The sequence below is a fragment of the Anomaloglossus baeobatrachus genome, chromosome 3 (assembly GCF_048569485.1).
Source record: "Anomaloglossus baeobatrachus isolate aAnoBae1 chromosome 3, aAnoBae1.hap1, whole genome shotgun sequence".
Classification (NCBI taxonomy): domain Eukaryota; kingdom Metazoa; phylum Chordata; class Amphibia; order Anura; family Aromobatidae; genus Anomaloglossus; species Anomaloglossus baeobatrachus.
Window position 1 is genome coordinate 146,498,530 of NC_134355.1, and position 288,358 is coordinate 146,786,887.

A 288,358-nucleotide genomic window follows, 5' to 3' on the forward strand; every position below is an offset into this window, starting at 1 on the left:
GAGAGCCAGAATTCTTGCTGATTGGTAGGTGATGAAATACTTTTTTCATGCTATATAATGCAATTATATGTAATTTTCAGTAGTTTGTTTTTTTTTTTAATTGTTTGTCACAGTTGAAGTACTCACAATAAAAAATACAGACCTCTCTATTCTTTGTAGGTGGGAAAACTTGCAAAATCAGTATCAAATACTTATTTTCCTTAGTATATGACCAGGCTAGTGATGGGCAGACCCAGACCGTAAAAATCCGTATCCGCGCGGTTTCAAAGGTACCCGGGTGCTGGGCATGGGATTCCGGGTGTTTGATCCGACAAGCGAGGAATTAAGAAAAATAAAGAAAATAAGAATGAAGCAATGGCCTCATTATTACCGAGGCTCCTTCACGACTGTAGATTGCTCCCGCTGCATCTGCTTCACTTTCTAGGCTGCTCATCCATATGCAGTGCTTTCTCCGCCCACTGGCCGGCCTGCCATCTGTGATTGGCTGCAGTCAGATGCGCCCCTAGTCTGTGTGACAGCGTCTACAATCACAGGCGCTGTCTGCATGTCAGTATCATGGTATAAAAATAAATAAAATATTTGGTATAGGGTCCCCCATATTATGAAACCTAGCACAGATAACGTATATGGCTACAGGCTGAAGCCCCCAGCCATGTGCTTATCTTGGCTGTGTATCAAAATAATAAGAACCACATGCGGCTTAATTTATTGAAATAAATAATTTTAAAAAATGATGTGTGGTTTCCCCCAATTTTGATACCCAGCCAAGATTAAGCCCGATAGCTGGGGGTTGGTATATTCAGATGCTTTACCCGGCTCTTCACGATTGCCCTGGTGCGGTGGCAATCAGGGTAATGAGGGGGTTAATGACAGCCCACAGTAGCCACTAAGCCCTAGATTAGTAATGGCAGGCATCTATGAGGCCCCCCTTACTAATCTGTAAGTAAAAGTAAATAAACTGAAAATTTCTTTTATTTGTAATAAATTACAAAAAAGCACCGTCTTTCACCTACTTTATTAACCCCCAAAACACCCCTGCAGGTCTTATGTAATACACACGACGTCCCTGGCTCTGCTACATCTGAGTCACAGCGCGAAGCTATAGAGCCTGACAGCTTTCTGTGACTGCAGACAGAGACTAAGCCGGGATCAGCAGTGACGTCACTCAGGTGATTTGCGGTCACAGCTGGAAGTTCCCACCTGTGACCGCAAATAACCTGACCTGTGCTGAGGTCATACCCATGTGACAAGAAGGGTTGGGGCCTCAACCAACAAAGCTGATACCACCTGGTCACATGGATATGACCTCACCACAGGTCCTGCAAGTAAAAGTAAATCGATGGTATAATACTTATGCTAATTCTAACAGGGGAAGGGGATAACTATGCATACCCCCCCAGATATTATCTGATCCTCAGCTGCTGTCACTCAAGCAGCTGATGATTTTATAAACTTTATTTTCTTGCATTTCAAAAGCTAAACATATGAGCTGACCACTAAAGGTCTGTATAGAATCATCAGCCTGACAGTGCCAGTACAGCACTGGCTATAGATTATATACGAAAATCCTGGTGATTGTTTCCCTTTAAATCATCCCAGCTTATCTGGGGTCCTCTAAGGGTATATGCGTACACTGCAAAAAATGTTTGCACCAAAAAACACATTAAAAACGCATGCTTTTTTGGTGCATTTTTTAATGACTTCAATGACTGGAAGGACTAAAAAATGCAGGAAAAAAATGCACCAACAATTGATGTGCTGCTTCTTTTTTATGCACCAAAAACCGCAAGGTATAAAGAAGCAATGTGCACACAGCATTTCTGATTTTCCATAGACTTTGCTGGGATAAGGATAGACATGCAGATTTGGGCAACAAACTGCACCGTGCGCACAGGGCCTACTCATGCCCACATCCTCCACACTATCCATATTATGGTAATGGTTATGCTAAGATGGCTGAAATCTGCTGTATGTCTTTCCTGACTGTATGGAGGACATCAATCACCCTGAAGATTGTGTGATTAGAGGACCCATGACAGGACTAGTCTGGGGGCAGCGAAGCCCACCGGGTTAAGTCCTTTCACTCTCTTTATTTCCATTTTTAAAAGATAAAAAATTACATGGTTGGAGCAAATCAGTTAATACAACCCAGTCCATTGGCCACGTTAGTGATCTGTGGGCACTGGACGGGAGACCTGAGAACTGTGGCATCTGCAGCTCTTCTTTCAATTAGCCGGCCAGGAGCAATGTCTTCGTTCCGGTGTGATACACACGGAGAATGGGAACTTTCTGCTCACTTGTCCCTGGCGTCGCTGTCCGTGGTGCTGATCTTTGGTCCTGCCGCCTCCCCGCTGATGCTGCGTCCGGCCGCAGTGAAGTGAATATTCAATGAGCGGTGGTCGGAAGCAATTAACAGCAGCGGCAGAGACAGCAGGGCTAGAGAAGGTGAGTAAAGTTTTTTTTAAAATTTTCTCAAACACGTGTTTTCTCCGGCACGTGTCACACGGAACACCTCCGTGTGGTCCGTTTGCATTCTGTGTGACACCCGTAATGCCGGAGAAAACGGATATGTTGACGTGTGGAGCACACGGACACACGTATGCTCCACACGTACATACGGTCCATGGCAGAACACGCACGTGAGCGCAGACCCATTGATTTTAATGGGTTTATGTGTGCCCGTGTCTCCGGTACGTGAGGAAAAGGACCAAACACATACCGGAGACACGGACGTGTGAAAGAGGCCTAAGGCCAAGTAGAAACGTTGAGTATCGTGTATTTGGTGAGGTATTTAACCGTAGTGCCCATGTTTCTACTATACTTTCCTCTGATTGTTTCAGTCCTGATTTTATATTACAAATACTGAGGGATAAAACTCACCAAATGGTTTTCCATATTCACACTATGTAACTGTTGCCTTTTACCTGCATCAGCACTAACATGTACAATACCAATCTCCTCCGATTATTGCATTTTCCTTCTTTTGTGTGTTTTTGGTGGAGCTGAAGCATTATTATTACAATGCTTTTTTTTAATGCAGAAAAACTTTAATTCTGCAGTTAAAACACACCTGGATGTTTTCAAGCTCTCCATACAGAAAACCGCACCTAAAAATTGTACAGTTCAGCTACGTGTTTAGAGGCATGAATGGCGGCGTCTTCATGAAATCACATCCAATTTGATCAGTTAAAAGTATTTTCTGCACAAAAAAATCCAACATTTTACACAGTGTGAACTCGGCTCTAGACTTTAGAATCCGCAGGTGGCGGATGGTAGCGAAGCGGACCCTAGGACGCAGTCACCTCATTTTTACTGAATAAAATAATATTTTTACACTTATCAACTAATGTATCATTATAAAAAAAGACATACACAATAAATAGTGGTGTAAACTTCCAAATATCTACAACCCTCAACAGACAATTCCCAAGCAGCATGTTCTGTGGCAAGATAGAGAGGAGGCCGGGGACAATGATGAGAGGAATAAACACATCCTGGGGTTCATCAGGGCAAACTAGGGGTTAATGTAATAGTTAAAATTAGATTCCACAAAACATCCTGCAATGATGACGCTGATCAGAGCCGGGATCCTGCGCCTCCTGCGCCAATCTCTTCCGGTCTCTTCTTTCTTTTTTAAATACAATAGAAGCTTTATTAACAGTCTGGGAAGCGACACAAACAGAACTGAAAAGGTAAACACCGGAAGTTAGCCGGATGGTCAGAGCCGCTGCGTGGCTGTGTGGCCGGGGCGTGCAGACGGCAGAGGCCTGCGCTGTCACTGGCTCTGCCTGCCCCGCACTGCTTGTCTGTGTGGCGGTGACGTAGCCGCAGAGGGCCGGGCGTGCGCGAGTGTCCTGGTATGTGCGTGACGTCACGACGTTCTCCTCCCCACGTAGAGCCTGTGGAGCTGGCCTGAAACGTCACTGTCGTCACCAACATCAACCCCAGCAGCAGAAGGATGCAGCCGCCGGGCCCTTCCCTGCACCCCCAGAACAGCAGCCCCGGGGACTTCACCTTCGTGTCATCCAACGAGGCAGAAGGTGAGGCCTAGTGCTGACACTGAGCCCGGGAATACAGTCATGTCTGCCAGCTCAGCGCGGAGAGCACAGGCTGTGGGGAGTATCATGTGCTCTATCTAATATATGTCTGCGTGTGTGGGGGTATATGTATAGTATATACACAATCAGCGATATGCATCACACACACACACGAGCCTGTGTGTATAGCTCTCTATCATCCATACATGTACATACACATATACGTGTATTATATATATATAAAATGGAGATACGCATGTCAGCTCTTGTGTGTACATATATATGATATATATGTGTGTATGTGTATATATATATATATATATATATAGCTCTTATTTACGTGCACACAGGAGAGCATTATATTATACATGTGTGTATGTATAACATGTGTGTGTATATTTAGATGATAGAAATGGCCATATACATACACACACATATATCAGCTCTTGTGTGTGTGTGTGTATATGTGATATATGAGAGAAAGAGATACGCATATACACACATTAGCTGTCCTGTGTGTGCGCGTATGTGTATATATATATATATATATGAGAGAGATACGCATATACACACATTAGCTGTCCTGTGTGTGCGCGTATATGTATATGTATATATATATATATATATATATATATATATATATATATATATATAAGAGAGATACGCATATACACACATATCAGCTGTCCTGTGTGTGGCGGAGATACTATTTCCTGCTTTTGTTTCCGTGTTTATGAGCAGTGTCCCTGCTCCAGTTTCCCCACACTGTGCTGTGTTCTCACTTCCACTGTGTATTTATGAGAGAGGGACACAGCACATGATGTTTGTATTCATAAATACATACAGTATATGTGAGCAGTGGGCTGGTTACTTCTGGGGTACACTAGTGTGAACGTTCCCGCTTACAAGTAGTGTCTGTCCATGTGGCCCTTCATGCGGTGACTATTCTTCATACATGGGCATCCACAGCATTGTTTCAGCTTTCACGAATTTCCATTTTGTGTGGCCACATCTTGTTTTTTTTGTTTACTTTTTTCATCTTCAGGAAAGCTGAGCTGTACATTACATTGCGGTAGTGACATACTATCCGTTTGTATGTAATGACGTCTCCATTAATAGTAGCATACAGTATACATCATGGACACCACTGTGTGGCATCTATCATACATCGGCTGTTACAGCATTCAATGAATGTATATATTATGAAAACCTCATGCCATATACAAGTCAGTTGGATTCTGCACGCAATATTGTTTTTTCTCCCTATCATTTGTCATGGGGAGAGCATCTGGCACAAACTACTGTACAGATGCATATGTATTGTTGCCAGCCCCTCACGTCGCTCCTTTTTTTTTGGGGGTAACATGCACTTGGTAGGTAAGCAAAAGGTATGGTACAGATAACCAAACACATACATATGTTTGTGTAAAGGCTGTAAATGTAAAACAATAGAATATTTGTAATCAAGACAATATTTAATCTGATAATGACCAAATTTTAGCGCTTGGTCTTGGCATTTAAAGGGAACCTGTCATGAGGTTTTTCCCTTGTGAGCTGCGGTCACCTTCAGTGATCTCCTTATATACAGCATTCTAGAATACTGTATACAAATGCCCAGCCTGCTCCATAGAATGTAAAAAAGACCTTTTATTATACTCACATAGGGAGGTGGTCCGGTCCAATGGGTGTCGCTGGTATCGGTCCGGCGCCTCCTCCATCTTGTGTGATCGCTGTTCTCCTTCTCAGAGTCCTGCGTCCTCCACACACAGGTCCTGATTGCGTTCATGCCCACTTTGATCTGCCCGGCTGAAGACAGATCAAAGTTCCTTAGTGCACATGCGCTGGCGGTTTTTTGACCTTTTCTCGAGCCTGCGCGTTGCAGTACTTTGCGCTCAGTCGGGCAGATCAAATTGCGCATGGAGGCCTCTGTGTGGATGATGCAGGACGCGCCATGCACTCGGGGCTGGGCAAGAGGACTGCGACTGCACAAGATGGATGAGGCGCTGGACCAAGAGCAGTGACACTCATCGGACCAGACCGTCCCCTAGGTGAGTATAAGAAAGGTGTTTTTTACATTCTATAAAGTGGCCTGGGCTCTTATATACAGCTTTCTAGAATATTGTATATAAGAGCTCACTTGTGGTGGCTGCAGTTTATAGGGGACAAATCTGGTGACAGGATCCCTTTAATTCCACACTATTGTAAATTTACAGCATACAACTAGCCTAGTACCCTGCAGAGAGGACAGGAGCAGTAGATTATCACTCCTGTCTTCTTTTTTAATGTCTACTTATTAGGCTGGAGTCACACTAGTGTATATCTCTCACGAGTGCAATGTGAGAGAATCTTGCATTGCACTCTGACCATTGTTAATCTATCAGCTCATATCTGCAAGTTTTTCCTCAGCCCTAATCAGAATGAGGGAAAATTGCACCATGCATTGATTGTCTGTGAGTCTCGGGTCACTCTTCCCAATACAAGTTCTCAATCAGTACTATGTATGTATTGGACCTGTCAATCACATGCTCGCCGGGTGTCTTCCCACCATAGCAGAGCGGCCGGGTAGACACAGATCAGCTGTCAGTGACTTATCTCACAGTTGTGAGATTCCTCCTGTAACTGGAGTGTTTCTGGATGCTGTATTACAGTGGAAACAAATGCACAATAAACTTCCCTAGAAATTTTTATGATCTTTTGATGATAAATTATGTAAAGAAAATATCACAACAAAAGATCAGGGGGGAAAAAAGGTAACAAAAAACCCAAATAACAGATTTCAAGAATATTTAATTTAAAAAGAACCTGTCATCAGGATTTAACCTATTAGGCTTTTTGCGCACTGGAAAATGGAATTTTCTCAAGAAAATTCCGCAAGCACTGAAAGATTACCGCACCCGCGGTAAATAACCGCGGCAAACCGCACCCGAAAACCGCATGCGGTTTGCCACGGTTTGACCGCGGTATTGTTCGTGGTATTGCCGCGGTTTTGCCGCATGCGGGTTGGTACATGTGCTTTAATGCATTCAATGCAATAAAACACATTGAAAAAAAAAAATTTGTTTAGATACCGTACAGATAGATAAATAGAAAAATAGATAGAGAGAGAGAGAGATAGTTATATAGAGGGATAGATAGACAGAGTCCCTGTGAGTACACGCTGCATTTCTCACGGTCAGTAGTGAGTTCACATTACCGGCCGTGGGAAATGCCCTGTGGTTACCTCTGCTGTCTCGCTGTGAGGCTGCATTCAGCGCTGTGTCTGTGTCAGTCGTGGCTGGATGCAAGTATCGGAGGACGTGGATTACGCCGGAGCTGTGTGGATTACGCCGGAGCGGTGTGTTTCAGGGGGGTTAATAAACTGGTGAACCAGGAGCTTTTTTGTGTTTTATTTAAAATAAAGGATTTTTCGGTGTGTGTTTTTTCACTTTACTTACGGGTTGATCATGTCAGCTGTCACATAGACGCTGCCATGATCAAACCTGGACTTGGTGGCGGCCATCCGCCGCCATTAACTCCTTATTACCTGGATCGCCATCGCATCACGGCATCGAGAAGAGCTGGGGACACTCCGGTACTGCCGCATAATGCATGCGACGGTCCCGGGGCAGCTGCGGCTGATATTCTCGGCTGCGGGAGGTGGGAGGGAGGCGGGGGACATTAACCCTGCCCCTTGCCCTCCCCAGCCTGAGAATAACTGGCCGCCGCTGTGTGCTTACCTCGGCTGGAAGGTAAAAATACAGCGGAGCCCACGTGTTTTTTTTTTTTTTTTTCTATATTTCTGTTTGCTTTCTATGTGTGTTCTATGTGTCTGTGTCTCTGACTGTGATGTCTGTGTGTGTCTGTTTACTCTCTGCTCCGCTTCCTCTTCTTGTCATAATGACATCACTTCCCTGCAAACCGCAGGCAGCGATGTACATTACCGCAGGTAAACCGCAAAATACCGGAGGGGATAACACAGGAAAACGCAATGAACCGCACAGAATTTGCAGCCTGTGTTATTCCCTGCAGGATTTCACGATTACATTGCAGTCAATGGAGTGAAATGCCGCAGCGACGTGCGGAAAAGAAGTGACATGCAATTGTTTTTGCTGCGGGAATCCCGCAGAGAAACATGCAGCTGTCAAATTCTGCATAGTGTGCACAGCATTTTTTTTTCCCATAGGTTTTGCTGGTGATTCACTGCAGAGATGTTATGAACATAACATTGCAGGAAAACTGCAGGAAATCCGCGGGAAAAAACGGTAAGTGCGCACAGGGCCTTAAAGTAAATTTATGGCTATAATGGACCTGTTAGTTATACTGATTAAAACAGCCCACCCTCCCTTTGGAAATACTTGTTTATGGCTGGCTGTATGGCTATGTTCACACAGTGCATCTTTTAGTGCGTTTTTGAGGTCACAGAGATACACCAAAATGCATGCATTTCCTTCTCTCAGCAAAATCTGAGATTTCTATTTTGCTGTCCACACTGTGCACCTTTTTTTGTCTGCATCTTGGCTGCGTTTGTTGAAGATGCAGCATGTCAATTCTTTTTGTTTTTCCAGCGTTTTCGTTTGAGCCCTTCGAGTCAATAGATTTCACTTAAAAAACACATTGGGTAAAATGCAGCAAAAACGCATGCGTTTTTTTTTTATTCATTTTTTGAGGCCAAAAACGTTGCATCTTAAGTTTCACTGTGTGAACATAGCCTAAAGGCCGTGTCCATGCTGAACTTTCCTCCCACCTCTCATCTAAAGACCACGTCTCACTAAGCAACATCGCTGCTGAGGCACGACTTTTGTGACGTAGCAGCGATGTTGCTAGCGATGTTGCTGTGTGTGATATCCAGCAACAACCTGGCCCCTGCTGTGAGGTCGTTGGTTGTTGCTGAATGTCCTGGACCATTTTTTAGTTGTTGCTGTCCTGCTGTGAAGCTCACATCGCTGTGTGTGACAGCGAGAAAGCAACAACTGAATATGCAATTAGCAGGGAGCCGGCTTCTGCGGACGCTGGTAACCAATGTAAATATCGGGTAACCAAGAAGCCCTTTCCTTGGTTACCCGATATTTACCTTCCTTACCAGCGTGCGCCGCTCTCACGCTGTCAGTGCCAGCTCCCTGCACACATAGCCAGACTACACATCGGGTAATTAACCCGATGTGTACTCTGGCTAGGAGTGCCAGGAGCCAGCGCTAAGCGGTGTGCACTGGTAACCAAGGTAGATATTAGGTTGGTTACTCGATATTTACCTTAGTAACCAAGCGCAGCATCGCTTCCACGTGTCGCTGCTGGCTGGGGGCTGGTCACTGGTTGCTGGTGAGATCTGCCTGTTTGACAGCTCACCAGCAACCCGTGTAGCGACGCTCCAGCGATCCCTGCCAGGTCAGGTTGCTGGTGGGATCGCTGGAGCGTCGCTTAGTGTGACGGTACCTTAACTCTCTCTTTGACAACCTACAGTCCGGCTTCCGTCCACATCATTCCACTGAACCTGCTCTGACTAAAATCACAAATGACTTACTTACTGCCAAAGCTAACAACCACTTCTCTATACTCCTACTTCTAGACCTGTCCTCAGCGTTTGACACTGTCGACCACTCCCTGCTACTACAGATCCTCTCTTCCCTTCGCGTCAGAGACCTCGCCCTCTCTTGGATCTCTTCATACCTCTCCAACCGCACTTTTAGGGTCTCCCACTCCCACACAACCTCTTCATCCCACCATCTCTCTGTTGGCGTCCCTCAAGGCTCTGTCCTGGGACACTTACTCTTTTCCATCTTTACAGTTGGCCTGGGACAACTCATAAAGTCCCACGGCTTCCAGTACCACCTATATGCCGATGACACTCAGATCTACCTCTCTGGTCCAGATGTCACTTCTCTGCCGTCCAGAATCCCAGAGTGTCTTTCGGCTATATCTTCCTTTTCCTCTCGCTGCCGAAAGCTCAATGTGGCCAAAACTGAACTGATCATCTTTCCTCCATCTCACCTACACTCTCTACCTGATCTATCTATTACAATCAATAACCTCACGCTCTCCCCAGCACACAAAGTTCGGTGCCTCGGAGTGACCTTTGACTCTGCCTTGTCCTTACCACACATCCAATCCCTCACCAGCTCCTGCCATCTTCAACTCAAAAATATTTCCAGAATCCGCCCTTTCCTCAATTCCCAATCTACAAAAGTGCTAGTGCATGCCCTCATAATATCCCGCCTCGACTACTGCAACATCCTCCTCTGTGGTCTCCCTGCTTACACGCTCGCCCCTCTCCAGTCCATCCTTAATTCTGCTGCTCGAATGATCCACCTCTCTCCTCAATACCACCCCGCTTCTCCTCTCTGCAAATCCCTCCATTGGCTCCCAATCTTTCACCGTATCCAATACAAACTAAGACTGACCTACAAAGCCGTCCATAATCTGTCTCCTCCGTATATATCTGAACTAATTTCTCACTACTCCCCAAAACGCAATCTCCGATCCTCCCAAGATCTCCTTCTCTCCTCCTCTCTCATTAGCTCCTCACGCAACCGACTCAGACTTCTCCCGAGCATCCCCAGTCTTCTGGAACTCGCTGCCTCAACACGTCAGACTATCCCCTACCCTTGCAAACTTCAAACAGAACTTGAAAACTCATCTGTTCAGAAATGCCTATAACCTTCAATGACCTTACCGCTTCACCACCACCACCGTGCGGAGCTGCCGCCCCACCACCGTGCGGAGCTGCCGCCCCACCACCGTGCGGAGCTGCCGCCCCACCACCGTGCGGAGCTGCCGCCCCACCACCGTGCGGAGCTGCCGCCCCACCACCGTGCGGAGCTGCCGCCCCACCACCGTGCGGAGCTGCCGCCCCACCACCGTGCGGAGCTGCCGCCCCACCACCGTGCGGAGCTGCTGCCCCACCACTTGTCTCCTCCCCAAAATCCTATAGAATGTAAGCCCGCAAGGGCAGGGCCCTCTTCCCTCTGTACTAGTCGGTCTATTGTAACTTGTATATGTATTCTGTATGTAACCCCCTTCTCATGTACAGCACCATGGAATCAGTGGTGCTCTATAAATAAATAATAATAATAAGGCCGCTTTACACGCTGCGACATCGCTCAAGCGATCTCTCGTTGGGGTCACGGAATTTGTGATGCACATCCGGCCGTTTTAGCGATGTCGTTGCGTGTGACACCTATGAGCGATTTTGAATCGTCGCAAAAACGTTCAAAATCGGTGACATGCCCCCTTTTCCCAATTATCGTTGCTGCTGCAGGTACGATGTAGTTCGTCATTCCTGCGGCAGCACACATCGCTATGTGTGACACCGCAGGAACGAGGAACCTCACCTTACCTGCGGCCGCTGGCAATGAGGAAGGAAGGAGGTGGGCAGGATGTTACGTCCCGCTCATCTCCGCCCCTCCGCTTCTATTGGGCAGCCACTTAGTGACTGACGTCGCTGTGATGCCGAACGAACCTCCCCCTTAGAAAGGAGACGGTTCGCCGGTCACAGCAACGTCGCTAGGCAGGTAAGTAGTGTGACGGGTCTGAGCGATGTTGTGCGCCACGGGCAGCGATTTGCCAGTGTTGCACAACTGATGTGGGCGGGTACGCATGCTAGCGATATCGGTAACGATATCGCAGCGTGTAAAGCGGCCTTAAGTGGGCGCAGAGCCGGATTGCCCAATCCCTGACTTCCATTATAGTAGTTACTCGAGTCCAGTTTGTCAGAGCTTCCTACCTGCTCGATTCGAGTAAAGAGCACTCGAACATTTTAGTGCTCGCTTATCACTAGTACTAATGCCTGACAACCATGCAATTACCTAGGATGGCTAAATTGGTATGCGAGTTTTGTAGAATTGTGCACTTTTTTAGGTAGGTGTATATTTTTTTTTTATTCATTTTTTTTTTTTTTTTAATTTACTTTTATTTTACATATTTTTATAAATCATTATCATACTATGTGTGGGACCATCGTGCTGTATTTGTGTGGCTGTGGCACCATCATACTGCATGTGTTGGGGGTCATGTTGTTGTGTGTAGGGGCCATTGTCTATTAGGTCGGGGCCACACGGGGGACTACTGCGATCCTCGCATGACATTCGGCTCATGCTGGCAGCACAGCGGGAACTGAGTGTCACTGCGACTAAGGTCCAATTTGTGCTATCAGACCACAGCTGCGGGGGAGGGCCGGCGGAGGGAAGGGAGGGATTTATCTCCCTCTATCCTCTGTAGCCGGCTATTGCCATTCTCGCTCTGCACTCACAGTACACCGGTGTACTGTGAGTGTGGGTGCAATTTTTCTCTCGCCCCATAGATTTGAATTGGTGCGAGAGAAACAAGGATTGCATTACACCCGCAGCATTCTGCAATTGTTTTCTCTGTTCTATTAGGGCTGAGAAAATAATCGCTCATGGGTGCTGAAACACAGACTAATTTTGGTCCGAGTGGAATGCGATGTTTTATCGCATCCCACTCTCTCCAATTTTCATGCCGTTTGTCTTAGGCTACTTTCACACATCCGGTATTTGCTCTGCGGCACAATACGGCGCTCTGCAGAAAAACTGCAACCGTTTTTTTTGCCGCCGGTTGCGTTTTTTTTTGCATAGACTTACATTAGTGCCGTATTGTGCCGCAGGGGCTTGCGTTCGGTCCGGTTTTTGCCGCATGCGGCAGATTTAGCCGATGCCGCGGCCAGATGAAACGTTGCCTGCAACGTTTTTTGCTCCGGCAAAAAAAAAAACGCATCGCGCCGCATCCGGCCGCTGCGGCGCATTTTTCAATGCATGCCTATGGACGCCGGATGCGGCGCGATGCGGAAAAAAACGCATCCGGCCGCTGCATGCGGTTTCTTCCACTGCGCATGCTCAGTAGCATGCCGCAACCGGAAAAAAACGGACGGGCCGCATGTAAAAACTTATGCAAAGGATGCAGTGTTTTCGCCGCATCCGTTGCATAGCTTGCACAGCCGAATTGAGCCGCAGTACTCAAACCGGATGTGTGAAAGTAGCCTTAGGCCTTATACTGTGTGTGAGGAGCGATTAATCTAGGTACAAGGTCTGAATAAAGAAGCGGTATGATATAGAGCTTTTCATAAGCTTTATAAAAAGAAACAACTTGTATGGTTTTGATTAGCTGCTGTACTGATATTTGTTACAATAAGCCCTATAGTAACGTCTTAGAAATAGTGGGCTGTACATAATTTTGCTCAATATTAAATTAAAAACATCCTATATATTGAATGTTACTATTGAGCAGAATATATTTCTGCTTAGTTGCTCAGCCCCGCTACTGTCTAGTTCTTTTATTCTCAACCTTCTATAATGTAGACATGCCTTAAAGGGAACCTGTCAGGTGCAATATGCACTCTGAACCATGAGCAGTCCTGGGTGCATATTGCTACTCTCTGCCTAACCGTCCATGTATACACTAGCATAGATAAAGGGATCTTTAGAAAAAGTATTTCTAAATATCTTTTATGATGTACTAATGAGCACGGGGACTAGTCCCAATGGTGTTTCTCCCCTTAGCTAGTTGGTCCACATAGCATGCTAGCATGCTCCTGTGTGCGTACTACATGCTAATGAATACGCAGCGATGCAGCACATATCTCACTGTCCATGGCGGCCAGTGGAGGATGGATGCGCACTGGGCAGGATCCGGAGTCCTCAGCACTTCCGGTCCTGCACACTGTACCTCACTGAAGCCAGGAAGTTTACACCGAGCATCAGTTTAGTGCGCATGATTGGGAGCCTCGGGTAATCCGGATCAAGCCTAGCGCGCATCCATCCTTCGCCAGCCAACATGAACAGTGAGGTATGTGCTGCGTATTCAATAGCATGTTAGTACGCCCACAGGGGTGTGCTAGCATGCTATGTGGGCTGACTAAGGGGAGAAACGCTATTGTGACTAGTCCCCGCACTCATTAGCATAAGATAAAAGATTTTTAAAAATACTTTTTCCAAAGATCTCTTTATCTATGTTACTAGATGCAGGGATTACTAATATGCACAGAACTGCTCATGGTTCTGGGTACCTATTGCACTTGACAGGTTCCCTTTAACAATTATTTTTTCTAGAGAACCTCTATATAAATATTTACCTTTTACATTTTTTTTTATTTTTTTTAAGTAGGGGATAAAGCAATCTATTATTCCGGCCCAGCGCTTTATTCCAGATTAGTGGTCTTTCGTGATTTTCCAAGCATTGTTTAGCAGGTTGATGAGTTTGCTATTTGTAATCTAAAAGTGTCTGGTCTTAGGGCAGATGTTAGCGGTGATCCCATCTCGGATATTTATGGCAAATCGATCCGTGGGATCCTACCTCTATTGCACATTTACGGTTTATCTTATCAATAGGCCATAATTGTCCCAGATGGGACCAACCTTGTAAGCATTGCTGGTACCATCAGCCCAATGTGGTATCATGTGCACTTGATTTCTCGCTGCTCTCTGTGTGATATTGTACATATTTCTGCTGGGCGTCATGGAGAGAAACAGAACCGCAGGTTGTATTTATATTTCCCAGTGTTGTGACCACAGGAGGTATAGTCATTAGCTGTGTACACAGATGTCAGTGCATGAAGCCCTGGGATGACTGGTCACGTCTCGCCACCTCTGAAAGGGTTGCTCTGCTGCCATGGATTTTGGCCTTATGCAGCAGGGCATTTGGCTACTACCGTACCAAGGAGGACAGCTCATTATATAGCATCTTATGGCACTAACAACATAGGAGCTAAATTTTCCATTTTGTTTTAATTTTCCTTTCCAAGACTCATAACTTTTTTTTTTTTTTTTTTTTTTTTTAAGCTGCAAGAGGAGTTGTACTTTTGAATGACACAGTATAGTTTACTATGTCATTTAATTTTACGGCATAGAGTGTACAGTAAAAATGACCTGGCAACATGATTGTTTAGGTCAGTACCATTATACCAAACATACTGTACACCTCAATTACTTAAAGGTGTTTTCCTATGAACAAAGTTAATATTAACGTTAATTTTAATCAATAGATCTTGAAATTATAATAAGTTCCACAATTGGATGTGTTTATAAAAATAAAAAGTTCCCGTGCTGACATCTTAAAAATGTGTCCCTGCTACAGTATATAACAAAAGTAAATTCCTCACATTTTTGTAAATGTTTTATTTCTTCATGTGACAACACTGAAGATATGACCCTTTGATACAGTGTAAAGTAGTCTGTGTACAGCTTGTATAAGGCTGGGGCCACACGAGCACTACTGCGAGTAAATCGCATGACACTTGGCACCCACTTTGCTGCAGTGTAAGCCGAGTGTCATGCCACTGTGCTGCGATCCTGCGATTGCAGCACAGCTGAGGAGGACATGGGTGCTGCAGAGTAGAGGGAGAGACTAAGCTCGCTATCTCCTCCATTGTCAGCTGATGTATATATCGCACTGCACTCTGGTGTAATGCGAGTGCAGTGCGATGTCTCTCTCGCACCCATAGACTTGTATGGGTGCGAGAGAAAACAAATCTGATTCCACCCACAGCATGTTGCGTTTGTTTTCTCGGTCCGATTAGAGCCATAGAGTAACATTGGTCCGAGTGGAATGCAATATATATATATATATATATATATATATATATATATATATATATATATATATATATATATACTTGCATTCCAGTCGCTCCGTTTTACTCTGTGTGTCCTTAGCCTAACAGTGTAAATTTGGTGTTCTCTCTAAATAGCTCAGCACACAGACATTAATGTCTACACTGCTGGTTACATAAGTGAGTACATCCCAAAGTAAAAATGGTCAAATTGTGCACAAAGTGTCAACATTTTGTGTGGTCACCATTATTTTCAAGCACTGCCTTAACTCTCTTGGCCATAGAGCTTCACAGGAGCCACTTGAATCCTCTTTCACTCCTCCTTGATGACATCACAGAGCTGGTAGATGTTACAAACCTTGCGCTCCTCTGTCTTCCATTTGAGGAGGCCCCACAGATGCTCCATAGCATTTAGGTCTGGAGACATGCTCTGCCAGTCCAGCACCTTTCCCCGCAGTTTCTTTAGCAAGGTAGTGATCATCTTGGAGGTGTGTTTGAGATTATTATGTTTGAATACTGCCCTGCCATCCAATTTTGGAAGGGGGTGGATCATGCTCTTCTTCAGTATGTCACAGTACATGTTGGTATTCATTGTTTCCTCAATGAACTGTAGTTCCCCCACAACCGGCAGCAATCATGCAACTCCAAACCATTACACTCTGACCACCATGCTTAACTGTAGGTAAGACACACTTGTCTTTGTACTCCTCACCTGGTTGCCGCCTCACACACTTGACACAACCTGAACTAAATAAGACCACAGGACATGGTTCAAGTAATTCATGTCCTTAGTCTGCTTGTCTTTAGTAAATTGTTTGTGGGCTTTTTTGTGCATCATCTTTAGAAGGGCTTTGGCCGAGTTCACATGTCTTGTAATCATCCGTTAAAACGGATTCTGCAGAATTTCGTTGGGAAAAAAGTTTCTTGTCCGTTGTTAAATAACTGATGTCTGCTGGATCCGTTTTTTTACATGGGAGTTTATGGAGAACGGATCCTCCAAAGAAGTATTTGCGATCCCGTGCTGTAATGTCTGTATACTTTTTTTTTTTTTTTATTCCAAGATCTACTGACTAAAATGTAATTTGTTCATGGGACATCCACTTTTAAGAGCCATAAATTGCCTATAGCGAGAAAAGTATCAAAAGAATGGTAAACTTGAAGTTGTGTCGTTTACTTTGAGTTGCTTAGTATATCTTCTTTCTATAGACCTCAGTGGCTCCATAGCTGCTCCCGATGTAAAGCTAAACCTTGGAGGAGATTTCACGAGAGAATCGACAGCCACAACATTTCTTCGACAAAGAGGATATGGATGGCTACTGGAAGTGGAAGAAAATGACCCTGAAGACAACAAGCCTCTTTTGTAAGTGTTTTCTTAGGTTCTGATTACTTTTTAATATGCTGTAAGTTAAACCTATACACAGGCTTAATGTGACAATAATAACCCATGCAATATGTAAGCTGTTCAAGAGTTAGTGTAAATCTTCAAGACGAACCTATAAGGACTGAGTGGACACCTTACTACAAGCAAACTGTTACTAATGTCAACTGGAGCCATTAAGAAAAGATTTACACATTAAATATTCCAGAAAAACGTCCTTCATCCCACAACACATATTATCTCCTATTTCTCATCACATCTATAATTGCTAAATCCTGGAAGGTAAATTCAACATTTTTCCATGGAGGAACTGGAAAAATATTAATTACTCATATTATGGCACGCACAGCGGCTGCTCTCTCCAATAAGACTAGTGCTTTCCAGACAGCAGGGGCCTTTGGCTTTCAAATTGGCCAATTATCTCATTTAACATTAGTCACGCAAACCTGTGACAATAACAATCTTGCCTATATTGTGATACTCCACATACCCTCATCTGTACCTAGCAATTACACATATGCTTTACTCCCTAAAAGATATTTGCTAAAATTAGTTTATATTTTCTTTTTGTTCTTCTATTTTATTTTTGCTCTTTACCATACTGTAAATTTTACTGTAATGACATGAACAACAACAATGTACAGTATTGTACAAAGGTTTTATGCAGGTGAGGAAAAAATGCTGGAAAGTAATGTGTTAAGTTTGTTTTTTATCAATTAACAAAATGGAAAGGTAAATCTAAATATAATCATTATTTGGTGTGACCACCCTTTGCCTTCTAAACGGTATCCAAGTATCATGTCTTCGAGCAATATTGTCTTTGACTGAGCTCTGCAGGGAGGTTGCTCCAAACATTTTGGAGAGCTAATCACCGATCTTTTGTTGATGTATGCTTGTGAAAATCCTTCTGTCTCTATACAATTTCAGACAGACGCGATGATGTTGAGATCAGTGCTCTGTGGGGCCAGATTTTCACTTCCAGTACCCAAGAATAGTTCACCATATGTCGATATGGGGTTAAATTTGGCTTAAGTATCAATTCACAGAAAAAAGCAAAAAATAACAAAAAACCTAATAAAATGGATTTTTCTACATTAAATTAAATACATTAAAATAATACTTTATTATTTTTATACATTAAAACATGCACTAAATGGGTGCATTTCACGAACAAAACAAGAATCACATTGTATACTAGGAAAGTATTATAATATATTCGATGAGAGGGCCTCTTGTCAGAAAGCCATCACCCTTGGTGTAATCATGTACTCCCTATATGTAATATCTTAGGTGTAGGAAAGCAGTCATTAGATGAGGTCAGGTTGACTCCTATTAGAGAGCTGTGACTATTGGGTGATTATGTTGTCAAACTGCCTTTTGTAATTAATGGAGTGGTTCACTACTCTGCAATAGTGGCCACATCCCTGTAAAACTGATGGGGAAGAATTTGTCTAAATACCTTGTTCAGCCAATTCTGCCTGTGAGCGGCGCTATTGTGGTCCACTCATCCACATGAAGTGGACCCCCCCCTCAGGCTTCGTGACCTCTGAAATCTGGTGATGTCTCGTCTACTTCCAGTTGACCCGACATCACCGTGACCAGCCACAGTCTTCCTTTGTGACTGGGCTGTGGGCGACGTTTCACCACTCATCACAGCCCAGCATGTAGCGCACTCTCTCCTTCGCTGCAAAGGACCACAAGCAGGAGCGATGCTACTTTGTGGCACCGGGCTGTGACAAGCGGTGAAACACCGCCCACAGCCCAGTCACTCAAGAAGACTGGGGCCGCCTCGGTGATGTTGGGTCAACTGATAGCCAGCGATGTCGGGTCAACTATCAGAGGTCATGGAGTCCTGGGAAGTCACTTCATGGGGATGAGCGGACTGCAATAGCACCGCTCACAGGTAGAATTGGCTGAACAAGGTATGTAGAAAAAGCTTTGCTTATTAGTTTTACAGGGATGAGGCCACTATTGCAGAGTAGTGAACCACCTCTTTAAAGGGAACCTATCACCACTTTTTTGGCCTATAAGCTGCGGCCACCACCACCAGGCTCTTATATACAGCATTCTAACATGCTGTATATAAAAGCCCAGGCCGGGGGTATAACATAAATAACACTTTATAATACTTACCTAACGGTCGCTACGGTGGGCCTTATGGGCGTCTCCGTTGTCCGGTGCCGCCTCTTTTGTCTGTCTTTGCTCCTTCTCTAGCCGCGGTGCATGACGGGTCCGACGTCATATACTCGCCGGAATTCAGGTCCTGAGCAGGGCAGATCAAAGTATTGTAGTGTGGCTGCACAGGACCGGCGAGTGTGTATGACGCAGCCACGTAATGCACCCAGGCTTCAGAAAGAGGACGAAGATGGCCGAAAGAGGACACGCCCATAAGGTCCACCACAGCGACCGTTAGGTAAGTATTATAAAGTGTTTTTTTATGTTATACCCCCGGCCTGGGCTCTTATATACAGCATTTTAGAATGCTGTATATAAGAGCCCGGTGGTGGTGGCTGCAGCTTATAGGCCAAAAAAGTGGTGACAGGTTCCCTTTAAAGTCAATCAGTCTCAAAAGAGAGAGAACAAAGCACACTCCACCTACTAGTGTGTCCCAATTTAGGAGGGGAAATGCAAACCAGACATGTTTCCCTTTGGCAATATGAGGTTCATTAGGGGTTTACCTTGGTGCTTCGCTTTGCTTATTACAGGTTATTAACCTAATAGGTCAAACAAGAGCTCATCCACCAAGCTTAAAAAACATTGTTTGACTGGAACAGCAAAAAGAATTGGCCATCTGTCATTTAAGTCATAATCCATTTACAGTACTTAACCGTATGGTCAATCTATATTTGATAGTTTCAGGCTATTGTGCCTCCACAATGAATCGGACTTCATGGTCAGTTATCAAGGCTATGGCCCACATTAAGCAGTGATTGGTTTAGGCTCCTGTCAAGACACTGGATATTTTTCAATGTTGTGCCATTCATATGTTGTATCTGAGCTCACTACTTGTATAGTTATGGGGACTTCAGGACCTCTTCCGTACTATATTGCAGGTGCTTCCTGGCATTCGGGAACTCACAGAGAGCAGCCATACAGATAAACACTAAAGGTGGCTTTACACGCTGCGACATCGCTAATGCGGAGTCGTTGGGGTCACGGAATTTGTGACGCACATCCGGCCGCATTAGCGATGTTGCTGCGTGTGACACCGATGAGCGATTTTGCATCGTTGCAAAATCGCTCATCGGTGACATGGGGGTCCATTCTCGATTATCGTTACTGCAGCAGTAACGATGTAGTTCGTCGCTCCTGCGGCAGCACACATCGCTATGTGTGACGCCGCAGGAACGAGGAAGCTCTCCTTACCTGCCTCCCGGCCGCTATGCGGAAGGAAGGAGGTGGGCGGGATGTTCGTCCCGCTCATCTCCGCCCCTCCGCTTCTATTGGGCGGCGGTTCAGTGACGCTGCTGTGACGTCGCGGTGACGCTGAACGAACCGCCCCCTTAGAAAGGATGCGGGTCGCCGGTCACAGCGACGTCACCGGGGAGGTAAGTATGTGTGACGGGTCTGGGCGATCTTGTGCGGCACGGGCAGCGATTTGCCCGTGTCGCGCAACAGATGGGGGCGGGTACCCACACTAGCGATATCTGGACCGATATCGCAGTGTGTAAAGTAGCCTTTAATATCAGTACAGGACCATTGAGCAACCCAAAAAATACTAAAGCAGCTATAAGGATCATCTGGAGATATGGAAGGGTAGCGTCCAAAATAATAGCAGTGAAGACCCATAAGTGGTTATCCTAAGCACCTGCAATAGCAAGGAAGAGGTCCTCAAGGTTCCAGGACCCCTTGTACTTTTTTTTTTTAAACAGTTTTTAAAGAAGCACTCCCACAAAATTGGTTAATCCCTAAACCTGTGTAAATTTGTAGGTAATGTAGTATACGTGATAATATATTCACTGATTGCCAGGTTTCCCGTTTCCAGCGTCACTCTGGTCTTTTTGAAATTTTAACTCAAAAGCTCGTAATGGGGTTTATGTGTAAAGGGGGCTTTACATGCTACGATATGGTTTTTGTTTTATCGTCTGGGTCACGTTGTTAGTGACGCACATCCGGCGTCATTAACGATATCGCAGCGTGTGACACTTACCAGCGACGTTAAGCGACCTCAAAAATGGTGAAAATCGTTCACCATGGAGACGTCGTCCCAAAACCAAAAATCGGTAATTGTTGATTATCGATGTGGTTCGTCGCTCCTGCGGCAGCACACATCGCTGTGTGTGACACCGCAGGATTGAGGAACGTCTCCTTATCTGCCGCCGGCCACAATGCGGAAGGAAAGAGGTGGACGGGATGTTACGTCCCGCTCATCTCCGCCCCTCCGCTTTGATTGGCCGGCCGCTTAGTGACGTCGTGGTGACGTCGCTGTGATGCCGAACGTCCCTCCCCCTTGAGGGAGGGATTGTTCGGCAGTCACAGCGACTCCGCCGACCAGGTAAGTGCGTGTGACGATATCGCATCCACGTCGGGGGCAGGTGCTTACACGCTCGATATCGCTAGCAATTGCTAGCGATGTCATAGCGTGTAAAGCCCGCTTTAGTCTATGAAAGCTGGCTCTGAGGATCCATAAGCTTACGTTGTAAAATGACTTCTGGCTCATACATAAACCCCATTGTGATCTGGCCCATGGGAATTTGTTGCGTGAGTGAGAAGAGGACCAGAGTGGTGAAGGACACTGGAGATCAGAAAGTAAAGTCTCACACTATATTACATACCATTTTGATAGATTTAGGGAACAAAAAATTTTTCACGGGAGTTCTTTAATGACATTGGCTGTTTACATACACACTTCTCAGCATTTGACGTGGGGTGTTGAGCAAGGGTTAATGTATCTCTTTGCAATCAATCCAATCCACAACATTTGTTATAGGCTATAAAGTGAGCATAAATCACACCCCGACAGTCCACACCCCCTGTATATACAACACGCTGCCACCACTCATGAAACACACGTGTGATGAATCCCGAGATATATACAGTGCCTACAAGTAGTATTCAACCCCCTGCAGATTTAGCAGGTTTACACATTCGGAATTAACTTGGCATTGTGGCATTTGGACTGTAGATCAGCCTGGAAGTGTGAAATGCACTGCAGCAAAAAAGAATGTTATTTCTTTTTTTTTTTTTTTTTTTTCAAATTGTGAAAAGTTTATTCAGAGGGTCATTTATTATTCAACCCCTCAAACCACAAGAATTCTGTTTGGTTCCCCTAAAGTATTAAGAAGTATTTCAGGCACAAAGAACAATGAGCTTCACATGTTTGGATTAATTATCTCTTTTTCCAGCCTTTTCTGACTAATTAAGACCCTCCCCAAACTTGTGAACAGCACTCAAACTTGGTCAACAAGGGAAAGACAAAGGGACATTCCAAGGCCATCAGAGACAAGATCGTGGAGGGTCAGAAGGCTGGCAAGGGGTACATAACCCTATCCAAGGAGTTGGGCCTACCTGTCTCCACTGTTGGGAGCATCATCCGGAAGTGGAAGGCTTATGGAACTACTGTTAGCCTTCCACGGCCTGGACAGCCTTTGAAAGTTTCCACCCGTGCCGAGGCCAGGCTTGTCCGAAGAGTCAAGGCTAACCCAAGGACAACAAGGAAGGAGCTCCAGGAAGATCTCATGGCAGTGGGGACATTGGTTTCAGTCAATACCATAAGTAACGTACTCCACCACAATGGTCTCCGTTCCAGACGAGCCCGTAAGGTACCTTTACTTTCAAAGCGTCATGTCAAGGCTCGTCTACAGTTTGCTCATGATCACTTGGAGGACTCTGAGACAGACTGGTTCAAGGTTCTCTGGTCTGATGAGACCAAGATCGAGATCTTTGGTGCCAACCACACACGTGACGTTTGGAAACTTGATGGCACTGCATACGACCCCAAGAATACCATCCCTACAGACAAGCATGTTGGTGGCAGCATCATGCTGTGGGGCTGTTTCTCAGCCAAGGGGCCTGGCCATCTGGTCTGCATCCATGGGAAGATGGAAAGCACGGCCTACCTGGAGATTTTGGCCAAGAACCTCCGCTCCTCCATCAAGGATCTTAAGATGGGTCGTCATTTCATCTTCCAACAAGACAACGACCCAAAGCACACAGCCAAGAAAACCAAGGCCTGGTTCAAGAGGCAAAAAATCAAGGTGTTGCAGTGGCCTAGTCAGTCTCCTGACCTTAACCCAATTGAAAACTTGTGGAAGGAGCTCAAGATTAAAGTCCACATGAGACACCCAAAGAACCTAGATAACTTGGAGAAGATCTGCATGGAGGAGTGGGCCAAGATAACTCCAGAAACCTGTGCCGGCATGATCAGGTCTTATAAAAGCCGATTATTAGCTGTAATTGCAAACAAGGGTTATTCCACAAAATATTAAACCTAGGGGTTGAATAATAATTGACCCACACTTTTATGTTGAAAATTTATTACAATTTAACTGCGCAACATAACTTGTTGGTTTGTAAGATCTATGCATCTGTTAATAAATCCTGCTCTTGTTTGAAGTTTGCAGGCTCTAACTTATTTGCATCTTATCAAACCTGCTAAATCTGCAGGGGGTTGAATACTACTTGTAGGCACTGTATGGCTAGGTTCGCACACTGCGTCTTTTTGACGCTGCGTTTTTGTGCGTTTTTGGCCGCTAAAAACGCACAAAAACGCACCTGTGTCGAAAAAACGCATCAAAAAACGCATGCGTTTTTGCCGCGATTTGGTGCGTTTTTGGCTGCGTTTTGCTGCATTTTTGATCTCTGCGTTTTGCTGCGTTTTTCCAATGCATTGCATGGGGGGAAAACGCAGAAAAACGCAGGAAAGAACTGACATGTCCATTTTTTATTTTTTTTTAACTCAAAAACGCAGGTAAAAAAAACAGATGTGTGCGGACAGCAAAAATGAAAACTCATAGACTTTGCTGGGGAAGCAAAGTCCTGCAGTTTTGAGGCCAAAAACGCACCCGAAAAACGCGCAAAAACGCCGCGAAAAACGCACTGTGCGCACATAGCCTATTACTGTCCAACAGTCAAAAGGCCACACACTCAGTAAGGTTATGGATTCTTTAGCATACAAAGTCCAAACTTATTAAGGTTTTAAGCTTTGCTATAAAAAATACAGTACTTGCAATAAAAGATATACAAAGAGAAAAATAAAGTGACTCACAAATTAAAAGAACAGTTATGAAATAAAATGGAGAAGTAACAGAAATACCAAACAATTCCATCTAAAGTTCTTCTGTTTCATTGAGGGAAGGGCAAATGATTTATAGATCACAACAAGCTCATGTGGAGACCTTCCAATTGTTTAACCCATCTTTTATATGCTTGGTCCCGGGCTCAACTTTCCAGGACGGCCTAGATTTTAATATTGAAATTGCAGGTCTGTAACTGGACCATAGACTAATTAAGCGCAAGCATCTTGTGTATTAACTGTTTTGTTTCTGACAGCTACCCACCCCCCTTCCTATAGTAAATGACCAGCTTGGCCACACAGGGCCATTCGTCCAGCTGTGAAGCTCATGCTCACCAGGCCATGGTGTCTCTTTGTTGTCTCAGGGAAACCCCCAATGGTTTTGAGTTCCTGTAACAAAAGTGGCTATATGGCAGACTTAAACCAATATTATTTGGCTTATGTTTCCTCAACACAGCATATTTGGGGTATTTGTCTTTCTGCAGAAAAAATTGGCAACCAATCAGATGCCTCCCTTATGACATTGTATGATGAATTAGTATCTGTCTGTATTTCTCAGCATTCTGAATTTAGTTTTTCTTTTTTTCATTTTTACTTTGCATTTGTTGATAAAAATTAACTACTAATCCTTCTTTTTTTGAAATAATTCTTACTTTGCAGAATTTTTCGCACACATGCCTACAACTTTTGCACAGTGAGACTTAAATTCCATTAAAGAAACAAAAGAAAAACCCAGTGTGGGAGACTTACACCAGGCTGACGGCAGCTCAAAGATACATGATAGAAAGGAGAAACTGGAGCAAATTGCTGAATAATTAATCAATATTAAAGACAAAATCATTAAAGTGCACAGTGCAGTACATAATGACATGTAGTATAAGGCTATGTGCGCACTGGAAAATGGAATTTTCTCAAGAAAATTCCACAGGCACTGAAAGATTTACCGCACACGCGGTAAAAAAAACCGCGGCAAACCGCATGCGGTTTGCTGCAGTTTTACCGCGGTATTGTTCGCGGTATTGCCGCGGTTTTGCCGCGTGCGGGTTGGTATATGTGCTTTATTGCATTCAATGCAATAAAGCACATTGAAAAAAAAAAAATCATTTCCTTCAGAGATATCTAGATAGAAGAATAGATAGATAGATAGAGGGGTGGATAGATAGAGGACAGATCGCTGCATTTCTCACGGTCGGCAGTGAGTTCACATTACCGGCCGGGGGAAATGACCGGTAATTACCTCTGCTGTCTCGCTGCGAGCCTGCATTCAGCGCTGTGACAGTGTCCGTCGCAGCTGGATGTAAGCCGCGCAGGACCTGTGGATTACGTGGGAGCTTTGTTTCGGGAGGGGTTAATAAAAGGGTGAACGAGGCTTATTTGTGTTTTATTTAAAATAAAGGATTTTTCGGTGTGTGTGTTTTTTCACTTTACTTACGGGTTGATCATGTCAGCTGTCACATAGACCCTGCCATGATCAAGCTTGGAGTTAATGGCGGTGATCCGCCACCATTAACTCCTTGTATTACCCTGACTGCCACTGCATCACAGCAGCAGGAAGAGCCGGGGACACTCCTGTACTGTCGCATAATGCATGCGACAGTCCCGGGGTAGCTGCGGCTGATATTCTCGGCTGCGGGAGGTGGGAGGGAGGCGGGGTACATTCACCCTGCCCCTCTCCCTCCCCAGCCTGAGAATACCGGGCCGCCGCTGTGTGCTTACCTCGGCTGGACGGTAAATATACAGCGGAGCCCACGTGTTTTGTTTTCCATATTTCCGTTTGATTGCTATGTGTGTTCTATGTGTCTGTGTCTGCGTTCTATGTCTGTGTGTGTGATCTATGTGTGTTTATTCTCTGCACGACTTCCTCTTCCTGTCATAATGACATCACTTCCCTGCAAAACCGCAGGCAGCGATGTACATTACCGCAGGTAAACCGCGGAATACCGGAGGGGATAACGCAGGAAAACTCAGTGCACTGCACAGAATTTGCTGCCTGCGTTATTCCCTGCGGGATTTCACGATTACATGGCAGTCAATGGAGTGAAATCCCGCAGTGACGTGCGGAAAAGAATTGACATGCAATTGTTTTGCTGCGGGAATCCCGCAGCAAAACATGCAGCTGTCAATATCCGCCTAGTGCGCACAGGATTTTTTTTTCCCATAGGTTTTGCTGGTGATTCACTGCAGAGATGTTATGAACATTTTCTGCAGCGAAACATGCAGCAAATCCGCAGAAAATCAGCGGCAAAAAACGGTAAGTGCGCACAGGGCCTTAGACATATAAAAAGAGGATGGGGGATATGATGTGTATAAAACAAATGCCGGGTACAGACAAAGGAAAAAATGCTTAGAAAATGAGAGCTCACATTTGGCCTGACACTAGAAGTGAAAGGAATCACCAGGTGAAAATCAAACCATCCCTAGGCAGATTCTGTATGCCTGTTTAACGGGTAAACCCTGTAGTGGAGTGAACAATACATCAGGAATCATTCGGAAAACCCAAATCAAACTGTATATACCTGTTAACAGGGGTAAAGCCTGTAGAAAAATATGCCATATATCAGGTATCTTACCGGGTAAACCTTATGGAAAGTTTTTTTTACTACAGCAGGTAAAGATCAGTGGATACCAGAGCAATTTTAATATACCCATTAACAGGAGAAAACAGCAGGTTTGGATCAGAGAGTCCCTGAGCAGGTAGTGTGTGCCTATTACCAGGGGTGAGCCCTATATGGGAATAAAGCAAAGCCCTGTAGGAGATCAGGAAATGCCTGGACAAATTAAATTGTCTGTTAAACAGGGCTAAACCCTGTGAAGGGATGGTCCTAGGGATAAGGTATGAACACCTGGGATTAAGTAAGGTGTCTAGCAGGAGCGTGGCGAAGTGCCCATGAAGGAGACATTTACCTAAAGGCCGCTTTACATGTATCAATTTATCGTGTGTTCGCATGAGCGATCGCACCCGCCCCCATCGTTTGTGCGATACAGGCAATATGTTGCCCGTGTCGCACAAACTCTGTAACCCTCGTCACACGTGCTTACCTCCCGAACGACCTCGCTGTGTGCGGCGAACATTCTCTTCTTGAAGGGGGAGGGACATTAGGCGTCACAGCGACTTCACACAGCGGCCGGCCAATAGAAGCGGAGGGCGGAGATGAGCGAGACGTAAACATCCCGCCCACCTCCTTCCTTCCGCATTGCTGGCGACCGAAGGTAAGCTGCAGTTCATTGTTCCCGGGGTGTCACACGGAGCGACGTGTGCTGCCTCGGGAACGATTAACAACCGGAGCACAAAAGGACGTTCGATTTTTTTTGAAAATGAGCGACGTGTCAACGAGCTACGATAAGGTGAGTATTTTTTGTTCGTTCACAGTCGCTCATTTGTGTTACACGCTACGTTATGTCAAACGAGGCCGGATCTGCGTCACTAGCGACGTGACCCCCGACGACATATCGTTAGATATATCGTAGCGTGTAAAGCGGCCTTTAGTCCGGTGGCGGGAGGCCTGACGCACATTTCGCGGCACTCTAGCTATTCGCTGGCCGCTTCATCATGGGGAAGAGTAGTGTTTAAGTAATAATGCTGTGAACTCACTGGATGGCAAAAGCTTATTACATTGTCTGTTACCTTTTTATATTTTTATAAATATTCAGACCAAATTCTACTAAACCAATGTAAACAATGGATTAATGAAGTATAGCTTTAAAATGAGTCTGTCAGCAGTTTAGACCTTGCAAATCTGCTGACAGTTAGTATTGCCCCTCGCACTTTGTTTTTGGGAAACTAGGGAAACAATTGACAAACTAATAGATGACTTGAGAATTCTATTTTTTTTTTTCTTTTTGCCAAAAATTAGTTTTTATAGTTAAGGGTCTGGCTCTGATTCTTATTCCACTTGTCTCTGTTCCTTGTCAAGTTTTTGGTGATTTGCCCCTTTTTTGTTATTGTTTGCATCAAATTCATCTTTCCAGCTGCTCCTTTTCAAGTCTATTTTATGTTCTTCTGGTTTTTTTTTATTTTAATATTGTTTGTCACTATGTTTATGGTTAACAGTTTCCAGATGTTTTCACCTAATTAATCATTCGTGACTTTACAAAAAGTTGCAAAATTTGTCCCCTGGAGTGCTGTTTACGTGCATCAAATTTTTATTTGTTTTTTTTTTTTTAAACGTTTTGATCTAAAAAGTCACAAAAATGATTAAAGATAATTTTTGACTTTGCACAAAATTCATAAACTGTGTGCGCCATTTTAACACATTTTCTGCAAAAATCATCAGCAGATACCACAAAATATAGATAGAAAAGTGATGAATCAAACCCTTTCCTTGTAGTATAGATACTATGTAACCATTTTTCCTGCACTCATGCACTTTTCCTACTAACTGCAATGTTGTCTCCTTGTTATTGTAATGTTGAAATAAATTTGTCAATAATTTTTCATTACAAGGAGTCTCAATATTTATTTATTATGATGTATGGCCTCTTAATGGTCCCTCTCTGCTTTTTGTTTAATATAAACTTTTGGAGTGGCCTTAGAATACTTATATGTACCCCATCTGTTACCCTGAGGTTTTGTAAAATAAATACTATGTAACATTTTCTTTATTATTATTATTATTATTATTATTATTATTATTTATTTATAGAGCACCATTAATTCCATGGTGCTGTACATGAGAAGGGGTTACATACAGAATACATATACAAGTTACAGTAGACAGACTAGTACAGAGGGAAGAGGGCCCTGCCCTTGCGGGCTTACATTCTATAGGATTTGGGGAGGAGACAGTAGGTGGGGTGTAGATTGGGCGGTGGCTCCGCACGGTGGTCGGGCGGCGGCGAGTTCATTCTAGATTGTAGGCATTTCTGAAAAGATGGGTTTTCAGGTTCCGTTTGAAGTTTGCAAGGGTAGGAGATAGTCTGACGTCTTGGGGCAGCAAGTTCCAGGAGACTGGGGATGCTCGGGAGAAGTCTTGGAGTCGGTTGTGTGAGGAGCGAATGAGAGCGGAGGAGAGAGAAAGATCTTGGGAGGACCGGAGGTGACGTGTTGGAGTGTAGTGGGAGATTAGTTCGGAGATATACGGAGGAGACAGATTATGCACAGCTTTGTAGGTCAGTGTTAGTAGTTTGAAGTGGATACGGTGGAAGATTGGGAGCCAGTGGAGGGACTTGCAGAGAGGAGAAGCGGGGTGGTATTGAGCAGAGAGGTGGATCAGTCGGGCAGCAGAATTAAGGATGGACTGGAGAGGGGCGAGCGTGTAAGCAGGGAGACCACAGAGGAGGATGTTGCAGTAGTCGAGGCGGGAGATTGAGGGCGTGTACTAGCATTTTTGTAGATTGCGAATTGAGGAAAGGACGGATTCTGGAAATATTTTTCAGTTGAAGGCGGCAGGAGGTGGTGAGGGATTGGGTGTGTGGTATGAAGGACAAGGCAGAGTCAAAGGTCATTCCGAGGCAGCGAACTTTGGGTACTGGCGAGAGCATGGTGTTATTTATTGTAATAGATAGATTGGGTGGAGAGTGTATGTGAGATGGAGGAAAGATGATTATTTCAGTTTTGGCCACATTGAGCTTTAGGAAGCGAGAGGAGAAGGAGGATATTGCAGATAGACACATCAGGATTTTGGACAGCAGAGATGTGACATCTGGGCCAGAGAGGTAGATCTGAGTGTCATCGGCATATAGGTGGTACTGGAAGCCATGGGACTTTGAGTTGTCCCAGGCCCAATGTGTAGATAGAAAAAAGTAAAGGTCCCAGGACAGAACCTTGAGGGACGCCAACAGAGAGATGGCGGGATGAAGAGGTTGTGTGGGAGTGGGAGACACTGAAAGTGCGGTTGGAAAGGTATGAAGAGATCCAAGAGAGGGCAAGATCTGACACCAAGGGAAGAGAGGATCTGTAATGGGAGGGAGTGTGGTCGACAGTATCGAAGGCTGAGGAAAGGTCTAGAAGTAGGAGTATGGAGAAGTGCTTGTTAGCTTTGGCAGTAAGTCATTCGCAATTTTAGTCAGGGCAGTTTCGGTAGAATGATGAGGACGAAAACCGGACTGTAGGTTGTCAAAGAGAGAGAGGAGAGGTGGGAGGAAAGTTCAGCATGGACAATGCTGTTTTAGGAGTTTTGAGGTGAACGGGAGTAGTGATATGGAGCGGTAGCTGTTAGTAGAGGTTGGGTCGAGGGAAGGTTTCTTTAGGATAGGTGTAACTGTTGCATGTTTAAAGGCAGAGGGGAAGGTACCAGTCGTTAAAGATAAGTTGAAGAGATGGGTTAAGGCTGGTATAAGGATAGTGGTGAGGTTTGGGAGGAGGTGGGATGGGATGGGGTCAAGTGCGCAGGTAGTGAGGTGTCCTTTTGAGAGAAGACGTGCAAGCTCTCCTTTGGTGATGGTGGGGAGGAAGTTTATGGGGGAGGGGCAGTGGTCAGTTATATGAAGGGGTTGTGGTGACTGAGCAGAGAAAACTTGCCTTATTTGGTTGATTTTTTTTTCTTTGAAATAAGTGGCAGTCTTCTGCAGAAATGAGGGAAGTTGGAGGGGGCAGCGGTGGGCGAAGGAGGGAGTTGAAAGTATTGAATAATTGTTTGGGGTTGTTTGTTAAAGAGGATATGAGGTCTTAGGTTATACCATGCAGTATTGTTTATCATTCTATCTATTATATAGACACGCACCAATCATATCGCTCAATTCTAGTTTACCTTTGTCCTAGAAGGATTTTACTGGATTTGTTTTGTTTCCTTTCACTTGAATACCAATTCAAAAAATAAAAAAAATCTCTTGTGGAAGTAGATGTATGCTTCAAGTACAGTTGAGCAAAAAGATTCTTAGGACCTGGTTCAGCATCCACATAGGCACTCATGGGCAGCCAGGCCGGGGCATTGTGCACTTGCTCAGCCCGATACTCAAATGTTGGCATCCCAGATGCCTATTGTGATAACTATGCCCTTACAACGTCATGAGGTCACGGAGGCTTAGTAATCACATGATGTTGGCAGCTGGAGAAGTCCACACTACCCTGGTCTGTCTGCCATTGAGCATTGACTAGGGTCAGGGATATTCTCATCTCCAAGATCCTATCCCAATATGTAGTAGGGGTAATAATAATCTTAGCATATACCTCCAATTAGAAATGTAGTATAGTTCTCCTGATTATGTTGTTTATCTCATCTGCAGGGCATTACAGTAGCTTAAGTTTCCATAGTCAAATAAGAACCTGTATATAGACTAAGCATAACTGAGAAAACATAACACAAATGAAATCATCAAAGTTTTTATGGCTTTAACCCTTTTTTCACATCACAACATAATGGGGAGGAGCCGGTGACGATGTGGCGTGACCCCATCCCTCCTCAACTGAAAATGCCCAAAAGACTTCAGATGCTTTACTCGTTTATAAATGTATATGTCTAATTTCTTTATTTGTGGCAGACTAAAGTAACTTTATGTGCAGCCTCTTATGTGTATGTAACTTTTTCTGTATGATCCATATCTGTCTATATAGCCATCTCTCTATCTCATGCATGCTATTTACTTTTTTCTTTTACTGTTTTGTAGGGAGGAGCTGGATATAGACCTTAAAGACATTTACTACAAAATACGATGCGTTCTTATGCCAATGCCATCACTTGGATTCAACAGACAAGTCGTACGAGACAACCCTGATTTCTGGGGACCACTTGCTGTTGTTCTTTTTTTTTCAATGATCTCCCTTTATGGACAGTTTAGGGTAAGAATATCACCTTCATATGCAACAACAGAGGTTAGATGGTAAAATAAACCTGATAAGTATTTTTTTTTCTGGTTAAGTAGGCTGTTGCATTTTGTAAGCTCTCATCTACACTGGTCGGCAGCGACCGTTAAAAGACCGCCGATCAGCTACAGGTTTGCTTATTCGTGTTCATTTAACCTGGTTTTTAGATAAGCTGACTGCACTTTCAATGCTCAGAGAATGATCAGTCATAGATTGGTCTGTGTGCATAAACTGTAATGGTTTTTGGTAGCACGTCCTATTTATAAAGGACAATGTGCTGCTAAAAACAATGATTTTTAAAGGAAACCTTTTAGCAGGTTTTAGACCCTTAACTAACATCACCTATGTAACCATCTGAAATGTTGAGTATGTCTATACCTTTGTGTTTTAAGTCCATTTCTCCCTATTTTAGGAATGTTTATACAATGAGCTTTCAGTGGCTTGGTCCTTAACTTAAAGCTCTCTGGCTTATGTCCCTCTTTCTACTCCCGCTGTTGGGCCTACTGTCAATGACTGACAGGTCACTCTTCTCTTTGACCTGTTCTCATACCTAAGCTCCTGCATGGATGCTGTCATTCCTGAGGGCGGCACATTTGCAGTAAAGGGTTTGTCCAGTCTAAAGTCTGCAGTCACTCTGTGTGACTGCAGACTTATGAATCCCCCCAGTGCACACATTGTGCTTTGCAACGATTTGCTGGTTCCTGAGCCGTGAGCGGCGGTCACATGACTGGAATTGTGCGATATGTATGTTCTCGGCAAGAACCAAACCAGTGGAAGCGGTCTCACTCAATATAAGTGTATTTAGCAAGGCCATGCTCAATAGACAGCCGCATCTACTAGTCTGACGCACCCCACTCCATACACTTGTACTGAGCGAGGCCGTGCTTACTAATCAGGTTCTGGCCGGCAACATGCATGTTGCAGAACTGCGGTCACGTAACAGCAGTTCTTGGCTCAGAAGCTGGTGAATCCTCGCACTGCACAGTGTGTGCTGGGAGGATTCATAAATCTGCAGTCGCATGGAGTGGCTGCAGACTTATCATTTTAGACTGGACAACCCTTTTAAGAACCTGACGACATTTTGAGAGCTGAGCTATTGAGCATGCCCCGGAAATACCAGCACCTCCGCAAGATCTTGGACAGTGGAGCATAGAGGCCTGCTGCAGGCGGGCACTTGCAAGTTCATTTACATGAAGATGGATTTCTCAAAAATTGAGAAACAGACTTGACCTTTTTGCGCCAGAGCCTGTTTTTGCCTTCGTGACCAGGACAATTTTTCATTTCTGACCAGTGTCACTTTGACAGGTTATAACTCTGGAACGCATCAACGAATCCCAGTGATTTTGATATTGTTTTTTCGTGACATATTGTGCTTCAGGATAGTGGTAAAATTAAGACAATATGCATTTATTTGTGAAAATATCTGAAATTTGGAAAAAAATTTGAAAATTTCATATCATTCAAACTTTTATACCTGTAACCCAGAGATTTATGTCACATAAAATAATTAACATTTCCCACATGTCTACTTCACGTCAGTACAATTTTTGAAACATAACTTTCTTTTGGTTAGGAAGTTAGACTGGTTCAAAATTCATCAGCAATTTCTCATTTTTTCAACAAAATTTACAAAACTAGGACCACATCTTATTTGATGTGACTTTAAGGGGCCTAGGTGACAGAAAATACCCTAAAGTGACACCATTCTAAAAACTGCACCCATCAAAGCTCTCAAAACCACATTTGGGCCCTGTGCGCACGTTGCGTTTTTTGCCGCAGATTTGCCACGGTTTTTGCTGCTGAAAAGGTGTGGTTTTTGTTCATAACCTTTCTGCAGTCCTTCCCAAGCAAATTCTATGGGAAATCCAAAATGCTGGGCGCACACTGCGTTTTTTTTCCTACAGGTTTTGCTGCAGTATTTCTGCACCTTTTCTGCAACAAAAAAGAATGAGCATTTCACTATTTTTCCGCAGGTACCTACGTTTTTTACATAGATAATGGTAAAAAAAACGCAGAGAACAACCAGCAACAAAACCGCATGTGGATTTGGGTGCGATTTTCGCCGCGGGTGCTGAATTCTGCCAGAGGGTGCAGATTTTTCTTAAAATTAAATTTCCTAGTGCACACAGGGCCTTATGAAGTTCATGAACCCTTCAGGTTCTTCACAGGAACTAAAGCAATGTAGAAGGAAAAAATGATATTTTCCCACAAAAATGTAGCTTTAGGCACAATTGTTTTAATTTTTACAAGGGTAGCTGGAGAAAATGGAGCATATAGTTTATTGTACAGTTTCTCCTAAATACGCATATACCCCATATCTGCTGGAAAACTACTCTTTGGACGTATGGCAGGGCTCGCAAGGAAAGGCGTGATATGACTTTTGAAGTGCAAAATTGTCTGGAATAGATAGCGGACGCCATGTCTTGTTTGGAGACCCCCTGATGTGCCTAAATAGCAGCGCTCTCCTACAAGTGACCCCATTTTGGAAACTAGACCCCTTAAGGAATTTATTTAGTTGTGTGATGAGCACTTTGAACTTACAGGTGCTTCACAGAAGTTTATAATGCTGAACCATAAAAATTAAAAAAATGACATTTTCCCACAAAAATGTAGCTTTAGCTACAAATAATTTTTTAATCTTTAAATGGGTGACAGGAGAAAGTGGACAATAGACTTTGTTGTACAATATCTCCTGAATACACCGATGCCCTATATGTCCTGGAAATCTACTCTTTGGATGCATGACAGCGCTCGAAAGACAAGGAGCGCCATTTGACTCTTGGAGCACACATTTTTCTAATTAGTTTGGGGACTCCATTTGCAGAGCTACTAATTGTTAGAACAGGAGAAACCGCCCTGAAGTGACCCCTTTTTGGAAAGGACACCCCTCTGGAAACTCATTTAGGTTTAATGACTATTTTCACTCCATCGGTAATTTCCAGAAACAAGCTTGCAATGGATATTTTAGTGCAAAAAATGCAAGTATGCTATAGTAGTGCCCAATATATTGTGCCCAGCGTATGTCTCTGGAGACATCCACCCCAAAATATTAAGCAAACTCTCTTCTAATGTCTCACTTATGATTTAAACTGTGTGCTTGACTTAACATGGGATAAATTCATACAGTTGAAAAATGTGGTTCCGTGAGGAAGATTTGAGAGCAGTCAGTGAGGCAAAAGGCTGGTAATGATGGGCATTGTGGGCAATAATAGCGCATGACCCCAGAGTTTCGGTCATGTGCATTATGAAGCCTGGTGTACGCGTCCCGGCTTCAAACTGAAGTAGTGCACATGACCGAAAGTCCGGAGTCATGCGCACTGAGCCGAAATCCAGCGTTGGCCGGCCATGGCAGCGGAGAGGTGAGTGAGATCATCCTGTGACGCTGCGCATTAATTCGCATGTTAGCACACCCATAGGGGTGTACTAAGATGCTAATGGGGCCGACTAGCAAGGGAAGCAACACCCTTGGGACTAGTCCCCACGCTCATTAGCATATGATAAAAGATCTTTCAAAATACTTTTTTCTAAATATCCCTTTATCAATGCTACTAGATACAGGGACAAATAGGCAGGGATTAGCAATATGCGCTCAGAACTGCTAAAAAAAAAAACAAAAAAAAAACCTTTGTATCTAAATCTGGTATCGCTGTAATCTTGCTTACCTGAGGAATAAAGCCGCACTATCACTTATAGCGCAAGGTGAATGGCGTAAAAAATAAATAGAGCCAATTTTTCAACTGCTGTTGATTTGTTTATTCTGGCTTCCAAAGATTGCAGTAAGGCGCTGCTCTCATTTATCCTGCACGCTACGCTGAGCCTTTATATCTGGGTTTATGTGTAAATCTCTGAAAACATTCAGACAAAATTCCCAAATGAAAATTCACTGTAATGATACATATGGAGTCACTTTGAACTCCCATCTGGCCTGTGGTCTGGGGTCTTCCATCTTTTTATATGTCGCTTTAGGTGTGTGCACAAAATTGTGGTCAACAGTTTTGTGCACCTTTTGAAAAGTGGGACACTGATAAACAGAGGCCAAACAGAGTCTGGAGTAACAAAATGGGGTCACTTGTGGGGGGTCCACTATTTATGCACATCAGGGGCCTACAAAACGTCACGACATGGCGTCTTATCTATTCCAGACAATTTTGCACTCCAAAATTCAAATAGCGTTCCTTCCCTACTGAGCTCTGCTGTGCGCCCAAACCGTTGTTATCCACCACATATGGGGTGTCGGCGTACTCAGGAGAAATTGCACAACAAATTGTATGGTTCATTTTCTCTTGTTACCCATGTAAAAATGAAAATGTGGGGTGAAATCAATATTTTTGTGGGGAAAAAAGTAACATTTTCATTTTTTCCTTCCACATTCCTTTTGTTGTTGTGAAGCACCTAAAGGGTTAATATACTATTTGGATGTGGTTTTGACCACTTTAATGGGTGCAGTTTTTTAATACTATGTTACCTTCAGGTATTTTCTGAAATGTAGACAATCCTATTGCCAAATCCTTCTGCCAGCAAAGTCAATGAGAATCCTAAAGTTTTATGCACATGTTGTTTTTTTTCCTTGCAGATTTGCAGCAGAAAATAAACTGCAGCGAGTCAATTCTTTCAGTGTTTGCCAGCATTTTTACACCCCCCCAAATGCATGAAAAGTGCATAAGAAAAACATTAAAAATGCGCCGAAAACGTGTTTTTGCTTTTTTCTGACAAGAGATGCACATTTGGTGCAGAGAATTCTGCAACAAAATACTCGGCGTTTGCACATAGCCTAATGCTTTACATTTTAGGAATTTTGTTTTTTGTTCTTTGTCACATTCCCTTAAACATACTTATAAATTATTTTACTGGACAAACTAAATTTTGCTCCTGTGTCTGGTGACTGACAGCCTGTTTACATCGGCTGATGATCTGAAAAATGGAGCCTGCTTGTCCATGATAATAAGCTATTGTAAATTCACCTTCATACTTCTCTGGACATTGTCCAAACATTATCTGGTGTTCCTTGCAAGCTTTAGATGACTTCTGGCAAGCGGCCTTGCCCTACTTTTCACCTTTTGTTTTAAGCTGCTGATACTTTTTCAAAGGCATCGTGGGTCCTCGTTTAACTGCACAACCATTAACCTTTGAACATTATTTTACATCTCACATATGATAGTGAGTAACTTTAGGACATGTTTACACTGTGTTTTTTGAGGTGAACAAATCAGATGTGGTTTTCAGGAGAACTCCACATCAGGAATCTATGTGAACTGCAACGAGATTCCATTTCTTATGCGGATTTTAATGAGATTTTAATGTTTTTTTTTATTTTTATTTTACTTGACACTTAAAGGGAACCTATCACCAGGTTTGGCCCCTGTAAGCTGTGGCCACCACCAGTGGGCTTTATATGCAGCATTCTAGAATCTCCAAGGCCAGCATTGCCCTATGCAAGTGCACTTTGATCTGTACTGTACTGTACTGTAATGCACAGGCGCGAGGAAATGTTAAAGGCCACCTGCGCATGCGCACTACAATACTTTGATCTTCCCTCAGCAGGGCAGATCAAACTGCTCCTGCACAAGACAGCAATGCCGGCATGTGTGGGTGACGAAGCAGAAAACAACCAGCCTCCTGCATTATATGCACATTTAAGATGTACTTCATTCATGAAGCATATTTCCATTACTCCTATGTGCATATGAGGGGCGATCCAAAAGTAATGCAGTAAAGCAACTGCAGCTTTGTGAGTCGGCGCGTTATCTTGGTGAAACAGCACTCCGGCCCGCAGTTTGCCGCGCCTTTTCTCCTTGATAGCCTCCCGCAATCTTCTTATTTGTTCTGCGTAGTAGGAGCCCGTAATAGTGGCTCCCTTTTCCAAATAGTCCACCATAATAGTTCCTTCAGCGTCCCAAAAAACGGACGCCATAACCTTGCCTGCTGAGCTTGACACTTTGAATTTCTTCGGCGTTGGTTTGTCATCTCGTTTCCATGTCATCGATTGTTGTTTAGTTTGTTGTTTAGTTTCAGGATCAAAGTGGTGGATCCACCACTAGAATAGAAATAACCGATTATCATTACTTTTGGATCACCCCTCGTAAATGCACAGTGATTAGCCTTCCAAATGAAATACCATAGATCAGAGGAAAATTTATGTCTTGTAATCTACTCTCTTGCAATGTATATATGCTGGGGAGTGGTTGCACAGTGCAACAAGTGGGCTGTTACTTGAAGCATGCTCAAAAAAAGAGCGTGGAGTTTTATAGGAGAAACTTGCAATATAGGGATCATAGTTTCCTAGCCTCCAATAGAGTTGAGCAGGCCCACACATTTATCAGCGATTGATCATGTGAGCACTGAAAAAAAAATAAAACACTTGTAGGCATTAATGAGGAAGGTTTGTTTTTGTTTCTATGTACAGAAGTCAGATAACTCCTGTAAAGGGAGAGTAGAGCTGTGTATGGAGAAGTATACTGTAGAGTAGGGTTGTGTGTGGAGAGTTATACTGTAGAGAAGGGCTGTGTGTGGAGAGTTATACTGTAGAGAAGGGCTGTGTGTGGAGAGTTATACTGTAGAGAAGGGCTGTGTGTGGAGAGTTATACTGTAGAGTAGGGCTGTGTGGAGAGTTATACTGTAGAGTAGGGCTGTGTGGAGAGTTATACTGTAGAGAAGGGCTGTGTGTGGAGATTTATACTGTAGAGAAGGGCTGTGTGTGGAGAGTTATACTGTAGAGAAGGGCTGTGTGGAGATTTATACTGTAGAGAAGGGCTGTGTGTGGAGATTTATACTGTAGAGAAGGGCTGTGTGTGGAGAGTTATAAAGTAGAGTAGTGCTGTGTGTGGAGAGTTATACTGTAGAGTAGGGCTGTGTGGAGAGTTATACTGTAGAGTAGGGCTGTGTGTGGAGAGTTATACTGTAGTGAAGGGCTGTGTGTGGAGAGTTATACTGTAGAGTAGGGCTGTGTGTGGAGAGTTATACTGTAGAGTAGGGCTGTGTGGAGAGTTATACTGTAGAGTAGGGCTGTGTGGAGAGTTATACTGTAGAGAAGGGCTGTGTGGAGAGTTATACTGTAGAGAAGGGCTGTGTGGAGAGTTATACTGTAGAGAAGGGCTGTGTGTGGAGATTAATACTGTAGAGAAGGGCTGTGTGTGGAGATTTATACTGTAGAGAAGGGCTGTGTGTGGAGAGTTATACTGTAGAGAAGGGCTGTGTGGAGATTTATACTGTAGAGAAGGGCTGTGTGTGGAGAGTTATACTGTAGAGTAGGGCTGTGTGTGGAGATTTATACTGTAGAGAAGGGCTGTGTGTGGAGATTTATACTGTAGAGTAGGGCTGTGTGTGGAGATTAATACTGTAGAGAAGGGTTGTGTGTGGAGATTTATACTGTAGAGAAGGGCTGTGTGTGGAGAGTTATACTGTAGAGAAGGGCTGTGTGGAGATTTATACTGTAGAGAAGGGCTGTGTGTGGAGAGTTATAAAGTAGAGTAGTGCTGTGTGTGGAGAGCTATACTGTAGAGTAGGGCTGTGTGTGGAGAGTTATACTGTAGAGAAGGGCTGTGTGTGGAGATTAATACAGTAGAGAAGGTCTGTGTGTGGAGATTTATACTGTAGAGTAGGGCTGTGTGTGATGTTAGATAGATGTACTTCCTCTGCTCACTCCTTTGTTTGGGTTCACCCAGCGACCTCTCCCTGATATAACCATATTTTTCTCATTGCAAACCTTCCACTATTGACCTGCATGTGAGCTATGTTTGGTGTTGTGATCAGTCCAGCTTACTGCTAACTCTACTAATAAATGGAGAGATATTACAATTTATTTTTTTTTGTTTATTTAAGGTTGTGTCTTGGATCATAACAATTTGGATCTTTGGATCACTGACCATCTTCCTGCTGGCACGAGTCCTTGGTGGGGAAGTGAGTACATAGACTTAGCATGGTGGATGTCAGCAATGGCAAAATTATGTGAAAAGGGGGAACCAATTAGGAGTAGTGGGAGGGTAATGTTGAAGGTCGAAGTTTCCATCTTCTGGAAATCATGCGGTTTCCTACTTCCCATGCATTTACTGTAAAATAACCCTGACCTTGTTTATTGATTTACTACTTATCTGCTTCATCTATAGCCACTGAATTGAAGCAAAGTTTGATGCAACCCACAACAAACAATATGGTAACCATTTATGTCATTTTTCTTTTGTTGCAGGTGTCTTATGGACAGGTGCTTGGTGTTATAGGGTACTCCTTACTTCCATTAATTGTTATTGTCCCTGCACTTATAGTGGTTGGATCCTTTGACATTGTTTCTACAGTAATCAAGGTAAGATGTCTACAAACGAGAAGATGAAATGTTAAAGGGATTTTTCTGGGCATAAAGCTTATTAAAACACTGTCAAGCCTATGAGAAATAAAGAAACCTCTTCATCCAAATTAACCCTTTAATAGGATTTTACGATAAATTTAAACAAAAGGAGGAGATTTGACAGAGTATAAACTTTTTATTTATTTTTATTTATTTTTTTTAAACACACTTTAACTCCTATGGACAAATTTGTCAGGAACTTGGAAAAATCTCTTTAAGCCTTAAAGGACCGAGCAATTATTGGTTTGAATGCGATTTCATCTTTCCTCCCCTTTTTCCAAGAGCTGTAACTTTTTTATTTTCCTGATTAGTTTCCTGTCGTTTGAGGGACTAGTTGCACTTTCCATGTTATCATATGGTTGACAGGGAAATGGGAAAACAAATTCCAAGTGCAGTGAAATTGCTATAAAAATGCAATTGCAAAATTGTTTTTTGGGTCTTGTTTTCTTGGCAATTATTCAGCCGTAAGAATGACCTGGAAATATGAATGTATAGGTCAGTACGATTGCGATGATACCAAATATGCATTTAATTTTTTTTTTATTTGTTATACAGTGAAAAAATAAACTTGCAAAAATAAAAATTTAGTTTGAGTTACCACTTTAAAAAAAACAAAACATTAAAATTTGTATTTTTTTGCATGGTGGTCTGATGTTTTTATTGATATTTTGGAGTAGATGCAACACTTTGATTTCTCCTAATTGAATTTTTGGAATAGTTGTGGCAATCTAAGACAATAGCCATCTTTTTTCTCTTCCTACAGTTCTTACAGGTTAATTTTATTTTTATAGATCGGGCTTTTCTAAACACATTGATACCAAAAGTAAATATATATATATATATATATATATATATATATATATATATATATATATATATACACATACGTACTGCAGTGCCTTGCGAAGGTATTTGGCCCCCTTCAATTTTTCAACCTTTTCCCACATTTCATGCTTCAAACATAAAGATAAAAATTTTAATGTTATGGTGAAGAATCAACAACAGGTGGGACACAATTGTGAAGTTGAACGAAATTTATTGCTTATTTCTTTGTCGCTCCATTGGGAGACCCAGACAATTGGGTGTATAGCTATTGCCTCTGGAGGCCACACAAAGTATTACACTTAAAAGTGTAAGGCCCCTCCCCTTCTGGCTATACACCCCCAGTGGGATCACTGGCTCACCAGTTTTGTGCTTTGTGCGAAGGAGGCAACACATCCACGCATAGCTCCACTTTTTAGTCAGCAGCAGCTGCTGACTATGTCGGATGGAAGAAAAGAGGACACATATAGTGTCCCCAGCATGCTCCCTTCTCACCCCACTGTATGTCGGAGGTGTTTGTAAGGTTGAGGTACCCATTGCGGGTACGGCGGCAGGAGCCCACATGCTGATTCCTTCCCCATCCCTTTTTACAGGGCTCTGGGTGAAGTGGGATTTACCGGTCTCCAGGCACTGAGACCGTGCTCCATCTACAGCCCCTGGAGAAGATGCTGGATGGAGCGGAGTACATCAGGGACATGGCCCTGCTTCCTCAAGGTACTCTGTGTCCCCGTGCATTTGGCGCTCACACCGCAGCATGCTGGGTGTTGTAGTGCGCCGGGGGACATCAGCGCTGCGGCGCCTGTGCCATAGCCTCATTCAGCTTAGCTGAAGCAGGCACACTTATGGGACTCGGCCGCGCCGGCCGCTGGGACTGCGGCACGGCTGGCACTTGTAGTGCGCCGGGGACTTCAGCGCGGCCTGCGCTTTTACGGCGGCCGCGCTGATAACTACAGTCCCCGGCTTTTGCGGCCTGCTTCCGTTCGTTCCCGCCCCCAGACCTGCCAGTCAGGAGAGGGGCGGGACGCTGCCCACGTCTAGGACTCGGGCGCGCCGGCCGCTGGAACAGCGGCGCGGCTGGCACTTGTAGTGCGCCGGGGACTTCAGCGCGGCCCGCGCTTTTACGGCGGCCGCGCTGATAACTCGAGTCCCCGGCTTTTGCGGCCTGCTTTAGTTCGTTCCCGCCCCCAGACCTGCCAGTCAGGAGAGGGGCGGGACGCTGGCCACTTCTAGGGCGGTCGCGCCGGCCGCTGGGACTGCGGCGCGGCTGGCACTTGTGGTGCGCCGGGGACTTCAGCGCGGCCCGCGCTTTTACGGCGGCCGCGCTGTTAACTCGAGTCCCCGGCTTCTGGGCCTAGTCTCCCTTCGTTACCGCCCACAGCCCTGACAGTCAGGGTAGGGGCGTGACGCTGCATAGAGCAGAGCTGAGAGCTGGAGTATGTTTTGCATACTCCACCCCTCTCACTGTGTGCACTATGAATCCGGATTCCCGCACTTTCTCAGGCACGCCCACGGCTTCCTTCTCTAAAGGACACCGGCAGCCATTAGTGTCAGTTTCTGTACGATACAGAGACAAGTGTGGAAGACCCTGGCATTCTGATAGTCACACAATCGCTGTAACAGGCGTTAAGCAGCACCTGTGGTGCTAACCCCACTAGTGCAGAAGTGCACTTATAGATATGCTTGTACTATATACATTGCACTGTTTGGTCGCACGTTGTATATACCCTCCTGGATTATGCGGAGGAGTTATCAGCATATTCTCTGTGTAAAACAAAGGTGCAGAACCACATGTTTTTCTATACAGCTGGTACAGCATGTACGGCTATACGGCCGGCAGGTACATAGACTCCCATTGTATGCACTAATGGCCAGGGGATGAGGACGGTGTCTGCAGTATTTACTGACAGTTTTTCTGAGACTATGGCTATGATACTAGAAGCCTAGCAGTCCGGACATGTCTCTCACAATATGGGCACTGTTGAATCATTGATCCATGGCCCCCCTCAGTGTGAATAACTAACAGCTCCGGGAATGTCACACGCATCCCAGAGTCACGGCTCTGCACGGACGTCAGTCCCAGACAGCCTAAGTGGGCTCGCTATGAGCGGCCTCGGTTTCATCAGGGTCCTAACAGAAGGACTCGCTGTGTAATGAGGCGGAAGTAGCGGCTCAGGATTCTGATCCTGAGACCGCTCTCAATCTGGATACACCTGATTGTGACGCCATAGTAAATAATCTTATAGCGTCCATCTATAGAATGTGGGTTATTTCTCACAACTCCTCCAGTGGAGGAGTCAGCTTCACGTATTTTTCTGGACCACTCTGCCTTCAGAGAGGCAGTCCAGGAACACCACGCTTATCCAGATATGCGCTTCTCCAAACGGCTTAGGATACACGCTATCCCTGTCCCCTGACTTGGTCAAGGACTGGACCCAATGTCCCGAGCGGCATCCTCCAATCTCCAGACTTGTAGCTAGATCCATAGTTGCAGTGGGAGACGGAACTGCAAACTCAAAGATGCCACTGACAGACAGATGGATCTCTGGTCGAAAGCCATCTATGAGGCTGTCGGCGCACCGTTGGCTCCGGCATTCTCTCCCTTGGGGCACTCCAAGCTATTTCAGCTTGTCTTACACAGATTGACACGGTTACACGTACATCTGTGCCGCAGGTGGCATCCTTAACCTCTCAAATGTCTGCATTTGTTTCTTACGCGATTCAGGTTGTCCTGGACTCTGCGAACCGTGCGGCGGTAGCCTCCGCTACTCCGTGTTTTTAAGCAGAGCCTGGTCTGCTCGTTAAGTGAATGGAAGGCAGATTCTGCTTCCAAAAAAGGTTGCCTAACCAGTTGCCTTTTTCTGCTGACCGACTGTTTGGTGAGCGTTGGATGTAACCATCAAACAGTCCAGGGGTAAGGATTCATCCTTTCCTCAGCCCGGACACAACAAACCCCAACAGAGCAAGAGGCAGTCGGGGTTTTCGGCCTTTTCGAGGCTCGGGCAGGTCCCATTTTTCCTCGTCCAAGGTGGACTCAAAAGGATCAGAGGAGCTAAGATTCTTAGCGGGCTCAGTCTCGCCCAAAAAAGCGACAGTCGGAAAACCCGCTTCCAAGGCGGCTTCCTCATGACTTGCGGCCTCGGTCGGTAGCAGGCTCTCCCGCCTTGGCGATATTTAGCTGCCATAGGTCAATGACCATTGAGTGTGAGACATTCTGTCTCACGGGTACAGGATAGAGCTCACTTCTCGTCCTCCAACTCGATTCTTCAGAATTTCTCCACCTCCCGGCCGGGCCGCTGCTCTTCTGCAAACAGGGTGCACTCTATAGGCAGAAAGAGTGATGACCCCCGTTCCTCTTCAGGAACAAGGTCACGGTTTTTACCCCAAATTCTTTGCGGTACCTATAACAACGGGCCGTTCCGTCCCGTTCTGGATCTAAAAATGCTCAGCAAGCTCGTGGACACCAGGCGGTTCCGGATGGGATCCCTCCGCCATGTCATCGCCTCAAGGTCCCAAGGATATTTCCTAGCATCATTAGGCATCAAGGATGCTTATCCACACGTGCCGATTGATCCAGAGCACTAGCGTTTCTACGCTTCGTTATAGGAGACGAACACCCTCTGTTCGTAGCTCTACCTTCCGGCTAGCGACAGTCCAACTGGTCTTCGCCAAGGTCAGGGCAGCAGTAGTCACAGTCCTGCACTCTCAGGGTCACTCTGTGGTCCCGTATTTAGACGATCTACTTGTCAAGGCACTCTCTTAGGAAACATGCCAACACTGCCCGAACGTTGCGCTGGAGACTCTCTAGAGTTTTGGGTGGATCATCAACTTTTTAAAGTCAGATCCGACCCCGACCCTATCGATAACATATCTAGGCATAGAGTTTCTTACTCTCTCAGCGATAGTGAAGCTGCCGCTAGACAAACAGCATTCACTACGGGCTGCAAGCTCTTCTTTAAGAACCAGTCGCACACATTGACACGCCTCATGCACTTCCTACGTAAGATGGTAGCAATGGAGGCAGTTCCTTTCGCGCAGGTTTACTGCGTCCACTACAATGGGACATTCTCCGCCATTGGGACGAGGAGTCGACGTCCCTCAACAGAGTCGTCGTTCTTCTCAGGCGGCCAAGGAATCTCTACGGTGGTGGCTTCTTCTCACCTCTTGGTCAAAAAGAAGGTCCTTCCTATCCCCGTCCTGGGCGATAGTTACGACAGACGCGAGTCTATCAGGGTGGGGAGCAGTTTTTCTCCACTACAGCGCTCAGGGTACGTGGACTCAGCAAGAGTCCACTCTTCAGATCAATGTTCTTGAACACAGAGCAGTGTATCTTGCCCTACAATCCTTCCAACAGCGGCTGGAAAGCAAGCATATCCGACTTCAGTCGGACAGCTCCACAGCGGTGGCATACATCAACCACCAAGGAAGAACGCGCAACCGGCAAGCCTTCCAGGAAGTCCGGCAGGTTCTGATGTGGGTGGAAGACACGGCATCCACCATATCCACACTTCACATCCCAAGTGTGGAAACTAGGAAGCTGACTTCCTAAGTCGCTGAGGTGTGGCCGAAAGAGTATGGTCTCCTCACCCGGACGGGTTTCAGGAGATCTGGCGCCGCTGACAGAGGCCGGACGTCGATCTAATGGCGTCACGGCACAACAACAATGTGCCAGCTTCATGGCACGGTTTCACAATCATCGAGCTCTGGCGGCAAACGCCTTAGTTCAGCATTGGTCGCAGTTCCAGCTACCTTAGGTGCCACCTCTGGCATTGTTGCCCAGAGTACTGCGCTAGATCAAGACCGACTGCGGCCGCGCCATCCTCGTCGCTACAAATTGGCCGAGGATGTTGTGGTACTCGGTTCTGTGGTGCCTCACGGTAGGCTAACCGGGGGCACTACCAGACCAATCAGACTGGCTGTCTCAAGGGCCATTCTTCCATTTGGATTCTACGGCCCTCAACCGGATGGTGTGGCATTGAGTCCTGGAACCTAGTGTCGTCAGGATTACCTCAGGACGTGGTTGCCACCATGACACAGGCTAGCATACCAACGTCCGCCAAGATTGACCACAGGACGTGGAAGATGTTCTTATCTCGGTGCTCGGCGCAGGGTGTTTCTCCCTGGCCGGTTGCATCGTCTATGTTTCCTTCCTTCCTGCAATCTAGGTAGGAAAATGGGTTGTCGCTCAGTTCCCTTTAGGGACAAGTCTCAGCGCTATCTGTATTTTTTCAGAAACGACGACTTCCTCAGGTACGCACGTTCCTACGGGGAGTTTGTCTTCTCAGCACTCCGTACAAGCGGCCGTTAGAGCCCTGAGATCTGAACAAGGTTCTAATTGCTCTCCAGATGCCGCCTTTCGAGCCTTTGAAGGATGTCTCCCTTCCCGTTTTTCACGGGAAGTGGCCTTCTAGTAACGGTCTCGTCTCTTAGGAGAGTTTCCGAGCTAGCAACGCTCTCATACAAACTCCCTTCCTGGTCCTTCACCAGGACAGGGTAGTTCTGCGTCCGGTTCCGGAATTTCTCCCTAAGGTGGTATCCCATTTTCATATCAATCAGGATATCACCTCACCTTCTTTGTGTCCTCGTCCAGTCCATCAATTTCAGAAAGATTTGCATCTGTTGGTTCTGGTGAGAGCACTCAGGTTCTACTTCCCGCATGGCGCTCCTGCGCCACCCGGATGCACTCTTTGTCCTTGTCGCTGGTCGGCGTAAACAGTCGCAAGCTTCCAGATCCACCCTTGCTCGGGGGCTCGAGGAACCAATTCTTGAAACCTACAGTTCTACTGGGCTTCTGGTTCTCTCAAGGCCGAAGGCCCATTCTACCAGAGCCGTGGGTGCATCCTGGGCATTACGGCACCAGGCTACGGCTCAGCAGGTGTGTCAGGCACCCACCTGGTCGAGTCTACTTACTTTTACCAAGCATTATCAGATGCATACCTACGCTTCGGCAGACGCCAGCCTAGGTAGATAAGTCATTCAGGCGGCGGTTGGCCACCTGTAGGAGAGGGCCGTTTGACGGCCCTATCATGAGGTATTCTTTTACCCACCCAGGGATTGCTTTTGGACATCCCAATTGTCTGGGTCTCCCAATGGAGCGACAAAGAAGAAGGGAATTTTGTTTACTTACCGTAAATTCCTTTTCTTCTAGCTCCAATTGGGAGACCCAGCACCCGCCCTGTTTTCTCGGGGTTTTTCTGTTTTTTCGGGTACACATGTTGTTCATGTGGTATGGTTCAGTTCTCCGATGTTTCCTCGGATTGAATTGGTCTTTAAACCAGTTATTGGCTTTCCTCCTTCTTGCTTTGGCACTAAAACTGGTGAGCCAGTGATCCCACTGGGGGTGTATAGCCAGAAGGGGAGGGGCCTTACACTTTTAAGTGTAATACTTTGTGTGGCCTCCAGAGGCAATAGCTATACACCCAATTGTCTGGGTCTCCCAATTGGAGCTAGAAGAAAAGGAATTTACGGTAAGTAAACAAAATTCCCTTCTTTAAACTTTTCTAAAAAATAAATACCTGAAAATTGGGGCGTGCAATATTATTCGTCCCCTTTAAGTTGATACTTTGTAGCGCCACCTTTTGCTGTCATTACAGCTGCAAGTTGCTTAGGGTATGTGTCTATCAGTTTTGCACATCGAGAGACTGAAATTGTTGCCCATTCTTCCTTTGCAAATAGCTCGAGCTGAGTGAGGTTGGATGGAGAGCGTTTATGAACAGCAGTTTTCAGCTCTTGCCACAGATTCTCGATTGGATTCAGGTCTGGACTTTGACTTAGCCATTCTAACACCTGGATACGTTTATTTGTGAACCCTTCAATTGTAGATTTTGCTTTGTTTCGGATCATTGTCTTGATGAAAGACAAATCTCCGTCCCAGTCTCTGGTCTTTTGCAGACTCCAACAGGTTTTCTTCAAGAATGGTCCTGTATTTGGCTTCATCCATCTTCACATCAATTTTAAGCATCTTCTCTGTCCCTGCTGAAGAAAAGCAGGCCCAAACCATGATGCTGCCACCACCATGTTTGACAGTGGGGATGCTGTGTTCAGGGTGATGAGCTGTGTTGCTTTTACGCCAAACATATCGTTTGGCATTTTGCCCAAATAGTTCGATTTTTGGTTTCATCTGACCAGAGCACCTTCTTCCACATGTTTGGTGTGTCTCCCAGGTGGCTTGTGTCAAACTTTAAATTACACTTTTTATGAATATCTTTGAGAAATGGCTTTCTCCTTGCCACTCTTCCATAAAGGCCAGATTTGTGCAGTGTACGAATTGGTTGTTGTCCTATGGACAGACTCTCCCACCTCAGCTGTAGATCTCTGCAGGTCATCCAGAGTGATCATCGGCCTCTTGGCTGCATCTCTGATCAGTCTTCTCCTTGATTGAGATGAAAGTTTGGAGGGACGGCCGGGTCTTGGTAGATTTGCAGTGGTATGATACTCCTTCCATTTCAATATGATCGCTTACACAGTGATCGTTGGGATGTTATAAGTTTTGGAAATTGTTTTGTAACCAAATCCGGCTTTAAACTTCTCTACAACAGTATCACGGACCTGCCTATTATGTTCCTTGGTCTTCATGATGCTATCTGCACTTTAAACAGAACACTAAGACTATCACAGAGCAGGTGCATTTATACGGAGACTTCATTACACACAGGTGGCTTATATTTATCATCATCAGTCATTTAGGACAACATTGGATCATTCAGAGAGCCTCAATGAACTTCTGGAGTGAGTTTGCTGCACTGAAAGTAAAGGGGATGAATAATATTGCACACCCCACTTTTCAGTTATATATTTTTTAAAAAAGTTTAAAATAAGCAATAAAGTTCGCTCATCCTCACAATTGTGTCCCACTTGTTGTTTCTTCACCATAACATTAAAATTTTATATCTTTAGGTTTGATGCCTGAAATGTGGGAAAAGGTTAACAATACTTTTGCAAAGGTGTGTGTGTGTGTGTGTGTGTGTGTGTGTGTGTGTGTGTGTGTGTATGTGTATGTATGTATGTATGTGTGTATGTATGTATGTGTGTGTGTGTGTGTGTGTGTGTGTGTGTGTGTGTATATATATATATAATAATATAATCTTTCTTTCTATATAAATAAAACAGATCTTTATTTGAAAACTTGGTAAAAGTGGTGGGGGTGCTTTTAAATTTGTATATTTTTTTTTCTTAAACTGTTTGTTAGTCCCTTTAGAGCAGGGTTTCCCAACTCCAGTCCTCAAGGCCCACCAACAGTGCAGGTTTTTGGGATTTCCTTAGTATTGCACAGGTGTTAATGTAATTACCTGCCCAGGTGCTGGTTCCAACAGCAGTGCAATGCTAAGGAAATCCTGAAAACATGCACTGTTGGTGGGCCTTGAGGACTGGAGTTGGGGAACCCCGCTTTAGGGGACTGGAGCCAGCGATCGTCGTATTTATACAATATTACAGCATTGCTGTATACAGTAAATATTCCTTTCTTCTATGATGGCGACCACAGGCTGGACTTCAGAGATCACATGTGTATAGCCGACCTCCAGCTGTTATAGCAACCCATCTGTACCCTGTAATCTCGTTGAAGGGAAGCCTATGGCCGTCCAAACATAGTCTGGGCTGGATCGCAGCGCTTAAATGCCACGGTCAGCAGTTGATAGTGGCATTTAAGATATTAACGGCTGCAATCGTCTGAATACTGGTGTTAGAGACAGATGTCAGCTGTGTAGTTTAGATGGCATCTGCCTTGTGTGGGACTGACTTTGCTTCTGAGCCCCCTTCAAAGTCCTTGTCACGCTCCATGACTGATATCCGTCACTGGATATTAAGGGGTTAATGAGGGGTGAGAGGTGGAAACACCACTCAATGGGTTGTTAACATATCATTTTTTATGGATTTTTATTTCTTGTGGGGAAAAAAGCAGTGTTTTAAAGTAAGAACAAAATGAATGATATTTCAAAAATCTAATTTATATGAGGCATTTGTTGAGCTGTGCATTTATTCCCAAAACGTGGTGTTTCAGTTCGTTCAGCGCTTCTACTGCAGTTTTATTAAGATCAAAATGGCTTAGCACCAAACACTGCATCAAAAAGCAGCCTTAATTTACACTGCAATTTTCTGGCTATAGCCTGCATTTTTCAGGCAGTAAAAAAAATGCATCAAAAAAAGCTGTGTGTGAACATAACCTTAGAAATGTTTTGTAAATCTTGCCTTCTAACAGTGTTGCTCTACGCATGATGATACTGATATAAATATAAAAAATACTGCTTTTCTTTTGCAGCTGTTCGGGGTGTTCTGGGCGGCTTACAGTGCGGCATCTTTGTTAGTTGGAGAAGAGTTCAAGACAAAGAAGCCACTTCTTATTTATCCCATCTTTTTATTGTACATTTATTTTCTATCTTTGTACACTGGAGTGTGAAGATCAGATGCTGTATTCATTTGGTACAGTGGTAAAGTGTAATGCTGGACTGGTCGGTGAGAGGAGTCTCTCTCCCAACTCTTTGGTGTGTTTTACGCCTAATTGTATATATTAAACCCAGAGCTCTTGCCAGGGGACTTATTCTTTACGGCAATATGGGTGCAAGGCCTGTCTGACATAGAAGGGATCAACAAAATAAAGCTCTAACTTTTTATGATATTAGCATTTATTTCTGTCACATTGAATCTAAAAGGATATCTTGAGATAAAGCAGCGTATAACTTGATCTTTTCTACGTCTAAACGATGTATATATTGCACATGACTGTTACCAGATCTGGAACTGATGCTAACACCTACTGGGTCTGTGCAGTGGGAATGGTGCAGTCATGGTGGATTTAAAATCTTCTCTAGGGATATTGTTCACCTATCCTAAGTGTCTTGATTGGGAGATTTTTTTTATTTTATTTTTTTTTAATTTTTTTATTAGCTATGACTTTTTTTTTTTTTAATACATCTGTTTTGACCCTTAATTTTTTTTTTCCTATTTGTGTATATAAGAAGCAGTGGAGATTCCCAGACCTGATGTATTGATGGAGGTATATTGCGCACAAACTCCCAGGTGACCACATGTTATAGGTTTTACGCCGTTTGTGCTCGTCACACTGGAGCCAAGTCCTGTTTTTTTTTATAGATGGTAATTTTCTCTCAAAAGTTGATTATTGCCCCCTTTTTTATATCGATGAAAATCATATAGTGCTGCTGAAAACCAGAAGAAAAAACCCTATCTCTAGATTAAAGTGCAATTGTGTGGGACAGTGAACTTTTTGGTGGTTAAATTTTATTTCAAATAATTCTGTAGATATGGTAAATAAATAAATATTTATGAATGTTGATTTCAGCTCATGTAACAGTTATTGATGTGATACTCATCATTTCTTTAATTGCTGTTACATATAAAACTTTTTATAGATTTAATTTCTGACTCAATACAGAAAAATAAACTGTAAAGAATAAAAAATGCCTTTAGCCTGTATGTCACTGTTTTATGATCATGAAAGGAAGTTTTAATTTTAGAATGTTTTTAATCTTTGTATTATATTGTATATAAAAGTTGTGGTTAAAACGTTGGATTTTTGTACAGAGAACTTGAGCAGAGTTGGGGCACTCTCAGGTTTCTTTACGTGATTTTTGGAGCAGATTCTGCTCCAAAATACACTTAAATAAAAACTGCTTCAAATACTCATTGGATAAGCTATTGATTTGATGTAGTGCACATGGTCAGGTCTTTTTCATGAGGTTTTTCTTTTTCAATGTGAAAGTGTAAATTCTTGGGTCCCTTCTGCCTGAAAAAAATGCTCTAAATTTAAGGGAATTGGTCAGTAGGATAAACTCTCTTAACCCCTTCACGACTATGGACGGATATATCCATCATGGAGCATGTCCCGTTAAGCCCCGCCCCCTGCCGCGGGCAGGCGGCGGCAGTCGGCACACACATCAGCTGTTCTCAATAGCTGACATGTGTGCCTGCATGTTGCGAGTGAAATCGCTTCCACTCGCAACATTTAACCCCTTAAATCTCGCTGCCAAAGTCTGGCAGCAAGATCTATATGCGCGCGGCCATGTTTTTTACTTACCGCCGCCTCCACCGGAAGTCACGTGCTTGATCACGTGACTTTCGGTGGTTGCCATCGTAGCACAGGGTCATGTGATGACGCCTGCAGCTATGAAGTTTCACTTTCGTTTTCCCTCGGCCGCGAGCAGTGAGAAACAGAAAGTGACTGATTACTGACTGTTTACAGCTGTATAGCTGTGATCAGCAGATAGATAAGAGCGATCAGATTGCTGATCGCTATAGCCCCCTAGGGGGACTAGTAAAATAAAAAAAAAAGTAAAAAAAAGTTTTAAAAAAAACAAAAAACCTAAAAGTTCAAATCATCCCCCTTTCACCCCATTGAAAATTAAAGGGTTAAAAAATAAATATACACATATTTGGTATCGCCAGGTTCAGAAATGCCCAATCTATCAAAATATAAAATCAATTAATCTGATTGGTAAACGGCTTAGTGGCAAAAAAAATTCCAAACGCCAAAATTACATTTTTTGGTCGCCGCAAGTTTTACGCAAAATGCACTAACAGGCGATCAAAACGTATCATTTGCGCAAAAATGGTACCATTAGAAACGACAGCTCGAGACGCAAAAAATAAGCCATCACTGAGCCATAGATTCCAAAAAAATGAAAACGCTACGTGTTTTGGAATATGGCGCAAAACGTGCACCACTTTTATTGGACAAGCTTGTGAATTTTTTTTAACCCCTTAGATACAAGTAAACCTATACATGTTTGGTGTCTATAAACTTGCACCGACCTCAGGCATCATACCCACTCATCAGTTTTACCATAAATTGAACACCGTGAATAAAACATCCCAAAAACTATTGTGCTATCACACTTTTTTTTTTGCAGTTTTTCCACACTTGGAATTTTTTTGCTGTTTTCCAGTACACCGTATGGTAAAACTTAAGTACAACTTGTCCCGCAAAAAACAAGCCCTCATATGGCAAGGTTGACGGAAAAATAAAAAAGTTACGGCTCTCGGAAGAAGGGGAGCAAAAAACAAAAACGCAAAAATGGAAAGTGCCCCGGGGCTGAAGGGGTTAAGCTGTCTGTACGGGAATGTAGGTCATAGGAAGCTGAATAAAATGATATCTTGACAGATGCGATCTGCTTTCTTATTCCAGAGATGTAAAGGAGTTGTTTTAAGCTGTGAAGGTGATCACAGATCTTCCTAAGAATCTGCCTCCAGAGCTTATTATAAAATGGAGTGTGATGGCCGCTCTCTTCACTCCTGATCTTATGGCAGAGCTGTGTGTTTATAACTAGGGATGAGCGAACCTGTAGTTCGATTGTCAAACCGAACACCAACTTAAAAAAAAACCCAAAAAACAAGGTTTTTTTTTCGCTCCTAATTGGGAGACCCAGACAATTGGGTGTATAGCTACTGCCTCCGGAGGCCGCACAAAGTACTACACTTAAAAGTGTAAGGCCCCTCCCCTTCTGGCTATACACCCCCCCCCGTGGGAGCACGGGTCCCTCAGTTTTTGCTTTGTGCGAAGGAGGTCAGACACGCACGCATAGCTCCACTATTTAGCAGCAGCTGCTGACTATGTCGGATGGAAGAAAAGAGGGCTCATACAGGGCCCCCAGCATGCTCCCTTCTCACCCCACTTTCTGTCGGTGGTGCTTGTTAAGGTTGAGGTACCCATTGCGGGTACGGAGGCTGGAGCCCACATGCGGATTCCTTCCCCATCCCCATTAGGGCTCTGGGCGAAGTGGGATTTTACCGGTCTCCAGGCACTGAGACCGTGCTCCATCCGCAGCCCCTGGAGAAGCCGCTGGATATGGAGCTGAGTATCGTCAGGGACCTGGCCCTGCTCCGTCAAGGTACTCTGTGTCCCCGTGCATACGCGCGCACACCGCAGAATTGCTGGGTGTGTTAGTGCGCCGGGGACAACAGCGCTGCTGCGCTTGTGCCATTTCCTCACTTCAGCTTAGCTGAGTGGGTAGACTCAGGGAGAACGGTCGCGCCGGCCGCTGGGACTGCGACGCGGCTGGGACTTGTGGTGCGCCGGGGACTTCCGCGCTGACCGTGCATATATCACGGCCGCGCTTATTACTACAGTCCCCGGCTTTTGCGGCCTAGTTCGTTCGTTCCCGCCTCCGCACCTGCCAGTCAGGAGGAGGGCGGGACGCTGTACAGAGCATCAGCGCTGAGGGCTGGAGTCTTTTTTACATACTCCAGCCCTCACACCAGGCACAGTAGGACGCAGTTTCCCGCACTTTGTTTGTGGCACGCCCACGGTCCGCCCCTCTTCACAGAACGCCGGCAGCCATTCCTGCCTGCACGCTGAGCTGCAGAGGGGAGACGGGGAGACCCAGACACGGGATTCTACGGCCTCATACCCGCTGTTCAGCGGGCGGTAAGCAGCCCTCAAGGGCTCACCCCCACTTGTGCCGTTTGTATACTGAGTATTTTGTGTTTGCAAATACTTTGTACTGTACGGTCGCTGGTGATTCTCGGCTATATACCCTCCTAGATTACAAGGGGGCAACAGCATGTCGTCCGCAAAACGCAAGGGTGCCAAGGCACAGACATTATATGCTGCCTGTACCGCATGTGGGGCTGCTCTACCGGCAGGTTCCACTGACCCCCATTGTGTGCAGTGCTCGGCCCCTGTGCAACTTGCACAGCCGGGGCCTCTGCTGGACGTGACCCAGAGTGTACCACCTGTGAATGCTGTCCAGGTGACAGGAACGGAGTTTGCAGCTTTTGCTGACAGATTGTCTATGACCATGTCAAAGATTCTTGAAACATTGCAGTCTAGACCAGTAACTCAGACCATGGACACTGTGGCATCATTGCTCCCTGGTCCCCCTCAGCTGGAACACTTCCAAGCTCCGGGGGTGTCACATGCACCCCAGGGTGACGATTCTGACTCAGACAACAGTCCCAGACAACCTAAGCGGGCTCGTTATGAGGGGCCCTCAACTTCGTCTCACTGGTCAGGATCCCAGCGGGACGAATCTATGGGTGATGAGGCGGATGTAACTGATCAAGATTCTGATCCTGGGACCGCTCTCAATCTGCATACACCGGATGGTGACGCCATAGTGAATGATCTTATAGCGTCCATCAATAGGATGTTAGATATTTCCCCGCCAGCTCCTCCTGCGGAGGAGGCAGCTTCACAGCAGGAGAAATTCCATTTCAGATATCCCAAGCGTAAATTAAGCACTTTTCTGGACCACTCTGACTTTAGAGATGCAATCCAGAAACACCACGCTTATCCTGAGAAGCGGTTTTCTAAACGGCTTAAAGATACACGCTATCCTTTTCCCCCTGACGTGGTCAAGGGTTGGACCCAGTGTCCCAAGGTGGACCCTCCAATCTCCAGGCTTGCAGCTAGATCTTTAGTTGCAGTAGAAGATGGAGCGGCACTTAAAGATGCCACTGACAGGCAGATGGAGCTCTGGCTGAAATCCATCTATGAAGCTATTGGAGCGTCGTTGGCGCCAGCTTTTGCAGCCGTATGGGCACTCCAAGCCATTTCAGCTGGGCTTATACAAGTCGACTCGGTCACACGTACATCTGCCCCGCAGGTGGCACCATTGACCTCTCAAATGTCTGCATTCGCGTCTTACGCGATTAATGCTGTCCTGGACTCTACGAGCCGTACGGCGGTGGCGTCAGCCAACTCCGTGGTTTTGCGCAGAGCCCTGTGGTTGAGAGAATGGAAGGCAGATTCTGCTTCCAAGAAGTGCTTAACCAGTTTGCCTTTTTCTCGTGACCGATTGTTTGGGGAGCGTTTGGATGAAATCATTAAACACTCCAAGGGTAAGGACTCATCCTTACCTCAACACAGACAAAACAAGCCCCAACAAAGGAGGGGTCAGTCTGGTTTTCGGTCCTTTCGAGGCTCAGGCAGGTCCCAATTCTCCTCGTCCAAAAGGACTCAAAAGGATCAGAGAGGCTCAGATTCTTGGCGGACTCAGTCACGCCCAAAAAAGACAGCAGGAAGAACCGTTACCAAGACGGCTTCCTCATGACTTTCAGCCTCCTCTCTCCGCATCCTCGGTCGGTGGCAGGCTCTCCCGCTTTGGCGACATTTGGCTGTCACAGGTCAAAGACCATTGGGTGAGGGACATTCTGTCTCACGGGTACAGGATAGAGTTCAGCTCTCGTCCTCCAACTCGTTTCTTCAGAACTTCCCCACCGCCCGACCGAGCCGATGCTCTGCTGCAGGCGGTGGCCGCTCTAAAGGCGGAAGGAGTGGTGACTTCCGTTCCTCTTCAGGAACAAGGTCACGGTTTTTACTCCAATCTGTTTGTGGTGCCAAAGAAGGACGGGTCCTTTCGGCCCGTCCTGGATCTAAAGTTGCTCAACAAACACGTAAAAACCAGGAGGCTCCGGATGGAATCTCTACGCTCCGTCATAGCCTCAATGTCTCAAGGAGATTTCTTAGCATCAATAGACATCAAAGATGCTTATCTTCACGTGCCGATTGCGCCAGAGCATCAGCGTTTTCTACGCTTCGTTATAGAAAGCGAACACCTGCAGTTCGTAGCGTTACCTTTCGGGCTGGCAACAGCCCCTCGGGTCTTCACCAAGGTCATGGCAGCAGTAGTAGCTGTCCTGCACTCGCAGGGTCACTCCGTGATCCCGTATTTGGACGATCTACTTATAAAGGCACCCTCTCAAGAGGCATGCCAACACAGTCTGGACGTGGCACTGAAGACTCTACAGAGTTTCGGGTGGATTATCAACTTTTCAAAGTCAAATCTAACCCCGACCCAATCACTAACATATCTTGGCATGGAGTTTCATACTCTCTCAGCGATAGTGAAGCTTCCACTGGACAAGCAGTGCTCTCTGCAGACAGGGGTGCAATCTCTCCTGCAGAACCAGTCCCACTCCTTGAGGCGCCTCATGCATTTCCTAGGGAAGATGGTGGCAGCAATGGAAGCAGTCCCTTTCGCGCAGTTTCATCTGCGCCCTCTACAATGGGACATTCTCCGCCAATGGGACGGGAAGTCGACGTCCCTCGACAGGGATGTCTCCCTCTCTCAGGCAGCCAAGGACTCTCTCCGATGGTGGCTTCTTCCCACCTCATTGTCAAAAGGAAAGTCGTTCCTACCCCCATCCTAGGCGGTGGTCACGACAGATGCGAGCCTATCAGGGTGGGGAGCAGTGTTTCTTCACCACAGGGCTCAGGGTACGTGGACTCAGAGAGAGTCCACCCTTCAGATCAATGTTCTGGAAATCAGAGCAGTCTATCTTGCTCTGCGAGCCTTCCAACAGTGGCTGGAGGGCAAGCAGATCCGGATTCAGTCGGACAATTCCACAGCGGTGGCGTACATCAACCACCAAGGGGGAACACGCAGTCGGCAAGCCTTTCAAGAAGTCCGGCGGATTCTGACGTGGGTGGAAAACACAGCATCCACCATATCCGCAGTTCACATCCCAGGCGTGGAAAACTGGGAAGCAGACTTTCTCAGTCGCCAGGGCATGGACGCAGGGGAATGGTCCCTTCACCCGGACGTGTTTCAGGAGATGTGTCGCCGCTGGGGGATGCCGGACGTCGACCTGATGGCGTCACGGCACAACAACAAGGTCCCGGTTTTCATGGCACGGTCTCACGATCACCGAGCTCTGGCGGCAGACGCCTTAGTTCAGGATTGGTCGCAGTTCCGACTACCTTATGTGTTCCCACCTCTGGCATTGTTGCCCAGAGTGCTCCGCAAAATCAGGTCCGACTGCCGTTGCGCCATTCTCGTCGCTCCAGACTGGCCAAGGAGGTCGTGGTACCCGGATCTGTGGCATCTCACGGTAGGACAACCGTGGGCGCTACCAGGCCGTCCAGACTTGCTGTCTCAAGGGCCGTTTTTCCATCTGAATTCTAAGGCCCTGAACCTGACTGTGTGGCCATTGAGTCCTGGATCCTAGGGACCTCAGGTTTATCTCATGATGTTGTTGCCACCATGAGACAGGCTAGGAAACCATCCTCCGCCAAGATCTACCACAGAACGTGGAAGATATTCTTATCTTGGTGCTCTGCTCAGGGAGTTTCTCCCTGGCCATTTGCATTGCCTATTTTTCTTTCCTTCCTGCAGTCTGGGTTGGAAAAAGGTTTGTCGCTTAGCTCCCTTAAAGGACAAGTCTCTGCGCTATCCGTATTCTTTCAGAAGCGCCTGGCGCGACTTCCTAAGGTACGCACGTTCCTGCAAGGGGTTTGTCATATCGTTCCCCCTTACAAGCGGCCATTGGAACCCTGGGATCTGAACAAGGTTCTAATTGCTCTCCAGAAGCCACCTTTCGAGCCTATGAAGGAGATTTCCTTTTCTCGGCTTTCACAGAAAGTGGCTTTTCTGGTGGCGGTCACGTCTCTTCGGAGAGTGTCAGAGCTGGCGGCGTTATCTTGCAAATCTCCCTTCCTGGTGTTTCACCAAGACAAGGTAGTACTGCGTCCAATTCCAGAGTTTCTTCCCAAGGTGGTATCTTCCTTTCATCTCAATCAGGATATCACTTTACCATCTTTGTGTCCGCATCCAGTTCACCAATTTGAAAAGGGTTTGCATCTGTTGGACCTGGTGAGAGCACTCAGGATCTACATTTCCCGCACGGCGCCTCTGCGCCGTTCGGATGCACTCTTTATCCTGGTCGCTGGTCAGCATAAAGGGTCGCAAGCTTCCAAATCCACCCTTGCGTGGTGGATCAAGGAACCAATTCTTCACGCCTACCGTTCTGCTGGGCTTCCGACTCCTTCTGGACTGAAGGCCCATTCTACCAGAGCCGTGGGTGCGTCCTGGGCATTACGGCATCAGGCTACGGCTCAGCAGGTGTGCCAGGCGGCTACCTGGTCGAGTCTGCACACTTTTACCAAGCATTATCAGGTGCATACCTACGCTTCGGCGGATGCCAGCCTAGGTAGACAAGTCCTGCAGGCGGCGGTGGCCCACCTGTAAGAAAGGGCTGCCTGACAGCCCGATCACGAGGTATTCTTTTACCCACCCAGGGACTGCTTTTGGACGTCCCAATTGTCTGGGTCTCCCAATTAGGAGCGAAAAAGAAGGGAATTTTGTTTACTTACCGTAAATTCCTTTTCTTCTAGCTCCAATTGGGAGACCCAGCACCCGCCCTGTTTTTTCTTAGGGTATTTGTTTTTCGGGTGCACATGTTGTTCATGTTGATAAGTTACGTTCTCCGATATTGTTTATCGGATTGAATTTGTTTTTGAAACAGTTATTGGCTTTCCTCCTTCTTGCTTTTGCACTAAAACTGAGGGACCCGTGCTCCCACGGGGGGGTGTATAGCCAGAAGGGGAGGGGCCTTACACTTTTAAGTGTAGTACTTTGTGCGGCCTCCGGAGGCAGTAGCTATACACCCAATTGTCTGGGTCTCCCAATTGGAGCTAGAAGAAAAGGAATTTACGGTAAGTAAACAAAATTCCCTTCTTTGGGTTCGGATGCTTTACGTGCAAACTTCGCTCACGCGAGCAACGCGGTGCTCAGCACTGTGCGAGTCGCTTGCAGTGTTTGAATGGCTCACATGGGGGGTAACATCAGCACTATTACATGTAGTGTGCAACCCAAAAAATTGATTGGAAAAGCCATCTCACCCTCCCCTGGAAGTAATATGCTTATGGCTGGATGTTTGTGGGCAAAGACTCAAACTGCCAATCAGTTACTTGCTCTGGGGTTCGGGTCAAGTTCGACTCTTTGGCTTGCAGGTAAACCGAACCTTCATGGAACCGCTCATCTCTAATTATAACTGACACATCTGTATGTTCCTCTCAGCTTCATCTTCCATCTCACAGGGTTGTAATATTGTTACAATAGAGCAGAGGTGTGAGAGCTGCAGAATGTGTTTGTTCTGTGTTAGTAAGGCTAGTTCCACACTTGCGTTGAACGGCATCCGTTGCATTGCGTTGTGTGACGGATGCAATGGATGTGTTGCATATAGTGGCGCAACAAATGCTGCAAAACAACGGAATCCGTCTTGATTTTTTTTTTTTTTTTTTTTTACAGTTTACCGGCGGTATACTATTGTGAACGATCATCTGATCGCTCACAGCAGCCGGGTGATCGGCTGATCGCTCACAGCAGCCGGTCGCCGGGTGATCAGCTGATCGCTCCCAGTAGCCGGCCGCTGGGTGATCAGCTGATCGCTCCCAGTAGTCGGCCGCCGGGTGATCAGCTGATTGCTCCCAGCACGAGGGGGTAAACTGATGACTCCCAGTGCCGGGTGATCAGCTGATCGCTCCCAGCGCCGGGTGATCAGCTGATAGCTCGGCCGCCGAGAAAGGGGGCGGAGTGGGTGGAGCCGATCGGGGCCATGGCGCTGAGGACGTGTGTGTGTGTGTGTGTGTGTGTGTGTGTGTGTGTGTGTGTGTGTGTGTGTGTGTGTGTGTGTATACATGCGGCGTGGAGTGTGGGAGGGGGCGGAGCCGAGCGGGGAAGTGTCGGGCTCCCTGCACACGTGGCCAGGGTAAATATCGGGAAAAGCACTTTGCTTGGTTACCCGATATTTATCTTGATTACGGGTGCAGGGAGCCAGAGAGAGGATGCGTAGTGAAATCCTAAGGATTCCGCTGCTCAAAAAAACGTTACATGCTGCGTTCCTCCCACTGGGCGGAAGCAACGCAGCGTTGCCCAACGGTAGCAACGCAGGTCCTTTTGGCACAATCCGTCATCCATATAAGTCTATGGGAAACAGCAGAATCCATTAACGGATTCCGCTGTTTTCCAAAAGGGCGGATTGTGACGGAAGGAAAACAATGCAAGTGTGAAAGTACCCTAACATGTCTCACACTGGTAACCCCCTTTTATTGAAAGTAATCCCTGGAGGTAGATTCTCATGGAGATCCGGGTCCGGCCCATAGCATGGAACACTCATCTCATTGCAGATATCAAGGTATTTTTTTCAGCTTCCTATGACCTACAGGGATGTATAGACTGCTTAGAAGTTTTGATCCTACTGACAGGTTCCCTTTTAGTCTCTGTATGAAAACAGAAAAAAAATGCCCCAAACCTTAAAAAAAAAAAACACACAACCCCAAAAACATAAAATAATATATGCCTGAAAAAGCACTGCAGAAAATGAACATAGTGCCTACTTATGTAATTTCTTTTAATTGATTCACGATTTGGAAACCTTCAAGCACTTAAAAGAAGTAACATTCATTTTCAGGCAGCTTTGCTTGTAAGCCGTAAACTATATACAGTGCCTTGCAAAAGTATTCAGCCCCCTTGAATTTTTCAACCTTTTCCCCCATTTCAGGCTTCAAACATAAAGATAAAATTTTTTAACTTTATGGTGAAGAATCAACAACAAGTGGGACACAATTGTGAAGTTAAACAAAATTCATTGCTTATTTAAAATTTTTGTAAGAAATAAAAAAACAGAAAATTGGGGCGTGCAATATTATTCGGCTCCTTTAAGTTAATACTTTGTACTGCCACCTTTTGCTGCGATTACAGCTGCAAGTCGCTTGGGGTATGTCTCTCTATTTTGCACATGGACAGACTGAAATTCTTGCCCATTCATCCTTTGCAAACAGCTCGAGCTGAGTGAGGTTGGATGGAGTGCATTTGTGAACAGCAGTTTTCAGCTCTTTCCACAGATTCTCGATTGGATTCAGGTCTGGACTTTGACTTGGCCATTCTAACACCTGGATACGTTTGTTTGTGAACAGTTTGATTGTAGATTTTGTTTTCTGTTTGGGATCATTGTCTTGTTGGAAAACAAATCTCCGTCCCAGTCTCAAGTCTTTTGCAGACTCCAACAGGTTTTCTTCAAAAATGGTCCTGTATTTGGCTCAATCCATCTTCCCATCAATTTTAACCATCTTCCTGTCCCTGCTGAAGAAAAGCAGGCCCAAACGATGATGCTGCCACCACCATGTTTCACAGTGGGGATGCTGTGTTCTGGGTGATGAGCTGTGTTGCTTTTACGCCAAACATATCATTTGGCATTGTGCCCAAAAAGTTTGATTTTGGTTTCATCTGACCAGAGCACCTTCTTCCACATGTTTGGTGTGTTTCCCAGGTGGCTTGTGGAAAACTTTAAACAACACTTTTTTTGGATATCTTTGATAAATGGCTTTCTTCTTGCCACTCTTCCACAAAGGCCAGATTTGTGCAGTGTACAACTGATTTGTTAACCTATGGACAGGCTCTCCCACCTCAGCTGTAGATCTCTGAAGTTCATCCAGAGTGATCATGGGCCTCTTGGCTGCATCTCTGATCAGTCTTCTACTTGTTTGACATGAAATGTTTAAGGGACGGCTGGGTCTTGGTAGACTTGCAGTGGTATGATACTCCTATTTCAATATGATCGCTTGCACAGTGCTTCTTGGGATGTTTAAAGTTTTGGAAATATTTTTGCAACCAAATCCGGCTTTAAACTTCTCCACAACAGTATCACAGACCTGCCTGTTGTGTTCCTTGGTCTTCATGACGCTCTCTGTGCTTTAAGCAGAACACTGAGGCTATCACAGAGCAGGTGCATTTATACAGAGATGTCATTACACACAAGTGGATTATGTTTATCATCATCAGTCATTTAGGACAACATTGGATCATTCAGAGATCCTCATTGAACTTCTATAGTGAGTTTGCTGCACTGAAAGTAAAGGGGACGAATAATATTGCACGCCCCAATTTTCAGTTTTTTTTTATTTTTTACAAAAATTTAAAATAAGCACTAAATAGTGTTCACCTTCATAATTGTGTCCCACTTGTTGATTCTTCACCATAAAATTTATTGTTTTATCTTTGTTTGAAGTCTGAAATGTGGGAAAAGGTTGAAAAATTCAAGGAGGCCAAATACTTTCGCAAGGCACTGTATACTTCAAAGTACGCAGAGCAAAGATGCTTGGCTGAGAAGCCACAAGAACGACAGCAACAGAGTCAGCAAAGCTGCTTCAGGCCTGAAGCACACGTCCTTGAAAACCACGTACGTGTAATACGGGTCGTTTTTCGGGTCCGTTTTCCAGGTCTGTTTTTATGGTATGTGTGGCCTGCGTGTGTATCCCGTATGCTAGCCGTATGTGCGTGTGAAATGTCCGTGTGTGCGTGTGAAACTTAACTGACATGTTTGTTTTCCGTGAGAAATGTTGTGTGTGTGATGCAAAATGTCGTTACTATATGCCGGCTGACAGCAGACAGAGTTGCGCGATGAGAATGAACTCGGGTGAACTTCACCCGAATTCATTGTCATGCTGCGGCTCTGTATGTGTGCCACGTAATGATTAGCGGTCACCCGTGAAGGATTCACCGATGACCGCTAATTCCCCGAGTGACGGAAGTGAGCAGCCCTCTCTCATACTCCCTGATCCCCGATCACCGGCGCGGCGCTGCACGGCATTCATACTGCTCTGGCGGCTTTTATTATTTTGAAAAAGCCGGCCGCTCATTAATCAATCTCGTATTCCCTGCTTTCCCCACCCACCGGCAAATATGATTGGTTGCAGTGAGACACGCCCACACGCTGAGTGACAGCTGTCTTACTGCAACCAATCACAGCCGCCGGTGGGCGTGTCACTATGGAGCAGAGAAATAAATAAATAATTTAAAAAAACGGCGTGCGGCCCCCCCCCCCTTCAATTTTAATACCAGCCAGATAAAGCCATACGGCTGAAGGCTGGTATTCTCAGGATGGGGAGCCCCACGTTATGGGGAGCCCCCCAGCCTAACATTATCAGCCAGCAGTCGCCCAGAATTGCCGCATACATTAGATGCGACACTTCTGGGACTGTACCCGGCTCTTCCCGATTTGCCCTGGTGCGTTGGCAATCTGGGTAATAAGGAGTTAATGGCAGCCCATAGCTGCCACTAAATCCTAGATTAATCATGTCCGGCGTCTCTCCGAGATACCTTCCATGAGTAATCTGTAAATTACAGTAAATAAACACACACCTGAAAAAAATCCTTTATTTGCAATAAAAACCACTAACAAATACCCTCGTTCACCACTTTATTCAGCCCAAAAAAGCCCTCCATGTCCGGCGTAATCCACGGAGTTCCAGCGTCGCTTCCAGCTCTGCTACATGGAGGTGACAGGAGCTTCAGCAGACACAGCCGCTCCAGACAGCTCCATGCAGCAACTGAAGAAAGTCGCGCAATCAGCGATGATGTCACTGAGGTTACTCACGGCCACCGCTGGATAATACAACTGTGACAGCAACTCACCTGTGACTTCATCGCTGTCACTCGGGCGACTTGCTGTCACAGTTGTATGATCCAGCGGTGGCCGCGAGTAACCTCAGTGACATCATCGCTGATCGTGCAGCTGTCTTCAGTTACTGCATGGAGCTGTCAGGAGCGGCGGTGTCTTCTGCAGCTCCTGTCACCTCCATGTAGCAGAGCTGGAAGCGACGCTGGAACTCCGTGGATTACGCCGGACATGGAGGGCTTTTTCGGGCTGAATAAAGTGGTGAATGAGGGTATTTGTTAGTGGTTTTTATTGCAAATAAAGGATTTTTTCAGGTGTGTGTGTGTGTGTGTGTGTGTGTATTTATTTACTGTAACTTACAGATTACTCATGGAAGGTATCTTGGGGAGACTCCTGACATGATTAATCTAAGATTTAGTGGCAGCTATGGGCTGCCATTAACTCCTTATTACCCCGATTGCCAACGCACCAGGGCAAATCGGGAAGAGCCCGGTACAGTCCCAGGAGTGTCGCATCTAATGTATGGTATGGTATGTATGATTGGTTGCAGTTAGACAGCTGTCACTCAGCGTGTGGGCGTGTCTCACTGCAACCAATCATATTTGCTGGTGGGCGGGGAAAGCAGGGAATAAGAGATTGATTAATGAGCGGCCGGCTTTTTCAAAATAGTAAAAGCCGCAGGAGCTTTTATAACAGCAGTGCAGCGCCGCGCTGGTGATCGGGGAACGGTAAGTATGAGAGAGAGGGGGAACTGACCGACAGACAGCAAGAGGGACAGATAAGACAGAGAGACCGACCGACAGACATAGAGAGAGACCGACGGACTGAGGGAGAGAACGACACAGAAAAAAAACAAAAAACGACATCACATGAAAAAGCACAAAACGTACACGGAGCATACAGAGATGTGTCCGTGTCACTTAGCCATGCACACAGACCCATTGACTTTCATTGGGTCAGTGTGTGCGTGTTCCGTGATGAAAACGGACATGCTTCCGTGCAAAACGGAGACACAAACGTAGCACACACACGGACCTTAATGAGAAATGCACGTGTCCTCAAACATTAAATAACATTGGTGCACGTTTGTCCGTGTCTCCGGTATATATGGGAACGGACCAAACTCGCACGTGTTTGACAGATGTGTGTTGCAGGCCTCAAGGAAAAGACCATGGGCTTTTCACTGAAGCTGCTTTGCCTTAGAAAACTCGACCGTTCAGCCAATGTTTTAATGATTCCATCTGCACCTAGTCTAAAGATGATTTTTCATGCTTTTACAGCATGAGACATGCACATAAAAAAACATGGGATCATCCTCCTGAATGACAGTTTTGATATACCGATAATTGGGAACGAACATTCCTAGGAACACTCATTTCTTAATTTTTGGACCTTTTGAAAAAGTAAAATGTTCGCTTCATAGGTAAAGTAATTATTAAATTGACAATTAAAGATAGGAAGTACATATAAAATGTATGCTCACCTAGAAATGTACTTTTAATAAAAAAAAAATTCCCCGTACATGTCAGCTGCATGTCTGCTGATCAGATTTAGCAAACAGGCACATGTTATCTTCGAGCCACCTGCGCCTGTTAACCCATTAGATCGCACTTTCAAACATTTGACAGTGCAATTTAATCCGCTCCGGCAGGGATCGCGCTTTTCTCTGCCACCATTGGCATCTCCATGACTCGATCTCGGGGCCCCAATGGGTTGGCATGGCAGGGTAGGGTCAGGTGAGGACCCCAGTCGCTGCCATGATGTATTTCCTGTGAATGCCGGAAGAGCACAGCATTTCTCTGATCAGAGCAATGCTGAAGTACAAGCAGTCGGATCAGCAGAAGCGATCAGACAGTGCAGGCATAAAGTCCTCTAGGAGGACTAGTAACATCAATAAAAAATGTAAAAAGAATTTTTTTTTATTTTAAAAATATGAAAAACAAAAGCTCTAAAAGTTCAAATCACCCCCCTTTTGCCCCATAAAACAATATAATAAAAATACACATTTGGTATCTCCACGTTTAGAAATGTCCGATATACCAAAATATAAAATTAGTTCATCTGATCGGTAAAGGGGCAAGCTAGAAAAAAAATTCAAAGTGCCAGAAGTTTTTTTGGTTGCTGCAACATTTCCTTAAAATGCAATAACAGGCGATCAAAAAATTATATCTACACAAAAATGGTATAATAAAGAACGACAGCTCAAGATGCAAAAAAATAAGCCGTCATTGTGATCCAGATTCCAAAAAAGGAGAACGCTACGGGTCTCGGAAAATGGCGCCAAATGCGCAATTCTGCTTCCTTTTTTTTTTTTATTTTACAAACTTCTGAATTTTTTTTCACCACTTAGATAAAAGTTGGAATCCTACTGATAGGTCGGTTTTACCATACAATGAACATGGTAAATAACAGACGAAAAAACTATCTTGGTATTGCACTTTTGCAATTTCTCTGCACTTGGAATTTTTTGTTTTGTCTTCCAGTACAATATGGGCCAGAATGAAAGGTGGTGTTCAAAAGTACAAATCGTTCCGCAAAAAAGAAGCTCTCATATGGCTATATTGACGGAAAAATTAAAGTTATGGCTCTTGGAAGAAAGGGAGATAAAAATAGAAAATCGCCTGGGGTGAAGGGGTTAATTCTATTAAAAATGTATATTAACACATTATACCATTATTAAAGTCTACCTATAAATAGTACACACGAAGGACAAGGTCTGTGAAGAAAGGGGGGGGGGGTCTAAAACGCCAGGATACACTATTATATATCCTGCCTTCTCTGTGTTGGTGTCCCTCAAGGCTCTGTCCTGGGACCCTTACTCTTCTCCATCTATACATTTGGCCTTAGACAATTCATAAAGTCCCATGGCTTTCAGTACCACCTATATGCTGATGACATTCAGATCTACCTCTCTGGCCCAAATGTTACATCTCTACTATCCAGAATTTCTGAGTGTCTATCGGCCATATCCTCCTTCTCTTGCTTCCTAAAGCTCAATGTGGCCAAAACTGAACTAATCAACTTTCCTCCATCTCACCTATGTCCCTTATCTGATCTATCTATTACAATAAATAACATCACGTTGTCCACAGTACCCAAAGTCCGCTGCCTCGGCGTGACCCTCGACTCTGCCTTGTCCTTCATACCATACATCAAATCTCTCACCACCTCCTGCCAGCTTAAACTCAAAAATATTACCAGAATCTGTCCTTTCCTCAATTCTCAATCTACAAAAATGATAGTGCATGCTCTCATAATCTCCCACCTTGATTACTACTCTATCCTCCTCTGTGGCCGCCCTGTTAACACGCTTGCCCCTCTCCAGTCCACCCTTTAATTCTGCTGCCCGACTGATCCACCTCTCTCCTCAATACCACCCTGCTTCTCCTCTCTGCAAGTCCCTCCACTGGCTCCCACTCTTCGTATCCAACTCAAACTACTAACACTGACCTACCAAGCCATCCATATAATCTGTCTCCTCCATATATCTCTGAACTAATCTTGCTACACTCCAAAACGTACTCTCCGGTCCTCCCAAGATCTCCTTCTCTCCTCCTCTTTCATTTACTCTTCATCTAACTGCCTCCAAGACTTCTCCCGAACATCCGTCTTCTGGAATCCTCCGCCTCAACATGTCAAATTATCTGCTATACTTGCAAGCGTAAAACTGAACTTGAAAACTCAGCTTTTCAGAACTGCCTCACCACCACCGGTGTTGCTGCCTCACCATCGCCCCACCTACTGTCTCCTCCCTAATATCCTGTAGCGTGTAAACCCACAAGTGTCCTCTTCCCTCTGTACCAGTCTTTCTAACTTGTATATGTATTTTGTATGTAACCTCTACTCTTGCATAGTACCATGGAATCAATGGTGCTCTATAAATAAATAATATCTGCTATACTCTGCGATGCAGCAGTGGTTAGCACCCTAAATTTCTTTAATGGCAACCTTGCTCAACAATGACTGGCCCTATCAATCTAAGGACACCACCTATCCGTGTATCGAATAGTATGAATGCAATAGAAAAGGCAGATTATTCCACTGGCCCCAAAAAAGGGTAAGAAGGAACTGTTCCTCAACCTCCATGTTCTACACCCCAGGCATCACAAGTAAGAAAAGGTAAAAAAAAAATAAAAAAAATTGTATCAACTCACCAGTTCCATATGGACATTTCTGTTATAGTTGCAGAGCACGGAAAAGAATCCAAGGGCTGGCACCCCGATTGCAAATGGCTAATATTTAGAAAAACAAAATTCCTGCTCCAGTAAAAGGTTTTTTTTTTTTTTTTTAATAAAAACATTTTTATTGAGAAAAGTTCATGAAGAAAATACAATAAAAACACTTGGCCGACATGTTTCGAGCAATAAGACGCTCTTAATCATAGCAAAGATAAATACAAATGACAGTCTTCTATATTACAAAAAACACCAACATGCAACTCTCTGTAATAAAGATACAGATTGTTCTCATCAGAAATACTTATATCCAAAAAACAATATATAAATCACAATGTATAAGCAAAAATGTCATTTAAATGCATTGCATAACCATATAATCCATTGCCTGCAATAATTTAGGCATGTATATAAGGTGTGATAAAAATATGTATTATCAATCAATAGTAATTTAGAAGGTCTGTTCTAAAGTTAAGATTTTGTGGCATTTTAGTTTCATACACATAATCAAAAAAGCCTCCCGGGTGCGTAACTGCGCTAACCAGTCACCACCTCAAGGCTGTCTCTTCATGGGTTCATCAAAGTTCATTGTGAACTCTGATGAACCCGTTACGTTACTGCCGCAACACCTGCTGTAACGCGGATGTCACGGGGGTGTCATCAGAATGTCATCTGAGTTCATTGTAAACTCCAAGTAACCCGTGACGTCACTGCCGGGCCCGCACACACACTGCTGAGGGCGCCACTGCGGTGACCTGGCCTCACCTTATGAGGTCCAGGTCCCTGCATGGAAGCACACACTGCAGTGATGACCTCCTGACCAGGCCACACACACACTGCTGAGGATGCCCCTTTGGTGACCTGGCCTGAGCTTATAAGGTTTCAGTCACCGCATGGAAGCATACACAGCAGTGTGTGTAACTGCCTGCCTGCAGGGGCTGCTCTCACAAACGTTCGCTTCTCCATTGAATGTGATAGCAGTATGGGATCGACATGGGCCCTCCTAATTGGATTACGGTGGAGCAGGATTAGGGCTTTGATAGGGAAATAAATTGGAAAAGAGGGTGTCTCTTGTCTTTACTTACTGAACGATTTTCTCTATGTATTTTCAGGTTTGCTTTATAACAGACTTTATAACTGGCTTTATAACAGGGAATCTGGTAGATTTAGATGTGGTGGATGCGTCTTTTGTCAATTAATTGGGGCTGGGAATGTATTCAAGAGTGCATGTACAGGCAGGGTATACAAACTGCAAAACCACGGGTGTTGTCTATTTAATGGCTCCTGCTCAATGAATTATATTGGCAAGACTTAACGGGAACTAATAAAAAGAGTAGGGGACCACCTGGGTGATATTAGACATGCAAGAAATACCCATATCTCGAGGCATGTCAGCAAAATACATGGTGGGAATCTACTATTTTTCCTTTAGTGTCATTGAGGTAGTTGCCCCATCAGTTAGGCGGGACCATTGGGCTCACAGAATACTGGAAACTGAATCCAAGTAGATTTTTTGTATGGATTCTGTCACCCCTCAAGGCCTAAATGAACATCTGCATTTTGGTTGTTTCATATAATGAATTCTTCTCTCGCTAGCATCCATGTCTTATCTACTGTGCTGGTCTTCTATTGAAAAAGCATTAATATACCAAATGGATATTTATTCTGTTATATACTTTTCTCTGACCATTATGAAAAAGACCATGTAACAGGGTTTCTTAAGTTATATTTTTTTATGAATATTTTAGTGCTTGTTGACCTTTTGAGAGTAACCACAGTCATCTATAGCAACCATAACAATAGTGAAGGGGGATTGCATGATTTCCTGATACCTGCGCGTGCATGGTTTGATGTGACATGCATAGGTGGAACTTATACAATGCCCTGAAGCTACTGTGCATGGAGACAGGGCGCACACGTAAGTCCAGCAATAGCCAGATGTGCGCATGCGCCGTCTGACATTGCAACACAAGTGGTGGTACAGAAGCCAACTCTCCTACATGCTGCACAAGTCTATTTAAACTGAGCACACATTACAAATTCCAGCCTTTGGGATTTTTTTTTTTTTCTTTTTGGGACATTGTTTCCTTGTGTGTCTTATCTTTTGGCATGGCTATATTTGCAGCTATATCTTAGGCTCTGTGCCCACGTGTACACGCGTATTGCATGTAGTTACGCTGCGATCTGCACTGCAGCGTAACTGCATGCGTCCTGCGTCCACTGAACAATCTAAGATTGTGCATAATCCATGCCCATGTGGCGTTTTAGAATGCAGCGATTTGCATGCTGCCAAATCGCTGCATTCTAAAAAGCAAGATGTCACTTCTTTCGTGCGCTTTGCATGCTGTCTCCATTCTGTCTATAGGGAGAGGCAGCATCCAGAGCGCATGAATTCTGCAGTCACCAAAGTTTTCAGAACAGAGCTTTTCAGCTGCGCTCTGAAGCGGACATGCAGTGACATTACGCTGCGGTGCAGAGCGCACACACGTGGGCACATAGCCTTATGGTTTGTACTTCCAAATATATACTGCTTAATATCTATGTATTGATAGTCCAACATTTTTAGGGGTCAATTAAATAATGTGATGCCTTTTCTAATGTATTGCTAGTATGGTATATACTGATTGGTGCTGTCCTAAGGTTGATAGGCCCTTATAGGGAATATTAGAGCCAGTTATCATTGATCAAGGGCATCATTAATGATTTTAGGGTGCCAGCCTCCACTGCAAGGCAGGGTATACCAGGGATATGATAGGGTATCCTGACTTTTTAGACCTCTCTTGCTTCACAGACCTTGTCCTTTGTGTGTATTATTTACAGGTAGTCTTTAAAACTGATATAGTTTGTTGATAAATTTAATACATTTTTAATTAATAAATTTTTGTTTTTAAAAGTATATTTTTCAGTGAGCATAAAATAACTTTTAAGTAGGCTTTAAAATGAATCATTATCATCATCACATTATCCTGTGTAAACAGGATATGTGCAGTCAAGAGCAGTGATATTTTATGCACACAGACCATTAGTATTAATGACCATTCTGTGTGTATAGCAGTGTGACCAGCCTGTCCAAATGTGATAATGAATGACCAGCAATTGCTTGCATGTAATTGATTTGAGGTTATTTAACAGCCATACTCGACCTATCTAAATGGGTTTAAGAAGACTTGATGAGTAGCTCCACCGTCACTCAAGGCCATAAAACAAGATTGCATCTCTCTTGTGTAAAGCTTCTAGAAAAATGAACCAAATTCATTATGTAGGTGTCTTCGCATGTTTTTCTTCAATGCTCCCACTGGATATATATTGTTTTCAAAGGTATATTACAGTGACTTATTCCCCTCACCGAGGCATATGGATGACTGTTATCTTTACTTTGATGACTAATTCTGGCTAGAAGTGCAGGAGATGGGTGCCACATTCAAAACTGCCCTGCTTACATCCAAGATGGTGTTAAGGTGGTGTCACACACAGCGACAACGACGTCGCTGCTACGTCACCATTTTCTGTGACGTAGCAGCGATGTCCCGTCGCTGTCGCTGTGTGTGACATCCAGCAACGAGCTGGCCCCTGCTGTGAGGTCGCCGCTTGTTGCTGAATGTCCTGCTTCATTTTTTGCTCGTCGCTCTCCCGCTGTGAAGCACACATCACTGTGTGTGACAGCGAGAGAGCGACGAACTGAAGCGAGCAGGGAGCAGGATCCGGCTTCTGGCAGCCTGCGGTAAGCTGTAACCACGGTAAACATCGGGTAGTAACCAAGAAGCCCTTTCCTTGGTTACCCGATATTTACATTAGTTACTAGCACCACGCGCTCATGCTGCCAGTGCCGGATCCCTGCTCCCTGCACACAGGCAGAGTACACATCGGGTTAATTACCCGATGTGTACTCTAGCTATGTGAGCAGGGAGTCGGCACTGGCAGTTTGAGAGCACACCGCTTAGCGCTGGCTCCCTGCACACGTAGCCGGAGTACACATTGGGTAATTAACCCGATGTGTACCCTGGCTAGGAGCGCAGGGAGCCAGCGCTAAGCGTGTTCGCTGGTAACCAAGGTAAATATCGGGTAATGGTTACCCGATATTTATCTTAGTTACCAAGTGCAGCATGGCTTCCACAGCGACGCGTGTCGTTATGATCGCTGCTGCGTCTGCTGTGTTTGACAGCTAAGCAGCGATCATAACAGTGACTTACTAGGTCGCTGTTGCGTCACAGAAAATGGTGACGTAACAGCGACGACGTTGTCGCTGTCGCTATGTGTGAACCCAGCTTTATAGGGAAAAGTGCTTCATACTTTAATCTTATCTCTGCACACAAGCCTCAATCACACCCCACTGGTCTGGAACCTCTGCACTAGATATTAGAATCTGCTTGTCCTCGACACAGCGTTTCCTTTGCCTAATTACACTTCTCATAATGTAAATTACCAATCTACATGGAACAAAAAATATAAATGCAATAATTTTGTTTTCATTCCCATATTTCATGAGCTGAACTTTAAGATGTAACACTTTTTCTATGTACACAAAAGGCCTTTTTCCTCAAATTTTGTTCACAAATTTGTCTAAATCTGTGTTATTGAGCAATTCCTACAGGTGTGGCATATCAAAATGCTGATTAGACAGCATGATTCTTGCACAGGTGTGTCTTAGGCTGGCCACAATAAAAGGCCACTCTAAACTGTGCAGTTTTGACGCACAGCACCCTGCCACAGATGTTGCAAAGTTTCAGGGAGTATGCAATTGGCATGCTGACTGCAAGAACGTCTACTAGAGCTATTGCTCATGAATTGAATGTTCTTTTCTCTACCATAAGCAGTCTTCAAAGGTGTGTCAAAGAATTTGGCAGTACATCCAACCTACCTCACAACCGCAGACCATGTGTAACCACATCAGCCCAGGACCTCCACATCTGGCATCTTCATCTCCCATATTGTCCTAGACCAGCCACCTGGACAGCTGCTTCAACAATCGGTTTGCCTAACTAAAGAATTTCTTCACAAACTGTCAGAAACTATCTCAGGGAAGCTCATTTGCATACTTGTCATCCTCGTCACGATCTCCACCTGACTGCAGTTCATTCCCCCCGGGCTGTCATGCACCAAGCGTGGCGAGCACGTTCAGACCGACTGAAGTCTGACACACAACGACACCAAATCAACACCACAAATAAGGGGACACCAGGAAAACAATAACAACGGAGGGCCCTGAGGCTAGTGAGAGGGTAAACACCTCCGATCCTCACCTGTAACTGTCCCTACTCTCCTAGCCAGTCAGTCCCTATACATCCTCTGCAACTGTCACCGAGCAGCACCCTGAGTGCCTGGGAAACCCTATAGATACCCTGGCTAGTAAGAGGTGGATGAGGTTCACTAGACCCATCGCTGCACTAATAAGACAAGAAGGTAGGGGGATAAACAACCAAAATGGAGAGGATACGATTTCAGGAGAATACACAGCAGCTGTTAACGAGGGTCATTGGATCAAATACTTAATTAACTTTGAGACGCAGGGGATTGTGGGAAATTACCGATAAAATGTATTATTACACCTTACATAGTTTGTTCAAATACATACATGTGACACAGATCTAAAGATGGCTGCTATTTCCTGTTCTTTATATGCTGCCCTGGTATGCAAGGAATGCAGGGAATGTACAGATGTAAGAAAATCACCATATAAGGAGAAGACCACTAGCCAACCTAGAGGACCAACTCACTGATGACATCACTGACCAGCCCATGGATGACGTCATGAACCAACCCACTGATCAGCCCATGGACTAGCCCATTGACCAACCCACTGACCAATGGACACATCGGGGCATGCCCATTGTAGAGCCAACCACGCCCCTTTTCCTAGTTTATATAAGTCGATGCTCCGTTGAAATAAACCCTTTTGGAGCATTGCCATTCTCTGATGAAGGAGAGGTTACATCTGACTCTGTCTGATGTCATTCTTTCATGCATGCATTTGATCCATACCAATTAGGTCAGGAGCAGGCATGAACATTAGTGAACTAGTGAACATTTCAAAGTGTTCACCCTAACATTTCCACCAAGGCAGCTTGTATACAAATGGATTTGTATAGTCAGACAAGCTTGCTGAGAGACCTAGCTATTTAAATACAAGGTGATGTTGCTCCGGATCAGGTGCAGCTGACCTTGACTGCAGGAGAGCTGCTGGCAAAAAAACTGACATTGAGGCTGGTTTCAGACATTCGTGTTTTATCCGGTACAAGCCACATTCATCGTTATGGTCATACGTGTGTCACACGTGTGTCACATACCAGAGAAAACACGTGTCTCTGCAATAAAAAGATGTTCTATATTCACCTGTATCCAGCGATGCTGTCTTTGGCTCTGCTGCCTCCCGCTCCTAACCGCCGCTCATTATATTCATTGATTATTCACTGCCCAAGGATCTGGAAGTCGGAGCATCGCAGAGACAGCACCGACGAGCACAGCACCGCTGGGAAAATTGCCGGTGACAGGTGAGTATATAGCAGTTTGTGCAGTGACATCCAGGGGGTCATCAGAGTTCCCAATTAACTCTCATGAACCCCTGGAAGTCACCGTTGTGACACTCGCTGTAGCGCACTTGTTGCAGGGGTGTCATCAGGAGGTCATCAGAGTTAATTGGGAAATCCGATGATTTCCTGGACGTCCCTGCACACACACTGCTGGCAGGATACTCACCTATCCCCAGCGATGCTGTCCTCTGCTGTGCTGTCCGGCGCTGTCACCACTATCCTCCGGCTTCAAGCTGCTCACTGCGATGAATAATCAATGAAAATAATAAGAGGCAGTCAGGTGCGGGAGGCAGCAGAGCTGAAGACCTCACCGCTGGATACAGATAAATATAGAAAATCTTTTTATTTCAGAGACCGTGTTTTCTCCGGTACGTGTCAGACGGATCACATCAGTGTGCGGTCCATGTGACACTCGTGCTACAAGAGAAAAATGGGCATGTCTCCATGTGTGCGTGCGGGGAATAGCGGGACCACCCGGTCCGTGTGAAAACATGGCCGTGAGTACACAATAGGATAACATGGGTACGTGCGGCATCCATGTTAAAAACTGATGTCACAGGTACCTGAAATACGGACGTCTGAAAGAAGCCTAACTTCTTAAGAACCAAAGGCAACGAAACAACATTTAAATGCGGAGTCCCAGATAGATAAAGATAAGGGACTCCAGTCCTCATGACAGGGAGATGGCAGTGACAGTCGTGACATGGGCCCTCCCAATACTGTACAACAGAACATTTTAGAGTGGCCTTTTATCGCGGCCAGCCTAAGGCATACCTTTGCAATCATGCTGTCTAATTACCATCTTGAAAGGCCAAACCTGTGAGGTGGATGGATTATCTCGGCAAAAGAGAAGTGCTCAACTCAGATTTAGACAAATTTGTGAACAATATTTCAGAGAAAAAGGCTTTTTGTATACATAGAAAAAAGCTTTAGATCTTTGAGTTCAGCTCATAATGAATTAAAGCAAAAACAAAAGTGTTTAACCCCTTAACGACCGCAGGCAGTAAAGTTAAATCCTTGCGGTCATAGTTTTAATCCACACCGGCTGCCGGCGGGTATCCGCCCACATGTCAGCTGATTTATACAGTTGACATGTGTGCCTTGTGGGTACTATCCACCCGTACCTGTTAACCCCTTAAATGGCGCTGTCAAAATATGACAATGCCATTTTAACAGTGATCGCGGTAAAGGTTTACTCAAAGGCCACCACTGGAAGTCACGTGACGTGATCACATGGATCTGATGGTTGTCATGGTAGCACAGGGTCAAGTGATGACTCCTGTAGCTCACATGACTCAGGTCCTGTAACAAGCAGTTGAGTACAGTAGGTTACAAGAGATGAGCATTTCTCCTGATCTGAGCGGTGCTGCTCTGATTGGGAGAAAGAATGAGCAATCAGACAGTTGATCCGTATAGCCCCCTGGGACTAGTAAAATTAGTAAAATAAAAAATAAAAAAAAGTAAAAAAAAAACGTTTTGACAAATTAAAAAAAAATAAAAAAACCTAAAAGTTCAATTCACTTCCCCTTTCGCCTCATGGAAAATGAAAGGGTTAAAAAATATACACACATTTCGTATTGCCGTGTTCAGAAATGCCCGATCTATCAAAATATAACATCAATTAATCTGATTGGTACACGGCATAGCGGCAAAAAAATTCCAAACACATAAATTACATTTTTTAGTCGCCGCAAAAATGCAACTACAGGCGATCAAAAGGTAGCATCTGCGCAAAAATAGTACTGTTACAAACGTCAGCTCGAGTCGCAAAAAATAAGCCATCACTTCGCCATAGATCCTGAAGGTTGAGAACGCTGTGGGTTGTAGAAAATGGCACAAAACATGTGCCACTTTTTGGACAAGCTTCTGATTTTTTTTAACCTCTTAGATAAAAGTAAACCTATACAAGTTTGGTATCTACGAACTCGCACCGACCTGAGGCATCACGCCAACACATTACTTTTAACATATAGTGAACACAGTGAATAAAATATCTCAAAAACAATTGTGCAATCACACTTTTTTTTCAATTTTTCCACATTTGGAATTTGTTTGCCGTTTTCCAGTACACTATATGGCAAAGCTCATATAGTAGTAGGACTCATTCCGCAAAACCAAGCCCTCACATGGTAAGATTGACTGAAAAATAAAACAGTTATTCACCCAGAATTGGTTCCAATCTATTCAGAAACAAACTAAAATCGTTTTGAGTGGGAAATGAGATATCAAAACTAAAATAATGGGGTTGCATAACTGTGAACACCATCCTATAATTGGAGAATTGGAGAAGTGGTTGGGTTCAGCATTAGCCAATCACATTTAAACTCATGGTAAACAGTAGTCAGTATACGGCTGCCATCATTTACAGTGATTTTAATTAACCCCAGATAAAATTTAGCTGTACTAAATGGATTCTGCAGACATTATCATAGATGCATTTTAAAGCCTTGGTCGGTAAACACATAATTTTAGTTCTTTGCTTTCTTTTTAAACTTGAAAAGATGTGAGTTTCAATTTCAATTGAATCGTAAACATTAGGGTACATTAAATCTGGAAAAAGTTCTGAAATGACTCTCCTTGGTATGATTTTAAATTACACCTTTAATGATTCAGCCGATAGACACTCCCTCAGGGCCGCGACTAGGAATTTCAGGGCCCCATACTGGCAACATTTTTGGGCCACCTTGAGACTCCACCCAGGCTCCACCCCATCTCCGCCTCCACCCCCTCAAACCTTCCACACTCACCACCATTCTTGGAAAAACGTATGTGTGTGTATATTATTTATATATATATATATATATATATATATATATATATATATATATACACACACACACAAAAACAGTCATGGCCAAAACTGTTAGCACCCTTGAAGTTGTTCCAGAAAATGAAGCATTTCCCTTAGAAAATCAATAATACAACCACTATACCTCCCCTCTCCATAATATACCCTCTACACCGCCCCTCTCCATAATATCTCTCCCACACTGCCCCTATGTATAATATTCTTGACGAAGGCTACACTATGTACCTGAAACGCGTCGCCGTGTCAATTTCTCTTCTTTGCATGGAGTGTTCCTTGTAACTGTCTGGAATGATTTTTACCTGATACACCAAGCGTGGAATAAAATTTGAAAGTTTACCTCGCTGAACCCTAATTTCCTAAGCGCTGGACATTTCATTTGCTTTTCTCCTCTGTGAATGCAGGCACAGCTTCTGCAAGTCCGTGCAGTGTTGGAGCTTGTACAAATAGGGCTACTGAAGGTGATCTGAATCTTTCTTTCATTATGTATAATTTTACCCTACACACACTGCTCCTCAGTGTACCCCCACACGATGCCCTGTGTATAATATCACACACACACACTGCCCCTCAGTAGAATATACCCACACAATGCCCTTGTGTATATTCACACACACTGTTCCTGTGTATATCCCCCACACACTGCTCCTCTGTATAATATCCCCCCACACTGCTCCTCTGTATAATATCCCCACACACACTGCTCCTCTGTATAATATCCCCACTCACACACACTGTTCCTCAGTATAATATCCCACACACACACACACTGCTTCTCTGTATAATATCCCCCCACACACACTGCTCCTCTGTATAATATCCACACACACACACACACAGTTTCTCAGTATAATATCTCCCACAAACACACTGCTCCTCTGTATAATATCCCCCACACACAATGCCCCTCTGTATAATATCCTCCCACACACACTGCTCTTCTGTATACTATCTCCATACACACACTGCTCCTCTATATCTCGCCACACACACACACTGCTCCTAAGTATAATATCTCCCCACACACACTGCTCCTTAGTATAATATATCCCCACACACTGTTCCTCAGTATAATATCTCCCCACACATACTGCTCCTCGGTGTAATATCCCCCCACACATACTGCCCCTCTGTATATAACCCCCACACACTGCAACTCTGTATAATATCCAAACACACACACAATATGACCCTCTGTGAAATATCCCTCACGTACGCTGCCCCTTTGTACACTATTCCCACACAAACTGCCCCTCATTATATATATATCCTCACACACACTGCTCCTCCGTATATCGCCCCCCCACACACTACGCCTCTGTATACTATCCCCCTACACACATTGCCTCTCTGTATAATATCCTCCTGATATATGTCCAAAGACTGGTATATATGTCTGCATACTGGGCCCTTCCTGGTTTGTATTTTCCCATCCTGGTTTATTGTCCCCTTCCTAGCATAAATGTCCTCATCCAGGTATATATGTCCCCATCCAGGGACCATCCTGGTATATATATCCCCATCCCGGTTTATTTGTCCTGATCCTCGTATATATCTCCCTATCCTGGTTTGTGTCCCCTTCCTGGTATATATGTTCTCATCCTGGTTTATTTTTCTCCTTCCTAGCATATATATCCCCATCCTGGGCCCCTCCTGGTGTATATATATCTCTCTCCTGGGCCCATTCTGGCATATGTGTCCCCATCCTGGTTTTTGTCCCCTTCCCAGAATATATATCCCCATCCTGGGCCCCTACTGATATATATATATCCCACTTCTGAGAACATTCTGGTATATATGTCCCCTTCCTGGATTTTGTCTCCTTCCTGGTATATATCTCCTCCTTGTATATATTTCCCCTTCCTGGGCCTCTCCTCGTATATTTCTCAGTAGGCTCCCCCACCACCCTGGGCTGCAGTCAGCGCGTGCCCCCACCACCCGTGGTTGGAGCCAGCAGACCCCCCAGCACCCGGGGCTGGAGTCAGCGGGACCCCTACTACCCCCATCGATTTTCAGCTCATAGAGCACCTACCTCTCACCATCGGATGCCGCGTCCTTGCCAGCTCCACGTTGCCCGCAGCACTGTGATGAGGTGCAGAAAGAGGACCTCATCACGCTGGACCACGGGATGACGCGCCACCTCCCTGCTCTGCTCCACTCACAGTGCCTCCCACCACATGGCTAAATTGCATGTGATGCCCTAGAAGGGCTTCGCACGCACCTTAGTGATATGCAGTAGTGGCTGAAGCGACACCGCCGGGCCCCTCTGCTGCGGCTGTGACTGGGGCTCAGTGAAGATGGTGGGCCCGGCTGGCCAGGGGCTACATAAAGCTAAGTAATTAACCTGGGCCCGGCCGGGCCCCCCTCTCTTCACCAAGCCCATTACACCAGTCACAGTAGTAATGCCCTGGTGCTGGCCCTGAATACCCTTCTAAGATAGTAGATGGAAATATACTGTAATATGTATTGGTAGAGAGCTATTTAATCCATACTGACTCTAATGATATCATGCTGGCCAAGTAGAATAAAATGAGATTTGTCATCCAGCTTTTAGAATTTATTTTCCTTTTGATTTTCAAAGCAGAAATTAAAACTCTGATCTTTTCCCATTTCAACCCTTTCCCTACTTATGTTACATAGACAGTAAAGCTAAGTAAAATTTTCTTCTGCACATGGAAGACAGATCACTACCTAAGCGCAGTTTTGGTCAAATGTAACATTGAAATTATCTGAATGCATGCAATATCAATACCACTAGATCTTTTCTTCTTTTCTTTATTTTTTTTTATATAGCGCTAACATATTCCGCAGCGCTTCACATACATCAGGAACGCTGTCCCCATTGGGGCTCACAATCTAAATTCCCTATCTGTATGTCTTTGGAGATGGCAATACTTGTTCGCTTGATAAAAAAAAAAACAATGGCTAAAGAGCTTTTGCTTTCCTTTAGATTGTGAACTGCAGGAGATCAGATTAAATATCTATAAAAATGCTAAATTTACAACAGTGTGTCCTAAGCTGTGGCTCTTCAACTGTTGCAAACCACGATTCCTATTGTGTGGCTCTCAGGCACTGATCAGAGTGTTGGTTTTGAATCAAATATAGGCCCCAACAGAGCCTCTTTAGACAGTTGGCCCACACAGCTAAGATTGCAAAAGTTTCACCACAGAGCAAGAAGTTAAACAAATGGCCCCTATAAAGCTTGTATTACCAGTTCACCCATACAGTCATGATTGCAAGAGTTCCCCCACCGAGCAAAAAGTTAAACAAATGACCTCTATAAAGCTTGTGTTCCCAGTTCATTCACATAGCCAAGATTGCCACAGTTCCCCCACAGCCCACCGTATTTTAGGAAAGGCCCCTACAGAGCCTGTTTTCCTTGTTTGGTCTCACAGCCCAAGATTACTTGAGATCCACCACAGAGCACCCAATTTTATCAAAGATTGATCATGGAACCACAGCCAGTGGAGTGCTTAAAAAGCTGAAGTGACTGGTGCCTGAGTTGTTGAGGTTTACATTGCTTTGCTGCTTTGCAAAGGGGGGATGTTGAAGAAAGATGCCCATGATTCTTAGGTGTCAAGTCTGCGGTTTCAGCAAGGCACCAATTCTTATACTGCCTGTGTTACCAGTTCCCCTACAGGATAAAACTTTCAGCTCCAGTAGCATACAGTACAGCTAGTGCATTTAAAAAGCTTGTAGTTGGATTTGTGATCGAGATGGTTGTGTGACGCGACTCATCAGCGTTAGCCATGTTTGTGGAGTACTGCAGAATAACGGAGTAAGGCCAGGCTCAACTGCAAATAAGGAGGTGTTTAAGGGAAACAAAAGACTATAATTTAATTAAATCCCTAGCATTCAATGGAACAAGAGACTATTGTAATGCAAAAAGTGTTTTATTCATAGAATATCTGCAAAAGGAAAAACAACACCTCAACCAGAATTGAAGCAAAGCCAACGTTTTGGCCAGACTTGGCCTTTGTCAAGGTTTTGCCTAGATGGAGAAAAATAAAGAATATTTACATACCCAATTTGTGATATAATGTACAATAATTTACATATATACAGGTAGAATATGCACGTACGTATCATAGAGTTGGGGGGAAAAGACGAACTGGAAGTCAGAAAAGACCGTATCTTAGAAGAGGCGTTAGTTTTCGTGGTCACTTTGCTGTACGTAGGAGAGAACAAAATCCCAGCACATCAGGATAATATATTACAATCAAATATCAAATAGTAAGTTCACACTTTGTTGTAGGTCAAACCAGGAGGAGGTAATCGTCTTGACCTGTCATGGCGAATCTTTCACAGGCCAAGTGCCCAAACTGTAGCCCTAAACCCAATTTTTTTTCCGAAGTGCCAACCTATCATATTATGTAAATAATTGATTTTAACCTTACCTTTGCAGTTTTCTCTTCTCTTCAGCAGGGGGCATCACGCTCATGCATGTTTACCACACATTGAAGCTAAGCCACTGCCCTTTTCCAGACACAGCAGTTGGATTGATCTCTCTGGAAAAAAATGCAGCATATTAGACAGAGATTTTAGCATGGAATGCAATCAGATGTCACCCTGTAATCCACATCTACATTTCAAAGTCTGAATATCTTGAAATCCCATAAAGACGTAGGAGTTGCTCTTCTCCCCTTTCATTGTGTAGTTCTGTCCCCCTTCCTGGGCCACTTCCTGGTAAACATGTCCCCCATCCTGATATATATTTCCTACATTCTGGTATATTTGTCCCCATTATGGCCCCATCCTGGTAAATGTACCCCATCACAGCATATTCCCCATCCTGGTAAATATTCCTCATCCTAGGAGATAGGTGAAGGAGAGGAGGAAGTGCCTGTAGAAAAAGATATACAATGGTGAGTACCAATGCCTAAGTCAAGCAATGCTGAAATGGCAGTGAGCGGAGGAGCGTGGAAAGAGTTACCTATATGCCAGGAGGAGCGGGGACTGGGTCCCAGAGGTCAGTGGTGGCAGCAGTGGAAGGCAGTGGGTAGCGGTATGGCATACTACTGTGTGTTTTATATGCTAAGCGCTACTTCAGGGTTGTGATGTGGCTGCCAGTGCACATGCGCCCGAGATGACATCCGATTGCAGATGCAAGCCACTTCATCAACAGGGGTTGTTCATAAGGCCTCTGTAAAGGTGGTGTTGAGCGTGTCATGGGTCATGTGAGTGGGCGGAGTTTAGCGTGTCACTTGTGACGCAAATGATATACAGGGTATGTATGTCATGTGATCGAATGGACAGTTTATAATGCATCACTGACAACACAAGTGGTATATGGAATGTGTATGTCACATTACTGATTGAGATTATTACTTCATTTCATTGGGCGGCACGGTGGCTCAGTGGTTAGTCTTGTGTGGCGCCCTGGACAAGCCAGGACATCACAGGTACTACAACAACACACCCCACACCCCGGCTAGGCACATCGAGGTCAAACAAAAATCCTTGTTGCCTCCCTCCAGGGGCTGATGTCCACACCAGGGGGTGGAGCCAGGCGGTTGGCCCCACCCACCGAGGAGTTCACAGTCCTGGAGGTGGGAAAAGGAAGTCAGATCAGTTTGAGGAGTTGAAGTTTGGAGTTGGAGGAGTGAAGTGGTAGTAGAGGAGACTAACCGTGTCCGGGTGCGTGGCCTGGGCACATACAGCAAGGTTGGCAGACGGTGGTGACCATCTGCAGGAGAGGCTGATTGACGCGAACCGTAAGGACCGGAAACGGGCGGTGGCCCGCCGGTACCGGATCGGGGAGCAAAGAGAAGCCAGCACCATTCGGCAGGGCTTACGGACCCCGACCAGGCTAGGAGCCGCCGTAAAACCGGTCAAATCCGTTAGCGAAGGGAACCTCCGGGATTTGTCAGCAGTCAAGACCCGATTGAAGGCAACAGTTCAAACCGTGAAGGGAAATACAGTCACCGCCAAGGCTACAGTTCCCAGGGCCAGAGCCTGCGGGCAAAAGGGGCTCCCTCAGCATCCATCCAAGCTGGGGAGCGGGTTACCGGTGGGAAGCCACCAGAACCGAGAACATAACACAGGTACAGGGAAAGGCAGTCACCACCAACCTACCGGGAGAAGAACTGCAGCCGTCTGTGGGACCCATCCATCCAGCCGTTTGTTTTACCAGAGACTTTGCATTCATCATTGGCTGAGTGAGTACCACTGTGCCGTGCGGCACCGCACTGCCCCCGCGACCCTGCACATCACCAGGCCCCGTAACCTGCCTGCCATCCCTCCCTCACCGGGCCCCGGGACAACCAATCCCCCTACCCACGGAGGGGAAGAACAACATCTAAGCTGCTCCCTGTCATCGCTCCCGGGATCCCCGTTCAGAGCAGCGGTGGTGTCACAACCTCACCACAACCGCGGGTGGCGTCACGGACAATAAATCCCCAACACCATTCCCCTTTTCACTCACGGGCGAGGAGCGCCGCTCGAGTCCCCGGATCCGGCCCACCGCTCGAGCCACCGAGCAACAGCAGCAGCGCCGGACCCGAGCGTAGTGAGCGCAGCACCCTCCCCGCCTGCTTCAACTTGGCGTCACGAACAATAAATCCCCAACACCATTCCCCTTTTCACTCACGGGCGAGGAGCGCCGCGCGAGTCCGCGGATCCGGCCCACCGCTCGAGCCACCGAGCAGCAAGCGAAGCAGCAGCAGCGCCGGACCCGAGGGTGGTGAGCGCAGCGTCCCTTCCCCGCCCGCGACACTTGCAGCGCTGGGGTCCTGGGTTCAAATCCCACCAAGGACACCATCTGCAAGGAGTTTGTATGTTCTCCCCGTGTTTGCGTGGGTTTCCTCCGGGTACTGCGGTTTCCTCGCACACTCCAAAGACATACAGATAGGGACTCTAGATTGTGAGCCCCAATGGGGACAGTGTTGCCAATGTATGTAAAGCGCTGTGGAATTAATAGAGCTATATAAATGATAAAATTATTATTATTATTAACTATTATTTAAAAAGCTTGTAATTGGATTTGTGATCGAGATGGTTGTCTGACGCGACTCATCAGCGTTAGCCATGTTTGTGGAGTACTAAGAGCAGTGCAAGAAGACACAAACATCCCTGCAACCTATACTAACAGTTCGCCCAATTAGCACCAATTTTCCAAAAGGCCCTGACAGAGCCTGTTACCACAGGTGACTAACAAAGCCAAGATTGGAAAAGTTTCCCCACAGAGTAAGAATTTTTAAAACATGGCCCCTAGAGAGCCTGTTTTCCAAGTTCCCCGTACAGAGGTTAATATTCATCTCCTGCAGTTAAAAAGCTCGTAATTGGATTTGGGATCGAGCTGGAGTTCTTACATCTAGCCTTGCTACAGCCATGCCAAGCCACTTTGCCTTTATGTATCTCCCCGATGCTGTTGACTGAGTGTCCAGGGGGGCCCAAGGCGTTTATTTTGAAAAAATTGTTGTTCAAAACAAGCAGGCACACAACATTGGCAGAGTTTACCCACAGAGCAACATGTTTAACAAATTTCTCCTATATAGCTTGTATTCCTAGTTCACCCATGCTTGCCACATTTCCCCCACAAAGCAAGACGTGAAACAAATGGCCCCTATATAGCCTGTATTCCTAGTTCACCCATACAGCCAAGATTGCAAGATTTCCCCCACAGAGCAAGAAGGGAAACAAATACCCCTATATAGCCTGTATTCCCAGTTCACCCACACAGCCAAGATTGGCAGATTTTCCCCATAGAGCAAGGAGTGAAACAAATGGCTCCTATACAGTGTGTCCACCCATATTCTGTCCACCGCCATTAACTTGAGAACACAGGGCCTGCTGCAGTAAAATATATATTTTTATATAGATTTAGCCCGCCAAGAATGGGGCACAGTATATACACAGAGCTGTTTGGGAGACTCAGGCAAAAGAAACTGCTGCACAGTGGCCAATTATACTCGTAGCTTGTTAGATTAGCCACACAGGGTCCGCTGCAGTGCAATATGTTTGTTTTCACAGATTGAGCCCACTAAAATTGTGGCACAGTCACCACATAGAGCCTTTTGGCAGTGGACGCTACAATGAAACCTAACATTGTCGCTCACTGTTGACGGAGCAGCACTGCAGACGTCATGCTGACTGACAGCTGAATCCCTGCAGTTAGGTAGCAGAGAACTGGCTGTCAATCAGACGTCTGCAGTGATGAAGAGAAGCTGCTGTCGATGTGACGTTAACGAATGTGGAGAAATTGCCATCAAGAGCGGTTTATGATTACTCTGAAAAGGCAGAGATCCTCACCAGGCAGAAAGTTAGCAGCTTCCTGCCTGTTAGATCTTAACCCTATATACAAAAATAATAAAAGTCCTCGATAATCCCTTCAAGATATAGCCTATTTGATTTCAACAAATGGCCTAGGTTGCTGTGGGAGAGAATAAGGAAAAATACGTTCCCACGATCAGTGTTACTCGCGTTCTGGACGCTGCATATTTTCTCTGCATCTAAAACACTGCGTTTTACAGTACAAGCAAGGTGGATGTGATTAATCGAAGTCTCATGCCCACTGTGCATCTTTTTTACGCTATGGAAACACACCTGCATTGCATTTTTCCAATCTGCAGCATGTCAATTTCTCTTGCTGGAATGCTCAGATTTCTGTGTGAATTTTCCCCATAGACTTACATTATATGCGCAAAAGCTGCAGGTAAAAGACATATATTCTTTTTTGGTGCGGAAATGCACCAAAAACACATATAATCTGCACCTAATGATGCCAATACCAGGAAGTTAAACGCAATAAAAATGCAGCATCAAAAAAGTTAGTAAATAAAGGTGCGGAGATGGTGTCAAAATTCTGCAGTGTCGTAAACTCAACTGATCCTGACTGTGGGAACATTGCCTAACGGTCTAACTATAAGGGTATATGTGCACGCTGTAATTTTGGATTGACAACAAAACTGAACCCTCTGGCAGACTTTGACAACTATAAACACTGTCTTTGACAAAAAAAACGAGGTAAAAACACATTCGTTTTTGCCACGTTTTTGTTAATGCGTTTTTAAGGGACAAAAAAAAAATATGATAGGATAAGATATTTCATAGATAGCAAGAATAGATAGCTAGAGAGAGAAAATAGATAGAAAAGAACATATAGAATAGATAGAAAGAAAGAACATATAGAATAGATAATAAGAAAGAACAGATAGAAAGAAATAAAAGAATAGCTCGATGGAGGGATAGCTAGGTTGGCCAGCTATTTTTTTTTACATTTTTTTGGGGGTAAAAAAATTACTTGAGTTCCCCCCAGTTTTTCATATCCAGCACAGGAACAGCAGCAGCTTCGGGCTGCAACCCTCAGCTGTCTGCTGTACCTTGGCTGGTTATGAAAACTAGAGGGGATACCATGCTTTTTCTTTCTTTTTTTAAAAAAATGACGTGGGGTCCCCAACATTGTTCTAAAACCAAGAAAGGTACAGCAGGCATCTGGGGGTTGATATTATTAGGGTGGGAAGGACCATCGTTATTTGGATCAAAAACACATGAAAAAATGAATGGCACCAAATTGTTGCATTTTGCATGCGTTGTACTTGCAATTTTGTCACTAAAAACGCAGGTCACCCACATTGTTCGAGGATAAAAAAAAACACGGCAGGAGTGAAAATCTCTTTCTCTCTCTCTCATCCCACTTCATACTCACCGATCAGCGGCGAGCAGTAACAATGCTCCCGCGGCCTCTCATGCTTCTATAGGGGCCGCTCATTAGGCTTATACATATTCACTGCTTCCCCCACTCACTGGCATCTGTGATTGGTTACAGTCAGACGCGCCCCCACGCTGAGTGACAGCTGTCTGACTGCAACCAATCACAGCCGCCGATGGGAGGGTCTATATCGTACAGTAAAATAAATAATTTAAAAAAAACGGCGTGTGGTCCCCTCCAATTTTGATACTCAGCCAAGATAAAGCCTCACAGCTGAGGGCTGATTTTCTCAGGCTGGGGAGACCCACGTTATTGGGAGCCCCCCCAGCCTAAAAATATTAGCCAGCTGCCGCCTGGAATTTTTGCATCCATAAGATGCGACAGTCCTGGGACTTTACCCGATTACTCTGGTGCGGTGGCAATCAGGGTAATAAGGTGTTAATGTCAGCTCATAGCTGCCACTAAGCCCTAGGTTAGTGATAGAAGGCGTCTATGAGACACCCCCCATTACTAATCTGTAAGTGAAAGTAAATCAACACAAACACCCAAAAAATCCTTTATTTGAAATAAAAGACAAAAAAGCATCCTCTTTCACCACTTTTTTAACCCTCCAAACACCCCCCCAGGTCCGACGTAATCTACACGAGGTCCGACGATGCTTTCAGCACTGCTACATCTGACGCTCACATGACTGTGAGCTCCACGCAGCAACTGAAGTGAGTCGCGCTATCAGCGGTGATGTCACTCAGGTTAGCCACAGCGACAGTTGGATTCCTCCACCTGTGACAGCAAATCACCCGAGTGACTGAAGTGAGCCATGTGATCAGCAGTGCCGTCACTCAGGTGATTTCCGGTAACAGCTGGAGTCCTCCACCTGTGACTGCAAATCAGGCCACGACTGAAGTGAGCCGCAGGTGGAAGACTCACCTGAGTGAGTGACTCACTTCAGTTGCTGCGTGGAGCAGTCATGCTCTATTGCGCTCGCAGTGTCAGATGTAGCAGTGCTGGAAGCGTCAGGGGAACTTGTGTGGATTACGTCGGACCTGGAGGGGTGTTTGGGGGGGTTAATTAAGTGGTAAAAGAGGATGCTTTTTTGTCTTTTATATCAAAGGATTTTTGGGGTGCTTGTGTTGATTTACTTTCACTTACAGATAGTGATGGGGGTGTCTCATAGACACCTGCCATCACTAAACTAGGGCTTAATAGTAGCTGTGGACTATTAACTCCTTATAACCCTGTTTCCCACCACACCAGGGTAACGGGAAGAGCCGGGTCCAGCACCAGAATTGGCGCATCTTATGGATGCGCAACTTCTGGGGCGGCTGTGGACTGCTATTGTTAGGCTGGAACTTGCGAAATAATGATGGCCCTTCACACCCTAATAATATCAGCCCCCAGTTGTCTACTGTACCTTGGCTGTTTTCAGAAAAATGGGGGGGGACCTCACGTCATTTAAAAAAAAAATAAAAAAAAAAAGCGTGGGATCCCCTCTATTTTTCATAACCAGCCAAGGTACAGCAGAGAGCTGAGGGTTGCAGCTTGCAGCTGCTGCTATTCATGTGCTGGAGATGAAAAACAGGGGGGTACCCCGCTTAATCCCCTCTCCAAATTTGAAAAAACAGCTAGCCAAGCTAACTATATTTCTATCGAGCTATTTTGTTATTTCTTTCCATCTATTCTATATGTTCTATTTTGTCTATGTATTCTAGCAATCTGTCAAATATCCTATCATTTTTTTTCTCAGAAAAAACGCATTAACAAAAATGCGGCTAAATCTGATGCGTTTTTACCAATGCAGTGTTTACAGTTGTCAAAGTCTGCCAGAGAGTGCAGTTTTGTTGTCAAACCAAAAACACAGCGTACACACATACCCTGAAGCTTTACAATATAAATCAGCCTATTGCAATGGAAATGTGATGCCCCAGAGCTATGGGGTCCTCAGTCCCGGGCCGTATATGTACGGGGATGTTGTGTCACGGTTGTGTAATGGCCGATGGCCGGTTCTGTGAGCCTGGGGATCACTTTGTAAAGGTGATTATGTACAGGGGAAATGAAAGAGTCTATATCGTGACGACACTTGCGGTTGCGGTTATGGAACCGCCGCTGCACAGTCCTTTACCACTGGGGCTGATGGTGATGGCAGCCTGGATGGTAGGCCCTCTGCAAGTAGGGCCGGGCCCCAGGAAGTGGATGGTGGAATCCGGTGCAGAAAGAAAAGCTACCGCACGTTGGGGATGCAGTGCAACTGTTGTTTTACTCACAGAGTTGTTGTTGCTGCGTTGAGAACGGCTGGTTCAGACCACTGGTCCCTGTAGTTCCAGTGCCGGTGTGGTAACCTGGTGGTTTCTTTCCCCGGCACCTTTCACTGGTTGGTGGACCCCGTAGCCTGGAGCGTCTGTGGGTCACCTACTGTCTTTCGGCAGTCTCTGGTCTATATGGCGGGCAGTGTGAACCCTGTAGGGTCCGTGTTCGGTTCCCTGGCTCAATCTTTACTGCTGGTGCCTACGGATTCTTGGTCAGTGAGGTCCTTGAAGGTCCCCTCACTGTGCAGGTATTTATCAGGTTGCCTGAAGCTTTCGCCTGACCTAGGGCCCTGTGCCCCGTCGGTGCTCTGGTTCCAGGAGTACCTGGCTGTACCCTCCCTGGCAACCACTCTCCTACGCCACCTAGGTCACTGCTACACGACCCCGTCTGGAGACACGTCCGTCTCCTTCAACTGTCACTATCGGACTCCTCTGTCTGTCTGTCCCTTCCCACCGGGTTGTCGTCTAGTGGACTGGACTAGCTCCACCCATGGGTGGCCATGCATTAGGTTCCAGACTAGAAAGTCACCCCTGATTATGAGAGGGAAACTGGGGATGTTTTTGTGGTTTGGTGGTACCGGCACTGAACTTCCAGATCCCTGGGGGTAGGCCCTGCATCTTTGTCAGGATGCAATACCTAGTAGTGCCCTGATGGGTTCAGGGGCGCTGCAGAAACATGCTGAGATTCTGTGGCAGTGAAGCAAGACTACAATGAGAATAAAAATAGTGAAATCCTGTGGTGAAATGTTCACAATAAAATTCTGCCAATTACAATACATACAATACATTGTGTCTAGTGCTGAGTGGGCACCATGCTCGGGTACTCGTAATAAGCAGATGAACACTGGAATGAGAGTGACTCAAGTACCAAGTATAATGGAAGTCAATGGAAAAAGTCAAGCATTTTTCAGGGAAATCTTGGGGAAAAACGCTTAAGTCCACATTGACTTCTATTATACTCCGTACTTGAGACATGTTTGACCTGTGCTTGTCTCGAAAACCGAGCACCTGAGCATGGCAGTGCCCACTTCTAACTACTCGTCACAATAGAGGGGGGTGGGGGGGTGTTACCATCTCTTTTTTCACCATTTCACCCCACGTGGATTTTTTCACTTTTTTTTTAGCACATTTTACTGTGAAGAGAGTGGTGTCAACTCCTCTTGCACAGACCAGTCCTCATACAGCTAGGGAGAAGGGAAGGAAAAAACAGTAGTGCAAAGATGAACATTGGCCATGGCGGGAAGGGGAATATGTGCACTGAACCCACGAGATGGGAAGCGTGTATCAGTCTCTACGGCCCGGGAGACTGCAGCAGCGCAGTGACCGGCCGCCGGCTGAAGAGCGCCCCCTGCTGGACGCACGGTGGTGACCGGCCGCCGGCTGAAGAGCGCCCTCTGCAGGACGCACGGTGGTGACTGGCCGCCGGCTGAAGAGCGCCCTCTGCAGGACGCACGGTGGTGACTGGCCGCCGGCTGAAGAGCGCCCTCTGCAGGACGCACGGTGGTGACTGGCCGCCGGCTGAGGAGGGCCCTCTGCAGGACGCACTGTGGTGACTGGCCGCCGGCTGAGGAGGGCCCTCTGCTGGACGCACTGTGGTGTGTCATGCCACATAAGGCGTTCCACTAGCACAGGACCGGCAGGCTGGTAGAGCAGTGACCGCAGCCGTTCTCTCCCTCACACGCCGGGAAGACGTCACTGTGGGCGGAGCCGCCGTCCTGATCCTCGGTGTTCTATACAGGCCCGAGCCCCGCACGCAGGTACACGGCCGCAATGTGCGCTTTGCCCGTCCTCCCTGCATGTCATTATCTGTGTCGGCTCTAGGGGCGCTACACTCAGTGATCTGTACTATCAGCCGTGTCCCTCGTTGCGGACGCTCTTCATCAGCGCTCGGATTTCTATTTAGCACAATATGGGGAGATGTAAGAAAACACAAACATTCCTGGAGCTTTCTATGCAGCATGAGCAATTCGTGTTATTGCTAGGAGAAAACGCAATGTGAGGATAGGCCGCACTGCTGTGTGGGGCACATACCACGCTTCTCATGACACAGCATTCACCATGGGGATTAATTGTCATTAGGAGACAGTCCGGATTCCAGGACACTCGGTGCCACCACAGAGGAAATCGGTAACTGCAGCTTCAATGGACGTGCATTACAAAACAAAAATATTTATTGAGAAATATTAAAACAATTGCAGCTGCACGCCATAATAACAGATAGCACTGACTATTCTTGCCGCCGCCGCTGATAGTCCCGTCCTCCACATCATCTCCCCTGGGGACAGCAGTACTTCGGGGAACACATGGAGGACGGGACGGGACCACTTGCTTGACCTCACTTCCTGACAAATCACCTGCGTTTTTGCTAGCAAAAACGCAGGTAAAAGGCAGGTAAAATGCACCACTTTTGATAACATGCATTTTTTCCTGCGTTTTTGATGCCCTCATTGATTTCAATGGGTGACAAATGTTGACAAAAACGCAGGAAAGAATGAACATGGTGCATTTTGTTTGTCACAAACTTTTAACAAAAAAAACGCTGACAAATAAACTGCAGTGTGCGCATGACAAATCTGACTTCTCATAGACTTTGCTGGGAAGTCAGATGTCAGAAAGTTCTGCTGACAAAACTGCAGCCAAAAAAGCAGCAAAAAAGCAGCAAAAAAAGCAGCGTGGGCATGTAGCCTTAGGCTGCTTTCACACACACTGCGTCTCAATCCGGCTGTGGAAGCTATGCAACGGATGCGGTGAACACACCGCATCCTTTGCATAAGTTTTTCCTTTGCGGCCAGTCCGGTTTTTGCCGCTTGCGGCATACTACTGAGCATGCGCAGTGGCAAAAACCGCATGCGGCGGCCGGATGCGGTTATTGCCGCATCCGGCCGCCATAGGCATGAATTGAAAAATGCGCCGCATCGGCCGAATGCGGCGCGATGCGTTTTTTTTTTTTGCCGCACGAAAAAACGTGCCAGGCAACGTTCCATCCGGCTGTCGCATCGGCTAAATCTGCCGCATGCGGCAAAAACCGGACGGAACGCAAGGCCATGCGGCACAATGCAGCACTAATTAAAGTCTATGCAGGAAAATCGCAACCGGCAGCAAAAAAAAAACGGTTGCGATTTTCCTGCAAAGTGCCGGAGTGTGCCGCATTGCAGAAACCGGAGGTGTGAAAGCAGCCTTAGGCTAGGTTCACATTTCCGTTGTTTATGATCGGTCACAATCCGCCGCTCTGATAAACAATGCAATCCGTTTGGCGGATTCCGTTGTTTCCCATAGACTTGTATGAGCGGCGGATTGTGACTGATGCCCTTGCGTTGCATCTGCCGCCCGACTGATCAGTCGTGGAACGTTTAATGAGCAGCGGAATCCTTTTGATTTTGCTGCGCATGCTCTCTCTCGGCGGCCAAATGATCAGATGATCTCCCAGTGGCCGGCTTCTGTGAGCGATCAGCTGATCTCCCGGTGGCTGGCTAATGAGCGCGATCATCTGATTGTTCACAATAGCCGGGAGATCATCTGATCGCTCTCAAAAGCCGGCGGCCGGGAGATCATCTGATCGCTCTCAAAAGCCAGCGGCTGGGAGATCATCTGATCGTTCTCTCACTCGTTTTACAACGGAATCCGCTTTCTCATGACAATGAATTCCAATTCTTGTCACCCGTTGTACAACGCATCAGTCACAAGCCTCAAGCAACGCAAGTGACTAATACAAAACAACGGAAATGTGAACCTAGCCTAAGGCTATGTGCGCACGGTGCATTTTTTGCACGTTTTTTTTCGGGTGCGTTTTTGGTCAGAAAACTGCATGACTTTCCTTCCCCAACAAAGTCTGTGAGTTTTCATTTTTGCTGTCTGCACTGTGCTTTTTTTTAGCTGTGTTTTTGAGGTAAAAAAAAGCAACATGTCAATTCTTTTCTGCGCTTTTCTGCGTTTTTCCACCCATTTAATGCATTGGAAAAACGCAGTAAAACGCAGTGAAGCAAAACGCACAAAAACGCGGTAAAAACTCATGCGTTTTTAGCGCTGCATGCGTTTTTTGCAGCCAAAAACACTGCATCTTTGTGGTCAGAAAAAGATGCAGCGTGCACAGATGCACTAAGGATGTTCGTGTCTGAAACGTGTCAGTTATGGTGTGTAGCTGTGATTGTTTTAAAGGGAACCTGTCACCACTTTTTTGGACTATAAGCTGCGGCCTCCACCACCGGGCTCTTATATACAGCATTCTAACATGCTGTATATAAGAGCCCAGGCCGCTGTGTAGAATGTAAAAAACACTTTAGAATACTCACCTAACAGTCCCTCTCCGGTGGAATAGGGCTTAATGGGCGTCTCCGTTGTCCGGTGCGGGCGCCTCCCCTTTCGGCCATCTTCGTCCTCTTTCTGAAGCCTGTGTGCATGACGCGGTTACGTCATACACACTCGCCGGACCTGCGCAAGTGCACTACATTACTTTGCTCTGCCCTACTCAGGGCAGATCAAAGTGCGCCTGCTCAGGACCGGAATGCCGGCGAGTGTGTATGACGTTGGACCTGTCATGCACCGCGGCTAGAGAAGAAGGAGAACAAAGATGGCCGAGAGAGGCGGCTCTGGCACCGGACAACGGAGACGCCCATTAGGCCCTATTCCACGGCAGCGCGACCGTTATGTAAGTATTATAAAGTGTTTTTTGTTACGAGGGAGACCCGGGGAAGCGTGCCAAGATGGGAAATGGACTGCTTCCGCCGGTCAAGGTCCACTGTGCGGTGTAAGGGACCGCCGCTATGGTGGGTGAAGAGTGAGCGGGTTGCTGCTAGCGATCGTCTGGAATGTCACAGACGATCTATGTACACCGATCTGCCCTAACCCCTGAGGGTTGTATGGCACAGATCTCACGGCTCGGTGTACCTGTTGCACGGGGAAGCACAGAGATGCCCACGCACGTGTGCCAGTGGAAGTCACGAGAATATGGCACGAGGGTAGCACAGAGGTGCCCACGCACGTGTGCTTTCAATAACCAGGTGAGTCCAATGGAGACTTGAGGAGCTCACCTGGGACAGGAACACGGCCTGTTGACGGGGGTACTGCCGGAGCAGCAAGGCAGGAACACGGCCTGCAAACGAGGTACTGCCGGAGCAGCAAGGGCCAAGCCCACAAGAGACAGTAATGCCTGAGCAGTGGCGTGGCAGTCAGGATTCACCACGTCACCAGCCTTGTCATCAAGCCGTGTGACGTCAGTGAGCGAATCAGGACCCACCACGCATTGCACATGCTCACCCTCCTGCCTCTGGGAAATAGAGGCGGGATCCTCGGTCTCACAATGTGCAGAGATAACGGGAATCTCACTGCTTCCCTGAGCAGTAAACCTCTGCACATTGTGCAGCCTCGCAGACCTTCGGGGCCGCTGAGCAGGAGAGTCTGCGGCAGGCCAGGAATGGGAGACCGCTTCACTCCTTGTAACAGGAGAACCACTAGGTGTCACCCTTCTGCTGCCTCTCTGAGAAGGCATCTCCTGCACACTGCGCAGTCTGGCAGACCTTCGGCGCTGTTGAGCAGGAGTGCTCGTGGCAGGCAAGGCATGGGAGACTGCCTCAGTCCTTGCCTCAGGAGAGCCACGAGATGTAACAGTTTTTTATGTTGTCACAGCGGCCTGGACTCTTATATACAGCATGTTAGAATGCTGCATATAAGAGCCCGGTGGTGGTGGCCGCAGCTTATAGGCCAAAAAAGTGGTGACAGGTTCCCTTTAATATTTTACAATAAAGAATGGATTGCATTGTAATGGCCGTTCCTCGGACCTGGACTTACCTATGTCCTCACTCACCATGGGGAGCACAACAGTTCACATCTCCTATTTTCATTGTTTTCTATGGATCCAATAAAGAGAGAAAAAAAATCTGTGCAGAAGGATGCAAATGTGAAACTCAAGCCTGGGCCAATTTCCACTGTTCAGGACAAGCACATTTTAATTTTATGCACATTCAGATTTAAAAGCTTTAAAGGGAACCTTGCAGCAGATACACGGCGCCTGATCCACTTGGTGCATGACTTCATCTTTGACTCTGAAATGTGGACAGACTGGTCCCCAGTGGGTTCTCCCTGCTCCCCTAGAGTGACAGATCTCTTCCCTGCGCTGTGTATAGTTAGAGACCTTTCACTCCAGGGCAGTAAGCGGGCAGAAGTCCTGAGTTCTCTTCTTTTCAATCAGTCCCCAAACCATGTTTAAAATATGTTTTTCACTGCAAACTCGTCCCACAAAAAACAAGCCGTCATATGGCAATATTGCCGTAAAAATAAAAAAGTTATGGTTCTTGGAAAAGGGGAGGAAGAAACAAAAAATGAAAAATCGCCAGGGGGTGAAGGGGTTAAGGAGTGTGTTTAGGGGTTGGACCTCTGCATAGGGTTACTCCATTCAGAGCACATTACATGCTATGTGATCAAACACCTTCCAGCATAACTTGTGTTGGGCTTATCTTGGCTTACATTACATAACCCTGTTGTTGACTGGCAGACCCTGGATATAATTAAATGGAGCTCTTACTGTAACGAACACTGTCTAGGGACCTGTAACTCGGTGAAAACCACTGGTCTTCCGGATCCTCTCTCAGATTTTGGTGATGTGTTCTCTAAGAAGGGCTGTCAGGAACTGCCGCAGCACAAACCTTATGACTGCACCATAAGGTTGAAGGCAAGGGCCAAGTTGCCCAAGTGCAGACTGTATAATCTGTCCGATCCTGAGAGACAAGCTCTCAAGGAGTACATAACGGAAAGTTTGACTAATGGTCATATTAGGCCATCTTCGTCTCTGGAGGCTGTGGTTTCACCTTTGTCAAAAAGATGGATGGTGGACTGTATCCATGTCTGGATTTCCGTGAGCTTAATGAAATTACGTTTCGTGACCCATATTTTTTTTTTATAAACCATCTTTTATTGAAAATAAATCGTTATACAGTGCCTACAAGTAGTATTCAACCTCCTGCAGATTTAGCAGGTTTACACATTCGGAATTAACTTGGCATTGTGACATTTGGACTGTCGATCAGCCTGGAAGTGTGAAATGCACTGCAGCAAAAAAGAATGTTATTTCTTTGGTTTTTTTTTTTTTTAAATTGTGAAAAGTTTATTCAGAGGGTCATTTATTATTCAACCCCTCAAACCACAAGAATTCTGTTTGTTTCCCCTAAAGTATTAAGAAGTATTTCAGGCCCAAAGAACAGTGAGCTTCACATGTTTGGATTAATTATCTCTTTTTCCAGCCTTTTTTGACTAATTAAGATCCTCCCCAAACTTGTGAACAGCACTCCTACTTGGTCAACATGGGAAAGACAAAGGAGCATTCCAAGGCCATCAGAGACAAGATCGTGGAGGGTCACAAGGCTGGCAAGGGGTACAAAACCCTTTCCAAGGAGTTGGGCCTACCTGTCTCCACTGTTGGGAGCATCATTCGGAAGTGGAAGGCTTATGGAACTACTGTTAGCCTTCCACGGCCTGGACAGCCTTTGAAAGTTTCCACCCGTGCCGAGGCCAGGCTTGTCCGAAGAGTCAAGGCTAACCCAAGGACAACAAGGAAGGAGCTCCGGGAAGATCTCATGGCAGTGGGGACATTGGTTTCAGTCAATACCATAAGTAACGTACTCCACCGCAATGGTCTCCGTTCCAGACGAGCCCGTAAGGTACCTTTACTTTCAAAGCGTCATGTCAAGGCTCGTCTACAGTTTGCTCATGATCACTTGGAGGACTCTGAGACAGACTGGTTCAAGGTTCTCTGGTCTGATGAGACCAAGATCGAGATCGTTGGTGCCAACCACACACGTGACGTTTGGAGACTGGATGGCACTGCATACGACCCCAAGAATACCATCCCTACAGTCAAGCATGGTGGTGGCAGCATCATGCTGTGGGGCTGTTTCTCAGCCAAGGGGCCTGGCCATCTGGTCCGCATCCATGGGAAGATGGATAGCACGGCCTACCTGGAGATTTTGGCCAAGAACCTCCGCTCCTCCATCAAGGATCTTAAGATGGGTCGTCATTTAATCTTCCAACAAGACAACGACCCAAAGCACACAGCCAAGAAAACCAAGGCCTGGTTCAAGAGGGAAAAAATCAAGGTGTTGCCGTGGCCTAGTCAGTGTCCTGACCTTAACCCAATTGAAAACTTGTGGAAGGAGCTCAAGATTAAAGTCCACATGAGACACCCAAAGAACCTAGATAACTTGGAGAAGATCTGCGATCTGCATGGAGGAGTGGGCCAAGATAACTCCAGAGACCTGTGCCGGCCTGATCAGGTCTTATAAAAGACGATTATTAGCTGTAATTGCAAACAAGGGTTATTCCACAAAATATTAAACCTAGGGGTTGAATAATAATTGACCCACACTTTTATGTTTAAAATTTATTAAAATTTAACTGAGCAACATAACTTGTTGGTTTGTAAGATTTATGCATCTGTTAATAAATCCTGCTCTTGTTTGAAGTTTGCAGGCTCTAACTTATTTGCATCTTATCAAACCTGCTAAATCTGCAGGGGGTTGAAGACTACTTGTAGGCACTGTACATATACAGTGTATAAAATTATATGCAATATCAGAATATCAGATATAGCTTCGATTATGCAAATTATAAGACAGTGTTTTCTTAACTAACCTAAAAAATCTAGAACTCCCACAAACTCTCCCCCCTCCCCTTTCCCCTTTCCCCAGGCACAAAACATATTTGTAGTAACCTCTTAGCTAAGCCTAACCGGTGTGGTACCTGAAATGAGTTGCCTCATATACCAGTCGGTAAATTGGAAGCATTTGTGTATCGATTGGCGTACCGAGAGTGGTTGTGTATCAATATAGTGTGACCATGTGAAAAAGAAAGATTCTGTTCTTTTGTTTTTATGTAATGGAGATTCAATCCACTCCATTTGGAATAAGTAATTAATCTTTCTGGATTTAAAAGTTAAAGTGGGGACCGTATTTTGTGCCCATAAATGGAGGATGCTTTTTCGGGTAGCTGCGGCCCAGATAATTAAAATATGTGGTTGTCGAGCAGAAGGTCCACTGAGCTGATTTTGTGGCAGTATATTAAATATTGCCCATTCAGGTGATAGTGTAAAGGGAATATTAAGCGTATTTTTGAGGTAGTCATGAAGAAGTTCCCAGACGTCTCTGATTTTCGGGCAGTCCCATAGACAGTGGTATATGTCTGCTGGGGAGCAAGAGCATTTGGGGCATGAGGAGTCCCCACAGGAAGACATCCTGGACTTAACTTCAGGTGATATGTAGGCTCTGTGGAATATCATAAGAGCCATTGTAGTATAGCTATCATATGGTAATATGGAATTTAGGCATAGTGTGGCTTTTAGTATATCTGATAATGTATAGTTAGGGAGTTGCGATGTCCATTTACCCGGCCCCGGAGATGAGTCTGACCAAAATATGTGGGGTTTGATAGACTTATAAATGTGGCTTAATGAGTATGTCCCTGTGCGTGAAGCAAAAGACATCTGGTGCAGGGGGTTAGATTTGTCTCTATCTGGTATACTATTAATAACTGAGGTAGTATAATGTTTGATCTGAGCTGCGATGAATATATTACTAGCCAAAAGTGGGTATTTGGAGATGGCACCCTCCAGGGCAAGAGGCGATTGAGTGTTTGTCATGAGGATACAAATCAACCTGCATCCAGACTCACCCAGTACTCGATACAATAGAGGTGGCTTATCCTGTAAGAATGAAGGGTTGCCCATGAAGAAAAATAGATCTGCAGGTGTCCAATCCACTAATCTTTCTGGCGTGGCGCCATGCCAATACTACCGACCAAAGCAAGTCATTGACTTTTATTTCAATAGGAATGTTATGGGGTTGTGCGTGTAGTAAGGCAGGGGGGCTAATGGGTCCAGACATGGCTTCATCGATTGGGGTATTTATGAAATGGTTAAAAGCCCATATCCAATCTAGAGCATGTCTAAAAATGGCTGCAATACTATTTAGACGAAAATCTGGAAAATTAAGACCTCCCAGTGACCTGACCTGTTGCAGTTTAAACATGCTGATCCTAGAGCTCCCCCTCGAGTTTCATATAAATTGTCGGGAAATTTTGGTCAAAAGCCGATCATCGTCCTTGGATAATAAAATGGGTAATGTTTATAAGGGGAATACAATTTTGGGGAAGGAAATCATTTTAATCAGGTATGCTCTGCCTGCAAAGGATAGTTTAAATGACTTCCATGAATTAATTTCTTTAATAATTGTAGAGATTAGGGGTCTGATGTTAAGTTGGTATAAACTGTGTGGGTTGGATGGCAAAAAGATACCTAAATATTTCAAGGAGACTTGTCCCCATTGAAGGGAAAAGGAAATGGCCACCGTTGGTGAGCTTCAGGGAAGATCACTAAAGCCTGCGATTTTGAGAAGTTAATGTAGAACCCTGAGACCCTCCCAAATTCATGGAATGCATCCATTATCTGAGGAATGGAATTTTTGGGGTTAGCTATCATACGGAGGATGTCGTCTGCGAAAGCCAGGGTTTTAAGTGTATGGTGTCCAATTCCGATTCCCTCAAAAGAAGGGATCATCTCCAGATATCTGAATAGTGGGTGCCCTAGACTCTAGGGCAATATTGAATAATAAGGGTGATAGGGGGCATCCCTGCCTCGTACCACTATGAATTAAGGGGTGGATTGAATTCCAGAAAGCCATATCGAAGAGTGGGAGTTAGCATAGAGCGTTCTAATAAGGTTAACCCCTTAACGACCTTTGACGTACTGGGTACGTCACGGTGACATGGTGCTAAACGACCCATGACGTACCCAGTACGTCATTGCGAAATCGCAGTCCCGGAGCCCCGGGGAGTCCAATTTCTTTGATTAAACGGTAGATTCGGGAAGGAGGGGACCTCTGCCTGACCTCAGGAGGGGTGGTGCCTCCTCCCCGAACCTACAGAGGCTGTGATTGGCTGACAAACGCCGCTCAGCCAATTACAGTCACTGTAATGTTTCAGCCATTGAAAATGGCTGGAACATTTAAATCCAGCCCTGATCAGTGCTGCTGTAGCACTGGCCATTGGCTGGAGCTGGGTGATCGGTGCTTCACCCGCCCCCAGCTCTGATTGGAGAGACCGGTCTTGTGACCGCTCTCTCCAATCAATGTGGATCTGCGGCCTGTGACCGTCCCTGGAAGCCGAGGAGAGCGGTCTCTGCGGGTGCCCATCGGTAAGTTGCCGCCCGCCCCTGTCCCCGATCGCCCGCCCCTGTCCCCGATCGCCCTGCCCGCCACCGCCGCTGTCTCCGATCGCCCTGCCCGCCACCGCCGCTGTCTCCGATTGCCCCGCCCGCCACCGCCAGCCCCGCCGCGGCTCCCGATCCACCGCTGTCCCCGCCGCCACGCTCCCGATCCACCGCTGTCCCCGCCGCCACGCTCCCGATCCACCGCTGTCCCCGCCGCCACGCTCCCGATCCACCGCTGTCCCCGCCGCCACGCTCCCGATCCACCGCTGTCCCCGCCGCCACGCTCCCGATCCGCCGCTGTCCCCGCCGCCACGCTCGCCACTCCCCACCGCCACGCTCGCCACTCCCCACCGCCGCTCCGGATCCACCGCTGTCCCCGCCGCCACGCTCGCCACTGTCCCCACCGCCGCTCCGGATCCACCGCTGTCCCCGCCGCCATGCTCCCGATCCACCGCTGTCCCCGCCGCCACGCTCGCCACACCCCACCGCCGCTCCGGATCCACCGCTGTCCCCGCCGCCACGCTCCCGATCCACCGCTGTCCCCGCCGCCACGCTCGCCACTGTCCCCACCGCCGCTCCGGATCCACCGCTGTCCCCGCCGCCACGCTCGCCACTGTCCCCACCGCCGCTCCGGATCCACAGCTGTCCCCGCCGCCACGCTCGCCACTGTCCCCACCGCCGCTCCGGATCCACCGCTGTCCCCGCCGCCACGCTCCTGATCCACCGCTGTCCCCGCCGCCACGCTCGCCACTGTCCCCACCGCCGCTCCGGATCCACCACTGTCCCCGCCGCCACGATCGCCACTATCCCCACCGCCACTCCGGATCCACCGCTGTCCCCGCCGCCACGCTCGCCACTGTCCCCACCGCCGCTCCGGATCCACCGCTGTCCCAGTCGCCACGCTCGCCACTGTCCCCGCCGCTGCTCCGGATCCACCGCTGTCCCCGCCGCCACGCTCGCCACTGTCCCCGCCGCCGTCGCACCCACCTTTTTCAGCCGCTGCTGCCCCCGAATCGGCCCCCACTGTTCCCGATCGGCGGCCGCCGCCTCCTTCATCGGCTGCCCCTTCTCCATCGCCACTACACCTCCTATCCCTCCATGTGCTGCAAGCCACCCTCCCCCCACATGTGGGGGGAGGGTGGCTTGCAGCACATGTGGGGGGAGGATGGCTTGCAGCACATGTGGGGGGAGGGTGGCTTGCAGCACATGTGGGGGGAGGCTGGCTTGCAGCACATGTGGGGGGAGGGTGGCTTGCAGCACATGTGGGGGGAGGGTGGCTTGCAGCACATGTGGGGGGAGGGTGGCTTGCAGCACATGTGGGGGGGAGGCTGGCTTGCAGCACATGTGCTGCAAGCCACCCTCCCCCCATATGTTCTGCAAGCCACCCTCCCCCCATATGTGCTGCAAGCCACCCTCCCCCCACATGTGCTGCAAGCCACCCTCCCCCCCGGGGCCCCCCCTCCTCCATGTGCCATCTCTCTCTCCCATCAGACTCTGCCCCCCTCCCCGATCTGCTGCCTGCTCTCTCCCATCCTCTTCATCTACTGCCCCCTCTCACCCTCCTCAATCTGTTACCTCCTTCATCGGCTGCCCCTTCTCCATCGCCACTACACCTCCTATCCCTCCATGTGCTGCAAGCCACCCTCCCCCCACATGTGGGGGGAGGGTGGCTTGCAGCACATGTGGGGGGAGGATGGCTTGCAGCACATGTGGGGGGAGGGTGGCTTGCAGCACATGTGGGGGGAGGCTGGCTTGCAGCACATGTGGGGGGAGGGTGGCTTGCAGCACATGTGGGGGGAGGGTGGCTTGCAGCACATGTGGGGGGAGGGTGGCTTGCAGCACATGTGGGGGGGAGGCTGGCTTGCAGCACATGTGCTGCAAGCCACCCTCCCCCCATATGTTCTGCAAGCCACCCTCCCCCCATATGTGCTGCAAGCCACCCTCCCCCCACATGTGCTGCAAGCCACCCTCCCCCCCGGGGCCCCCCCTCCTCCATGTGCCATCTCTCTCTCCCATCAGACTCTGCCCCCCTCCCCGATCTGCTGCCTGCTCTCTCCCATCCTCTTCATCTACTGCCCCCTCTCACCCTCCTCAATCTGTTACCTCCTTCATCTGCTGCCTCTTCTGTCTACTGTGATCCTGCTGCCTAGATCCATCCTGTAAGGTAGGTATCCCCATCTCACCTCCCTCCCCCCCCATCCTCTGCCGCTCCTCCATCCGCTGCGCCATTTCCCATCTTCCATCCGCTGCGCCCTTTCCCATCCTCTGCCGCTCCTCCTTCCGCTGCGCCATTTCCCATCTTCCATCCGCTGCGCCCTTTCCCATCCTCTGCCGCTCCTCCATCCGCTGCGCCCTTTCCCATCCTCTGCCGCTCCTCCATCCGCTGCGCCCTTTCCCATCCTCTGCTGCTCCTCCATCCGCTGCGCCCTTTCCCATCCTCTGCCGCTCCTCCATCCGCTGCGCCATTTCCCATCCTCTGCCGCTCCTCCATCCGCTGCGCCATTTCCCATCATCCATCCGCTGCGCCCTTTCCCATCCTCTGCCGCTCCTCCATCCGCTGCGCACTTTCCCATCTTCCATCCGCTGCGCCCTTTCTCATCTGCCGCCCCGCCCTCTTGCATCGCATTATCCAGCGCAGTTGCTCGCTTCCAGACTGCAGTGGATGACGCGATGCGAGACTCGTGCATTGCTCTCACGTTTGGCACTGGTCTTAGTGGCAGGCGCTCTTTTTTTTTTTTATTCATTTTTTTTTTTTTACTGATGTCTGTATTTTTTATTTTTCCAAACTAATTTTTTTGTATGGGGGGGGGTCTAGTTTCCAAAATGGGATCACATGTGGGGGAGCTCCATTGTTTAGGCACCTCAGGGGGTCTCCAAATGAAACATGGCGTCTGCTAATAATTCCAATCAATTTTACTGTGAAATGGCGCTCCTCTTCTGAGCTCCGCTGTACGCCCAAACAATTGATTTCCACCACATATGAGGTACCTGTGTACTCAGGAGAAATTGCACAATACATTTTATGGTGCATTTTTTCCTCATACCCTTGTGAAAAAAAAGCTACCTGTTTGAAAAAACAATTTTGTGGTAAAAAAAAGAATAAAATATTTTCACGGCTGAACATTACAAACGTTTGTTAAGCCTCCAGGGGTTCAAAGTGCTCATTAAACAGCTAGATAAATTCCATGAGGGGTCTAGTTTCCAAAATGGGGTCAATTGTGGGGGAGCTCCATTGTTTAGGCACTTCAGGGGGGTCTCCAAACGCAACATGGCGTCCGCTAATAATTCCAACCAATTTTGCTGTGAAATGGCGCTCCTTGCCTTCCGAGTCCTGCCGTGTGCCCAAACATTTGATTTCCACCACATATGGGGCATCTGCGTACTCAGGAGAAAATGCACAATACATTTTATGGTGCATTTTTTCCTGATACCCTTGTGGTAAAAAAAGCTACCTGGTTGAAGCAACAGTTTTGTGGTAAAAAAAAAATTTTTTTCTTTTCACGGCTCAACGTTATAAACTTCTGTGAAGCCCCCAGGGGTTCAAAGTGCACATCAAACATCTAGAAAAAATAGTTGAGGGCTCTAGTTTCCAAAATGGGGTCACTTATGGGGGAGCTCCATTGTTTAGGCACCTCAGGGAGTCTTCAAACCCGTCATGGCGTCCGCTAATGAGTGCAGCTAATTTTGCACTCAAAAATTCAAATGGCGCTCATTGCCTTCCGCGTCCTGCCGTGTGCCCAAACATTTGACTTCCACCACATATGGGGTATCTGCGTACTCAGGAGAAAATGCACAATACATTTTATGGTGCATTTTTTCCTGATACCCTTGTGATAAAAAAAGCTACCTGGTTGAAGCAACAGTTTTGTGGTAAAAAAAAATTTTTTTCTTTTCACGGCTCAACGTTATAAACTTCTGTGAAGCCCCCAGGGGTTCAAAGTGCACATCAAACATCTAGAAAAAATAGTTGAGGGCTCTAGTTTCCAAAATGTGGTCACTTGTGGGGGAGCTCCATTGTTTAGGCACCTCAGGGAGTCTTCAAACCCGTCATGGCGTCCGCTAATGAGTGCAGCTAATTTTGCACTCAAAAATTCAAATGGCGCTCCTTGCTTTCCGCGTCCTGCCGTGTGCCCAAACATTTGATTTCCACCACATATGGGGTATCTGCGTACTCAGGAGAAAATGCACGATACATTTTATGATGCATTTTTCCTGATACCCTTGTGAAAATACTAATTTTTATAGCTAAAGTAACATTTTTGTGTTAAAAAAGTAACATTTTCATTTTTTCGTCTACATTGCTTTGGTTGCTGTGAAGCTCCTAAAGGGTTAATAAACTTCTTGGATGTGGTTTTGAGCAGATTGAGGGGTACAGATTTTAGAATGGGGTCACTTTTGGGTATTTTTTGTCGCCTAGGTTTCTCAAATCACTCCAAATGTGATGTGGTACCTAAAAATTTTTTTTTTGTAAATTGTGTTGGAAAAATGAGAAATTGCTGATGAACTTTGACCCCTTCTAACTTCCTAACGGAATTTTTTTTTTCTTCAAAAATTGCGCTGGTGTAAAGCAGACAAGTGGGAAATGTTATTTAGTAACTATTTTGTGTGACATATCTTTTAGATTTATGGGCATAACATTTCAAATTTTGAAAATTGCAAAATTTTCAAAATTTTCGCCAAATTTCCGAAATTTTCACAAATAAACGCAAAACATATCGGCCTAAATTTACCACTGACATGAAGTACAATATGTCACGAAAAAACAATCTCAGAATCGCCAGGATCCGTTGAAGTGTTCCAGAGTTATAACCTGTCAAAGTCACACTGGTCAAAATTGCAAAAAATGGCCGGGTCTTTAAGGTGAAAACAGGCTGGGGGCTGAAGGGGTTAAAGAAGGAAAATCCAAATAGTCTATACTTTAAATGGCGAATGAGATGGGCCCAGGACACTTGGTCAAATGCCTTATCGGCATCTAAACTGACTAGTATGTTTTGTTTGGCTTTAGTTTGACGACTATGTATAATTGAATGTTAAAAGTAATGGATCGTTTATGCACAAAGCCGGTTTGAGATGTGGTGAGGATGGAGGGGAGTATGGATTGTAAGCGATTGGCCATAATTTTGGTGAGTATTTTAAAATCTACATTTAAAAGGGAGATGGGACGATAGGAGGCAGGGAGTAATGGGTCTTTTCCTGGTTTGAGAAGTAATGAAAGGCACGCCTCATTAACCCCTTCACGACCATGGACGGATCTACCCGTCATGGATCGTGTGCCGATAAGCCCCGTCCCTGCCGCGGGCAGGGTGCGGCGATTTGCGCACATATCAGCTGTTTTCAACAGCTGACGTGTGCCTGCATGTTATGAGTGAAATCGCATTCCACCCGTAACATTAACCCCTTACATCTCGCTGCCAAAGTCTGGCAGCGAGATGTATACACGCGCAGTGAAGATTTTCACTTACCGCCGCCCCCACCGGAAGTCACGTGAGTGATCATGTGACTTTCACTGGTTGCCATGGTAGCACAGGGCATGTGATGACGCCTGCAGCTATGATGTTTCACTTTCGTTTTCACTCGGCCTGGAGGCCAGTGAAGCAGGAAGTGACCGTATCTGCTGTTTACAGCTGTATAGCTGTGATCAGCAGATAGATCAGAGCGATCGGATTGCTAATCGCTATAGCCCCCTAGGGGGACTAGTAAAATAAAATAAAAAAAGTTAAAAAAAGTTTTAAAAAATTAAAAAAAAAAACAACAAACCTAAAAGTTCAAATCACCCCCCTATCACCCCATTGAAAATTAAAGGGTTAAAAAATTATATATACACATATTTGGTATCGCTGCGTTCAGAAATGCCCGATCTATCAAAATATAAAATCAATTAATCTGATCAGTAAACGGCGTAGTGGCAAAAAAATTCCAAACGCCAAAATTACGTTTTTTGGTCGCCGCAAGTTTTACGCAAAATTCAATAACAGGCGATCAAAACGTAGCATCTGCGCAAAAATAGTACCATTAGAAACGTCAGCTAGAGACGCAAAAAATAAGCCATCACTGAGCCATAGATCCCAAAAATGAGAACGCTGTGGGTTTCGGAAAATGGCGCAAAACGTACGCCACTTTTATTGGACAAGCTTGTGAATTTTTTTAACCCCTTAGATACAACTAAACCTATGCATGTTTAGTGTCTACAAACGCGCACCGACCTCAGGCATCACACCCACACATCAGTTTTACCATATAGTGAACACCGTGAATAAAACATCCCAAAAACTATTGTGCCATCACACTTTTTTGTAGTTTTTCCACACTTGGATTTTTTTTTCTGTTTTCCAGTACACCATATGGTAAAACTTATGGTTTCTTTTAAAAGTACAACTTGTCCCGCAAAAAACAAGCCCACATATGGCAAGATTGACGGAAAAATAAGAAAGTTACGGCTCTCGGAAGAAGGGGAGCAAAAAACAAAAACGCAAAAACGGAAAGTGCTCTGGGGCTGAAGGGGTTAAAGTGGTCTGGCATAGAGCTGGATTCGATGATATGATTAAAGAGAGGAGTAAGGTGTGGTACAAGGAGTGGTTTCAATAGTTTGTAGAATTCTGCCGAATACCCATCCGGACCAGGTGCTTTGAATAATTTAAGAGATCGATTAACAGAGCTCACTTCCTCCGTTGAGATTGGTTGGTTTAGAAGCTCCCTCTGAATAGAGGATCAATTTTCCTAATAAAGTTATAGCCATCAGTTTCGGAATCAGTGGAGGGGCAATAGAGATCAGCATAAAAATCTTTGAAAACTGCGCATATCTGAGCTGGGTGTCTGAGAATGGAACCGTCAGGATGTTTAATATTAGGGATTTTTGTAGCGGTTTGAAATGGTTTTGTCAAGGATGCCAACAGACGTCCCAGTTTGTTACCCCATCTAAAAAAACGGTTTCGTTGATATGCTAATTGGTTATGGGCTTGCCATGTAATAAGGTATCTAGAGTTCGTTTTGCGGTGAGATAAGCCTCCCTAGCAGAAGGAGTACTATTGAATTGAAGATTTCTGTAAGTTTGAGTTAGTCGATCTAGAAGAGGTTTCAAGGAAAGTGCTCATTTCTTTTTTTTGTAAGAGACATATGAAATGATATGTCCTCTGAGAACAGTTTTAGCTGTTGCCCAAAATAGGTTAGGATTGTCAAGGTGCTCTAAATTGTCTTCCATGTATGTCTCCCACCAGCCTGTCAGTCTTCTCTTAAAATCATCTGATGTGTATGAGTAAGAAGGGAACCGCCAACGAATTGAGATGTTCCTATTCATAGGTAAATCTATGGTGAGTAATAGAGGAGAATGGTCTGAAATGGCCCTAGGAAGAATTTCCGTTGTTTTTTATACAGTTAGTAAGGAGGAGGGAGAGAGCCAGTAATCGATGCGTGAATGGGTGTCATGAACTCTAGAGTAAAAAGTGTATTCCCTATCCGTGGGGTGACAACATCTCCAGGAGTCTATCAAGTCTAATTGATCCAGCATGATTGGGACTAAACCTGTAGCCGAACGAGAGGTGGGTGACGGAGTAGATCTATCCAATATTACATCATGTACGGTATTAAAGTCTCCTCCCATTAAAATATTTGTGGATAACAGAGAGTAGTAGAATAGGGTGTCCAACCCGCACCAATGACTAGCCGATCATGAAGATTGTAGATTAATGTTGCTTTTATTCAATGCACAGGTCAACGCATTTCGGGAGACACAGCTCCCTTCCCCAGGACAGACTGGCAAGAAACATCAAATCTCAGATTCTCAGTTTCTCAGAATCTCAAGTCTGTGGGCTCTCTCCACTAACATCGTGTCTGGTAGGTGAAGTGCTTTTGGGAGCCAAGTTGAGATGAACTGGAGTAAGTCTTTTACTGACTCAGGGACTCCAGTGAGGCACAAATTATGACGGCGGCTTCGATTTTCAAGATCTTCAAGTTTGTCTTGGCATTGTTCTAGCATTCGATCTTTGTCTTTAGCCTGCGCAATGTAGACTTGGACTAAATCTTCCAAATCTGAGATTTGTTTTTCAGCCGCTGATGTTTTGTTAGAGTGATCCGACATTTGGGTAGTAATGCGCTTCAGAGAAGATTGGAAAGATAACAGTCTAGCATCAGTTTTAGGCATAAGTTGGTTGGTGATGGTGTCTGCAATATTTTGTAGTGATTCCATGGAGAGTGTGACCGTTGAGTGATGTGTCAGCAGGAGATTTCGCATTCTGGGCTTTGGTTTTGGCGGCTTTGGCACTACCTGAATTGACAAATGTCTCCATTTTTATAAAAAGGGTGGATAAGATGTGAGATATGATCTCAAGGGGTTGAGGAGGGGGTCCGGTCGAGAACGACAGTATATTTTACATAGTTAAGTGAGTAAGGAAAGAATTTTGGGAGATAATTCTCCAGGTGTATTCATCGAGGACAGATTGATGTTCAATCGTGGTCAGAAGAAATACCTATATCATCTAGTCCCAGTACGGGTTGAAGCCAACCACCTCCAAAAACTAGATAAATAAAATCGGGTACTCAGTACCACCCAATGGCGGCTATCACGAGGTGGCCAATAAAAAGGGTACAGCAATATATTTTGGTGTGTGTGAAATAGCCTTGTCTAAGGTGGAAACAGTTCATCTCTGATCAGAAAATGCCAAAAAGGTACACTAGGTGGCAGACTTGTATTAATGTAGAAGTGCCTGTGCTCATTACAGGCTATGCAAACTCTATGCAACTAATATTGAGGAATAGATTTTGTCTTCCCAGGAATAGTTGGAGAGAAATATAATTAGCCTTATGTACGAAGGTTAAGTGTGACCTTTTTGGTCTGTCCCTGCTCAGGTGATGCCAAGTTTCAGCCGTGTATATCCCCAAGTGTAGGGGCCTCCCAGACCAGATCCAAAGCCTCAGTTATGTTACAGGTAAAATATATCTTTGTACCATGTTAGCCAGTAGAGATAAAAAATTGGTTAAAAGAACTGAAGTCTTCAGTGGTTGATACCTTTTAATGGCTAACTGAAAAGATGGTAATAATAGCAAGCTTTCGAGACTACTCAGGTCTCTTCATCGGGCATGGTATAACACAAAATCTGAAGAGTCACATATTTATACACAACAGGACATAGAATAGTGCAGTTTTTTTTGTTTTTTTTTTCTTACTGCACTATTCTATGTTCTGTTGTGTATAAATATGTGACTCTTCAGATTTTGTGTTATACCATGCCTGATGAAGAGACCTGAGTAGTCTCGAAAGCTTGATATTATTACCATCTTTTCAGTTAGCCATTAAAAGGTATCATCCACTGAGGACTTCAGTTCAGTTATGTTAGTCACGTAAAAATCAAAATAGGGCCTGTGGACCACCACCCCACGGGGGGTTTGCTATTTTGCTATTTCTGTTGAGGCCAGCTCACAGCTAACTCCTTTTGACTTTCCTGTTTCTTTTAACAAGCTGGGACCAGGGCTCACTTCTAACCTCCACCTCTGAGTTTTTCTTGCCTGTAGTGCTTCCTGGCAGCCGCTCTCAGGGACCCCCTCCTCCCCTAGACTCCCCTCACCTCTAACACAGGCCTCCGGTCGGCTCCACCAACCTAGCTCCAGGTCTTCCTTGCAGACGTCTCCTCTGCTGCTGATTAGGATGCAGCGCCAGCAGAAAGACTTCAGGCCGCTCTGTGCAGCGCGGTCCCCGCCACCACAGACTTCCAGCAGAGCTCGCCGGCAGTCACCGCCTCCTGAACTGTCTCTCTTCCCCCATCACAGGATATAGGCAGCGGTTCAGATGCGGTGAGATTCCTGAGCTCCCTCCTGCGTCAGCGGTCAGTGGAGAGGTGATATGCAGCGGGACCTTCAGCAATCCAGGCCGCAAACCTCCGTCACGCAAGGCCTCACCTCCACTCCAGAGCCGCCGCGCAGTCAGGGCCGTCTCCTCCGCTTCCACCACTGAAGTCCCGGCTGTCTCTCCCTCAGAACGGCTCCCTACTCAGCGCGATGCCCGGTAAGACAGTGGGGGAAGGCCCTCCCCGCGATCACAGGTCTCTGGCCCCCCACGACCTCCAAGGCCTCACCGCTCCTCTTGTCCTCATGGGCCTCCGGGCAGAGTAATAGTCAGTCCAGGGGTTTCTTGGAGTGATATACTCCCTTTTTCTTCTCTCCCAGGCATTCAACAAGGTAGGATGGTGGTCTAATGTAAAGGATTAGGAGCAGCTACTGCAGAGCTCTATCACATGCAGCCTCCCTTCACGGCGGCCATCTTAGAATCCCCGTGACCCATATTTGATGCCACTCATTCCGGATCTATTTAACAAATTACTGGTGCTAAATACTTCTCCAAACTTGATCTCAGGGGGGCTTATAGTCTAATTCGGTTCAAACAGGGGAATAAGTGGAAGACGGCATTCAATACACCAGAGGGTCACTTCAAAAATCTGGTGATGCCATTTTTCCCTACCAAAGTGCTTGCAGTTTTTCAGCACTTTCTGAATAATGTATTTGCTCTTTTTTTTTTTTGAAACTTGTTATCATTTACTTGGTTAACATTCTCATTTATTCTCAGGATTTTGGGTCAAATTTGAAACATGTTAAACAGGTTTAAGACCCGCAACACACATCCGTTTTTTTTGTACGTGTGCGGTACGTATTTGCACGTACCGGAGACACGTACACACGGAGACCCATGTTATTCAATGGTAGATGGCACACACACGTAAAATCACACGGAACGTGTGTCCGTGTGATAAGTACGTGTGTGCGCTTTTCTGCACGGACGACATGTCCGTTTTTGGCCGGCTGCACGGACCGCACACAGAGTATGTCCGTGTTCAGCACGTTTCATGCGTGTGCGTTTTTACACTAGCGATCTTATTTTTATTTTTTTTAAATTAAATTCAGTATACTTACCTTTTTTTTCTGCTGTTCTCAGTCATACTTACATTGGCGCTCGGTTTTTTCCTTCCCCCGGCTCATACCGCTCCCCGATCACCAGCGCGGTGAGGAACAGCTGTGCAGAGAATACGCGGCAACAATTACTTTGAATATGCCGGCTGCTCATTAATCAATCTCGTATTCCCTGCTTTCCCCACCCACAGACGCCTGTGATTGGTTGCAGTCAGACACGCCCTCCACGCTGAGTGACAGCTGTCTCACTGCACCCAATCACAGCAGCCGGTGGGCGTGTCTATACTGTGCAGTAAAATAAATAAATAAATAATTAAAAAAAACGGCGTGCGGTCCCCCCAAATTTAATACCAGCCAGATAAAGCCATACGGCTGAAGGCTGGTATTCTCAGGATGGGGAGCCCCACGTTATGGGGAGCCCCCCAGCCTAACAATATCAGTCAGCAGCCGCCCAGAATTGCCGCATACATTATATGCGACAGTTCTGGGATTGGCATTCGGGGTAATAAGGAGTTTTTGGCAGCCCATAGCTGCCAATAAGTCCTAGATTAATCATGTCAGGCGTCTTCTCGAGATACCTTCCATGATTAATCTGTAAATTACAGTAAATAAACACACACACCCGAACAATCCTTTATTAGAAAAAAAAACACTAACAAATTGCCTTGTTCACCAATTTTACAAGCCCGAAAAAGCCCTCCATGTCCGGCGTAATCCAGGATGGTCCAGCGTCGCATCCAGCTGTGCTGCATGAAGGTGACCGGAGCTGCAGAAGACACCGCCGCTCCTGTCAGCTCCACACAGCTAATAAAGGGAATAGCGCGATCAGCTGAGCTGTCACTGAGGTTACTCGCGGCCAACGCTGAATACAGCTGATCGTGCTATTCCCTTCATTAGCTGCGTGGAGCTGACAGGAGCGGCGGTGTCTTCTGCAGCTCCGGTCACCTTCATGCAGCACAGCTGGATGCGACGCTGGACCATCCTGGATTACGCCGGACATGGAGGGCTTTTTCGGGCTTGTAAAATTGGTGAACAAGGCAATTTGTTAGTGTTTTTTTTTCTAATAAAGGATTGTTCGGGTGTGTGTGTTTATTTACTGTAATTTACAGATTAATCATGGAAGGTACCTTGGGGAGACGCCTGACATGATTAATCTAGGACTTATTGGCAGCTATGGGCTGCCAAAAACTCCTTATTACCCCGAATGCCAATGCACCAGGGCAAATCGGGAAGAGCCGGGTACAGTCCCAGAACTGTCGCATATAATGTATGCGGCAATTCTGGGCGGCTGCTGACTGATATTGTTAGGCTGGGGGGCTCCCCATAACGTGGGGCTCCCCATCCTGAGAATACCAGCCTTCAGCCGTATGGCTTTATCTGGCTGGTATTAAATTTGGGGGGGACCGCACGCCGTTTTTTTAAATTATTTATTTATTTATTTATTTTACTGCACAGTATAGACACGCCCACCGGCTGCTGTGATTGGGTGCAGTGAGACACCTGTCACTCAGTGTGGGGGGCGTGTCTGACTGCAACCAATCATACGCGCCGGTGGGCGGAGAAAGCAGGGAATACGAGATTGATTAATGAGCAGCCGGCATATTCAAAGTAATTGTTGCCGCGTATTCTCTGCACAGCTGTTCCTCGCCGCGCTGGTGATCGGGGAGCGGTAAGTATGAGAGAGGGCTGCTCACTTCAGTCACTCGGGGGATTAGCAGTCACTGGTGAATCCTTCACAGGTGACCGCTAATCAGTACGCGGCACACAGACAGAGACGCGGCATGACAATGAAGTCGGGTGAAGTTCACCCGAGTTCATTCTCATCGCACAACTCTGTCTGCTGTCAGCCGACATGTATCAACGACATTGTGCAACACACAAACGGACATTCCACACGGACATTCCACGTACACATACACGGGCATTTTACACACAAACACGGACATTTTACACGTACACACAGCTCGCATACGCCATCACACGGATGCCATAAGTACCGGAGAAACGCCCCAAAAAAACGAAACACGGACCCGAAAAACGGACCGTGTCACACAGACGTTTTTTATGCGGAAGTGTGTTTTAGGCCTAAGAGATACTCAGAGAGAAAAAATAGTGTGCAAAGTGAGAGAAGTGTGTTTTCGCTGTTCAGTAACTTCAGTTTCTGGTTACATAATTTCCGCTTGTGGTTTTAGGATGTATCACTCTAAAGCCTGCTTTACACGTTGCAATTAGGTGTGCGATCTCGTATGCGATGTGACTTGCCCAGGTTGCATATGCGATCTGATGAGATCGTACGTAGTTCGTTTATTTGCTGTCACACGAGTGTTCGTATCATGTGCGAAATTGTTCAATTTTGTGTTCGATTCTTTTGATCATGTGTTCTGTGATGTTTTCCTCCCTTTTTTTTTTTTCCACCCAGATAGATGCAAATATGCTTCCAAGTAGACACCCTCTTTTTTTTTGCATCCAAGCAAACCAACAATTAACGCATTTACGTGATTAAATTGTTTAATCATCCACACCTAAAATAATTGAGATTACTTCGTGTCTATAAAAGGCTTTCAAAAAATGTCTAATCTGGGAAACCACATTCACCATAACGCATGTGTGCACAATTTCTTATAATTAGGATGGGCGTATCAGCGTCACATGAAAAGACACAACCCCCTCACCGTATGACGTGCAAAATATGGAAGAGCACATCGTATGAGGGATGTCACACGCTTCAATTGACTTGGTTCGTGCAACAAAACGTTCAATGCTAGAGAAATAAATGATGTGTACGCGATCAACGTATTTTCGTTCAATCTTGATCGCACGTAGGTGTCACACGCAAATACGTCACAAACGATGCCGGATGTGCGTCACTTACAACTTGACCCCAACGACAGATTGTAAGATCTATAGAAGCGTGTAAAGCAGGCTTAAGTTACAGGCCATATTAAAATGGGACCATCCTGAGATCCTTAAGGTGCTGAAAATTATTACAGAAAGCTTATTAAAAAAAATTCTGTTCTAGCAAGACCTCTTACTGACATGACAAAAAAAGGTATGACTTTTCCAACTGGGTTAAGGTTGCTTTATACTCGTTTGACTGTCTTAAAAATGTTTCGTGTCAGTACCTGTATTAAAGGGAACCTGTCAAGTGCAATATGCACTCAGAACCACGAGCAGTTCTAGGTGCATATTTCTAATCCCTGCCTAACCGTCCCTGCATCTAGTAGCATAGATAAAGAGATGTTTAGAAAAAGTATTTCTAAAGATCTATGATATGCTAATAATCGCAGGGATTAGTCGCAAGAATCCTCTGTCACTCCAGCTTTATTCCCTGCCAAGTGTCGCCTCTTCCTGCTTGACTGACAGCTACTTTGTCGGATATCGTATATCATAGATATTGTCAGTAACTCAGGAGGAGGTGATGCTCGGTAGGGAATGAAGATAAGATGACAGAGTCTTCATATTTACAACCTCAATTGCATATCAACTTACATTGCTTTGAAAAAATATTCATACCCTGTGAACTTTTCCACATTTTTTCACGTTACACCCACAAACGTAAATGTATTTTATTGGTATTATATGTGCTGTACCAACATGAAGTAGCAAGTATTTGTGAGGTATAAAGGAAATGATACATGATTTCTAAATGTTTTAAAAATATAAATCTGACAATTGTCACATGCATTTGTATTCACCCACCCCCCAGTCAATACTTTGTAGCACCACCTTTCACTGCAAGTACTGGTGCTAAGTTTTTAGAGTATTTCTCTCCCAGCTTTGCACATCTGGAGGTTGAACATTTTGCCCATTCTATTTTGCAAAACAGCTCAGTGAGATTGGATGGAAAGTGTCTGTGAACAGCAATTTTCAAGTGATACCACAGATTCTCCAGGGGATTTACAGTGACAAGCAAAAGGGTAACAATGTTTTGAACATTTGAATTTTAGGCTTCTTATCTCACTATCCACTATAGCTTTTGGTGTGAGATTACCTTCATTTTATAGACAATGATGTTGGCTATAAAATGATTCTGACTTACAATTATTTAGGATATGATTAGTTATGCAATGCATCTTTGGCTTTCTACAGTACTTGAATCCTCCTGGGCATGCTCTCAATCAGATTCAAGCATGTCTCAGCCAAAACGAGTTCCTATGTCTTTTCCACACATTTCCAGTGTTGGTGCATACTGGTCAACTCACGTGGCTATGTATACAGCTTTTTTTTCAACTCTACCCACAAGAGGCCTGGGGACTGTGGAGGCCAATCCAGCACCTTTACTTCATTATCATTTACCAATTGTTTTCCCGAATATCCACGTATGATTTGGGTCGTTGTCCTGCTGGAACACTATGTTAACCTTTTCACATCCATAGTACTTGAGTATACGAAGTAACTCGTAGGATTCTCAGCATTGAGACCACCATCGATCCTGGTCAAATATCAAACACCTTTGACTGTGAAACAATCCCATATCATCAGGCTTCCTTCACCAAACTTGACAGTTCCTTCAATTTCTCAATCAGTTAGCCCCTTTCTCTCTTGTTTCTTACAGACCCATTTGCACCCATCAGAGCCTCATATCATCGCTGCAAATCACCGGTTTTCAATCTTCTGTCAACTTTTCGTACTCTCTTGCAAACTCGAGCCAACGCTCCTTATGATGATATTGAAGTCGAGGCTTCTTTATCGTTTTTCGGGCCATCATTCCAGACTTGTGTAACGTACATCACACAGTGCTTGTATGGATATCTGTGATCTCACTATTATGAAGCATACATTCCACCTCCACTGCCATGTTTGTCGCACCAGAACTGATTGACCTTCTGATGAGCCAACTTGTTGACTCCGATATTTTGCCTGGACGTCCAACATCAGCTTTTGAATGGATGGACGGACTTCATTTCATATTCTTTCGTCATGGCACTCCCATGATGCAGTTTGGCATTTTTCTTGGCTGAGAGACCGTTATTGATGAGTTGGATGATGCCGTTTCTCTTTTCTTGGGAAATCTTCATGCTGCTTCTCGATTTGAACCAGTGATCTTTGTCTTGAGAATTAGCCTAGTAAAATACTGAGCTATTAGGGAATGTGAAAACAGGTTGCAATTTGTAGTATACAGGGAGACAAAAATATTTTAAATACTAGGAGCCAAACAGTAACAATGCAGTAACATGACAAGAATCTACATAACTAATCGTATGCTAAATAGTTGCAAGTCAAATTTATGTATGAGATAGCCAAGATGATTGTCTATAAAATTAAGGTAATCTCACACTTAAAGATGTAGTGTATGGTGAGATTTGGAGCCTGAAAGTTCAAAAGCAGAGTTAGGGTGCTTTCACATCAGCGTTTTCTTTGCCTGTAGGCAAAAAAACGGAAACCGCATATGACCGGATGTTGTGGATTGAATGTGCAACGCATGCAACCGCAATTGTTATTTTACCGGATCCTTCTACGTCTTATGGCTGGTGCGATCTATGCAACGAGACACAGGATATAATCGGCTGGCATTGGAGTCAGCTGATCGGGAGTCAGCTGAACTTAGTCAGCTGTGTGGTCAGGAGTTCAGCTGAGTTCAGATCAGCTGACTCCAGTGCCGGACGATTACATGTTCTGTGTCCCCCTGCATCCATCGCAGCATGTGCGGGCTGTGGAATTCATCTGAGTTTGTTCGGCACTCGATTCTGCTGATCTGAACTCAGCTGAACTCCTAACCTTATAGCCAGCAGAACAATTTATCAGATTAGCTGACTCCAGTGTTGCCGATTACTTGTTCTGTGTCCCGCTACATCCATCGCAGAGTGTGTGGGCTGGAGTTTGGATCAGCGGACTCCAGTGCCGGCCAAACTCAGCTGACCTCACAGCCCGCACACGCTGCGATGGATGCAGGGGGACCCATAACAAGTAATTGGCCGGCACTGGAGTCAGCTGATCTGATTACTTGTTCTGCTGGCTGTGTGGTCAGGAGTAGGGATGAGTGAGCAGTAAAATGCTCAGGTGCTCAATGGGAAAGCCCATGTCGATTTTTTTTTTTAATTCATTAAAAAAAACAAAAAGGGGTAAAAAAAATGACGTGGGCTTCACCATATTTTTGTATGCTAGCCAGGTGCAGCAGGCAGGTACGGGCTGCCCCCAATCCCCAGCTGCCTATTAGTACCCGGCTGGGAACCAAAAATATAGGGAAGCCCTTTTTTTAATTATTTCATGAATTTCATGAAATACTTTAACAAAAAAACGACGTGGGCTTCGCCCAATTTTTGTATCCAGCCAAGTACAACTAGGCAGCTGGGGATTGGAATCCGCAGCACAGGGTGGCCCAAACTTTCTGGCCCCCTGCTGCTAATTTTAGTCCGCAGCCGGTTCAGAAAATGGCGCTTATTCGAAGCGCCATCTTCTGGCTCTGTATCCAACTCTTCCAGCGGCCCTGGTGCCGGGTAGCATGCTGGGTAATAAGGGGTTAATACCAGCTTTGTTTTATCAGCTGGTATAAAGCCCGCAATTCTTAAGGTCAGGCAAAGTTTGACCCGGCTGTGGAGACACGGGGCTCAGTGGGTGCTCTCGTCCACTAATACCCGCCGCCTTTAGAAAGACAGCGTGGCTCAGGGCTCATCCCACTGCTGCCACCAATTGTGGAGACACGGGGCTCAGTGGGTGCTCTCGTCCACTAAAACCCGCCGCCTTTAGAAAGACAGCGTGGCTCAGGGCTCATCCCAACTGAACGCCGGCCTCCTTAACCGTGGGCGTAACACTACTCAGACAACACAGGGTGAGGGAACCACAATAATTAGACTTTATTGGATCCCCAAACAATTAACGGCACATAACACATAACCAGCAAAACACAAATGTAACAGGCAACAGAGTCTCACCCTTCCGCTGGCTCACCAGGGATTTAGACTGTCCATGCCTCAGAGCTTCCAGGGCCGCTTACTCCAGTCCAGCAGCACCCCGCTTTTGGCGGGCACCCACCAAGAAAGGAATAATGCCAGATTCAGGAAGCTGTTTGAGGTCTGCAAAGTCTGTAACAGGTAACTGAACTGTCCCAACCTGAGTGTCCTCCTTAGGTAGTCCTGGTTTGATGTTACAATCCTGGCAGCTGGAGTCGAAATCCCTAGGCTGTGGATATGGTCTCCAACCGGAACCGGGGTCCCTAGATTGAAGCCATAAGATATCCTGATCCTCTAGTCAGCTCCAAAGAGCTTAGACTGGATCCATCAGCATCCATCAACCTTCATCAACAACCTGGTGGCTTAAAGAAGTCCCTTTTTATAGCCACAGCCTTCCACTTAGATACACTGCGTCATCATCGATTGGTTGGACAAGATTGCTTCTCCCATTGGAGGAATTTCAAGCTGCATGGATAATGTTCATTTAAATGATGTGGGTAGAAAGACTGAGGATATCTACATGGAGCCTGCAAGTCTCCGACTAGACAATGGCTACTAAGGTAATCACATTAGCAATACACAACTACAATACAATGATTACTGGAAGAGACTGGAGATACAATAGCTAAGCAAACATGACTTAGCACACATAAGAACAATAGTCTGGCTGAATGTTAAGAAACTTTAACCCATAAGAGTCCATGTCGTCACACCGGCCATTAAGAATCTCCAATAAAGGGTTAAAAAAAGACACCACACAGAGAAAAAATACTTTATTAGAAATAAATACACAGACACTTTATTAGAAATAAATACATAGACATACTTAGGGACTCCATCTTTATTACTCCCTCTTACCCCTCCATGATCCTGATCTTCTGTCTGAGAGAAAGAGAGAAAGAGATTTCTGTACTGACCATGCTAGGCTGCTTTTCGGGCATGCGCAGTACAGAAAACAGGATCCTGTCTATAAGGATACAGTGACTTCCGGTATTTTGCCCGAGGACAAAAACGCTGCAAGTAGTGTTTTTCAAAAAAGGTAAAATACCGCAAAGCAACAGATCCAGTGTGTGCTGCATGCAACCGCATGTGACCGCATATTGCCGCGATTCCATTGCAAGTGCATTGAAATAACGCATTTGTAAAGGATCCGGCTTTGAGGCAAAAAATCCATTTGTGCCGCAGTTAAAAAAAACACTGATGTGAAAGCACCGTTAGCTGAAAAAGGCCAAGAGAGGAAGTTAGGGACAGAAGATGAGTGTCAGATGGGTAGAGGAGATCATCAATGGGGATGTTACAGTCCACCAAGATGAGAGTAGGAGTGTCACAGGATAGAAAATGTGGAGCCAGGTGCCAAAAATAATTTTATGGGTAATTTTGATCCGTAATTATGATCAAAAATGGATGTCTTTTGTGATTTTGTTGCAGAAACGTTTTTTGCCCAAAAATCCAGACATGTGACCAGCTCCATAGATTATAATGGGTGAAAACGGACATCTGAATGAGGCCTAATGAAGCAATCCAGGGAAATCTGCTAATTGGGCTTTCCAGGGTTAAAAACATGTCTGTTTTTTTCCAAAAAAAGCAGCACACTGGTCCACAGCTTGTGTGGTATTGCAGTGTTTACTTATTTATTTTAAAGGTGCTAAATTGAAATATCAGGCACTGCCCATGGATAGGTTTGGTGCTGTTTTTGGAAGAAAGCAGCCATGGAGACCAGAGGCTGGAATGGATGTTTCTTATCTTCAATACGTCTTGCTTTTGTTTTGAACGTAGCGAAAGCTGGTGATTTGTCTGGAGACAACATGGGCAATGCCATTAAGAGGCCTTCATAAGAGAACATCTTGCTGAAATGTCGACCCTTTTTTCATCTTTAGGCTGAGGCCACACAGCGATTACTGTGAGTGCTCGCATGACCCATGGCTCCCACTGTGCTGCGAGCGTGTGTCATGAGAAAACAATGGCCCCATAGAGTGATATTAGTCCGAGTGGAATGCGATTGTTTTTATCGCATTCCACTCGCTCCGTATTACTCGCCGTGTGTGCTGACACTTATTATCCTGGTAAATCGCAGCAGTTTTTATCAAGAATGTCTTGGTACATTTATCCACTCATCCTTTCTTAAATTAGATGATGTTTGCAAATACCGTAGGCTGAAAAACAGCCCCACACCATGATATTCCTACCTCCAAACTTCACTGTTGGTATAGTGTTTTTGGGGTGACATGTAGTTCCCTTTTGCCTCCAAACATTGTGTATTATGGCATCCAAAGAGTTAAATTTTGGTCTCCTCTAACCAGACTACAGTATATTCTTTCAGTATTTCACTTGCATGTCTAAGTATTGTTGAGCAAACTTGAACATGGTTTTTGTTAGGTAATGGAGTCTTGCATGGTACGCGTACATACAGGCTTTGAAGATTAAGTGCATTACTTATTTTTTTCTTTGAAGAAATGTACCTGCTGATTCCAGGTCTTTCTGTAGCTCTCCATAGGTGGTTATTGGCTCTTGGAGAACTCTTTTGATCATTTTTTTTACTCCTCTGTCTGAAAACTTTGAAATCTTGTGGGGAGCATGTGGTTTGTTTTGCAACAATAAGGTTGCAAAGGTTTTGAGACAGCTCACTGGTTTTACCCATCATGAGATGTTTCTTGTGTGGCACCTTGCTAATAATGAGACAACCTTTCATAGGCCATCAGTTAAACTAGCTGGTATGATTTTTCTTTAACTGGCAGGATTGCTTTCTAATTACTGATAGATTCCAGCTGGTGTCATGACTTTCCATGGCTTTTTGCACCTCTCTTTCTTAATGTGTTCAATACTTTTTCCCAGTATTATTTCTCATAATTATAATTTACTAAATGTATTGACCGCTATGGTTTGATTTATTTGACTGTGTGGATTGGACAGGTTGTTACTTCCATCTGGTGAGAAATTCATGTCAATAGCACCTTTAGAAACATATTTACTTATAAAATTTGGGTCAATACTTTTTTTCACCTGCTGTATACTGCACATAATTTTGGTATGCCACAGTATAGAGTGTGGAAATTTGCTGTGTTATGGTTTATAGCAATAAAGGCATATACTGCAAAATAGAGGACAACTTTACCTTTATCTGATAAATGTTGGTCTATAGCTTCCTACCAGAATCAACAGTATCCCATGCACCACTTCACCACTTTTGCTGCTTAGTGCAGTTCTTCACCAGCTGCAAGTTTGTAGAGAATCCCAAAAATTCCAAAGCACCGAGAAGCTTCTCTCCGTTTATAAATCTTTATTTGCCCCAGCATACAATAGGAAAAAGTGTTTTTTGCACTTTTTCCTTTTGTATGCTGGGACAAATAAAGATTTATAAATGGAGAGGAGCTTCTCAGTGCCTTGGAATTTTTTGGATCCTTTATGTATTCCTACCAGGTGCATTTATTGAACTAACACTGCAATATGTATTGTGATTCTTCAGTTAAAGTTGTTTTCTACTTTTTATCCTTTAACATATACAGTACATCTGAGTATGCTATCAAAATAATTAACTGCACATACTCACTTGTCGATCTCCATTCTCTCCCCCTTAGCACTGGTTGGGTGTTCCTTTGGTCTCCTTTCCTTCTGGTCTGGTGTTGTTGGAAAGAACCCTTCAGCCAATCAGTGAGGGAGCACTTGGTCCATATGTTAAAAAGTTGGAAAATCCCTATCAAAAATACTGTTCCCTTTCATTTTTGAATATTTGTTCTATTTTAGAATGGAGAATGTGTTTGACTAAAGCCAAATAGAAGCTATTCAAATTAGCCCTTCTATTAATGATTTAATCTTTTGTAGTGACCATGAAGCCGATGCTGTTCAGATTTGGTGTAGTCATCACTCTGAGTCACACAGATACTGAACTCTTGGTGCTTGGATCAAGAGCAGAGATGGGAGCCTGGGACCCTCAGTTTGCTGTACCAATGAAGCCCACACGCTGTCCTCTATCTACTATTGAACCATCTCTCTGGGTGGGAGAGGTACTATTGGAAGAGCCATGCACTGACAAATTTTGGTTCAAGTTTATCAAAAAAGAAGCTGGAGTGTTAATTTGGGAAGGTACTAAGTGATTTTTTTTTAGCTAACTTGCATTTGCTATTCTGTATTAAAATGTACGCACTCGTGATGTATATTAGGCTATGTTCATACAGGGTGTTTTTGCTGCGTTTTTTCTGCAATAAAACTGTTGCAAAACCTCATCTCTTGGCGGGCAATAACCTGATTTTGATGCTTTTTTTCTGGCTTTTTTTCTTGCATTTTTACAGGACTTTTGCATGTCCTCATTGCTTTGTATGAGTGAAAAAACGCTGCAAAAACACTGAAAGAATTGAAATGCTGCTTCTTTCAAAAACGCTGCAAAAGCCAAGCGGGTTGCCATTCAAGTCAGGAAAAAAACCCAAGTGTTTGTGTGTGCATGAGATTTCTGGAATCTCGTAGGCTTTTCTGGTACTGTAAAAAACATATTTTTATTAGCATTGATTTGCATATAAACAATGAAATAAAACATGCAAAAAAAAGCTACAAAAACGCCCTGTGTGAACATTATTATATGACCATGATTTATCTCTTGCTCTTAGGCTACATTCACACATTTATTTTATTCTCGGATAGCGCCCTGAGTTTCATTATTACCATACGCATATTAGTTTTAGAAACGGATCCATTACTCTGATCAGTGACATCTGGAGCATGTAGTATTTTCATCCGTTTTACTGATTAAACTCAGTCATTAATGTGTTTGGGTATCTAATCTCTGTCAAATGGATGAAACGCAGAAGACAGACTTTGCACTTCAGAGTTCATTTGTGTTTCATCTGTTTTCAACTGATCCATTATTTAAGGGCTTGTCCACTACTAGGGCAACCCCTTCTTATTCCACATACTTCCCCCAGTTAAAATAATAAAGCCTAAACTCACCTCCTGTACCAGCACCCTTCCAGCGCTCTTCAGGGCTCTCAGTGCCTGGGCTCACGTGGGATTGTGACGTCTCTCGAGCCGTGCATTCAATCAGCACCAGCTTCTTTCTCCTCACGTTTGGAGCAAAAGAGTTAATCAACAGAAAGCGAGTGCTCACTTCCTTTTGATTGCTGGTTTGGTCCAACGGGAGACAGAAGCTGGTGCTGATTGGACGCGGGGCTCGCGTGATGTCACAACCCCACGTGAGCTCCAGCACCGCTTGAAGGGTGCCATTACTGGAGATAAGTATAAGCGTCATTATTTTACCTGGGGGAAAATGAAATAAGAAGGGGTTGTGATAATAGTGGACAAACCCTTTAAGAATATGGAGATAAAAGTAAAATTCATACAGTCTCCCTGCACCAGTTTTTAAAAAAGGTTAAGAAGAAAAAAATGGATATACGGGAGCACACATGCAAAATGGGGACAATGCAGAGGAGAGAAAAAAGTCAGCTTTACATAAATATAAAAATAGACATAGATGTGTGAATGTAGTCTTAAGACCAAAACTACCAGCCATTATTAGGCCTCAATCAAATATCTTGTTTTTCACGGATGGGAAACATACCTATTATATTCTGTAGGACTGTTCATATTTGCACTTTTCTTTGCAGACTTGATTTACTCAGAAAAAAAACATGGAGAAATAATTTTTTGATCCAAGTCACGGATTTAACTCAATGGGTCAATAAGCAAATGGACAGCAAACAGATGCAATCATTGTAGCATCTGAATGCTGCATATCTTTTTACTGTTTAATGAGTAGAATAATCTAGATATTTTTTGTTGGTAAAAATAGACAAAAATCCAAAAGAAATGAAAATCAGATCCAACGCGCTGGTGTCTTGTAGCCCCTCAAAAAAGGAACAAGTGAATGCTAAGTCATTGGAAGTTTTATTATCTGATGTATGTCATAGCCCCTGTAGAGTGAAAACCATGAAGCTAATGTGAAAGTCCTTTACTTTTAACATGATCCATTGAAAGAAATTTCATTATAGTTTGTATATTTTTACTATATGTTGTGTTGCGGCCTTGTACTTATCCCACGTTCAATGTAGCATTAATATGACACTCCTACAAGCCAATGGGTCTATTCAGTTCCAGGAGGTGCATATACTGTGTTTTCTCCTAGAAACAGAAAAAAAAGTTTTATATTCCATTAGTTGTGACATACTTTGAGAGCACCATATCCATATGAACAGTGCAGACAACATAAAGACATTGTCATATAGCATCTAGGTAAACAGCATCAATAAAGCATTATTATAAATGATAAAGAAGTTCATATAAAATATTATACTTCAATCCCCCCAAAAATTGCCAGAAATGCAGAAAATGAATGCTTATAGAGTCTAGAAATAAATAACATGAAATGTAGATTGATCAGAGAATTTTGCGTCTTTCTCCTCCTGGACTAATGAGATAACTGTATATATATAGAATGTAAGCCCGCAAGGGCAGGGCCCTCTTCCCTCTGTACTAGTCTGTCTACTGTAACTTGTACATGTATTTTGTATGTAACCCCCTTCTCATGTACAGCACCATGGAATCAATGGTGCTCTATAAATAAATAATAATAATAATAATAATAATAGATGCAAACCATTCATCAATTCCAAAAATAGACAGGCCAGAGTTAAATTTGCTGAAAAACACCTCATGAAGCCAGCTCAGTTCTGGAAAAGTATTCTATGGACAGATGAGACAAAGATCACCCTGTACCAGAATGATGGGAAGAAAAAAGTTTGGAGAAGAAAGGGAATGGCACATGATCCAAGGCACACCACATCCTCTATAAAACATGGTGGAGGCAACGTGATGGCATGGGCATGCATGGCTTTCAATGGCACTGGGTCACTTGTGTTTATTGATGACATAACAGCAAACAAGAGTAGCCGGATGAATTCTGAAGTGTACCGGGATATACTTTCAGCCCAGATTTAGCCAAATGCCGCAAAATTGATCGGACGGCGCTTCATAGTACAGATGGACAATGACCCCAAGCATACAGCCAAAGCTACCCAGGAGTTCATGAGTGCAAAAAAGTGGAACCTTCTGCAATGGCCAAGTCAATCACCAGATCTTAACCCAATTGAGCATGCATTTCACTTGCTCAAATCCAGACTTAAGATGGAAAGACCCACAAACAAGCAAGACCTGAAGGCTGCGGCTGTAAAGGCCTGGCAAAGCATTAAGAAGGAGGAAACCCAGCGTTTGGTGATGTCCATGGGTTCCAGACTTAAGGCAGTGATTGCCTCCAAAGGATTCGCAACAAAATATTGAAAATAAAAATATTTTGTTTGGGTTTGGTTTATTTGTCCAATTACTTTTGACCTCCTAAAATGTGGTGTGTTTGTAAAGAAATGTGTACAATTCCTACAATTTCTATCAGGTATTTTTGTTCAAACCTTCAAATTAAACGTTACAATCTGCACTTGAATTCTGTTGTCGAGATTTCATTTCAAATCCAATGTGGTGGCATGCAGAGCCCAACTCGCGAAAATTGTGTCACTGTCCAAATATTTCTGGACCTAACTGTATTTGGTCCGGTTTTGAATAGGATAAAATGTAGTGTCTGGACCTAACTGTATATATATATACACAACATGTTTTAAACTCAGGCAAATCTAGGCTTCCTGAAAGGTCTTTTTTGTCGTAATTTTAAACATAATAATGACGACAGGTTTTCTCATTATTAAGATAGAAAATGACAGTTGATGCTTTAAAAAGTCTTTGGAAAGGGGACAAGGAGGAGCGAGAGGCCGACACAGACATTCTGCTGCACATTCTCACATAATGACAATTACATTCTCCATAGAACTTTATGAGCTTCAACTGTCATCTCCTATCTTTACTGTGGGATACAAAGCCAGAAAATGGCGCATACAGTGGGGGAAAAAAAGTATTTAGTCAGCCACCAATTGTGCAAGTTCTCCCACTTAAGAAGATGAGAGAGGCCTGTAATTGACATCATAGGTAGACCACAACTATGAGAGATAAAATGAGAAAACAAATCCAGAAAATCACCTTGTCTGATTTGGCAAGATTTTTTTTGCAAATCATGGTGGAAAAAAAGTATTTAGTCATCTAAAAACATGCAAGATTTCTGGCTCTCACAGACCTGTAACTTGTTCTTTAAGTCTGTCTTCCACTCATTACTTGTAGTAATGGCACCTGTTTGAACTTGTTATCTGTATAAAAGACATCTGTCCACAACCTCAAACAGTCACACTCCAAACTCCACTATGGTGAAGACCAATGATCTGTCAAAGGACACCAGAAACAAAATTGTAGCCCTGCACCAGGCTGGGAAGACTGAATCTGCAATAGGCAAGCAGCTTAGTGTGATGAAATCAACTGTGGAAGCAATAATACGAAAATGGAAGACAAACAAGACCACTGATAATCTCCCTCCATCTGGGGCTCCACACAAGATCTCACACGGTGGGGTCAAAATGATCACAAGATTGGTGAGCAAAAATCCCAGAACCACATGGGGGACCTACTGAATGACCTGTATAGAGCTGGGACCACCGTAACAAAGGCTACCATAAGTAACACACTATGCTGTGAGGGACTCAGATTCTGCAGTACCAGACGTGTTCCCCTGCTTAAGCCAGTACATGTCCGGGCCCATCTGAAGCTTGATAGAGAGCATTTGGATTATCCAGAAGAGTATTGGGAGAATTACATATGGTCTGATGAAACCAAGGTAGAGCTGTTTGGTAGAAACACAACTTATGTTTGGAGGAGACAGAATGCTGAGTTGCATCCAAAGAACACCATACCTACTGTGAAGCATGGGGGTGGCAAGATCATGGTTTGGGACTTTTTCACTGCAAAGGGACCAGGACGACTAATCCATGTACATGAAAGAATGAATGGGGCCATGTATCATCAGATTTTGAGTGCAAACCTCCTTCCATGAGCAAGGGCATTGAAGGTGAAACGTGGCTGGGTCTTTCAGCATGATAATGATCCCAAGCACCACGCCAGGGCGACGAAGGAGTGGCTTGGTAAAAAGCTTATCAAGGTCCTGGAGTTGCCTAGCCAGTCTCCAGATCTCAACTCCATTGAAAACCTTTGGAGGGAGTTGAAAGTCCGTGTTGCCCAGCGACAGGCCCAAAACATCACTGCTCTAGAGGAGATCTGCATGGAGTAATGGGCCAACATACCACCAACAGTGTGTGCCAACCTTGTGAAGACTTACAGAAAACGTTTCACCTCTGTCATTGCCAACAAAGGATATATAACAAAATATCGAGATGAACTTTTGTTATTGACCAAATACTTATTTTCCACCATAATTTACAAATTAAATCTTGCCAAATCAGACACGGTGATTTTCTGGATTTGTTTTCTCATTTTGTCTCTCATAGTTGTGGTCTTCCTATGATGTTAATTACAGGCCTCTCTCATCTTTTTAAGTGGCAGAACTTGCACAATTGGTGGCTGACTAAATACTTTTTCTCCCCACTGTATATATTTTTGCAGTTAGATATACAGTGCCTTGCAAAAATATTCGGCCCCCTTGAATTTTTCAACCTTTTCCCACATTTCAGGCTTCAAACATAAAGATAAAAATTTCAATGTTATGGTGAAGAATCAACAACAAGTGGGACACAATTGTGAAGTTGAACGAAATTTATTGCTTATTTTAAACTTTTTTAAAAAATAAATAACTGAAAAGTGGGGCGTGCAATATTATTCATCCCCTTTACTTTCAGTGCAGCAAACTCACTCCAGAAGTTTATTGAGGATCTCTGAATGATCCAATGTTGTCCTAAATGACTGATGATGATAAATATAAGCCACCTGTGTGTAATCAAGTCTCTGTATAAATGCACCTTCCTCTGTGATAGTCTTAGGCTATGTGCCCACGGGGGAAAGTGTCCTGCGGTTATATCCTCAGGACATTCTGCAGGAGCTCCCAGAAAACCGCAGCACAACTTTGTCTGTTTCCATGCTGCGGTTTATTTGCGGTATGTCCTGCGGATATGGTGCGGGCATTCTGCATTGAGGATACAGTACCATGGCTTCAGCACTGCATCCTCAATGCAGAACAAGTGCTGGAGTGATCGGGGAGTTCATACTTGCCTCCATCATGCAGCACTTCTCTCCGGCCATGACTGTCACTGTGCAGGAGAAGGTGGGCGGGCCTGAACTAGCTCCGGCTGTCACATAACCGGAGCTCGTGCAGGCCCCGCCCACCTGCTCCTTCCTGCTCCTGTGCACCAAGGAAAAATGACCGGGTGTCTGCTATCAAGGCAGGTAAGTATGGGCCAAAGCAGGGGATTTCCGCAGGTAATGCTGCAGGAATAATTGACATGCAGTTATGTGCGGCTGCGGGATATCTGCAGAATATTTCGCAACCGCACATTCCGCAACGTGGACACAGCACTCCCCATGTCCCATAAGATAACATGGGGAGTGTCTGTACATGCTGAAACCTGCGGATTTATCTGGAAAATCCAGATAAATCTGCAGGTTTTCCGCGGCAAAATCCGCAGAAGCAAGCTCCCGTGGGCACAGGGCCTAAGTATTTTGTTTAAAGCGCAGATAGCAGCATGAAGACCAAGGAACACAACAGGCAGGTCCTTCACACTGTTGTGGAGAAGTTTAAAGCCGGATTTGGATACAAAAAGATTTCCACAACTTTAAACATCCCAAGGGGCACTTTGTAAATGATTATATTGAACTGGAAGGAGTATCATACCACTGCAAATCTACCAAGACCTGGCCGTCCATCCAAACTTTCATCTCAAACATGGAGAAGACTGATCAGAGATGCAGCCAAGAAGCCCATGATCACTCTGGATGATCTGCAGAGATCTACAGCTGAGGTGGGAGAGTCTGTCCATAGGACAACAATCAGTTGTACACTGCAAAAATCTGGCCTTTATGGAAGAGTGGCAAGGAGAAAGAGATTTCTCAAAGATATCCATAAAAAGTGTTGTTTAAAGTTTGCCACAAGCCACCTGGGAGACACACCAAACATGTGGAAGAAGGTGCTCTGGTCAGATGAAACCAAAATCAAACTATTTGGGTACAATGCCAAACGATATGTTTGGTGTAAAAGCAACACAGCTCATCACCCTGAACACACCATCCCCACTGTCAAACATGGTGGTGGCAGCATCATGGTTGGGGCCTGCTTTTCTTCAGCAGGTCCAGGGAAGATGGTTAAAATTGATAGGAAGATGGATGGAGCCAAATACAGGACCATTCTTGAAGAAAACTTGGGAGTCTGTGTAAGACCTGAGACTGGGACGGAGATTTGTCTTTCAACAAGACAATGATCCCACACATAAAGCAGAATCTACAATGGAATGGTTCACAAATAAATGTATCCAGGTGTTAGAATGGCCAAGTCAAAGTCCAGACCTGAATCCAATCGAGAATCTGTGGAAAGAGCTGAAAACTGCTGTTCACAAACGCTCCCCATCCAACCTCACTCAGCTCGAGCTGTTTGCAAAAGATGAATGGGCAAGAATTTCAGATGTGCAAAACTGATAGACACATACCCCAAGTGACTTGCAGCTGTAATCGCAGCAAAAGGTGGCGCTACAAAGTATTAACTTAAAGGGGACAAATAATATTGCACGCCCCAATTTTTAGTTATTTATTTTTTTAAAAAAGTTTAAAATAAGCAATAAATTTCATTCAACTTTACAATTGTGTCCCACTTGTTGTTCGTTCTTCACCATAACATTAAAATTTTAATCTTTATGTTTGAAGCCTGAAATGTGGGGAAAGGTTGAAAAATTCAAGGGGGCCGAATACTTTCGCAAGGCACTGTACATATGAAACCTAAAGAGAATAACTGCTGCATACAACATATTTAATCAATGTTTCTTTAAGCATAATTTAAAAAACAAAACAAAGAACAAAACAAACAAATAGACAAATTGGGAGTAAGCAACAAGAAAATGGATCGATTTTCTTGTTGCTTGCTCCCAAATTGTCCATTTACATGTTTGTTTGTTTTTTAAATTGTGATTAAATAAACATTGATTAAATATGGTGTGTACTGTAGTTACTCTATTTAGGTTTTATTTGTAGAGGGATAGTCTGTATTCTCTAAAAACCAAATTTTACCCACCAAATAAAAAATTTTGAAATCTAAAGATTAGTCAAGAATAAAAAAGAAGCAGATTTCCCTAATAAGCTATATTACAAGGTTTCTTTTTTTTTTTTTTACAGTACTATTGATTTATGAAAGAAAACTAAAATAATGTTTACTATGTAAGTAAAATGTGTAATATTGCATATACAGTTTACAGCATTTAATAATTAGAAACTTACCGGGAACCTGTCAGGTGCAATATGCACCCAGAACCACAAGTAGTTATGTGTGCATATTCCTAATCCCTGCCTTATTGTTCCTGTACAGTCATGGCCAAAAATTTTGAGAATGACACCAAAATTATATTTTCACATGATCTGTTGCCCTCTGTTTTTTAATTGTGTTTGTCTGATGTTTACATCACATACAGAAATATAATTGCAATCATATTATGAGTACCAAAAGGTTAAATTGACAGTTAGAAATGAGTTAATGCAGCAAGTCAATATTTGCAGTGTTGACCCTTCTTCTTCAGGACCTCTGCAATTCTCCCTGGCATGCTCTCAATCAACTTCTGGACCAAATCCTGACTGATAGCTGTCCATTCTTGCATAAGCAATGCTTGCATTTTGCCAGAATTTGTTGGTTTTTGTTTGTCCACCCGTCTCTTGATGATTGCCCACAAGTTCTCAATGGGATTAAGATCTGTGGAGTTTCCAGGCCATGGACCCAAAAGGTGCTCCATCATGCTGGAAAAGGCATTGTTGGGCGCCAAACTGCTCTTGGACAGTTGGGAGAAGTTGCATTTGGAGGACATTCTGGTACCATTCTTTATTCATGGCTGTGTTTTTAGGCAAGACTGTGAGTGAGCCGATTCCCTTGACTGAGAAGCAACCCCACACATGAATCGTTTCAGGATGCTTAACAGTTGGCATGAGACAAGACTGGTGGTAGCGCTCACCTCTTCTTTTCCTAATAAGCTGTTTTCCAGATGTCCCAAACAATCGAAAAGGGGATTCATCTGAGAAAATGACTTTACCCCAGTCCTCAGCGGTCCACTCCCTGTACCTTTTGCAGAATATCAGTCGGTCCCTGATGTTTTTTCTGGAGAGAAGTGGCTTCTTTGCTGCCCTCCTTGAAACCAGGCCTTGCTGAAAGAGTCTCCGCCTCACAGTGCGTGCAGAAGCACTCACACCAGCCTGCTGCCATTGCTGAGCTGGCTCGGCACTGCTGGTAGTCCGATCCCGCAGCTGAAACAGTTTTAAGATACGGTGCTGGCGTTTGCTGGTCCTTCTTGGGCGCCCTGGAGTCTTTTTGGCAACAATGGAAGCTCTCTCCTTGAAGTTCTTGATGATGCGATAGATTGTTGACTGAGGTGCAATCTTTGTAGCTGCGATACTCTTCCCTGTTAGGCCATTTTTGTGCAGAGCAATGATGGCTGCATGTGTTTCTTTAGAGATAACCATGGTTAACTGAAGAGAAACAATGATACCAAGCACCAGCCTCCTTTTAAAGTGTCCAGTGGTGTCATTGTTACTTAATCATGACTGATTAATCGCCAGCCCTGTCCTCATCAACACCCACACCTGTGTTAATGGAACAATCACTAAAATAGTGTTAGCTGCTCCTTTTAAGGCAGGAATGCAATGATGTTGAAATGTGTTTTGGGGGTTGAAGTTCATTTTCTTAGCCAATATTGACTTTGCAAGTAATTGCTGTTAAGCTGATCACTCTTTATGACATTCTGGAGTATATGCAAATTGCCGTTAGAAAAACTTAAGCAGTAGACTTTGTAAAAATTAATATTTGTAGCATTCTCAAAACTTTTGGCCATGACTGTATACACTAGATAGATAAAGAGATCTTTAGAAAAAGTATTTCTAAAGATCTTATATTATATGCTAGTAAGCGTGGGGACTAGTCGCGAGGGCGTTTCTTCCCTTGCCTAGTCAGCCCACATAACATGCCAGCACGCCCCTGTGGGCACACTAACATACTAATTAATGTGCAGCGCCGCCGCACATACCTCACTGTTCATGGCGGCCGGCAGAAGTTGGATGTGCACTGGGCATGATCCGGAGTCCTCAGCACTTCCGGTCCTGCGCACTGTACCTCATTGAAGCCGGGAAGCTTACACCCAGCAGCAGTTTAGTGCACATGATTGAATGTCCCGGGTACTGCAAATCATGCGCAGTGCGCATCCATTCTCTGCCAGCTGCCATGAACAGTGAGGTATGTGCAGTGGCGCTGCATATTCATTAGCATGTTAGTACACCCACAGGGGCGTGCTGGTATGCTATGTGGGCCGACTAGACAAGGGAAGAAACGCACTCGTGACTAGTCCCTGGGTCATTAGCATATTAGAAAGGATCTTTAGAAAATACTTTTTCTAAACATCTCTTTATCTATGCTACTAGATACAGGGACAGTTAGGGGTGCTTCACACACAGCGAGCTCGCTGCCGAGATCGCTGCTGAGTCACGCTTTTTGTGACGCAGCAGTGACCTCATTAGCGATCTCGCTGTGTGTGACACTGAGCAGCGATCTGGCCCCTGCTGTGAGATCGCTGCTCGTTACACACAGCCCTGGTTCGTTTTCTTCAAAGGCGCTCTCCCACTGTGACACACAGATCGCTGTGTGTGACAGCGAGAGAGCGACAAATGAAGCGAGCAGGGAGCAGGAGCCGGCGGCTGACAGCTGAGGTAAGCTGTAACCAAGATAAACATCGGGTAACCAAGGTGGTTACCCGATATTTACCTTAGTTACCAGCCTCCGCAGCTCTCACGCTGCCTGTGCTGCCGGCTCCGGCTCTCTGCACATGTAGCTGCATTACACATCGGGTTAATTAACCCGATGTGTACTGTAGCTAGGAGAGCAAAGAAGCGGTGTGCGCTGGTAACTAATGTAAACATCGGGTAACCATACCCGATGTTTACCTTAGTTACCAGTGTCCGCAGCCTCCAGACGCCGGCTCCGTGCAAGCGCAGCGTCGCTTGCACGTCGCTGCTGGCTGGGGGCTGGTCACTGGTCGCTGGTGAGATCTGCCTGTTTGACAGCTCACCAGCGACCATGTAGCAATGCAGCAGCGATCCTGACCAGGTCAGATCGCTGGTCGGATCGCTGCTGCATCGCTAAAGTGTGAAGGTACCCTAAGGCAGGATTAGCAATATGCACCCAGGACTGCTCGTGGCTCTGGGTGCATATTACACCTGACAGGTTCCCTTTAAAGCATCCAAATAATACAGACAGTGACCTAATAAATGTTGAATGAAAGGGTATTTTCAAGTTGTCTCTTGAGCAGCTTGCAACTCTCATACTTCCTTACTTTCTAATTAGTGGCAAGGTGGGCTCTCCTCATTGAGTGTCAGTTCTAATGAACAGTAGAGCTATAGTATTAGCAGAACTATGAAATATTAGTATACGTGTTTTGTTCTAGATGTGTACACTGTTATCACTATATTTACAGATATCACTATATTTAGGGATAGCAGTGAAGTTTACCAAGCACAAGGTTCGTTTGGTAGCTGTGATCCTGGGTGCCAGGGGATTGTGATTCTACAGGACTCTAAGAACAGCTTCTTGCTCTAAGAACAGCTTCTCAGGATAGGATATTATAAGTTAACCCCTCTCCTTGAATGTAGTAACTGTCCATTTTCATCCAAATTCTGGGCAGGGACTGATGGCCAAGGGCCATAGAACCCAGATGTACAATATGTAAGATAAAGTCTATCATTGCAGGAGAATAAAAGGTGGCTATGGTGGGGGGGTGTTTTTCTTCTCCGAGTGTTGCTCCCTGCTTATGATTGGTCAACCTCCTACATGGGGAAGGACACGCCCCCTGTGAAAACTCTCTGATAACGCCCAGTTGGACTAAACAAAAATTAACTTATTAGATGCCAAAAAAGTTAATTGCTAATATCTTTGGAAAGTAAAGGAAAAATAAAAAAAATAAAAAAAACCCTCCCAAAACATTTTATTCTGCCGTACTGCCACCGATTTATTGTGTGTCAAGTTCATCATGAAAAATTTGATTAAAGGTCCTCTTTAAAGGGAATATGTCAGCAGGTTTTTACTATGTAAAATGAGAGCAGCATATTGTAGAGACAGACACACTGATTCCAATAATGCGTCCATTACTGAGCTTGCTTGCTGTAGTTTTAATAAAATCAGTGTTTTATCAGCAAGAGATTATCAATTGAGAACTACTTGTTCCGTGCCATGTAGTCTTCCTGCTCTGCGTAACCATGTCCTCATCACTTTTTATCAGCTTTCTGTCAATTTACGTGTATCCAGGAAGTTGCCAATCAGTCTAGTGGATGGGGTTATACAGAGCTTAATTTTTAGAGCACTTCTACATCAAAAACTGATCTTATCAAAATAACAGCATGCAGACTAGTAAGTGATTCATCACTGGAATCAGGGTCTCTGCTCCTACATAATGCTGCTCTCAGATTACACAGAAATAAAAATGGTTGACAGATTACCTATAAGCACCCATATGTATAGTTTTACAAGGCTTGTAGATAAATGGTGTAAAAAAAACAAACAAAAAACACTAATAGCAAAGACAGCTTGGTTTAATTGAGCTGGAAAAAGTCATGAGTTCAAGGGTATTTTTTGGTGTAAGGCAGTTCTAGTTATGAGCCCTTATAATCTGTCCCTAATTGGATGTACAGTACATATTATAGAACTTGTAAAATATTAGGTGCATGAAGAAAATCTGTGCTTGCATATTCTTTATGGTTTGCAAATTTGTTTTTGTAAAGCAGAAAATGATTCAAGGTCTCATTGTGTTGATAAATTAATCAGTCGTTCAAATAGCGGCAAGTTGATTTATAGTGATGAGCTCAAAAACATATTGTCTACAAAGGACAATTTTATATTCCATTTATGTCTGTAGTAATTTAATGCTCCCTATTTCAGTTTTCAATTTTAAGTGTTATTCATCAACAGGTAGGATTTTTGTATTTACTTTGCCTTAAGCAGGAAGTCTTTTAGCTAACATCATGTTTGCAGTGTGCCTCCTTGATCTCTATTGATTAATAGGATCTGGTCACCTGTCCATTTATCTTTTTCGTTTGTCTGTTCTGTTTAGAATAGATAAACAGAATTAGAATCCTGTCCATTCCTGCTTCATCCAGAAGCAGAGGGGTCTATTGACTTACATGGGGTCCATTTGGTTTCCATTGGTTATTTTATTTTTAGAACGGAGCAAAGTCCTGCAGGCAGAACTAAAGTGCCACGTCCTCTAGAATTCACAACATGCTAATTCCATGTACCTGTCTGTTGTGTTTTTTTTTTTAAATAAGGTTTTTGAAAATATTTAAAAAAAACAAAACATACTTTTGGACCACCACCTTTTAAAAATAGACATTAAAAAAGTAAAAAAAATAAAATAAAATGGTTATATCCTTAACCCTTCCATCCCCAGCCCCTAAAACACCCTTCTGACCGGGCCATTTTTACATTTCTAACCAGTGTCACTCTGACAGGTTATAATTCTGGAACGCTTCAACGGATGCTGGTGATTCTCAGATTGTTTTTTTGTGACATTGTTTTTCATGATAGTTATAAATTTAGGCCAATATTTTTGGCGTTTATTTGTGAAAATTTCGGAAATTTGGCTAAACGTTCGCAATTTTCAAACTTTGAAATTTTATGCCCATAAATCCGAGAAACATGTCACACAAAATAGTTACTATATAACATTTCCCACTTGTCTACTTTACAACAATGCAATTTTTTAAACAATTTTTTTTTGTTAGGAAGTTAGAAGGGTTCAAAGTTCATCAGCAATTTCTAATTTTCCCAACAAAATTTACAAAACCATTTTTTAGGGACCACATCACATATGAAGAGACTTTGAAAAGCCTAGGTAACAGAAAATACTCAAAAGTGACACCATTCAAAAAACTGCATCCCTTACACTGCTCAAAACCACATTCAAGAAGTTTATTATTCCTTTAGCTTCTTCACAGGAACCAAAGCAATGTGGAAGGAAAAAAATGAAAATTTTATTTTTTTTACACAAAAATGTTTCTTTAGTCATAAAATTTTGCATTTTCACAAGGGTATCAGGAAAAAATACACTATAAAATTGATTGAGCAATTTGTCCCAAGTACGCCGATACCTCATATGTGGTGGAAATCAATTGCTTGGGCACACGGCAGGGCTCAGAAGGGAAGGAGCGTTATTCGACTTTTTAAAAGCAAAATTAGCTGCATGCATTAGCGGTGATTGTGATCATTGAGGTGCCTAAACAGTGGAGCTCCCCCACAAGTGACCCCATTTTGGAAACTAGACCCCTCAAGGACTTAATCTAGATGTTTGGTGAGCACCTTTAAGAGAGGTTATAACGTTGAGTCACGAAATTATTTTTATTTTTTTTTAACCACAAAATTGTTACTTCATAGTTACATAGTTACTTAGGTTGAAAAAAGACCTAGGTCCATCTAGTTCAACCTTCCTCCACCAGTTCTACATTTGGTCACTAAGTCATTTATAACCAACAATGTTTTGTGTACTGAGGAAATCATCTAGCCCTTTTTTAAAAGCTGTTATAGTATCTTCAACCAGGTAGAGTTTTTTTTACAAGGGTATCAGGAAAAAATGCACCATAAAATATATTGTGCAATTTGTCTTGAGTACGCTGATACCTCATATGTGGTGGAAATCAATTGTTTGGGCGCACAACAAGGCTCGGAAAGGAAGGAGCGTTATTCGAGTTTTTGAAAGCAAAATTAGCTGCAATCATTAGCAGACGCCATGTCGTATTTGGAGACCCCTGACGTACCTAAACAATGGAGTTCCCCCACAAGTGACCCCATTTATGAAAAGATACCCCTCATTGAATTTATCTAGATGTTTGGTGAGCCCCTTGATTCCTCGGGGCTTCACAGATGTTTATAACGTTGAGCCGAGAAAATATTTTTTTTCTTTACCACAAAATTGTTGCTTCAACCAGCTAGCTTTTTTCATAAGGGTATCAGGAAAAAATGCACCATAAAATTTATTGTGCAATTTCTCCTGAGTATGTAGGTACCACATATATGGTGGAAATCAACTGTTTGGGCGCATGGTAGGGCTTGGAAATGAAGGCGCACAATTTGGCTAAAAAAAATTGGCTTAAATCATTAGCAGACACCATGTCGCGTTTGGAGAGCCCCTGAAGTGCGTAAACACTGGAGCTCCCATTTTGGAAACTTGACCCCTCAAGGAATGTATCTAGATGGTTGGTGAGCACCTGGAACCCCCGGGGACTTCACGGAATTTTATAGTGTTGAGCTGTGAAAACAAAAAAATAAATCTTTAACCACAAAAATCTTGCGTTAACGTCAAATTTTTCAAATTCTTCAAATTCACTAGGGTAACAGAAGATAAGGAATGATACAATTTGTTGTGCAATTCCTCCTGAGTACTCCAGTTCCCCATATATGTTGGAAAACTACTTTTGAGGCACAGTACAAAATGAAGAAGGGAAGGAGCGCCATATTAGAGTGCAGATTTAATTGGAATGGTGTGGGCATGCCATGTCACATTGGCAGAGCTCCTGAGATGCCAGAACAGAAGATACCCCCCACAAGTGACCCCATTTTACAAACTGCACCCCTCAATGAATTCATCCAGGGGTGCAGTGAGCATATTGACACTACAGGTGTGTCACAAAAGTTTATACTATTATGGACAGGGAACAAAAAATAATTACATTTTTATCACTAAAATGTTTTTTTTAACCCCAGATTTCCAATTTTCACAAATGGAATAGGTAAAAAAGCCCCATATTGTGTTACACAATTTCTCCTGAACGTGGCAATACCCCACATATGACCGTACAGTACTGTTTGGCTTCACCACAAGGCTCGGAGGGGAAGGAGCACCATTTGATATTTGGAGCACAGATTTTCCTAGAATATGTTGCAGACTCCATTTGCAGAGCATTTTGTAATTTCCACATTTTGGAAATTACACCCCTCTCGGAATTCATCTACGGGTGTAGTGATTATTTAGGCGGGCTTTGCACGTTGCAACATCGCAGGTGCGATGTCGGTGGGGTCAAATTGAAAGTGACGCACATCCGGCATCGCATGCGACATCGCAGTGTGTAAAGCCTAGATGATACGATTAACGAGCGCAAAAGCGTCGTAATCGTATCATCGGTGCAGCGTCGGCGTAATCCATAATTACGCTGACGCGACGGTCCGATGTTGTTCCTCGCTCCTGCGGCAGCACACATCGCTGTGTGTGTAGCCGCAGGAGCGAGGAACATCTCTTACCGGCGTCACCGCGGCTTCCGTAGGTTATGCGGAAGGAAGGAGGTGGGCGGGATGTTTACATCCTGCTCATCTCCGCCCCTCCGCTCCTATTGGCCGTCCTGCCGTGTGACGTCGCAGTGACGCCGCACGACCCGCCCCCTTAATAAGGAGGCGGGTCGCCGGCCAGAGCGACGGTCGCAGGACAGGTGATGCATGTGAAGCCGGCGTAGCGATAATTTTCGCTACGCCAGCTTTCACAAGATATTATACCTGCGACGGGGTTGGGGACTATCGCGTGCGACATCGCAGCATCGGCTTGCGATGTCGCAACGTGCAAAGCCACCCTTAGGCGGGCTTTGCACACTACGACATCGCAGGTGCGATGTCGGTGGGGTCAAATTGAAAATGACGCACTTCCGGCATCGCATGCGACATCGTAGTGTGTAAAGCCTAGATGATACGATTAACGAGCGCAAAAGCGTCGTAATCGTATCATTGGTGCAGCGTCGGCGTAATCCATGATTATGCTGACGCGACAGTCCGATGTTGTTCCTCGCTCCTGCGGCAGCGCACATCGTTGTGTGTGAAGCCGCAGGAGCGAGGAACATCTCCTACCGGCGTCACTGCGGCTTCCGTAGGATATGCGGAAGGAAGGAGATGGGAGGGATGTTTATATCCCACTCATCTCCGCCCCTCCGCTCCGATTGGCCGCCTGGCGTGTGACGTCGCTATGACGCCGCACGACCCGCCCCCTTAACAAGGAGGCGGGTCGCCGGCCAGAGCGACGGTCGCAGGACAGGTGAGTCCATGTGAAGCTGCCGTAGCGATAATGTTCGCTACGGCAGCTATCACAAGAAAATCGCAGCTGCGACGGGGGCGGGTACTATCGCGCTTGGCATCGCAGCATCGGCCTGCGATGTCGCAGCGTGCAAAGTACCCCTTAGTCTCTGGAAAACACCCATGGTGTCAAACACAACTTGTTGCAGAATTAAAAATTGCAAATAAGCCCTTGTGCCCAGTACATTGTAGTGCCTGTACATTTTGTCAAGCTCGTGCTTCTGTAAACCTGCACTCCATACATTTTAGTGGGCTGCCCTCACTACAACAATGGCAAACATGTGGATGCTAACTGTGCTTTAGGCACATTGTGGGGCTCAGAAGACAGGGGGTATTTAGGTTGAGAGCACAGATTTTGCTGGATTTCTTTTTTTGAAAGGGGGGCATTGTGTTTTTCGAGAGCTTTTGCACTACTAGTAATGTTGACGCCTCCTATATTTCTATTAGCGGATGACGGACCTGAGTGGGGACTTGTGTTTTTGTGCGTTGAGTTGAATGCTTTTTGATGACAATTTTGGTACAGAATATTTTGGATCAGTTCACATTTATCTTGTGCTCTATACTGAGCGCCTACATTGGAATTTCCATCTACATCTCCAAAATACATGATTCAGGTGAAACCAATGATGGATCTATGCACTAAAGAGGCAGCAGATTCTGTTTTCCCAGCTGAGGACACTCGCGTCTCCGAAGCATAAATTGACATACTGCATCTAGGGAAGCCACGCTGCATGTCAGTTTACGCTGCGGAGAATAGAAGCACAGTGGGCATGGTATTTCTATAAATTACAGCAGTACAGCACAGCGCAACGGTTTGGACGCAGTGTAAAGATGCTGCATCCAATATGCTGGTATTCCTGACTGTGGGCACGCACCCTTACACATAATCCCAGTAAAGCACTCAGTGTGGAGTGCAGGATAAATATGAACTGCAACGTACCACGATCTTTTATAAACAGAATAAGCAAATGAATAGTAGTTAAAGAATTGGCTTTATTGATTTCTTTTTTATGCCATTCACCTCACAGTATAGGTGATTAGGCGGCTTTATTCCTCCGGTCAGTACGATTACAGCGATACCAGGTTTATAGCTTTTTTTAGGTTTTGAGACTATCACATTAAAAAAACCGCTTTAAACAAAATAAAGGTTTTTTGTATTACAGGATTTTGAAGGCTATATTTTTTTTTATTTTTCTGCCAACAGTTATGTGAGGGCTTGTTATGTGTGGGATGAGTTTGAGTTTTTATTGTTTTTGGTCACATAATCATTTTTTATTTCTTTTTATTTCACTTTTTGTGAGGCAAAATCAAGAAGAAAGAGCAACTCAGGAATATTTTTATTTATTTTTTTTTTTACCGTGCCGTAAAAGTGATAAGACAGCTTTATTCTACATTTCAGTATGATTACAGCGATACCATATTTATATAGTTTTTTTTTATTTTGCCGCTGTTACACCATAAAAACTATTATATAGGGAAAAAAAAGGTTTTGCATTGCTGTATTCTGAGAGCTATAACTTTTTTGTACAGCAGGTTGTTTTTATGCGGGACAAGAAGACGTTTGCAGTGGTACCATTTTTATTTATATATGACTTTTTGATAGAGTTTTTTTCCACTTTTTTGTGAGCTGTATGTTTTATGTGTATAAATATTGGGCTCCAAGTCCCAGGAATATTATCAAGCAGTAATTAGTTCAGTTATTCCAAATATATAATTTTTTATTAGATTATAAGTTATCACACCACCAGTGTACAATATTGGTATAAGTAAAATGACCAATTCGGTCGCTTGCATAAAATGTATGTTGTATGTATAACAGTTTTTGCTACTTTTTTTTTTTTTTACCGTGTTCACTGAAGGAGTTAACTAGTGTCACAATTTTATAGCTCAGGTTGTTACGGACACGGCAATACCAAATGTGCACTTTTTTTTGTTTATTTTACACAAATATAACTATTTATTGGAATTTTATTTTTGTTCATTATTTTCTATTTTTTTTATAATATTTCTACTTTTTTTTTACTTTTTCACTAAGTACCTTTATGGGACAGTGCCCCACAGTGCTCTGATCGCAGCTGCAATGTTCTGCAATGCTCGATCAATGCAGAACATCACTGCTGTGAGCACTGCAGTGAATGAGTGTGTGATCACGCAGCAGGAATGATCAAACATGCTCTTCGTAGGGTCAGGTGACCCGGAAGTCGTCATGACCATGATTATCACCATGACAATGATAATGTCTTCGTGATTACATCTCAGGGGCCCGGATCAGAGGAGAGAGGTAATGCAATCACTCTCTCAATCCCCTAAGTGTCGCGATCGGTATTGATCGCAGCAATTGGGGGGTTAACCAGCCATGAATAGCGCAGGCATCATCTCTGGCTGTGTGTGGGCAGTGACTCGGCTGTCAGATAAGTCGCGTCACCGTCTGCGATCGCGGGTGCACAGCTGATATTGTCGCATCTAATGGATATGGCAATTCCAGATGGTTCAGGCTGCTATTTTTTGGCTGGAGGGGCCCAATAAGCACTGGTCTCCCCAGCCTGAGAATACCAGTACCCAGCTGTCGGGCTTTATCATGGCTGGGTATGAAAATTGGGGGGACTGCACACTGTTTTTTAAATTATTTATTTAAATAATAATAATAATAATAATAAAAAAAAAAAAGCCTCATGCGGTTCCTTTTCTTTTGATACACAGCCAAGATAAGCATATGGCTGGGGCTGTAGCTGTGTGCTTTATCATGACTGGGTACCATAATACGGGGGGAGCCTACACCATTTTTTTTTTCCAATTAGTTTATTTTTACTCCACAATAAAGACCCACAGACAGCGCCTGTGATTGGTTGTAGTCAGACGCTGTCACACAGGTGCACAGGTGGGGGGCGCATCTGATTACAACCAATCACAGACATCAGGACTGCCGATGGAGGGGGGAAGCCGTGAATATGGATGAGCAATAATGAACGACCCCGGAAGAAGAGTGCGCGGCCGCAGGAGCAGTTACTGCCCTTCTAGGGACTTGGTAAGTATGAAGTACTTGCTCCAATTCCCCTATCCATTCTACCATCATTTTTAAGACCAGGATTCTAGCCCCCATAGACTTATATAGGTTCTAGCGTCTGGCCAAATATCCGGAATCAATTCTGGGCAGGAACCGTATTTTTTTTTTTATCCAGTTAGGTCTGCCTGTCCCGGTTATCTGCGAGTCCGCCCATCATAGTAAATATAGAATTATTTTTTCTTCACTGCCAAATGGTGTAACATTCTGTGACACACATGTGGTGTCAATGTGATACTGCACCCCTGGATGAATTCATTGAGGGGTGTAATTTGTAAGATGGGGTCACGTATGGGGTGAGTCTTCTGTTCTGCTACCTCAGGGGCACTGCCAATATGACAAAGCACCCTCAAATCAATCCAGCAAAATCTGAAGTCCAATATGACTCGCCTTCCTTTCTGAACTTTGCACTGTGCCTAAGTAGTAGTTTTTGACCACTTATGGGGTATTATTGGGAAAAATTGCACAACAAATCGTAATGTTCTTTTTTTCCAATTGCTCCTATTGAAAATAATAACTTGTGGCCAGAGCAACATTTTAGTGGAAACAATGGAAATTTTAATTTACTCAGCCCAATGTTATACAATTCTGTGAATTGTGCTAAAGGTTAAAAATGCTCACTAATCCCCTAGATGAATTCCTCGAGAGATGTAGTTCCCAAAATGGAGTCACCTGTGACATTGTGTTCGCAATATTGTCCTGTTATAATGGCGCGCCTTCCATTCTGAGCCCTACTGTGCACCCAGTTTCCGTATTTTCCATCACATATGGGGTATGCAAATCAGGGGCTGTGGCTGAAAGTCAGAAGTTTTGTCACAAGTTCTCAATGTAAGTCTATGAGAGCCAGAACGAGGGCAGAAGGAGGCTCTCATAGATGTAAGATGTATTGAGTTGTGACTGTTCACTCCATGAAACAGTAGCGTGTTTGGCAGGTCACAAACTGGAGAAAACCAACTGGAAAAGTGCAGATAACACATGAAGAAGCCAGAGGGTGAGTATAAGTTAGTGGGACTTAGATCTAAAGCACCACTCCAGCGGGGGAAAAAAAACCATGCTGGAGTGGTGCTTTAATATCCACATAAAAAAAACCTTTGAGTGAACATATCTTTGGATGTGTGTGGGTAGCTTAAAAAAACATATAAAATCGCTATTGTGTATTGAAATTGCAGACTCACAGCATTTCTGCACTAATTTTGTATTAAAAAATGTGTCAAATGTGCAGAAAAAGGCATCAGGAAATGTAGAACACAAAATCGCTATAAACTGAGCAGAAATTTTGTACATATGGAAAAACAATGTGGAGTTTTCACTTGTGCAAATTTAGCCCTTGTTTCAGCTCTTGTGCTAAGACTAGGCTCACACACAGTTTTTGAGGAGGATTCTGAAAAGGATCCCTTCTAAAATCCTTTTTTAAAACAAACAAACAAGAAAACAATTCTATTCTTCCTATTTATTTCAATATAACATGCATTGAGATTTTGAGCATTTTTGTTTTACAAGATTTTTAAAAACACAATCACCACCAGGATCTCTTTCTTCTGTGAGGCAGAATTATCGCAGGATTCGTGCTAAACTTGATGCCATGCCAAAGGGATGTAAAATACCATGTGAGGCCCCCTTCACACGCACGTGTCTCTGGTACGTGTTTGGTCCGTTTCCGTATGTACCGGAGACACGGAAACACGTACTCCAATGTTATTCAATGTTTGGAGTTACGCGTGCGTTTTTCCGTACGGTCCGCGTATCTGTGTGCGTGATACGTATGTGTATCCGTATTACACGGATGCATGTCCGTTTTCTGCACGGAACACGCACACACGCACCCAATGAAAGTCTATGGGTCCTTGAGCACACGTACGTGACACGGATGCATCTTCGTATGTTCCGTGTACGTTTAGTGCTTTTTTGAAGCGATGTCGGTCAATCTTTTTTTTCTGTGTATGTCAGTCAATCTCCCTCAGTCGGTCGGTCGGTCTCTCTCTCTTGCCTGTCCCTCTCTGTCTCTCGGTCAGTCTCCCCCCTCTCTCATACTCACCGTTCCCCGATCACTGGCGCGCCGCTGCACAGCTGTTAAAAAACTCCGGCGGCTTTTACTATTTTGAAAAAGCCGGCCGCTCATTATTCAATCTCGTATTCCCTGCTTTCCCCGCCCACCGGCGCCTATGATTGGTTGCAGTGAGACACGCCCCCACGCTGAGTGACAGCTGTCTCACTGCAACCAATCACAGCCACCGGTGGGCATGTCAATATTGAGCAGTAAAAAAAAAAAATAATTAAGAAAAAACGGCGTGCGTTCCCCCCCAATTTTGATACCAGCCAGGGTAAATCCACACGGCTGAAGGCTGGTATTCTCAGGATGGGGAGCTTCACGTTATTGGGAGCCCCCCAGCCCAACAATATCAGCCCGCAGCCGCCCGGAATTGGCGCATCCATTAGATGCGACAGTCCCGGGACTGTACCCGGCTCATCCCGAATTGCCCTGGTGCGGTGGCAAACGGGGTAATAAGGAGTTAATGGCAGCAGCCCATAGCTGCCACTAAGTGCAAGATTAATCATGACAGGCGTCTCCCCGAGATACCTTCCCTGATTAACCTGTAAGTTAAAGAAAATAAACACACACAACGAAAAATCCTTTATTTGAAATAATAAAAAAAAAAAAACACCCTCGCTCACCACTTTATTAAGCCCCGAAAACCCCTCCAGGTCCAGCATAATCCACGGAGGTCCCGCGACGCTCTCAGCTCTGCTACATGAAGGTGACAGGAGCTGCAGTAGAACACCGCCGCTCCTGTCAGCTCCACGCAGCAACTGAGGAGAGAAGCACGGTCAGCGATGATGACACTCAGGTCACTCGAGGCCACCGCTGGATCCTCCAACTGTGACAGCAAGTCTCCCGAGTGACTGAAGTGCGCTGTGCGATCAGCGATGAAGTCACAGGTGTGTTGTGGTCTCGGGTGGAGGACTCCAGCTAGCCGCGGGTAACTGAGTGACGGCAACGCTAATCACGCTGCTCTCTTCAGTCACTCAGGGGATTAGCGGTCACCGGTGAGTTCTTCACGGGTGACCGCTAATCAGTACGCGACACACAGACAGAGCCGCGGTATGACAACGAAGTCAGGTGAAGTTCACCCGAGTTCATTCTCTTCGCGTGTCGCTGTCTGCTGTCAGCGGGTATGTAGCAACGTCATTGTGCATCAGACACGGAACATTTCACACGGACAACACACGGGCATTACATGTACATATCAGACGCACACACGGCTAGTATACGCCATCACACGGATGTCATACGTACCGGAGAAACGAACATAAAATACGGAACACGGACCCGAAAAACAGAACGTAAGACACACACGTGTTTTTCACGTGCGTGTGAAGGGGGCCTGAGAGAAAGCTTCAAAAGCATTTTTAACAAATGCTTCAGATGAAAAAGGTGTATTTTCCAAAGTGGATTCCTCTTGAAATACTGATTTTTTTTTTTTCCAACTCCAAAATATTCTATGTGAACTTAGCCTAGCTAAACTTCTTAGTATCTATCATGCCCCGTAATGGTATTATATCTAATCTTATGTGACCATAATGTATATTTTCTTTTTTACTTCTGGAGCTGTAATTTTTTTAATGTCTGATGCTGTGTGAATATTTTGAGAAGTAAAATTAATTTTGGTTTTAAAACATGAATGGTTGCATTAACAGCATTGAGGTTGTATGTATCATAACCATTAGGTGTCACTATTTACCTTTATATTATACCCTCTGTAGCAATAGCTAACTAAAGAAGCTTCTGTGCCTTACAAAAACTAAAGCCAGGTCTCTTCCGTTTTGACGGGTTTGGCCAATTTCACATGAGTGTATGTATATCAGTATAATATCAGTATAACATTTTTTTTTATATCTATAATATGTAGCTAATGCAAAAATATAAGGCTAGGGCAAATAGAAAACTCCATGTGTAGACAGTAGAGAATGTTTAAAATTGAGATAAATATGTATTATATCCGTATTGCATGTTCTTCAAATGAAGCATTATTGTGAAGCTCATTTTGCTATCTAAAAAACATATTTGTAATACTTATAGCGTTTTTATATACTATTATTCATAGTATGTCCATTTTACCATCCCTGGCATTTAAAATCACACATACAGCCACTCCATCGTCTTCCTCAGATGGGACTCTATTACAATATGACTCTGTCTGATATTTTAGGAGATCAAAGTTTACCTCAAGACCAAAAATCCTGCTATATAATATAATTAATATCAGTTTTGCTGCTGGTAGCTTCGCCAGCAGTCCCTAGCTGAGTGCTTCAGCTGCAATACCTTTGTAGTCACGCCCTTCAGGTTTAGCAATCCCTGCTGAGGTTACAAATCCATTTGTATACAGGCCCCCTTGGTGTAAAGGCTGCTTTACACGGTACGACCGATTGTGCAATTTCACAATCGATCGTACCCGCCCCCGTCCTTTTTGCGTCACGGGCAAATCGCTGCCCGTGTCGCACAAAGTCAGTAACCCCCGTCACATATACTTACCTCCCGTGCGACCTCGCTGTGGGCGGCGAACGTCCACTTCCTGGAGTGGGAGGGACAATCGGCGTCACAGCGACATCACACGGCCGCCGGCCAATGGAAGCGGAGGGGCGGAGATGAGCGGGACGTAAATATCCCGCCCACCTCCTTCCTTCACATAGCCGGCTGCGGCCGCGTGACGCAGGTGAGCTGCTGTTCATCGTTCCCGGGGTGTCACACGGAGCGGCGTGTGCTACCCCGGAAACGATGAACTACTAAATTAAACGATATTATGGAACCTAGCGAGCAGTACACGACTCACGATTTGTGAGCGATACTGCGTCGCTAGGAGGTGTCACGCAGGCCGGCATCGCCAGCGATGCCGGATGTGCGTCACAAAAACCGTGACCCCGACGATCTATCGCACGATAGATTGTCTGGTGTAAAGCAGCCTTAAGGAACTGTGTTGGAGCGTTCCAGAAGCCGTACCTTTATCCTTTTGTGTTGCAGTTTTTCCTGTTTATCTCCCCTACCCTCTTGTCTTATTAGTGCAGCGATGGGTTTAGTCAACCTCACCCACCTCTCACTAGTGAGGGCATCTATAGGGTTTCCCAGGTTCTCGGGGTGCTGCTTGGCAACAGTTGCTTAGACTATATAGGGACTGGCTAGGAGAGTTGGGACAGCTACAAGTGAGAATAGGAAGTGTCCATCTATCCTCTCACCAGCACCAGAAAGTCAGAAATTACAGGCAGTGCTGACAAGAAAACAAATGCTGGAGTGGTGCTTTAACAAAAACATACCTAAAGGATTAATCACACTGCCAGTATTCCCATCTGATCCCAGTGACACGGTCCTGGACAAAGTATGTTTTCTCTGAAATGCTTCAAAAGAGAATGTGAAACATACATGGGTGCAAAAACTGAACAAGTCTCGGATTCAGGCTGCATGTGCCTCGTGCAGCAGGACTCAGTTGTCATTTTCCCTTTAATGAATGCCGGATGACGTTAGATGCCTGTGTAATTCATTGAATCTGCTGTGTATCGATGATCTCATGGTGAGGTGCTGAGCTTTTACAAAACTGATATTTGCTTTGCCTATTTTAATAGGCAAAATAAGTTGGTTAAAATAGGCAAACAATGGTAACCTTTTTGTAGTCAATAAAAAATCAAAAGCATCAGGGTATTTTCTCTAGTTATATTTATGTTAGCCTGTTAAGTGCTATTAATGACAGGATACTCTATACACAAATTTATATGCACTTGGATAAAGATGTAAAAACTGATAAATAATTTCTTTTACGCTCGCCAAATGGAAATAACTCTGCTGTTTTGTGTCATTAGAATCTCTAGTAAGGGAATCGCTTTGGAAAGTTAATTAGCGATATCTTGCATACCAAGCATCTTCTGCTTTTGTTGTTTCTTCTTCTGTCCTTTGGGTTCTTTGTAATTGTATTACAATAACTAAATTTATCAAAAGACGTCATGATGCCCATTCATTTATGAACACTTCGACTTTCAACATTGAAATGATATACAAATAATGGAAAAATGGAAACCTGTTCATATAATCTCTATTTACTCAGTATCAAGTGAGCAAAAATACATGCACTTACATGCTTTGGCTGCTTTCATTGAGGTTATAAATGGTTGTCTCAGGAATGTTATGTCACATTAAATACACTTGGGCACAGGAGTCATAAAGATTTGCTTCTGGCAGCTCCCTTTGCAATTACCGTGCAATGACCTCCGAGATATTCTTGTTAGGAGTCAAGTCCAGAGAAGATGCAAGACATGGCGGCATGTTTAGGTTACTTGGACTGATCACAGTAGCATGAGCAACATGCATGCTGATGTTGGCATGTAGAAAAAGGGGTCCTTGGACATGAGTAAAAGGGCTGCACCACTGCTTCCATGTCCAAGTCAATGTAACACTGGGTGCTTCACACTAGTCCGAGTCCCAGTATTATGATGTTTGTGTTGGCATAATATATGGTTTCAAGACCCTTCTAGATGTCAATTCAGATAGAATAACAGCTCAGTGTTACATTAATTTGCTTATGGAACCAGGGTTACAGATATTTCTCTGAAGTGTCCCAGGGGCCGTTTTTCAACACAACACCAGTCTACATGTTGCTCATGCTACTATGAGCAACCTGTGTGGCCTCAACGTGTTACCCTGGCTTTCATCATCTCCAGATTTGTCTCACATCGAGCATATCTGGTGTGTCGGTTGGAAATAGCAAAGGTAGCTGGCGGCAGCAGATCTTGATGATTTATGGCTCCAAGTGTATAAAGCATGGCAGAACATGCCCCAGACAACCATTAATAACTTTATTGATAGCAACCAAGGTTTGTACATTTTACTGTATGTATTTCTGCTTGTGGCACTTATACTGAGTAAAGGGGAAGGTTTTGAAAATTTTGTATCAATTTATCCATCATTTGCATATTGTTAACATGTTCAGTGATTTTCATAGTTCCACAACTTTTTCTTCTTGGTGTTCCAACAGATTTGTTTGCATAAAGAAATACATTAAGTTGTACATAATATTATTTTTATTTAATGATGATGATCAGTCTACAAGCTATTGTTGCAAAAGTATAATTGTAGTAACTATAAAAGTTTTTTGTTTTTTTTTAACCCCTTAACGACTGCCTAACGTCTCAAGATGTCGGAAAAACAGGGTACTTGTTCTGTACCGACGCTTTCAGATGTCAGGCCGAAAAAGCCTGTAGTGCCCCCCAGCGACGGAAAATCTCCGGGGTTTCAGCTACCGGGGGTAGCTGAGACCCTGGAGATCATGATTCAGGCCGTTATTTCCGGTCCCCGCTCACGTGATCACCGGTATACACCGTATACCGATGATCACGTTACAGTAAATGACAGCGCTGTTAAAAAATGATTTATCTCCCACCTGGCATGATCAAACATGTCAGCTGGGACATTAATCTCCACCCCAGTCCCCTCCGGTCCCCCGGTGTCGCCAAAGTGCCCCCCCCGAACCTTCCTCCCATCCATAATCCAAGATGGCGACGCGCAGACCGGCGCGCACAGTAGCGTGCCGCCCGCATTCACCCTCTCCCTCTCATTTCTGTTGCATGTGCCAGGACACATGCGACAGAAAACTCTTCCCCAGGCCCTGCCAGGTCACCCCCCATACCTCCCCGGTGTCTCCCGGTGTTCCCCGGTACCTTAGCCTCGGCGATCCCCGTGATCCCTCCTCTTTCACAGTGCACGCTGGTTACATGTGCAGAGCAGCTAACAACTCAGCTTCCTGTGTTCAGAGAGCTGCGCTGGCTGCTCGCACACTGCAGGTGTGACCTGGGAGAGTGGGTACAGTGTCATTGCACCCACACTCCTCAAATGGAGGGTCTCCATGCCTAGAAAATGGGGGATACGTTTCGTGAGCGTGCCTCCCATATTCTAGAAGGTCCAGAATCGTCGTGGGACCTCCAAAATGGACTGCTGCAGACCCGATTTTTTACTCTCTTTTCAATAAATTGGTGAAAGAGGGAATGTTTTGGGGAGTGTTTTTTCAAATAAATTTTTTTTTTGTTGTCATTTTTTTTTTTTACTGTCAATTAGTTATGTCGGGTATCTGATAGATGCCATGACATAACTAACTGCTGGGCTTGATGCCAGGTGACATTACACATCTGGTATCAACCCCATTTATTACCCCGTTTTCCACCGCATCAGGGCAACGGGATGAGTTGGGGCGAAGCGCCAGGATTGGCGCATCTAATAGATGCGCCACTTCTGGGGTGGCTGCGGCCTGCTATTTTTAGGCTGGGAAGAGTCCAATAACCGTGTCTCTTCCCACCCTGAGAATACCAGACCCCAGCTGTCAGCTTCACCTTGGCTGGTAATCTAATTTGGGGGGGACCCCACGTTTGTTTGTTTTTTTTTTTTAAAAAAACCCAACAGCCTAGGGAGCCCTCCAAATTGATCACCAGCCAAGGTGAAGCTGTCAGCTGTGGTTTGCAGGCTACAGCTGTCTGCTTTACCCTACCTGGCTATCAAAAACAGGGGGGACCCCACGTCGTTTATTTTAATTATTATTTTTTGGGGGGGCTAAATACAAGGATAGGCACCCTTTAGTGCCACATGAAAAGCACTAAAGGGTGTCAGCTTAGAATATGCAGGGGGGTGGGACGTTATATATGTTTGACATCTATCCATTCATCCATTGTAGCATTTTAGGCTATGTGCCCACAATCAGGGTTTGCAGCGTTTTGGACGCAGAGTGTTTTCCCTGCATCCATAATGCTGCGTTGTGCAGTAGAAGCACAGTTGAAGGATTTTTAGAAATCCCATGCCCACTGTGCTTCTTTTCTCCGCAGCATAAACTGATCTGTGGTGCAGCTTCCCGAGCCTCAGCATATCAATTTATACTGCGGAGACAAGAGTGCTCTCTTCAGGTAGAATAGAGCTAAAGTCCACAGCAGCCTGAACCCAAATCGTGGGCATGGGCAGCTGCGTTCTCCCGTGGACAACACTCACATCTCTGCAGGAAGGCTGACACTGTGTACTAGACGCCGTGTCGCTGGATCATGGCCACATAGCCTAACAATGAGAATATTGTTGCTACAGCAAAATTATTGTGAAGTACCTGTGGATTCAAAATGCTTACTATACTCCTGAATAAAATCCTTGAGGGGTCCAGTTTCCAAAATGGGTTCACTTGTGGGAGGTTTCTGCTGTACAGGTACCAAAGGGGCCCTGCAAATGTGACATGGTGCCCGCAATTTATTTCAACTTTTCCAAAATTCAGTTGGTGCTCCTTCCATTCCAAGCCCTCCCATTTATCCAAACAGAGGTTTTTGGCCACATGTGGGGTATCCCTGCACTCATAAGACATTGGATAACAACCTGTGGGGTCCACGTTTTGTTGTTGCCTCTTGAAAAAGTAAGAAATTTGATGCTAAAGCAACATTTTTGTGAAAAAAAATGAAAATTTTCAATATGGTGACTTAAGCTTATCAAATTCTGTGAAGTACTTGTGGATTCAAAATGCTCACTATATACCTAGATAAAAGCCTTGAGGTGTCTTGTTTACAGAATGGGGTCACTTGTGGGGGACCTCCACTGTTTAGTCACCTTAGGGGCTTTCCAAATGCGACAAAGCTATCTGGTTGAAGTAACAATTTTGTGGTAAAAATGTATTTTTTTATTTTCACAGCTCAACATTATAAACTTCTGTGAAGCACCTGAGGGTTCAGGGTACTCACCAAACATCTAGATAAATTCCTTGATGGGTCTATTTTCCAAAATGGGGCCACATGTTGGGTAGCTTCACTGTATAGGCATCTCAGGGGCTCTCCAAATGCAACATTGAGTCCGCTATTGATTCCAGCCAATTTTGCAGTCAAATGGCACTCCTTCCCTTCTGAGCTTTGCTGTGTGCCCAAACAGTTGATTTCCATCACACATAAGGTATCAGCATACTCAGGAGAAGTTACACAAAAAATTTTATGCTGAATTTTTTCCTTTTACACTTGTAAAAAAAAAAGCTACCTGGTTGAAGTAACAATTTTGTAGTAAAAATGTATTTTTTTTATTTTCATAGCTCAACATTATAAACTTCTGTGAAGCACCTGAGGGTTCAGGGTACTCACCAAACATCTAGATAAATTCCTTGAGGGGTCTATTTTCCAAAATGGGGCTACATGTTGGGGAGCTTCACTGTATAGGCACCTCAGGGGCTCTCCAAATGCAACATGGCGTCCGCTATTGATTCCAGCCAATTTTGCAGTCAAATGGCACTCCTTCCCTTCTGAGCCCTGCCGTGTGCCCAAACAGTTGATTTCCACCACATATAAGGTATCGCCAAACTCAGGAGAAATTGCACAATAAATTTCATGGTGATTTTTTTCCTGTTACCCTTGTGGAAAAAAAAGCTACCTGGTTGAAGTAACAATTTTGTGGTAAAATTTTATTTTTTTATTTTCATGGCTAATGTTATAAACTTCTGTGAAGCACCTGAGGGTTCAGGGTACTCACCAAACATCTAGATAAATTCCTTGAGGGGTATATTTTCCAAAATGGGGCCACATGTTGGGGAGCTTCACTGTATAGGCACCTCAGGGGCTCTCCAAATGCAACATGGCGTCCGCTATTGATTCCAGCCAATTTTGCAGTCAAATAGCACTCTTTCCCTTCTGAGCCCTGCCGTGTGCCCAAACAGTTGATTTCCACCACATATAAGGTATCGCCAAACTCAGGAGAATTTGCACAATAAATTTCATGGTGATTTTTTTACTGTTACCCTTGTGAAAAAAAAGCTACCTGGTTGAAGTAACAATTTTATGGTAAAATTTTATTTTTTTATTTTTATGGCTCAACGTTATAAATTCTGTGAAGCACCTGGGGGTTCAACGTACTCACCAAACATCTAGATAAATTCCTTGAGGGGCCTAGTTTCCAAAATGGGGTCGTTTGTGGGGGGGTTTCTGCTGTTTAGGTACCTTAGGGGACCTCCAAATGCGACATGGTGCCCGCAATCTTTTTCAGCCAAATTTCCTTTCCAAAACTCAAATATTGCTCCTTTCATTCCAAGCCCTCCCATTTGTCCAAACAAAGGTTTCAGACCACATGTGAGGTATCACCGCGCTCATAAGAAAGTGCGTAACAAACATTGAGGTCAAATTTTTGGAATTACCTCTTGAAAAATTGAGAAAATTGATGCTAAAGCAACATTTTTGAGAAAATTATTAAAATTTCCAATATGACAACGTAACGTTATCAAAATCTGTGAAGTACCTGTGGGTCCAAAATGCTCACTATACCCCTAGATAGAAGCCTTGAGGGGTCTAGTTTCCAAAATGGTGTCACTTGTGAGGGGTTTCTTCTGTTTAGGTACCTTAGCGGACCTGTAAATGCAACATGGTGCCCGCAATCTATTTCAGCCAAATTTGCTTTCCAAAATTCAAATATTACTCCTTCTGTTCTGAGCCCTCCCATTTGTCCAAACAGAGGTTTTTGACCACATGTGGGGTATCGGTACGTTCATAAGAAAGTGGGTAACAAGTTTTGAGGTCCATTTTGTTGTGTTATTTCTTTTAAAAGTGAATAAATTTGGGTTAGAGCAACATATTTAGGTAAAATTTTATTTTTTTATTTTTTTCATTCCACATTGCTTTTGTTCATGTGACGCACCTGAAGGGTTAATAAACTTCTTGAATGTGGTTTTGAGTACTTTGGGGGGTACAGTTTTTAGAATGGTGTCACTTTTGGGTATTTTCTGTCATCTAGGTCTATCAAAGTCACTTCAAATATGATGTGGTCCCTAAAAAAATTGTTTTGTAAATTTTGATGTAAAAATGAGAAATTGCTGATAAACTTTGAACTCTTCTAACTTCCTAACAAAAAAAAATTTTGTTTCCAAAATTGCGCTTATGTAAAGTAGGCATTTGGGAAATGTTATTTATTAACTATTTTGTGTCACAAACCTCTCTGGTTTAACGGTATAAAAATTCAAATGTTGAAAATTGCTAAATTTTCAAAATTTTTGCCAAAATTCAATTTCTGTCATAAATAAGCGCAAAAAATATTGCCCTAAATTTGGTACTAACATGAAGTCCAATATGTGACGAAAAAACATTCTCAGAATCACTGGGATCTGTTGAATCGTTCCAGAGTTATAACCTCATGAAGTGGCACTGATCAGAATTGCAAAATTTTCATTAAGGTGAAAAGTAGCTCCGTCACTAAAGGGTTAAAGCTCTGAGAGTAAATAACAATAATGTTGATTACCTGAGGCCTAGAAGGACTTCCAAGGCCAATAGCTAATATGTCTACCATGTCTGTTTTGCTCTACCAGATGTATTGAGATAATTTCTGATATTGTAGGTGGTTGCTTCTTCCACTGCCTCATTCACATGAGTAGAGCCATAGGAGAATGATATTTATACGTACTCTGTGGTAGACAGATTGATTTTACTGTAATCCCTGTTTTACAGAGAGAGAAAGCTAAAGGCTTTGAGGCAGATGCACATTGCTATCTTATAATATTTCATATTTATCTAACAAAATTCTTTTAAAAATGTTAACACAATGTGGAAAATCTGCTTATAAGTCTGGCAAAGTTTTAATATTTATTACTGTACACTATTATGGAATAGGAGTAGCAAACATTTATATCATCATGGGATTTGTCATATACCATCTCATTTAAAGACAATCTGTCACCAGGTTTTTGCAATCTAATCTGAGAGCAGTATAATGTTGAGACAGAGATCCTTATTCCAGCAATATGATACTGGGCTGCTTACTGTAGTTTTTATAAAGTCATTGTGTAATGCCCAATATAGAAAATATACTCCGGCACACTGAAGAAAATTGCGAAGAAGAGTCCAATATGATGCTCAAAAAAATGTCTTTATTACAAATGTATATTTTGTCCAACGTTTCTACCCGTTGAGGGTTTTCTTCAAGGACTAATATGTGATAACAGGAAAAGAAAAAGGGTACAATGTCACAACAATATCTTGTACGCAATTGTTACATAATGAAAGCATGTATCACATACACATGAGAGTAAAAAAGAAAAAAGCAAATATATTTTGAAAAAAATATATACAGGTTATGAGCATTCCATAAAGAATGTACATAAGAATCACCCACGAACAAAGTAAAGTAAATTCAAATGAAATAATCATCCCCTTAGGGATCAAGTATAATGTGTTCATACAGAGTCTGAGGACTGAAAGTCAGGACATACCTATGATGGATGAGACTAAAGTTCTTACATGAGCACCAAATCACGTCAGGTGAAACAAATTTTGGTATCCAAAACAGGTACTAGAAGGTGAAACATGAAACGTTATTGTTGTGAACTATTTATTCTGACAAAAAGGGGATGGCAGGGGTTATGTCGAAGGTATACCTAAAAGAACCAGTGTTGGGTATCAGGACATCAGTTCATATGAACAAAGAAATGAAAGAGAGATCACAGCCGTTCTGGGAAGTTAAATGAGAAAGAAAAAACATATATTTTCACTGAAGGTGTCTTGTATAAAGGCCCGTGACATATAAGCTTCCCTAAGGGGCATACCTTGCTAATGAGGCTAGTGTGTTAGTTCTTTAAAGGTCATGGAAATACTAGTCTTAGGCGGGCTTTGCACGTTGCAACATCGGTAACAATGTGTTACCAATACTGCAGCGATAGTCCCGCCCCCGTCGCACGTTCGATATATAGTGAAAGCTGCCGTAGCGATTATTATCGCTACGGCAGCTTTACACGCACATACCTGCCGTGTGACGTCCCTCTGGCCGGCGACCCGCCTCCTTCCTTAGGGGGCGGGTCGTGCGGCGTCACAGTGACGTCACACGGCAGGCGGCCAATTGAAGTGGAGGGGCGGAGATGAGCAGGATGTAAACATCCCGCCCACCTCCGTCCTTCTCATTGCAGCCGGGAGGCAGGTAAGGTGAAGTTCCTCGCTCCTGCGGCTTCACACACAGCGATGTGTGCTGCCGCAGGAGCGAGGAACTACATCGTACCTGTCGCTCCCCCGGAATTATGGAAATGTCGGAGGCTGCAGCGATGATACGATGACGACGATTTTGCGCTCGTTCATCGTATCATCTAGGATTTACACACTACGACATCGCAAGTGACGCCGGATGTGCGTCACTTTCGATTTGACCCCACCGACATCGCACCTGCGATGTCGTAGTGTGCAAAGCCCGCCTTAGATGTAAAAGATCATATTTATGTTAACAGTAGGAAACATGTGACAGGATTAATGACACGTATTCCCCCTGAAAGGGCATACCTCACGAATAAAGCAAATTTGTGTCAAGGGTCCAGGGCCACGATTCAGGTCAGATTAACCGATGTAGGTGAATAATTCATACTGCGATATACATAGAAACGTATCTGAGTTATATGTCAATGAATAAAAATCTAGTATAGATATATAGTATATAAAATATAGTATAGATATAGTATAAAATATAGTATAGATATCAATGAAAGTTAGAATCACCTAGGGTAAAGTAAAGCTGTGATTACCATAAATATGGGAGTGGATCTCAAATGATTCTACAGGAGTTGGGGAGATCAAAATGAACATAAAACAGACCTCACCACTGGATGTGAACCTCACAAATGTTATGCTGTATCAGCCTCAGGTCCAAAGGAGGTGAGTATATGCTGTAGTGACAATATAGAGAATCATATACAGAACATGTAAAGTGATAGTATAGGTTATAATGTCACTCCCTCAAAAGAAAAATGTTAAAGAATCCATCATACCTTTTAAAGTGGTGATTTATGTAATACAGGTGAGGCTACCTCAGTTGTGTGGTAAATCTGCAGGATTCATGTGTTCAACATATATGGAGAAGTGGCTATAATGATGATAAGAGAGCATCTAGGTAAAATCACTAGTGTATGAGGGTCACATAGGATATACGGTGGTAGAAGAGACATACCTGTCCTAATGTTGTCTGTATATAATGCTCTAAACATGGGCTGGCCAAAGGCTCTATAAAGGGGTAGAGGAAAAAGGTTAGAAGAAGAAAATTGATAGTGGAGACCGAGAGTTCCGTTACATACCTGTGTGAAGGATAATGACCACGTGTGAGACGCCAGACGCCATGTGTAGGAAGTGCGGGGCATTTATACTGAACTAGGAAGCGTCAGCTTCCAATGAGAAGTGGACCGCGTATGACACGCATGCGACCGCAGGCGTGATGACGTAATGCCCCGCGCATGCACGGTAAAGCCAAACGCCGCTACTGCAGCGTCAGCCCCGCGCATGCGCGGAAGGCAAAGCCCACACGCCCGCGTGTGTGTTGGGTGAAACAGGGCACGTGTCATGATGCCCCGCACACGCGCAGTGTAACACGCCGCCGGAGGCTGGCGCCGTCCCCGCGCGTGCGCGGAAGGCAGACACACACGCGCCCATGGTGTAGTGTCTCAGGCGCGTGCGCGTAGGGACCCATGGCCGGCGCGCGCCCAACGGGGCAGGGCGCCACTTGTGACGCCGTGCATCGCGGGCGCGCGGAGGACAGGATACCCCGCACACGCGCAGTGAGGGAGTAGCTCGCATTAGAGGATTATACAAACCAGAGTGTGAGTGCTGGACACATTTCGCAATTGGCGTGCTAGGTGAAAGTGCATTCAGGTGTTGTGAGTGACCTAAGGAAAAAAGAAAGAGAGTTAGAAATATAATGGTATAGACATATAATAGTATTAACCCCTATTATACTCATGTGGAAAAGAGGTCATGAAACTAAAATACAGTTTACTACCAATTTATCTGTCATGTTATACATCATAAGAGGAATACCTAAGTGATCACATCGTATTCTCGATTTAACCCATGGGGTTCCAAGGTTCTCAGAGTATGGATCCAATATGCCTCACGTTGTTTAAGAATCTTAATCCTATTCCCACCCCTTCTTATAGGTGGTATGTGTTCAGGATCTGAAATTTTAGTTGTGCCACTGTATGTCTAAATGTGACGAAGTGATGTGGAATGGGCAATAGGATTTGTTGACAGCGGATAGTGGACTTATGTTTATTAATACGGTCCCGGATATGTTGGGTGGTCTCCCCAACATATCCAAGACCGCACGGACACTTAATGAGGTATACTACGAACGAGGAATCACATGTCAAATAGTCCCGAATATGAAACACCTTGCCGGTATGTGGATGGGTAAATGTGTCCCCCCGGGTTAAATTGTTGCATTGCAAACAATGTAAACAGGGATAATTGCCAACCTTAGGAGTCCCTAAAAAGGTTTGTCGTATTGTTCTGGTAGAGGACCCTATATCGGCCCGTACTAAATTGTCTCTAAGATTCTTTGGTCTCTTATAGCAGAACAATGGAGGTTGAGAGAACTCGGAAACAGTGGGATATGCAGTTTGTAATAATGGCCAATGTTTCGCAACGATACCCTTAATCAGCGGTGAAAACGGGTGATATGTGTTAACACACGCTACACGAGGTACATTGGATCGGGTTGTGTCAGGTCGTGATATACGATTATTTGCTATATGGGCAGGCCAGCCTCTGGATATGAATTTCGAACCCATTTCCTGTAATCTCAGTTCTCGTTTTTCTGGATCCGATACAATTCTCTCTACTCGTTTGTGTTGTGATATAGGAAGGGCTTTTTTAGTGTGGGCTGGATGACAGCTTGTAAAGTGAAGAAGACTATTCCTATCAGTAGATTTTACATAGAGGTCCGTATCGATGTGGCCCCTAGGAGAAAGTTGTACCAGAGTGTCGAGAAAACTGATTGAGTGAGGATCGTGATGTATGGTGAAAGTGAGGCCTTGTCTATATGTGTTGATCTGTTGGAAGAACTCATCTAAATTACATTTGTAATAAAGACATTTTTTTGAGCATCATATTGGACTCTTCTTCGCAATTTTCTTCAGTGTGCCGGAGTATATTTTCTATATTGTCCGATTTTTCGGATATGCAAATATGCAACAATGGACAAGAATGAACAATGGACAAGCAAATATGAAGGATAATGATGGATATCAAGAATTTTTGTTTAATGTACATTTTTCAAAATTATCCCTCTATGTATGTAGTTCATCTTGGGTTTGATTCAGGGCCTTAGTAAATAATTTGTGGTCATATGAACTTCATATATATACATATATATATATAAATATAAATTTGTGTATAAACAGATGTATTTAGTTGATTATTAATTTTATGGCTGATTGGAGATTTTACTTTGTCAAGGGGTCCTGAACGTGACAGCATGTATTATTTGTACCAATTAAAATCTGCAAAGACATTTTTGCTGCCACTTTGGAGAGTGATCACTCTGGCAGTATATATATGCTGTCCGTTTTCTTATTAGTCCCCGTTGTTCCTTCTCCCAAGTTTACTACCTATTAACTTATCTTCTAATTATATTACTTTACGTGTTTCTTATTTGTGAATCTACCTGAAAATGGCAGCCTCTGTGATGCTAAACTTTTTGGTCTTCAACATGGAGCCGACTCGCGCATGCGTGTTGGACCCTGTCGGGTAGGCCGTTACCAGTGCTTTCAATACAGCGACTCTCCGGATAAATGACGTCAAGAGGGATTTCCCTCTATCCGGATTTCGCATGATGTCACTGGTGCGCTCTGCCCAACATAGCAGGATTCAACCGTGCATGCACACGCAATTAGTGGCATCAGCTGTTTTCTGAGGCGGCGAACTGGTTATAAATGAAATTGTGGCCTTAGGTAAACATGACCCCCTGAGGAAGCCTACGCGAAATGCGCATAAGGGCATTGGAGTTCACACTCTCAAACTGGGTGTAATATGAGTGAGTGTTGATTTTGAATTACTAGCATTATGACTCTTTCGCCACATTGACATGCCACTGCGGTGATATTTATCATGCTGTTATAATCGCTCACGTTTGTCTAGTACTGTTGCAGTTTGTCTGCACATTTGTACCGCACTGACATGTCTTTATGGTGATATCTATATGTTATTATTTTCACCTATGCTAGTTTGAAATCACTGTGTGGCTGCACATGTCACCCTGCGGGCACATATGTGTTGCATATACGAGCTTTGAACCTAATTATAACACTGAGAAAATAGGGGGGAAGCCAGCACTGCTTATGAGTGGGATGCAATTATGACGAGATAAAAAGTGTAACATTCACAAATTCATTCCTACTGTATCAATTCAATGAGATTTTTAGCAAATAATTGATCAATGATTTGAGCCCCCCTGCCCCGTCACAGCAAATGTCTATAAGGGGGGTCCCTACACTACAGTATATAATATACATGTGTACCATGTGGTCTCGTGTGATGTGCAGGACCATATAGGAACACCACCTACCTGAGAAGTGTCAGAACCGCTCCCATGCTGCAAGGGCTGACAACTGCGAGTACAGAGGCAGTTCAGGTGCCTGCCACTAGCACAATGTCTGAACTAGCCCCCACAGTGTCAGACCTGCAGACATGGATGAAGGGCGGAACAGCCCCAGGCAGGTGGTGCTTAAGTATTAATGCCTATGGAACAGGGGGCGGTGGCTGTGTGTGAACAGGCACCAACATGCATTTTGATGGCGACAGGAGGAGTTTGCAAACCACACTGGGCGTGCACGGCATAGTGGTGGTCAACCACTTGACCAGTAAACGAGAAAATAGGGGGGAAGCCAGCACTGCTTATGAGTGGGATGCAATTATGACGAGATAAAAAGTGTAACATTCACAAATTCATTCCTACTGTATCAATTCAATGAGATTTTTAGCAAATAATTGATCAATGATTTGAGCCCCCCTGCCCCGTCACGGCAAATCTCTATAAGGGGGGTCCCTACACTACAGTATATAATATACATGTGTACCATGTGGTCTCGTGTGATGTGCAGGACCATATAGGAACACCACCTACCTGAGAAGTGTCAGAACCGCTCCCATGCTGCAAGGGCTGACAACTGCGAGTACAGAGGCAGTTCAGGTGCCTGCCACTAGCACAATGTCTGAACTAGCCCCCACAGTGTCAGACCTGCAGACATGGATGAAGGGCGGAACAGCCCCAGGCAGGTGGTGCTTAAGTATTAATGCCTATGGAACAGGGGGCGGTGGCTGTGTGTGAACAGGCACCAACATGCATTTTGATGGCGACAGGAGGAATTTGCAAACCACACTGGGCGTGCACGGCATAGTGGTGGTCAACCACTTGACCAGTAAACGAGAAAATAGGGGGAAGCCAGCACTGCTTATGAGTGGGATGCAATTATGACGAGATAAAAAGTGTAACATTCACAAATTCATTCCTACTGTATCAATTCAATGAGATTTTTAGCAAATAATTGATCAATGATTTGAGCCCCCCTGCCCCGTCACGGCAAATCTCTATAAGGGGGGTCCCTACACTACAGTATATAATATACATGTGTACCATGTGGTCTCGTGTGATGTGCAGGACCATATAGGAACACCACCTACCTGAGACGTGTCAGAACCGCTCCCATGCTGCAAGGGCTGACAACTGCGAGTACAGAGGCAGTTCAGGTGCCTGCCACTAGCACAATGTCTGAACTAGCCCCCACAGTGTCAGACCTGCAGACATGGATGAAGGGCGGAACAGCCCCAGGCAGGTGGTGCTTAAGTATTAATGCCTATGGAACAGGGGGCGGTGGCTGTGTGTGAACAGGCACCAACATGCATTTTGATGGCGACAGGAGGAATTTGCAAACCACACTGGGCGGGCACGGCATAGTGGTGGTCAACCACTTGACCAGTAAACGAGAAAATAGGGGGGAAGCCAGCACTGCTTATGAGTGGGATGCAATTATGACGAGATAAAAAGTGTATCATTCACAAATTCATTCCTACTGTATCAATTCAATGAGATTTTTAGCAAATAATTGATCAATGATTTGAGCCCCCCTGCCCCGTCACGGCAAATCTCTATAAGGGGGGTCCCTACACTACAGTATATAATATACATGTGTACCATGTGGTCTCGTGTGATGTGCAGGACCATATAGGAACACCACCTACCTGAGAAGTGTCAGAACCGCTCCCATGCTGCAAGGGCTGACAACTGCGAGTACAGAGGCAGTTCAGGTGCCTGCCACTAGCACAATGTCTGAACTAGCCCCCACAGTGTCAGACCTGCAGACATGGATGAAGGGTGGAACAGCCCCAGGCAGGTGGTGCTTAAGTATTAATGCCTATGGAACAGGGGGCGGTGGCTGTGTGTGAACAGGCACCAACATGCATTTTGATGGCGACAGGAGGAATTTGCTAAAAATCTCATTGAATTGATACAGTAGGAATGAATTTGTGAATGATACACTTTTTATCTCGTCATAATTGCATCCCACTCATAAGCAGTGCTGGCTTCCCCCCTATTTTCTCGTTTACTGGTCAAGTGGTTGACCACCACTATGCCGTGCACGCCCAGTGTGGTTTGCAAATTCCTCCTGTCGCCATCAAAATGCATGTTGGTGCCTGTTCACACACAGCCACCGCCCCCTGTTCCATAGGCATTAATACTTAAGCACCACCTGCCTGGGGCTGTTCCGCCCTTCATCCATGTCTGCAGGTCTGACACTGTGGGGGCTAGTTCAGACATTGTGCTAGTGGCAGGCACCTGAACTGCCTCTGTACTCGCAGTTGTCAGCCCTTGCAGCATGGGAGCGGTTCTGACACTTCTCAGGTAGGTGGTGTTCCTATATGGTCCTGCACATCACACGAGACCACATGGTACACATGTATATTATATACTGTAGTGTAGGGACCCCCCTTATAGAGATTTGCCGTGACGGGGCAGGGGGGCTCAAATCATTGATCAATTATTTGCTAAAAATCTCATTGAATTGATACAGTAGGAATGAATTTGTGAATGATACACTTTTTATCTCGTCATAATTGCATCCCACTCATAAGCAGTGCTGGCTTCCCCCCTATTTTCTCTTTCTTAATTATAACACTAATCCATATATTGGGTGGATATACTTTAACTTATACTGTGTCCTTTATTATAATAGACCATACACCTTTTTAACCCATATATGGATTTTCTGTGATACTACTCAAGTTTTGCTCGTTCTTTGCGATCCAGGTGTTGTCTGCATTGGTGTTGTGTTCAGAACCATACTACATTAATCACACAGAGCCTATTGGAGATATTCTTTCTCCCCCTAGTATATTTTCTGAGAGTGTGATTTCCACAACTGTTCGACTCTCTGCACTCTGCACCCCAAACTGTTTTTAATTGTCTTTGTCTTGCATATGTGTTTAATAAAGAATTTTGATACTTTTTATAAATGTGGATATATGGCTACATTCTTTTGGATAGGTTTGGATAGGTTAAAAATTAAGATTTCTCTGACGCCTCATTGGGGGACACAGGACCATGGGTGTTATGCTGCCTATCCATAGGAGGACACTAAGTAGATGCAAAAGCATAGCTCCTCCTCTGCAGTATACACCCCCTGGCCGGGTCAGGCAAGCTCAGTTTTAGCTTAGTGTCTGTAGGAGGCACTTCCTTTCAAGATTTGTTATTTTTTGAGGGTGACGGTTTCCTTTTGGGACCGATCTCCCACTACCATCAACGGGCGGGAACGTGAAGTGTTGCCTACACATACCCCTATCTGCGACGCTGGATCCTGGGCTGGACAACGGGTTCCACAGACACCGATTTTCCAAAGCTCAGGGTAGAGGCCTGTGCCTCTATAGCCCAATTCCTCAGCCCCTCTCTGCAGGCTCTGAGTTGAAGATGGCACCAATTCCTCAGCCCCGCTCTGCAGGCTCTGAGTTGAATATGACACCGACACAGCAAGCTGACTCTGCTATTTTCACTGCCTGGAAAGCTGGAAAGCAGTGTTTTAAGGTGAGATCCCCCTGACTGGTTTCCCAGACAAAGGGAGAAAAGACGCTGCAGGGAAGGCCTTTAGGACATTTACAGTATTTATTATGTGCAAGGAGCAAGGATCCTGCACACACAGTGTTAACTCTCTCTAGTTTGCTGGCTGGAGGAGGGGGAAGTTCTGCTGTTTGCAGAAAGTCTTGCAGATAATTTTCCCGTGGCAGGGGGGAGGGTCCAGGGCTCAGGGACTCACGCTGTTTATTATCTGCTCTGTTTATTCGCTCTAGCAGAAAAGCCGGCTGTTAACCACCGGTGACAAGCTGTGTGCTGACTGTAGGGAGAGGGAGGAAAACTCAGAAGCTCCCTTCCCGCCGGTTTTTTTTTCTTTTTTACTACCCACAGCAGGGGGGGCACACGGACTCATCTTCCCGCTCTTTTAGCGCTAAGCCCCGCCCCTCGCGGGCGCGATAAGCCCCGCCCCCAGCAAAGCGTGCAAAGATCTTCATAGAGCTTAATCCTTCCTGAGGACAGGGCCATCGGCTTATTCTGGTGAGGTGCTTGCTTCAATTGTAGCTCTGCTGAGCATTGCTCCCCCTCCTGGCATACTCCTATTAGGAACATGCAGAAATCTAAGGGTACTAAGAGTACTAAGGCCCACATAGTCTATTATTCAGCCTGCACTGCCTGCCACGCTGAGCTACCACATAAACACACTTCTTCTCTCTGTGAGTCCTGTGCCCCTATAGCCCCCCAAGACCCCCCTGCCACCACCGCCGCAACCGGCAGCCCAGAGCCTAGGGCTCCCAGCCCACCGGAATGGGCACAGTTTCTGTCCCAATCCATGAAAAAACTGTCACAGAACCTGGTGCTGGCTATGCAATGTCATCCTCCACACCCTTCTGGGTCCCTGGACGGAACGCAGCCTGAGGATATCCCTATGGAGGATCCTTCTGAGGTAATCCGGGCACATGCTTCACCGGTTGCAGGGATCAGAAAAAGAGCACACGGCTGGGTGTCTCCAGTGGGCTCTCCCTCGGGAGCACACAGGGCAGGCTCTCCCACACGCTCCACGGCTTCTGATGAGCTGGAGGAGGGAGAATGCTGTTTGTACCAGGAGGATTCCTTGGCTTCATCACCTCCAGATGATCAAACTGCAATAGACTCCCTTATAGCAGCAATCAACCAAACTCTGCATGTGGAGGATCCCCCATCCACTACCACTGACCATGCGGTCTCCTTTAAGAGGGCAAGGAAACCCCAAAAGGTTTTCGCTGATCACCCAGAGTTTTAGGATATCCTCACAAAGCAAAGGGAGAAGCCTGACAGGCGCTTCGGTAACCGAAAACTCATGGAGTCCCTGTACCCTTTTGCCTCACCTGCCCCTAAGGGCTGGGCCGATCCGCCCTCGGTCGACCCCCCCGGTCTCCCGCCTTACCACAAAGACGCTCCTGTCTTTACCCGATGGTTCCTCCATCAAGGACCCGACAGACAGACAGGTGGAGCACCTCGCCCGCTCTGCTTTTGAGGCTGCGTGTTCCTCCCTCTCGCCCTCCTTTGCCTCTGTGTGGGTCGCAAAGGCGATCTTGGTGTGGGCAGAATCCCTTAACACTTTGCTTGAGGAATCCCAGTTCACTCATACCTTCACAGAGGTAACAGCTCAAATTGCCGCTGCGGCGGAGTACCTCATCCAGGCCTCCATGGACGCTGCTACCTGCGCAGCGTTTGCCGCCTCCAATACCATAGCCATCCGTAGAGCTCTCTGGCTCCGACAATGGCGAGCGGACTCTGCCTCCAAGAAGTCTCTCACGGGCTTTCCCTTTTTTCCAGACCGATTGTTTGGCGAACGTCTGGACAAGCTCATTTCTGACGCCACTGGAGAAAAGAGTACCTCCCCTAGCTGCAGTCCAGGATGTCCTTCACCAGACGTCCACAGTCCTCGTTCCGCTCCTTTCGGAACTCATTTGGTTGGTCGACATCCCGTGCTGTCCCCACCACCAGCCGCGGACTACTCAAGGGACCGACCTTCTCAGCTCTCCCCGAAACCTAGTTCGTCATGGCAGCCTAGACCGAAACAGTCCAGGACTAGGGAGACTCGGCCACGACGTTTTCCCCCCTCATGACTCCTTCGGCTCCCCGGAAGACACACTCATTGTAGGAGTGAAGTGAAGAAGACTATTCCTATCAGTAGATTTTACATAGAGGTCCGTATCGATGTGGCCCCTAGGAGAAAGTTGTACCAGAGTGTCGAGAAAACTGATTGAGTGAGGATCGTGATGTATGGTGAAAGTGAGGCCTTGTCTATAGGTGTTGATCTGTTGGAAGAACTCATCTAAATTACATTTGTAATAAAGACATTTTTTTGAGCATCATATTGGACTCTTCTTCGCAATTTTCTTCAGTGTGCCGGAGTATATTTTCTATATTGTCCGATTTTTCAGATATGCAAATATGCAACAATGGACAAGAATGAACAATGGACAAGCAAATATGAAGGATAATGATGGATATCAAGAATTTTTGTTTAATGTACATTTTTCAAAATTATCCCTCTATGTATGTAGTTCATCTTGGGTTTGATTCAGGGCCTTAGTAAATAATTTGTGGTCATATGAACTTCATATATATACATATATATATATAAATATAAATTTGTGTATAAACAGATGTATTTAGTTGATTATTAATTTTATGGCTGATTGGAGATTTTACTTTGTCAAGGGGTCCTGAACGTGACAGCATGTATTATTTGTACCAATTAAAATCTGCAAAGACATTTTTGCTGCCACTTTGGAGAGTGATCACTCTGGCAGTATATATATGCTGTCCGTTTTCTTATTAGTCCCCGTTGTTCCTTCTCCCAAGTTTACTACCTATTAACTTATCTTCTAATTATATTACTTTACGTGTTTCTTATTTGTGAATCTACCTGAAAATGGCAGCCTCTGTGATGCTAAACTTTTTGGTCTTCAACATGGAGCCGACTCGCGCATGCGTGTTGGACCCTGTCGGGTAGGCCGTTACCAGTGCTTTCAATACAGCGAATCTCCGGATAAATGACGTCATGAGGGATTTCCCTCTATCCGGATTTCGCATGATGTCACTGGTGCGCTCTGCCCAACATAGCAGGATTCTACCGTGCATGCACACGCAATTAGTGGCATCAGCTGTTTTCTGAGGCGGTGAACAGGTTATAAATGAAATTGTGGCCTTAGGTAAACATGACCCCCTGAGGAAGCCTACGCGAAATGCGCATAAGGGCATTGGAGTTCACACTCTCAAACTGGGTGTAATATGGGTGAGTGTTGATTTTGAATTACTAGCATTATGACTCTTTCGCCACATTGACATGCCACTGCGGTGATATTTATCATGCTGTTATAATCGCTCACGTTTGTCTAGTACTGTTGCAGTTTGTCTGCACATTTGTACCGCACTGACATGTCTTTATGGTGATATCTATATGTTATTATTTTCACCTATGCTAGTTTGAAATCACTGTGTGGCTGCACATGTCACCCTGCGGGCACATATGTGTTGCATATACGAGCTTTGAACCTAATTATAACACTAATCCATATATTGGGTGGATATAGTTTAACTTATACTGTGTCCTTTATTATAATAGACCATACACCTTTTTAACCCATATATGGATTTTCTGTGATACTACTCAAGTTTTGCTCGTTCTTTGCGATCCAGGTGTTGTCTGCATTGGTGTTGTGTACAGAACCATACTACATTAATCACACAGAGCCTATTGGAGATATTCTTTCTCCCCCTAGTATATTTTCTGAGAGTGTGATTTCCACAACTGTTCGACTCTCTGCACTCTGCACCCCAAACTGTTTTTAATTGTCTTTGTCTTGCATATGTGTTTAATAAAGAATTTTGATACTTTTTATAAATGTGGATATATGGCTACATTCTTTTGGATAGGTTTGGATAGGTTAAAAATTAAGATTTCTCTGACGCCTCATTGGGGGACACAGGACCATGGGTGTTATGCTGCCTATCCATAGGAGGACACTAAGTAGATGCAAAAGCATAGCTCCTCCTCTGCAGTATACACCCCCTGGCCGGGCCAGGCAAGCTCAGTTTTAGCTTAGTGTCTGTAGGAGGCACTTCCTTTCAAGATTTGTTATTTTTTGAGGGTGACGGTTTCCTATTGGGACCGATCTCCCACTACCATCAACGGGCGGGAACGTGAAGTGTTGCCTACACATACCCCTTCCTGCGACGCTGGATCCTCGGCTGGACGACGGGTTCCACAGACACCGATTTTCCAAAGCTCAGGGTAGAGGCCTGTGCCTCTATAGCCCAATTCCTCAGCCCCTCTCTGCAGGCTCTGAGTTGAAGATGGCACCAATTCCTCAGCCCCGCTCTGCAGGCTCTGAGTTGAATATGACACCGACACAGCAAGCTGACTCTGCTATTTTCACTGCCTGGAAAGCAGTGTTTTAAGGTGAGATCCCCCTGACTGGTTTCCCAGACAAAGGGAGAAAAGACGCTGCAGGGAAGGCCTTTAGGACATTTACAGTATTTATTATGTGCAAGGAGCAAGGATCCTGCACACACAGTGTTAACTCTCTCTAGTTTGCTGGCTGGAGGAGGGGGAAGTTCTGCTGTTTGCAGAAAGTCTTGCAGATAATTTTCCCGTGGCAGGGGGGAGGGTCCAGGGCTCAGGGACTCACGCTGTTTATTATCTGCTCTGTTTATTCGATCTAGCAGAAAAGCCGGCTGTTAACCACCGGTGACAAGCTGTGTGCTGACTGTAGGGAGAGGGAGGAAAACTCAGAAGCTCCCTTCCCGCCGTTTTTTTTTTCTTTTTTACTACCCACAGCAGGGGGGGCACACGGACTCATCTTCCCGCTCTTTTAGCGCTAAGCCCCGCCCCTCGCGGGCGCGATAAGCCCCGCCCCCAGCAAAGCGTGCAAAGATCTTCATAGAGCTTAATCCTTCCTGAGGACAGGGCCATCGGCTTATTCTGGTGAGGTGCTTGCTTCAATTGTAGCTCTGCTGAGCATTGCTCCCCCTCCTGGCATACTCCTATTAGGAACATGCAGAAATCTAAGGGTACTAAGAGTACTAAGGCCCACATAGTCTATTATTCAGCCTGCACTGCCTGCCACGCTGAGCTACCACATAAACACACTTCTTCTCTCTGTGAGTCCTGTGCCCCTATAGCCCCCCAAGACCCCCCTGCCACCACCGCCGCAACCGGCAGCCCAGAGCCTAGGGCTCCCAGCCCACCGGAATGGGCACAGTTTCTGTCCCAATCCATGAAAAAACTGTCACAGAACCTGGTGCTGGCTATGCAATGTCATCCTCCACACCCTTCTGGGTCCCTGGACGGAACGCAGCCTGAGGATATCCCTATGGAGGATCCTTCTGAGGTAATCCGGGCACATGCTTCACCGGTTGCAGGGATCAGGAAAAGAGCACACGGCTGGGTGTCTCCAGTGGGCTCTCCCTCGGGAGCACACAGGGCAGGCTCTCCCACACGCTCCACGGCTTCTGATGAGCTGGAGGAGGGAGAATGCTGTTTGTACCAGGAGGATTCCTTGGCTTCATCACCTCCAGATGATCAAACTGCAATAGACTCCCTTATAGCAGCAATCAACCAAACTCTGCATGTGGAGGATCCCCCATCCACTACCACTGACCATGCGGTCTCCTTTAAGAGGGCAAGGAAACCCCAAAAGGTTTTCGCTGATCACCCAGAGTTTTAGGATATCCTCACAAAGCAAAGGGAGAAGCCTGACAGGCGCTTCGGTAACCGAAAACTCATGGAGTCCCGGTACCCTTTTGCCTCACCTGCCCCTAAGGGCTGGGCCGATCCGCCCTCGGTCGACCCCCCTGGTCTCCCGCCTTACCACAAAGACGCTCCTGTCTTTACCCGATGGTTCCTCCATCAAGGACCCGACAGACAGACAGGTGGAGCACCTCGCCCGCTCTGCTTTTGAGGCTGCGTGTTCCTCCCTCTCGCCCTCCTTTGCCTCTGTGTGGGTCGCAAAGGCGATCTTGGTGTGGGCAGAATCCCTTAACACTTTGCTTGAGGAATCCCAGTTCACTCATACCTTCACAGAGGTAACAGCTCAAATTGCCGCTGCGGCGGAGTACCTCATCCAGGCCTCCATGGACGCTGCTACCTGCGCAGCGTTTGCCGCCTCAAATACCATAGCCATCCGTAGAGCTCTCTGGCTCCGACAATGGCGAGCGGACTCTGCCTCCAAGAAGTCTCTCACGGGCTTTCCCTTTTTTCCAGACCGATTGTTTGGCGAACGTCTGGACAAGCTCATTTCTGACGCCACTGGAGAAAAGAGTACCTCCCCTAGCTGCAGTCCAGGATGTCCTTCACCAGACGTCCACAGTCCTCGTTCCGCTCCTTTCGGAACTCATTTGGTTGGTCGACATCCCGTGCTGTCCCCACCACCAGCCGCGGACTACTCAAGGGACCGACCTTCTCAGCTCTCCCCGAAACCTAGTTCGTCATGGCAGCCTAGACCGAAACAGTCCAGGACTAGGGAGACTCGGCCACGACGTTTTCCCCCCTCATGACTCGTTCGGCGCCCCGGAAGACACACTCATTGTAGGAGGTTGACTGCGGCTCTTTCAACACATCTGGGCTGCCGCCTCAGACAACAAATGGGTGCGAGACCTTGTGTCTTCCGGTTACCACATAGAATTTCGGACCCGACCCCCGAGTCGGTTCTTTCTCTCAAACCCCCCAAAGACTCGAAAACGACGCGAAGCTTTTTTTCTCAGCAATCCACTCACTCCAAACAGTAGGAGTGATAATACCTGTCCCAGACGACGAGAAGTTCGGGGGTTTTATTCCAACGTCTTTTGTGGTCCCCAAAAAGTTCGACCCATCCTGGACCTCAAACACCTAAACAAACATGTGCACGTACGGAGATTCAGAATGGAGTCCCTAAGGTCCATTACTGCTTCCATGGTCGAAGGGGAATTCCTCGCCTCCATAGACATCAAGGACGCGTACCTGCACATACCCATCGCCCCAGATCACCAAAAGTTCCTCTGCTTCGCAATTCAGGACTCCCACTTTCAATTCATAGCTCTACCCTTTGGCCTTGCCACCGCACCAAGGGTCTTCACCAAAGTCATGGCGGCCGCCATGAGCGTCCTTCACGCCAGGGGAGTGGTCGTTCTCCCTTACTTGGACGACCTCCTCATCAAGGCCCCCTCCTTCCGCGACTGCTCAACCAGCGTACAGATCACTGTGGACACCCTATCTCGCTTAGGGTGGCTAGTGAATCTCGACAAATCATGCCCGATCCCATCACGATCCATCACCTTCCTGGGCATGTCCCTGGACACCCGTCAGGGCTTGGTCCTTCTCCCTCAGGACAAGGCGTTCGCTCTTCAACGAGCGGTATGCTGCCTTCTACGTCCTCCGTCTCGCTTCATTCGATTCAGCATGAAAGTGCTCAGCAGGATGGTGGCGGCTATGGAAGCAGTACCCTTTGCTCAACTGCACCTCCGCCCACTGCAGCTAGCCCTTCTAGCGGCCTGGGACAAGAGCCCCTTCTCCCTGGACAGACATCTTCACCTGATGCCTTCAGTCAGGTATGCACTCCGCTGGTGGCTTCGGTCCTCATCCTTATCGAAGGGGAGATCTTTTCTCCCAGTGAACTGGCTGGTCCTGACCACGGACGCCAGCCTCCTAGGCTGGGGAGCACTGTACCGGCACCACACTGCTCAAGGACGTTGGACGCCCCAGGAGTCTTTCCTTCCCATCAACATCCTGGAACTCCGCGCGATCTTCCTCACGCTCAGAGCGCTCTGCCCTCTGCTAGCGGGTCGTCAGATTCGAGTCCAATCGGACAATGCGACAGCTGTAGCCTATATCAATCGGCTGGGGGGCACCCGCAGCAAAGCGACTTATCTCGAAGCCCACAAGATCCTCAGCTGGGCCAAATCGACGGGATCAGTGATATCAGCGGTACACATACCGGGGGTAGAGAACTGGGCAGCAGACTTTCTGAGTAGCCAAGGCCTGGCTGCCGGAGAGTGGTCTCTCCACCCAGATGTGTTTCTACACATCTTCATTCGCTGGGGCACACCAGACTTGGACCTAATGGCCTCAAGGTTGAATGCAAAGGTACCCGCGTTCATAACCAGGTCACGCGACCCGCAGTACATCGGCGTGGATGCTCTAGTCTGCTCCTGGCACCACTTCCGCCTGCGTTACATATTTCCACCTCTACCCCTGCTGCCGCGGGTAATCAGGAAGATCAAGGCAGAGGGAGTCCCGGTGATACTGATAGCAGCGGACTGGCCCAGGCGCGCCTGGTACGCCGAATTAGTACACATGCTCACAGACGCACCATGGCGCCTTCTAGACATCCCAGACTTGCTGACCCAAGGGCCCATTTCCCATCAGAACTCCAGAGCCCTGAAGCTGACGGCATGGCCATTGAGACCTGGGTATTAACAAGAGCGGGATTCTCCCCGGCGGTTATTGCCACCATGATCAGCGTCCAAAAGCTTGCTTCATCCCGCATTTACCACCGTACGTGGAAAACCTTCCTTTCATGGTGCAGGGAAACTAACGTCCAGCCTATGCCTCTGGCCATCCCCAGAATTCTCGACTTTCTACAGTCTGGCTTGCAAGCGGGGTTGGCTCTCAGTTCCCTTAAAGGCCAGGTCTCAGCACTCTCAATCTTCTACCAATGCTGCCTGGCTCAAAAACCGCAAGTCAAGACCTTCCTCCAGGGCGTTTCCCATCTAGTTCCCCTGTACAAACGGCCGCTGGACCCATGGGACCTCAACCTCATTCTGGACGGTCTCCAGAGGTCTCCCTTTGAACCCCTCAAGGAATCTTCCTTTGCTCTTCTGTCCTGGAAGGTAACATTCTTAGTGGCAATTACGTCCATCAGACGGGTTTCGGAGCTGGCAGCACTCTCTTGCCGCGAGCCTTTTCTGATCTTTCACCAGGACAAGGTGGTTCTGCGCCCCCTTCCGGATTTCCTTCCAAAGGTTCTTACCCCGTTTCATTTGAACGAGGACCTGCCTTCCTTTTGTCCACACCCGGTTCATAGGGTGGAAAGGTCTCTGCATTCGTTAGACCTCGTCAGAGCTCTCAGATATTACACATCCAGGACAGCCCCCTTTAGGAAAACGGACTCTTTGTTCGTCATTCCTGAGGGGCCTAAGAAGGGACAGCCAGCTTCAAAGGCGACGCTGGCTCGCTGGATTCGCTCTGCGATCCAGGAAGTCTACCGCTTGCAACTCAAGCCCATCCCTAGTGGGCTGCGGGCTCATTCCACGCAAGCAGTTGGAGCTTCGTTGGCCATTCGGCATCAGGCTTCAGTGGAACAGGTGTGTAAGGCTGCGACCTGGTCTAGCCTACATACGTTTTCAAAACATTACAGAGTCCATACCGAGGTTTCAACTGAGGCAAATCTGGGTAGGAAAATTCTGCAAACGGCAGTAGAGCACCTCTCTCAGTAGGCGCTCCAGGCTGTCTGGGACTGGTTCCTAGTCCTTGGGTTGTGTTGTCTTCTTTTATGTTTCCCACCCATGGACTGCTTTATGACGTCCCATGGTCCTGTGTCCCCCAATGAGGCGTCAGAGAAAAACGGATTTTTGTGTACTCACCGTAAAATCGTTTTCTCCTAGCCATCATTGGGGGACACAGCACCCACCCTGTTGCCCTGTTGGGCCTTGGTTCTCTCAGTACCTTATTTGGTTATGACTCTTTTTTTTCTCATGTTCCTCTGTTGAGGTAAGTTTTTACTGGGTTTTTCTCCTACTGCTTGTGTACTAAAACTGAGCTTGCCTGGCCCGGCCATTGGGTGTATACTGCAGAGGAGGAGCTATGCTTTTGCATCTACTTAGTGTCCTCCTATGGATAGGCAGCATAACACCCATGGTCCTGTGTCCCCCAATGATGGCTAAGAGAAAACGATTTTACGGTGAGTACACAAAAATCCTTTTATTTCTTGACCCAGTCTGGACGTTTTATCTTATGTTTCTTGTTCAAAGGTGGTCGTTTTTCAGCCTTCCTTACCCTGGCTATGTACTTGAGTATGGCACACCTTGTGCTTTCTGATACTCCAGTAACGTTGCATCTCTGAAATATGGCCAAACTGGTGGCAAATGGCATCTTGGCAGCTTCACAATTGATTTTTTTCAATTCATGGGCAGTTATTTTGCGCCTTTTTTGCCCAACACGCTTTTTGCATGGCTTTTTGCCATGAAACGCTTGATTGTTCGGTGATCACGCTTCAAAAGTTTGGCAATTTCAAGACCGCTGCATCCCTTTGTAAGACATCTCACAATTTTGGACTTTTCAGAGTCCGTCAAATCTCTTTTGACCCATTTTGCCAAAGGAAAGGAAGTTGCCTAATAATTTAGCCCACCTAATATAGGGTGTTGATGTCATTACACCACTCCCCTTTTCATTTCAGAGATGCACATCACCTGATTTAGTTAATTGGTAGTTGGCTTTCAAGCCTATACAGCTTGGAGTAGGACAACATGTATAAAAAGTATCATGTGATCAACATACTCATTTGCCTAATAATTCTGCACACAGTGTATATGCCGATGTATAGGTACGTTCTAGTTCGTAAAGGGGTTTATTAGCATTGCATGTTGTGAATACTATCCGCCTCATCATGCAACATCCTGTTGCCAATGCTTGGCAGTACGTTTAATCTGTCAGATCAGTTGAAGCCTGTCCGCCTAAGATGTCTTGCTCACAAAATACACTGCCGACTACATAGCTTTCAACATCATGGATGCATGCAGGTGCGACAAACCGGTATTGCCATTAACAGGGCTACTTGGACAACCACATCTTAAATATTATATACTCCAGTGTAAAATAAAAAAAAAAGAAACCTTCCTCAATGGCACTGTTCCTGAAATATTGGTAGCGGGACTCTGAGGGCTCGTGTGACAATGTTATGCCATGTCAGCCCTGCAGCCAATCAGTGGTTGTTCATGGGCTGCATTGCTCATCTTTCCTTTGGAAGAACATCAAACACCTGAAGGATTTGCAACCCATTAGTAGCCACTGATTGGTTGTAGTGCTCATGTATCATAACCATGTCATTGAAGCACTAAATGACCAGTTGGCAAGTTCACTGGAATGACAACAGTGTGGGAAATGAGTATCTGTTATTATTTTAAACTAGGGTATATACAGTGGGAAAAATAAGTATCTGATACACTGCCAGTTTTGGAAGTTTTCCCAACTACAAAGAATGAAGAGGTCTGCAATTTTTATCATAGGTACAGTTAGGTCCAGAAATATTTGGACAGTGACACAATTTTCGCGAGTTGGGCTCTGCATGCCACCACATTGGATTTGAAATGAAATCTCTACAACAGAATTCAAGTGCAGATTGTAACGTTTAATTTGAAGGTTTGAACAAAAATATCTGATAGAAATTGTAGGAATTGTACACATTTCTTTACAAACACTCCACATTTTAGGATGTCAAAAGTAATTGGACAAATAAACCAAACCCAAACAAAATATTTTTGTTTTCAATATTTTGTTGCGAATCCTTTGGAGGCAATCACTGCCTTAAGTCTGGAACCCATGGACATCACCAAACGCTGGGTTTCCTCCTTTTGAATGCTTTGCCAGGCCTTTACAGCCGCAGCCTTCAGGTCTTGCTTGTTTGTGGGTCTTTCCGTCTTAAGTCTGGATTTGAGCAAGTGAAATGCATGCTCAATTGGGTTAAGATCTGGTGATTGACTTGGCCATTGCAGAATGTTCCACTTTTTTGCACTCATGAACTCCTGGGTAGCTTTGGCTATATGCTTGGGGTCATTGTCCATCTGTACTATGAAGCGCCGTCCGATCAACTTTGCGGCATTTGGCTGAATCTGGGCTGAAAGTATATCCCAATACACTTCAGAATTCATCCGGCTACTCTTGTCTGCTGTTATGTCATCAATAAACACAAGTGACCCAGTGCCATTGAAAGCCATGCATGCCCATGCCATCACGTTGCCTCCACCATGTTTTACAGAGGATGTGGTGTGCCTTGGATCATGTGCCATTCCCTTTCTTCTCCAAACTTTTTTCTTCCCATCATTCTGGTACAGGTTGATCTTTGTCTCATCTGTCCATAGAATACTTTTCCAGAACTGAACTGGCTTCATGAGGTGTTTTTCATCAAATTTAACTCTGGCCTGTCTATTTTTGGAATTGATGAATGGTTTGCATCTAGATGTGAACCCTTTGTATTTACTTTCATGGAGTCTTCTCTTTACTGTTGACTTAGAGACAGATACACCTACTTCACTGAGAGTGTTCTGGACTTCAGTTGATGTTGTGAACGGGTTCTTCTTCACCAAAGAAAGTATGCGGCGATCATCCACCACTGTTGTCATCCGTGGACGCCCAGGCCTTTTTGAGTTCCCAAGCTCAACAGTCAATTCCTTTTTTCTCAGAATGTACCCGACTGTTGATTTTGCTACTCCAAGCTTGTCTGCTATCTCTCTGATGGATTTTTTCTTTTTTTTCAGCCTCAGGATGTTCTGCTTCACCTCAATTGAGAGTTCCTTAGACTGCATGTTGTCTGGTCACAGCAACAGCTTCCAAATGCAAAACCACACACCTGTAATCAACCCCAGACCTTTTAACTACTTCATTGATTACAGGTTAACGAGGGAGACGCCTTCAGAGTTAATTGCAGCCCTTAGAGTCCCTTGTCCAATTACTTTTGGTCCCTTGAAAAAAAGGAGGCTATGCATTACAGAGCTATGATTCCTAAACCCTCCGATTTGGATGTGAAAACTCTCATATTGCAGCTGGGAGTGGGCACTTTCAGCCCATATTATATATATAATTGTATTTCTGAACATGTTTTTGTAAACAGCTAAAATAACAAAACTTGTGTCACTGTCCAAATATTTCTGGACCTAACTGTACATTTCAACTGTGACAGACAGAATCCCCCACAAAATCCAGTAAATCAAATTGTATGATTTTTAAATAATTAATTTGTTTTTTATTGCAGGAAATAAGTATTTGATCACCTACCAACCGACAAGAATTTTGGCTTTCACAGATCTGTTATTTTTTCTTTAAGAAGCTCTCTTACTCTGCACTCATTACCTGTATTAATTGCACCTGGCCACAGACTCAAACAATCACATTTCAACCTCTCCACCATGGCCAAGACCAAAAAGCTGTCAAATGACACCAGGGACAAAATTGTAGACCTGCGCAAGACTGGGATGGACTACAGAACTATAGATAAGCCTCTTGGTTACAAGACAACATGTGTTGGTGCTATTATTAGAAAATTGAAGAAACACAAGATAACTGTCAATCTTACCCAGTATGGGGCTTTATGGGCTAAGGATGATTATGAGAAATGTCAGGAATCAGTCCATAACTACATGGGAGGACCTGATCAATGACCTGAATAGAGCTGGGACACCATTCTCAAAGATTACTGTTTGTAATACACTATGTTGTCATGGATGATTGAAATCCTGCATTGCATGCAAGGTCCCCTGCTCACACAAGCACATGTCCAGGTCCAATTGAAGTTCGCTAATGACCCCCTGGATGATCCAGAAGAGGAACGGGAGAAAGTCATGTGGTCAGATGAGACCAAAATAGAACTTTTTGCTAGCAACTCCACTTGCCATGTTTGGAGAAAGAAGAAGGATAAATACAACCCCAAGAACACTGTCCAAACTGTGAAGCATGGGCGTGTATACTTTGGTCGTGCTCTTCTGCAAAAGGGACAGGACGACTGCACTGTATTGAAGGGAGAATGGACGAAGTCATGTATCATGAGATTTTGGCTAACAACCTGCTTCTCTCAGAAAGAGCATTCAAGATGGGTCGTGGATAGATCTTCCAGCATGACAATGACCCAAAACACACAGCCAGGGCAACCAATGAGTGGCTCCGTAAGAAGCATTTCAAGGTCCTGGAGTTGCTTAGCCAGTCTCCAGCCCTGAACCCAATAGAAAATCTTTGGAGGGAGCTGAAACACAATGTTGCCTAGTGACAGCCCCGAAACTGGAAAGATCTGGATAAGATCTGTATGGAGGAGTGGACCAAAATCCCTGCTGCAGTGTGTGCAAACTTGGTCAAGAACTACAGAAACCGTCTGACCACTGTAATTGCAAACAAAGGTTTTTACACCAAATATTAAGTTTTTTCTATTCTATCAAACACTTATTTCATGCAATAAAATGGAAATTAATTATTTAAAAATAATACAATGTGATTTTATGCATTATTTTTTATTCTGTCTGTCACAGTTGAAGTGTACCTTCGATAAAAATTACAGACCTCTCCATTCTGTGTAGGTGGAATAACTTGCAAAATCGGCAGTGTATCAAATACTTATTTTCCAGACTGTAGCATTTAAGTAAGGGTTGTCCAAGTAGTGGACAAACTCGTTTAGATCCAGGTCAATAATCATGCAGATATGAGATACCTTAGTGTTTGCTTTGCTCTCTGCATTGATTAATCTTTTGAACTGTATAGTAAAAACTCTTTTATTTTTCACTATAAACGGAATTCAGTAACTACCTTTGTTCCTTATGTGTTTATGTCGGTTTCATTCATGTACTTAGGGTTCCTCTTAAGCCCCAATGGGGATAGTGAATAATGACAATGTATGCAAAGTGCTAGAGAATATATTTGTGCCATATGAGCAAGAATAATAAATAAAACTATTTTATTTTTAAAGCCTACTATTCACAGTTATATTTGAAGGCCTACATAAACCAGATGCTATTTGGAAAACCACCGAATAAACCAGCAAAACACTGTATTTCGGCAGATTAAATGATTTTTAAACTATAATCTCAGAAACACATAGAACTGTTTAATTCAGTGATGTGCTGTCAATACTAAGATGTTGTATGTGCATAGAACTTTCTTCAAACTTTCTAAATAGGCCATTAATTGACTAGAGATCGACTTGCATGTAGCTAATCGTAGGTCGACACGTCTAAATGTGCCCTCAATAGTTCCGCTGTAGTCAAAGTATGCTATATTGGCAATTAATTCAGGAGGTAGGTTAATGACACTTTGGGTTAAAGGAAGTTAATTACGCCTTGGCATCTCTCAGTGTAAATTACTTTATCAGATTGTATTAGTTTTCAGGTAAGCTTTTGAATAATGAACCATGAGGTCTTATTTCCATAGACATTTTCGAATGCACTTTCAAGTTTAGGTGACCTTGAGTGACTAATTTAATCTTCTGGTGCTGGAGGCAACAAAACATTACTGACCTTGGTCTTGTTTTGTTACCGGCTTAATGTGAACTTCCATCAAAGCTATCATTAAGTTTTTGTTATTTTTTTTTATTCATTCATATCGCTTTCGCTATCAATGTTGAAGGTTTATAACAGGAAAAATTGTCTTTAGGGCAAAACGTCCACTAATAATGTAATCAAACACATTTTATTTTATGATTGTCTCCCGCAGTTTGTCTAATATATATATCTATATATATATATATATATATATATATATATATATATATATATATATATTGTGAGGTAGCGGCGTTGTTTGGGCAAAAACGTGAGGCAGCAGCGTGTTCACACCAACAGTCTATTTATTGTTGCAGCATAAATAGATCCAATTTCCCACAATCAAAGTCTCTTCCGGATCACAGCCGGTGCATATAGACAAATCCTTTGTATAAAAAGTCTTGTTACCTTAGGACCCCGTTAACCGCAGGGGTCTTGTTAAGGTTCTTCTAGGCTCACACTCTTGGCCTGTGTTCACTCCACACAGAGCCAGCTCAGCTCACACAGCATGTGTTAGCTTCATCAAGCCTGGCTCTCAACTGAGACACACCCTGATGTGCTCTGCAACATTTAAACTAAAATCATGGACATGAGGATTGCTACAAAACCTAGACTGAGAGGAAGGATCTGTCACCCTGTTACCCTTTGTGCTATACTCCCCGTAATAGCTATAGCAAAGTCAGAGGGTCTCCAGACACATTCTGGGGGACACATAGCGGTCTTCAAATATTACCCCTGTCACTGCCTCACAATATATATATATATATATATATATATATATATATATATTTACTAGCTATAGTACCCGGCGTTGCCCGGGATAGTAACTGTCTCTCTGTCGCTCTCTTACTCTCCCTCTCTCCCACCCTCTGTCTGTTTCCCTCTCTGTCTGTCTGGATCTCTCTATATTTTTCTGTCTGTCTCTCTATCTCTTTGTCTGTCTCTTTCTCTGTCAGTCTTTTTCCCTGTCTGTCTCTTTCCCTGTCTGTTTCTGTCTCTGTCCCTGTCTGTCTCTTTCCCTGTCTGTCTCTTTGTCGGTCTCTGCCGGTGTCTGTCTGTCTCTGTCTGTATCTTTTCCTGTCTGTCTGTCTCTTTCCCTGTCTGTCTCTGTCTGTCTCTTTCCCGTCTGATTCTTTCCCCATCTGTCTCTTTCCCCATCTGCCTTTGTCTTTGTCTCTTTCCCTGTCTGTCTCCCTGTCTATCTGTCTGTCTGTCTCTGTCTGTCTTTTTCCCTGTCTGTCTCTGTCTGTTTGTCTCTGTCTCTTTCCCTGTCTGGCTCTTTTTCTGTCTGTCTGTCTCTGTCTGTGCCTATGTCTTTCTGTGCCTATATCTTTCTGTGCCTATGTTTGTCTGTGTCTGTCTCTTTCTCTATCAGTCTCTCCATCAATATCATATTACCTCACACATAAGCTTCTTATACGAACAATGTCCTTCGTTGCCTATTGCAACCAATCAGAGCTCCTATTAATGACCTGTAGCTTTTAGCTCCATTGACTTTAATGTAAGCAGGTTTTTTGGCGAATAACTGTAAACCGTGGGGTTATATTTTCCCCTCAAAACATAGTCTGCGATGCTCCCTGAGCCAAATAAGGTGTCTGTGCAAAATTTTGTGATGGTAAATGTGACGGTGCGGATTCCTTTAGCGGACAAACACACACACACACACACATACATTCAGCTTTATATATTTTAGAATATATCAAATTCATATTGTTAGGGAGTTTCTTTTTGTTCCGTTGTGGAATAGCTTTCCATTAATAGCATAGATATGCAAAAATGGCCAATTAGTGTGGATCCCAAAAATGGGACCCTCACCTATTAAAAAGAACCTCTGTTCACTGATTGATTGCAGCTGCTTTTCCCTTAGGGGTATTTTGCACATTGCGACATCGCTACTGCGATATCATCGGGGTCAAATCGAAAGTGCCGCACATCCAGCGCCAGTAACAACATCGCAACGTGTAAACGAGAAGATAAACGAGCGTGAAACAGTCAAAAATCGGTGATCTGTGTCACATCGTTCATTATCATTATGTCGGTGCGTCCGCAAGTACAATGTTGTTTGTCATTCCTGCAGCTCCTACATCGCTGTGTGTGAAGCCGCAGGATCGACAAACATCTCCTTACCTGCGCCCGCCGTCCACTGGCAATGCGGAAGGGAGAAGGTGGGCGGGATGTTTACATCCCGCTCATCTCCGCCCCTCCGCTTCTATTGGACGCCTGCCGTGTGACGTCGCTGTGACGCCGCACGACCCGCTTCCTTAGGAAGGAGGCGGGTCGCTGGCCAGAGCGACGTCGCAGGGCAGGTAAGTGCGTGTGAAGCTGCCGTAGCGATAATGTTCGCTACGGCAGCTATGACAAGATATCGCATCTGCGATGGGGGCGGGGACTATCGCGCTCGGCATTGCTACAATCGGCTAGCGATGTCGCAGTGTGCAAAGTACCCCTTAGAGTTGAATGATGAATTGTTCAAATATGTAGGGTGGACCACAATAGTGAGTACCTCCCTCACATTTTTGTAAATATTTTATTATATATTTTCAGGTGACAACACTGAAGATCTGACACTTTGATACAATGTAAAGTAATCAGTGTCCAGCTTGTGTAACAGGGTAAATTTGGTGTAGTCACTTTTGTTTCCACCGATTTAGACAGTAATGACGCCAGTTTGTTGAGATATTTAGAGGGCATGCGAAATTTACACTGTTATACAAGCTGTACACTGACTACTTTACATTGTATCAGTGTCATATCTTCAGTGTTGTCCCATAAAAAGATATAAGAAGATATAAAATATTTACAAAAATGTGAGGGGTGTACTCATTTTGGTGATATATTATATGTGAACTTCTCAATATCAGGGATCATTCAGATTTCGATTTTTTTTCACCTATGACAAAAACTGTCCTAGTTTCATGAGTGATTTTGTTCAGAGTTTCATCAGATTTTTATCAGTTTCATCCTACTTCGGTCCGAATTTCATCCGACTGCCAATGACCGTCCTGTATGCAGTGATAGTTGATTTGACGTCACTACTTCAGATTTTGTCCTTTGGCATAGTGATTGTTTGCTTTCTGCTGTAATTGTAGAAATAGAGTTGTAACCATGACTTTTTTCCTGGCAATGGCAAAGCAGGATTTTTAAAAAACCATTCCCCAATTGTTTTAAGCAAGCTGTCAAGCTGCACTGAGAAATGTCTTTATGTTCTACATGAAATGCCTGTGGCAAGATATTCTTGTCTCTTTGCCCAGTTATTTGGTTAGCAATTAATGTTCAGGTCTCTTAATCACTTTAGAAAAAAAAAAAACCAAAGACTTTGTTTTAAACAAGAACGAATCGTTACACACCTCTGATGACAGTTGTCAGAGTTGACATTGTGTTACTTTACTGCAATTTGTTTTATTTTTCAGGCATCATTTTATGTTATCGTACATTTACAATTACCAGTCTTGGACTTCAGTCGCTTCTACAGCTTTGTAAATATTCAGGCTTGAAAACCATTAGTGTCACTGCCTCTGAGCTGATGATAGATGGTCAATTAACTGGAGATCAGTAGTTGAAGAATATTTCTTATTCTTTTGGCAGAACCTTTAGAAACAAATTGAGTGAGACTGTGTCATGTAAGTTTTCAAATTATGTCGTCTGTTTAATACAAAAATACTAAGGTATTTTCTCTGAATTATGACTATTTTTTTTTTTTGCAGACCCCAAAGAACTCCCCTTGTTTTTTGATTAATAAGTAGCCTAAAGCACAACCATAAAACAAAAAAAGATATTACCGCTTGGAGAGCCCATTGGACTCTCCCCAACACACACACATTGCCTTTAATTACTTCCCTCTATTGCTCCTTAAAGGGAATCTGTCACAAGATTTTTGCCACCTAATCTGATAGCACAAATAAAAAATTCCTTAAGGAGTAGAGGCAAAAGCGTGAAAAGGAAATTAGTGACAAAATCAAAGTAGATAAATAAAATCCAAAACTTTTATTGCAAATAGTATTAAAAAACAAAATCATGCAAAATAGTAATAAGGACAGAGATGTACCCAATTAGCAGCAAGTACGAATGACAGTGCAGAAAAGAAAAATATACTACTATAAAAAGTTAATCAAAGCAATGCAAAAGATAATAAAATGCAAGGGCTGTAAAGAATTGGATTTATGTGAGATGTGCCAGTGCAAAAGAAATCCCCCAAGAAATCAAGTACATTATGAACGTCAATATATACTGTATATGGTCTGGGGGCCAATCTAATCCAATACAAATAAATAGCAGGCAATTACCTTAGTAGTATATGGTCAAGTGATGCTGCATACTACTAACCCCAACGTACGTTTCGTCCGCAAGTTGCTTCCTCAGGGGGCACTCAGTTGTCCTCAGCAAGTCACTTTTTTAGCGCCCCCTAAGGAAGTGACTTGCGGACGAAACCTATATAAGGGTTAGCGGTATGCAGTATCCCTTGGCCATATACTACTAAGGCAATTGCCTGCTATTTATTTGCATTTGCACTTTTGGGCCTGTTTTAAGATTGGCCCCCAGACTGTTTATACCGCTCTGGCAAAAATTAAGAGACTACTGCAAAATTTTCAGTTTTTCAGATTTTTCTGTTTATAGGTATATTTTTGAGTAAAATGTAAATAGCTATTTTATTGTATAAACTGCTGACAACATGTCTCTGAATTTTCAAGCAATATATTTTGTATTTATTTTCTGAAATTGAGAAATGGTCAAAATAACCAAAAAAATGCATTGCTTTCAGACCTCAAATAATGGAAAGAAAACAAGTTCATAATCATTTAAAAACAACAATACTAATGTTTTAACTCAGGAAGTGTTGAGAAATCAATATTTTGTGGAATAACCATGATTTTTAATCACAGCTTTCATGTATCTTGGCATGCTTTCCACCTGTCTTTCACACTGCTTTTGAGTGACCTTATGCCACTCTTGGTGCAAAAATGTAAGCAGTTCTTCTTTGTTTGATGGCTTTTGAATATCCATCTTCCTCTTAATTACATTCCAGAAGTTTTCAATGGGGTTCAGGTCTGGAGATTGGACTGGCCATGACAGGGTTTTGATGTGGTGGTCCTTCATCCACACATTGATTGACCTAGCTGTGTGGCATGGTGCATTGTCCTGCTGGAATAACCGGTCCTCAGAGTTGGGGAACATTGCCTGAGCAGAAGGAAGCAACTATTTTTCCAGGATAACAATTTATGCGGCATCATTCATATGTCCTTCGCAAAGTGTAATCTGCCCAATTCCAGTCTTGCTGAAGCATCCCCAAATCATCACCGATCCTCCACCAAATTTCACAGCGGGTGCAAGACACTGTGGCTTGTATGCCTCTCCAGGTCTTCGTCTAACCATTAGACTACCAGGTGTTGGGCAAAGCTGAAAAGGACAATGTGCCATGCCACTCAGCTAGGTAAATCAATGTGTAGATGAAGGATCACTACATCAAAACCCTGTCATGGCCAGCCCAATCTCCAGACCTGAACCCCATTGAAAACCTCTGGAATGTAATCAAGAGGAAGATGGATAATCACAAGGCATCACACAGAAGAACTGCTTACATTTTTGCTCCAGGAGTGGCATAAGGTCACCCAAAAGCAGTGTGAAAGACTGGTGGAAAGCATTCCAAGATGCATGAAAGCTGTGATTAAAAATCATGGTTATTCCCCAAAATATTGATTTCTGAACTCTTCCTGAGTTAAAACATTATTAGTATTGTTGTTTCTAAATGATTATGAACTTGTTTTCTTTGCATTATTTGAGGTCTGAAAACAGTGCATTTTTTGTTATTTTGACCATTTCTCAATTTCAGAAAATAAATACAAAATTTCTTGCTTGGAAATTCGGAGACATGTTGTCAGTAGTTTATAGAATGAAGGAATTGACATTTTACTCAAAAATATACCTATAAACAGAAAAATCAGAAAAACTGAAAATTTTACAGTGGTCTGTTAATTTTTGCCAGAGCTGTATAATGAAGTTCATAATGCACTTGGTTTCTTGGAAGATTTCTTTTGCACTGGCACATCTCATATAAATCCAATTCTTTACAGCCCCTTTATTTTATTATCTTTTGCATTGTTTTGGTTTACTTTTTATAATAGTATATTTGGTCTTTTCTGCACTGCCATTCGTACTTGCTGCTAATTGGGTACCTCTCTGTCCTTATTACTAATTTGCATGATTTTGTCTTTTAATACTATTTGCAATAAAAGTTTGGGATTTTATTTATATACTTTGGTTTTGCCACTAATTTCCTTTTGGCGGTTTTGCCTATACTACTTAAGGAATTTTTGATTTCTGTTGTACATTCACTTTTGGAGACCGTAAATGGAGTTTATTTATTTTGATTTGATCTAATCTGATAGCAGCCTAATGTAGAAGCAGAGACCCTGACTTGAGCGATATGTCACTTACTGGGCTGCTTACTGTAGGTTTGATAAAATCACAGTTTTAGCAGGAGATTATCACTATAGGACTAATAAACCTGTTGCATGTAGTCCTCCATAGTCATGAGCTCTGTATAACCCCTCTTTTCTGCCTATGTACAGTGTGCACAGAAACCCATCACAGTGGCGTGGACGTGGTTATACAGAACCCAGCATTCAGAGAACTGGTAGATCTGCAGCCAACAAAACAGCGATTTTTATCAAAATTACAGCAAGCAGCTCAATACGTGATACATCGCTGGAATCAGTCTCTGCTCGTACATCATGCTGCTCTCAGACAGGGTAGCAAAATGTTGGTGAAATATTCCCTTCAAGCATTTCTGATTTTGGATGTAGTGAGGCATAAAGTACCCATTAACTTTGGCACAGGGCAATGTACCTGTATTTACACAGAAGTATCACTTCATTTCAAGCTTGTATTTTTGTATTATAGGTGTACATGTAGATTACTAAAACTTGAAGTAAGTAGTATGCTCAAAAAGACTAGCATCTTGAAGTGGCTATAGCATGCCAATTTCTTTTTTTCCGAGAACGGAAGAATTGGTCTTACTAGGTCAACTATATAGAAAACTACCGTGTTCAACCATATCCTACTATGTTTCCCTGAAAATAAGCTTTAGCAGGATTTTTCACCCTTTTGGCATAAAGCTTAAATACAAGCTCTTCAACAAACCATTATTAAATCAAACAATGGGAACAAGAGATTCATGCAAAAAATATTTTTAATAAGATTTTAATGATACAAAGTAAACAAACATCACAAACAGAAACACTTCCTTGAGGAACTGAAATGCATGCCAGACAATATTTTCAATATATTTTTTATATAGCTGCAAGGTATCAGTCGGTATTACCTAATCATACAGACCCCTGACAATTATATTTATATATATATATACCATACAGTGGAAAAAATTCCTCAAAAATATCAGGGATCTGCATGATCTTGAACAATATTGAATATAGGAGCCTTGGTATAACAAATACTGAAGATAGGATCACAATTTATTCAAAAATTATTTGCTGCAGTTTAGCACAGGTGTTTTTTTTGTTTAATGTGACCGGTACCACATCAAATAAATTTTTTTTCCCCTTTTTTCAACAAATGCATTATATTGAATTACCGTATTTTTCGGACTATAAGAAGCACCGGACTATAAGACGCACCCTGGTTTTAGAGGAGGAAAATAGGAAAATAAAACTTTAAGCAAAAAAATGTGGTTATGACACACTGTTATGGAGCGAAGACCTGCTGCTGACACTGTTATGGGGGTAATGTCCCCAAATTCTCTACTAAGGTACCCCATCCTGGTAATGATCCTCCTGCCTTGTATATGCTCATATACTCCCATCCTATTCATATACCCCCATCCTATTGATATACCCCCCATCCATCCTGCTCATATTCCCCCATCCATCCTGCTCATATACTCCCATCTTGCTATATGCCCCCATCGTGCTCATATACCATCCTGGTATATGGCCTGTATCCTATAGCACAGAGATAAAAAATAAACGTTTATACTCACCTTTTCCTCACTCCATGCAGCACCGATCATCTTCCTCTCTGCGCCACTGACCTGTGTGTGTGCAGCCGTTCCCCTGCAGCATCGCGATGTCTTCCTGTCTGTGCCGATCAACTGATCAGCACAGATGAGCTGACTGGCACAGACAGGAAGACATTGCGTGCTGCAGGGGGACGGCTCCACACACGGGGATGTGTGAGTATACTGATTCACTGCACCCCGCGCTGATGATGACGCGCGGGGGGCAGTGAAAACAGCCCAGCATGATCACTCCAGGCTGTAATTGCCAGGGGTGATCATGCGGACCGGCTCTTTATTATGCGGGCGTCCTCGCTCGTCCTCCCGCCTACCTGTCAGCGCCGGCTTCTGTGCTGAGAAATGAGCGGGAGGATGAGCGTGCATATGTAATGAGCGGGCCCACGTGGTCACAGCAGGCTGCTACAGCCTGCTCATGCCCCTGATGACCCGCTCCACCGCAGCACCCTCATTCCCCGCAGCCCTATAGTCAGACCATAAGACGCACCCCCAACTTTCCCCCAATATTTGGGGGAAAAAAAGTGCGTCTTATGGTACGAAAAATACGGTAAATATCACAATATTCCATTAATGCAAATGGTCCTGGGTGGAAAGCGCACATATAGGCATATATATATATATATATATATATATATATATATATATATATATATATATATGGGGCCAGCAAATATTGACCCAATTGTAATATGTTGCAAAAAGCAATAGAAAATTAAAGTCCTGTGTGTTTAACACTGGCCATGCATTAGGAACACCACTTATAAACATATAGTAAGCTGCAGAAATAGTCTAAGTGTAAGGAGTTCCTGGAAGAAGCCCAGAGGCGAAACGAGGTGGAGGGATGTGTATGCTGCCAGCGTTCTTTTGAATGATCACTTCAGCTGCTTCAGGTATTAGCGATTAAACTGGTTTATTATAAAATTATTTATTATGAACTCCTTACACTTAGACTATTTCTGCAGCTTACTATATGTTTATAAGTGGTGTTCCTAATGCATGGCCAGTGTTAAACGCACAGGACTTTAATTTTGTATTGCTTTTTGCAACATACAGTGCCTACAAGTAGTCTTCAACCCCCTGCAGATTTAGCAGGTTTACACATTCGGAATTAACTTGGCATTGTGACATTTGGACTGTAGATCAGCCTGGAAGTGTGAAATGCACTGCAGCAAAAAAGAATGTTATTTTTTTTTTTTTTTTTTAAATTGTGAAAAGTTTATTCAGAGGGTCATTTATTATTCAACCCCTCAATCCACCAGAATTCTATTTGGTTCCCCTAAAGTATTAAGAAGTATTTCAGGCACAAAGAACAATGAGCTTCACATGTTTGGATTAATTATCTCTTTTTCCAGCCTTTTCTGACTAATTAAGACCCTCCCCAAACTTGTGAACAGCACTCATACATGGTCAACATGGGAAAGACAAAGGAGCATTCCAAGGCCATCAGAGACAAGATCGTGGAGGGTCACAAGACTGGCAAGGGGTACAAAACCCTTTCCAAGGAGTTGGGCCTACCTGTCTCCACTGTTGGGAGCATCATCCGGAAGTGGAAGGCTTATGGAACTACTGTTAGCCTTCCACGGCCTGGACAGCCTTTGAAAGATTCCTCCCGTGCCGAGGCCAGGCTTGTCCGAAGAGTCAAGGCTAACCCAAGGACAACAAGGAAGGAGCTCCGGGAAGATCTCATGGCAGTGAGGACATTGGTTTCAGTCAATACCATAAGTAACGTACTCCACCGCAATGGTCTCCGTTCCAGACGAGCCCGTAAGGTACCTTTACTTTCAAAGCGTCATGTCAAGGCTCGTCTACAGTTTGCTCATGATCACTTGGAGGACTCTGAGACAGACTGGTTCAAGGTTCTCTGGTCTGATGAGACCAAGATCGAGATCTTTGGTGCCAACCACACACGTGACGTTTGGAGACTGGATGGCACTGCATACGACCCCAAGAATACCATCCCTACAGTCAAGCATGGTGGTGGCAGCATCATGCTGTGGGGCTGTTTCTCAGCCAAGGGGCCTGGCCATCTGGTCCGCATCCATGGGAAGATGGATAGCACGGCCTACCTGGAGATTTTGGCCAAGAACCTCTGCTCCTCCATCAAGGATCTTAAGATGGGTCGTCATTTCATCTTCCAACAAGACAACGACCAAAAGCACACAGCCAAGAAAACCAAGGCCTGGTTCAAGAGGGAAAAAATCAAGGTGTTGCAGTGGCCTAGTCAGTCTCCTGACCTTAACCCAATTGAAAACTTGTGGAAGGAGCTCAAGATTAAAGTCCACATGAGACACCCAAAGAACCTAGATAACTTGGAGAAGATCTGCATGGAGGAGTGGGCCAAGATAACTCCAGAGACCTGTGCCGGCCTGATCAGGTCTTATAAAAGACGATAATTAGCTTTTATTGCAAACAAGGGTTATTCCACAAAATATTAAACCTAGGGGTTGAATAATAATTGACCCACACTTTTATGTTGAAAGTTTATTAAAATTTAACTGAGCAACATAACTTGTTGGTTTGTAAGATTTATGCATCTGTTAATAAATCCTGCTCTTGTTTGAAGTTTGCAGGCTCTAACTTATTTGCATCTTATCAAACCTGCTAAATCTGCAGGGGGTTGAAGACTACTTGTAGGCACTGTATTACAATTGGGTCAATATTTGCTGGCCCCATATATATATATATGCCTATATGTGTGCTTTCCACTCAGGACCATTTGCATTAATGGAACATTGTGATATTTAATTCAATACAATGCATTAGTTGAAAAAAGGGGAAAAAAATGTATTTGATGTGGTATCGGTCACATTAAACAAAAAAAACACCTGTGCTAAACTGTAGCAAATAATTTTTGAATAAATTGTGATCCTATCTTCAGTATTTGTTATACCAAGGCTCCTATATTCAATATTGTCCAAGATAATGCAGATCCCTGATATTTTTGAGGAATTTTTTCCACTGTATGGTATATATATATAAATATAATTGTCAGGGGTCTGTATGATTAGGTAATACCGACTGATACCTTGCAGCTATATAAAAAATATATTGAAAATATTGTCTGGCATGCATTTCAGTTCCTCAAGGAAGTGTTTCTGTTTGTGATGTTTGTTTACTTTGTATCATTAAAATCTCATTAAAAATATTTTTTGCATGAATCTCTTGTTCCCATTGTTTGATTTAATAATGGTTTGTTGAAAAAATTCTACGATGAAGTGTCATGCATGTAAGCTATTTTGAACTTATGTAATATTAAATACAAGCTCTACCTCGAAAATAAGCCCTAGTCATGGTTCAATAATGAAGTTTCCATACAGCTAAAGATACTGCAGGACACTTCATTATAGAAAGCAGACACCCCCAAAAGAGAGAAAAAAAGAAGACAGAAGACCCCCAATCATAGTCACCAGAAGCTGAATGGGAGGACCTACATTGCAACACATCAAGAAGCAGTGGGGGAACGCACACCCACACACATCAGATCGCACATCCACACTCATCAGATCATACACTCACACACGTCAGATCATACACCGAGACACATCAGATCGCACATCCACACACATCAGATCGCACATCCACACGCATCAGATTGCACACACAATCACACATCAGATTGCACACACACACTCACCACATCCGATGATACTGAGTACTTCTGGCTGGCAGGGGAACCTGAGACGCAGTGCAGTGTAGTGCGAAGACCTGTGGTGGAACGCATGGAGGACCAGCAGTGAAACGCATAGATCCATCCCACTACAGGTCTTTCATGTGTTCCACCACAGGTCCTCACGCTCCTATGTACTGCATTCCAGGTTCCTCTGCCGGCCAGAAGAAACCTGTATCACCAGATGTTGTGTGTGTGTGTGGGACTGTGTGTAAGATCTGATGTTTGTGTATGTGTGTGATCTGATGTGTGTGTGCAATCTGATGTGTGTGTGTGCGTGTGATTTTATGTGTGTGAGTGTGCTGGCTGGAGGCAGGGAAGGACCGTTGTGGAGCATACCTCCTGGGAGCACTAGCTGAAGATCTCAGAAGGACCTGAGAGTGACACAGATATCCGGGGACTGATAAGTATGAATCTTCTGGGAAGGGGGGGTCTGCTTTTTGGGAGGGTAAACTACTTCGAAAATAAGCTTTGGTGCATTTTTAGGGCCAAAAATAATATAAGACAGTGTTTTATTTTCTGGGAAACACGGTAGTTCTGCCTAGCACTTAGTCAGGGACCTGAATCTGAATATAGTGTTTAGAGCTCCTTAGCGGATCATGATTTTAGCATTTGAAACTGGGTTAGTCTGGTTGAAGAGAAGCCTATTTAAGCTAGTCCTTGTTAACATGGTAATCAACACTATATAGCTTGTTTTGAATATGAAAATTTGTCTGAGACTTCTAGGGTGTTATTTAAAAGTAGGAATAGGCCTCTAAAGCTTAATGGTAATAGTTTTGGAGGTTTGGGGAAACTGACAGATTCCCTTTAAACAGAATTGGTGAATAGCGCTCATAGAATACAACTTTGGGAGGAACATTATCCTTTATTGTTGTTCCAGAAAAAAAAAATAAGTAGCCATCTAGTCTCTTTATTCATCATTATAAGCCTAGGATCACACTACTGTATTTTTCATTTGAGAAAAATAGTCCAATTACACACTTCTACTAGTGATGAGCGGAATCGCAGATAACCGGGAACAGTGGACCTAACCGGATTAAGAAAAAATCCGGTTGCAGGGCGGTCCCCATATAAGTCTATGGAGACCAGAATCTGGATAGGGGGATAGGAACAAGCAGGCTACACTTACCGAGTCTCTGGCATGGCTGTACCACTTCCCGGCTACTCATTCACTTCCGGGGCTGCTCATTTACCTTCATTGCATATGCACTGCTTTCCCTGCCCACCAGCAACTGTGATTAATTGCATTACAAATATATCAAAAATATATATCCAAATCTCTTAACAGAATTGATCAGGTCAGTTTGTGTTATAAGGAGTGGTTCAATTGAAGTTGCTGTCATAAACTCTGGGTTGTGAGAGGAAGAATCATCATGACATCAAGCGCCCTCTTCTTCATCACTTGACTCAATTGAAAATGTTTCTGGTGCTGTTGGAACCAGCTTTTCTTCTGTATGTGGTACTGCGTGTATTGCAGATGGAATCTTTTTATGCTATAAAATCCAATTCTTCTTTCTAGAAATTACTTTTCTAATGGAGGCACCATGCAGAAATAGCAATTGGTACTGTGATCAATTTACTCTCTACAAATCATTGGGACTGCAAAAGGCATAGATTGTCTCTTCCTATGCAACTCCTGGGTAGGTTGTGATGCACATCTATTACAGCATATGTGAGGAGCCCAACTCTAGTCCTGATCTATCCTGCAGCCAAAATACAGGTTGTAGGCTTTCCTTATCGTGATAGTCAAGTTTCGTCTTTGTGACGCAAAAGTGACTTCTCTGCATATGTAGCAAAAACGATCAGCTTTGTTAATGTAAGACCGAGGCATATCCAAAAAACTATAGAAACATGCTATGCTAGGACATGCTATGCTATGTCACTATGCTAATTAAATAAGGCAAAATTATCCTAAAACTGTAATCCTTATACAGAGAGTATTTATAAAAGTACATGACGTAACTGTAACTAGGATTACGTCATCGGAGCTGAGTTGGTGTTTTTTGATTAGTGACTCTAAGATGACAGAATACTGACGGCTCAATAGACTAAATATATGATGTAATAGACTAGCTGCTAACAATGCAATAATGATGATGAAATAATAAAGAAACAATTTTTTATAAGCCTACATGAAAGGTGTTGTAAGTATTCACAACCTGCACTGGATCTTGAAAATTAGAGCCAATCAGCAAATTTAAGCATCCAATTTGTTTTCAGCAGCACAAACTTAGTTAAGTCCAGCTGTTTTCATCTCTGAACTTGGCTGTAGAATAGTGCTATGCTAATCAGACTCCGATTAGACTCTGACCCGAGTTTGATCAGAGAGGGATCTGTTTTTCTCAGATGTTGAAGAGAATAATATAAAAAATTCCTCCATCTATTCCATTCTGTCAGTCCGTGAAAATTGGACAACACTCGGATGTCATCTTAATCAGTCCGATTTTTTTCACAGACCTATAAACTTGATTGGCCGAGTGCTATCCATCTCACTGAGGTAATTCATGCATGATGGGGTCCGAGGAAAATCCGATATGTTCATTGCTTCATTGAATAACATTGATCTGAATGTGTTCTGATGTTTTGACAGATAGCCTTTGGGATCAAAATACAGTTGTCTTCACAAACCCTAACATTTCTCACCTTTATATCTAATATTTTATGTATAAGCCTAGCTCACTAAACTGCACTGAATTTCTACTTTAATAGGTAATGGACCACACCATGACCGCTGCTGTTCTTATGAAGAAAATAACATTGTAGATGGAGTTTATTGCTACCCAATAGGACATTGGATTGAAACCATTGGACATACTAATGAAATGAAACACACCACAGATTTCTACTTCCACATTGCAGATAATGAGGCCATGCATTTCTCCAGGTACTCTATAGAATTCTCACTGCCGTAGTTTCCATACTGCATTGTTTTAATATTAAAACATTTTCTTTTTCCATGTTCTGTATATTTGTATGTTTTTTTCATAACAAGACACAATGAATACATTGGCAAGATGAAAGAAAATCCAGCGCAGTCCTCAAGGTGTAGTTAAAAATTTTTTCCATTTATTTGATAAATCCATTAAAAATGAAGAGTGTACAAAGCAGTCAGCTAGGAAAGTATAGGGGACGTAGAGAAAGAACCCCACAGAACTCAGTTCTGTGGGGTTCTTTCTCTATGTCCCCTATACTTTCCTATCTGACCGCTTTGTACACTCTTCATTTTTAATGAATTTATCAAATAAATGGAAACATTTTTTAACTACACCTTGAGGACTGCGCTGGATTTTCTTTCATCTTGTATATGAACCTGGCAGCCTAACCTTCCGTGCGCGGATCCAGACATACAGCGGACCACAGCAACTCGGTGAGCTGAATTTTCACTTATTTTCCAATGAATACATTGGGGATGAAAACGTATTCAATATAAAAGTAGGCCAGACAGCCTTAGGGGTTGTCCACTATTGTACCACTGCTTCTAAATAGCTTTGAAGCAGATTATAAAACAATAATATTTCATAGTTACAGTATTTTTTGTTTTATGAGACGGATTATAAGACACACTCCAAATTTAAAGAAAGAAAAATTGGTAAAAGAAAAAAGGTTTTGGTGAAAATGGAGTCCATTTTATAATCTAGTTGTATCTTACTGGGGGGTTGTTAGCAGTGGTAGAATGGGGTCACAGGGAGGAAGTGGCAGTGGTGGAGTAGGTGCGGTGGGTGTCTCGGCTATGCTGCAGGCACTGTAAGGCAGGAGCGTACTCTGTGATTATAGGTAACAACATTTTGGCAGTGCAGGCTTCAAAGAGAGGGCGCCCAGAGTCAATGCGTGCACAAATTGAGCTCTTGGTTTGAAAAAGAGTTGAGATTTCATCTACACACACCACCTCTGGGCGCCATTTTCCTTAAGTCCGCTGCTGGAAGATCAATGGGCCGGACGCGTCATGTGCAGATGAGCTCTCTTCTAGTCATTGAGTCAAGAGTTCAATCTGCGCATGCGTCGAATCTGGGCACCATTTCTTTGAAGCGCGCACTGCCAACATATTCTTTAATCACTGTGGATGGCTTCTGCATCACGAGGACACCCACAGGATCATTCTACTCCTGCCACCGCCATCTGAGCCTGCTCCACCGCACTCCCCCACCCCAGTAAGATACAACCGGATTATAAGACACCCCCTCCATTTCCCTCCCAAATTTGTGGGAGGAAAAGTGCGTTTTATAATCCATAATCCGAAAAATACGGTACCTCCTGTATTTCCTGCAAGGTCAGTGTTCTGTCATCTAGTGGTCATGTAACATTCTTGTGTGTGTGCATGTACACACACACACACACACAAACACACACATTATACCCTGTTTCCTCCCAAAAAAGCCCTTGTAGGATTTTCGGGGCTTTTTTTTAGTATACTCAAAAAATAAGGCCTAGAAAGCAGACATCCCCGAAAGAAAGCAGACACTCCGAAAAAAAAGCAGACACCTACCCCCCCCAAAAAAAATTGCACTCGCCAGACTCCAAACAGTTACAGTTGGCAAGTGCTGATAGTGGATGGGCTCTCACATAGAGATCTGCATCGCTGTCAGGTCCCTCATCGTTCCAGCTTCATTGCACTGCAGCTCTCACATATAGATCGGGTACCAGTATCACTATCACTAGTATCGGGTACCAGTCACACTCCATGTGATTGATATTGCTTCCAGTCAACGGGGGAGCCAACCACTGTAGAATGCAAGGGGACCTGAAAGCGATGCAGATTTGAATGTGAGAGATTATTCACTTGCCAACTGTAATTGTTTGGGGTCTCTTAAGTGCGATTCTTTTAGGGGGTGTCTGCTTTCTTTTGGGGGTAAGTACATAGAGAATAATACATTTAAGCAGATAATTTAAACAATTGTAAATATGGTATGTACCCACAGCTATAGAACTGGCAGATCAGATAAGAAAATGTGCATCTGAAGCAGTAATCAGATTAACACAAAATGTTGATGTTACAGAATGTGATGACATTACCCTCATACATATGCACTGCTTCCCATGCAGTTCCGCAGTCAGACTGCGCCTCCACCCTGTGTGACAGCATGCCTGACTGCTTGGAATCATAGACGCTGTCTGCACATGTATAGTGGTGTAAAAATAAATAACTTAAAAAAATTGCCATAGAGTCTCACCATATTGTGATACCAAGTACAAAGAAGGCATATAGCTACAGCCTGCAGCCCCCAGCCGTATGCTTATCTTGGCTGTGTATCAAAATAAGAGTGACCCCTTGCTGCTTTTTTTAAAATTATTTAAATACATCATTTCAAACACCGGCATGGGGTCTACCCCAATTTTGATGCCCAGCGATGATAAAACCGATAGCTGGGCCCTGTAATTCTGTAATTCTCAGGCTAAGGAGGCCCATGGTGATTGGCCACCCCCAACCTAAAAATAGCTTAAGGCCATCCAGCATTGTCGCATCCATTAAATGCGACAATTCTGGCACTTTACTCCACTCATCCCAATTGCTCTTGTGCAGTGGCAATTGGGGTAATATCAGGGGTTAAACACCACCCACAGCTGCCACTAAGTCCTAGATTAGTAATGAATGGCATCTATGAGACCCCCCATTACTAATCTGTAAGTGAAAAGAAATAAACATAAGCACTGGAAATATCCTGTATTTGAAAAAAAAAACAAAAAAACTTCCCACCCCTTAATAACCCCAAACACCCATTTCCGACGTAATCCACACAAGGTTCCACGATGATCCCATCTCTGCTATGTACATACTGAAGTCACATGGAGGTGGGCACAGAACATGTCCGCACACTGTGGCCTTCAGGCAGAGATTTCCCATGGTACCCCACCTGTGACTGCAGGTAAACTGACCTCAGGTGACCTCAGTTCATAGACCTGCATTTCCTGGCAGAAAACCGTGGGTTTTTTGCTAAGAGATGCAGATTTGGCTGAAATTTACTCACCATATTCCTGCACCAAATCTGTATCTTCTGGCAAAAGGTTGCATCACTACCGCATCACCACATATGTTTTGAAACATGTATTTTTGTCAGAAGATGCAGATTTGGTGCAGGAAATTGTGTATAAATTTCAATGTATTCAAGGCAGGAAAAGGAAAAAAAGATTCAGCTTCCAGAGAAGGATATGCAGATAAAATCCACTTTTTCATAAATTTTTCTTTAAGTGCTACTTTGTAGTCCACACATGAATAACATCAGTCACAAACAGTGAAAAAAACACCAGACATGTTTCGATCAGAGACTGATCTTAGATTCGGTGAGTAATATCAAGCTGCAAACACGTGACTCCAAGCAGTAATTCCAAGCAGTCAAACACGCTGTCACACAGGGTAGGAGCGCAGTCTTGACTGCAACCAATCACAGACACTGGGACTGCCAGTGGGCGGGGGAAGCAGTGCATATGCATGAGGGTAATGAGCGGCCACGGAAGTAGTGTTACAGCGACTGGTAAGTATAGCATGCCTGCTTTATTCCTATTTTATTTCTTTTATTTTCCTTAATTATCTGGATGGCCAGATCTTGGCAGTTACCCGGAGTTCCCTGAGAGCTTCGGGTCTGGGATCGTGCACGGGTAATAGGTATCCCGCATGCATCCGAACTTTTACAATCCGGGTTTGCCCATCACTATATTGGAATAAATGTTGATATTGGTTCAAGAATAAATGTGGATTGTTGTTCATGGGAGAAATTTAAGACATCCCCTGAAAATAAGCCCTAGTGCATCTTTCGGGGAAACATGAGATATACAGTTAGGTCCAGAAATATTTGGACAGTGACACAAGTTTTGTTATTTTAGCTGTTTACAAAAACATGTTCAGAAATACAATTATATATATAATATGGGCTGAAAGTGCACACTCCCAGCTGCAATATGAGAGTTTTCACATCCAAATCGGAGAAAGGGTTTAGGAATCATAGCTTTGTAATGCATAGCCTCCTCTTTTTCAAGGGACCAAAAGTAATTGGACAAGGGACTCTAAGGGCTGCAATTAACTCTGAAGGCGTCTCCCTCATTAACCTGTAATCAATGAAGTAGTTAAAAGGTCTGGGGCTGATTACAGGTGTGTGGTTTTACATTTGGAAGCTGTTGCTGTGACCAGACAACATGCGGTCTAAGGAACTCTCAATTGAGGTGAAGCAGAACATCCTGAGGCTGAAAATAAAGAAAAAAATCCATCAGAGAGATAGCAGACATGCTTGGAGTAGCAAAATCAACAGTCGGGTACATTCTGAGAAAAAAGGAATTGACTGGTGAGCTTGGGAACTCAAAAAGGCCTGGGCGTCCACGGATGACAACAGTGGTGGATGATCGCCGCATACTTTCTTTGGTGAAGAAGAACCCGTTCACAACATCAACTGAAGTCCAGAACACTCTCAGTGAAGTAGGTGTATCTGTCTCTAAGTCAACAGCAAAGAGAAGACTCCATGAAAGTAAATACAAAGGGTTCACATCTAGATGCAAACCATTCATCAATTCCAAAAATAGACAGGCCAGAGTTAAATTTGCTGAAAAACACCTCATGAAGCCAGCTCAGTTCTGGAAAAGTATTCTATGGACAGATGAGACAAAGATCAACCTGTACCAGAATGATGGGAAGAAAAAAGTTTGGAGAAGAAAGGGAACGGCACATGATCCAAGGCACACCACATCCTCTGTAAAACATGGTGGAGGCAACGTGATGGCATGGGCATGCATGGCTTTCAATGGCACTGGGTCACTTGTGTTTATTGATGACATAACAGCAGACAAGAGTAGCCGGATTAATTCTGAAGTGTACCGGGATATACTTTCAGCCCAGATTCAGCCAAATGCCGCAAAGTTGATCGGACGGCGCTTCATAGTACAGATGGACAATGACCCCAAGCATACAGCCAAAGCTACCCAGGAAAAAAACCAAAGAGAAAAATTGCATGAAAAATACCCTGACTATAAATAAATAAATTGCAAGTGCTTAATAACAGGGTACTTAGTGTATACATTTTTGCAAAAAGGTAAAAAGCTGTCTCACCTCGTCACGGTGTACCCATCTGAGACAGTCCCTAACCTACTGAAGTTAAAAACATTATCCATACCTGACTTGTGTCATGTCAAACTCCAATATGAATGGTGGCAAGTGGTCAGCTGTGTCCCAGATTAAATACACAGTGAAGTGAGACGCAATTAGTTGTTCAGTCTCAGTATTAGGAGGGCTGCGCCCCCAACTTGCAAAAAAGCAAGATAACATACAAAAAACACAAAAAACCTGAGCTGAAACAATGTTCAGTAAACATGCAACATTAAGCATGTGAATTGCAGCCTTAAGACTAGAAAAAAACCAAAGAGAAAAATTGCATGAAAAATACCCTGACTATAAATAAATAAATTGCAAGTGCTTAATAACAGGGTACTTAGTGTATACATTTTTGCAAAAAGGTATACACTAAGTACCCTGTTATTAAGCACTTGCAATTTATTTATTTATAGTCAGGGTATTTTTCATGCAATTTTTCTCTTTGGTTTTTTTCTAGTCTTAAGGCTGCAATTCACATGCTTAATGTTGCATGTTTACTGAACATTGTTTCAGCTCAGGTTTTTTGTGTTTTTTGTATGTTATCTTGCTTTTTTGCAAGTTGGGGGCGCAGCCCTCCTAATACTGAGACTGAACAACTAATTGCGTCTCACTTCACTGTGTATTTAATCTGGGACACAGCTGACCACTTGCCACCATTCATATTGGAGTTTGACATGACACAAGTCAGGTATGGATAATGTTTTTAACTTCAGTAGGTTAGGGACTGTCTCAGATGGGTACACCGTGACGAGGTGAGACAGCTTTTTACCTTTTTGCAAAAATGTATACACTAAGTACCCTGTTATTAAGCACTTGCAATTTATTTATTTATAGTCATTGTATTTTTCATGCAATTTTTCTCTTTGGTTTTTTTCTAGTCTTAAGGCTGCAATTCACATGCTTAATGTTGCATGTTTACTGAACATTGTTTCAGCTCAGGTTTTTTGTGTTTTTTTTAAAGCTACCCAGGAGTTCATGAGTGCAAAAAAGTGGAACATTCTGCAATGGCCAAATCAATCACCAGATCTTAACCCAATTGAGCATGCATTTCACTTGCTCAAATCCAGACTTAAGACGGAAAGACCCACAAACAAGCAAGACCTGAAGGCTGCGGCTGTAAAGGCCTGGCAAAGCATTAAGAAGGAGGAAACCCAGCGTTTGGTGATGTCCATGGGTTCCAGACTTAAGGCAGTGATTGCCTCCAAAGGATTCGCAACAAAATATTGAAAATAAAAATATTTTGTTTGGGTTTGGTTTATTTGTCCAATTACTTTTGACCTCCTAAAATGTGGAGTGTTTGTAAAGAAATGTGTACAATTCCTACAATTTCTATCAGATATTTTTGTTCAAACCTTCAAATTAAACGTTACAATCTGCACTTGAATTCTGTTGTAGAGATTTCATTTCAAATCCAATGTGGTGGCATGCAGAGCCCAACTCGCGAAAATTGTGTCACTGTCCAAATATTTCTGGACCTGACTGTGTGTGTGTATATATATATATATATATATATATATATATATATATATATATATATATATATATATGTGTATGTGTATGTGTGTGTATATGTACGTATATAGAAAAAAATATAAATGCAACACTATGATCTAAGATTTTTTATATGTACACAAAAGGCCTTTTTCTCTCAAATATTTTTCACAAGTTTGTCTAAATATATGTTAGTGAGCACTTTTCTTTTGCTGAGATAATGTAATGCTACGTCCCTGCTCTCCTCCTCCTGCTTGGACACGCTGTCACTGACCGCTGCAGCCAGCTTCCTCCACGCTGCCCGACGTCCCTGCCTCTCCTCCAGGTGGGCTTCTCCTCCTCTTGCCTCCCAAGGCCTGTGCGTGACACACAGGGTCTTCGGGAGTACTCCTAGGGCATGCACGCCTGCTTCTACCTTCCTCTTAAAGGGCCATTGCGCCCTCCTATGAAGTGCCTCTCAGCCGATTACTGAGAGGCACTGGGTATTTAAGGCAGTTTCCCACTAGGGGAGTTGCCTGTTCAACACCATCAGTTTAGTTATGTCTAGCTAGTTGTCAGGTCATCCGTCCCGTCCTGCTTGTTCTGTCATGTCCTGCCTGTACCTGGCTGCCAGCCCGTCCTACCTGTTGGTATCTGGTTCCAGTCTTGTCCTGTCCATACCTGGCTACCAGCCCATCCTGCCTATTGCACCTGGTCTCAGTCCTGTCGTGTTCTGGCTGTACCTGGCTACCAGCCCATCCTGCCTGTTGGCATCTGGTTCCAGTCCTGTCCTGCCCATACCTGGCTATCAGCCCATCCTGCCTATGGGCACCTGGTTCCGGTCCTGACCTGTCCTGTCCGTATCTGGCTACCAGCCCATCCTGCCTGTTGGCGCCTGTTTCCAGTCCTGTCCTAACTGTACCTGCTGCCTGTCCATCCTGCCTTGTTGGTACTAGTAACTTTGCCTGTCCGTCCTGCCCTGCTGGTGCTAGAGACTCTGCCTGTCCGTCCTGCCTGTGCTGTCTGCCATGAGCCACCCTGGTGGTCCCTGTCTTTTTCTGTGTCTGCCCATGTCGTGTAGGACGGCTGCCAAAATCCCGGTCTTCTACCCCATGTAAGGGTAGGCCTAGGGTCTCCCTGTAGTCCAGTGGGTCCACGTCATCTCTCCACTTCACCATCCCCAGCGGCGAGCGTTACAGATAATCTATCCACCTCACTAGTGTGGCATATCAAGATGCTGATTAGATAGCATGATTATTGCACAGATGCGCCTTAGGCTGGCCACAATAAAAGGCCACTCTAAAATTTGCAGTTTTACAGTATGGGGGCGGGGCCTCAGAGGGTCGGAAAACCAGACCGTATCTGGTGTGAGCACCATATGACTCACACCGAAAAACTCACAGGTTGAGTCAGCTCACCCTTGTACGCTCTTGCATTCCGTTCCTGCTTCAGCTTGGAGATACAAGCTGTGTGGCGTGCGGCAATAGGAAAAACGAACAAGGTGTTTTTTCTTACCAACTTCGCTCAGCCATTTAAGAGGAGTGGAACAACATTCCACAAGTCAAAATCAACAACCTGCTCAACTCTATGCAGACGAGTTGTGTTGTACTGTGTGAGCCATATGAACAAAGGGTTTTTTTTCCTGCGATGCACCACGGACTTGAGGACTATTTCAAAATTGCTTTTATTAAATAACAATCATTCCATTGGTCAACAGTAAAATAACCACTCCACACAGGGAGGGGGACACGTGCTACGCGTTTCAACCACCATAGTGGTCTTAGTCATAAACTGAAAAGTCCCATGTTCAAAGGACTTACATGCAATTTCCCTGCTCCGAGATCAGGTGTCTGGGAAATTTTCAGAGGTGATTGTCATATAGATCTGCTCTAGTGCAATACCTTCTAATGTCCCATAAACCTAAATTCAATATACTGAGGAAAAACAAACAATTCATACATCTCATCAATAATTAAACATCTATCCAATAATCATACATAATTCTTAATCCAAAGTGAATACAGTATATTCAATGAAGGGTATTCCAATTATTTACAAACGTATCAAATTTATTATGTGTGTCTTATACAAAGAGGGACGCCAATAAAATATTCCACAAATACCTCATCATAGTAGGGTTTACCAGAACGATTCAAATCTAAATGAATATTTATTTGTTCGAAAACCTTAAATTTACAGATATTCAATCATATTAATATACTGACCTTATATGGAAAAGACCTTATAGATTTAAATTATCAATCATACACCTCATAATGCATACAATTCACCTTATAAAGCCATACAAGATACCCTGATGTTACATGAGGACTGGGATGACGGGCAAAGGAAGAGAAAAAAGGAAGAAAAAGAAACCCACCAAGAAAATGAGAAAAAAACAAACAAAAAAAAAACGGGAGAAAGGGCTGAGACTCTCCCGGTTTTTTGTTGTTTTTTTTCCTCACTTTCTTGGTGGTTTTTTTTTAATTCTTTTGTTTTCCTCTTCCTTTCCCCGTCATCCCAGTCTTCATGTAACATTAGGGTATCTTGTATGGATTTATAAGGTGAATTGAATGCATTATGAGATGTATGTTTGTTAATTTAAATCTCTAAGGTCTTTTCCATATAAGGTCAGTATGTTAAAATGATTGAACATCAGTGAATTTAAGGTTTTCTAAGAAATAAATATTCATTTAGGTTTGATTAGTTCCAGTAAACCCTACTATGATGAGACTTACATGTAGATTATAACAGGATTTGTTAGGAAGCTGTGGAAATATATTTTTTTGCCAGTATTGAAGTGTATAATATGAGCAGACAAAGGTATTTGTGGAGAATTTTATTGGGAAATTTCACAGAAGCCTGACCTTGGTGCAGGGAAATTGCATATAACTCCTTTGAACATGGTACTTTTCAGTTCATGACGTAAGCGGGCTTTACACGCTACGATATCATTAATGAATTATCATCGGGGTCACGGTGTTTGTGACGCACATCCGGCTTCATTAACGAGATCGCAGTGTGTGACAATTATGAGCACCTTAAACGATCGCAAAAGCGGTCAAAATCATTTGCCGCGGAGAGGTCGTCCTGAAACAAAAAATCGTTCTTTGCTTATTAGCGATGTTGTTTGTCGTTCCTGTGTGGGACACCGCAGGAGCGACGAACATCTCCTTACCTGCCTCCACCAGCAATGCGGAAGGAGGTGGGCGGGATGTTACGTCCTGCTCATCTCAACCCCTCCGCTTCTATTGGACGCCTGCCGTGTGACGTCGCTGTGACGCCGCACGAACCGCCACCTTAGAAAGGAGGCGGTTTGCTGGCCAGAGCGACGTCGCAGAGCAGGTATGTGTGTGTGACGCTGCTGTAGCGATAATGTTCGCTACGGCAGCGATCACCACATATCAACCGTACGACGGGGTCGGGTGCTATCGCGCTCGACATTGCCAGCAAATGCCATGTCGCAGCGTGTAAAGCCCGGTTAAGACCACTATGCTGGTTGAAACGCATAGCACGAGTCCTCCTCCCTGCATGGAGTAGGTTTTTTACTGTTGACATATGGAATGATTTTTATTTAATAAAAGCAATTTTGAAATAAACCTCAAGTCCGTGGTGCTTCGCCAGAGAAAATAACCCCTTGTTCATTTGACTCACCCAGTACAACACATCTCGTTTGCATAGAGTTGAGCAGGTTGTTGATTTTGACCTGTGTTCCACTCCTCGTTAATGGCTGAGTGAAGTTGGTGTATATTGGCTGGAACTTAAACACGCTGTTGAATACACTGATAAAGGGCTTCCCAAACATGCTCAATAGATGACATGTCCAGTAAGTGTGTTGGCCATGCAAGAACTTGGATGTCTTCAGCTTCCAGGAATTGTGTACAGATCCTTGCAACATGGGACTGTGCATTAACGTGTTGCAACATGAGGTGACCATCATGGAAGAAGAATGGGCCTCATGATCTCGTCATGGTATCTCTGTGCATTCAAAAGGGCATAAAAAATGTTCCTGTGTTCATTGTCCATATCATACGCCTACCCATACCATAACCTCATCTCCATCATGCACCACTTGATTCAAAGCATTGACAGCAAACATTCACCCACACGATGCCATACATGCAGTCTGCTATCTGCCCTTTTGTGTATATAGAAAAAGTCATAGAGCTTAGAGTTCAACTCATGAAAAATGGGAGTAAAAATAAGTGTTGCATTTATAGTTTTGTTTAGTGTGTATTTATATTGTTAGTGCTGAGCATTAATGAGTACATCCCCCCTACTAATTTAATCAATATCTCACTGAATACAAGAATAATTTTCAAGATTTTGACTAGACTGAGTTTCTTAGAACATTTCTTTAACCCATAATATTAAGGCAAGATTAATAATAACTTTCATTACGAAATCTTCCATTTTACTCAAATTAGTTTATGCACATTTGAATATACCTCAGATCAAGAACTTCTCCAAATGTCCTGCTCTTTAGTGAAAGAAAAGATGCTACCATCACTCCGTCCCCTTGGTAGATATGCAGTTTTCTAACATGACAATGATCCAAAATACACAGCTGTTGCATGTCTGAAGAAGGTTCAGGCTGAAAGAGATTTGGTGGCCAACTAACTAAGGCGGGCTTTGCACACTACGACATCGCAGGTGCGAGGTTGGTGGGGTCAAATTGAAAATGACGCACTTCCGGCATTGCATGCGACATCGTAGTGTGTAAAGGCTCGATGATACGATTAACGAGCGCAAAAGCGTCGTAATCGTATCATCGGTGCAGCGTCGGCGTAATCCATGATTACGCTGACGCGACGGTCCGATGTTGTTCCTCGCTCCTGCGGCAGCACACATCGCTGTGTGTGAAGCCGCAGGAGCGAGGAACATCTCCTTCCCTGCGTCACTGCGGCTTCCGTAGGATATGCGGAAGGAAGGAGGTGGGCGGGATGTTTACATCCCGCTCATCTCCGCCCCTCCGCTAGTATTGGCCGCCTGCCATGTGACGTCGCAGTGACGCCATACGACCCGCCCCCTTAACAAGGAGGCGGGTCGCCGGCCAGAGCGACGGTTGCAGGACGGGTGAGTCCATGTGAAGCTGCCGTAGCGATAATGTTCGCTACGGCAGTTATCACAAGGATATCGCATCTGCGACGGGGGCGAGGACTATCGCGCTCGGCATCGCAGCATCGGCCTGCGATGTCGCAGCGTGCAAAGCCCGCCTAAGAGTAAATGTAAATTGTCAGATTTTCACTAATCTTTACATATTCCCTCTTAGTAAAATAATTATTCCAGTCAGATAACAATGCAAAACAAAGACAATGTCAAACAAGGATATTGGCAATAACTTAAAATACATATGCAAAGTAGAGACTGAAATGTTGGCTGTCATTATCTAAATGTTCAGCGTGAAACTGATTTGCACGCAATGTGAGCTTACAGTTTGCGGCTATATCTGTCTCTTGATAGAATATCTCTACATTTTGTTTCTTATGATTAGAATACTGCCTAATATCTATCTTGGAAGTTGTCCTCGGCAGCTGGAGCACATTACTATCAAGATGAAACATGAATTAGGAGTGACTGCTGTCCTGAACTTCCAGACAGAGTGGGATGTTATCCAGAATTCCAAAGGCTGCAATAAGTATTCTGAGCCCATGAGTCCAGACACCATGTTCAGGTTATATAAAGAAGCTGGGCTGACGTATATATGGATCCCTACCCCTGATATGAGTACAGAAGGTATGGGTCCAGATTTAGTTCATACATAATATAGCCACATGTTCTTCATGGATAGTGTGCCTCTAGTTTCAGATGAAATTTATGTCTAACCCTCCCAAATACTTTATTAATGGGGTTTTCACATCTTCAATATTCAGGAGTGTACTGCTCATATGTCATCTTCCTTCAGCAGCATCACAGCCGAATTTATATAAAGGATTGTACACAATGACAACTTTTAAAGTGTACCTCTAGTTCCAGAAAACTTATGATGCATAAAGAACATTTTTTTACAAATCTATATCAGCAAGGTTTTGAGTTCTGAGACCTTACTGTATGCTAGAATTAAACTATTTAGGCTCTTTAGAGCTTATTGCACCTTTAGCTTCAGTTTGGTGTCATTCAAGATATCCACCCCCCCACCACTCAGCCCACTGTCAACACTCACATTAAGGCCTAGGATACACGGCGAGAAAAACGGTGCGAGTGGAATGTGATAAAAAATTGCATTCCACTCGGACCAATATTACTCTATGGGTCAGCTCTCATGAGTGATTATTTTCTCAGTCCTAATCAGACCGAGAAAACAGTCGCAACATGCTGTGGGTGGAATGCGATCCTATTGCACTCGCACCCATTCAAGTCTATGTAAAGCGAGTGCAGTTCAAGAATCGCAATAGCCGGCAACGGAGGAGACAGAAAGATAAATTCCTCCCTCTCCTCCACAGCGCCGTCCCTCCCCTCCACAGCGCTGGCCACCCCTCTGCAGCTCTGGTCTGATCGCTCGATCGGACCACAGTTGCATGACCCTCACATGACACTCGGCTCCCGCTGTGCTGCGAGCTGAGCCGAGTGTCATGCGAGGACTCGCACAACCCGTGTGGCATCAGCCTAAGATTCTAAGAAATAGATACATATTTGGTATCACATTAAACAGAAAAATATGATTTGCACGTCACTTATACTGCTGACAAATATTTTTGAGAAACATATCCAATATATCATAGCAAATTTCATTCCCATGTAGTAAAAGTCAATAGTATTTATACTTTAAAATGGTGGCAATGAAAATGTAACAAGTAATATCATTCCAGATCACTGCCCGTGTACACATGCACAGTGATCAGCTCGCAAATTAGTTTATTTCACGACACATCTTCTTTGTGGGGTAACATTTTTTTTTGCTCCAGGCAATAATGCAAAATGTATGAAGATAAATGATCGCATTAACGATTGTTCATTTTCCTTATATAATTTGCACATTTTCAATAATTGTTGGAAAATTTCAGAAATTTACATTGAAAGTGTTTAAGGCCTTGGTACTAGAGGAACACATTGATGTAGTTGGAATTGCTCAGACATAGTTAGGCTCTACACATGATTGGTCTTCTAATTTTTTTACTGTTGTGCTCTTTCATAAAGACATGTAAAATAGTTGAGGAGGAGGAGTATGTCTGTACGTTAAGAATGATATGAAAGCAAGTGTGACAGACACACTTGAGTATCTTATGTCTCCTTTATTAGTCATAAGTTGTTAGTCATAAGGCTGCCCCTTGTACACCGGTTGGTACAGTAATGATTATGGGAGACTTTTAGTTCCCAGATATTGAATGGGGTCTTGGTTCTGTTTCAACTATAAGGCTATGTGCGCACATTGTGTAATTTCATGTGTTTACGCTGCATATTGCACTGCAACGTAAACGCATGCGTCCTGCGTTCCCAGCACAATCTATGAAGATTGTGCATAATCCATCTGCACGTTGCTTTTTTGAGCGCAGCTATTTGCATGCTGAAATTTTGATCCAAATCACTGCGCTTAAAAAAGCAACATGTCACTTATTTGGTGCGCTTTGGATGCTGCTCCCACTCTGTCTATGGGAGAGGCAGCATCCAGAGCGCATGAAATCGGCATCTATTCTGCAGAAACACAGCATCCATTACGCAGTGTTTCTGCAGCGATTTGAAGCGCACATGCACTGCTAAATCATTTTTTTGAGCATGGACGTGCGCACATAGCCTAAAGGGGATACAAATCCTCAGTTTATCAGTTTGTAATAGGGGAGTTTTTATCTGCCAGTTCATGGAAGACCCAAAACAAGATGATGCTCGTTGGATCTGGTAATTTTTAATAATCTTGTTAGAAATACCACTGTTCATGAAAACCTTGGATCCCATGACCACAATATAATTTAATTTTGCATACAGTGTAAAAAAACAAATTTGAGCAGGTAGGGCAAAAACATTTAATTTTCACAAGCCCAATTTCCTCAGGTTGAATGCTGCACTTCAGGACATTCACTTTGAACAACTACTGTCAGATAGTAATAGTGATACAAATGATAAATGGGAGCGCTTTAAATCTTTATCGAGCAGTCAGACTGCAAAATGTATTCCAATAGGTAACAAGTATAAATGACAAAAGATAAACCCCACTTGTCTTACACCTCCAGTTAGAAAGACTATTAATGACAAAAAAGGGCATTTAGAATATACTGTATGTCTTCGGGTTCAACTCAACCTTCCAAGAATTACTAAAAGCTGAATAGAATCTGTAAGAAAGTAATCAAATCAACTAAAGTGGAAAATTAATGACAACCAAGAAAAGCAAGACTGATTCTAAGAAATGTTTTAAATATATAAATAAAAAAACAAGATCCGCAGAGGTTGGTCCCTTAATAATAACGCAAAGTTGGTGACTGAGGATAATGAGGAAGGAAAAATTACCAATTTTTTTCTTTATCTTTGTATATACCAAAGAATAGAGAGTGCCTGATGTGCTCTTAATATGACATCTAATGTACAATGTAGATAAGGTCCAAGTGAAGATACAGTGCCTACAAGTAGTATTCAACCCCCTGCAGATTTAGCAGGTTTACACATTCGGAATTAACTTGGCATTGTGACATTTGGACTGTAGATCAGCCTGGAAGTGTGAAATGCACTGCAGCAAAAAAGAATGTTATTTCTTTTTTTATTTTTTTTTTTAAATTGTGAAAAGTTTATTCAGAGGGTCATTTATTATTCAACCCCTCAAACCACAAGAATTCTGTTTGGTTCCCCTAAAGTATTAAGAAGTATTTCAGGCACAAAGAACAATGAGCTTCACATGTTTGGATTAATTATCTCTTTTTCCAGCCTTTTCTGACTAATTAAGACCCTCCCCAAACTTGTGAACAGCACTCATACTTGGTCCACATGGGAAAGACAAAGGAGCATTCCAAGGCCATCAGAGACAAGATCGTGGAGGGTCACAAGGCTGGCAAGGGGTACAAAACCCTTTCCAAAGAGTTGGGCCTACCTGTCTCCACTGTTGGGAGCATCATCCGGAAGTGGAAGGCTTATGGAACTACTGTTAGCCTTCCACGGCCTGGACAGCCTTTGAAAGTTTCCACCCGTGCCGAAGCCAGGCTTGTCCGAAGAGTCAAGGCTAACCCAAGGACAACAAGGAAGGAGCTCCGGGAAGATCTTATGGCAGTGGGGACATTGGTTTCAGTCAATATCATAAGTAACGTACTCCACTGCAATGGTCTCCGTTCCAGACGAGCCCGTAAGGTACCTTTACTTTCAAAGCGTCATGTCAAGGCTCGTCTACAGTTTGCTCATGATCACTTGGAGGACTCTGAGACAGACTGGTTCAAGGTTCTCTGGTCTGATGAGACCAAGATCGAGATCTTTGGTGCCAACCACACACGTGACGTTTGGAGACTGGATGGCACTGCATACGACCCCAAGAATACCATCCCTACAGTCAAGCATGGTGGTGGCAGCATCATGCTGTGGGGCTGTTTCTCAGCCAAGGGGCCTGGCCATCTGGTCCGCATCCATGGAAGATGGATAGCACGGCCTACCTGGAGATTTTGGCCAAGAACCTCCGCTCCTCCATCAAGGATCTTAAGATGGGTCGTCATTTCATCTTCCAACAAGACAACGACCCAAAGCACACAACCAAGAAAACCAAGGCCTGGTTCAAGAGGGAAAAAATCAAGGTGTTGCAGTGGCCTAGTCAGTCTCCTGACCTTAACCCAATTGAAAACTTGTGGAAGGAGCTCAAGATTAAAGTCCACATGAGACACCCAAAGAACCTAGATAACTTGGAGAAGATCTGCATGGAGAAGTGGGCGACGATAACTCCAGAGACCTGTGCCGGCCTGATCAGGTCTTATAAAAGACGATTATTAGCTGTAATTGCAAACAAGGGTTATTCCACAAAATATTAAACCTAGGGGTTGAATAATAATTGACCCACACTTTTATGTTGTCTTGTTGGAAGATGAAATGACGACCCATCTTAAGATCCTTGATGGAGGAGCGGAGGTTCTTGGCCAAAATCTTCAGGTAGGCCGTGCTATCCATCTTCCCATGGATGCGGACCATATGGCCAGGCCCCTTGGCTGAGAAACAGCCCCACAGCATGATGCTGCCACCACCATGCTTGACTGTAGGGATGGTATTCTTGGGGTCGTATGCAGTGCCATCCAGTCTCCAAACGTCACGTGTGTGGTTGGCACCAAAGATCTCGATCTTGGTCTCATCAGACCAAAGAACCTTGAACCAGTCTGTCTCAGAGTCCTCCAAGTGATCATGAGCAAACTGTAGACGAGCCTTGACATGACGCTTTGAAAGTAAAGGTACCTTACGGGCTCGTCTGGAACGGAGACCATTGCGGTGGAGTACGTTACTTATGGTATTGACTGAAACCAATGTCCCCACTGCCATGAGATCTTCCCGGAGCTCCTTCCTTGTTGTCCTTGGGCTAGCCTTGACTCTTCAGACAAGCCTGGCCTCGGCACGGGTGGAAACTTTCAAAGGCTGTCCAGGCCGTGGAAGGCTAACAGTAGTTCCATAAGCCTTCCACTTCCGGATGATGCTCCCAACAGTGAAGACAGGTAGGCCCAACTCCTTGGAAAGGGTTTTGTACCCCTTGCCAGCCTTGTGACCCTCCACGATCTTGTCTCTGATGGCCTTGGAATGCTCCTTTGTCTTTCCCATGTTGACCAAGTATGAGTGCTGTTCACAAGTTTGGGGAGGGTCTTAATTAGTCAGAAAAGGCTGGAAAAAGAGATAATTAATCCAAACATGTGAAGCTCATTGTTCTTTGTGCCTGAAATACTTCTTAAAGGGGTGGTTCACCCATTTTTTTTATTGTCTAGATCGATATTATATTGAGAAACAATGTTTCTCTCAAATACCTTGTGTTGTCAATAGTGCCTGTGAGAGGCGCTATTGCAGACCGCTGCTCCCCGTCCAGTGACGTACCCGTCCAATGCTGCCTCGTCACATCCGTGCAGCCGGCTGCATTCTGAGCCCATCTGCTCCCTGCTCCCTCCTCCCTCACAGCACGTCTCTTGCTTGCAGCGTTCTGCGAGGAGGGAGGGGGGAGCAGGAGATGCGCGGTGCTGTGCTAGGAGGGAGGAGGGAGGAGGAGGGAGCAGATGGGCTGTGACAGCAGTGAAACACCGCTCACAGCTCAGAGTCTGGAAGACTGTAGCCGGCTGCACGGATGTGACGAGGCAGCATTGGACGGGTACGTCACTGGACGGGGAGCAGCGGTCTGCAATAGCGCCTCTCACAGGCACTATTGACAACACAAGGTATTTGAGAGAAACATTGTTTCTCAATATAATATCGATCTAGACAATAAAAAATATGGGTGAACCACCCCTTTAATACTTTAGGGGAACCAAACAGAATTCTTGTGGTTTGAGGGGTTGAATAATAAATGACCCTCTGAATAAACTTTTCACAATTTAAAAAAAAAAAAAAAAAAAAAGAAATAACATTCTTTTTTGCTGTAGTGCATTTCACACTTCCAGGCTGATCTACAGTCCAAATGTCACAATGCCAAGTTAATTCCAAATGTGTAAACCTGCTAAATCTGCAGGGGGTTGAATACTACTTGTAGGCACTGTGTATGTATATATATATGTATGTGTATGTATATAAAAATAATGTTCAGTAAACTTTCTTATAAATAGAAAGGTGCAGACATATGTTTATGACTGGAGGTTCACATTATAGAAGTTTGTTTGTAGTCTGTAACCGTGGGGACACATAACAACCAAAGAAAATGACATAGCGTAATAGTAAAATGATGTCTAAAGCCTGCTTTACACGTTGCAATTAGTTGTACAATCGCATTTGCGATGTGACACGCCCAGGTTGCATACGGGATGTTAAGAGATTGCACGTAGGTCGTTCATTTGCTGTCACACGTGCGTTAGCAGTCTATATTAAATTGATCAACTTTGTGTGCGATCCTTTAGATCATGTGTTCTGTGACGTATGCATTGGGCACCTTTTTTTTTTTTTTTTTTTTTTATTTATTGACTTGCCAAGCGTGTGTAATGTGTAGGGATGCGTTTTTACTATGTCATCTGCCAATTCAGCTCTGCTACATGGCCGCTAACAGCAAACACAGACAGCCATGTAGCAGAGCTGAATGGCAGATGACAGCAGACACAGAAAGAGCCGCACGATCAGAATGAACTCTAGTTAACTTCACACGACTTCATTGCCATGCTGCGGCTCTGTCTGTGTCGCGTCCTGATTAGCGGTCACTCGTGAAGGACTCACCGGTGACCGCTAATCCCCTGAGTAACTGAATTGAGCAGCCCTCTCTCATATACTCACTGATCCCTGATCCCCGGCGCAGCGCTGCATGGCGTTCACACTGCTCCGGCGGCTTTTACTATTTTGAAAAAGCCGGCCGCCCATTAAACAATCTCGTATTCCCTGCTTTCCCCGCCCACCGGCGCCTATGGTTGGTTGCAGTGAGACACACCCCCACGCTGAGTGACAGGTGTCTCACTGCACCCAATCACAGCAGCCGGTGGGCGTGTCTATACTGTGCAGTGAAATATATAATTAAATAATTTAAAAAAACGGCGTGCGGTCCCCCCCAATTTTAAAACCAGCCAGATAAAGCCATACAGCTGAAGGCTGGTATTCTCAGGATGGGGAGCTCCACGTTATGGGGAGCCCCACAGCCTAACAATATCAGCCAACAGCCGCCCAGAATTGCCGCATACATTATATGCGACAGTTCTGGGACTGTACCCGGCTCTTCCCGATTTGCCCTTGTGCGTTGGCAAATCGGGGTAATAAGGAGTTATTGGCAGCCCATAGCTGCCACTAAATCCTAGATTAATCATGTCAGGCGTCTCCCCGAGAAACCTTCCATGATTAATCTGTAAGTGACAGTAAATAAACACACACACCCGAAAAAATCCTTTATTAGAAATAAAAACCACAAACATATACCCTGGTTCACCACTTTAATAAGCCCGAAAAAGCCCTCCATGTCTGGCGTAATCCACGGACCTCCAGCGTCGCATCCAGCTCTGCTGCATGGAGGTGACCGGAGCTGCTGAAGACACCGCCGCTCACGTCACCTCCACGCAGCAACTGAAGACAGCCACGCGATCAGCTGAGTTGTCACTGAGGTTACCTGGATCCAGCGGTGGATGCAGCGGTGGCCGCGGGTAACCTCAGTGACAGATCAGCTGATTGCGCTACTCACCGCCGCTCCTGTCAGCTCCACGCAGCAACTGTGGTGAGTAGCGCGATTAGCTAGCTGAGCTGTCACTGAGGTTACCCGCGGCCAACGCTGTATCCAGTGACAGCGGGTAACCTCAGTGACAGCTCAGCTGATCGCGTGGCTGTCTTCAGTTGCTGCGTGGAGGTGACCGGAGCGGCGGTGTTTTCAGCACTACATTTTGTCACTAAGTCATTTATAACTAACAATGTTGTGTGTACTGAGGAAATCATCCTGCCCGTTTTTAAAAGTTGTTATAGTACCTGCCATTACTACCTCTTGTGGTAGGGCATTCCACAGTCTAGCTGCTCTAACTGTAAAGAACCCTTTCCTATTTAGCTGCCGGAATCAGTTTTCTTCCACTTGCAGTGTATGCCCCCTGGTCCTTAGTATTGTCTTAGGAAGGAATAAGTCACAGGCCAGTCCTTTATATTGACCACACATGTATTTATACATATAAATGAGATCTCCTCTGAGACTTCTTTTTTCTAAGTTAAACAAATCTAACGTCTTCAACCTCTCATCATATGTGAGGCTTTCCATTCCTTGTAGCAGTCTAGTTACCCTCCTTTGAACAGATTTTAACTTCTGAATGCCCTTTTTAAAATGTGGAGCCCAAAACTAGATCCCATATTGTAGATGTGGCCTTACAAGTGATTTATAGAGGGGTAACAATACGTTGGGATCACGGGATCTAATCTCTTTTTTTATACACCCTAAAATATTGTTTGCTTTAGCAGCTACTGCCTGACATTGAGTGCTGCTGCTCAGCTTACTTGTAACCAGAATAGCCAAGTCTTTCTCCTGTTCTGTAGTCCTGAGTTTACTTCCATTTAATATATACGCAGCTATAGGATTACTCTGTCCTAGGTGCTTTACTTTACGTTTATCAACATTAAATCTCATTTGCCAAGTATCTGCCCATTTCGACATTTTATCCAGATCGTTTTGTAATATTGTACTATCAAGGTCAGTTTTTAATATCCTACATAGTTTGGTGTCATCAGCACAGACTGACACTTTACTATCAATCTCATCCACAAGGTCATTAATAAAGAGATTAAAAAGAATCGGTCCTAGCACAGATCCCTGTGGCACCCCACTTCTGACTATAGCCCATTTAGAGAATGTACCGTTTATGACCACTATTTGTTTTCTATCTCTTCTGTCTGTGTACGTGTGTTATATACAATGGCAAATTTCTTCAGAGAACTTGTTATACTGCAGATCATATGCAGCTTGAAGCTTTTTTTCTACCTGTTAATGATTTAAAGAGTTATCCCATCTTCATAGAGGGATTTTGAGGGATAGTGTTTGCAGACACAAGCTGTTTTGCAATTTACTGATTGTAGAAATTTGCAGCCATTCTTGAGATATTAAGACTTGTTTACAACTTGTTGCATGGAGACCGACCGTTGCTGTCTAGCAGTCTGTCTTGTAAGCACTGCCCTGCAACTGGCTACATTTAGGAGATAACTGTGTTCTCCTGCAATCCTAGCCAACTTCGAACCACTGCTCTCAAGATCAATTGAAAAGATCTTGTAAGCATTGAGCATGTTACGTTGTCTGCAAAGCAACAAGCTGCAATCAAAAGAATGTTAATACCTCAAGAACGGCTAAAAATGTTAACAAGCAGTAATTTGCAAAATTGTTAGTGCTTTATTTACAAACGCAGCAATAACAATCTATGAAGATGGGGATAACCCTTTACTCAAAATCTCTATTATACATGTTATGTATTTTAATAAAGGGTTGAGGGCAACCAGAGATACATAATGTAAATTCATACATGATTTAACCTTTACTGAAGGATAGAAAATATGCTGAGCATGGGTATAATATAACTGTGGATATTAAATCAGACCTTTTAACTTTTAACTTTTGAAATCTTTATAAATTCTAAGACTAAAGAAGTGTTAGGTTATATAGAGGGTCTTATTTATAGGGTTATTTGTCTGATAGACGTCTCCACTATAGGCCAGGGCATAGTTGTATTCAGTTATAATATAGGAATTATTTTCTAGTTAAGTAATACATCTAATGGAGGACATGATTGTTATGACGTTATCTTTTATTTTTGTGTTCAGAATGTGAATAATGGTATTGTGTCAACTTAAATTTTGGTAATGTGGATGCCACAAGGCAGAACCGCCTCGTGTCACAGTAAATTATCACATTTTTCTTTCTACTATTCAAAAAGAACAGCAGGGACATTTCTGTCATTTAGAAAATTGGAAAGGTTATTGTAACTAATAGTACTCATTCCCCATAAACAAGCTATCAGGATTTCCAGAGATTCCTAAGAGCGTTCTATATATCATATTAGAGATCTGTGAAAAAAAAAGATGGATATTTGGACAGTTGGGGAGGTTGCCAGTATACCACTTCTTTCACATGAGGGTCTTTCGGTGTCTCTATGGCTTGTTAACGGAGTTGTCATTTATGTTGTAATTTATAGTATGGAAAAAACATAAGAATACAGTTAAGTGGTCCTTTTACTTTCTATATATTAAGCCTTAAATGAAGCTGGAACTCATGGTGACTGCGGCATGAAAACTTATTAGCTTTCTTCAACCCTTCCTAATGAGAATATGAAAGAGAAATCAATGCCAGCATCGATCATTTTCCTTGAACATTTTGCATCGCCGGTATGTGCCATTCAACATCAAATATAAATTACTTTTATTTAGGGCAATTTCCTTCATTTCCCAGGTTATGGAAACATGACTGTTACAATTGTAACGAGATCAGAGCAAGGAATAAGAACATTTTGAAGCGTGTTGAAACCAGTTTTTCCACTGTGGCTATATAACAAAGATAATGTTTCTTCCAAATGAGAGATAAAGCACTTTCAGATTACCTGCACAGATGGGAAGTGATTTCTCTTTCCACTCAGTATTCTATAGAGTAGAGATATTTGCTAATAATTTAGTGATGCTGACGTACTCTCTGTTGGGATCCCCTTTGGACTTGCAGTGAAGTATCTGTCTCATCACTCAAAAATGTGTATACTTGTGGAGAAATATGGCTCATGCTGCTAGAAATCTAATATAAATATCAGAATTTTGGACAATTGGAACTTAGCCCATTCATTTAATTTCATTTAAATTTATTTGCTAATTTTAACACCTATAGCCTAAAATTTCACCTTGAAAAGTTCAACTTGTCCAATACATTTCTAACTTTTTTAACCAATGGAATGTCTAAGGGTAAAAAAAACAACAAAAAATAAGGTCCTTAAAAAAGGAGTGTTCTCAGTATCATAAATTGGTAAAATTGGAAAGTGCTTGTAAACAAACAATTTTGACCTCTTATTAAAAATCCTCTCCATTCTAAAGATCACAGGAATTTTTAATTCTATAGTTTACTGCTCATAGCCTCGATTACTGGCTATCTCAGCAGTCTGACAGAGGAGGCCAGGATAGCTTTTCGCCATAGAGTTTACAAAAGCTGCTCTAAAGCTGGCCAGATCTCTGGGTCAGGCTATTTTCTAAGCCGCTGAGTTCCAATGCTTCAAAAGCAAATCTGCCTTTGCTTGCAGACTAAGAGAGCACACAGTTTAGGTCGGCAACTCAATCATGCTACCAACTTGAGCTGTCATTCTTCAGGAGCACACCATCCCCGGGCAAACAGAAAGCCCAAAAGGCATGTAAGCTGGGCGCTCCTATAGAGACAGATAAAGAGAGTGTATACTTTTTTCTATATTTCAACAAATGTGTTTGGGGAATGATCTTGACTTTCCTGTTTTCAAAATGGCAGGTAAGATTGGCGCATGTAACCACAGCTTTCAGTCACCCCTCTGTAATTGAAATTAATTGCACATTTCTGCCTCACTAATTAATGATCCTTATAACTAATCCCTGACATGCACTAGGCCTAATAACATGGTCAGACCAAGCTCCTTTAGCATGCACCTAACCACATACCAACTAGGTATGAACCTATGTCTTCTTTTCTTAATGTTCATAACATTTTATGTAAAGAATTACACTTACTTCTTAATTAATATCACACCGGATGTACATGTGTTCATTTTCTTTAACACACATAGAGAAAGGATTGTTTATAAAAATTGGAGAATACAAGAGAAAAAGACACATCGATCTCACCTTGCAGATTTCCAAATCCAATTAAAAAATGTGTTAGCCCAATAACCAACATCTAATGCTATCCAAATTTAGAGCTGTCCTCCTTAACGCTGTAATAACATGGAAATTTTAATTTCATTTTAATTAAAATTAAAAACATCAGCTCAAGACGCAAAAATAAGCTATGATTTGGCTCCAGATCCTGAAAAATGAGAAAGCTATAGGTCTCGGAAAATGGCAACAAAAGCGCTATTCTTTTTTAGGACAAACTTCTGATTTTTTTTTCACCCCTTAGATAAAAGTATACATGTTTGGTATCTATGAACTCACTCATACTGATGTTAGACATCATACTGGTATGTCAGTTTTACTTGAACATGGTGAACAAAAAAAATCCCCAAAACCATTATGGAATTTCACTTTTTTTTTACTATTTCTCCACATTTGGAATGGATTTTTTTAAATCTTTTTCCAGTACACTATATGGTAAAACTAATGGTTTCATTCAAAACTACAACTTGTCTCACAAACAATAAGCCCTCATATGGCAACATTGCCGGAAAAATAAAAACGTTATGGCTCTCGGAAGAAGGTGAGGAAAAAATGAAAATTAAATATGGAAAATTGCCCGGGGGTGAATGGGTTAACAGGAGTCACACTGCCACAGACTGAGACTACATGTCTCCAACTTACTTGAAAAACTACACCCCAGGATGGGGATTTGTGAGAAGTCATTCCTACCCATCTCTCTGACTGCTCGTAAACCCGGTCCTGTCACGCCCTGTTAAACCTATCAGCATTTAGCATGCTAGAGCCTGTTTTTTGGCTTGCATCACCAAGGCTATCAACCTTGATGATACATTTATCTTTTCCTGGATTCTCCCAGTGACCTTCTTATAATACTTATACTATCAGATGTGCTGCCCCTTGTTTTTGGTTTTGCTTCACTTTTTTGTCCTCAGTACATTTGGAGTTGTGGCTGCCCCTTTGAGTTGTGAACCTTACCTACTCAGTTTTTCACAGGCAGGTGATAAACATAGTCAGACACAGGTTCTGCTCTGACCGAGTCTGTTTTGAGGCCTGTTAGCATATAGCAAGTAGAATCAGCAGAGTTAGGGACCATGCTGATTGGGTACACCATATCGCGGTGGGATAGATTAATAAAATGTCTACTAAGTACGCTATGTATTTTACATGTCTTTCTATTTATTTATTTACTGCAGTGTATTTTTTAGGCATTGTTTTTATTCTAATTTATTCTAAGTTATATTTGTCCATTTATGGCTATGATGTACAGTTGAAACCAGACATTTACATACACTATCTACAAAGACACATATGTATGTTTTTCTCACTATCTAACATAAAATAAGAATAACCCTTTCCTGTTTTAGGTAAATTAAGATTACCAAAATTATTTATATTTGCCAAATGCCAGAATAATTACAGAGATAATTGTTTGTCCAGAGCCCCAGCACTTGCCTGGGTGTGCCGGGTAGTGACTCTGGCCCTGGTTGTAGCCATGATCACTGTAAACCTAATGAATCCCCAAAAAAAAGAGTCTAGTTCCAAAGAGAATGGAACACTACACGATTTAGTTTTATGGAAGAATAATTATTTCCATATGTTCCCTAAAAGAGTTGTGCATTTTCCTTACCACTCCAATTACACAGAGGATTTTGGGCCCCATTTTTGGGATTGATGGGAATCTCATTGATCAGATCACCAGCTAAACTGTTTTTTTGGTTAAGTGTATTTGCATAAAATATATAAGAGGCTCTTTGTTTCTATCATGACTTCTATCATGTTTGTAATATTGAATAAAGCCAACATTTTTGTTGGGCTTTTTGATACCGTTTTTTCTACCGCCTATACTAGACTCCCATGTACAATTCAACGTGTATAACTGAGCTGATTAGTTAAAAACTATTTACTATTAACCCACTAAATATGTTTGACCTTATTGATAACTGGTGCAGATATGTTGCATATAACAAATCTATATTTGTATGGAAGAGTGAAGCAATAGCCACATTAGATGGGAAAATCAAACTCTAAAATAATGAAAGTTTGTAAAAGATTGTAGATTTCTATGCTGGAAAAACATGAGTTACTGACTTCTGAAGTTCATTGTCTTTTTGTAGGAAGAAGAAATGTGCGATTTAATGCTAATATGAAGTTACCCTCTGAATTTATCACAATTAAACTGACGGATTTCAAAGAATATGTTGACTTTTCTTCAGAGTAGTATATCAGCAGGCTGGTACTTTGTAATAGGATACCCACAGAGCTAAATCTATAGTCACTAATTATAACTTGATATTTATTGTAAACTAAAATTTAAACATGACTTATTTTGACATTCATCTGTGGTTTTTAGACAGACTCACAAATGTAAATGCTATTTCTAAAGTTAAGAAAGAAATTTGGAGAACCTACGAGAATCAAAACAATATCCAAGAAAATAAAACTGTGATAATTGAGTGGTGTAAAATACTTATTTGCTCCTGTCCTCAGTATCTCAATATAGTATGGACTCTCTGGTAACATTGTTTTCTGGCCACTTTGAAGTTTAAAAAAAAAAATAAAAATGTGTGTGCATTTATATTGTAAGATGGCTTCTGGACATGTAGTCAATGGCTGGTATGTGTCGCAGAGGTGGTTATCCTCTGTGATGTAAGCCCGGGATGCAAGCTCTGTTGGATCACATCTTGGGAGGAGCTGTTTATACTCGCCATGCACATGCCTCTGTTCTGGCTATATTCTTAGGTTGGTGCATACTTGTAATCCCAGCTCCTCAGTTCAGGATAATCTTGCTGAGTTCTCACTTTTGCTTTTCTCAGCAACTTGTGTGTTTCATATCCTAGAATTCTCCCATTCTATTTCAGTTAGGATTTGGAAAGGTTCCACTTAATCTGTAAGTCTATTTGTGTTTCTTTCAATTTTTTTTTGTCTTCCCTGTACTACAGTTTCTTCTGTTTCTTCCCTGTACAACTGTGTGAACACATCTTTAGACCTGTGTCTCACCAGTTGCCTGTGTGCACTTTTTATGTTTATTGGTATTTTGTGCTACACTTGGTTTATAGTTTAGAATGCAGTTAAAGACACTCAGGGTGAGCCAAAGTTGAGTGGAGGCACCGTTGCATAACTTTAGGGTGCCAATCTCCACGGTCAGGCAGGGACAAAACAGGGTCAGGTTTCGGGTACTCATTGATGATGTAGAAGAACCTGTAGTTAACATCTCCCCTGGTTTGTTTGTCCTCATGTGAGTGAAAGAGTTTAGTCATAACAATGTGACAAAGCTTCTTTACCATGATAACTACACATCTGTGAAGCAGCCTAACACAGGTGGTTGGTTTCTGAAAGGGATTAGATGCTTATATACAGTTAGGTCCAGAAATATTTGGACAGTGACACAATTTTCGCGAGTTGGGCTCTGCATGCCACCACATGGGATTTGAAATCTGTACAACAGAATTCAAGTGCAGATTGTAACGTTTAATTTGAAGGTTTGAACAAAAATATCTGATAGAAATTGTAGGAATTGTACACATTTCTTTACAAACACTCCACATTTTAGGAGGTCAAAAGTAATTGGACAAATAAACCAAACCCAAACAAAATATTTTTATTTTCAATATTTTGTTGCAAATCCTTTGGAGGCAATCACTGCCTTAAGTCTGGAACCCATGGACATCACCAAACGCTGGGTTTTCTCCTTCTTAATGCTTTGCCAGGCCTTTACAGCCGCAGCCTTCAGGTCTTGCTTGTTTGTGGGTCTTTCCGTCTTAAGTCTGGATTTGAGCAAGTGAAATGCATGCTCAATTGGGTTAAGATCTGGTGATTGACTTGGCCATTGCAGAATGTTCCACTTTTTTGCACTCATGAACTCCTGGGTAGCTTTGGCTGTATGCTTGGGGTCATTGTCCATCTAAACTATGAAGCGCCGTCCGATCAACTTTGCGGCATTTGGCTGAATCTGGGCTGAAAGTATATCCCGGTACACTTCAGAATTCATCCGGCTACTCTTGTCTGCTGTTATGTCATCAATAAACACAAGTGACCCAGTGCCATTGAAAGCCATGCATGTCCATGCCATCACGTTGCCTCCACCATGTTTTACAGAGGATGTGGTGTGCCTTGGATCATGTGCCATTCCCTTTCTTCTCCAAACTTTTTTCTTCCCATCATTCTGGTACAGGTTGATCTTTGTCTCATCTGTCCATAGAATACTTTTCCAGAACTAGGCTGGCTTCATGAGGTGTTTTTCAGCAAATTTAACTCTGGCCTGTCTATTTTTGGAATTGATGAATGGTTTGCATCTAGATGTGAACCCTTTGTATTTACTTTCATGGAGTCTTCTCTTTACTGTTGACTTAGAGACAGATACACCTACTTCACTGAGAGTGTTCTGGACTTCAGTTGATGTTGTGAACGGGTTCTTCTTCACCAAAGAAAGTATGCGGCGATCATCCACCACTGTTGTCATCCGTGGACGCCCAAGCCTTTTTGAGTTCCCAAGCTCACCAGTCAATTCCTTTTTTCTCAGAATGTACCCGACTGTTGATTTTGCTACTCCAGGCATGTCTGCTATCTCTCTGATGGATTTTTTCTTTTTTTTCAGCCTCAGGATGTTCTGCTTCACCTCAATTGAGAGTTCCTTAGACCGCATGTTGTCTGGTCACAGCAACAGCTTCCAAATGCAAAACCACACACCTGTAATCAACCCCAGACCTTTTAACTACTTCATTGATTACAGGTTAACGAGGGAGATGCCTTCAGAGTTAATTGCAGCCCTTAGAGTCCCTTGTCCAATTACTTTTGGTCCCTTGAAAAAGAGGAGGCTATGCATTACAGAGCTATGATTCCTAAACCCTTTCTCCGATTTGGATGTGAAAACTCTCATATTGCAGCTGGGAGTGTGCACTTTCAGCCCATATTATATATATAATTGTATTTCTGAACATGTTTTTGTAAACAGCTAAAATAACAAAACTTGTGTCACTGTCCAAATATTTCTGGACCTAACTGTACATATATAAAACTCTTGTTCTGAATGTTGATCAAGTCGATCGACACTCTGGATCAAGAGAGGAAAACTAGCTGTTTAGAGCATACTGGGTAATACTTTATGGTTGTATCCCATTCCTTTATCATTGCCCATCTCTTGTATGAATTTGATGGATATGTCTTTTTTCAACCATCTAAACTATGTAACTATATCACCAGTCACAGAACTCCATCATATTGCAAGCCACAGTGCCCTATTTTACTGCCAATCTGTAATGTCTGTCATTGGGCACAGGCCCAAACAAGGGTACCGCAGACGGGCTTGGTGCTAGATTCCAGGGGAACTTTAGCTTTCACCCTTTAACCCCTGTATAGAGATCTGAGCTAATAATGGGGTAAACTGGATTATTTCCACAGAAGGGCTGCAGTCTGGAGAACCAAAGCATGAGATTGGTCTGGTAGCTGTGTAAAAATCAAGAGACAAGAGAAGCTACAAAATTGTGAGGCAGGAGAAACATCATTAAACAAGCCGAGGTTAAAACAGTGAACACATACACTAAACAGGCGCTAATAACACAGATCTAAACCAGAAGAGCATAAGGTTATATCTGGCAGCTTCCAGCTGAGAACTTTAATAGGGTTTGGTGCATTCCAATAGGCTGAAACAGGGAGCTGAATACTATGGACAGCATACACACTCATACTGCCAGACTGGATGGTGATACAGGTATCAGCCACCCTAATTTTAGTGACTGGACAGAGAGACTAAAAACTTACTGATCGCTGTGGTCTGACCATTGGTACCCCCAACATTCCTAAGAAATACTCTGCAGAGCTCATCTGAAAGGAGTATAGGTAATTTACACTATTCATATAGGGGACAGTTGGAGATAACGCAGTACTGCAGTCTACTTTTTTCGTGAACCAAATTTATATATGCCAATTGTATACAAGTATAAATATTAATTATTCCTAGTAAAATTATATTCCGTACCTATATTAGTCTATTCAAACAAATCTTTGCAGTTCTTTAATAAAAATTCAATTTTTCTTGTTCTTTTTTTTTTATAGGTAGAGTCCGAGTGTTGCCACAAGCTGTGTATCTACTGTTTGGACTTTTAGAAAATGGCCACACAGTTTATGTTCACTGCAATGCTGGTGTTGGTAGGTCTACAGCAGCAGTCTGTGGTTTTCTTATGTATGTAATAGGTTGGAATCTCCGAAAAGTGCAGTATTTCCTAGCATCAAGAAGACCTGCTGTTTACATTGATGAGGAAGCTATGATGCGTGCTGAAGGAGATTTCAATCAAAAATTTGGTCAACTCCGTTCTACTGTGTGTAGGTTTTAATTCAGGGCAGATACTGAATTAATTCTACAAATGTTTATTATGCTGCTGGAATTTATTTGGCAGACTTTTACTGAATTTTAATGTTAAATGGTTATTCCCACAATGGCAATAATATTTTCACAAAGCATAAGATAATCCCAACAAAAAGTTTCTTTCTTATACTATTGTATCTCTTTTTCATCTCCCTCTGCCCCTCTGTGCATCCCGCTTCAGAGGGCTTAATGGGAGGTTTTATTCTTATCTGCTGAATCTTTCCCAGCAACACACTGCTTCTCCACAGTGCTGCATGTGCTTCACCTCTCCTCCCCTGTGATCTTCCTGATAGAGATGGATATTTCCCATGTTGAGATCTATTTATATGGATGAGGTGACCATTCATGGTTTTGGATATGGTGATTGTGAACCGAACTTCCACTGGTTCGGACTTGGCCCGAACCCCAAGGAAGTCACTAATTGGCAGTTCGAGTCTCCACCCACATACAGCCAGCCATAAGCAGATACTTCCAGGGCAGGGCAGGAGGGTTTTTTCCAATTTATTTTTTGGTTGCACACTACATCTGATCATGCTGTTGTTACCCCCAGTGAGAGCCATTCAAACAGTGCAAGAGGCTTTCACTGGGCTGAGCATACCTGAGCACAGTGATGCTTGAACAAGTGGTTTGCATACGTAAAGCATCCAAACTTCGAATCTGAACTCTGTATTTTTTTTAAAGTCGGTGTTCGGCCCAAAAACTGAACACCAAAAGTCTGGTTCGCTCATCTTTAATTACGGCCCACTATTTGACCATTATTTATTGCTATTTTCAAAGTCCCATTTCATTGTTAGTTCATGGGCATCTTTAAGTGCTTGACCATCCTCTCCCTTGCATGCATTGCTGAGCTGAGCATCAACTAGGTGAGATGTGCTACAGCATGTCTGGCCGGGCATGGAGAATGCTGTGAGAAGCTCTTGGGGGAAGTTTAGACAGAGTCATAAATTCATCTGTTTTTCATAACGTAGGCAGGGTCATTAGGTACAGATGAAGCTGTTATAATTCGCATCTTCGGCATAAAATAGCTGAGCTGTTTTACAAGCTGCCTGTCAGATGTTTTATTAGACAGGGTCATTGGGATCATCTCAGCATGCTTGACCAAATTATTTAAAAATAAGTTGTATTGGCATATATGATTAATTCTGTATGTACAGGAAACTGAAACCAAATTACGATTTTGTGACTAACCCTTTAATCCTAATAGTAATACAGTAAACTGTGCCCAAACTTCTTATTATAGTCAAGATGTTACAAGTTGCATATATACATATTATAAAATAAAGCATATGTAACCTTAAAGGTAATCTGTCATATTGAAAATGTAGTCATATATTCAGGCAAAGTGATATAGAGCATAAAAGGTTTCGCAGATTGAAGTTATATTGTGTTGAAAGAAAACTGAGTAATTTTGTAATTTATTAGTCTAAACTCCTGCCAGTTTGGAGATTATTAGTCTAGTGTGTGTTATTACTCAAAGACTTGCAGCCTTCTCCAAATGAGTATAACTATAGTTGTCAATCACTGAGCAGAACCACCCACTGAACCCTAAGCCTAAGAATTTTCAGGGGTTTAGACTACTAAATTATATGTTTATCTAGTTTTTTTCCCACAAAATTTAGCATCTGCTAAACACTTCCTGCTCTGTAACATACTAAAGGTTGGGTTGCATCTTCACTGTTATGGGTTCCCTTTAAGGTGCAGTACAGTATGTGTAGAATATACAAGAACTACCTATTAATCATAGGGACTGTAGGACTACTGATGCTTCCTAGCTATTCTGGCTAGTTTAAGTTAGTGTTATATATGCTTTTTTAGAATTCATACTGTATATGGTATTTCACTGCAATCTGCCTCATGGTTCTCAACAGGGCTGCTATTTTAGTAGGCTACACTTACCGTATTTTTTTCCCCCCAAAATAGGCTAAAACTGGAATGAACATTTTATATGCATTTATGGATTTTTTTGTACCTATAAGGGTGCGTTCACATTAGCATATATAAAATCGCACAGATTATCAGCCAAAAAAATTGGCAAGTGTCAGGTGAGAAAAAAAAACATATACTCGCAAAGCACTCGCATGACATACTGATGGTAACTGAAGATGAAAACGCATGACACTTGCCTAACGCTCGCTAACTTTTCTGGTTGAGAATCTGGGCAATTTTATATACTCTCAAGTAAGCACACACTTTGTTGAAGAGGTTTTCCACTGCTTTTGAAAAGTTTACAGAGTATGGGGTTCTCTGCAAATGAAAAATGCAATGCTTACCATTGGAACCTAACCAGCACTGTTACTCTGATGTTTACTGCTGGGAAAAGAAGATCTGGACACAAACACCAGTCATCTGTTTATCTTTGTGACCTCAGCGGTCAGGTATTGGTGATTGAGTGGTTGTCACTTCTAATACTACCAGAGACCATTGGAGAGGCATAGCTGGAACATCAGAGAATATCAATTATTTTTTATTGTTTCCTTTTTATAAGGATCCTTACTTTGTGTAAACTTTTCAGAAGTAGCAGAAAACGCCAACATTTTGACTGAGATATGTAAAATGCTGCATACTGGCAACAGTAGTGATACAATATTAAAATATAACTTGTCCTTCGTTCCAGCACTATGACCTCACTGTTTTCCACTGATATTCTGTTTGCATTGGTTAAGCCAACAAATCCCATATACCCTACTTGACATATTCAACCAATTACTGAATCACTGGCCATTGTCTCTGTATGGCATTTTACATATCTTGGACAACCCCTTTAGTAATATTTCAAAGTTTTGTTTGGCGATTATAACATATTGTTCTTTGTAACATACTTGTTTCATCATTGTTTCACTATAATTTATTATACCTAACCTTGTTATGTTTATTGAGTCTTTACTATCAATAATCAATACTAGATAATATTGTCTATAAAAGCAATAAAATGAAGGCAATAAAAAGGTCTCCGCTCACTGTGAACATGAGATCACGTTGAACTTGATTAGGTTGTTTTTGACATTGATTAATGGAAAAAGCCTCTTAAAGACATGATAACACATGCCAGATTCTGGAATTGTTCTGTACATCTGTGTAAGATTTGTTTTCAAACCTGCAATGCTTCTAAAACATTGCCATTTAGATTAATGGAACACATTTTCAATAGCAAATGTGTGCAGGGAAATGTGATGAGAAACTGATCTAATGACAAACCGTTGCACATACACTGTGCACCACTTTTATTATGTGTTTTATATATTTTACTTGCCTCTCTTGACAAGAGGGTGTTTCTTTGCAAAAGAAAAAAAGGTGTTTTTGTGATTTATTTTTTGCGAAAAGGGAGTTGCCTAAGATGCAACATTTTGATGTAAATTTCTGATGCAAGGTAAGTCAACTTGTAGATGGTGTAAACTTCACAATCTAAAGCACCAGTAACCATTTAACAGCATTATCCATGGTGATCAATTGTTAGTCGTTAGACAGTTTAAACATTTCTCAATCTTCACCTTTATATATAAACTCCTTTGGTTATTGCTAATTAGAGACTTCCAATAAAAAAATAGAGGTACCACTCTTATAATTAAAGTTGAGAAAAGTGGAAATTTAATTCACCAGTGCAGTGTTTGTGCTTCCAAACTAAAGCCCTTTTCAAGCACATAAGTCATGGCCATGTATCCACTTATTATACAGTGCCTTGCGAAAGTATTTGGCTCCTTTGAATTTTTCAACCTTTTCGTACATTTCAGGCTTCAAACGTAAAAATAAAAATTCTAATGTTATGGTGAAGAATCAGCAACAAGTGGGACACAATTGTGAAGTTGAACAAAATTTATTGCTTATTTAAAACTTTTTTAAAAAAATAAATAACTGAAAAGTGAGGCATGCAATATTATTCGACCCCAATAAGATAATACTTTGTATCGCCACCTTTTACTGTGATTACAGCTGCAAGTCGCTTGGGGTATGTGTCTATCAGTTTTGCACATCGAGAGACTGAAATTCTTGCCCATTCTTCCTTTGCAAATAGCTCGAGCTGAATGAGAGTGTTTGTTAACAGCAGTTTTCAGCTCTTTCCACAGATTCTCGATTGGATTCAGGTCTGGACTTTGACTTGGCCATTCTAACACCTGGATACGTTTATTTGTGAACCATTTCATTGTAGATTTTGCTTTATGTTTGGGATCATTGTCTTGTTGGAAGACAAATCTCTGTCCCAGTCTCTGGTCTTTTGCAGACGCCAACAGGTTTTCTTCAAGAATGGTCCTGTATTTGGCTCCATCCATCTTCCCATCAATTTTAACCATCTTCCCTGTCTCTGCTGAAGAAAAGCAGACCCAAACCATGATGCTGCCACCACCATGTTTGACAGTGGGGATGTTGTGTTCAGGGTGATGAGCTGTGTTGCTTTTATGCCAAACATATCGTTTGGCATTGTGCTCAAATAGTTCGATTTTGGTTTCATCTGACCAGAGTACCTTCTTCCACATGTTTTGTGTGTCTCCCAGGTGGCTTGTGGCAAACTTTAACACTAGAACTACTGGACTCGTGACACCTATATAGAAATACATGGTGCAAAATAGTCAAAATGACTACCTCAGTAGTTCTAGTGTTAAACAACACTTTTAAGGATATCTTTGATAAATGGCTTTCTCCTTGCCACTCTTCCATAAAGGCCAGTATTCTGCAGTGTACGACTGATTGTTGTCCTATGGACAGACTCTCCCACCTCAGCTGTAGATCTCTGCAGTTCATCCAGAGTCATCATGGCCCTCTTGGCTGCATCTCTGATCAGTCTTCTCCTTGTTTGAGATGAAAGTTTAGATGGATGGCCGGGTCTTGGTAGATTTGCAGTGGTATGATACTCCTTCCATTTCAATATGATCGCTTGCACAGTGCTCCTTGGGATGTTTAAAGTTTTGGAAATGTTTTTGTAACCAAATACAGCTTTACACTTCTCCACAACAGTATCACGGAGCTGCCTGTTGTGTTCCTTGGTCTTTATATTGCTATCGGCGCTTTAAATAGAACACTGAGACTATCACAGAGCAGGTGCATTTATTCGGAGACTTGATTACACACAGGTGAATTTTATTTATCATCATCAGACATTAGTGCCAGCTATAGTTTATCTTAGTTGGTCTCTTTAAGTGTTGTGATCCAGACTAAGTGATGGTTTTAGTACTTGTTGCTGTCTGCAGTTGTGGAGTTAACTTTTGTCTTTTTGTTGCTTTTCTCCTGTCTCATTGTTCCTGTTTTTTGCAGTATGCCAGAGTTTTGGTTTTCCCCCGTTTGTCTTTATTTGTGTTTCCAGCTCTCCTGCCCTTTCCTTCCCTGGTGAGAGGAAATAATCAGATCAGTTCTGGTGGGGAGCTTAGCCAGACATGAGACTCAGGCACTACCACCATTAAGGGTAATCCTAAGGTTAAGGATAGCCCATGAGCCCCTAGCAAGTGGGACACCATAGGAACCCTTGTCCCTTGCTTTCCTACAGTAGGGCACAAGAAAAAAGTACTGCACATAAAGGGGAGCACAACAGGAATAATGATAAAAAGCAACCTTTATTTGTGACAATTATTAACACCATTTAAAATACAAGAACACACCTAATCAACACGGCATGCCACCACCGCCCAACCCCTCAATCACAATACAGTGTATATGGATCAAAGGGAACATACCCAATTACATATAACAACTAACAATGCAGAATATACATTTTAAGTGATGCCCAGACATAAATAACACTCCACCTATACCCCTATGCAAGCACAAAGGGATAAGAGGGCCCAACCATCCCAGTTTGTGCATGCAGAACAATTAATGAATTGGGCGGTGGTGGCATGCCGTGTTGATTAGGTGTGTTCTTGTATTTTAAATGGTTTTAATAATTGTCACAAATAAAGGTTGCCTTTTATCATTATTCCTGTTGTGCTCCCCTTTATGTGCAGTACTTTTTTCTTGTGCCCTATTGTTAGTTTGCTGCATGGTTGAGCATTCAGGTTTTTAATACATTAGTTATATCTGGCGGTGCACCCATCTGCCTTGTTTTTCATTGCTTTCCTACAGTCACATTGTGACAAAATCTCAAATAAGCCAGGGATTTAGATAAATTAGTAAAACAAAAATGTCCTCAAGACTAAAGCCTGCTTTACACGATACGATCTATCGTGCAATTTCACGATCGATCGTACCCGCCCCCGTCGTTTGTGCATCACGGGCAATTAGTTGTCCGTGGCGCACAAAGTCGTTAACCCCCGTCACACGCACTTACCTGCTGTGCGACGTCGCTGTGGGCGGCGAACATCCTCTTCCTGATGGGGGAGGGACATTCGGCGTCACAGCAACGACACACAGCGGCCGGCCAATAGAAGCGGAGGAGCGGAGATGACGTAAACATCCTGCCCACCTCCTTCCTTCCGCATAGCCGGCGGGTGCCGCGGGACGGCGGTAAGCTGCTGTTCATCGTTCCCGGGGTGTCACACAGAGCGGCTGTGCTACCCAGGGAACGATGAGCAACCAGAGCCACTTTAATTAAACGAAATTATGAAACCAAGCGATGAGTACACGACTCACGATTTGTAAGCAATACTGCGTCGTTCGTAGGTGTCACACAGCCCGACTTCGCAAGCAATGCCGGATGTGCATCACAAAAAACATGACCCCGGCGATCTATCGCACAATAGATCGTCTCGTGTAAAGCACCCTTTAACCTCACTAGTCTTTGAATTGGTGGTACGATTGTGTTTAACCAACTAGGGTATACCCAACACAACTTTAGCTGGTAAGGAAGGAAACACCATGTGTGAAATAGATTCTCTGTGTAACTTTCCCATTCTCATGCATACATTCTTAACCTTAGAAGTGACATGACTTTGGGTAAGGAGAGAATGATCAATTGCAGATACCTGAACAGGATGAGCAAGTGTCAAAACTCAGTACCCACAATAGCAAAATCACTATCAATGAGATCTAAGGTAGAAGCTGAATCAACAATTGCAGAGGTAGTTATAACTCCAGATTTGGTAATCAAAGACACTTGTAAAAAAAAAACAAAACAGTAGTATGCATGAGATAAAATTTCAAACCTTTAGAACCTGTTTTCTTACATATTAATGATTATTTATTTTTTTCTTAACTTTAATAAATTCATTATTGTATCTGAAACACTGAGTCATTTCATAAACTGTTCAGCTGCAGTATAGACAAAAATGAGCACAATAACCAAGCTCAAGTTCCTTCTTGGACTCTCCACAGCCCCCGATTTGCATAGGTTCTCCTGCCTCAATAGGATGAGAAAAGGAAGTCACTGAAACCCCCTAAAATGTACCCAGTGATATAGCATCTTCCATGGACAATGAGGAGGAACTATATATCATCATATCCCATAACTGGATAGTAAGAAAATGCCCATGTCTGAGGATTTCTACATAGCAACGATAGAATAATACCCACTTGTTGACTCTCTCCTCTGAATGAGGCAGGACGGAAATGAAAATACAACTTACAAGACGAAAGAAAAATGAAAATTTTACTTTGGTCACTGTCGAAGCACTCTGGGAATTTACCTTAAGTTCAGCAAACATTTTTGGGTGGACTGAAACTTTTATAGGAGCAGATAACACATGTTGTTGCCACTTGATGTCAGCCACCTCTAAGGACAAGGACCATAACTGCTCGGCCAGGGCGTCCACAGCTTGCATGATGGCTTCTCAGTACAGAAAAAATGGATTCGGCAGGTGATAATGTTATGCTTGTGCGGTAAACTTAAGTGGGATAAATAGGTAAAACACTGAAATACTGCAGCTTACCCAGCCGATTCCTGTACAGATTAGAGATCTGGACCCTGCAGTCCCTAGCGGTTCCTGCATGAATTGGAATGGCCCTAACCCCACACTAAACGGTGGCAACTCGGGCCTATGCTGCCTGTGCTTGATGTTCCTCCTAAGGAACCAGAGGGAGGAGCAGTGTGCAATATACCTACAGAAAGGAAGACGTGCTAAGATAGAAATGGTTTGCAAAGTGTGTAACAACAAACCAAAAAATACTGAAGAAAGGATAAGGTAATTTCTGCAACATAGTATGCCTTCTATTTTCTGCTAAGAAACAGATGGTGGGTGCAGAGCGAAAAGCATAAACAGCAGAAAAGAAAGCACCTAGCTGGTCTTTCACTGACTGGCATAAAACAATGGCAGTATGGTGGTATATCCAAATAAAAATATCACTAGCAGGAAATACCAGCAAGGTGAAGGTATTTATTGCTGCAACCAAAAGGAGACTGGACAGACAAATAAGTAAATAAAAACTTCTGCTAGCCTAAGTGATCAAAGCAGTAGAGGAGATAATAAAAACCCACAGAAAAGGTATATCAGCTGTGGCTCAGTGAACAGACATGGCGACAGTTATGCTGCACGTTTTATGTGGCATTTTGGGTGAAGAAAGCTTGATCTTGTAGCTGTCAAATAAGATCCTTGGTCTCATTTATAGTACTATATCATGTGTCTGTTTTGTAAAATGCCCCCCCCCCCCGCCCGTAGGAATGCAAAAAATTGTACAGCAGCCAGACGCTTTACGGTAATATGTAGATTTTTATAACTTTAATAATATTACGCTGTCAGAATACTTTTTCTAGTGTTTTCTGCAAGTACCTATGTAGCATCATGTTAGTATGCTGCCACCATATTTTAATAGTGGAGTTTTAATGGAGAATGCCTTCTCTATACAGCTTTTTATTGAACTTATTAGAATTTATTATTCTCTCTAATTCTTTGTGAATCTGGAAGAAAAGAAACCTCCGCATTCGATTTCATGTAGATTTATGTGCAGCATGGATCCATATACTTCTATGAATATCATAGTGTTCTATACTGCTAGGAATTTGTATAGAGCTGTAATATAGTCATGTGCACAAGCCTGCAAACTGTAATGAACCCATAACCTTCAATTGCGTAGATGTTTGCCAAAAATACGTCCCTTTGTGGATATTCTTTTGGCAATAGATTAAAGTAATTCTAAATAACCTAATTCATAGACTGGGGCTTTAATGTGATTTGTATCATTGGAAATCCAAATGAATCGATGCTCAGGTCTGTGAATACGGTTTTAACATTCCTAGTAAGGATCTATAAGACTTTTAAATGGCCATTAATGTAACCTTCAGAAAACCTTCTTCAGACAAACTGAAACTTATTCTTGTTTTTCCACAGTGACCTGGGTCAATATAGTGATTGCACTGATGTACTGTATAAACTCGCTATTTTATGAATCAGTTGTTTTTGGAGCATTTTTCAGCATTACTAAGAATTTTTTTGCTTAGAGGAAAAGGAAGGCAGGCCCTCAATGTATGTTCAGGAATAATCTTACACTCAGGATTGCTATGTATGGACAAAAGTCTAAAGTTTGACCTTACATTGCAGCAATTTCAATAAACATTTTATAACATTTGATTAGCTTAAGGCAAGAACTACCAGCAGTTCTCTTCCATAATTACTAGTCAAATAAGACAGCTAGAAACAACTTTAGTAAAACAGCTGCAGGCTGGCAAACTCTTATGTGAGTTATCTCCAGCAATGAACACAATAGTCTTCTTTCATAGAATCATTCTACAAGGATAATTATTATTTGTTTGCTACACTAAGTCTATGTTCACATCATATTTTATACACTTGTTAGTGGCTCTATTGGGGTTACATCTGTAGCCCGGAAAAATGAGATTCAGAAGTTTACGTGATGGGGCCATTGACTGTAATGCCACAGACTGAGCCACTTTGTGCTTTGTCGGGTATATTTTTCATCAGTGTCTGGCTATTTTAGGCAGAAACCAAAATGTGGTCATCTGTGTTTGAAGCCTGCCTCAAATAGTCAGCTACTGGTGTAAACTATGTCCTACAGAGTAGAGATGAGCAGACCCGTGGAAGTTCGGGTTCTGCTGGTCCAGTGTCAGGGGGTGCTTAGCTGGCCCCAAAACTCCCTGCACTCTTTCCGACCCTGGAGGTACCATTGATGGTAGGGAGGTGAAGGTCACCATCCTCACCCTGTCTCCTGTCTGGCCCTGTCCTAATACCTCTCCGCAGACCACCAACCCTGGGATGAGCAGGACACAAAGTAGCATCCTCCCAAAGACACAGATGAAGAGATAAAAATGAAACACACTCATACAGCAAATAATCAGAGAGGAGAGACAAAACAACGCTGGAGAGAATAAACCAAAAGGGGTAAGAGTAATTCACATTAGGGAACTCTCAAACAGAGCAAACAATGAATAGAGGAATGCTAGGGATGCTGGGATTTCGCAACTGCAAGCATAAACTATTTTTGGCGATGGTACAGAAAATTCCCCAGACTTAAGTAGGAGGAGACAAGCTGGAAATGGGGATTAGCAAACCTGGTTTACTGAAAAGCCAGAAACTGCTCCCGGAGGGATTTAATTTGTAAAGTGCCAGAAGCAGAGATGAATAAAACAACCCGATGCCCAATGCAACAGAGCTACGTACAGAAACCAGGTTGCTTGTTGGAAGTGTGTACAGAGTCCAAACAAGTAGTGATCCGTGAACGTGGATTAGCATCGTGCATGACATCCAGCTGAACTTTTTGAAAGTTTGGATTTGGACCTGGACTTGACCCGAACTTCATTTGAAGTCACTGATTGGCAGTTCGGGTCTCTGCCCACATGCAGCCAGTCATAAACTGATCACTTCCCAGTGGAGGGTGGGGGGAGTTTTTTCCATTTTTTGGAGGGCACACACTACATCTAATGATGTTGTTACCCCAGTGCAAGCCGATCAAACATTGCAAGCGGCTCACAATGGGCCGAGCACCGTTCATACTCCGAACCTGAACGTTGTTTTCTTAGGGGAAGTCTGAGCTCATACCAAACACCAAACTTCAGTTTGCTCATCTCTACTACAGAGCACACAATGTCTTTGTCCGCATCATTAAAATGTTTTCAGGGCTTTAGATGTAAGCCCCGACTGAACCTCGGATGAGTGGATTAAACGTGATGTGAAGATAGCCTTACTCCTTCAGAACACCGCCTATTTTGACCTTTATGGCACATAATTTTCTTTCATATTTTTATCTTTCTAGAACTCTTTTTTTTCCATAGACGTATCTGCGTGAAGACTTGTTTTCATGGAACAAGTTGTATTTTGCAATGGAACCATTTTGAGAAACATATAAGCCCCAATACATCAAATAGTGTTTAGTGACATTTGTCATTTTTACTCCAGACCCATGCAACTTTGGGAAAAGTGGATTTGGCTTAGGCAGGAGGCGATAATGATGATGAAATAATTTTTAGTCCATTCAGTGTTAATGGGTTGGGGGCGCTAATAGACTGGGGTGGGTCCCTTAATGCATATTAGTAACCTCACTGCACACTCCCAAATGATGCAAGTAAAAGGTTCTTTATTTTGTGATTCCCAAGGGTATATTTTAATGTATGCAGTAAGTACTTTTGGCGGCCTTACAGATATGACGTTTCGACTCTCCCAAGTCTTTGTCACGATGTTGCTTTGATTCCATATTTGTTGAACATGATAATAATACATACGGTAAAAGTTATAAAATTACTTATATACATATTATATACCATAAACAAATTAACAGTTTGGACCACAGGGAAAAATGTTCTGAACTTTTTTTAAATCAATTAAAGGGTATTGGTGCCACCAGGTTTTTGCTCCCCCATCTGAGAGCGGCACAATGTAGAGACAGAGACCCTGATTCCAGCGATGTGACTTACTGAGCTGTTTGCTGTCATTTTGATAAAATCAATGTTTTCTCTGCTGCAGATCTAGCAGTTATACAGAGCTCATGAATATGCTGGACTACCTGCAGCACTCCAAGTAGTTCTCTAATGATAATCTACTGCTGATTAATCAGTCATTTTATCAAAACCACACCAAGCAGCCCAGTAACTGACACATTGCTGGAATCAGGATCTCTGCCCCTACATTATCCTACTCTCGGATTAGGTCGAAAAAACGTGTTGACAGATTCCCTTTAACAAAAATAAAATTCTTAGCATTTGGTGAATTATTTTTTTTTAACCTTCCCATTGATTTATATTGTAAAGTTTTGAATGTTTGCCTATCGGAAAGCTCCAGAACAATTCATGTTATTTCCCATATAATTTAATAAGACTATTCTTTTGATTGTTTTGGTAGAGCTTTTTCCACCATTTTTCTTTAGACTCATTCAAGACAATGGCTGACAAAGATCCAATGTGAACATAACCCAAGTTGAGAGGTTTTTATACTTTTGAGCCCATTACCTTCTCTTAGCTTTAATTTGCTGGGCTTCTAAGTATACCTTACATATTGAATTACTATATATTTCTTTAGTGCTACAGTGCCTACAAGTAGTATTCAACCCCCTGCAGATTTAGCAGGTTTGATAAGATGCAAATAAGTTAGAGCCTGCAAACTTCAAACAAGAGCAGGATTTTTTAACAGATGCATAAATCTTACAAACCAACAAGTTATGTTGCTCAGTTAAATTTTAATAAATTTTCAACATAAAAGTGTGGGTCAATTATTATTCAACCCCTAGGTTTAATATTTTGTGGAATAACCCTTGTTTGCAATTACAGCTAATAATCGTCTTTTATAAGACCTGATCAGGCCGGCACAGGTCTCTGGAGTTATCTCGGCCCACTCCTCCATGCAGATCTTCTCCAAGTTATCTAGGTTCTTTGGGTGTCTCATGTGGACTTTAATCTTGAGCTCCTTCCACAAGTTTTCAATTGGGTTAAGGTCAGGAGACTGACTAGGCCACTGCAACACCTTTCTTCCCTCTTGAACCAGGCCTTGGTTTTCTTGGCTGTGTGCTTTGGGTCGTTGTCTTGTTGGAAGATGAAATGATGACCCATCTTAAGATCCTTGATGGAGGAGCGGAGGTTCTTGGCCAAAATCTCCAGGTAGGCCGTGCTATCCATCTTCCCATGGATGCGGACCAGATGGCCAGACCCCTTGGCTGAGAAACAGCCCCACAGCATGATGCTGCCACCACCATGCTTGACTGTAGGGGTGGTATTCTTGGGGTCCTATGCAGTGCCATCCAGTCTCCAAACATCATGTGTGTGGTTGGCACCAAAGATCTCGATCTTGGTCTCATCAGACCAGAGAACCTTGAACCAGTCTGTCTCAGAGTCCTCCAAGTGATCATGAGCAAACTGTAGACGAGCCTTGACATGATGCTTTGAAAGTAAAGGTACCTTACGGGCTCGTCTGGAACGGAGACCATTGCGGTGGAGTACGTTACTTATGGTATTGACTGAAACCAATGTCCCCACTGCCATGAGATCTTTCCGGAGCTCCTTCCTTGTTGTCCTTGGGTTAGCCTTGACTGTTCGGACAAGCCTGGCCTCGGCACGGGTGGAAACTTTCAAAGGCTGTCCAGGCCGTGGAAGGCTAACAGTAGTTCCATAAGCCTTCCACTTCCGGATGATGCTCCCAACAGTGGAGACAGGTAGGCCCAACTCCTTGGAAAGGGTTTTGTACCCCTTGCCAGCCTTGTGACCTTCCACGATCTTGTCTCTGATGGCCTTGGAATGCTCCTTTGTCTTTCCCATGTTGACCAAGTATGAGTGCTGTTCACAAGTTTGGGGAGGGTCTTAATTGGTCAGAAAAGGCTGGAAAAAGAGATAATTAATCCAAACATGTGAAGCTCATTGTTCTTTGTGCCTGAAATACTTCTTAATACTTTAGGGGAACCAAACAGAATTCTTGTGGTTTGAGGGGTTGAATAATAAATGACCCTCTGAATAAACTTTTCACAATTTAAAAAAACAATAAAAAAAGAAATAACATTCTTTTTTACTGCAGTGCATTTCACACATCCAGGCTGATCTACAGTCCAAATGTCAGAATGCCAAGTTAATTCCGAATGTGTAAACCTGCTAAATCTGCAGGGGGTTGAATACTACTTGAAGGCACTGTATATTTTCTGGCCAATTTCCACATACCATCAATTTCTTGTGTCTTTGTACAGGAGAACAGTATAAAAAATTGTACATAAATAGCAGCAATTTACGAATGTTTGTTAATGGAAAAGATTTTAAAAAGTAAATAAACCTTAACCCAGAAATGTTTTCTGACATGTTGATGCATTTCCACTTCCTCAGTAGTCATAAAAGCTATAAATGCTTCATGAATATCATATCTCTGAAAGTACAAGGTTATTAAACAAGAACATATTAATGCAGTTGATATTTACTTACATGTGAGAATTATTTTGCCCATATAATTGCCATCAGTTTGCTACTTGAAAACATTAGACATAGTAATACATCTTTCAACGTGAAAAGTACATCTAATTAAATATATATTATATTTATTGTACATTATTTTACAAACTTACATTTTTTTTTTTGCTTAGTTTTTACATTTATATGTTTAGAAAGAAGTAAGAATTCAATAATCCTTTTCATTAACACCTAAAATTAAGTGTTTAAGCTTATGGCATGCATAAATCTTCACAACATCACCAAAACTGTAAAAAAAAAATCCAAATCCAAATACTAGTCACAATAAAATTATTTAAATGTCTGAAATTCAAAAATTAAAAAAAGTTTCAAAATGGTAGTGTTAAGAAAAATAAAATTTATACTTAAAAGCTCTATCCCTGGCTCTGGAAGAAGCCTGAAGTTGATGACTTTTGCAGCTATGCTGATAGCTGCATTGAAGCTGCTTTGGAGTGGGGTTTTTTGGGTCTATTTTCCCCTGTCTGGCTTCCTACCCTCATGTTGGATTATTGTAGTGGTGAGGCTAGTGATCTTGCTGGCTTTCTCACTAGCCAGAGTGTTTTTAGGGCAAGCAAGTTCCTAGGCATCTGATCAGCAATGGGTGAAATAACCCATATGTCATGCAGTGGATTTTACCAGGTACCAAGAAAACTCCCAGCCGTTCCTGAAACAGACAGGATACACAGGTGCAACAACATAACGGAGGGCCCTGGTGCAAGGGAGAGGTATCTGGGTCACCATCTGTGTTACGGTTGCTGTGGTTCTGGAGACTATATCCGGATTTCTTGCTACTGCACATGTGCAAGCGCTGGAGACTAAGTCCTATCTTGGAGCCATTGCACATGTGCGGGTGACATCATCGCTGACACGAGATCACATGTCTCTGACACCTTCTAAGCTGATTGGCCACTGGTCATGTGCTTGTGACACGTGGTCACATGTCTCTGACACCTTCTATGCCGATTGGTCGCTGGTCATGTGCTTGTGACGCTTTGCTCGGTGATAGGCCAGCGTGCCGTCATTGCTGTCATTCTGGCAGCGGATTGGCTCTGGTGTCCTCCATCTTGGATGAGGCACAGAGTCTATATAAGACCCTGACGCACGCCGCCCGGCACTCAGTCCTCTTGGTTCATGCATGCGAGTAGACGCTCTGTGCACGTTCCTCTAGGCATCTCTCTGTCTATGTTAGGTGAGCGCTACCGGCAGGGTAGCGTTCTTATACCTTACAGCTTCGGCTGCAGTCCGTATCCTTACCTCTTAGTGGAGCGGACATAGGCAGATGCCTGAGGCACATGGTCCGGCTGGGCCTTGTGATTCTACTCGTAGGTAGACGTTGCCGCTAGGGTAACGTTCCTTATACTGCGTCTGGCAGTTGTTCGTATCCTCGCACACTAGGGGAGCGAACAGAGGTAGGAGCTTTGTGCGGCTTATGCTGCTGTCCGTCTCTTTTGCACCACTAGAAGAGCGGACCTAGGCAGGTGCCATATCTAGTGGTTCGTGTCCTCGCACACTAGTGGAGCGAACACAGGTAGGAGCTTTGTGCGGCTTATGCTGCTGTCCGTCTCCTGGCACCACTAGAGGAACGGACCTAGGTAGGTGCCATTTCACACTCACTTCTTTTGTCTCTGTGATCTTTAACAGAAACCATTCCACACACCCTCCAAGTAAGGGAGGAATTGCTTTATTTTCTAATTATATTCCTCTGTGAGTATAACAGAGGTATTGCACTCTGCACTTGTGCTATCATTATTTACAGTGGCACACTTATATACCCCTTATCCTCTGCCATAGTCTGCAGCAGAGTCTTTGCACGGTAGACCCTGACTGTCTGACATTCCTTTAGGTTTTATTATCAGACAGCCCCCCGTAACATTAGGACTGAGCCAAGGGTCTGGCAGTTATGGCAGAATATCAGCAGTTACACCATTACATACAAGTACTTGAGTCGCGGCTCAAGAGTATAGAGGATAAACCTCAGACCATGGTGACATCTGCACATGATCCTCGACTTGCTCTGCCAAACAGATATTCTGGCGATGCCAGATCATGTCGTGGTTTCATTAGTCAGTGTCAGATACACCTAGAGGTCAATTCTTCTCGCTTCTCTACGGAGAGGTCCAGAGTAGGCTTTATCATCTCCTTACTTCAGGACAAAGCCTTAGAATGGGCGACTCCCTTATGGGAGCGATCTGATGTGGTTACTCTGAGACATCAAGACTTTCTTGATGCTCTTAAAGCGATATTCATGGGTCCGCAGGTTACCCATGATGTGGCCCTGAGACTCTTAGATCTATCTCAGGATTCGTTATCCACTAGTTCTTATGCCATTGCTTTTAGAACTCTGGTGGCAGAACTAGATTGGCCAGAGAAGGTGTTGATTCCTATCTTCTGGAGAGGGTTGGCAGGCTATGTCAAGGATGCCCTTGCTACTCGTGAGGTCCCTGCTTCTCTGGAGGACTTGATCACAGTAGCAACGAGGATCGACGTATGCCATAGGGAACGTAGACTCGAGGTCTCTTCCTCACGCCCTAAGCATCGGGCTATTCCAGTTGTTGAGGGTCCACTACCATCTTCCTCAGCATCTGAAACATCTCCCACTCCTATGGAGTTAGGTCATATGTCCTCCAGACTACGCAAGTCTGGTCCTCCTATATGTTACATATGTCGTCAGGCTGGGCACTATGCCAACAAGTGTTCTAGTCGTCAGGGAAACTCCCAGGCCTAGTAACCATTAGAGGGGGGTTATTAGAGACGTCTTCTGCACCCTCTAAGTGTAGTATCCCAGGTCAGCTCTCATTCTCTGAGAATACATGGCCTATTATGGCTTTTGTGGATTCCGGAGCTGACGGGACTTTTGTGTCCTCAGGATTTGTAAAGAGACACAATATTCCCTCTATCATGTGTGAGGCAGTGACAGGGGTAATATTTGAAGACCGCTATGTGTCCCCCAGAATGTGTCTGGAAACCCTCTGAGGTTGCTATAGCTATTACTGGGAGTATAGCACAAAGGGTAACAGGGAGACAGATCCCTCCTCCCAGTCCAGGTTTTGTAGCAATCCTCATGTTCGGCATTTTCATTTAAAATCATGCAGAGCACAGCAGGGTGTGTCTCAGTTGAGAGCCAGGCTTGGTGAAGCTAACACATGCGGTGTGAGCTGGGCTGGCTCTGTGTGGAGTGAACACAGGCCAAGAGTGTCAGCCTAGGAGAACCTTATACAGATCCCTGCGGTTATCGGGGTCCTAAGGTAACGACTTTTTGATGCAAAGAATTTGTCTATATGCACCGGCTATGATCCGGAAGAGACTTTGACTGTGGGAAATTGGATCTATTTATGCTGCAACAATAAATAGACTGTTGGTGTGAACACGCTGCTGCCTCACTGCCTCACGTTTTTGCCCAAACAACGCTGCTACCTCACATTATGGTGGATAATGCGGGCATGGCAGCCTGGTTGCTAAGGGCAATGGCCTAAGAGGTACTTACCCGGAAGGAAAAAAAAAAAAATAATTTTTTTTTCTACTGACTGTTTGCGGTGGATCGGCGGGTCCACGAAGCCTGCAGGCATTGCAGCCTGGTTGCTAGGGGTTGCAGCCTGGTTGCTAGCCAGTTTTCACATGTTTATGATCAAGCCTGCAAAGTTACAGTTTAACTCAGCAGCCACCATGGAGGATCTTGTAAAGCAGCTGGCCCAGGCTAATACTCAGCAGCAACAAACCAATGTCCAGCTCCAGCGGGCGTTCATTCAGCAACAGGAGACAAACAGCTTGTTGGCTAAGCAGCTTTCTGCTCTGCGAGAAGCGCTCCCAGCAGTAACTCCAGGTCATCTAGTCCTTCCTGCGGCCCAGGACAGAGTAAGGGCAGCACTTACGAGGATGAGTGCAGAGGATGACCCAGAAGCCTTTCTCTCCGTGTTTGAGAGGACCGCTGAGCGAGAGAAATTGTCTATTGACCGTTGGACTGATGTCGTGGCCCCGTTCTTGGTAGGTGAACCCCAAAAAGCCTACCTGGATCTCAGCACGGAGGATGCCAAGGACTGTGGCACACTGAAAGGTGAGATCCTTGCACGAATGGGGGTTAACACTTATCTCCGGGCCCAACGAGTGAATCAGTGGTCCTTTGAGGAGGGAAAACCTGCACGCTCACAGGCCCATGTCTTACTGGACCTTGTAAAAAAATGGCTGCAGCTAGAGACCTTGAACCCCGGACAGATGATTGAGCGGGTGGTGATTGAACGGTTTGTGCGGACTTTGCCAGCCCCCATTCAACGGTGGGTGGGACAGGGCGACCCCAGTACCGTAGACCAGCTAGTGAATTTGGTGGAACGCTACACAGCTACCCAGGAGTTGGTCCGGGACTCTGCTTCACGGTGGGCACTCCGTAGGGATACGCCCCCTTCACAGTTGGTAAAAGACTCCCGTCCCTCCTCGGGTGCTGCTCCGTCTTCAGCCCTGGCAGAGAATAAACCCCAGACTAAGGTCAGCAGGAGTCCCGGTTCCCCAAAGTCAGACACCCGAAACAGGGACACCTCTGCTATTATGTGCTGGCGGTGCCATCAGCTCGGGCATGTGATGGCACAGTGCCCACTCACATCAGAACCCATGGACTGCCGGTACGCTCGCCGGGTATCAATGTATGCCCATACTGTTTGTACCGTAAGCACTGTTACTATGGGGGAGGAGCCCCATCTCTGCAAAGTACGTGTTAATGGCTATACAGCAGAGGCTTTGTTGGACTCAGGAAGTTTAGTGACTCTTGTACATGCCTCCTTGGTCTCCGGGGAAAACCCTACGGGACATAAAGTAGGGGTACTTTGTATTCATAGAGACCTATGTGAATACCCTATGGAAAGGGTCACCATTGCTACCTCGTGTGGAGAGGTACAACATGAAGTGGGGGTGATGAAAAGACTTCCATATGCTGTTATTTTGGGAAGAGACTTGCCCCTGTTCTGGACATTATGTGGGAGGCGACCTAGCCCTCCGAGGTGTATGATTGAACCAGGCCCTGAGCCGGACGATCCCGACTCAGGGATACCTGCCATAGCGGTCACCAGTATAGGGACAGAGTGTAACCCTGCCAGGTTCCCCCTAGAGGTAATGGCAGGAGAGGTTGAGCCACCCGAGGCAATCCCGGAGTTGAACGTGTCTCCAGATAATTTCGGAACAGCACAGCTCCGGGACCCCACATTGGCTCCTGGACGTGGAAATGTACAGGTAATTGATGGGGTACCCCAGCGGCCTGGTGCCAGGCTGGAAACTCCCTACATGGCTCTAAAGCGAGAGTTGCTCTATCGGGTTGATACAATCCGAGGGGAAATAGTGGAACAGTTGGTGGTCCCTCAGCCGTACCGCCGTCAGACCTTGGAATTGGCTCATAACCACCTAATGAGTGGGCACCTAGGTGAAGAGAAAACGCGGGAACACATGTTTCAGCGGTTTTACTGGCCAGGGGTCGGCGCAGAAATTAAGAAGTTCTGTGAGTCCTGCCCAGTTTGTCAGTTGACCGCACCAACGCACCGTTTCCGTAGTCCTCTGATACCTTTACCCATTATAGAGGTGCCTTTTGAGCGGATTGCTATGGATCTGATCGGACCCATTGTAAAATCAGCCCGTGGTCACCAGCACATCCTGGTAGTGATGGATTACGCGACACGTTATCCGGAGGCCATTCCACTACGTCACACCTCGGCGAGGCTTATTGCTCGGGAGTTGTTTGCTATGTTCTGTCGCGTGGGGTTACCCAAAGAAATCCTGACCGATCAGGGCACTCCCTTTATGTCTAAAATTACAAAGGAACTGTGCAAACTCCAGATCAAGCAGCTACGCACGTCGGTGTACCATCCCCAGACTGATGGTCTAGTGGAACGTTTTAATAAAACTCTAAAGGCTATGTTGAAAAAGGTGGTCTCCAAAGAGGGGAAAGATTGGGACATGTTATTGCCCTATTTAATGTTCGCTATCTGCGAGGTCCCACAATCTTCCACCGGGTTCTCGCCATTTGAGTTACTGTATGGCAGACATCCGCGGGGACTGCTGGATATAGTTAAGGAAACTTGGGAACAGGAGCCCACCCCTCACAAAAGCACAGTGGAATACGTTATGGGTATGCAGGATCGTATCACGGCAATAATGCCCATTGTTAAAGAGCATTTGCTGGATGCTCAGGCAGCCCAAAGTACTCAGTATAATAGAAAGGCCTCCATCAGGTCTTTTAAACCGGGAGATCGTGTCTTAGTCCTAATACCTACTGCAGAAAGTAAGTTCTTAGCCAAATGGCAAGGTCCCTATGAGATCTGGGAGAAAGTGGGGGAAGTAAACTATAAAGTGTATCAGCCAGGTAGAAGAAAACCAGAACAAATCTACCATGTAAACCTGCTGAAGGCGTGGAAAGACAGGGAATGTATCGTGGCTGACGTAACATTGGACCTAACCTTTTCAGGTGCCTTGACAACAACAAAGGAGGAGTCCCCTGATGATGAATTGGGAGTAAGGATAGGGGATTCTCTCTCAAAACAGCAGAGACGGGAGTCTCGGAGATTAGTGCAGCGGAATACGGATGTGTTCTCAAGCCTACCCGGCCGAACAACCGTAATCCACCATGATATTGTCACCGAGCCTCAAGTAAAGGTACGCCTGAGGCCATACCGGGTACCAGAGGCTCGTAGGCAAGCCATTGCGGAGGAGGTAAAAAAGAAGCTCCAACTAGGGGTTATTGAAAAATCCATGAGCGAATGGACTAGTCCCATTGTGCTGATCCCGAAACCAGACGGTTCTTTAAGATTCTGTAATGACTTCCGAAAGTTAAATGAGGTATCGAAGTTTGATATGTATCCCATGTCCAGGGTCGACGAGCTGATAGAGAGACTGGGACGGGCCCAGTACTTCACGGCTCTCAATCTCACTAAAGGTTACTGGCAGGTGCCGCTGACAGAGGCGGCAAAAGAAAAGACCGCTTTTGTCACGCCAGGGGGGCTCTATCACTATGTCGTCTTGCCATTTGGTTTACATGGGGCTCCGGCCACGTTTCAGAGATTAATGGACATAGTGTTAGAACCCCATCAACCATATGCCTCCGCATATTTGGATGACATCATCATCTATAGCAGTGACTGGAGCACCCACTTATCTCAGGTACAAGCGGTAGTGGATTCGCTCAGAGCGGCTGGTCTGACGGCGAATCCAAGCAAATGTGCTATGGGTCTCAAAGAAGCCCGTTACTTGGGGTATGTGATAGGCCAAGGGGTTATCAAGCCACAAGTAAACAAAATCGAAGCCATTCAAAACTGGCCTCGTCCCCTTACCACAAAACAGGTAAGAGCCTTCCTGGGTATAATGGGGTATTACCGACGATTCATACCCAATTTTGCTGGACGGTCGGCGCCTTTGTCCGATCTTTTAAAAGGGAAGAAGTCGGTCATGGTCCACTGGAATACACAAGCAGAGGAAGCCTTTCAGGTGCTAAACGTAGTCCTATGTGGTCAGCCTGTCCTTGTCAACCCTGACTTTCAAAAGGAGTTTATAGTACTGGAAGATGCCTCTGAGGTGGGTCTGGGTGCGGTTCTGTCCCAGGAGGTAGATGGAGAAGAGCACCCGGTCACCTATTTGAGTAGAAAACTCACCCCGGCAGAGAAGAACTATAGCATAGTGGAGAAGGAGTGCCTGGCCATAAAATGGGCTCTGGAATCCCTACGCTACTACCTGCTGGGGCGACACTTTTGCCTGGTGACAGACCACTCCCCTTTGGTCTGGATGAGGAATGCTAAGGAGAGAAATGCTAGAGTCACCAGGTGGTTTCTCTCCTTGCAGAACTTTCACTTTTCTGTGGAACACCGGGCTGGTAGGTTGCAGGGCAATGAGGATGCCCTGTCCAGAGGTCCCAGTATGTTGGCAAAAGTTCAACCCCGCCCGTTTGAACTGAGTTGGGGGATATGTGAGGCAGGACAGGGGTAATATTTGAAGACCGCTATGTGTCCCCCAGAATGTGTCTGGAAACCCTCTGAGGTTGCTATAGCTATTACTGGGAGTATAGCACAAAGGGTAACAGGGAGACAGATCCCTCCTCCCAGTCCAGGTTTTGTAGCAATCCTCATGTCCGGCATTTTCATTTAAAATCATGCAGAGCACAGCAGGGTGTGTCTCAGTTGAGAGCCAGGCTTGGTGAAGCTAACACATGCGATGTGAGCTGGGCTGGCTCTGTGTGGAGTGAACACAGGCCAAGAGTGTCAGCCTAGGAGAACCTTATTCAGATCCCTGCGGTTATCGGGGTCCTAAGGTAACAAGACTTTTTGATGCAAAGAATTTGTCTATATGCACCGGCTATGATCCGGAAGAGACTTTGACTGTGGGAAATTGGATCTATTTATGCTACAACAATAAATAGACTGTTGGTGTGAACACGCTGCTGCCTCACTGCCTCACGTTTTTGCCCAAACAACGCTGCTACCTCACACATGTTAGAGGCGCCTATTCCTGTCCGTGTTGTTAATGGGACTATGTTGTCTGACTCCATTACATTGAGGACAGTTCCCTTGCGCCTTTCCCTGCCTCAGGGTCTCATAGAGGAGATTTATTTTCTTGTTTTGCCTGAGGGTATAGACGACGTCCTTCTGGGTCTCCCATGGCTTCGGACTCATGCTCCTCACATTGACTGGGAGCCGGACACCATTATTAGTTGGGGTTCGAAATGTCAGTCCCGATGTCTTCCCTTACCATCTAAGGTCGTTGCGGTTGCATCAACTGATCTCTCTCCCATACCTACACCCTTTTTGGATTTCGCTGACGTGTTCTCCAAACAGGGTGCTGAGGTTCTTCCACCCCATAGGCTGTATGACTGTGCCATAGACCTTATCCCAGGTTCTGTTCCACCTAAGGGCAGGGTTTACCCCCTGTCGATACCTGAGTCGGAGGCCATGTCGACCTATATAAGAGAGAGTTTAGAGAAGAGGTTCATTCGTAAGTCTGTCTCTCCCGCGGGAGCTGGGTTTTTCTTTGTTCGGAAGAAAGAGGGTGATTTGCGTCCCTGCATAGATTACAGGGGTCTCAACGCAATCACAATAAAGAACAAATACCCGTTACCTTTAATTTCGGAGCTCTTTGACAGACTGAGGGGAGCTCAGGTTTTTACGAAGTTGGATCTGCGGGGTGCGTATAACTTGGTACGAATTCGAGAGGGTGACGAATGGAAGACCGCTTTTCACACCCGAGACGGTCACTATGACTACGTCGTCATGCCTTTTGAGTTATGTAATGCACCCGCAGTATTTCAGGACTTCGTAAACGATGTGTTCAGGGATTTACTGTTATCCTCCATCGTGGTGTATCTGGACGACATCCTGAATTTTTCTCCTGATCTGGAGACTCATCGTCAGGATGTCGTTCGTGTCCTTTCCCGTTTAAGGGCGCACTCATTGTTTGCTAAACTCGAAAAATGTGTATTCGAGCAGTCATCCTTGCCTTGTTTGGGCTACATTATCTCACAAGAGGGTCTGGCTATGGATCCTGCGAAGCTCTCTGCTGTCCTGGAATGGTCCGAACCTCATTCCTTGAAGGCGGTGCAACGCTTCTTAGGATTCATAAATTATTACAGGCAGTTCATACCCCATTTCTCTACTTTGGTGGCCCCTTTGGTGGCCTTGACTAAGAAAGGTGCTAATCCAAAAGTCTGGTCTACTGAGACATCTCAGGCTTTTGAGGCAGTAAAAAGACACTTTTCAACTGCTCCCATTCTTCAAAGACCCGATGAGAATAAGCCCTTCCTCTTGGAGGTTGATGCCTCTTCAGTGGGTGCTGGTGCGGTCTTGTATCAAAAGAACGATGCAGGTAGAAAAAGGCCGTGTTTCTTCTTTGCTAAAACCTTTTCACCGGCAGAGAGAAACTATACCATTGGGGATAGGGAACTGCTCGCCCTGAGATTAGCCTTGGAGGAGTGGCGTCACTTGCTGGAAGGAGCGAAACATCCTTTCCAGGTCTATACAGACCATAAGAATCTGACGTACTTACAAACCGCTCAGCGTCTGAATCCTCGCCAAGCCCGCTGGTCCTTGTTTTTCTCCCGCTTTCACTTCTCCATCAACTATCTGTCTGGGAGTAAGAATAACAAGGCAGACGCCCTGTCTCGCTCTATGCTTTCTACCCAGGAAGAGATTGACGAACCTCGTCTTATCCTTCCCTCCAGGGTTTTTCATACGCTCTCCCCTGTGACGTTAGACCAAATCCCACCGGGCAAGACCTTTGTGCTGCCTGATCGACAGAATGATATACTGTCGTGGGCCCACACCTCAAAGGTGGGTGGGCATTTTGGTATTAGGCGGACACGAGAGTTACTGGAGAGGTGGTATTGGTGGCCACATTGAGCCAGCCACGTCAAGAGATATGTCGGTTCCTGCTACTCGTGTGCTCGCAACCGTCCATTACGGCAGAGACCGGCTGGGCTCTTGCATCCTTTACCAGTGCCAGATAGACCATGGGAGGTGGTAGGCATGGACTTTGTGGGTGATCTTCCGTGTTCACAGGGACATAGATTTGTGTGGGTCATTACGGACCATTTCTCCCGGATGGTTCATCTCGTACCGTTATTGAGAATCCCGTCTTCCAGGGTGTGGAGACACGGGGCTCAGTGGGTGCTCTCGTCCACTAAAACCCACCGCCTTTAGAAAGACAGCGTGGCTCAGGGCTCATCCCAACTGAACGCCGGTCTCCTTAACCGTGGGCGTAACACTACTCAGACAACACAGGGTGAGGGAACCACAAATAATTAGACTTTATTGGATCCCCAAACAATTAACGGCACATAACACATTACCAGCAAAACACAAATGTAACAGGCATCAGAGTCTCACCCTTCCGCTGGCTCACCAGGGATTTAGAATGTCCATGCCTCAGAGCTTCCAGGGCCGCTTACTCCAGTCCAGCAGCACCCCGCTTTTGGCGGGCACCCACCGAGAAAGGAATAATGCCAGATTCAGGACGCTGTGTGAGGTCTGCAAAGTCTGTAACAGGTGACTGAACTGTCCCAACCTGAGTGTCCTCCTTAGGTAGTCCTGGTTTAATGTTACATCCTGGCAGCCGGAGTCGAAATCCCTAGGCTGTGGATATGGTCTCCAACCGGAACCGGGGTCCCTAGATTGAAGCCATAAGATATCCTGATCCTCTAGTCAGCTCCAAAGAGCTTAGACTGGATCCATCAGCATCCATCAACCTTCATCAACCCTGGTGGCTTAAAGAAGTCCCTTTTATAGCCATAACCTTCCCTTAGGATACACTGCATCCTCATCGATTGGTTGGATAAGATTGCTTCTCCCATTGGATGAATTTCAAGCTGCATGGATATTACATTATCAATACACAACTACAATACAATGATTACTGGAAAAGTCTGGAGAGCAATAGCTAAGCAAACATGCCTTAGCACACATAAGAACAATAGTCTGGCTGAATTTTAAGAAACTTTAACCCATGAGAGTCCATGTCGTCACATTCCTCCCCCTTCTTAATATTAGCCAGACATGATAGGCTTCCGATCATCCTTCTCCTCTTGACGGGAAAGCCCATCCGCATTTCCATGGTTCTTGCCCTGTTTATGGGAGATGGAAAAATTGTAAGATTGTAATGCTAAACTCCACCTGAGCAAGCGTCCGTTGTTCCCGGCAGTGCGATTTAGCCAACTCAATGGAATGTGGTCAGTGAGGACTGTGAACTCATTGCCATAGAGGTAGGGCTGCAATTTTTTCAGGGCCCAGACTATGGCCAGGCATTCTTTTTCTATGGTGGCGTAAGCATTCTCTCGGTCCAACAGTTTCCGGGAGAGGTACGCTATCGGATGTTCCTCACCGTTGTCCCCCACTTGGCTAAGTACAGCTCCTAGTCCTGTGTCCGATGCGTCTGTTTGGACAATGAATCTGCGACGGAAGTCAGGAGCAGTCAAGACTGGGCTTTGGGCTAGCCGGTCTTTCAATTGGAGGAACGCAGTTTCACATTCTGGGGTCCAGATAAGGTTACGGGCATATCTTTTGGTTGTGAGGTCAGTGAGCAGTTTTGCTATGGTACTGTAATTGGGGATAAACTTTCGATAGTAGTTTGCGGTTCCTAGAAACGCACGGACCTGTTTTTGATTGACCGGGTGTGGCCACTGGATAATGGCTTCTACTTTTGCAGGTTCGGGACGAATGCACCCACTTCCCACCCGATGTCCCAGGTATAGCACTTCGGCCATCCCCATTTGGCATTTGTCAGGTCGGATGGTGAGCTGGGCTTTGGCTACCCTCTGCAGCACCTGGGACACATGCTGAAGATGCTCTTCCCAAGTGTCACTGAAGATAGCGATGTCATCCAAATAGGCCTGGGCATACCCCTGACATCCCTCTAGTAAATGGTCTACCATCCTCTGGAAGGTGGCTGGGGCATTTTTCATCCCAAAAGGCATGCTGGTAAACTCAAAGAGGCCAAAAGGGGTTATGAAGGCCGATTTCTCTTGAGCGTCTTTTGTGAGTGGGATCTGCCAGTATCCCTTGCTCAAATCGAGGGTAGATATAAACCGGGACCCCCCTAACCTATCTAGTAGTTCATCCACCCGGGGCATGGGGTAAGCATCTGTAATCGTGACCTCATTGAGCCGTCTATAGTCCACACAGAAACGAGTACTCTTGTCCTTTTTTGGCACCAACACCACACTGGCAGCCCATGGGCTATGGGAGGGAACTATGACTCCCATATGTAACATGTCATCCACCTTGGCCTTCATCATTTCCAACACAGGAGGGGTCACCCGGTAGGCGGGTTGTCTTAGTGGGGTGGCTGCCCCTGTATTGACATGATGCTGGACCAGGGGGGTTCTACCAGGCTGACTGGTGAACAGGATTTCATATGTTCCGAGTATGTCTGATATCTGTCGCTTCTGTGATGGACAAAGCTGCTCCCCTAGTGATACATCTTTTACCCCCATTTCCCTTTTGGAGTCCACTAATAGGTCTGGGATCTGGTCCAACTCTGGATCATCTAACTCTGGACAGCAAACTGCTAAATTGGTGATTTCTCGTTCCTCATAAGCTTTTAGCCTGTTGATGTGGTAGGTACGCTCACGAACACCTGCTCGATCCAGGGCCACGGTGTAGTCAGTATTGCCACATTTCTTGGTAATTGTGAATGGACCCGCCCACATGGTTTGCAGCTTGTTTTTCCGCACCGGTACTAGTACTAGGACCTTCTGTCCACAGGCAAATTCTCGGGGCCGGGCAGTGCGGTCGTAACATCGTTTTTGCCTTTCCTGAGCCACTTCTAAATTCCCATGGACTAACGCCATGAGGTGCCTCATCCTTTCCCTAAACTTTTGAACATAGTCCAGTATGGGAACCTCTTCTGTGGGGAAGGTGCCCTCCCAACTCTCTCGTACCAGCTCTAGGGGTCCTCGTACTTTTCGGCCGTACAGCAGTTCAAAGGGAGAGAACCCAGTGGAGTCCTGCGGAACCTCCCGGTAAGCAAAAAGGAGCTGCTGCAAGTTTTTTTTCCCAGTCCCCCCCCTCGGACTCCACATATCGGCTAATGAGCTGTTTGAGCGTTTTGTTGAAGCGCTCACACAATCCATTTGTTTCAGGATGGTAGGGGGTTGTGCGCATGGGGCGGACTCCATTTTTTTCCCAAAGGGTGTGAATCAGTTCACTTTGGAACTGTGCCCCCTGGTCAGTCAATACTTCCTGTGGAAACCCTACCCGGCTAAAGATGTCCAGTAGAGCTTGAGCCACGTGCTCTGCATCTATGGAGGTTAAGGCAACGGCTTCTGGGTAACGGGGGGCAAAGTCTACCAGGGTGAGGATGAAACTTTTTCCACTGCGGCTGGGGATGGCTAAGGGGCCTACTATATCAATGGCAACTCTCTGGAACGGTTCTCCTATCAAGGGCATGGGTTGAAGTGGGGCACGGCATGGGGCTCCCCCCATATGCTGACACACTGGGCAAGAGGCTCTGTATTTTTGCACTTCTTGAGTGACCCTTGGCTATAAAAAAACTACGCAGCAGGCGGGCCCGAGTCTTTTTGGTCCCCATGTGCCCAGCCGCAGGAACATTATGAGCTAAACGCAATAGTTGGGGTCAGTATTGCTGGGGTACCACAAGCTGATGTACACGGGTCCAGGGTTTTTCTGGGCAGTATGCGGGCTTCTCCCGATATAAGAGGCCTTTTTCCCATCTATATACCTCCCCCTGATTTCCTCCCCTAGGTTGGGCGGCCGCACTACGGATAAGCTCTAGGGTGGGGTCTGACAGTTGAGCTTCCCTGAACTCCTTACGATCTATCTCCCCCCAATCAATGGCCACAGTTGGGTCTGATGTACTCACATTTGTTGGCTCTGATGAGGAGGCTGAAGATTGAGGAGGAGGGTTCTCCTCTGATGGGCTGGAAGAAAGACCTGCACCAGGATGGTGTTTGGCTTGGCTGCGGGTGATGGCGGTGACAAACTGGCTGGATAGTCCTTGTCCTAGGTCATTTCCCAAAATTACAGGGGTGGGGAGGCTGTCCATGAGCCCCACTTCAACCTCTCCTTGGTCAGTTCCCCAGTCCAACTGCACTCGTGCCAGAGGGATGTTCGAGCGCTGGCCCCCAGCAAGGGTGATGGTCACTTGGCGGCCAGGTAAATGATGTTCTGTGGGAACAATATCTGGGCTGACCAGGGTGATGGAAGATCCCAAGTCTCGAAGTCCCTGAGCCTGTATATCACTGACCTTGACCGTCTGGATGTGGGGATGGAGGTTGGCTGGTGTACGGTGTCCGGCCTGCCGTAGGGTGTGGACTGGATAAACCACTTCCTCAGCTATTGGTGTTTCTCGGGGGTAGCATTCCTCAGGTCTCGTTGGTTCATCTCGGCATATGTTGACTGGTTAGACGGGCTCCAGGCATGGGGCCCCGGTTTTGTAGACACACTTTGGCCATGTGTCCAAGGCGCCCACACGTATAACAGCGCCGTGGGTTAGACAAGTCACCCACCCTGTTGGTAAACCTTTGTCTTGTTGGGGCTTCTGTGAGGTAATGAGTTAGTCCAGCATATGAGTCTGGGGGTCGCTTGGATCCATGGTTGAGGGACCTCCTCCTCAGATCGGTGGGCCTATTGGGCCTCCAGCTGGGTCGGTTGGCTGTAAATTCGTCAGCTAATCGCGCTGCTTGCTCTGGGGTGTCGGGCTTCCTGTCAGCTACCCATTCTCAGATTTCTGGGTCCATCTGCTCCAGCAGCTGTTCAAGCACTATCACATCCCGGAGGGCAGCAGCGGAGTGGGCAGCCCGACCATTGAGCCAGCGATTACAGTGTCGTCGGAGTTGACTGCCAAATTCGACGTACGAGACACCCTGGCGAGACATAGTCCGGAACTTAGTGCGATGTCTCTCGGGTGTTATGGTAAAAAGGGCCAACAAAGTGTCCTTAATTCTGTAGTCCAAGCAGTCCTGAGGCCCAAGTGATCGGACAGCCTCCTGGGCCTGGACCGGCAAGCTTGTCCACAGGTATTTGGACCACTCATCTGTGGGCACCTGGTGCATACGCATTAGCATCTCAAAGTTTTGCAAGTGTTCATCTATCTCAGTGCTGGAATCATTAAACACTGGCACATCCCTGTAGCGAAGATGACTTCCTTGGTGGTGGTCTATCCTGGAGGTAGGTGCTGATGGTGAGGAAATTGGAAATCCAAACACAAATTGCAGAACACCAGCCCTCTCTTCCCTTGAAGCTTCAGGCTCCAATGCAGTAAACAATTCCTTGACTCGGTCTGCTTGGGTTTGGTTTGTTTCCAGACTGTCACTGGATCTAGGATGAGATACAGGGTTTCCTTCCTCTGATACCACAACGGCAGTGTCCGAGTGTCAGTGTTCCTGTAGTCAATCTTTCGCATCTGGCACAGATCCTGTAGAATCCATTTACTGCTGCGGTCGTAACTGCTCTCTGGTCCTTGTCCCATGGGTGAGCTGGTGGGGTTGGACATGGCAGCGTCCGAAACCTGAATGCCTCCCCTATGGCCTGCTGGGTATGCATATGTGCCTCCATGGTTGTTGAGCCCTGGACGGTGTCCGAAAACACTAGTCCGCTGCAGCTCCCCTGGGTAAACCAGGCTGAGTATTATCCCACTGCTGCCACCAATTGTGGAGACACGGGGCTCAGTGGGTGCTCTCGTCCACTAAAACCCACCACCTTTAGAAAGACAGCGTGGCTCAGGGCTCATCCCAACTGAACGCTGGCCTCCTTAACCGTGGGCGTAACACTACTCAGACAACACAGGGTGAGGGAACCACAATGATTAGACTTTTTTTGGATCCCCAAACAATTAACGGCACATAGCACATAACCAGCAAAACACAAATGTAACAGGCAACAGAGTCTCACCCTTCCGCTGGCTCACCAGGGATTTAGAATGTCCATGCCTCAGAGCTTCCAGGGCCGCTTACTCCAGTCCAGCAGCACCCCGCTTTTGGCGGGCACCCACCGAGAAAGGAATAATGCCAGATTCAGGACGCTGTGTGAGGTCTGCAAAGTCTGTAACAGGTGACTGAACTGTCCCAACCTGAGTGTCCTCCTTAGGTAGTCCTGGTTTGATGTTACAATCCTGGCAGCCGGAGTCGAAATCCCTAGACTGTGGATATGGTCTCCAACCGGAACCGGGGTCCCTAGATTGAAGCCATAAGACATCCTGATCCTCTAGTCAGCTCCAAAGAGCTTAGACTGGATCCATCAGCATCCATCAACCTTCATCAACCCTGGTGGCTTAAAGAAGTCCCTTTTATAGCCATAACCTTCCCTTAGGATACACTGCGTCCTCATCGATTGGTTGGACAAGATTGCTTCTCCCATTGGATGAATTTCAAGCTGCATGGATAATGTTCATTTAAATGATGTGCATAGAAAGACTCAGTATATCTACATGGAGTCGGCAAGTCACCGACTAGACAATGGCTACTAAGGTAATTACATTATCAATACACAACTACAATACAATGATTACTGGAAAAGTCTGGAGAGCAATAGCTAAGCAAACATGCCTTAGCACACATAAGAACAATAGTCTGGCTGAATTTTAAGAAACTTTAACCCATGAGAGTCCATGTCGTCACATTGGGTACTAGCCAAACTATTCCTCAAGCAGGTCTTTAGGCTTCACGGGATGCCAGATCGTATCATTTGTGATAGAGGCCCGCAATTTGCTTCCTGTTTCTGGCGAGATCTTTGTAGCCTTCTGCAAATTGAGTTGAATCTCTCTTCGGCATACCATCCGGAGACCAATGGTTTGGTTGAGCGTACCAATCAATCCATGATTATATACCTTCGACACTTTGTTGCTGAGAACCACGATAACTGGTCCTCCCTCCTACCCTGGGCAGAATTTGCCCTTAACAATTCGCTGGCTGAGGCCACTGGGCAGACACCATTTGTACTCAATAATGGGCAACACCCTAGGGTACCGGTACCGTTTCCCGCTGCTGCACCTTCTCCTCTTGTGGCCGACTGGGCAACTAATGCCAGAGAGGTTTGGGATCGGACTCAAGAGTCGATCCAAGCAGCTAAGGACCGACCGTATGAAGACGGTGTCCGATCGGTTTCGTCGCCCGGCTCTTGTCTTTTCTCCAGGGGATTTTGTGTGGCTCTCTGCAAAACACGTGAAACTTAGAGTGAGCTCTGTCAAATTTGCTCCTCGCTTCCTGGGCCCTTATGAGGTTCTTCGACAGGCAAATCCTGTAGTCTACCAATTGAAGTTACCCGTCCATCTTAGGATCCATGACAAATTCCATGTTTCACTGCTAAAGCCAGCTATTTTACCTCACGCTCGTGAGGTGCACTCTCCTGCCTCTGATTCCTCTCGCTCTAGCTATGAGGTACGAGCCATAGTTGGTTCTAAGATGGTTAGAGGGCGCAGGTTCTTCTTGATAGATTAGGAGGGCTATGGTCCGGAACATCGCTCTTGGGAGCCTGAGGAGGCTGTCCATGCTCCCGACTTAGTTGCCGATTACCTGCGTCGCCGGGAGGGGGGCCCTTTAGGAGGAGGTACTGTTACGGTTGCTTTGGTTCTGGAGACTACGTCCGGATTTCTTGCTACTGCACATGTGCAAGCGCTGGAGACTAAGTCCTATCTTGGAGCCATTGCACATGTGCGGGTGACATCATCGCTGACACGAGGTCACATATCTCTGACACCTTCTAAGCTGATTGGCCACTGGTCATGTGCTTGTGACACGTGGTCACATGTCTCTGACACCTTCTATGCCGATTGGTCGCTGGTCATGTCCTTGTGACGCTTTGCTCGGTGATAGGCCAGCGTGACGTCATTGATGTCATTCTGGCAGCGAATTGGCTCTGGTGTCCTCCATCTTGGATGAGGCACAGAGTCTATATAAGACCCGGACGCACGCCGCCCGGCGCTCAGTCCTCTTGGTTCATGCATGCGAGTAGACGCTCTGTGCACGTTCCTCTAGGCATCTCTCTGTCTATCCTAGGTGAGCGCTACCGGCAGGGTAGCATTCTTATATCTTACAGCTTCGGCTGCAGTCCGTATCCTTACCTCTTAGTGGAGCGGACATAGGCAGGTGCCTGAGGCACATGGTCCAGCTGGGCCTTGTGATTCTAATCGTAGGTGGACGTTGCCGCTAGGGTAACGTTCCTTATACTGCGTCTGGCAGTTGTTCGTATCCTCGCACACTAGGGGAGCGAACAGAGGTAGGAGCTTTGTGCGGCTTATGCTGCTGTCCGTCTCTTTTGCACCACTAGAAGAGCGGACCTAGGCAGGTGCCATATCTAGTGGTTCATGTCCTCGCACACTAGTGGAGCGAACGCAGGTAGGAGCTTTGTGCGGCTTACGCTGCTGTCCGTCTCTTTTGCACCACTAGAAGAGCGGACCTAGGCAGGTGCCATATCTAGTGGTTCGTGTCCTCGCACACTAGTGGAGCGAACGCAGGTAGGAGCTTTGTGCGGCTTACACTGCTCTCCGTCTCCTGGCACCACTAGAGGAACGGACCTAGGTAGCTGCCATTTCACACTCACTGCTTTTGTCTCTGTGATCTTTAACAGAGACCATTCCACACACCCTCCAAGTAAGGGAGGAATTGCTTTATTTTCTAATTATATTCCTCTGTGAGTATAACAGAGGTATTGCACTCTGCACTTGTGCTATCATTATTTACAGTGGCACACTTATATACCCCTTTTCCTCTGCCATAGTCTGCAGCAGAGTCTTTGCACGGTGGACCCTGACTGTCTGACATTCCTTTAGGTTTTATTATCAGACAGCCCCCCGTAACATTAGGACTGAGCCAAGGGTCTGGGAGTTATGGCAGAATATCAGCAGTTACACCGTTACATACAAGTACTTGAGTCGCGGCTCAAGAGTATAGAGGATAAACCTCAGACCATGGTGACATCTGCACATGATCCTCGACTTGCTCTGCCAAACAGATATTCTGTAATCTGCACTTACCTGAGGCTGTAACTGTGATATTATCACAGACCCACTTTTTTTTTCTCTTGGATCTCTTATGAATCCTGTAGATGCCCTTGCAGAATGAGTGCAGAGCTGGTCCCTTGGTATGGCATACCTGCAATCAAGGGTTTTGCAGCCACAGCAGATGGCTGTGGGTCTGACAGCCAGCTATACTATACCTGTACCCAAAGTGGAGCTCTTGGATAGATTATCGTATGGGCGGGATATGTTTTTTTATTTCTTGTGAAGCCTGTAAGCTTTATTTTAAGCTCTACACACACTCTACTGGGAGTGAGGAACAACAAATGGGGATTTTGATCTTTCTCCTCCAGGGAGACTCTCAATCCTGGGCTTTTTGTCTTCCGACCGACTCTCTGTTGATTCGATCAGTCAATGAGTTTTTTGCGGCCCTTGGCATCATCTATGATGACCCTTACAAGGTCTCCCTTGCTGAGTCTCAGCTACACAAGCTCCAGCAGTGAGACCAGCCGGTGGAGGAATTTTTTCTGAATTCCAGAGTTGGGACACTGGCAACAGGTTTAATGACCTGGCCCTTAGGAGCTATTTTTGCCAAATTCTGTCAGAAAAGGCTCAAGGACGCATTGGTGTTATATGAAACTCCTGAGACATTGAAATCCACCATGGCTCTGGCCATATGTATCGAAAGATGCCTCAGATATAGACCGGTGATGACTCCACCCCTGTAATACTTCTAAAGGCTCAAGTTCTTCCTTTAAGCTCTGATGAACTCATGAAGTTTGGAGGAGATTCCTCTCAGTCTGGATCCCTAGAGGCTCACTGTAAGACAAAGGTGTGTTTCTTCTGTGGTCATAAGGGTCAGTTTATTGAGGTATGACCCCAGGTTGTGTGGAGGATTATAACCTGGATGTATATATTTCCTTTGCATATGCATCTCAGTTTATTTACCTGCTGAGTTTTTCAGAGGTACCAGAACTGAGATAATCTATGTCCTTTTTGATAGTGGGGCAGGAGCCAATATGGTAGATTCTTGGTTTACACAGACTAATGGCCTCTCCTGCAATACCCTGGCTAAATCCATCACCATATTCGCCATGGACTCGCCACTTCTTGGCCAGGGAAATTTTACGCAAATGGTGCATAATATAAACCTATGCTTAGAGGCTTTTCCCAAAGATATCCTTTCTTCTTATGTCTTAGAGGGTCTCCCTACTCATCATATGGGGCCCTTCCTGGTTAGTTATACAAAATCCAGTGGTGGACTGGCAGTCTAAAGAGATAGTCAGGTGGAGTGAGTTCTGCATGAATAATTGCCTGAATACCATCATCACTTCCTTTTCATCTAAGGTGGTGCATTTTTTTGTCTGATTTTATGGATGTATTCTCAGAAAAAGAGTTCCAGGATCTTCCTCCCCACTGTGCATATGATTGTCTTGTACACTTGCTCCCCAGGGCTAAACTTCTCAAGACCAGGTTGTATAATCTTTCTGTCCCAGAAAGGCATGCTAAGGAACATATCAGACTCTCCTCTTCTCCTGTGGCAGCAGGTTTCTCTTTTGTTAAGAAAAATATGGAGCCCTGTTTCCCTGTTTACACTTTTGCAAGTTGAATCAAAATACCATCTGTGTCCCTTATCCTCTTCTGCTCATCTCAGATTTACTTAATCAGATTGTTGCTGCTAAGTGATTCATCAAATGTGATCTCATGGGGCCTACAATCTGATCAGAATCAGAGAAAGGGGAAAACAACTTTTAACACCCCTCAAGGGTATTATGAAAACTAGGTCATGCCTTTTGGTTCGAAGAATGCCCTGCCGTTTTCCAACATTTTGTCACTGACATTTTCCATCACCTGGTGGGTAGATTTGTGGTAGTATATCTTGATGACATTTTGATTTATTGATCCGACCTCAAAACACATCAGGTACATGTCAGACAGGTGTTACAGATACTACATGATAATAAACTGTATTATGGCAAGCTGGAAAAATGTGTATTTGCTGTACTGGAGGTACAATTTTTGGGCTTCTTGGTTTCATCTGCTGGTTTTCGGATGGATCCAGATGAGATTCGTGCAGTTCTGGAGTGTGATCTTCCCGAAAATCTGAAAGTACTACAATGCTTTCTGGGGTTTGCTTATTATTACAAGAAGCTTATCCGGATCTTCTCATCTATTGTCAAACCCCTCAGGGGACGCTACTGCTTCTTGTCCCTCAGGGTAATTGTTTGTACCTTATGCGGGCTTTACACGCTACGATATCATTATTGAATTATTGTCGGGGTCACGTCGTTAGTGACACACATCCGGCGTCATTAACGATATCGCAGTGTATAACATTTATGTGCGATCTTAAACGATCGCAAAAGCGGACAAAATCGTTTGCCGTGGAGAGGTCGTCCTGAAACAAAAAATTTGTTTTCTTCTCATTAGTGATGTTGTTCCTCGTTCCTGCGGCAGCACACATCGCTGTGTGTGACACCGCAGGAGCGAGGATCATCTCCTTACCTGCCTCCATCGGTAATAATGAAGGAAGGAGGTGGGCGGGATGTTTACGTCCCGCTCATCTCCGCCCCTCCACTTCTATTGGCCGCTGCACGACCCGCCCCCTTAGGAAGGAGGCGGTTCGCTGGCTAGAGCGACGTCGCAGGGCAGGTAAGTGCGTGTGACAGGGTAAGCGAGGTTGTGCGACACGGGCAGCGATATGCCCGTGTCGCACAACCGATGGGGGCGGGTACGATTGCTTGCGATCTCGCTAGCAAGATCGCAGCGTGTAAAGCCCGCTTTACAGTTGCGCCTAAAAATTTTAAAGGAGCATCATAACTCAGTCCTAGCAGGACACCTAGGTAATAAAGCAACTGTTGACATCCTTTCTTGTTGGTTTTAGTGGCCTAGGTTGCATAAAGACATTGTGGAAGTTTGTTTCTACTTGGAATTTCTGCATACATTCTAAGACCCCATGTACTCATCTGTCCGGGTCGCTCCTATCTTTGACTATACCTAACAGACCATGAACTCATGTATCTATGGACCTTATTACTGACTTTCCTTTATCTGCTGGTAAAATGGTTATTTTAGTAGGAGTGGATAGATTCAGTAAAATGGCATACATCACTGCTCTACCTGCTGTCTCTAATGCAAAAATGTTATCCCATGTGTTTGTTTTTGAGATCGTGGGTTTCCAATATGGTGTCAGATCTGGGGATCCAGTTTGTCTCTAAATTTTGGAGAGCGTTTTGTTCTCGTTTGAGAGTGCATCTGTCTTTTCCTCAGCCTTCCATCCCCAATCCAATGGGCAGACTGAACGCTTCAATCAAAATTTGGAGACTTACCTAAGGTGTTTTGTGTCCGATATCCAGGAAAATTTGTTGTCTTACCTACCCTTGGCTGAGTTTCTCTTAAATAACTGTCACAATTATTCCACTTTCAAGTCACCCTTTGTTTGGTGCCTACAGGTTCCTTCCTTACGTCTGTGCATTCAGTAGGGAAGAGTCTTCGAGAGTTCCTGTGAAGGAATGATTCTCCTCGTCGCTCTCTTCTATTTGACATGGTGTACTGAACAATTTTAGGACTATGGGGAATAGGTACAAATACATGGCTGACAAAATACCTTCGTCGAGCTCGGACCTGTGTGTGAATAATTACATATGGTTGTCCACTAAGAATATGAAGTTGAAGGTTTCATATTGAAAACTGGGTCCTATGTTCAACAGTCCATATAAGGTAATCACCATTGTTAACCCTGTGGCCTTTCAGCTTGAGCTACCCCAGCAGTTAAAACACACAACGTGTTTCTCCCGTGCCTCTCCCATACTCTGGAACTGTCTAGCCCAACACATCAGACTAGGGCTGCCATCAGGGCATTACAGCGTTGACTCGTGTACCGGGCCTGGCACATGGGGGGGCTGCGCTGGGAAGATTACTTATCTTTTTTAAGCCCCGGCTGGGCCCCTCTCTTCACCAACCCTCAGTTACAGACGAAACAGGGGAGCCCGGCGGTGTCGCTTCAGCCACTACATATGACTCCGGTGCATGCGAAGCCCTTTTAGGGCATTACATGCAAATTAGCCATGTGGCCGGAAGCGAGGTGAGTAGAGAAGAGCAGGGAGGCAGCGCGTCATCCCGCAGCCTAGCATCATGAGGTCATCACTCTGCAGCTCATCACCGTTGTTGTAGCTGTTCTGTTTCAAAAGTCAGCTTATGGGATCACCAGTGAGGTCCTCTGAACTAGGCCTCTTCAGGCTTAATCAAGATCAAGCGCTCGGAGAAAAGACCTGCATTCATGTGAGCATGATCAGTTTTCTGTTTATTCAGCCAAGGTACAGTTTATTTATACCATTTACAGATCAATGTGATATTGCAAAAAAGGCTTCTAGCTGGACTTTTGCTCATATGACCTTTAAGTTTTAGCAAAACAAAAATGTAGAGTCATGCATATGAGATAAGAAGATAAGAAGTACATTTAGCAGACAATAATAATCCTTGAGCCTGTTTCTCATTCCGAAGGCTCCATAATGACTATGAACTACCACCAGATATACTTACTAATGGAACAATAAAATATCTTTAATAAAGAAATTGAGAAACCATTAACCCTTCTATATCACCGTGCTGCGGGCAACATGGAGGTGACTAGGACACGGCATTCAGCGGGGACAGGTAAGTGCTGTTTGAGCTGAAGATCGCGGGAGGAGGTGAGTGGTGGGGGGCCCGCAGACCCTGCCTTGCTTTAGCTCAGGGGTGGGAAACCTCCGGCTCACGGGCCATATGCATCCCTCAAAGACATTTTATGCGGCCCCTGGGCAAATTCCCAGAGACCACAGTACTGGGTCGGTAGCCGCGATTGTCAGCTACCGGCCCTTTAAATCACAATGTGTAGCCTGTGCCAGCATGCTGAGGACCTACTTTGTGGGAGGGGTAAGCATGAGATGCACTGTGTTTCTGCCCCACATAAGAAGAGGAGCAGAAGGTTTACTGGCCTCCCAGCTGTACGTGCTGTGTGACTCTTGCCTCCCTGCCGTGCATTCCTCTTTCCTCCTTGCTGTGAGACTCCTGCCTTCCTGCTGTGACTCTTCTGCCTCCCTGCTGTGAGCGTTCTGCCTCCCTGCTGAGAGCCTTCTGCCTCCCTGCTTGCATGTCTCCTGCCTCCCTGCTGTGAGCCTCCTGGCTCCCTGCTGGGCATGCCTCCTGCCTCCCTGCTGTGAGCCTCCTGCCTCCCTGCTGTGCACGCCTCCCTGCTGTACATGACTCCCTGCTGAGAGCCTTCTTTCTCTCTGCTGTGCATGACTCCCTGCTGAGAGACTCCTGCCTCCCTGCTGTACATGCCTCTTGCCTCCCTGCTGTGAGCCTCCTGCCTCCTTGGTGTGAGCCTATTGCCTCAGCTGTGCATGCCGCCTCCCTGCTGTGCATGCTTTCTGTCTCCTTGCTGTGAGCCTCCTGCCTCCATGCTGTGAGCCTCCTGCCTTCCTGCTGTGAGCCTTCTGCCTCCCTGCTGTGAGCATCCTGCTGTACTTGCCTCCTGCTATGAGCCTTCTGTCTTCCTGCTGTGATCCTTCTGTCCCTTGCTGCTGTGAACCTCCCGCTGCTGTGAGCCTCCTGTCTCCCGCTACTGTAATCCTCCTGCCTCCCGTTGTTCTGTATGCCTCCCAGTGCTGTGTGTGCCTCCCTCCCAGTGCTGTGTGCCACCCTCCTAGTGCTGTGTGCCACCCCCCCAGTGCTGTGTGCCACCCCCCAGTGCTGTGTGCTACCCCCCCAGTGCTGTCTGTGCTCCCTCAGTCCTATTTACGTCCCACAGTCCTGTTCGTGCCCTTCTAGTGTTGTCCATGCAACCGCCAGTGCTGTCCATGCCACCGCCAGTGCTGTTGCTGCCCAGCAGTACTGTTCATGCCCCCAGTGATGTCCGAGCTTCAGTTCCTCCTGTGATGTGTATAAGCTCCCAGCCCCTCCTGTGATGTATATATACTGTGTATATATATATATATATATATATATATAAAAATTGTCCCCAGCTCCTCCTGTGATGTATTTATATGTCTCCAGCCCCTCCTGTGATGTATGTGCCTCCAGCGTCTCCTACGTGATGTATATGATTAATACCAATCAGTTGCCTGTGCTCCAGTCCAAGAGAAACCTGGAAAGGCAGTTGTGAGATGCCACATGATCAATATCACCAAACATCACAGCTGCACCAGAGAGAAGCTCCAGCCACCACAGAAAGGGTGAATTAATTAATGGTTTGACCAAATATATTAGGGTAATTTTCAAGCTGATAATTTTTTGCAGCCCCCGAAAGTTGGTAGAAATTTCCAAATGGCCCCCGACAGACAGAAGGTTCCCCACCCCTGCTTTAGCAGGATGCGTGTTGGAGGGTGCACATCCAGCCTAAATGCATGGCAGCTCAGAGAGGACACCGCACAACGTGGGAGCCTGGGAGGGTGAGTAAAATATATTTTTTTTATTTTTGCAGAAGACAAACATAAAAAAAGAGGCAAAGGAAGGGGATGTATACAAGAAGGATGGCATATATACCAAAAAGGGGACAAAAACCAGGATGGGGACGACATTATACCAGAATTTGCCCAGGAGATATATATATATATATATATATATATGGTGTGTATATATATATATTTTTTATATATATATATATACACAGGACGGCCCCCGGAAGGGGACATATATAGAAGGTGGATATATAAATGAGGAAGGGAACAAAAACCAGGATGGGGATATACCAGAATGTGCCCAGGAAGGGGATATATATGCCAGGATGGGAAATACCAGGATGGGGACATATATATCAGGAGGATAACAGGATTGGGACATATATACCAGAAGGAGAACATATATGCAATAAACCAGGGTGGGGACATACATACCAGGAAGGGCCAAGGATGGGGACATATATACCAAGATGGGGACATACCAGAACGGGGACATATATACCAGGAGGATGTTATACAGAGGTGTAATGTGTGTGGGGATAGTATACAGAGGAGCAGTGTGTGAGGATATATATATATATATATATATATATATATATATATATATATATATATATATAAAAAGAGGGGCAGCTTGTGTGCGGGATAGTATATAAAGGGGCGGGGACGCACGCTAGCGATATCGGTAATGATATCACAGTGTGTAAAGCGAACTTAAGTTTGGTGTTAGGTCCTCTTTGAGCACAAATCAATTTAATCACAGATCATCATGGTTGGTCACACCAAACATTGATTTGATTTAGATTTCTCATGTGTTCATTCATTTTATTTGGTGGACCCCCATATGGACCAGGGGATTTTCCATTTTTTCTATCTCATTTTTTCCTCCCCTTTTTCCAAGAGCCATAACTTTTTTATTTCTCCATCAATAAAGCTGTGTAGGGGCTTGTTTTTCTGAGATGAGTTATACTTTTGAAAGAATTAATTTTATGATACGATGTACTGGAAAGCGGGAAAAAAATTCCAAGCAATTTAGCAAAAATTTTGCAGGTTTTTTTTATTATAGCATTTATTTTACCATGTTACTGACCTGGTAATGTTATTGTCCAGGTCAGTACAGTACAGGGTCGATTGATAAATACAGACAGACTCTTAAGCGTTATACAATGCCATCGTGGAGGCATTTATACTGCATCTGGACAATGACTCCAAACACAACCAATTTCATTAAGGAGTAACCATCATTTAAAAAGAGATGGCAAATAGTCCTTTTAAAATTCACATCACATATATGATTCATATCGCATATACAATTGTGGTCACATGACTGCTCATTTGCACCGCAAGCACTGGAGTCACTGCAGGCTTTTGTGATAAGCCCAGATAATCCATTTAAGAACTATCTTCAGCGAAAAGAAGATATGAGTTCTAGAAGTGATGATATGAAGAGATGAGGTATTGGTGCAAGTCATCGTCCACACAAAATCTGTGGTTTGTTGGAAAAAACTCCCTGTTGGGTTCCTTGAAAAATTGAGTGGAAGTGTACTTAGAGGAATTGTCGTTTTGATGCTGTTGAGTGGCAAAATGTGGACATACCAAATTTTTATTTTGATTCCTCTTTTGATAATTCACTTTGCATTTTGTTAATTGATAAAATTATTTACACTTCTATTTTTAAAAGCATTCTTACTTTGCTGCTTTTTTCTTTTTAACATACCTAAAACTTATGCACGGTACTACATACAAAAGTATACTTGACTGCTCTCGATTACCGAATCTCAGATAAAATGTAGTAGTCACCAGCACCCAGTGTATAGAGCTGTGGTTTTCAACTCCGTACATTTTCATGTTGCCAAAGCAAAGATCAGCTGATTGGTGTGGGGGCAGACGTTGGACCAGCATTAACAGACAGTATTTATGCCAAATTGCATGGGACAACCACTTTAAGGCTGAGGTCACAAGTAGATTGTGCGAGTGCTTGCATGACACTCAGCACACGCTTGCAGCAAAGTGGGAGCTGAGTGTCATGTGAGTGCCATGCAACTGTGGTCCGATCGTGCGATCCGACCTCAGCTGCAGAGGGGAGGGCCAGTGCTGCAGATGGGAGGGCCAGCACTGAGGAGGAGAGGGATTTATCTCCCTATCTCCTCCGTTGCCGGCTGATGCGAGAATTGCACTGCTCTCGTGTTACACCAGTGTAACACGAGAGCAATGCGATGTTTCTCTCACCCCATAGACTTGAAAGGGTGCGAGTGAGACAGAATCGCATTGCACCCGCAGCATGCTGCGACTGTTTTCTTGGTTCGATTAGTGCTGAGAAAATAATCGCTCATGGGAGCTGACCCATAGAGTAATATTGGTCCGAGTGGAATGCAATTTTTTTATTGCATTCCACTTGCTCCGTATTACTCGCCGTGTGTGTGCTGACACCAAGCACTGCAGACTGCACAACAAAAAAGTTGGGTAGCAGGGAATTATTACCCAAAGCAGTGTTAACTTATTTTAGAAACTCATCAGCACATCTTCTTTTGCTTGTTATTTTTGGATTTAAAAGGCTTAATATATGAATCTAGGTTAAATCTAGATGGTGTATTTCTATCTGCAGTTCAACTGATAAGTCATAAAGATGCTAATGTTCTTTAATCATTTTCTGTAAAATGAGAACATCTGACTTATTAGTGGAGTAATGGGAAAGAAAGAAATTAATTTTTATGCAACCTCTTACTAAGTCAAAACTAATGAGTGATCCATTGAGTGAGCAGACAGGCCATGTTGAAGAGAAAATGTGAGTTATTGGAAGTGATAACTAATTCTTAAAGCATAGCCCTTTTTTAATTTTTATTTCATAAATCATTAATACACATGAAACTAAGCAACTTTGTATTTTATCAGACAAATTAGATTCTTTCTCTGCCAGAATTGATCAGCCATTATTAGTGATGGTTGAGTGTCAGGGGATGCTAAGCTGGCCATAAGACTGTGTGCTCTGCGCTCACACTGACCCTGGAGGTACCCCTGATGGTAGGGAGGTCCAGGTCACCACCCTGGCCCTTTCTCCTGTTCGGCCTTGTCCTAATACCTTTGCCCGGACCACCAACTCTGGGATGGGCAGGACGCAAAGTAACAACCTCCCAAAGACAAAGATGAAGGGATAAAACTGAAACACACTCACACCACAAATAACCATAGAGGAGAGACAAAACAGCACCAGAGGGAATAGACCTAAAGGGTTAGGAGTAATTTACATTACAGAACTCTCAAACAGAGCAAACAACAAATAGCTGGACACCAAATAGCAGAATGCCACGGACGCCGTAATTTCGCAACTGCAAACAGAAACTATCTTTGGCGATGGTACAGAAAACTCCCCAGACTTAATTAGGAGACCAGCTGGAAAAAGTGATTAGCAAACCTGGTTCACTGAGAAACCAGCCACTGCTCCAGGAGGCATTAACTTCTAAAGTGCCAGAAGAAAAGATGAATAAAACAACCGACGTCCGACAGAAGAGAGCTACTTACAGAAACCAGGTTGCTTATTGGAAGTGTGTACGGAGTCCAAACAAGTAGTAGCAAACTTCGGTGCCGATCCGAGTGACAGATGGTAGGTTGTGTAAAATGTCCATAAATGTGGATCAGCAAAATTCATGACAGTGAGCATGCTCAGCACTACTCGATACTCGATCGAGCATTGGGGTGCTCGAGACACTTGGTACTCAATTGAGTACCTGATAACCAGGTGCCATGATCAAGTGTATGCCCCACATGTTTCACGGCTGTTTTCAGCAACTAAATATGCGAGTATTGCCTCCCAATCATGTTAATGCCATAGCCATGTTGCCTGCTGGCATTACTTTGATTGGCTTACCACATTGCGTCATTGGGTCTATATAAGACCTGGTGATGCCATGCTCGGTCTATTGTACCCGAAAATAGTGTAGGGAGAGGTTCTGCTGGAGAAGGGATATTGTGTTATAGCATGACAGTACCTGCTGATACAACAGTAAACAAACAGTCCTTTTCAGGGCTAATTGAAAGCTATTCTATTATCTAATACTACTGTTCTTGCCATTCTTGTTCTGCATTTAGTGTAGGGCAAGGTGCTGGAGAAGGAACAGTGTATTAGATGCATGTAGGAAGGGTTCTAGCCTTACAGACCCTGCTGCTGCTACCTAAAAAATCTATTCTACTTTAATAATACTGCTTTTAGGAGCATTTAGTTTAGGACAAGCTGCTCAAGCTGGGATAGTGTATTAGAAGCCTGTCGGCAGGGATTCTAGCACTGCAGACCTTGCAGCTGCTACCTAAAAAATCTATTATATTTTCTAATTTTACCATTCTTAGATGCATTAAGGAAATGTGCTGGAAAAGGGAAAGTGTATTAGAGGCATGTAGGCAGGGATTCTTTCCTTGTAAAGCTTGCTGCTGCATCCTTCAAATCAAAAGTCATTTTCAGCCTTACATATATTCCTTCTTTTCCCTATTAATACTGCTATTAGCTGCATTCAGTGTAGGGATAGCTGCTAGAGGAGGTGTAGTTTTATATTAGAGGCATATAGTCAGGTTATATTGCTTTATAGTCCTTCTGCAGGTATGCTGCTGCAAAAAACTAATTGCATTAGTCAAGGCACTGGTGATGTTATGGCACATGTGTAGGTGTAAGATGCAACAGCAAATTGGGCATTATATTGGCAGCTGGGGACCGAGTACTGCAGGACGGTCGCCACCATCAGGTTGCTGAAAGCCTCAGATTCCACAAGCCTAAACAGCATCATTTCCAGGAAAAGCAGTCAGGATATGCAAACATGTAGCACCCTGTGTACTTTCTCCATCTCCACAAGGTCCACATGCAAAGTTTCCTCTTTTAATTGTTAGCAGCATTTGAGTAGACACAGAAATGGCATGGTTACTCTGATTATGGCGTTGTAGCCACTCATCATTTTTGTTGAATCCTCACAGTTTTGTCAGTTGAGTGAAATCCGGCTTCTGGCTCTCTAAAAATTATGGGTGAGGGCCAGTTGATGGCCCTCAAAGAGCTTGGAGTGACAGCCGCATGATAACCCTGTTGATATGGTGTAGGAGAAGGAGGAAGATCAAAAAATAAAACAAACATACTGTATACCCTTTTTGTGTTGGGAAGTGGTGAATGGGAATACAACAGGAAAAAAATGAGCATTTGATTTGGCTTTTTATTCCACTCTTGTGTTTGGCTGGGGTAGAGAAGTTGGGGCCAATCCATGCCTTGTTCATTTTAAGAACACTCAACAGGTCAGCATTTTTAGTTTATCAGTTATTATGGCCCTGGTGGCATTAGAAACCTGCAATGACAAAATGCTAGTGGCAGGGCAGACCAGCACCTCCAGGGCATAAAGGGACTGTTCATAATACGTGTCCAGCTTTAATACCCAATAGTTGTATGCCACAGAGGAATCACGGAGGACACTGGTATGGTCAGCTAGGTACTCATCTTCATAAACTTTTCCCTCCTTGTTAGACTACTCCATGCATCAGGGCATGGTCGCTGTGAATATTTATTGAAACTGTCCCAGATCTTTGATAGTGTTCCCCTACCTCTGTTGGACCAGGTATGTGTCTCCTTCATCTCTTGTCAGTAAGTAGGCGGCATATTCTTTAGCAATATTCACTTTCATTTTGTTTGTCTCACTCGCTCTGGGATCACTTTCTACTTTAGCACACCTTCCCTCCTGTAGGTAATTTGCACTCTACTCTGCCCTCCGGTTCCTTAGAAGGAATGTGAAGTGCTCAATGGCCGATTATGCAGCATAGGCCCAAGTTGCCATAGTTTAGTCTATAGTTAGGACTATTTCAACTTCCAAATCAACCAATAAGGACTGCGGCAGTGGGGTCTCTAGGCTGTACAGGAACCAACTGGGTCAGTTGCAGTGCTTAGTGTGTTACATTTATCCCTTTGTAAGTTGCTGTACAAACATAAAACAAGTCATGTTACAGAGTATTCAAGCGTTCTGAGGTTAGATATTTGCCTAGGACATCACGGATTAAGGGGATAATTCAGGTCATGGACCAAAGTCACAATACCTGAAGAGTAGTGGATAACACCAAAAGGGCTAAACAAACAGATAGTCAGGAAAAGACCCAAGTTTAGGCAACAATAGATCAATCAAACAGCTCAGGAATACAGTCCAAATAGAATTACTTTAACAGAATGCTACAACTGGTAGAAACTGGGCAACCAATCCCCGGGATAGGGAACATCTGAATAACCCAACACAGACAACTCAGCATGCCCCAATACCAGAATGGATGACTGAGCTGTCACTCTCCAAACTGACAGCTCAGCACACCCCACCTCCATAATTATAGCAAAAGTCACATATTGTGTCCAAGATGCACTGAGCGAGGGAATCATTACAGGACTCCTTCCTCTCCAGGTTTCGCAGAAAACCTACAATGGAAGGCCTGACCAAATTATTGGCCTTCACAGAATGAGCGTAAACCCAGGATCTCTCTTAAGGTCTGTAGCCCAGTCAATGAACCAGATATTGAAGGGAATTTTGGACCTTCTGAGAATCCATGATTCTCTGCAGCTTGTAATCTAAACCCCATCAACGGAAACAGGAGGATGCAAGGATGAGGGAAACAACGCTGGAAGGACAAATTATTTTAACAAGGATCTGTGAAAATGTTGAAATGAAGAGACTGACGGAGTTGCAATCTAAAGGCAACCAGATGAACCACCTCCAGAATTTTATACAGGCCAATTAATTTAGGATCTAACTTCTTTGATGGCACCTTCAGGTTAATATTTTTGGAAGATTACCAAACCTTATCTCCTACTTAGAAAACAGGACCTGTCAAACACTTCCTATTGCCCTCCATTTTTTGTCGAAATTGGGTAGCCCCAATATTCTTTTAAACCTCCCACCAAGACATCACTGAGTATCTGCAAGGCTACCTCTACTCCAGGACACCTAGAACTCATCCTAGTAAATTCACCAAAATGGGGATGAAAACCATAATTACAAAAGAAAGGTGAGTTGCCATTTGACTGATTGACCCGACTGTTTAAAGGTGAACTATGCAAGAGGTAAAAATGAGGACTAGTCCTCCTGCAGAACTGCATCAAAATATGTTAAAATTTGCTCCAACGACTCATTTGTCCTCTTCGTCTGACCGTTGGTTTGCTGCTGATAAACAGAGGAAAATGACAAATCAATCCAAAACTTTTTACAAAACGGTCTCCAAAATTTTGACACAAATTGCACCCCCTATCAGAAACAATGTTCAAAAGGATTCCATGCAGTCATATTACATGATTGATAAATAACTTAGAAAGTGTTTTGGCATTAGTTAACTCTGATAACGGAACAGAATGGGCTTGTTTAATGAATTGGTCGACTACCACCCAAATCACAGTTTTCCCAGCAGACAAAGGCAAATCAGTAATAAAATCCATGGACAAATAAGTCCATGGTCTATCTGACATAATGAAGCCAATTTCCTGGCTTGCTGGCTATAGCAGACTTTAGCGCTTGTTGTTCAAGTTTCACAAGTGGATGCAAAATCTTTAATATCATTATGCATAGATTCCCACTAAAAGAGTGTAGTAATAGATTTCTGGGTAGCTGTGACCCAAGGTGACCACTCAACATGTAATCATGAAATTCATGCAACAGACGTAATTTCATGTACGTGCGAACAATTGGGACCCTGGAAAAGTGGAAAGAGCCAACAAGTGGGCATTCCAGATCTCTGTTTTCAACGTCAAGGATACCATAGAAACTGCAATAACATAAAGAAGAATGGAGGGTTGAGATTCTGGAGGAGAAAATGAATCAAGGCTAAGGCGGGCTTTGCACACTACGATATCGCAGGTGCGATGTCGGTGGGGTCAAATCAAAAGTGACGCACATCTGGCGTCGCTCTCGACATCGTAGTGTGTAAAGCCTTTTACATACGATTAACGAGCGCAAAAGCGTCATTATCGTATGATCGGTGTAGGGACCGACATTTCCATAATGCCGCTGCTGCGACGGTACGAGGTTATTCCTCATTCCAGCAGGCAGCACACATCGCTGTGTGTGAAGCCGCTGGAGCGAGGAACATCTCCTACCTGCGTCCCAGCCGGCTATGCGGAAGGACAGAGGTGGGCGGGATGTTTACGTCCCGCTCATCTCTGCCCCTCTGCTTCTATTGGCTGCCTGCCGTGTGACGTCACTATGACGCCGCACGACCCGCCCCCTTAGTAAGGAGGCAGGTCGCCGGCCAGAGCGACATCGCAGGGCAGGTGAGTGCATGTGAAGCTGCCGTAGCGATAATGTTCGCTACGGCAGCAATCACAAGATATCGCACCTGCGACGGGGGCGGGGACTATCGCTGCAGCGTCGGTAACACATTGTTACCGATGTCGCAATGTGCAAAGCCCGCCTAAGTAACAAAGTGTCAGCCCTCACATTCTTAGACCCCGGTTTGAACGTGATGGAAAAATTTAGTCTAGAGAAAAATAAAGGCCATCTGCCAAACATTTGGCTGATTCAATAAAGGCTAAATTTTTATGATAAATTACAACTTGATTAATAGATGACTCAATGAATAGCTCCCTCCAAAAATGTCCATTTTTTAAAAGCTAATTTTACAACAGCATCTCACGATTGGGCCTATACCTCAAGTTCAGAACCATCCACCTTTACAATGAATGGCTTCTGGAGATCTAGTTGGATAATAACAGGAGCAGAAACACTTTTTTGATTTATTAAAGGCCACCACAGGTTTTGATGACCAAACACTAAGATCTGCCTGCTTACCTGTGAGATCAGTAAGAGGTTTGATGATCTGAAAGAAACCCTTAATACATTTCCTGTAGTAATTGGGGAACCCTACAAAATATTGCAATGCTGTAAGGTTTCGAGGCTGAACCTAATCAGTTATGGCCTGCACCTTTCCAGAATCCTTCCTAAACCTTTCAGCTGAAATTAAGAACCCCAGGAACGATATTTCTTGCAGAGAAAAGTATATTTCTCCAATTTAGGGAACAGTCGCACTTAGCGAGTGCAACTGTCTCCTTTTTGTTACTATGTTTCATGTTAAGTTTGCACCTGTTCACATTAGAAAGGTAGGATCTGCCAACAGTCTTTTTCTTAGATAACAAGGTCATGCCTTCTGATTGAGCACGCCTGCTCTTCAGCCTTAGGCTATTTTTATTCTTCATTTGCAAGTTCCTGCCTGCCCATAAATTGTAGTTTTTTTTAACCCAAAGAGAGGCATTAGTTAATAGGAACACAACAAAAAGAGGTTGCCTTGTCGTTGGCTGTTAGGCTCACATAAAACTGGCCATTTTTGGGTGCTAAGTATCTCAATTTTTACATGTTTTCATAGCAGTAATGCATGTCTGTATTCCCATATTCAGTGTTGCACATATCTTAGCTCTACAGAGTGCAACTGTCTCCTTTTTGTTACTATGTTTCATGTTCAGTTTGCACCTGTTTAAATTAGAAAGGTAGGATGTGCCATCAGTCTTTTTCTTGGACTCTCCACATGGATATCACCGAATGGGGCTTCTAAAAATCAGATTGACTTGATATGTGTTCGACAATGATGGAGGTCATCTATCATTATCGTGAAAAGAAGGCCAGGATCTGACTGTGGAATTGATCATGAACTTTAGACATTAAAGATTATAATTAATCTGCTTAAATGGACTAGAAAGCAAACTGTTTTCACCTTTGATTTGACCACCATACCTCAAGTTTTTTGGACTGGCTCACACAACCAATTTGCATCGATGGTGGCTACAAATGAAAAAAAAATGCCTGAGGAACTATGGACACATATAAAGACTATTATTACTGAAAAGGCCAAGAAGACAGAGACAGACGACACCCCCTTAGCCGTGGTTAAAAGAAGAGACTGTAAAGATCATCATAGATAGACTAATGGCAAAGACAAAAAATAACAAGTTGCCCTCAGACAACATCATTAAGACTAAAGAGAGCTATTCGAGCAGACAAAGAACTTCAGTACCAAAATATGTACAGCGACAGAAAATGAACATCTGAAGGGAAAGACCAGGAAGGCATACCAAAAAATAAAAAAGATATGATGAAAGTTTCAACCAAGAGACGGTATATTAAAAGATATCAATGGCAACAAATTAATCGAGCCAGAACAAATCAAAGAAAAATAGAAAGAGTACCTGTGTACTCTCTATAAGAAAGACTGAGTGACACAGAAAGAAAATGAGACTGGAAATGATGGAGAACCAATCATCCTGAAAGATGAAGTTGTTGTTGCTATAAAGCTTCTGTTAAACAATAAACAACTGGATGTAACAAGGTACTAATACAGCTAATACTCTGTAGCAGCAGTTAATGTTATCACATGCCTGTTTCAATAGTTATGGACAACTGAAAAATGGCCCAATGACTGGACATGTTCGCTGTTTAGCAGGAGATGCTACTGACAGTGGAAACTGCGCTGACACCTCATAGCAACCATAAAAACAAAAGCTTCTGAAGATCCTACAAGAACGTTTACAGCCTTAATTTGACAAAGAGCTGCTAGAGGAACAATAAGGCTTTAGAGAAGTCAGTGACACAAGTGATGTGATTGCTAACAGATGTATACTGGAAAAGGCAAAGACTACAACAGGGAAACCTATTTTTGCTTAGTCAACTACAGCAAAGCTTGTGACTGTTTTGATCACCAGAAACGTTAAAATTTCACAAAGGATATGGGTGTCCAAATTTTTTGATCAGCCCCATTAGGAAACTTTACATTGACTAAATAACAACAGTCCAAACGGTACATGGCGACATGATATGGTTCAAAGTAGAGGATAAATGTGCATCATGTCCCCTTTTCTCTTCAATTTATTTGTAGAAGCTATTTTCAGGAAGTTTGGACTTGCTATAAAAGAAGAAGGAATCAAAATTGTTGGACAAATCACAAATAATCTTAAATATGAAGATGATGCAACATTGATAGCAACAAGCGTAGATGGAATGAAGGATTTATTAAGAAGTATCAATCTGGAAAACTTGAACATGGGAATTCTACTCATCACAAAGAAGACAAATTAGTAATTACTGCCAGATTATACCAGGACACATTAGATATGAACAGAGATGAACTGGAAGTTGTAAAGGACTTCAACTTACTCGCATCAATGATTACTCAAGATGCAGTGACAACAACAGAAGGCAATAGGAGAATTGCTATGGGCAAATCAACAATGAAGTCAATAGACAAGGTCTTCAAATCTAGTAAAATTTCACTGGTAACAAAGACGCAGTTCAAATATAGTTTTTTTCTTTTCTGTAGTGACATATGGATGCAACACCTGGCCGATAAAGAAACAAGACAGAAGAAGAATCGACTCCTTAAAAAAGTGGTGCTGCAGAAGGATGTTTTCAAAACCCCCACCTAGTTACCTTTACTCCGACTCTTGGTTTACTTACCTATACTGAACCATTTCCTTTGTACTGCCACATGACTTCAGTCATACTCAAAACTAAGCTAACAGCAGAAACCTGGTGCTTATTATTCAGTCTGACTACATTCCATCACCAGAGGTGCACCCGCTTGTGTAACAGCAATTTTTGCTGTTCAAGCTATGCTTAAAAAGGCCACAGAAATTGTTCTTAATTACATGGTAACACTTTACAACACAATATTCATGGTGTCTTTGGTCAGGCACAACCTATACACATTCAAATGGCTTAGCACCTTTAACCTCGGTGTGCTCTTCTTATGCCCCCAAAATGTAGAAATCTAATTATGTACAGTCTTGAATCCAGCTATGCTTCTGTTATTGTATTCAAAAGAGGGAAAGATGTAGAAAGTGATTAAATAATGGACATACGTACACCTCATGATTGCATTGCTCTGAAGCAGAAAGTAACGGCAGTGTTTGGCTATTTTCAGATGATCCCATTGCTAACACAAATTTGAGTTTTTTGTAGATGGGCCCAGATACCAAAATGCTGGTGGTGGATTCTACACTCAATATGCTGTGGTTACACAACATGAGGCAATGAAAGCTGAACCACACCCCCGTGGCCTGTCAGCACAGGAGGCTGAGTGGAAGGCACTCACTGAGGAGTGTAGAGCAGCAAAGTGCAAGACATTCAATTTTTATGTAGATAGTAGATCTTTCCAAACAGCAAATGGGAAACCTCAAAAAATACAGAGCGCATATAAACCCTTATGGAGGCTCTCTTGTTATGAAATAAGCTTGGCATAGGGAAGATATAGCTCAAACCCAAGTTGACACAGAGGAAGCCAGAGGAAATTTGTTTGTGCAGAAAACATCACCAAAGAAGAGACTGAGAGTCTGGTACCAATACAGGTCATGACCTCAATGGCACCTGTCATTCCTAATATTCTTAAACCCTTGCAGAAGCAGGTGAATGAAGAGGAAAAGGAGTGGGAAATTCTGGGAGCTGTAACAGAGGATGTTCTGTGGAAATGGAGCGGTAAGCTTTGACTACCACAAGCTCTCTGCTCAATGATGGCCAATTTAACCCATGGACTAATAAATTTGCCAAAAGAGCTATGTGTGCTTTGGTAGACAAGGTATGGGTGATGCCAAGGTTCAAGACTCAGGCAGCCAGGTACACCCAATCTTATATGACATGTGCCTTGCTGACCTTGTCTCCTCTATCCATTCCAGAGATTCAGATTGGCTATATATAGCTACCGTGAGTAGGTGCATAATAGTTTGTGCTCATTTATGTTAATGCCTTTTTAGGTAGCCTTGAGTCATATGTATCTAGTGCAGAAAGCGACATCTAAGGTTACTGCTCAAAAAAATCATGAAGGAGGTGGTATGTAGATATGGGATTCCTAAAGTGATAGAGGTTCACATCTTACAGGAGAGGTCATGTGAGAGACTTTGTAGTCTTTGGGAATTGAGCAGGTCTTCCACAATTCATACTGTACACAGAGCAGTGGAAAGGGGAAAAGCTAAATGGGACATTTGTCAAGCTACAATTAGGGGGTGCAGGGACTCAGGTAGGAAAAGAACTCCTAAGTGTAGTTAGACAGAAGCCCAATAGAAGTTGATAACAAGAGCAGAGATAGTCAATCAATCAGGGTCTAAGCTGAGATGTCATGTCGGTACCGAGGAGAAAACATGCCAAAATCAAAGAACAGAGCCGAAATCGGATACTGGGAGAGCAAGTAAGCACGGGAAGACATGGAGAACAGAAGAAAGGGCAGGAAAGCGGAGGACAGGGAGGTATGAAAAAAAGGATGGGTAGAAGGGACAGCGGTGCGAATGGACAGGAGGAACAGAGATAAGCTTAAGCTGGGGAAGTGGAGATCAGGCCAGGTCGGGGAGATGGAGGTCAGGGCAGGTCAGCAAAGAGGGGTGGAAGTCAGGTCGGGCAAGGGGAGCGGAGGTCAAGACAAACCGAGAATGTCTCACATGAACGGAGCACACAGCAGAGTCGGAAATATCACTGGCGGCGTCCCGGAGGCAGCAGCACCAAGATATGGCAGTGTGACCCCCGGAACGAGGCCAGATCAAACATGCCTGTTGTGAATGTCATCCGAGTGGCTGCTGGTGTGGAGCTCCCTCTGGTGGCCAGGAATGGTAATGAAGCTGAGTCTGAATCTGTGACTCAGACAGGTGTTGGAGTTAATTGGGAATCCAGGAAATCTTATTGCAAATCAGCCTAATGTATTTAGCAGAGCAGTTTCTGGCTGGTGGCCGCCGGTGATACGTGTTTTCCTGCTGCTTCTGAAGATGGCTGGGAGTTTCCCCTTCTGTTTCTTCCATTTCTTCTGTGCCTGAATCTACTCCAGATAAGTTTGCTAGTTTCTGTGCTTAATTGCTGAAATTGCACTTAAGGTTGTTATTGCTTCTATTTGGTTCTGTGTTTGGGTTCTTGTATGTGAGACTTTGTCTCTTTGCTTTTGTGAGCAGGACAGTTCCTCCAGCAAGAAAGGGAGCTTTCTCCCTGTTCATGTTTGGATTATTTGCACTTTAGAATATTGTTTGTTGTGTGATTTTGTTTCTTCCCATTATATTTGCAGTTCTCTTTAAAGTGTCTGGCACAAGAGTATCTGATATAGCGAGGGAAGACCCAGTGGTCTTAGTATTTTTTTCCTATCAGGAGTTTAGTATTTTTTGCAGGGTTTTTTGCTGACCGAAATCAGTTATCTGTCCTGTCCTATTGTATCTAATAAGTCGGGCCTCACCTTTGCTAATCAATATTTTCTATCTGTGTATTGTGTTTTCTTACATCACCGTTGTTGCATGTTGGGGATTTGCTATTTCTTTGGGGACTGCTCCGAGGCAAGGTAGCATTCCTCATTTCTATCTTTGAGGTGTAGCAAGTTTCTCCTCCGGCAGTGACGAGGTGTCTAGGTGTGTTAGGAACATCCCACTGCTACTTCTAGTGTTGTTTGATAGATAGGTGATTGCGGTCACATTAGTTTCCAACTACTCTTGCGGTTTTGTTTTTTTCAGATTAATGGGATTTTTGTGATCGTCCACGGTTACCAGTTCATAACAGTATCACTGGCCACACAAAAAGGGTACTCAAAAGAAGGACATTTTTTTTTTATTCGGTATATTTTTCCTCTTATTCTTTGGCTTACGTGGAAGATCTTTTGCTGGCATGGATATTAACAAGTTGTCTGATCGTGTTGAGCATCTTGCTTCTGAGGTTCAGGGTATATCAGCTTATCTTTGACAGACTTCTGTTGTAGAACCTAAAAGTCCCGTTCCTGAATTGTTCTCGGGGGATAGGTCTAAATTCCTGAACTTTAAAAATAATTGTACATTATTTTTTGCCTTAAGACCAAAGTCCTCAGAGAGTCCCGTGCAGCAGGTTAGGATTGTCATGTCCTTGTTGCGCGGTGACCCTCAGGACAAGGCCTTTTCCTTGGTACCTGGTGATCCGATTCTTGCTGATGTGGATTCCTTTTTTCAGGCCCTGGGATTGTTGTATGACAAACCTAATGTTGTGGATCAAGCTGAGAAGGCCTTGATGGCATTGATCCAGGGTCAGGATTCCACTGAAATTTTTTGCCAGAGATTCAGAAAGTGGGCGGTCCTTACCAAATGGATGATGATGCTCTTGTGGCACTTTTTCTAAAGGGTCTTGCGGATGCTGTGAAAGATGTTATGGTGGGATTTCCTATCCCTTCTGGTCTCGATGCCTCTATGATCTTTCAGCCATTCAGATTGATAGACGTTTACGTGAGCGCAAAACGATACGTGCTGAATGCTGATATATTGTTTGCGGAACAGTCTTCGGAGGCTATGCATTGTGATAGGGCTCTCTCTAATACTGAGCGGCAGGGTTTTAGATGGAGAAACCAGTTGTGTTTCTATTGTGGAGACGCTTCTCACACTATCTCTGTCTGCCCTAAACGAAAAAAGAGATTTGCTCGTTCATTTACTGTGGGTACTGTGCAACCTAAATTTCTTTTGTCAGTCTCTTTAATTTGCTTGTTATCCTCGTTTTCAGCTATGGCTTTTCTTGATTCAGGGGCCTCCCTGAACTTAATGGATTTTGGGTTTGCTAAAAGTTGTGGCTTTCTCATGGTACCTTTCCAAACTCCTATTCCTTTAAGGGACATTGATGCTACTCCCTTAGCTGAGAATAAACCCCAATTTTGGACCCAGGTGACTATGAAGGTTGCACCAGCTCATCAGGAGAATTGTAAATTTTTGGTACTACACAACTTGCAACTACAACTACACAACTATTTTGGTACTGGGATTCCCTTGGCTGCAGACCCATAATCCAGTTCTAGATTGGAGATCCTTATCTGTGGTTAATTGGGGTTGTCAATGTGTGCATAATGACCTTTCTGTGTTGTCTATTTCTGCTCAGACACATGATGTATCTGAATATTTGTCAGACTTCCTTGATGTGTTTAATGAAACTGGATCTGATTCCTTGCCTCCCCATAGGAGTGTGATTGTGCCATTGACTTAGCGCCAGGTTGCAAATTTCCTAGGGACAAATTTTCAATTTGTCTGTGCCTGAACATGATGCTATGTGAACTTATATTAAGGGGTCATTGGAAAAAGGTCATACTAGACCGTCATCTTAACCCCTGGGTGCCAGTTTTTTTATTGTGTCTAAGAAGGATGGGTCATTGAGACCTTGCATTGACTATCGCCTCCTTAATAAAATCACTGTTAAATATCAGTGTCCTTTGCCCCTGATGTTAGACCTGTTTTCCAGAGTTAAGGGGGCTAAATGGTTTTCTAAACTTGGTCTTAAGGGGATGTACAATCTCATGGAGGGTGATGAATGGAAGATGGCTTTTAATACCGCTGAGGGGTATTTTGAGTACCTAGTGATGCCTTTTGGACTCACTAATACCCCCTCCATCTTCCAGTCATTCATGAATGATATTTTCTGGGAACTAACTGGTAAATTTCTGATTGTCTGTTTTGATGACATTTAGATTTTTTCTGATGATTGGGACTCTCATGTTGAGCAAGTTCGGACTGTTTTTCAGGCTCTTAAGAACAATGCATTGTACAGTAAGGGGTCAAAATGTCTCCTTCGCATAAAAAGAAAATGTCCTTTTTGGGGTTTATTTTGTCCCCATCTTCTATTGAAATGGATCCGGTCAAGGTTCAAGCCATATATGACTGGATTCAGCCTTCCTCTTTGAAATCCCTTCAGAAATGTTTGGGTTTTGCAAATTTCTACTGTAAATGTATAGGCAATTTCTCTCTACATGAGAAATGTATATTCACATTTTAGTCTCAAGTTGTAGTGTTCTTTAAGTTTTCTTCTGACAAGTCTACTTTAAATGCAGTTTTATGTCTTCAATTTCTTAAAAAGCTCTTTAGTTTTTGTGTTTTAGTTTTCTCAGACTATAACATTTTAAAACTAATGTAAATTTAATGCTAAAGTTAAACTTAAGAAATGGTAATGAGAAAATTGTATGAATGAAAAGTACCATGGCAATCACCACATTCAGCCAGTAGGGACCTTATTATCTTTTGTGGAAGCCTCATTGCCTTGCACCTTGAGAGCACAAGAAAGAACTTTGCAGCATGAAATGTGATTCATAAAAGAGAATCAATACATGGCTTTAATAGCGATGGCTACAGCTTTCACACTGTTTAAGAAATGCAATTAAAATGCAAAGAAGCATCCCTTTAAACATCAAGTGAAGCAACATAGCCCCTGACTAATATCTTCCTATTTTTCATCTTTTTCTCCCTAAAACTAGACATATTTACTAGAATCACCATTATGAAATAGCAGTTTCTGAGGAAGATGAATCCGATCTTACAGATGCTACATATGGTATGTGGGATGTTTATACTGATTCATTTATTATACACAATATTTAATTAGCTGTTTTACATGCAAACATTTGATAACATATTGTATCATATGTGCTCATTTTCTGTCTGATTCATTTGATCTAGTCCAATGGTTTGGTTTTTGTTGTTTCCATTTTGTTTCCAAAATAAATTATATTGTTTCAGTAACTTAAATGGATAATACAATTTAAACATGCTACAAAAGTCAGGCTCCACAGTAATAATAAGTCTCATGAAAAATACCAACCTGCACAACTACAATGTTTTCCGTTGGGGAAGAAACTATTGCAATACTTGTGTTATGGTCTACGCTTTCCTCATAATTAGACATTGAGGTTGTGCATGAGTTTAAAGGCTTCTTTACACCAGACAATTTATCGTGCGATAGATCGTCGGGGTCACGGTTTTTGTGACGCACATCCGGCATCGCTGGCGATGCCGGCCTGTGTGACACCTCCTAGCGACGCAGTATCGCTCACAAATCGTGAGTCGTGTACTGCTCGCTAGGTTCCATAATATCGTTTAATTTAGTTGTTCATCGTTTCCGGGGTAGCATACGCCGCTCCGTGTGACACCCCGGGAACGATGAACAGCAGCTCACTTGCGTCACGCGGCCGCCGCCGGCTATGTGACGGAAGGAGGTGGGCGGGATGTTTATGTCCCGCTCATCTTCGCCCCTCCGCTTCCATTGGCCGGCGGCCGTGTGACGTCGCTGTGACGCCGATCCTCCCTCCCACTCCAGGAAGTGGACGTTCGCCGCCCACAGCGAGGTCGCATGAGAGGTAAGTATGTGTGACGGGGGTTACTGACTTTGTGCGACACGGGCAGCGATTTGCCCGTGACGCAAAAAGGACGGGGGCGGGTACGATCGATTGTGAAATTGCACAATCGGTCGTACCGTGTAAAGCCCCCTTAAGCGTCACTCAGACATCCATTTTTCATGTACTTGCCCTAGTCATGGTTTTTGTTGATAGATTACCCGTTATACTGTATTGGGCTGGTTACATGTTCTGTGTTTTTGGCAGTTGAAGCAAAAAATCACAGAGAAGTTTGTTTTTGATTAGTGTCAAACAGAATATTTATTCATACAAGTCTATGGGTGCATGAGAATCACTGATTACACAAGGATACCAACGGTGTGCAGTTTCTGAACTGACCGTGATCAACATTATAATAAATTTGACATGCTTTGTAATTTATTTGCTTTTTATTTGTTAAACTCACTGATGAAATATTGATGGTAAAAACTGACATAAAACTGACCAAACACTGATGAAAAAATGATGAAAAAACTGATGAGAAATGGACTGATTTTTCGCATACATGAAAAATCACTGCTATCGCAATGAGTTCCAAGGCCTCATATAGCCATCAGTTTGTTTTACATAAGAGAAAAATAGACTGCGTTTTATCAGTGATTTTCATCAGATTTCCCTGACTATCATCAGAGTGTCATCAGTTTTTTATTTTGATAAGAAAAAAAAAGTTTCTCCACCTTCTATCTGTCAGTCAGTATAAATCAGACAGTACATAGATGGCATCCGAGTGCTGTATGAATTTTTTCATGGACCCATAGACTTTCATTGTCGAGTTTTAGCCAACACTTGGATCAATATGGGACATGTCTCCTTGAATTTACAATGACATGTAAATTGCCCCATAGGCCACCACCAGTATGAGTGCTGTCTTTGAAATGAATGGATAGCACTCATTCATGAAAAACAGATATGTAAATGAGCCCTAACAGTGATTTTACAGTGTCAACATGGAACCATAGGTATGTATAATAGCAGGGACTAAGTGGTACTTCACACACAGCGAGATCGCTACTGAGATCGCTGCTGAGTCACGGTTTTTGTGACGCAGCAGTGACCTCATTAGCGATCTCGCTGTGTGTGACACTGAGCAGCGATCTGGCCCCTGCTGTGAGATCGCTGCTTGTTACACACAGCCCTGGTTCTTTTTTTATTGTTGCTCTCCCGCTGATAAGCACACATCGCTGTCTGTGACAGCGAGAGAGCAATAATCCTGAATGTGCAGGGAGCAGGAGCTGGCATCTGACAGCCTGCGGTAAGCTGTAACCAAGGTAAACATCGGGTAACCAAGGTGGTTACCCAATATTTACCTTCGTTACCAGCCTCCGCAGCTCTCACGCTGCCAGTGCCGGCTCCTGCTCCCTGCACACGCTAAGCTAAGCGGTGTGCGCTGGTAACTAAGGTAAACATCGAGTAACCATACCCGATGTTTACCTTAGTTACCAGTGTCCGCAGCTTCCAGACGCCGGCTCCGTGCAAGCGCAGCGTCGCTTGCACGTCGCTGCTGGTTGGGGGCTGGTCACTGGTCGCTGGTGAGATCTGCCTGTTTGACAGCTCACCAGCGACCATGTAGCGATGCAGCAGCGATCCTGACCAGGTCAGATCGCTGGTGGGATCGCTGCTGCGTCGCTAAAGTGTGACGGTACCCTAACTTAACTTTTAATCTAACAAGACCAGGGTCATCAATCGGGTTATCATGTATCAGTCCCTGTCATGCCCTGTAAATGGACTTCCACCCTGACAAGGGAAGCACCCTAGACACCTTACTAGGGCTGTTGCCCTTGTCAGGGCGGAAGTCCATTTACGGGGCACGACAGGGGCTGATACATGATAACCCGACTGCTGACCCTGGTCTTTCCAGCCTGTGATTCCTCATATCTGGATTGGTGTATAATCTTACCTGTGGAGAAAGATCGGGTGAGATCCATCTATTTTCTTGCCATCTGGCAAATTTTGAATAATTCACTGCACTTTATGTTATGTGATTTTATTGTTAGATTAAAAGTTAAGTTTTAGTCCCTGCTATTATACGTACTGATTTAGGACTATTGGGCGTTATTTCTCTGCATTGCAGATTTTGATTTTGTATTCAACATGGAACCATAGCCTAAGGACTGTTAGCTCTAATAGTAACAAATAGGTTTATTAAAGTTACTGTATACAACAGACTTATCACCTATGAAAAAAATAATTGCCCAATAACCTAATAGAATTTTCTAGGGCATTGAAGATTAAAATATATATTTTGTGACCTATAATTTTGTGGGGCATGGACTATGGGTGCACTGTTATGTAATTTGTGTGTTGTTTTTGTTACTGACTGTAATTTGGTTGATAAGTAAAAATGAACCTGATTTAAAAAAAAAAAAAAAAAGATTTTTCTCCATTGATTGATTACTAAATGGAAATGGTTGTAAAAGTATTCATCTAATCAATCTTTTCCTTGACTCTGGGGAGCAATTTTCAACTATCCTGTAAAAGATGAGAAAACATAGGAAATTGTTATGAAAAGTCTGTTGTTCATACACCACTAAACCTACTACCTACAAGAAAACCAAAAATCATATATCCAAACTGATTGGTTACTGCCACTAAAATAATAAACATTCCAAATAAATATTCCACTCAAAGCAGTATGGGAATGGCACCAGATACTCATACTGCTGTGTATCTACATAAAGAGAAAAATGTCAGAATACCACCTCACAAGTCTGTCAATACAGATTTCCACAATTCCATAGTGTCCAAACCTTTACAGCACTGCTAATAGATTTCTACCACTGGAAATCACTAAGTCTTTGTTTATACACTAAGTGGACATAAGTATTGGGCAAATCTCTTAATCATTGAATCTTTCATTCAGTCCTATTGTCACTGGAGTATAAAACAGAGCATCTTGTCATGCCGTCAGCGGTTTGAATTATTTGTGAAAGAGTGGATCATTCAAAAGAACTGGTACTGTACATAGTACTATATTAGGTTGCCAACATTGCAAAAGTCAGTTTGTGAAATGTCTTCTCTCCTAAATATTCCATGATTATTTGTGAGTGGTATTACGGTATTACTGAAAAGTGGAAGTGCTTAGAAAACGCTGCACCTCAGCCATGGAGAACACATGAAGTTACAGAATGGGGCTCCGGATTTCTGAGGCACATACAGTTAGGTCCAGAAATATTTGGACAGTGACACAATTTTCGCGAGTTGGGCTCTGCATGCCACCACATTGGATTTGAAATGAAATCTCTACAACAGAATTCAAGTGCAGATTGTAACGTTTAATTTGAAGGTTTGAACAAAAATATCTGATAGAAATTGTAGGAATTGTACACATTTCTTTACAAACACTCCACATTTTAGGAGGTCAAAAGTAATTGGACAAATAAACCAAACCCAAACAAAATATTTTTATTTTCAATATTTTGTTGCGAATCCTTTGGAGGCAATCACTGCCTTAAGTCTGGAACCCATGGACATCACCAAACGCTGGGTTTCCTCCTTCTTAATGCTTTGCCAGGCCTTTACAGCCGCAGCCTTCAGGTCTTGCTTGTTTGTGGGTCTTTCCGTCTTAAGTCTGGATTTGAGCAAGTGAAATGCATGCTCAATTGGGTTAAGATCTGGTGATTGACTTGGCCATTGCAGAAGGTTCCACTTTTTTGCACTCATGAACTCCTGGGTAGCTTTGGCTGTATGCTTGGGGTCATTGTCCATCTGTACTATGAAGCGCCGTCCGATCAACTTTGCGGCATTTGGCTGAATCTGGGCTGACAGAATATCCCGGTACACTTCAGAATTCATCCGGCTACTCTTGTCTGCTGTTATGTCATCAATAAACACAAGTGACCCAGTGCCTTTGAAAGCCATGCATGCCCATGCCATCACGTTGCCTCCACCATGTTTTACAGAGGATCTGGTGTGCCTTGGATCATGTGCCGTTCCCTTTCTTCTCCAAACTTTTTTCTTCCCATCATTCTGGTACAGGTTGATCTTTGTCTCATCTGTCCATAGAATACTTTTCCAGAACTGAGCTGGCTTCATGAGGTGTTTTTCAGCAAATTTAACTCTGGCCTGTCTATTTTTGGAATTGATGAATGGTTTGCATCTAGATGTGAACCCTTTGTATTTACTTTCATGGAGTCTTCTCTTTACTTTTGACTTAGAGACAGATACACCTACTTCACTGAGAGTGTTCTGGACTTCAGTTGATGTTGTGAACGGGTTCTTCTTCACCAAAGAAAGTATGCGGCGATCATCCACCACTGTTGTCATCCGTGGACGTCCAGGCCTTTTTGAGTTCCCAAGCTCACCAGTCAATTCCTTTTTTCTCAGAATGTACCCGACTGTTGATTTTGCTACTCCAAGCATGTCTGCTATCTCTCTGATGGATTTTTTCTTTTTTTTCAGCCTCAGGATGTTCTGCTTCACCTCAATTGAGAGTTCCTTAGACCGTATGTTGTCTGGTCACAGCAACAGCTTCCAAATGCAAAACCACACACCTGTAATCAACCCCAGACCTTTTAACTACTTCATTGATTACAGGTTAACGAGGGAGACGCCTTCAGAGTTAATTGCAGCCCTTAGAGTCCCTTGTCCAATTACTTTTGGTCCCTTGAAAAAGAGGAGGCTATGCATTACAGAGCTATGATTCCTAAACCCTTTCTCCGATTTGGATGTGAAAACTCTCATATTGCAGCTGGGAGTGTGCACTTTCAGCCCATATTATATATATATAATTGTATTTCTGAACATGTTTTTGTAAACAGCTAAAATAACAAAACTTGTGTCACTGTCCAAATATTTCTGGACCTAACTGTAGTGCATAAATATTGGATTGGGTTTGACACTTGGAAAGGGGATAGGTAAATTCAGGTGCATTTAACTAGAACTTGCATTAACCCTGCTGTACTGTTCGGGTCAATATGACCCGAAATGATTTTTGAGACCCTGCAGATTTTTTTTAATGAGGATTTGAAACTAGTGGTCCCTTGACTTCTCCTCATTTGTGGAGCTCTACATTTTCTTTGTTCTTGTTTTTGTTTTTTGTTTACTTTTTGCTACACGCTGATTGTTACAGTTGTACTGTTCAGGTCAATATGACCCGATAGCATTTTATACTATTCTACAGGTCTCTGATTATTTCTAGAGTACTGCGGTTTGATTCTAAAACAGATAGAATGGAAAGAAGAGCTAAAGATAAACTAGCCCCTATTAGAAATGTTTGGAATCAATGGGTAGAGATTCTACCAAAATTATATAACAGTGGTGAAAATGTAACTGTTGATGAGCTACTGGTGG

At 44.2% G+C, this 288,358-nt stretch overlaps 2 protein-coding genes across 3 annotated transcripts; both read left to right on the forward strand.

Annotated features, from left to right (window-relative positions):
• The first annotated feature begins 3,796 nt into the window (after positions 1-3,796).
• Positions 3,797-51,714, forward strand: YIPF4 (Yip1 domain family member 4). Its single transcript, XM_075338150.1, has 6 exons — positions 3,797-4,040; positions 16,777-16,930; positions 31,728-31,899; positions 39,742-39,819; positions 40,106-40,219; positions 50,337-51,714. Exons 1-6 carry the CDS (start codon positions 3,959-3,961, stop codon positions 50,472-50,474), a joined length of 738 nt encoding a protein of 245 aa, XP_075194265.1. The 5' UTR covers positions 3,797-3,958; the 3' UTR covers positions 50,475-51,714.
• A 39,399-nt stretch (positions 51,715-91,113) lies between these two features.
• Positions 91,114-226,491, forward strand: EPM2A (EPM2A glucan phosphatase, laforin). 2 transcript variants are annotated; one of them, XM_075339510.1, is made up of 5 exons: positions 91,115-91,424; positions 122,458-122,718; positions 194,325-194,499; positions 206,651-206,892; positions 224,575-226,491. In XM_075339510.1, the coding sequence occupies exons 2-5, from the start codon at positions 122,463-122,465 to the stop codon at positions 224,850-224,852; spliced, it is 951 nt and encodes a 316-aa protein (XP_075195625.1). In that variant the 5' UTR covers positions 91,115-91,424; positions 122,458-122,462; the 3' UTR covers positions 224,853-226,491. The 2 variants fall into 2 exon arrangements, with proteins under 2 accessions (XP_075195626.1, XP_075195625.1); XM_075339511.1 differs by lacking the exon at positions 122,458-122,718 and having other exon boundaries at positions 91,114-91,424.
• The last annotated feature ends 61,867 nt before the right edge of the window (positions 226,492-288,358 follow it).

What these genes read in the sequence shown, in the direction of transcription:
- YIPF4 (XM_075338150.1), top strand. Translation starts at nt 3,959, where the DNA reads ATGCAGCCGCCGGGCCCTTCCCTGCACCCCCAGAACAGCAGCCCCGGG. An exon ending in GTCATCCAACGAGGCAGAAG is followed by an intron (nt 4,041 to 16,776) that starts GTGAGGCCTAGT and finishes TTCTTTCTATAG; the next exon opens with ACCTCAGTGGCTCCATAGCT. An exon ending in CCCTTTATGGACAGTTTAGG is followed by an intron (nt 31,900 to 39,741) that starts GTAAGAATATCA and finishes TGTTTATTTAAG; the next exon opens with GTTGTGTCTTGGATCATAAC.
- EPM2A (XM_075339510.1), top strand. Translation starts at nt 122,463, where the DNA reads ATGAAGCCGATGCTGTTCAGATTTGGTGTAGTCATCACTCTGAGTCAC. An exon ending in TGGAGTGTTAATTTGGGAAG is followed by an intron (nt 122,719 to 194,324) that starts GTACTAAGTGAT and finishes CTACTTTAATAG; the next exon opens with GTAATGGACCACACCATGAC. An exon ending in CCCTGATATGAGTACAGAAG is followed by an intron (nt 206,893 to 224,574) that starts GTATGGGTCCAG and finishes TTTTTTTTATAG; the next exon opens with GTAGAGTCCGAGTGTTGCCA.